This window comes from Brachyhypopomus gauderio, chromosome 7, assembly GCF_052324685.1.
Source record: "Brachyhypopomus gauderio isolate BG-103 chromosome 7, BGAUD_0.2, whole genome shotgun sequence".
Lineage (NCBI taxonomy): Eukaryota > Metazoa > Chordata > Actinopteri > Gymnotiformes > Hypopomidae > Brachyhypopomus > Brachyhypopomus gauderio.
Genome location: NC_135217.1, coordinates 23,880,568 through 24,140,567, shown reverse-complemented (window position 1 = coordinate 24,140,567; position 260,000 = coordinate 23,880,568). Strand labels below are relative to the sequence as shown.

The 260,000-nt window shown below is 45.9% G+C and overlaps 4 protein-coding genes and 1 long non-coding RNA gene across 9 annotated transcripts in view; 4 read left to right on the top strand and 1 right to left on the bottom strand.

Moving 5' to 3' along the window:
• LOC143519395 (uncharacterized) overlaps positions 1-2,504 on the top strand; it is a 15,612-nt gene extending 13,108 nt beyond the window's left edge. The window contains exon 3 of the long non-coding RNA XR_013132418.1: positions 1,396-2,504. This is a non-coding gene — a long non-coding RNA (uncharacterized LOC143519395). The remainder of the gene's footprint in view (positions 1-1,395) is intronic.
• A 670-nt stretch (positions 2,505-3,174) lies between these two features.
• On the top strand, positions 3,175-58,787 carry c7h8orf34 (chromosome 7 C8orf34 homolog). 2 transcript variants are annotated; one of them, XM_077012779.1, is made up of 15 exons: positions 3,175-3,511; positions 14,258-14,405; positions 14,932-15,060; positions 15,870-15,998; positions 16,719-16,747; positions 17,579-17,742; positions 21,471-21,637; positions 35,042-35,177; positions 38,274-38,356; positions 38,860-38,924; positions 47,671-47,800; positions 52,613-53,046; positions 53,671-53,767; positions 57,253-57,300; positions 57,991-58,787. In XM_077012779.1, exons 1-15 carry the CDS (start codon positions 3,443-3,445, stop codon positions 57,996-57,998), a joined length of 1,836 nt encoding a protein of 611 aa, XP_076868894.1. In that variant the 5' UTR covers positions 3,175-3,442; the 3' UTR covers positions 57,999-58,787. The 2 variants fall into 2 exon arrangements, with proteins under 2 accessions (XP_076868894.1, XP_076868895.1); XM_077012780.1 differs by lacking the exon at positions 3,175-3,511 and adding an exon at positions 3,789-3,925.
• A 4,017-nt stretch (positions 58,788-62,804) lies between these two features.
• sulf1 (sulfatase 1) lies at positions 62,805-131,768 on the top strand. Of its 3 annotated transcripts, XM_077012778.1 has the most exons (19): positions 95,909-96,219; positions 112,526-112,749; positions 113,609-113,848; positions 114,298-114,449; positions 115,743-115,912; positions 117,259-117,409; positions 117,517-117,692; positions 118,093-118,221; positions 118,397-118,453; positions 119,594-119,732; positions 121,240-121,456; positions 121,928-122,183; positions 122,440-122,536; positions 122,703-122,797; positions 123,377-123,546; positions 123,834-123,976; positions 125,586-125,709; positions 127,668-127,719; positions 129,741-129,914. In XM_077012778.1, exons 1-19 carry the CDS (start codon positions 96,050-96,052, stop codon positions 129,772-129,774), a joined length of 2,796 nt encoding a protein of 931 aa, XP_076868893.1. In that variant the 5' UTR covers positions 95,909-96,049; the 3' UTR covers positions 129,775-129,914. The 3 variants fall into 3 exon arrangements, with proteins under 3 accessions (XP_076868891.1, XP_076868890.1, XP_076868893.1); XM_077012776.1 differs by lacking the exons at positions 95,909-96,219; positions 127,668-127,719 and adding an exon at positions 62,805-62,955 and having other exon boundaries at positions 129,741-131,768; XM_077012775.1 differs by lacking the exon at positions 127,668-127,719 and having other exon boundaries at positions 95,908-96,219; positions 129,741-131,768.
• Positions 131,769-135,176: 3,408 nt separating this feature from the next.
• Positions 135,177-189,242, top strand: slco5a1 (solute carrier organic anion transporter family member 5A1). Its single transcript, XM_077012772.1, has 10 exons — positions 135,177-135,250; positions 135,761-137,201; positions 169,165-169,297; positions 169,400-169,605; positions 171,087-171,251; positions 180,493-180,691; positions 183,513-183,672; positions 183,994-184,235; positions 185,280-185,344; positions 185,660-189,242. Exons 2-10 carry the CDS (start codon positions 136,265-136,267, stop codon positions 186,115-186,117), a joined length of 2,565 nt encoding a protein of 854 aa, XP_076868887.1. The 5' UTR covers positions 135,177-135,250; positions 135,761-136,264; the 3' UTR covers positions 186,118-189,242.
• Positions 189,243-189,373: 131 nt separating this feature from the next.
• csrnp1b (cysteine-serine-rich nuclear protein 1b) lies at positions 189,374-203,060 on the bottom strand. 2 transcript variants are annotated; one of them, XM_077012773.1, is made up of 5 exons: positions 202,885-203,059; positions 194,509-194,706; positions 193,174-193,433; positions 192,718-193,014; positions 189,374-192,578 (listed from the first exon to the last, which is right to left on the bottom strand). In XM_077012773.1, the coding sequence occupies exons 2-5, from the start codon at positions 194,687-194,689 to the stop codon at positions 191,649-191,651; spliced, it is 1,668 nt and encodes a 555-aa protein (XP_076868888.1). In that variant the 5' UTR covers positions 194,690-194,706; positions 202,885-203,059; the 3' UTR covers positions 189,374-191,648. The 2 variants fall into 2 exon arrangements, with proteins under 2 accessions (XP_076868888.1, XP_076868889.1); XM_077012774.1 differs by lacking the exon at positions 194,509-194,706 and having other exon boundaries at positions 202,885-203,060.
• Positions 203,061-260,000: the final 56,940 nt, after the last annotated feature.

Below are 260,000 nucleotides of genomic sequence, written 5' to 3'. Positions count from 1 at the left end.
CACTGAGCTACTGAAGTGGTGGGTACAAACTGGTCACCTCTGGCTCTGTTTCATGGCCCAGTCCACTTTGGTAGCATGAAGGTAGAGTCTAGGAACAACCCCAGGGTCAGGCAGAAGACACAGTCTAGAAGGGAAGCAGAGTTCAACACGTGCAGTCAGACAGAAGAAAGCAGTACACAGCCATGGAATGACAATACTTCATGAGGAGGAACCATTTGGTATACCTGCCCTAGAGGATAACCAGAGGAACCCTAACCCTACAGTATAACCAGAGGAACCCTAACCCTAACCCTACAGTATAACCCCAGAGGAACCCTAACCCTAAAATAGAGGATAACCAGAGGAATCCTAACCCTACAGGATAACCAGATAACCCTAGAGGAACCCTAACCCTAAACGATAATTAGAGGGGGAGGAGCATCGGGCTAGGTAGAATTTAGGTGAGTTCGATCGGACATGCCGTTTTGTCTCACAGTACAGGGTTGATCTGGGTGTGGCAGTAATATTGGGAGAACAATTGCCGTGCAGTGCAAAAAAAGCGATCACGACTTGTGTCTCTGAGAAAATGTAAATAAAAATGTAAATGTGCCATTTTTGTCAATTGTGATTTTCACCTCAATCGAAATTTGTCCTTTGCATTTACCCATCTGTGCAGTTAACACACACAAGTGATTACTAGGGGGCTGTGGTGCACACATGCCCAGAGCGGTGGGCAGCCCTAGCACGGCGCGCGGGAGCAGTTGGGTGCCTTGCACAACGGCACCAGGCCATGACAGCCCAAAATGGAGGATTTAATGAATAAGTACACCAACGCATAACCTGTGATATAATCCAAGTGAAGGATACAATAACCAACAGTCAACTGGTACAAAGACACAATATAAATTAGGATTCCCTAATGGGCCACGCCCACCCGAGGGACAAAGACACTTGAACGGGGGCCGGCGGGCAGCCTCTGTACCGTGACAATATAAAACAGAATATCTGCAGTGAGACTCTTGAAGAGATGCCAGGCCTCATATGTCGGCTGTACTGCTCAAACGAACCAAAAAAAAACAACATTTCCTCTTTGGGAAAGATGCAACAGTACATTTCAGTGTGTGTGAGAGAGACAGATTCAGAGAGAGACCGAGAGACTTGTGAATCCAACGCAGACATTCTCGATAGTGCAGGTGTCGGGTTTTGAAGAGCTTCAAAATGGGTTCTGAAGAGCTTCTGAGGGGGTTCTGAAAGAGTTCTGAAGAGCTTCTGAAGGGGTTCAGAAAGAGTTCTGAAGAGCTTCTGAGGGGGTTCTGAAAGAGTTCTGAAGAGCTTCTGAGGGGGTTCTAAAGGGGGTTCTGAGGGGGTTCTTCTTTTGACTTACTGTTGTGTTGTGTTTTCTTCCCCATTTGTCAGACTGTACAGACTGTGCCAGCCTCCTCCTCCAGATGGTGACCCCTGAACCAGCTGATCCTGACCCACTGTAGTTCCACTTCAGCTTCTCCCCAACACACACACACACACACACACACACACAGATACACATGTATACACACACATAAACACAGACACACACGTGCATTCACATGAACACAGACATATAAACACATACACACACTTGCGCACATAAACACACATATGCACACATGCAAACACACACACATGCAAAAACCAACACAAAATACACATATGTGCACATATCCCGAAAGACCACAGCAACGCTTTGAAAGACCACACAAACACTCCAAGGGTTCTATGAAACTCTTGACAGCATTGTGAAAGGTTTTCCAGTGTACATATGGAGTTTATTCCTGTAGTTTTTGTAAAGGCTGTGATGTTATTGTTTTTGTTATTGTGCCCTGCTACACATCTCCAAACAGGTGGTTTGTCTCCAGGCTGCTGTGATTCCTCATGACTGATGACTAATATCAGTCACACTACACCTTAAATGGGAAAGGTGTTTGAAAATAGACTGTCTCTGTAAAATATATTCTTATGAGCACTTATGAGTATATTTTCATAAGTGTATGTTCTCATAAGTATACATGTATGTTCTCATAAGTGTATGTTCTCTTTGGCTGAAATATTCTGCAATCATTTTACATCTTTAAAATATATAGACAATTGTATAGTCTTGTTTGATATATTCTTTAGATCTCTACGTGTTTAAATGTCGAACAGAGCTGATTAACTCAGTGGTGCATTAAGGTAAATAAAAAATCCTTGGTAACTGATAACAGCATACTGGACATACTGGACATACTGGACAGGTCCTCTTAAAGGGTTTCTTCTCCATACCAGCAGTGCTACTGTTCTGAAACATTGCTTGTGTAAGTAGTGCCTATGAGTCCTCAGTTTAAATAGACCTAACTCAGGAGTTATTCTGGATTATGTTATATCTGTTATATCCCAGTGTTGGTTAACATGGTGGTGTAAAGTGAGTTACTATGCAAACAGAGGAGATGTGTCTACCAGCTCTCTCCTGTATGTCTCATTTTGAGAGAAATAAAAGCAAGATACAGTAATCCAGCCTCCTCGTTTTCTGTCTCTTAAGAATCTCATGTGTTTAAAAATGAATCACAATGAAACAATCAGGCACGAGCCTGCTATAGTCTATCTATCTATCTATCTATCTATCTATCTATCTATCTATCTATCTATCTATCTATCTATCTATCTATCTATCTATCTAATTAAAGTTATTAATATTAATACATTTTATATGAATATTTATTTAATCTCCTGATACGTCCTGCACTACAAGGTGTGCAATATAAAATAAAATAGTAGATAATGTTCCCAGTTTGAATATGGGAAATCAAATATACGGAACTACATCGTTTTACAGTAACTTAAATCCGCGTTGTTGTATTCAGTGCCAGTGTATACACCCTATGCGTTTCTCTATCTGCAGTCCTATCTGCAGAAATATTCCCCCGCGCTGCCCCGTAAATATTCCCTTCTACACGACACTAAACGTGAGCAGAGAGCCGCAGGTTTGCCAACTCCACCAGCCAGGAAACATGATGCCCGGAGGTTGCTTGTAAAACCCGACGCACTTTGGGTTAAGCGTGGTGCTGCTACTGGGATAAATAGTGAAGGCGGGTCTTCAGATGTGGAGATACTAACTGAACAGCCAATAAACGAAAGATTCAGGTGCAGAGCTTAAGAAAAAAGTCTTCCATTGGATTTAAAGAGAAGCAGTGGTGAGGTGCTCCACTGAGGCGGGGGACAGTCCCGTCTGGTAGTAACCAGAAGAAAAGAGGCAGGCTACTTACTTTCAGCGATGTGTTTCTGCACGGACAGAACTTACAGCTCTTGACAAGTGTTTCCTCGCATGTGTGAAGATTTGCCGCAGTCCGTTCACCGAGAGCACCACTGATGGTCTAACCGCTCCGAGGATGCAAACCGATGCCTGAAGATACATTTGCCTCCTATCTGTTCATGTAATGCAAGGTTCCCCATGGCGTCTCAGCAACAGTCAAGAATTCAGTCTTACCTGGAGAAGAATAAAATAGGACCATTGTTTGAGGTGAGTGTATACTGTAAATTACATCACATTCAAGAGATCAGTGAAGGTTGTTTGTTTACTTCAATCCTGCACAACTAAATTCTACATTTGTTTAATGATACGAAACCGTGAAGTGAAACGGTTTTACTTGGTGAAAAGTCGCACCTGTCAAGGCTCCCGTTTGTTCGAGGACGGTTTATGTGTTCCTTACAGAAACGTTCAAAATGAGATCATGGAGGGGAAAAAGTGGACCAATGTCGATTTCTCGCGGAAGCAGGATACTGAAGTCCAAACGCATCTCACATCTGCATGGCGTCCTTAGCCGTCGCCCACAACCCGAACATTAGTTTGACAGCCCAGACGACGTGAGGCGGCGTGTTTCCGCTGACTGTTCATTTCACACCTCAGGTTTAAATGAACTAAGTACTCAGAAGGGTGAGAGGTTCGCGTGGTTATTTTGCTTTAAATTAAGTAGCACTGTTGGGAACCTTCTCAAGTAGCCTATTTTCATAATGTAATATAAATGTGTGTGTTTACAGTTCCGTGTTCTACAGTTCCGTTAACAAACTACAGCATTGATTCAAGTCACAACAATCTGCCCAGGGTTACTGTGAAATCATATTATATTATCATATTCATCACAGGAATGTTGTAGCTGGACGGAAGGTAATAAATCTCCAGTTTGATATTATGATCCTACAGAGTACTTGGGTAAAGGTGAACCGGGAAGACATCTATGACATTTCTTTTCTGTAACGGCAAATTTTTGATAAAGACCACAGTATCTGCTGCTCGACATTTTTACAACCATGTTATGTATAAGCAGCAGTACGATGATTCGGTTAATTACAGAAACCACTTAAATCGTCCAATCACCCCACAGTTACTTTTCCCTTTCACATCACACCGGTGCTACCCGGTTCTCTCTTCGGTTGGCGGGGAACCGTTGGCCACATAAAACAAACTGCTGATATATCAGCTATTCTGTAGCAAGGACTGTGCGCATGGGCGGAATATCAAATAGCAATAAAGCTAAAAGCAGCGCGAGAGTGACCCAGTGGCGCGCGGACAACAGCACGGTGCCGCGCGCGCGCGCCGCTCATCTGTCACGTGACAGCGGTCTCGTCACGGGAGGGCGATCCGTGGCGTGCGCCCAAAAGGGTGCCCCGCTCTAACATGCACAACAAATGCCTTAAAACTATTTGTGATTCCGATAAAATAGTGGCTCCTACAAGGTTTGAAAGATTTGGAGTTGGAGTTGAGTGTAGTATAGAGACTTGTCATTTGTCATTTGACTCTGAACATATTTGTATTCGGTTTGGGCCATATGGTTGTCTTGTGCTGAGACATTACTTTTCAGTGGCATACAGCTTGTCATCATGACCAGTCTAGCTGTCAGTTGCCTACTGTTTTCGTCTGGCCACTTCTTTCTTTTGCATGTTCCTTCTCTTTTTGACACGTGCTTCTGTTCCAGTCCCAAAGCTGAGTCTCCATGTAAATCTGAAATTGAGGTAATGGTGAGATGTTTATGGTGAGATGTATGTGGTAAGATGTTTGTGGTGAGGTGTCTGTGTTTGGGATATTTTCCATAATGCGTTCATGTCGCGCCAGGCCCGTTATCTCTACACCTCGCCACAACGCTGAAAAGACGACATTCACTATAAAATTATGAATCAGCACTAGGTGACCTTTGTTTTTTCATGGTTGGACGGTCAAGGTATAAATCCCATGGCCATTTGAATGAGCCTTCTCCCGTGAATTCTAGAGTAAAACGTTGGTTTTTCAAACACAAATGTTCTTTCTTCATGGCAGTAAAATGTAGCTGATCTTTAATTTAAAATGGTTTTGATGGAGTGCTTGTGTTCTAAATGTGAGCATTTAAATATAACCCATCGCTCTGCTTCCAGAATGCTTCCCTTGCAGATTTCATTTACGGACTGAACAGTCTGGCCAATACATCGCAGTGCTGCTAACAATATTAGCATCATGGCAAAATGTACAGTGTGGTTGAACTGCAGCAGTAAACCTCATATTGGAAAGTTCAAAATTCAAATATTTGCCAAACAGAATGCAGATAAATGGTGTGTGAAAGTGTAACACAGTAAAAGGGAGGCGAGAAAGCAGCATGTGTGAGCTGATTGTATTAAAGACTGTAATGAATATTCTGAGGAAACAATAACAAAGGTCGAAGGAGAGTAAAAAAGGAAATAAATCGGGAACATAAAATGTCCTGTAGGCCAGTGTTAGAGTAATGGGTTAAACTTAACGATAAAATAAAACGTCCTGTAGGCCAGGCTGAAAATTACCCAGTGGAGCATCAAACAAAACTCAGGTAATGTGACATAGGGGTGGAGTCAGGGAGGAGCAAAGAACCAAAATAAAAGCACATGTAAACACACTGTTAAGGCTGTCTAATAGGTGAAGAGGAACATTCCTATTGAACAGTTCTCAACTTTGAGTTTAATTTGTCTGGCTAATTGAAAATCCTGCACAGCTGTGTGGAGACTGACACAGGTGTGTGGAGACTGACACAGGTGTGTGGAGACTGACACAGCTGTGAAGAGACTGGCACAAGTGTGTGGAGACTGACACAGATGTGTGGAGACTGACACAGGTGTGTGGAGACTGGCACAGGTGTGTGGAGACTGACACAGGTGTGTGGAGACTGGCACAGGTGTGTGGAGACTGACACAGGTGTGTGGAGACTGACACAGATGTGTGGAGACTGACACAGGTGTGTGGAGACTGACAGCTGTGAGGAGAATGGCACAGGTGTGTGGAGACTGACACAGATGTGTGGAGACTGACACAGGTGTGTGGAGACTGGCACAGGTGTGTGGAGACTGACACAGATGTGTGGAGACTGACACAGGTGTGTGGAGACTGACACAGATGTGTGAAGACTGACACAGGTGTGTGGAGACTGGCACAGGTGTGTGGAGACTAACACAGCTGTGAGGAGAATGGCACAGGTGTGTGGAGACTGACACAGGTGTGTGGAGACTGACACAGATGTGTGGAGACTGACACAGATGTGTGGAGACTGACACAGGTGTGTGGAGACTGACACAGGCGTGTGGAGACTGACAGATGTGTGGAGACTGACACAGGTGTGTGGAGACTGACAGCTGTGAGGAGAATGGCACAAGTGTGTGGAGACTGACACAGCTGTGAAGAGACTGGCACAGGTGTGTGGAGACTGGCACAGGTGTGTGGAGACTAACAGCTGTGAAGAGACTGGCACAGGTGTGTGGAGACTAACACAGCTGTGAAGAGACTGGCACAGGTGTGTGGAGACTGGCACAGGTGTGTGGAGACTAACACAGCTGTGAAGAGACTGACACAGGTGTGTGGAGACTGGCACAGGTGTGTGAAGACTGACACTGCTGTGAAGAGACTGGCACAGGTGTGTGAAGACTGACACTGCTGTGAAGAGACTGGCACAGGTGTGTGGAGACTGGCACAGGTGTGTGGAGACTGACACTGCTGTGAAGAGACTGGCACAGGCGTGTGGAGACTGGCATGAACGCGTGGCTCTCTGACTTATTGTAATAAAACATTTGCAGTCCAGTAACAGAAACCTAACTCATCTCCACTCAAACATTTGTGTACTTTCACATATATAAGATTTTTTGGAAATCTGTTCAGATTTCAGGATACTTGATATATGTACAAATTAACCTCATAATATAATTATTGTGCACCATCAAGCATAAAAGATCGTGATCATGTTCTGTGTGTATAGAGCTGTTCAGCCATTCCAATCATGAATGACAGCCATGCTGCTCACCTCAGTCACTGACAAGACAATTGAAACGACAGACATGAGCTTAATTGCGCCTGGGGCAGTGAGTAGTGTCTGTACTGACTTAACTTAGGTGTAATTATGTAGAGTGATGCCCTGATTATGACCAAACATGGTGTGATGTCCCCATTCTTCTGCCTGCTGATTGGCTCCACAGTGACTCCAAGCAGCAGAGCCAGAACCACTTCAGAACAACCAAATGAGGAAGAGGAAGAGATGGATTACATCATGCTCTGTCAGTCCAGATGGCCATCACGGGGCGCTCATTTTTATGTCTGATGGTTAACTCTGGGTGGATGTGGCTTGCAGTTAGATGTGTGCTACACAGAGTGGTTCCACTTCACTGACCCTATTCTCTTTCTGAAGGAGGCCTTTCCATCACTCAGTTTTAAGATGCAGGATGTGAAGTGTGTTGTGAACTTTTGGCAGCAGTGATCACAGCTTTGAGAGCTCCTGAGGTTTGTAAGAACGTGAGGTTAGAAGATGACACTGTGCTAGTGGGGCTCCTGTGATTTCCCTCTTTGATTAATAGAGTTATTGATCGATAACCTATCTATCCATCCATCCATCCATCCATCCATCCATCCATCCAAATATAACATGTCCCATATGCAACTCATATAATGAATCCCAAAATGTCATAGAAAAAGGGATGGGTGTCTTAGATGAGGACTGACATAACACACACATCTTACACTAACACCTAATAACATAAATATATCTGGTCGTATCAGTGTGGTCTGCACTGACCTTTGAGCCTTCATACTTCTGGCAATTATTATTGGCATTTAAGGAGTTATTTGGATTTATAATTGAATGAAACATGACCCATGACCTCTGTCCCGCCCACTGAGCTCTCAGTGAGCCTGTACTCAGTAGTGTTTAGCTCATATGAAGAACAGTTTCATATTCTCAGTATGAGTACACATTTTAATGTCTCAATATTGAATGCACAGTAATGAAAGCACAGTGAGTACACAGTAGTTTAATGTCCATTATATTTAGCAGGGTCACTATGACTGGTCCTGGTCTGGCACCATCAGTGGTCCTTATATTAATGCCATTTGGAGATTGAATACTGTCTCAAATCGTGGAGACATTGTACTGGCATAATTCTTTAGCTTCACTGTGACGTATCAGCTGTTTTTTTTTTTTTTTATACTAAAGTGGGTCTGTTTCTTTTGCCACAGTTGTTTTTTTTTTCTCGCAGGAGTTCTGCATCAAATGAGTTGCAGATTAAATTTAATTCTTCACACAGTTTAATATTGTGCACTGCATCTGTTTATGTAAAGTTTGTTTTTATGCACATATGGAATTTCAGTATGATCTGTGTCACTTACCTGAGAAAAACCAAGCAGGGACCTAACCACAAAACCAAGCAGGGACCTAACCACAGAACCAAGCAGGGACCTAACCACAGAACCAAGCAGGGACCTAACCACAGAACCAAGCAGGGACCTAACCACAGAACCAAGCAGGGACCTAACCACAAAACCAAGCAGGGACCTAACCACAGAACCAAGCAGGGACCTAACCACAGAACCAAGCAGGGACCTAACCACAAAACCAAGCAGGGACCTAACCACAGAACCAAGCAGGGACCTAACCACAGAACCAAGCAGGGACCTAACCACAAAACCAAGCAGGGACATAACCACAGAACCAAGCAGGGACCTAACCACAGAACCAAGCAGGGACCTAACCACAAAACCAAGCAGGGACCTAACCACAGAACCAAGCAGGGACCTAACCACAAAACCAAGCAGGGACCTAACCACAACACCAAGCAGGGACCTAACCACAGAACCAAGCAGGGACCTAACCACAAAACCAAGCAGGGACCTAACCACAAAACCAAGCAGGGACCTAACCATAACCCTAACCCCGCATTTTTAACCCCTCAGGTTGTCTTTTCAGTTAATCCCTCCCCAAATGTCACAAAATTAATGACTTACCCTCTGGAGTTCTAGGAATACAGTAACTAAAATACCCAAACCTCCTGTTTTTAATACTGTATTCAATATGTAATGTGTAATGCAGGCGATATTCAAAACTCTGAATACTGATCAGATTGCTAAAGGGGGTGGGGCTAAATCTCTCTGACATAGAGGGGTGGGGCTACATTGCTCTAATATAGAGGGGGTTGGGCTAAATCTGTGACATAGAGGGATCATGGCTAAATTGCACTGACAGAGAAGGGAGGGTTAAATATCTCTGAGAGAGAAGGAAGGGCTACATCACTCAGACATAGAGGGGTCTGTGCTAAGTCACTATGACACAGAGGGGGTGGGGCTAAATTACTCAGCCATAGGACCAGCTGCCTACAATCGATTGGCTGCTTAAGTGGATAATTTATATGAGTCAATGGAATGGCGTTTGGTCAAGTGGCTGCAAAATCCTACTAATTATAGTGTGTGTGTGTGTGTGTGTGTGTGTGTGTGTGTGTGTGTGTGTGTGTGTGTGTGTAAGTAAGAGAAGGAGAGAGGGGAGAGAGAAAGAGAGCATTAGAAAGATGGGTGCAAGGGTGCACTAATTACTCACCTAACTTTGTTTGGCGATCTAGGATTGTGTGTGTGTGTGTGTGTGTGTGTGTGTGTGTGAGTAAGAGAAGGAGAGACAAAAAGAGGGGAGAGAAAGTGCCATAGAAAGATGCAAAAATCTTATTGGTATGGGTAACAGGAAGCAAAAATGCAGACTCATGGGGGCTAGATCAAAGACCAACCAAAGATGCTAAGATTAGCATCGAAAACTGCCAAGCAGTAGATTAGTCTGCTCATTAGGTAAAAGCAACCAGCTGGTATTTTAACATGGATTGGAATTTTGTCCTCTGGCTTGGTATGCAGAAGTATACATGTTGTTTTATGAGGTGGCACCTGAGACATGACAGGTAATTGATTTTTAAATGACGAATGATGCTCTATTTCTTTCGTTATTTTTCGGTTTTTTCCACACTGGTGTCTTCATTCGAGAGGCTGTGATTGAAATCCAAGTGGGATGCAACAGTAGCATCCAGAGCATCAATACACTGCTGGAGAATCATCACGCTGCTCTCTCATAACTGAAGTTGACAACAACGTGAAATTGAAAGCAAGAACAGAGTGAACCGTGGCTGAGCGTCCATCACTTAGAGCTATTCTGACTGCCAGAAACACACAAGCTCCATCACAGCCTGTCACGTCAGACGCGTGTGCTTTCACATAGAAGGCCGTGGCCAACGTGGTGGGTTATTCGGGTCACGGTTTCAATGAGCTCAATTTGAGGCACACACACACAGACACACACACACAGTCTAAGGCCTGCCATACTGGCGAGCTCACTAGCAGAGAGTCTAAGGAGCTCTTTTTCCTCTTTGTCTTATTTACACAGGCAGCATGGAGGTGTGACCGCTAATTAACTTAATCTGCTGACCTACAGACGCCAAAGCTCCTGTCAAGCTGCCAAAAGGCTGGTATCCATGGCTCCAGCACTCTGAATGTCCTGTGTTCCTCCCAGCCGAAATGAGCTGGGCTGCTCAGCTAGAAGAGCTTCAGTCGTGATTCTGTCGAAGTCCTGCTGGATCTTTTCATGTTGTGCACATCTTTTTAGGAATTATCCATCTTTTACTATTGCTCCTTGGATAATGTAGTCCATCCACAGTGGTTAGTCCTTGGGTGCTGTAGTCCTACTGAGTCAATATCCTTGAAAGCAGGAGCCCAACTTGGAAGACTGCCAGGCTGTTTCTAAGTGGGTCTGAGATACCTTCGTCCTGCCAGTACCTACACACAGTCTGTCAGACAGACGTCACGCCTCGCAGGGCTGGCTGATGAGGGAACCCTGTGGAAATGATATTAACTGTGTTCTGTGCTTGAATCCTGACCTAGATTGGCATGCATCTCCAAACACACTCCTCCATGGAAGCGGTTGATTATAGAACGCCCCATTTATACCACAGAGTGTGTCACTCTTTATTTTTAAGGAGGTTTACAGTGTGAGGTGATTCCTGTTCTTCACCCAAAGCTAACGTAATCTGAATGGAAACAGATGTTTCTTTATTTCTGGGTGTGTGATATTTGAATGTTTTTCTTTCGTTGTCATTAGTAACAGTGTGTGTTTCATAGCATGAGTTCCTCCTGAGGAAGAAATAAATCAATAACAAGTCTATCCACACTGTCCTTATGCCACAACTTTCTGTTCACCCCAAATGAAAGTACACAATCATTTCTAAATTACACACTCAAGATTCTGAAGTGGTTCACAGAGTGAACACAGTGCTTGTTCCACTTCCTGCTCTAATTACTGCATCCCGGTTGCTAGGTTAGCATGCATGATCATGAAGGGTAGCATGGAGTTTAGCGTGATCATGAAGGTTAGCATAATAACCCAGCAAGCCACAGGGGTTGGAACTCTGTATACACATTTACATTTATCTTAAGTAACTGGTACAACCATATAGAACCATATCTAGATGAATTTTTGGTTTTGTGAAATGATTTACACAATGAAAATGAAAGACCAGGTGAGGGTTAGGGTTAGTATGTGAAGTATACTGACTCAGAATATTGAAAAGACATTGAAAAGAAAAAAGTTTCAGACGCTATGTGTGTTGGTGCGCATTTGGAATAGCCTGTTGTAACTGTGGTTGAGGTGCTGGACTTGCAGACCTGTTAGCAGTATCCACACTCTTTAGCTCCATGGCACATGGGCCTGGCTATGTAGAAGCCCATCGGAACGAGGCTCGTTGAGTACTCCTGCAGTCTTTAGTGCATGCATGCCCGGATCTGTGTGTGCACAGCTGGGCACCTCTTCACTGCACTAATGCTATTAGCATGTTTGCAGCTTTCTGGGGGGCTCACGGGGGTCCTGCCATGGTTTTGTGTCACCCAGCTGGTTTCACTAATGAATTCCACCTGCTGGCTTGAACTAATTAGCAAAGCCAGGTGCTGGATACAAACTCCTGGGGAGGAGTTGCTTGCTGAACCTGAACCATCCACTGAGGGAATGTGTAGGTGGTTTACGCTCTAGTGTTGTTGTGGTGACTAAAATGGAATTGTACTTTTGTGGCAGTTACTGTAAACCACACAGGCAGGAATCAATGCTGAAGGGTGTGCTCCTCTGTGAACAGAGGCTGACACATAAACACTACACCAAAGCAAAGACACTTTACATTTGGCTCTCGATCAATAAAGTCAAAGCTAGCCCTGCAAGATTAATTCAGCGGTTTCTGTTTGGATCTTAAAAAAGACAAAAGACATTTTTACAGACTTTTCCAATTTTAGAGAAAAAGTTGCTTATGGAGCTTGTAGAGTTTCACAGATAAGAATTTCATACCAGTCTGTTCTCATCAGAATTAGATAAACAATCTGAAACAATTCGAGTGAAATCTGTTCCCTTGGCATGTGCCTGATTGGGCTTCAGAAACATTAACCTTCTTAACATTATACTTCTTAAGCAATTTATGAAAGCATGCTTTTATTTAGACATTCTTTACAGTGGATCTTACAATGAGCAGTTTGACTTAAGCAGGTAAACTTGTCTTAATGTGCTGAAGCACTGGAAAGATGTCTTTAACAAACACTGGAAGGGCAATACGGACAGTGATATGTATCTTCTGTATATCTTATTGATATATAGAAATAAAGTGATTTAAAGTACACACACAGAGAAGTGTCACCTGATGTTATAGTTTATTTGATGCTCCCTGGTATAAAATGGCATTGAAGATGACTGCTCAGCAAACAGAACCCTCTCTGCTCCATCACTACAGGTTCTTCTCCCCCCTTTATTTATGGCATTTGGCAGTTATCATTATCCATGTTTATCAGGTCTCTTCTCCATCTCCATGTTTATCAGGTCTCTTCTCCATCTCCATGTTCACCAGGTCTCTTCTCCATCTCCATGTTTATCAGGTCTCTTCTCCATCTCCATGTTTATCAGGTCTCTTCTCCATCTCCATGTTCACCAGGTCTCTTCTCCATCTCCATGTTTACCAGGTCTCTTCTCCATCTCCTTGTTCATCAGATCTCTTCTCCATCTCCATGTTTATCAGGTCTCTTCTCCATCTCCATGTTTATCAAGTCTCTTCTCCATCTCCATGTTCACCAGGTCTCTTCTCCATCTCCATGTTTATCAGGTCTCTTCTCCATCTCCATGTTCACCAGGTCTCTTCTCCATCTCCATGTTTACCAGGTCTCTTCTCCATCTCCTTGTTCATCAGATCTCTTCTCCATCTCCATGTTTATCAGGTCTCTTCTCCATCTCCATGTTTATCAAGTCTCTTCTCCATCTCCATGTTCACCAGGTCTCTTCTCCATCTCCATGTTCACCAGGTCTCTTCTCCATCTCCATGTTTACCAGGTCTCTTCTCCATCTCCTTGTTCATCAGATCTCTTCTCCATCTCCATGTTCATCAGGTCTCTTCTCCATCTCCATGTTTATCAGGTCTCTTCTCCATCTCCAAGTTTATGAGGTGTCTTCTCCATCTCCTGCTGCTGCACACTGTAGAGCTTCCTCCAGCTTCTTCTCTAGCCATGAGGAGAGCATTTTCCCTGCTGTTCGTTAGGAGTGTTTCCTGACTGTTTCTGTTCTGTCTTACTATTCTCTCTGAGTATTCTCTCTTATCTCTCTGAGTATTCTCTCTTATCTCTTTGAGTATTCTCTCTTATCTCTTTGAGTATTCTCTCTAATCTCCCTGAGTATTCTCCCAAATCTCTCTGAATATTCTGTCTAATCTCTCTCAATATTCTCTCTAATCTCTCTTGAGTATTCTTTCTAATCTCTCAGAGTATCCTCTCTACTCTCCCTGAGTATTCTCCCTAATCTCTCTGAATATTCTCTCCAATGTTTGAACATTCTCTCTAACCTCTGAATATTTTTTTCTGACTGTTCTCTCTGGGGCATCTCTGAGTGTAGTCTCTGGGACATCTCTGGGACATCTATGTGCATTCTCTGAGCATTCTCTGTGTGCTTTTTTCATCCTGTACTAGGAGATGATGACCAAACTGATAACAGAGACTCCAGACCGTCCTATCCCTTTCCTTATTGGACATCTTCAGACCAAGCAGGACAGCCCAGGTCCTCTACAGAGAACTCTCTCGGGGTCCGCGGCCCTGTGGGCAGACAGCGACTCTTCAGGTCAGTGCAGGAAAATCACTCTGCCCATATCTACCTCTGCCTTTTTGTCTTCCTTTCTCCCGCTCTCTTTCATCCTCTCTCTCTATTTTTCTCTCTCTTTCTATCTTACCCCCTCTCTCACTGTCTCTCTATCTCTCCCCCTCTCTTTTACAGTGGGTTAGTCCTACCACCTAACCCTAACTCTAACCTAACATTGATTGATCTTAGTCATCAAATGTGAGGAAATTCTGTTTATAGTAAAGTAATATTAAAACCCAACTCTCTCACTCTCGTTCACACACACACACACACACACACACACACACACACACACACACACACACACACACACACACACACACACACACACACACACACACACACACCAATCTATTCTAATTTGGCTGTGCTCAGCAAAATGTAAAGCTCATTTCTTTATGGATACATTTGTTGTAAAAAGCCATCTACAAATAAAATTGAATGGAATTGAACGGAACTGAATTCAGCTCTTAGTTTCTGTTGCTAAACAAGCCTTTTCTCTCCTCAGGCAAAAGCAATCGGCGGGATTTTGGGCGTTATGACAGAGCCTGGCAGGACTACCCCAAAAAGCCCAAGAAGTCAAAGAGTGATCTGGCCGTGTCCAACATCTCACCCCCGTCACCTGAGTCTAAGTCATGTGAGTGATGTTTAAATTAAAACCACATCTGCCGTCATTCCCAGGTTGTTATAAGTTGCCCATTTACACTGATCAGAGATCTGCTTTATTGTTTTCCCTTATGCTATTGGAATAGGACACAGGCATTAGAAACTCACCCTGCATCAGCATAGAAAAACCTAGTGCCCTGCGTATAGCCAGCTAGTGGATGGGTCAGTACTGGTGAGTGCTGTATTGTCAGTGTTGGTGAGCTGGATGGTGTGGAGTTCTAGTGGGATGTGTCATATTGGACCAAGAGTGAAAAATCAAAATAATGAAGATCAAGCTCTGACATTGGCAGATGTTCTGGCCATGTGTAGAGGATATGGTGGAGAGGGAGACTGGGAAAGAGCTGTTGAGAGAGTTGGAGAGGTATTGTCAGACCCAGTTTAACTGGTTATTCAGCAGTGTGAAGGTCACCCAGGTTACTACTGCTGAACCTGGTCTTGCAATTATGTCCTTGAGCACCCTCAGCAGGTTGCCAGCGGTTGCCATGGGAAGCGATGCTCGCACGCACGCACGTGGCTTCCCTTTTGTAGTGGGGTGCTCAGTGATACTGCAGACAGGATGAGGGAGGAGTTAGTCACAGGATCCCAGATCACTGCCGCTTGACACTTACACTACATGTCCCTATTCTCTCTTTGTGCTTGATCCCTAGTTAAGGATAATAAACGTTTGTAAGGATGATTAAATTAGTTAAAGATAATTCAAGTAAAACTTAGTAAGGGTTATTGAAAGTTGGACTGCAGGGCTGAGTGGACTTATTCTGTGCCACCTGTCTCTCACCACAGTGCCTCGCTGGATAGAGCGCCCCTCGTGGGACTGGAGCAGCCGGCCAGTGAGTCGGGACTTTGACGAGCTCAACCACATCCTACAGGAGAGCAAGAAGTTGGGCAAAGCGCTAGAGAACCTGTCGCGAAGTCAGTGGCTCCGCACGTAACAGCCTCACGTTACAACTGCATGTAACAGCCTCATGTTACAGCCTCACGTTACAACCTCAAGTTACAGCTTCACGTTACAACTGTGCATAACAGCCTCACGTTACAACTGCTCATAACAGCCTCACGTTACAGCCTCATGTTACAACTGCATGTAACAGCCTTACATTACAACTGTGCATAACAGTCTCATGTTACAGCCTCATGTTACAACGGGCAGTCATGGCCTGGTGGTAGGGAACTGGTCTTGTGACCGGAGGGTCGTGGGTTCGATTCCCAGACCTGAGGTCATGACTGAGGTGCCCTTGAGCAAGGCACCTAACCCCAACTGCTCCCTGGGCACCGGGCTAGGGCTGCCCACCGCTCTGGGCACGTGTTATCCACAGACCCCTAGTAATCACTAGTGTGTGTGTGTGTGTTCTAACTGCACAGATGGGTTAAAAGCGGAGGACAAATTTCGATTGCGGTGTAAAAATTACTATTGACAAAATACGGCACATTTACATTTGCACATTTACAACTGCACATAACAGCCTGACGTTACAACTGCGCATAACAGCTTCACGTTACAACTGCACGTAACAGTGTACAGTGTCACTCTTATTATGACCCTATTTAGGCACCTACTGAATGTCCCAGAAGAGTGTATGTGAGAGTGTGTATATATGTTTGAAATAATATATTTCTACCTTTTATTAATAGGTATTGCCTTATCTGATGAACTTGACCAGGTAACATATTACTGTAATTATTTGGCACTGTCTAATCCAAAAGCAAATATTTATCTGACAGATCTGTGAGATGGAAATAGTCATTATCTGATCAGGGTTCTTTCTCCCTGTTGGACTGTGTATCTTTGAAAAGAACACAGTGATCCTCACTGCTGTGTTTATACGGCCTTGTGATACGGAGGTATGGAGAGGCTTTACTGGTCTGCTACCAGATCAGCTTCCTAAATCAGCTGGTGCTGCATGTTCCCAAAACTCCCATGAACAGAGAACACGCGGGGGCACACGGCCACGCCCAGGGCCTCACCAGGGCCTCACCAGGGCCACGCCAGGGCCTCACCAGGGCCACGCCCAGGGCCTCACCAGGGCCACGCCCAGGGCTTCACCAGGGCCTCACCAGGGCCACGCCCAGGGCCTCACCAGGGCTATGCTCAGGGCCTCACCCTTCTCCTGTTACGATATACCTCTCTGAATATTTCATAGTAATTATTAACCAACATGGCTTAAGATTAATTACTAAATGATAAACCCAGAGTTCAGATGTAGAAACTATATTCGGTGTCTGAATCCTAAAATGTAGAAATAACAAGAAGCATGATGTGAACATAGATAGCAAATCATAAATATCAACATTTATTTAAAAGCAGACAAACAGAAATGAGTGTAATGTCACGGCCCGATGCTGTCATTATCTTGCTTAAGATTCATCTCGAGTATCTCCGTTCATCTTCGTATATTTAGCTTGTTTAAACATCGTTTGTCATCATTATCCCGCTCTGACTGGCCCTCTCCACACTCCTGCTCCTTGCCTGTGTGTCCTGCGCCTTCTCTCAGGACCCGCGGGTCTATAACTCAGTCCTGCGGCCCCGTGTGGTGGGGGAGTGGGTGCGGCGGAGGGAGGACGACTCCGACCCCCTGGCTGCGGAGATGCTCCAACCACCTGTTCCTCGAGCCAAGACAGGAGGCTGGGCCAGCGGAGACAGCAGCCCTGCTGGGATGTGAGTGTGTGTGTGTGTGTGTGTGTGTGTGTGTGTGTGTGTGTGTGTGTGTGAGTGTGTGTGTGTGTGTGTGTGTGTGTGTGTGTGTGTGTGTGTGTGTGTGTGTGTGTGTGTGTGTGTGTGTGTGTGTGTGGCCTTCTTCTTACGCTACAGCTGCTTCCTTCCACTGCAAAATATGCACAATGTGATCTCACCTGTAATTCACACAAGCCATTTACAGAATGCCACCCTACATAACAGTCCTCACACAGTTATGATCTCAGAGCAGCCCTGGGGACCTCCTCCAGATGTTGTCTTGGTCATTTTAATGAGGGGGGTGGGGAGAAGAGCTGTTTGTTTATGAGGCCAGCGTCCATTGTCTGAGAACATGGCTAATTAGAGTGGATCAGATATTGAATCATAAATTGCATGGTGGGTGAGGCAGACAGCTACTGCTGAACACCCCCAGGTCCACAGAACCCCCAGGTCCACAGAACCCCCTGGTCCACAGAACCTCAGTAAACACTATGGCACCTCAGCACGTCTCAGTTTGCGACACCTGTTCAGTATTGCCCATGCAGAGGCAGAAACGGCGGGCTGTGCAGGCCACCTTCACAAGAAATAGAGCAGCTTTTCATCTTACCTAAAGCTTCATTACTGAGCCCTTCCCCTCTGGATGTTTAAGCCCAGGTTTGAGTTAGGTTTAGGGTTAGAGTTTGGGCTAGGATTAAGATTGGGGTTAGGGTTAGGATTAGTGTTTTAGGCATTCAGGACTTATGAATGCTCATTATATAAGCTACATAGTTTGCAATGTTTTCGTGTGCTTGTGTGTCGAGCCATCATAAATGGAGAGGTGTGGCTACCGTGACCATGATGCTAATGACTGAAAACACAGGAAGACTTTACTCAGCCTGCTGTTGCTCACAATTTCTATCCATTAGGTAAAGAAATGGGAGCAGGAATGACTATGTCTCTGATTGGATCGACCTGGGCTCGGTTTTACCCCCGACTGTCCCCTTCCACATCTCTGATTGGCTCAGCCTGCGCTCAGCCACACCCCCTTCTGCCCCACTCTGCTTGCTGGCACCCAAAAGAATGAGGCCTTTGCAAAGGCTGAATGAATGATTCCGTCTGGCTGTGTGGAGCTGCACCATGACTGGTCTTTCCCCAACACCACTTCTCCTCTAATGAAAGAGCAGAAAAACGGGCTTCAAGTTCCAACAGAATAACTGAACAAAAATCCACTAGAGCAGTGCTGTCACTATGGAGACCATAGTGGTTCTTCATCTTATGCCAATGGCCAGTAGCTATTGACTGAACACCTCTGCTGTGTTACTCCCACTGAACACTGATGATGTGTTCCTCCCACTGAACACTGATGCTGTGTTACTCCCACTGAACACTGATGCTGTGTTACTCCCACTGAACACTGATGCTGTGTTCCTCCCACTGAACACTGATGATGTGTTCCTCCCACTGAACACTGATGATGTGTTCCTCCCACTGAACACTGATGCTGTGTTACTCCCACTGAACACTGATGCTGTGTTACTCCCACTGAACACTGATGTTGTGTTACTCCCACTGAACACTGATGCTGTGTTCCTCCTACTGAACACTGATGATGTGTTCCTCCTACTGAACACTGATGATGTGTTCCTCCCACTGAACACTGATGATGTGTTACTCCCACTGAACACTGATGCTGTGTTCCTCCTACTGAACACTGATGATGTGTTACTCCTACTGAACACCTCTGCTGTGTTACTCCCACTGAACACTGATGATGTGTTACTCCCACTGAACACCTCTGCTGTGTTACTCCCACTGAACACTGATGATGTGTTACTCCCACTGAACACCTCTGCTGTGTTACTCCCACTGAACACTGATGATGTGTTACTCCCACTGAACACTGATGATGTGTTACTCCCACTGAACACCTCTGCAGTGTTACTCCCACTGATCACTGATGCTGTGTTACTCCCACTGAACACTGATGATGTGTTACTCCCACCGATCACTGATGCTGTGTTACTCCCACTGAACACTGATGATGTGTTACTCCCACTGAACACTAATGCTGTTGGTAGTTCAACGTTGCTTGGTGGTTTGCTCTTCTACAGTCATCACGAGAATTTTAGTAAATGTGATCCAAGTATCTTTGAGCTCAAGTGTATGTAATGTAGAACATGTGTGTGTGTGATTGAGTGTGTGTGTGTGTGTGTGTGTGTGTGTGTGTGTGTGTGATTGAGTGTGTGTGTGTGTGTGATTGAGTGTGTGTGTGTGTGTGTGTGTGTGTGTGTGTGTGTGTGTGTGTGTGTGTGTGTGTGTGTGTGTGTGTGATTGAGTGTGTCTGTGTGTTGCTGTTTATGAGCTCTGAGATGCAAACTGCTGTGTGTGTGTGTGTGTGTGTGTGTGTGTGTGTGTGTGTGTAATGTTGAAACAGCCATGTTTAATGAACTGTGCCACATTAGTTCTGCACATTAGCATAGCAATTAGCGCAAGTATATATAATATGTAACTTAGCATTGCCCCGGTCTGCCTCAGGAAGCCGTCAGACCAGTACGATTTACTAATAGAATATTGAAGTAATTAGTGCAGGCCGATGGGCTGTGGAGCGAAGCAGGTTTCTGTGTTTCATGTGTGTATGTGGCAGTATAGCAGAGAGAGTGTGTGTGGCCCCCACACACACACCACACCCCCCGCATGTTCCTGGCCCACTGTAGCACTGCAGCATGATCACATGTTCACACACATATCTGCACACCACTGTCTCATTCCTGTGCTGAACGTCGTGGCCCACCATATGTTTACACCTTTGTCACAGCTCTTCTGTATCGTGCTTTAACACAGCTGCCTGGGGTTTGTATTTATGACTCATGTATTTGTAGTGAGGCTGGGGGGGGGCATCAGTCTGGCCTCGTTTCTCAGAGGTACTGTGTAGTCTCTTAGTGTGCACTGATATGGAGCCAGCGGTGCAGTTAGTTTGGTTGAAGGTATTGCTGGCTTTGGGACAATTAAATCTGATCCTGGGTCAGTGTAGAGAGAGCAGCTGTGTATACAGTGTCGGGGTGAGGTCACATCTTCTCTGCTCATCAGAGCTGTAGAGGACAGGATTCCTCTGGCTGCTTCAAACAGATCAGAACCATGCCCAGAGGTCCTTTTGTGTTTGTGTTTGAGTGTGTGTATGCGTGTGTGTGTGTGTGTACGCATGCATGCAATCATGTGTGCATGTTTGTGCTATACACACACACACTTGAAGGGAAAGGGGTTTCAAAGTTAGGGTAATTCTAATGACCTGTGACTGACGCCCCCCTTATACATGTTTTCATGAGGCCCAAAATCCCTGGAGTCAACTCTGTTTGATGGACTTCCTCTTACTCCCTCTCTCCCTCTCTCCCTCTCTCCCTCTCCGTCTCACTCTCACTATCTCACTCTCTCGCCCTTACTCTCTTAATCCACGGTATCTTTATTGGAATCACTATACCACATGGCCATTTGGAACTGTACATGACAAAAGTAAAAAAAAAACAAAAAATAAACACACAGACAAAAAATATTAAACAAATATGAAAGGAATGAAAGCTCCATTGACATAGAGTACTGTGTTTAGGCCTGAGCTCTTGGGTTTGAAATGCTTCAGACTTTCATATCTCTGTTCAACTCATCCCTTGCTCTCCATGTGTTTCACACTCCCTTCTCCACCCACCCCTCCTCTCTCCACCCACCTCCTTCTTTCTCCCCAGCCTGAAGATGGAGGTCCAGTCTAAAGGACTGAAGCAGCACCAGCAGTACCATAAGAAGCTTCTGGCAGCCATGTTGTCTCAGGACTCTTTTGACTCCCTGCCAAGCCCCGCCCCCTCTGTCACTGAGGACGAGATGGAGGACGATGATGAGGCGATGGAACTGCTGGGTAACACGCACACACACACACACACACACACACACACACACACACACACACACACACACCTCTGTTGACTGTCACTCTCTCACTGCACTGTAAAACACAATCAAAAGCAATCGTATGTACCATCACGCATATGTATTCCAAACCCAATGGCATGTGTGCTTTGTGTGTGTGTGTGTGTGTGTGTGTGTGTGTGTGTGTGTGTGTGTGTGTGTGTGTGTTTGTGTGTGTGTGTGTGTGTGTGTGTGTGTGTGTGTGTGTGTGTGTGTGTGTGTGTTTGTGTGTGTTTGAAGTGCTCGAATTGTAACTGATTGTCAAGCATCATTTGAATTTGGAATGTCATTTGATTGCTGGAGCGTATCAGACAGACAGTGTAAGTCAGACAGACAGTGTAAGTCAGACAGTGTAAGTCAGACAGACAGTGTAAGTCAGATGGTGTAAGTCAGACAGACAGTGTAAGTCAGACAGACAGTGTAAGTCAAATTGTGTAAGTCAGACAGACAGTGTAAGTCAGCCAGACCGTGTAAGTCAGAGTATGAGCACCACTGCCACAGAAGCACTCTCTCCACATGAGCAGTGTATGCATATGCATGTGTGCGTCAGTATGTGTGTGTGCCTGTGTGTGTGTGTGTGTGTGTGTGTGTGTGTGTGTGTGTGTGTGTGTGTGTGTGTGTGTGTGTGTGTATATGCCCACGTTCACCCTGAGAGTAACTACACTCCAGAACACTGGTGTGTTGTCCTCACACACCTAACAGAGTTTATGCAGCAAATTGGCTTTGGTTGGAATTGAAGCTGTTTGTCCTCTGAGGGGAAGCTAGTCAGATAAAGCTATCTCACTGAAGTCCTGTCCCACAAAGGATGAGATTATGAGATTAGCGCCATATCAGAGAAAGGAAGAGAATAGAGTGGGCAGCAGAGAATGAGAGAGGAGAGAACAGCTCCAGACGTTAGAGATGTTTAAAAAACACCAGCCTTAAAGAACACCAGCCTTAAAGAACACCAACCTTAAAAAACACCAACCTTAAATATATGCTTAGAGAACACCAGCCTCAAAGATATGTTTTAAAACACCAACCTTAAAGAACACCAGCATTAAAGAACTCCAAACTTAAATATATGCTTAAAGAACACCAGCCTCAAAGATAAAAACACCAGCCTTAAAGAACACCAACCTTAAAGAACACCAGCCTTAAAGAACACCAACCTTAAAGAACACCAGCCTTAAAGAACACCAGCCTTAAAGAACACCAACCTTAAAGAACACCAGCCTTAAAGAACACCAGCCTTAAAGAACACCAACCTTAAAGAACACCAGGCTTAAAGAACACCAGCCTTAAAGAACACCAACCTTAAAGAACACCAGCCTTAAAGAACACCAGCCTTAAAGAACACCAACCTTAAAGAACACCAGCCTTAAAGAACACCAGCCTTAAAGAACACCAACCTTAAAGAACACCAGGCTTAAAGAACACCAGCCTTAAAGGACACCAACCTTAAAGAACACCAGCCTTAAAGAACCTCATCCTACAAGGCATGAAATTACCCTTGGAAACCAGGAAGACAGGAAATGATGGGCAGGTAAAGGATAAACAGGTAAACTATAGACAGGTTGATGACAGACAGGTAAATGAAGAGCAGGTGTTATATGGCTGTTGTAGAAACACATCTGAGACAGGTTGGCCAGGGAAGAGAGGGGTAATTTATTCATTTTTTTTCATTACAGATTATAAATTAACCCAATATTTAACCTAATTCAAAGTATTCCTATTTTAAAGTGACACAATCTGCTTACTTTGGAATACTTTTAATAACCATTCTGTATTATCAATAATATCAGAGCACTGGTCCCTGTAAGAGACAATGAGTGATGTTCTTACACTCACATTAATATGTTTTGTTTTTATTATTATTACTGTTATCGGGGTGGTTTATTATAACTGTCACTTTTTCATATTCATTTCCTTATTTATTTATATTTTTTGTTCTATAACCTTTGCAATTGTCATGATGTTTCAACTGAACAATATTTGCTTTGCACATTATTAGTCAAATTGTGCCTGGTATAGTCATGCCAATTAAATTACCTTGGATTGAATTGAGAGAGAGAGAGAGAGAGAGAGAGAGAGAGAGAGAGAGAGAGAGAGAGAGAGAGAGAGAGAGAGATATATGAACAGATAAGTCAGAGGGAGAGACAGACAGACAGAGGCAGAGAGACACAGACAGGTACAAAGGCACAGACAGGAGGTATATGAATGAGTGGTGACCAGGAGAGGCTGTCTGTGTCTGTCTGTCTCTGTATCTGTCTTTGTGTCTCTCTGTCTCTCTCTGTGTCTGCCTCTGAGTCTCATTACTGAAGTGCTGATGCGCCCGCACTGAGTTGCCTGTGACGTTCACTCTTGTGTATCTGTGTGGTGACAGTGCTGCCGCTTGCTCAGTTCAGACACACCTCACGCTATAGCGCTGACGCTGTTCCCTGAACACACGCTGCACACCAGCTACTGGAGCGATGGGCTTAGTCTGCCCTCTGCTGGAGAAAACTGCACACTACTTGGTCTCTGTCCTTTTTATAAATATTGTTGGAGTATGGATATTCCGTTATTTTTATTTTATTTTATTTTTTGTATTTTTAAAAAATATTTTAGTTGTATTATGTGTCTTATTTTTGTTTTGTAAATGGATCTCCACCAGAACATCCATATTTCTCTACTCTCTACTCCATATTTCTCTACTAGAAGGATGGAAAGAGAAGTAAAAAGTTCTCCAATGCTCACTGTAAGAGAATTCAATCAAATGGTAGCATCTTGGGGTCATGAGGTCTCCAAAACAACCATCAGGGGCTATCTCCATGCCAACAAGCTGTTTGGGAGGCATGCACGGAGAAACACTCATAAGCATAAATGGGTGGAGTTTTCCAAGCTGTACTGGGATTTTAACTGGGGCTTTGGTCAGATGAGACCAAGATAGAGCTTTTTGGCAACAAACTCTCTAAGTGGGTCTGGCGTATCACCAAGGAATGCGTACCCAGAAAAACACCTCATGCCGGCTGTTAAGTATGGGAGGATCTGTGATGCTGTGGGCCTATTTCTCCTCCAAAGGACCTGGGAACCTTCTAAGGATACATGGGATCATGAACTCAAAATATCAGGACATTTTGAATCAGAATCTGGTGGCATCTGCCCAAAAGCTGAAGATGGGTCATCACTGGGTCTTTCAACAAGATAATGACTCTAAACATGTGGCCAAATCTACTCAAAAATGGTTCACAAGGCACAAAATCAAGCTCCTCTCAGTAGAAAACCTGTGGGGTGAGCTGAAGAGGAGAGTGCATAGGAGAAGGGGTGTGTGTGTGTGTGTGTCTGTGTGTGTGTGTGTGTGTGTGTGTGTGGTTGTCTCATTCTCTTTCTCTGTTACTCTGCCTTTCTTTCTCTCCCTCAGACTATGCTAACTGCACTGTGAATTGGGAGTTTAATGGGTTCCAGTGTAGTTGAACTGGGCTTCACACTGTCTTTTCCTGTTGTGATTTCATATGGTTACTGGTTCTGGAGTCTGCTAATGTACTTTTCTGGCCAACAATTTAATAATCTGTAAAAAAATATATATATTTCATGAAATTGTTCTATGATTGTTCTAATGACGAGGGTGGGGGCGGGGTGTCTCATGTACACCCTAGGTTGTAAATCTCAGTCCAGTAAGATTAACTCTACAACACTTGTTGGAATTATATGGGAAGTGTCGGGGCAGAGGGAGGGGAGAGACCCCACTCTGTAACTCTGCTGCCCTGAAGAACTAGCATGTCCTACAGGGGGCGCTGTAAATCATCTAATAAATCACTTGACAGTCTGGCCAATGGCCTAGTGTAAGACCATGGAGGACTAGTGTAATATCATAGAGAACTAGTGTAAGCTCATAGAGGACTAGTGTAAGGTCAAAGAGGATTAATGTAAGGTCATAGAGGACTAGTGTAAGGTCATAGAGGACTAGTGTAAGGTCAAAGAGGATTAATGTAAGGTCATAGAGGACTAGTGTAAGGTCAAAAAGGATTAATGTAAGGTCATAGAGGACTAGTGTAAGGTCATAGAGGACTAGTGTAAGGTCAAAGAGGATTAATGTAAGGTCATAGAGGACTAGTGTAAGGTCATAGAGGACTAGTGTAAGGTCAAAAAGGATTAATGTAAGGTCATAGAGGACTAGTGTAAGATCAAAGAGGATTAATGTAAGGTCATAGAGGACTAGTGTAAGGTCAAAGAGGATTAATGTAAGGTCATAGAGGACTAGTGTAAGGTCATGGAGGACTAGTGTAAGGGCATGGAGGACAAGTGTAAGGTCATGGAGGACAAGTGTAAGGTCATGGAGGACCAATGTAAGGTCATAGAGGACAAATGTAAGGTCATAGAGGACAAATGTAAGGTCATAGAGGACTAGTGTAAGGTCATAGAGGACAAATGTAAGGTCATAGAGGACTAGTGTAAGATCATAGAGGACACATGTAAGGTCATAGAGGACTAGTGTAAGGTCATAGAGGACACATGTAAGGTCATAGAGGACTGGGACTGGGCTTCTGTCTGTCTGTCTGTTTGTCTATATGTCTGTCTGTCTGAGCACAGCACCACTCTACTGTGGGCGTTTTGCTCCCCTCCCTGATGCCAGCACACATTTCAAAAAGAGACACAACAGTTGCCAAAGCAACTGTCTAAACAAACAGCCTGGGTGGTGCAGGCTGGTGATTGGCTGATGCAGCATGTACAAATCTTAGTACTGGGGTCAGACTGGGGTCAACTCAACATTTGGCCTGTTTGAGCAGCGGTTTTATTACATTGTGTTGTAATTATTCTAATTCATCCCATTAAACAAGAAAGTATGGTTTACTGGTGGTCTTACACTTTAGTTTATGTCCAAACGTGGTGATGTCAAAAGTTCTGCAGTTTTCTTTATGAGAAGTTACAATTCTCAAAGATAACTTATACAGTCTGGCAAGTCACATGACTGCTGCTGCTGTCATGTCTGCTGAAGAGATAACAGGAAGATCTCTGATCATGACAGTAGAGTGATTGTTTACCGGAATATACTTTATTATCTGCAGACAAAGACCTCAGTTAGTCTTATCAGTATGTGTGTTTATCTGTGTCCTGTTTTGATAAAGCGTTACGCCACCAAGCCAACAACCAGAAACAGCTGCTGTCTGTGCTGATGAAACCGTAGCCAACAGTTACATACCAGGTTTGTCCTTACAGTATAAACAGAAAAGCAGATAAATCATGGTGAGTTAGTGTCGTCAGCTGAAGAGATGATTATTAAGAGATGATTATTTCAGTGAAGAATATTACAGAAAATTAAGTTGTACTCTGTTTTTCTTCAGTACTATAAACTCTCCATAAATATTGACATCTCCACAAGGTGGCGGTATTGTAGCTGTGTGATTGATCACAGTCTGACTGGCCACATTTATTGAAGGTGGATGAGTTTATTAAAGGTGAATTACTGAAGGCATATGGACACTTACATTGTGTGGGGACATGCATGTATTTATCAGTCTGACAGTATGGGATTCGACTCCATGACCTCGGTGTTACACTAGCTGTCCTAGCTGTTCTAGCTCTCTTAGCTGTCCTAGCTGTCCTAGCTGTCCTAGCTCTCTTAGCTGTCCTAGCTGTCCTAGCTGTTCCACAGGGCTACGTGGGCACTTGTTTACTGTTGTTTTGCTGTATATGCCCTGACATTCTCCTCGTATTGAAGTATGTGAACTACTTGTGCTGTGGGGATGTCTCATGTTCAGCCTTCACACTGTGAATCACAGTTTTACCTTGAATTGTCCTTCATCAGCAACAATTTCTCCTCTGTCTGGATCAACCTCTATGACACTGGAGCTGAAGGAGAATGAAGAGGTCATCACTGAGAGGCTCACATCAGATATGAGCTGGAATTACTGCAACAGGCCCGTATTGTTTTTATTGCAAAGTCAAACAAAATTCATTTGCCCCACAGTTTCTCCCTTCAAAGCCTTGTGTGAGTGTGTGTGTGTGTGTGTGTGTGTGTGTGTGTGTGTGTGTGTGTGTGTGTGTTTGTGAGGATCAACTGCCGTACTTGAGCACAACGCCCCTAATAGAAGACATATGTGAAGTGTGAGCCCAGAGTGCATGTGCCATCTCTGGGTGCGGTGCAGTGTGGGTGCAGTGTGGTCTGGGTGCAGTGTGGTCTCGTCTGGGTGCAGTGAAGTGCTGTCTGGGTGCAGTGCGGTCTTGTCTGTGTGCAGTGTGGTCTTGTTTGAGTGCAGTGCAGTGAAGTGCCGTCTGGGTGCAGTGAAGTGCTGTCTGGGTGCAGTGTGGTTTTGTTAGGGTGCAGTGAAGTCTCGTCTGGGTGCAGTGTGATCTTGTTTAGGTGCAGTGTGTTCTCATCTGGGTGCAGTGTGGTCTTATTTGGGTGCAGTGAAGTCTTGTCTGGGTCCAGTGTGGTCTTATTTGGGTGCAGTGAAGTCTCGTCTGGGTCCAGTGTGGTCTTATTTGGGTGCAGTGTGGTCTCGTCTGGGTGCAGTGTGATCTTGTTTAGGTGCAGTGAAGTCTTGTCTGGGTCCAGTGTGGTCTTATTTGGGTGCAGTGAAGTCTCGTCTGGGTCCAGTGTGGTCTTATTTGGGTCCAGTGTGGTCTTATTTGGGTGCAGTGAAGTCTCGTCTGGGTCCAGTGTAGTCTTATTTGGGTGCAGTGTGGTCTCGTCTGGCTGTAGTGTGGTCCCGTCTAGGTGCAGTGTGGTCTTGTTTGGGTGCGGTGCAGTTCCATCTTCAGGATACCATGTGGTCCCCACACCATGGTCAAACAGTCTGAGACTTAGTCTGTGAATTATTAATATCACATTGGCATTTCTGATACTGATATACAGGTTGCCTTGTGCAAAAAATGGGCCTTATAACATTTTAATCTTTATTGTGTGCTATGAGCATCACAGCTGTGACACTGTCTGTGTTTTGATATTCATGGCATTAAGAAAGCCTAAATCGTTTGGTCAACCACACGTATGCTGCACTGTTGGGTTTGGAGATATTTGGCGTGTTGGGAGCTGGGAAGTGTTTTCTACTTACTGGTGTTTTGTGTGCCGTGTGCATGGTGCTGGTGGATGTTTCTTGCTCCACCCTTTTCCACAGAGCAGCTAAGCGTCTCACTGCTTGTCTCACTGCTTGTCTCACTGTGTCTCACTTCCTGTCTCGGTGCCTGACATTCATTAAGCAACACGGAAAGTTGTGTGCAGCACGCAGTCCAAACGCCCTCGGCTGGCGCTGTTTCTGGGGCCAGCGTGAGTGATTACAGACTGGAATTCTTCTCATCACTCCAGGCTTTGTTAGGACAGCATCGCTGGGATAGTTTCCACGCCGACCCCAGAGCACCTCCCCACCCCATGGTTCACTCTCTCCATTAGACTCTGTGCAGCACGTGACACCCCAGCAATGTCTGCCCTACTCACTATGAAGGGCTCAATCTACACACACACACACACACACACACTTGCATAAGCATAGATACACTTGCACGAGCATAGACCCACGTACAAGTATGGCCATGTTGGCTTATCAATAAAGGCTCTCTATGGTGCTGAGGTATTCTCTGCAGGCTGCCTCTACTCCCTAAAGCAGAGATACAGGCAATATGGGCAAACAAACAAGCTCGTTGTCAACGAGCCTTACAGGAGAGAAACATTATGCCACTTCATTCAGACCCGCAGAGGGTCACCAGAGCATACGGACCCGACAACAGCACTGAGGATCTGCTTTCTGCTGATGGTTTGTTTGCTGATGACTGATAGCGTGTCAGGCAGAACGCTGCGGCCCACCGTGGTTCTGCCCGTGTTTGCCCTGATCCTTTTACGCTTATTGAGTATCAGGGTCATATCAGGATAAGGCTGAACTGCACCAGGCGTCTCCGTTTGGCTTCAGTGAAACGTGATTGTGATTGTGGACATAAACACTCTTCATGGCACAACCCACGCCTTCCTCTCCTGCTCATCTTCAGGATGTAAACGCATCTACACCTGAAGTAAAACAAGTAAACAGAAACTGAGCTTATTTCGTAATCCTAACCCTAACCCTTAACTGGCCTAATGTCATAATCCTAACCTTAACCCTAACCCTAATCCTAACATATTTAAGCAGCCCTTGTGCAGCCGTTTCCTGTGGTTGTTTTCTCTTAGCTGGGTTGCTGGCTGAGGAGCTCCTGAGCTTCTTCACTCGGCTGCCATTATCGAGAAACTAGCAATTCCAAGCCCACATAATAGTGGCATTATTCAGAACTCTCTGGGAAAACACATACAGGAAAGGATGTGAACAGAGGCTCTAACCCTAAACCAGGGCTCTCAAGTCTCACGCATTGAGCGTGTGACACACGCATTTGACCCTCTTCACACGCTCACACGCCACACTTCCGATTTCACACGGCGAGAAAAAAAAATCTAGTTTATTTACCTCCGATCCATATGTTGCCCTCCACTGGCGATCGATCGCGATATACAAACCCCCACCCCGCTCAACAACTTACGTTCGCCACCCCCCCCCTGCTCAACAACTCACGGTCGCCACCCCCCCCCTGGAGATCTAGAGATCTGGCCCTGTGTGTGTCCATGTGTTGGACTGAAATTTATTATTTATTTAGATGTTTAAAATAAGGCAAGATCCTGTAAATAACAGCAGAACTGTTTTGATTCAGTTTTCTTTTTCCATGTCAGTCTTATAGATAGGAGAGAGAGACAGACAGACAGAGGGAGAGAATTTTCTGTGAAGTTCAACAGTATGCACTGTGCAATGTGTATGTGTATGTGTGAGTGTGTGAGGGGGTGGTCTCTGGCTCCCACACACCCTAGCTGGAATGGTCTCCTTAATGATGAATGAGTATTTCACAGACTCTGCTACAGTCTCCTAAACCACACACACTCACATGCCTAAACATGTATACACAGCACATGTATACAAGCACACGCACACACACACACACACACACACACACACACACAGGTTTACACACAAGCCTACATATATACATACATGTGCATGCACACACATATACACATACACACACAAACACACAAGCCTACAAGTATACATATTTACATGTACACACACAATGTAGCTGATGGGCCTACATATTCACACACACACAAGCCTTCACATGTACATACACACACACACAAGCCTACATATGTGTACAGACACACACACACCCACAAGTCTACACATGTACACACACACACACACACACACGCGTGCCTACACATGTACACATACACACACACACACACACACAGGGTGCAGCTGCGGAGGCATGTTTTTGGATGCTTACAGAAGTCTAATTCTTCATTCCATTTGATAAGGCATTTCCCATTAGACCACACTCCCATTAGACCGATGTGTTTGACATGACATGGCAAACACACCAGTGTAGGGAGGGGAGAGGTGTGAGGTTGGAGAGGGGTGAGAGGGTGAGGGGGAGAGGAGTATCTTTTTCAGCTGCTGCACCGAAATTATGGAATGACCTTCCAATGTATATTAGACAGGCTTCTTCACTGTCCATTTTTAAAACTCATCTTAAAACCTACTTTTATTCCTTGGCTTTTAACCCAGTATGAGACTTGTGTTGTTATTGTTTTAATTGTGTCATTAGTAATTTTATTAGTATTTTAGCATGTTATAGTTGCTGTTTTTTACCATATAATTAATAATCTTGTCTGTTTTTACATTTACTACCTACTCTGTAAAGCACTTTGACCCAGCCGAGGCTGTTCTGTAAAGGGCTATACAAATAAAGTTGAGTTGAGTTGAGTTGAGTTGAGTATGGTGGGAGAGGGGTGAGGGGGTGAGGGTGAGAGGAGTATGGTGGGAGAGGGGTGAGGGGGTGAGGGGGAGAGGAGTATGGTGGGAGAGGGGTGAGGGGGAGAGGAGTATGGTGGGAGAGGGGTGAGGGGGTGAGGGTGAGAGGAGTATGGTGGGAGAGGGGTGAGGGGGTGAGGGGGAGAGGAGTATGGTTGGAGAGGGGTGAGGGGGTGAGGGGGAGAGGAGTATGGTGGGAGAGGGGTGAGAGGGGTGAGGGTGAGAGGAGTATGGTGGGAGAGGGGTGAGGGGGAGAGGAGTATGGTGGGAGAGGGGTGAGGGGGTGAGGGTGAGAGGAGTATGGTGGGAGAGGGGTGAGGGGGAGAGGAGTATGGTGCGAGAGGGGTGAGGGGGTGAGGGTGAGAGGAGTATGGTGGGAGAGGGGTGAGGGGGTGAGGGGGAGAGGAGTATGGTTGGAGAGGGGTGAGGGGGTGAGGGGGAGAGGAGTATGGTGGGAGAGGGGTGAGAGGGGTGAGGGTGAGAGGAGTATGGTGGGAGAGGGGTGAGGGGGTGAGGGGGAGAGGAGCATGGTGGGAGAGGGGTGAGGGTGAGAGGAGTATGGTGGGAGAGGGGTGAGGGGGTTGAGGGTGAGAGGAGTATGGTGGGAGAGGGGTGAGGGGGTGAGGGGGAGAGGAGTATGGTGGGAGAGGGGTGAGGGGGTGAGGGTGAGAGGAGTATGGTGGGAGAGGGGTGAGAGGGGTGAGGGTGAGAGGAGTATGGTGGGAGAGGGGTGAGGGGGTGAGGGGGAGAGGAGTATGGTGGGAGAGGGGTGAGGGGGTGAGGGTGAGAGGAGTATGGTGGGAGAGGGGTGAGGGGGTGAGGGGGAGAGGAGTATGGTGGGAGAGGGGTGAGGGGGTGAGAGTGAGAGGAGTATGGTGGGAGAGGGGTGAGGGGGTGAGGGGGAGAGGAGTATGGTGGGAGAGGGGTGAGGGGGTGAGGGTGAGAGGAGTATGGTGGGAGAGGGGTGAGGGGGTGAGGGGGAGAGGAGTATGGTTGGAGAGGGGTGAGGGGGTGAGGGGGAGAGGAGTATGGTGGGAGAGGGGTGAGAGGGGTGAGGGTGAGAGGAGTATGGTGGGAGAGGGGTGAGGGGGTGAGGGGGAGAGGAGCATGGTGGGAGAGGGGTGAGGGTGAGAGGAGTATGGTGGGAGAGGGGTGAGGGGGTTGAGGGTGAGAGGAGTATGGTGGGAGAGGGGTGAGGGGGTGAGGGGGAGAGGAGTATGGTGGGAGAGGGGTGAGGGGGTGAGGGTGAGAGGAGTATGGTGGGAGAGGGGTGAGAGGGGTGAGGGTGAGAGGAGTATGGTGGGAGAGGGGTGAGGGGGTGAGGGGGAGAGGAGTATGGTGGGAGAGGGGTGAGGGGGTGAGGGTGAGAGGAGTATGGTGGGAGAGGGGTGAGGGGGTGAGGGGGAGAGGAGTATGGTGGGAGAGGGGTGAGGGGGTGAGAGTGAGAGGAGTATGGTGGGAGAGGGGTGAGGGGGTGAGGGGGAGAGGAGTATGGTGGGAGAGGGGTGAGGGGGTGAGGGTGAGAGGAGTATGGTGGGAGAGGGGAGAGGGGTGAGGGGGTGAGGGGGAGAGGAGTATGGTGGGAGAGGGGTGAGGGGGAGAGGAGTATGGTGGGAGAGGGGTGAGGGGGTGAGGGTGAGAGGAGTATGGTGGGAGAGGGGTGAGGGGGTTGAGGGTGAGAGGAGTATGGTGGGAGAGGGGTGAGGGGGTGAGGGGGAGAGGAGTATGGTGGGAGAGGGGTGAGGGGGTGAGGGTGAGAGGAGTATGGTGGGAGAGGGGTGAGGGGGTGAGGGGGAGAGAGGGGGTGGGGGGAGAGTGTTGAGGGGGGAGAGGGTTGCTGCTAGGGGTGTAGTGTGTGAGTTTGTGTGCGAGAGTATTACTGCTGGGGGTGTAGAGTAGTGTGAGTCTGCGAGGGAGTATTATGCTGGGGGTGTAGTGTACCGTGAGTGTGTGGGTGTGTGAGAGTATTACTGCTAGGGGTGTAGTGTACCGTGAGTGTGTGGGTGTGTGAGAGTATTACTGCTGGGGGTGTAGTGTACTGTAAGTCTGTGTGTGAGTGTATTACTGTTGGGGGTGTAGTGTACCATGTGTCTGTGTGTGTGAGAGTATTACTGCTGAGGGTGTAGTGTACCGTGAGTCTATGTGTGAGAGTATTACTGGTGGGGATGTAGTGTAGTGTGAGTGTGTGTTTGAGAGTATTACTGCTGGGGGTGTAGTGTACCATGTGTCGGTGTGTGTGTGAGCGTATTACTGCTGGGGGTGTAGTGTACTGTGAGCCTGTGTGTGAGAGTATTACTGGTGGGGGTGTAGACAAAAGAACAAAATGTTACATGTTTCCTGTCTAATCGTAATACATAGTACTACATGTTATGATTAGTCCAGCACTACCTGTACTATAGTACTATATGTTATTAGACCATAACTGACTGGAATTCCATACTACATGCTATGATTACTACAGTACTATACTCTAGAGGTGTATTCAACTAAGGATTTTCATAGTTGAATCTGATTAGTCAGATTTTCCCTTTAGTCGACTAATAGTCGAATCAGGGTTTTTTTTTTATTTAGAGCACCTTAAACGGATCGCATTCTCATTCAGGACTTTTTTTTCACTTCAAAGTAAAAGCCTTTGCAAACAACAAAAAAAATGTTTATAGGCCTACTTGCCGAGACGCACCGCGACAAGACGAGACGAAACGACAAACGGCTGAACTGTTTTTTTCGCCTTACGCGTTTTAAATGGTATGCCATGTTGGTTGTTGTCGTGCGAAATGAAAGATGTTGATGACATAACTTGCAATTTACTTTGTTTGATTCATCTTTATCTTTTTCAAAATACTTTTGAAGTTTTTTTTTGTAGCCATTATAATCTCTGCAGATGTAGCGTGTTCATTTGGATTGTGCAGGGTGTGATTTATTAATGTGTAGTAAGGAAGATGACTATTGTTAATGCACACACATTATTTTAAAATATTTATTAACAGAAATTAGGATGATTTTATTTGACAAAAGGCTATATATAACGAAAACAAAGACATTTATGTAACAACTAATGCTTAGCACCCCCATGCAGTTAGAATGGTACATTTGACTATGACGTTCGTAGTCGACTAGGGGGTATAGTCGACTATAGTCAAATCAGCGACTATTGCAGGTCACCCCTACTATACTCTAAGATTAGACTATTATTGACTAGACTTCACACATAAAATTGATTTAGCATATTCATAGCATTCACCAACAGGAAGCAAACAGTTATGGACCTTCTGGTTCAGTTCACTTAGAGTTGATCTCGTGTGGTTGTGTCCGGCTGATCCATCATCAGCCTCTGCTCCTTGTGAAAGGTAAACACGAGGCAGGTTGTAAAACAAGTCAGTCATCACCTCACTGCTTTTTCTTTCCCTTGCTTAATATACTTAACTTTTATTTTCAGTTTCCTGTGGTTGTATTCATTTCATAAGACCTTTTGACCATTCTAAAGCAGCCGGTGGATTGCGACCCATCTCACTGTCTCTCTGTCTGTGTCTCTCTGTCTGTCTCTCTGTCTGTGTGTGTGGACTCAGAGGATCTGGATGATCTGCGGATGGAAGGGGTCACTGGCCTGGTGCCATCTGGCAGTAAATTCAGCCAAGGTCGTAGCTCCTACTGCCCTGAGCCTCAGGCCAAAGTCACCCTCAACATCTGCTCGAGGTGTGCAAGGTAAATATTTACCCATAGGCCAAGTGTCCTGCTGACACAAACCGAGCTCTTCCCACCAGACCAACACGTATTCATATACCCTGGAGCCGTGTGTGTGTGTGTGTGCATACTTTCATGACCACCAGGTGAACTATCAGATGCAGTGTACACACACTCCCCGTCAGTGCACACACTCCTCGTCAGCACGACTCTAGAATGTGTCAGCCTTTGTCACATGCCAGTGAAAGGCTCGTATCTAAATGCATCAGCTAGAGTGCATGTCGACACGCCCATCTACTTCCACTCACCTGAGTGAACACGAGTACTGATAAAGGCATCAGTAATACAGGCCCTGTGAGAGGCACTATTATCACTTTGCCTCTTCCCATCATTATCACTTTGCCTCTTCCCAACATGCTGGCTCTTCTGCAAGGAGAATAAAAATGAAATTCATGAAATCGACCACTTCTTTTGCCCTAGTGGGACTGCAGAGTGTCCTTACCCTTCCAGAGAATGGTACGAGAGGAACCGAACAGGAAACCAGACTCAGGCTTGTTGTACCTGTTTAAGGGTCCCCAGAGTACCAACCCTTGGGATGGCTGGAGTACCAAAGCCAAATGACAAAATATTCATTTGTGTGGACTTAACTCACTTAAATGAAAATGTGTGCAGAGAGAGTGCAGTGGAAGAAGCTAGAAGGGAAGGAACTGTTAGTCATTCTGATGACTTAGTGGCGTTTGGAGGCACTCATGAGGAACACAATGTATCACCATGTTATGGAGGCATCAATAATGAATGATATTGTCGGATGTGGAGGTCCTGGGACATGGGGCACGTACCCTGTACTGATGACACTCTGCCTGACCCAGTTGTTTAGGAAAAGCCCCCAAAGGCTTTACTGATGTCAAGTGATTTAAGGACATGGCCAACTAACCATGTTGGGAGGTTTTTCTCTCATGTTGCTGAACTGACAGATCCAATAAGAGAAATGCTATTAGCTGATAATGACTGGATCTGGGGCAGATAGCAACAATGTTTTGAACAAGCAATAATAATATGTGTTATTTATATAGCGCCTTTGTAATAATAATAATAATAATAATAATAATAAGTAATTTAATATAGAGCTGTAATGAATCAGACTCAGACAGAACGAGAGACAGGCACAATTGCAGAGAACACATGTTTATTAACACTCCTACTATCAGGAGGAGAACAAAGAAACATCGTACGGACAAACTAGAAACACGATTGCATTGAGCGTCTAGGCATCTCGCTGGAACAAAGAAAACACAACACTAAACAACGGTCTTCAGCAACAAAGGTCTACCCTAAAGGAAACACAGGGAGATAGACAATGGAAGTAGACTACAACAGCTTAGACATCTGCGGAGGTAACCACAACCAATATAAAGTACACAGCACAAGACAACAGGGGGTGGCAGGGTAGCGGTATTATGCGTGCTAATGTAGATATGTATGTAATCCGCATAACAGTGAAAGTGTAGGCCATGTTTGCAAATGATCTGACCAAGGTGCAACATATAAATAATGAAGAGAAGTGGACCAAGGACAGATCCCTGGGGCACACCTCGAGTAACTGAATCACTGCTGGATTTATGTTTACCAAGGGCAGCAAAATGTGATCCATTGGAAATATAGGAGGTGAACCATGCCAGTGCAATGTTAGTAGTCCCAATATCAGAGAGACATGAGATGGAAATATTGTGATTTATTGTGTCAAAAGCAGTGCTCAAGTCCAATAGAAGAAGAATACTTACAGAATCAGAAGAAAGAAGATCATTAAGAAACTGCAGCAGTGCCATCTCAGTGCCATACGGTATGACGAGGTTAAGAAGGAATGTAACTGAGAGGCTACAACCTTCTTCAATAGTTTGGCAACAAAGGAGAGGATGAAGATGGGACAGTAATTTTCAAAAAGTGCTGCTTTGTGTTTGTCTTCTACTTTTCTGCCGAGGGTGAATGGCTCCCACACAAAGGGCAAGAGAACTTTGGTTCTGACTACCACGCAAGAGTAAATGCTGGAGAAAATAGACAAATTTCCAAGCGCTTAGATAGAACATGAAATGTATGGGGACAGGCCTGAGCAGCTAGGTCAAAGACAAAAAGATAGCCATTATGTAGCTTGTGGTAAAGAGTCACAGTGAGAGTCATAATCAGTGTCAGTGTCCCTGAGCTCTGCTAATCATACCCCTACCTTTCTGTCCATGGCAACAGGAAATCTATTCCAGTGGAACGTTGATCATCATTACTTATGTTGGTCAGTTAGTATACTTGATACATTGAGTTGGTTTCACATATCTTCTGCTACAGCTGTGCTACAGAAACTCAAAGCTAAAGCATTTTTCTGTGAACTTTGGGGGTTAATAGTTATTATACATGTGATCTGAAGTTAGGGTTAGGATTTCAGAAATTCAATACAAAAAGTGAAACGCATATATTATATAGATTCATGACACAGTGATCTATTTCAAGTGTTTATTTCTGTTAATGTTGATTATTTAATGTTGATGAAAATGCACCTGTATGTAATGAAAAGCATGACTTTGTGATGTGATGACTTATGTTTAATTTAATACAACATGCAGTCGTGCTACTTAATCATTTAGTCATTTCAGTTACAGAAGAATTAGCCTGATGCTTTGCATTCCACATGAGCCTACCAGTTAAATGCACAGTACACAGAGCTAACCCTAATCCTATCCCTAATCCTAGTTCACCCTAGTAACCTGTATTTTTTTGAGCATGTGAAGGATGGGAGGTGGTTGAATAAATGACTCAGATTAACGGCTCTGACAGTAAAAAGCAAAGGTCGGATCTTCATCGCCCTCCGTAACTGCACACAGAAACAGCATGGGGTAGTAGCAGGAAGAGGAAAGGTCATCATTATGGAAATGTAGTGTCTGGTGATTTTGGGATTTAAGCCCAGAATCTTCAAGACACTGATAGTGTAGTATCCCCATCATTGTCCTTGTCTTCAATGTCTGAGTCATTGATATTATCACCATCGTTGTCCTTGCCAAGCACCAGTGTCATGGAGATGAACGGAAATCTGCTGGCGTCTTTTCATCAATCCGGTTGTTTGTTTTTTAACAGGCTGCAGGGGAACAGTCTGGCACTGACCTGCGAGGAGGAGTCCACCACCCCAGCTCTCCAACAAGCACTGCCCCAGGTGGCAAGTGAGTCCATATCTACTCTTGAACCCACTCACTTCTCATCATCTCTTCCATCATATTAGGAAGTAATGCGCAATGTGAACACAATGTCAAAATAGGAGACCTACTGAAAGTGGACACTCACTGAGTCAGTCCCTGAGTGCTATTGAGGAGACTCTCTAGCCCAGGATGGCTCAGCTTGATCTGTTTTGGGCTGAGGTTCCTGGTGGTGTGGGTTTCAGGTCAGCACGGTACTGCTGAATCTCCTCAGAGATCCAGAATGAACCACATGATGATCAACACCTGAGTATGGACAGAAGGGCATCATTGTCCCTGCCAGGGTCAGACCTTTGAGGTCAAGCTTCTGGGGGCAGATTTCTTGGGTCAGGCCTCTGGTCTACTCCATCACTGTACCTCTTGTTCACTTACTTGATGCCACACTGTGTTTGTGTGGAGGGAAAGGTGGGTTGATGCGTATGCATGGGTGGTATAAGACCTCTTGTTTCTGTGTTTGGGTTCTGGAACAGGTCCGTTACCAGGGATGACAGCCACTGTGAATGCAGCTGAACCAGAGCTACAGAGTGCCTCTCAGGTATCTGTCATGGCCACACCCCTCACCCCCCACCGTGCGGATATCACCTTTCATATCACCTTTCTGCTTTTGTTACTGTCTTTTCTGTCTGTGTGGTGCACTGGCCGAGGCACCCCACCCATGCCCGTCAGGCCACAGGATATGTTACCTCTTTGAACAATGCAAAGGGTCCACTTGTGTGAGAGCTGGGTTTGTGATTCCGGGACCGTCCGTGTGAGTATCAGGTCCACACTCTGCCGGGTTAGCTGGAGCTGGCCGAGGTTTCTTAATGACTGCAAACATCATTTTGTAGAGAGCAGAGAACAAGAAGGGACCAGGCCAGCTTCAGCTCTGGGAGTCAGGGACCAGACCAGACCAGCTTCAGCTCAGGGAGTCAGGGACCAGGCCAGCTTCAGCTCAGGGAGTCAGGGACCAGACCAGACCAGCTTCAGCTCAGGGACCAGGCCAGCTTCAGCTCAGGGACCAGGCCAGCTTCAGCTCAGGGACCAGACCAGCTTCAGCTCAGGGAGTCAGGGACCAGGCCAGCTTCAGCTCAGGGAGTCATGGACCAGACCAGACCAGCTTCAGCTCAGGGACCAGGCCAGCTTCAGCTCAGGGACCAGGCCAGCTTCAGCTCAGGGACCAGACCAGCTTCAGCTCTGGGAGTCAGGGACCAGACCAGACCAGCTTCAGTTCAGGGAGTCAGGGACCAGACCAGCTTCAGCTCTGGGAGTCAGGGACCAGACCAGCTTCAGCTCAGGGAGTCAGGGACCAGACCAGCTTCAGCTCTGGGAGTCAGGGACCAGGCCAGCTTCAGCTCTGGGAGTCAGGGACCAGACCAGCTTCAGCTCTGGGAGTCAGGGACCAGACCAGACCAGCTTCAGCTCAGGGAGTCAGGGACCAGACCAGCTTCAGCTCAGTGACCAGGCCAGCTTCAGCTCAGGGACCAGACCAGCTTCAGCTCTGGGAGTCAGGGACCAGACCAGACCAGCTTCAGCTCAGGGAGTCAGGGACCAGACCAGACCAGCTTCAGCTCAGGGACCAGGCCAGCTTCAGCTCAGGGACCAGGCCAGCTTCAGCTCAGGGACCAGACCAGCTTCAGCTCTGGGAGTCAGGGACCAGACCAGACCAGCTTCAGCTCAGGGAGTCAGGGACCAGGCCAGCTTCAGCTCAGGGAGTCAGGGACCAGACCAGACCAGCTTCAGCTCAGGGACCAGGCCAGCTTCAGCTCAGGGACCAGGCCAGCTTCAGCTCAGGGACCAGACCAGCTTCAGCTCTGGGAGTCAGGGACCAGACCAGACCAGCTTTATTATTTATACTCTTTGCAAATTGTCACAGTCTATGGGAAAATTCAAAGTTCAGTACCATTCCAAAGTTCTTCTAATGCATCCTCACTGATCTATTGGGAACAGCAGTTTTTATCAACTCAACAAGTGATAAACTGCAGCTCTCTGCAGTTGGTTTGTGGAAAGTGGCTAAGACAAAGAAACGTGGGACACCAGTGGACACTTCAACACAACAACAACCCAAAACACAAGGACAAATCACACAGAATTGGTGGAGAAATAGTTAGGACAAAAACATTAGCATTTTGCAGTGGCCCAGCCAGAGTCCTTCCCAATTACAGGAAGCGATTGATTGCTGTAATAGCCAATACAGGTTTTTCTTTTGGTTATTGAGAAGGTTATGACTAATTTTGGACATGAAACTTTATATTGAAATTTAAATAAAAGCTATTTTAGATTCTAGATGCCTCTTGTACATTATCTTATCATCTTCTGGGAGGAGCCTGTCATTTCCAGTCAAAAATAACCTTGTCAAAATTTGCCTGGAGTATGAATAATTTTGGACTTCACTGTACATATGAGATACATGATGACACTTTACAAGTAATGCATTAGTTAACATGAACAACACATGAAGTAACACATAACCAATAATTAACTAACGTTAAGTAAACATGTAACAGTTGTAGTTCCTGTTTTGGCTCTTTGTTGCACCTTTTTTGGTGTGACCTTAAAGGAATATATTACATTGTACTGATTTACCTACATAAGTAATGAGAACTTGGAAATATCCAGAATTTATCAGCATAGGAACTGAAGTGTGTCCATTCTGTTTTTAGTTCTTTAGTCTCTTTTGCTCCAAACTAAAACACTAAAGCTCTAAAAAGGTGTGAGCAACAAAGAAATAATGCATTACTTCACGTTACGTTAGTCAACACTTAATGTAAAGTGTTACCAGATAGATGGGTATGTATGTATGCTCTATGGGCGCACGCGTGCGTGTGTGTGTGTGTGTGTGCGCGGGCGTGTGTGTGTGTGTGTGTGCGTGCGTGTGTGTGTGTGTGTGTGTGTGTGTGCTGGCACTCAGGCCTTGTTACCATGACGGCATGCTGTTGGTGGAATTATGACCTGAACCATTTCACTCCATTGGTGTGGTGTGGTGAGCAGATGCAGGCAGGCTCCAGACTGTCAGGCAGGCTCCAGACTTGCTGGCAGCTCCAAGGGTATGAGGCCTTGTCTCGTCCCGACGATGTTCATCTGCAGTGGGGAGGCAAATCGCACCCACCCCCTCTTCCAGGCAGCTTGGGCTCCAAAGCCCCAGGGAATGCATATCATACAGTAAACAATACCATTCAGAGATGTTTAGCCTAGAGCTTGGCACACACACACACACACACACACACACCCACACACACACACACACACACACACACACACACACACACACACACACACACACACACACACACACACACACACACACACACACTAACACATTCATGCTGAGACATGCTCTCTTTACTTTGGCATGTGAGTTTTGGAAAGGAATGAAAGAAGCTTCAGGGTAGTAGAGGTTAAACAATGCCATGGTGACCAGACTAGTCTGTTCTGGACAGGTGAGTGCGATTGTTTCAGCTCACCTGCTGGTGCTCTTAAAAGCCTGACATGATTGTCTTCTGTGGGGTTGTGTTCTTGTCTTCTGTGGGGTTGTGTTCTTGTCTTCTGTGGGGTTGTGTTCTTGTCTTCTGTGGGGTTGTGTTCTTGTCTTCGGTGGGTTTTTTGTCTTGTCTTCTGTGGGTTCCACTTCTTGTCTTCTGTGGAATTGTCTTGTCTTCTATGGGGTTGTCATCTTGTCTTTTGTGGGTTTGTCTTCTTGTCTTCTGTGGGATTTTCTTCTTGTCTTCTGTAGGATTGCTCCTTTTGATCATTAAATAATAATAATAATAATAATAATAATAATAATAATAATAATAACCTTTATTTGTATAGCACCTTTCATACATACATGCAACTCAAGAGTGCTTTACATAATAAATAGAAGAAGACAAACATAATAAAATAATGTAATAAAATAATTTAATGGCAAAACTGTTAAAATAAACATAAATGTAATTAGGTAAAATAATGTAATGCAAATAACAAATAATAAACCTTTGAACTAAATTCTGATCTAAACAGGAAGGTTTTGAGGCTCTTCTTGAAGCTGTACAGAGATGAAATGTCCCCAGGAAGATAATTCCAAAGCTTTGGGCCATAGTGTCTAAAAGCACCCTCCCCAATCTTTATTTGGGTTTTAGAAATCACCATAAAATCACTGAAACATATCTAACAATCATTTCACTAATCATTTCACCATCACCAGAAGCTTCAAACCTATTCTAAAACTGACAGGTAACCAGTGCAGTGAGTGGAGTGCAGGTGTAATGTGATCCCTCTTTAGCCTGCGGGTCAGGACCCTTGCAGCAGCATTATGAACTTGCTGCGGGTGTGAAATGGATCTCTTTGGGAGAGCAGATAAAACTGTGTTACAATAAACTAGCCTTGATGTGATAAATGCATGGAAAAGTTTCTCACTATCAGCAAAGGAGAGGATGTCTCGGATTTTAGCGATATTTTGAAGGTGAAGGTAAGCTGTCCTGCATGTAGTCATGGTGTGAGATTTAAAGTTGAGCTCATTATCAAAAAATTACGCCCAAGTTCCTAACATATTGTTTGACCTTCACATTCATTTTATTTAAATAGGTCTGAACATCATTTCTTTGGGAATCACTACTAAGAACAAGAACTTTCTCTTTATTTAACTGCAATAAATTGTTAGACATTCATGTCTGTATATCATCTATGCACTCAAAACAATGAGCTAATTGATTATTAGGGCTTTAGGTTCGAGAGGATTGTAAAATTGAGGGTCATCTACACATTAATAATGATTAATGATAACTAATACCATGTTTGTTAATGATATGTGGTAAGGGAAGCATATATAGGTTGAACAGTAAAGGCCCAATCTTGATCCTTAGGAGACCCCACAAGTTATTTTTTAATGTGTGAAGGAAGTACCTAATGCAATATAATAATCATGCCCATTTAGATAAGATCGGTCTTAGACTAAGAAATTAAGGCCTACCCAGTTCTGGAGTTGATCAAGAAGGATTTCATGATCATCAGTGTCAAAACACTTAAATTCAGCAGAAAAAGGACTGAGTTTGACCACATCTTCATCTGTGATCCTGCATGCGTTACGCAGTCAGGAGGCACACAGACTTGTTGAGGAGAGCATTTTTTTCCATAAGGACGTCACATTTATTATCAACAATTTCACATAACTTAATTGAGGACATATGGACAACACGAGAACGACGAGTAAACCAAAATCTAATGAGACAAATAGAAAACCAGACAGAGCGATGGACTAAAAGAGACTTGACTAGATACCCTTTTACATGTAGAAACATACCAACATAACGTAACCTAGATCTAACTAGCCACCTGACAATAAACCAAACATACAGGAATGTGCATACCCTGAACATAAGAGATATAAATGCATATACTAATCGTCAAACCAAATGAGCTACAGCTGAATGGGATAAAACACGGGGCGTTAACCAACAGACCACAATGAAAACAATCACACGTGGACAGGAGGGCGGAGACCATCGTGACACTATTTCCCCAGACAGACCAGACCGCACAAAAAGCTGGCACCGACACATATCCTGGCACCGACACACATCCTGGCACCGACACACATCCTGGGGTGGGAGCCGGAAACCAAGGAGCAGACGCCTGGACTACTGCAGGCCAAACATTGTCAATCAGAGAATGTTCAATAGTCTTTGGAAAATGATGAGAGTCCCTAGGGAGCTGGCCTCGTCCTGTAGTAGTCCATTTAGACTCAGGTTTTCCCAGAAGTCCCAGGAATGGGCTGGATGGCCCTCGGAGGACCCACATGTGCCTTAGGAACTGGAGATGACCCTTCTTGGGTCACAGGAACAGTCCCTGTGTGGGCCTCAGGAACAGGTGTAGGCCCCTTATGTGCCACAGGACCTGGAGAAGGCTCCTTGTGGGGTTCAGGAGTAGGTACAGGCCGCTGGCGTGCCACAGGAACAGAAGGTGCTGTGGTGACAGAAGTCCTCTAGGGGTGTTGCAGTGACAGAGAAGTCCTCTAGGGGCGCCGCTGCTTCAGAGCCTGTCCCTAGAGCAGCTGCGAGTGCTGACTGCAGGTGAGGAGAAGGGACGCTGCAGCCATGGAGATGGCGCCCGGCCGTGCCGCAGCTGCAGAGCTGGTCTCCACTCCAGGAGAGCCTAGAGACCAGGGCAGACTGAGTGACCGGAGGGATGGCCACTTCCTCTGGAACTTGGGGTACCCTAGATGAGCAAACAGACACTTTGTCCTCTCAGCGTCTCCTACAATGCTTGCGTCCTTTCACCTTAGGTGTAGGGAGCTTGGGTGTTTGCTGTTTCTGGATGTCTGTTTCTGGTTCTGCTGTTTCCAGCCGTTGAGACAAAAATGACTCAAACTGCACAGAAGCAGCCTGAGCTATGTCCCAGCAAACAAACTCGCCAGAGTCTCGCACTCTCACTGTGTTCTGGGTAGGCTGGTTTTTCTGTCTACAGAAAGTCTACAGAACACAATGTGTACAGAACATGAGAAAACACTGAGCAGAATGGCTGGTGTTTGTTGTTCTTGTGTTCTGTAGACATTGTGTTCATCATGTCTAACCCTGTGATTTGTGTCAGTCATGTGACTCTCACTGGACATCCTGGCTTTTTGACCCCTGAATGTTTAAAGGATAATGACTCTGGATTTGCTCTTATTAAATCTTGCTCTTTTCAGAATGTGTGTCCGCCCCATTATTGCTTTGTGAACGTGGTGTTACACAATCTCAGATCATTTACTACCTTAACTAGTGCTTTTACTAGTGCTTGAGAAGTCATTTAACATTATCATTCAACTGGGTTGACACAACCTTTTCAAGGATTTTACCATGAAAAGGAAGGTTATATATAGGTAGATAATTATTAAGATTTGTGGGATCAAGATTTCTGTTGTTTAGTAGTGCTTTAGCCACTGCAGTTTTGTTTCAGTGTTGTTTTATAAATATCAAAATGCCCTTCCAATTTTGACCTTCGCCAGTGCCTCAGCCTGTCTGCAATCTTGCTTAAGTTTTAAAACAGATGGAGTGTTCCTCAAGGGCATCTTAATTGTACCAGAAATATACAATTTTATATTATCTTAGTTATCTTTGGTGCCACAACATCAATACAATTTCTAACTCTGTGTGTTTCAACTAACTCATTCCCAGTTTCTGAGAGAAGGCCACGGCATTACCAGCAGTGAGATAACGCTTGGTTATTGTGTTCTAATACATGCTATCATATTGAACAATACAGCAAAATGAAAAAAAATTCAGTATTATTAACATCTATATATTTAGAAATGACCTTAGCCCTAACCCTAACTCTGACCTCTGGACATTTTTTTCTATCATGCTTGTTATTAACACTGAACAGGTCTAAATTGCTGATGTGCTTAGTGTCAGCTAAAGTCTCTGGATAAACAAAGCTGCTTCTCCCTGACTCTCAAATGGCTCTTCAGCAACACACAATCTGTGATCCAGTCAGGAGCAGTGAAGTCCACCTCCCTTGTGCCCTGGATGGACTAGTCAGTTATGGAATCTCTGTTCATCAGATTTGCTTGTTGTTACTGTAAATGCAGACACACTACAACATTAGATAGGGCTGAAGTGAAGCAAGGGGTTCCATGTGTGTGGACACTACACTGAGAGTGCTTGTAAGTTTGTTTAGGGTTATCCCTGTTTAGGGAGTGTGTGTGTGCGTGTGTCTGTGAGTGCTTGTGTGTGTGGGCATATGTATGTGTCTGCTGAGTGCACGTTTATGTGCTTGCAAATGTGTGTGTGTGTGTGTGTTTTTATCACACACACATGCAGGATGGTGGCGTGGATGTGACAGTAAAGCACCATGGCAATGGCGATGTGGATGTGTTCTTCATTAGTGGCTGTAAAGCAACGGCACGCCTGTGTGTTCCCTGGCAACAGCATCCCTAATTTAACACTCATGTGGCCTGTGCCTCCGCCGCCTGGACACGCCCTGCTGGATGACATCACAAGAGCAGCCATGGCGACAAGGCCAGCACCTTCACAACATTCCCCTCCAGCAGGACCAGGATGCCCTAATTACACGGCCTCTGTGTTCACAGGATCCATAGAGCAGAGCTTTCCAGAGTCCCGCACAGCTCTAATACACCCTCACTGTCTCCTCTCAGCTGTCCTGTCTATGTTTGTCAGCAGGAACTTTGTCACTTTGGCCTGGTGTTCAGACTTCATAGAAACAGATTTAGTAAGAGTCCACATGTGGCTCTAGGGGACCTGGATTCAATTAGAATTTGTGCCCTTTGAATTTATTTGGTAAGAGCAGATAATTATTTCTTTTGTCACTGTTAATTCTTTCAGTCATCACAGCCTAACGTTTTCTCATGAGTTTGATTTCATACAAGATCACAGATCAAGACGATGCACGTTTCAAAATATACGTATACTGAAACAACTTGAGCAGCGATGCTTCAGTACTTTATTGGCTTGTTCTGGTACTTAAAGGTACTTAAATTTATTTTACATTGTACATCCTTTCTAGCATTTACTCATTATTTTTTAACATTTTATGCATGAAACACCCAAAGCTCATTAAAGCTTAGTTTGCATTGCATTTTGGGACTGCAGCACCCTTCAGTTGATAAGTTTGATTGTCTCGCACCATCACATGTGCACATACAGAGTAGAAGACATGTATGGAGAGTAACACCAGACAGTAATAGGCAGCAGTTGGTGGCATTTGAGTGTTTTTGTCTGCAGAATTAGGAAGGAATGGCTGAACTCTTCTCAAACACACTTACAGCAACTCAAACACAAGCTTGCTGCTTTTCATTCTGCATGAACAGAGGATGGACAGGCTGGCCTCACGGGGCTGCCGTGTAGGGCTAAGTTGGCATGAAAACAGCAAAACAAATTAAAACAATATGTGGTTTGGTCGAGTCGTTCTTGATGTAAATATATCATGATTCTCTTTAGTTTTTCTGTGGTTCACATGTGTGTTTGAGGCTTTGACACTAAAGCTGTGTACATACATGCGGTGGGAGGACGCCAGACATCACACTCCCCTACAGACGCCTGGAATTACAGATTCTTCTAAATCTGTCTGCTCAGCCACTACTGACAGTCGAGTGTGCTGCTCACAAACTCAATCACTGCCAAGAACTCTGTGGTCTCCCAGTGTCTTCTAATAACCATTAAAATAATAATAGGCACTCATTATAACCGATATGACTGCTCTCTGTTCTCTTTCATTTTCTCTCTTTGTGTGTGCATGTGTGTGTGTGTGTGTGTGTGTGTGTGTGTGTGTGTGTGTGTGTGTGTGTGTGTGTGTGTGTGTGTGTGTGTGTGTGTGTGTGTGCGCACCAGCGGTACCCTCCCAGGGCGTCAGACCTGACGTCAGTGAGAGGCACAAGTCCGCAGACACAGAGGCGTACGCTACAGCTGGAAGACCTCCTTTTTTCCAAAGAACTGGAGAACATGGGCAAGCACCTCGCTGGTGGGTATTATACACATATAGAAACACACATATACACGCAGCTCGGGCAGCCTGCCTCTTGAGCCCAACCGCAGTCTTGTCACATCAGAGAAAAGGTCTTCACCAGCCTCTCACGTGCATTTAAATATGGTAAAGAAAGTAATTAATTGCCTAATTAAACCTATGACTTACAGTTGTGATCAAATTTATTCAACCCCCAATGCTGCGAAGGGTTTTATGGAATTCAGTGCACATTTGTAATTGTGTTCATAATGAAATCTTACAAGGACTTGTTAAAGAACTAAATGCAACTAAGATAGCATCAATTTTTTTTGTCATAAAGTATTAAATGGCCTTTTTGTGATTTCTTCATTGACACAATTATTCAACCCCTTTACGACTACCACTCCTAAGAACAGAGGTTCATTCCAGTGTTTTCCATCAGGTATTGAAAACATCTGTGGATGTCAACGAGCAGCAATCAAGCATGATAAGCACCAATTAGGCAGATTTAAAAGGACTGTGATACTCAGCTCCTTCTAGACATCTACTGGTGTGTTTCCAAGCATGGTGAAGGCAAGAGAATGGTCCCAGAAGACAAGAGAAGAGGTTATTGCTCTTCACAAGAATGGCAATGGATATAAAAAGATTGCGAAGTTGTTAAATATTCCAAGAGACACTATCGGAAGTATCATTCGCAAGTTCAAGTTAAAGGGCACAGTGGAAACGTTACCTGGTCGTGGCAGAAAGAAGATCCTGACCGCGACTGCTGTGCGCTACCTGAAGCGTAATGTGGAGAAAAATCCCCGCGTGACTGCTAAGGAACTGAAAAAAGACCTGTCAGATGTGGGCACTGAAGTTTCAGCTCAGACAATAAGGCGCGCACTGCATAACGAAGACCTCCATGCCAGAACGCCCAGACGCACCCCCTTGCTGACTCCAAAGAACAAGAAAAGTCGACTGCAGTATGCCAAAGGTCATGTGGACAAGCCACAAAGGTTTTGGAACAGTGTACTGTGGTCAGATGAAACTAAATTAGAACTGTTTGGGACAATGGACCAGCGCTATGTTTGGAGAAGGAAGAACCAGGCTTATGAACAAAAGAACACCTTGCCTACTGTGAAGCATGGCGGGGGGTCAATTATGCTTTGGGGCTGTTTTGCTTCTAATGGTACAGGAAAGCTTCAACGTGTGCAGGGTACCATGAATTCCCTTCAGTACCAGGAGATCTTGGAGGAAAATGTGATGGAGTCAGTCACAAACCTGCGGCTTGGGAGACGTTGGACCTTCCAACAGGACAATGATCCGAAGCACACATCCAAGTCCACTAGAGCATGGTTGAACATGAAAGGCTGGAACATTCTAGAGTGGCCATCGCAATCACCAGACTTAAATCCAATTGAGAACCTCTGGTGGGACCTAAAGAAGGCAGTTGCAGTGCGCAAGCCTAAGAATGTGACTGAACTGGAGGCTTTTGCCCATGAAGAATGGGCTAAGATACCCATAGGTCGCTGCAAGACACTTGTGTCAAGCTATGCTTCACGCTTGAAAGCTGTCATAACTGGAAAAGGATGTTGTACTAAGTACTAAAAAATAATGTCACTAGGGGGTTGAATAAAACTGATAATGATGTGAGCACAGTAAAGACATTTGTGGTTATTCCATCATAAATATTATGTTATGTTTGTCTAATTTATAAGTGCCTCTTTGATATAATTGTAAATAAGATGACTGAAATGATCAAAATCAATGTCAAACTGGCCAAAACACTTTATTTCAGTGGGGGTTGAATAAATTTGATCACAACTGTACTAATTAAACCTGTGGTTGGATAATTAAACCTGTGATTGGCTCATTACACCTGTGATTGGTTAATTAAACATGTGATTGGCTAATTTAATCTGTAATTGGCAAAAAAATGCTGACCTGCCATTAAAAACAACCACCCCAGGCTGAAAAAATTTCTATTTCAGTGACATGATGGAGTTCATCCACAGAATGTTATATTCTGTTATGCAAAGGTTTGGAGTCATCTGAGACAAATGGGCAGCTGCAGATGCAGCAACCACCCTGGACTCAGACAGTTTGGACACGGGTCACCTGGACTCAGACAGTTTGGACACGGGTCACCTGGACTCAGGCCCATTGGTCATTTTGTCGGTTAGACATGGGTCAACTGGACTCAGACAAGTTTGGACTCGGACTTGGACAGCTCGTGTTTGTTATTTCATGTTCTGGTTTTCACATCCATTGCAGAGCTTGAGAGGTGTGTGCAGTCTGGCAGCCAAACTCCAGTTATCACACTGTTCTGTCTGAGTGGCCAAACCTACTGTTTCTGTGGTGTTTAAACATCATTACATTGTACCACACCTGTGTGTTTGTGTATGTATTTTTGTGTGCAATTTGGTGAGTGAGTGTATGTGTGTATGTGCGTGCTTGTGCGCGTGTGTGTGTCCATGTGTTGATGTTTGTAATTTGGTCAGTTGACATTCGGCCACATTAAGAATGTAAGGGGGAGTATCCTCACTGTATTCTGGGTAAAATCCACACAAGCCAATCAGATGGCATTTATTTTTCTGCCTCTTTTGATCTAATCCAACTGGGTGTGAAATTAGACCAACTACAGTTGCGTCTTTGATCTCTTAATTAGCTGTTAATATTTTCCGTGAAGCTAGACTTTTGCTTTTATCTCACTTCTTGAGGTCAATTATGTGGTTAACTACTGTAAATCTTCAGACTAGTTTTTGTTTGTAATTATGGAGTCCACATTATAACAGCAAGACATTTTTATTCTCTAGTGCTAGCTGGGGGAACCTTTTTATTCTCCACTGGGAAAAATTATGGCTGGAAATTATGTATGATATTCATATTACACAATTCTTCAGAGTAACTACTAACAACTGCTATCCTTTGCTCTCTCTCCACAATATAATGTTGTGATACATAATTTCACTGATTCGATTCACACATTTAGACATGTTTATTGATGATGGGGTTAGTTTAGAGCAGGGGTGTCCAAACTTTTTGCATTGAGGACCAGATATGGTACAGTGATTATCTAATTTATGTAAATTATCAAATTTATTTTATAATAAATGTGGTGGGGGTGGGCTACATTATGTTTGTGTGGTACAGGGTGGGGGGATGGGACGTTGTGGCGAGGTCTATTCATGTGTACTAGGTCTACTGCCATCTTCTGGTAAAATATAAAATAGCGGGTGCTGGCGGGCCGCATATTACTGACTTTATGGCATAGGTGGTGGGCTGATGGAAGTTTGAATATGGCCCGCGGGCCAGACTTTGGACATGCCTGGTTTAGAGGAAGGTTTGGGGTTTAAGGTTGATGGGGTTAGTTTAGAGGAAGGGTTAGGGTTGGGGTTTAAGAACATGCTCCAGCACTAACAAGCAGAGCTGAGTGTTTTTTCCAGAACTTTGGTTTTCTTTCATTAAACAGACACAGCAGTCTAAGCAGCCATATATATGCAATATACATCTAAATTTCATTCATTCATTCATGCCATAGAGTTCAATTTCTCAGAAGCGAGTTCTAGAGGGGAAGCTGTCAAGTGGCGTATTTTCCTGAGACAGGAGTCAGGCTTTACATGTGTGGACTTGTGATTTGAAATACATACATGAGATTTCTGAGCCTGGAAAAATCCTGTCCATGCAATCTTGTTCTGACAACATAAGTGTTTACTAGCAATGAGGAAGTGAAGGTTGACAGAGCAGACGTCACGCTGGAGTGTGACTGCAAGACACGTCTGCACACTACATGTGACTCATAGATTTGAGAATGGGGTATTTGCACGAATGAAAACCAAAAACAGATATTCCAGTCACATAAAAAAAACATTCAGAGTAACCCAGATGTTCCTCCTGTAGACTTTAGCAACAGAGTACAAACACAAACATGTGAACACCTAACACACTGCTGCACACATGGCTTCATTAAGTCTGTTTTGAATGTGGGCGAAGGAAGCAACCTCTCACACAATTTACGCAACCAGTAAATACTTCTGCCCACTACTATTAAAATCCCTGAGGAACAAACATGAGGAAGTGATGCTCTCAGATGGATGGAATATCTGCAGGACGGCCATGTCTCCAGGCAGGTCTTCTTTAGGCAGGACCTCCTGTCCTATTTAGGACTCCTGTTATCACCACAGGCGGATGGGAGGTCTGCAGGAGTGTTTGTTTTACGCTGCTTAGCCTTTTCCATGATCAGTTTTCTTACTGCTTCAACTAGAAGCTCTTCTGAGTTCTGTTCTTAAACCCATCGGGGGTGTGTCGCTCCTGGGCCCTTGTGGACCTTGATCTTATTTTGTCTAGCACACCAGCTTCAACACAAGTCATAACCATAACAGCTAACCCTACCCTTAACACCTAACCCTAACCCCAGTCCTAACACCTAACCCCAATCCTAACACCTATCCCTTACACCTAACCCAACCTTTAACACCTAACCCTAACCCCAGTGCTAACACCTAACACCTAACCCTAACCCCAATCCTAACACCTATCCCTTACACCTAACCCAACCTTTAACACCTAACCCTAACCCCAGTGCTAACACCTAACACCTAACCCTAACCCCAATCCTAACACCTATCCCTTACACCTAACCCAACCTTTAACACCTAACCCTAACCCCAGTGCTAACACCTAACACCTAACCCTAACCCCAATCCTAACACCTATCCCTTACACCTAACCCAACCTTTAACACCTAACCCTAACCCTACCCTTAACACCTAACACTAATGACAGGTGGAGGCTGATGGAGCATTCTGCTGCTAACCCCTTTGCCCTGTGTGTGTGCATGTGTGTCTACAGAGGTGGAGAAGGACCTGGCCAAGCTGACGGAGCAGGGAAAGCTAAGTTGGAGTCCCACCAGTGCCCCCAGCAGTCTCACCAACCCCAGCAGCTCACAGCCCATCCTGGGCTTCAGCTCCCGCCCACAGTCCCCCAGCATGCCTCTGCTGAACACCAAGCCCACATCCCTGGTCATGGGACGGACACAACCTCCCAGCAACCCCAGCAGTAGGGCCCAGACTCCCAGCGGGGTGCGGACAGCCGGCAGGCCCCTGACCCCCAACAGCCTTATGATGCGGTCCCTGCCCATCGGTAGTCATGGCAACACGGAGCGTGTCTATGGGCGTTCTCGAAGCAGACCTGTCACGCCCACGGGGCAGATAACACGACCTCTGCTAACTCCGCCTGGGCTCAGCACCATGGACAGTTTCAGTCTGCGCAGTGCACTATCGGAGGTGATTCTGTCTCTCTGACACCCACCCACACACACACACACACACACACACACACACACACACACACACACATACACACACACACACACACACACACACGTACATATATACATATACACCATACATACATATAAAGTGTTAGTGTTATAGGGTTAGTGTTAGTGTTAGGGTTAGTGTTGGTTATAGGGTTAAGGTGATTGTTAGTTATAGGGTTAGGGTAAGTGTTGGTTATAGGGTTAAGGTTATTGTTAGTTATAGTGTTAGGGTAAGTGTTCTATCTAGCGCAGGATTCATGTTTTGGATTTTAGCATTTTGCAGTAACGTGTGATGCCTTTGTGTTTAGGACACTAATAGAAGAAGTAGCAGTGTTAACTCCTGTGAGCATGTGACTGCTTTCTAAAAGTGTCTACGCAAATAAGAGAAACAAACTCTTTCCACTGAGGACTCCTGCTTTTCTGGGTGTTTGGAACTGTTGGTATACTGAGGGTCCCGAGGGTTATCCTGAAACACTGTATGCTTTGTACACCTCTATAAATAGCTGTTGCTGTGTGTGTGTGTGTGTGTGTGTGTGTGTGTGTGTGTGTGTGTGTGTGTGTGTGTGTGTGTGTGTGTGTGTGTGTGTAGGATGAGTTCTACCGGCAGCTGCAGGCTATGCGGCAGCCGTGGCTAGTTGGTGGTGACGCTGAGAGTGACGGTGTTGAGCCTCCAGAACAGAACCCATGTGAGTTCACTACGGCTCTCCCAAACATTCACATCCAGCTGTGCCCTGTAGTCAACACAAACAAGAGATCAGGTGCTCTCTCTTACTCTCTTAATTTCTCTGTCTCCTTAATCTCAGACTTTTTTCCCTCTTTCTCTCTGCCTTTCTCTCTCTCTCTCTTTCTCTCTCTCTCTGTCATAACATCGCTTTACAAGGAATGGCGGGTTTGATTAGTGAATACGTGAGTTTCTCTAAGGCCTTTTTTTACAGTCCTCTTTATGATTTGGCATGCAAAAGAGTTTTTAATAACATTAATATGCATTATTAATAAGGACTTTATATGCATGATTAATAATGAAATTAAAGATGAATGAGGAAATTATTATTACTAGAACTTACCCCTAAAACTTTGTCTCTCATTCTACAAGTCCAAATCATCTCCACATCCCCAGAACTAAACTCTGGACCGGGCCGCCGGCACTGTGCCTGGTCTGTGCAATGCCCACTCTGACCAGGATCATTTTAAAAAGGGCCTAAAACATTTCTGCTTTTATAATACTATTATTATATTTAAATGTTTTGTATTTCTCTGTAGCAAGATTGTTTAAATGTAAAGTGCGTTATAAATAAAATGATGTGTGATTGAGGGAAGACTATACACACTATAAACTATACACATAATAGACTGTACACACACACAATAAACTCTACACACACCATAGACTGTACACACACCATAAACTGTACGCACACCCACTGCACACCCTGGGATTCATTAGTCTAGTAGTCACATGATGTTTTAAACCTCAGTGCTGGCCCCACACTGCCCTTCACATCTCTTCTTCACTGTGATTAAACGGACTCAAGCGCTGTGGAGAGCTATTAAGGGCAAATCTGATATCAGAGTCACTAGCAAGCGTCGCAGGGCCAATACAGATATTCCCAACAATACTAAAAGGAAGAGCAAGCTGGGAGAGAAAGACCAGAAACGAAACTATCAACAACACGCAGAGATACAAAACTTCCTCACAATAACTGAACAAGACAAAGGACAGGATGTAAATACACAAACTAACTAGTGATAAACTACAAACAGGTGGGAACACTAATGAGGGGCGGAGTTACAGAGGAGCAGGAGGGAACAAATTGACAATGAAAACACCAGCACAAGGAATAAATAAACAAGGAAATGACAGGCAGGGCTGGGCGGGGCTAAAGGGAACCAAAATACAGACTTGAGAGGAAGGGGCGGAGCTGGGAGTGACACATGCGTAGTAGCTTTTGTTGATGTGTTTACTTGCCCTGCACTGCTTATCCTGGGAATCAAACCCACAACCCACCAGTCACAAGACCATGACTGCCCCAGCAGATTCAACTGCATATTCCAGCATACATCATGACCAACTTAGATGGTCTACTTTGTTAGAGGTTTTACTATTCTGCTAGCATAACTTATAGTTTAACCCAGTAAACCTGTACAACAGATTGGATTCATTACAAGGAATCTCTGTTGGAATCCCGTAAAACTGTTGTTGGATATTCAGTCTGGTGAATCTCTACTTTTATATTTGCATTTACATAATGTAATGAGAGAGAGAGAGAGAGAGAGAGAGAGAGAGAGAGAGAGAGAGAGAGAGAGAGAGAGAGAGAGAGAGAGGATCAGTGAGGGGAACAGAGGAAGAACAGAGGTCATGGAGAGCTTTCTTCAAACCTTACTCCACCAGCTCCACTCCAACTCCAATATACTCCACCCCCAGCTCTACACTTCCTTCAGGCTTATCTTCACCAAGAAAAAAAAATTGAAACACTGACCAATCAAGTGTAACCGCATAACAATGCCAGCAAAGGACAATAATCAGATGTCAGAAAGGGCCTCACAGCTGGTAGGACAACTCATAGTCCTAAATAACTGACTGTCTGTGACTGTGACACTGATTCACAATCCTGAATAACAACTGACCGTCTGTGTGGGGAGGAGCCAAAGTGACCATTGTTACATGACCACCTTGAGTTGAGTGACAGACAACAACTGCACACAGCAGTGGGGGAGATGACAACAGGGTTTCACACACCAGAGTTTGGCAACCATGTGTATATCTGTGTGTGTTTGAACAACTGGCAGGGTGTTTATATAAACAGCACTGCATAACCATAGCAGTGCTTAGAGGCAAGGTGGGGTTTTTCTACCCGGACCTCTCCTTATCTCACCTTAATTAAACGTCATAATAGCATCTCCTTATCTCACCTTAATTGTCTCTCCCTCAAAATGGGGAAATATTCACCAACGAGATTTAAGCATTTGACTAATTTAACAGATTAGCCAATCTGCTACCTGATCAGAAATTGCAATGCACTGGAAAAGTAAAAATCAGGATGCACTGGTTTTACACTAGTGTCACACTGGTTTTACACTGGTTTACTCTGGTTTTACACAAGTGTCACACTGGTTTTACACTGGTTTTACACTGGTTTTACACTGGTTTTACACTAGTGTCACACTGGATTTACATTGGTTTACTCTGGTTTTACACTAGTGTCACACTGGATTTACATTGGTTTTATTCTGATTTTACACCGGTTTTCCTCAGCATCCATAGGGCGAGGGGATGTGATGCATGGGGAAACCAGGTTTGGCACTGTCAGGAGACAGCCTGGCACCAGGAAAGGGCCTGGTCAGCCTGGCCTGACCAACCTGGGTAGTCTTTGCAGTCTCTAGCAGCAGGGGTTGCCATGGCTTTGCTCTTAAACAACAGCACCTGTGCCAGGTCTTGTTTTTACACTATTGCTTTGACAAAGCAAAAGGGCAAGATTCATAACCATTTCCTGTTATTCCAGAGACAAACCACAATGGGGGGAGCCACTAATCCCCCAAAATATGAACACAGGCCTTATCTTTGTCTCTCCTGCACTGTGGTTTGATTCACTCTTACCAGCGTTGTGACCTCAGAAAAGAGAAGATTTTACAAATCAACTAGGGGGGAGTGAGACACACACATACAGGTTTTAGTGTCAGGGTGTCTCAGCCCTGGTTTCTGTTTTGTGATTTTTGTGTATAAAATCGTGTATTTATCACTATGAAAGTAAAGCCTGTTGTCGGGCTGCAACGACATTGAGGTGACTGACAAGCAGTCCTCTCCTGAACACAAAACACCAGTGTGCTTATTCACTTTAGCACTGGAAAGTAAGCTATTTTACTGTACCTATGAGCTTGTTAGTTTGCTAGCTTCAGGCTGTGATAACAGAAAATGTGTTAAATGTGTAAAAATGAAAAGAAAATGTAGTGTGTTTACATCCTGGGAGTCTAAGCTAAAGGAGTCCGGTTAGGGCCAATGAAAATCAGCTCGGGGGATGGGTTGACGTGATGGTGACTGGTTACTAATGATGATGATTGTTTAAATCAAAGATGGTGGCCCTTTTGCCCAACATGCAAATACTCAAAACAGAATATCTGATGAAGTACTAACATAAGAAACTCATTCTCAGTCTCTGTTTTTGGCTACATATAGGCAGCCCAAGAGGAAGGAGAGATTCCATCAAGAGGTCTGTGTTTTCAGGTGAGATTTTTTACAAACTCACCTTTGTGGGTGCAAAGGAATCAGGACCATGCGAAGGCTGACAAATCTGTTAGCAGGACATTATGGGGAGAAACTGCTAGCCATCTGTTAGCCGTTCACTCCCACCAAATCATGCTGTGGTTAGAAAAACACATTGCAGCTTGGGAAGTGTGGCCAGTGACACATCGGGCCAGCCCTACTGTGGTTACTGGGGAGGCATGCTGCGTATATGTGAGTGTGTGTAGATGAAGTCACAGCCTGTACCACAGTCATGACGATAGTAAAGACAGTATGTGTGTGTGTGTGTGTGTGTGTGTGTGTGTGTGTGTAGATGAAGTGAAAGCTTGTACCACAGTCATGACGATAGTAAAACAGCATTCAATTCTATTAAAAGTCACACACATACACACATGCTGTCTTTGCTATCATCACATATCATCACATCATGCTACATACGTACACACACACACACACACACACACACACACACACACACACACACACACACACACACACACACACACACAGCAATTCATATACCAGCTCATTTTTCCACTTACGTTTATCTTTGGCATGTTCACATATTAAACAGTGTTTTCATGGTAATTACCAGTTATTATTCTTATTAGTGGTTGAATTTTTTTTAAGTCTGCCTCCAAGACATGTATATTTTTGCTTATCTTTGTATAGGCTTATGAGGATGACGTCTGAAGACGAGGACCAGTCAAACCTTTATGCAAATCTAAAGGGGCATTTTGAATATTGTGAATAAGCCAGAGAGACAGTTATTTTTATAATTCCTATTACAAAAAATGATTGTGTAGTTTTTTTCCACAGAGGTTAATGTTTCTTAGAAGCTAGTACATTTGTATGCTAAAATAGAAATACTTGAAATGCGAGAATGATTTGTACTTGAGCCTGGTGTTTTTAGCTTCTCAGTGCTGACTGCAGGAGAACACCGATACCACTCAGCCTTGCATTCGTGGACACATTCTGGAGTTTATGAGTTTGTGTGCCAAGGGACCGTGGTCATAAAAAAAGATATTTGGATAATATCATTTAAGGAAATGACTGCCTTGTTGGGCATTAAAAGAAATATCTGAATGTCCCAGGTCGTTCTAGAGCTCTCAGACGCTCTATTTCATACAGAGCATCTCTGTTCCTTAGCACTGCCCTGGATGGCTTCAACACAACAATCCTCTATCTACAGCAGGGACACCCATGTCCAGTCCTGCTGACCTGCCTCCCTGCAGTGTAGTTCCAACCCTAGTCTAGCGCACCTGACTGGATGAGGCTACAGAAGGACACGGTCACCTGGATGAGTTGTGTTAGAACAGGGTTGGAGCTGAACTCCACGGTAGATCTCCAGGAATGAACACCCCCGACCTACAGCTGTGTATGACCAAACATGTCTAGGACTTGTAGACTGTAAAGATGTGAGGTGTATACCTGTGCAACATACTCTGTAAGCGGCCTGCTAGACCTTATTGTATGATGTATATAAAACACGTTTATACAATACTGTGTTGTCTGGCTTTCTTACGGGTCTTTTATTCACATTTGCACACCCGGTCATATTTCCTCTTCCTGTACTGAAGAGATCAGCTCATCTTCTAGGTAGTAAGATTTGTTCTCCAATCAGCGTTTGTTTAATACATAACACCATTTGAGTGTCAGAAACGTGAATGCCTGTCGGCATATTCAAACTTTCATTGCTGGCCAAGAAACACTGTGGAAGACATGATTCCCATGATTCCCATGATTCCCATGATTCCCGTGATTCCCATGATTCCCGTGATTCCCGTCCCAGTGTGCAGCTCATCCTGGACTTCACCCTTTGTGCTAATGCTCCATGGTGACATATTTCACACTCTCATTTTGACGCTTGCCGAATAGGTCTGGAAGTCACTCCCTTCTAACAGGCAGTTTAGCCCTCACGGTTTCTCCATCTGTCTGACAGATGTTGTTTTGAGAGCTGATGCTATTGAGAATTTACCAGCCCTTGTTTTTGTGGTTTATGCCTCAAGTTCTTTGTGTTGTGGTGAAGTTGGCTGTGATGAAGGATACTGATGTCTCTGTGTACACTGCACCATTCTGCATCAACGTTTATTCAGCCCACTCTGCAAACAATATCAATCCCCTCCCCTGACCTTGGAGCACGCAGTCGTCCTCCTCCCCCTCTCCGTGTGTCATTGTAATTCCTCAAGCTTGTGTGTGGACGTTCTCATGGACTGACTGGAGGATATCAGCTTCACCCAAGGCTGTGGGAGCAACACACTTAGCGGCAGCGTTAGCTCACTGTACCTCACCGGGTGCCCTACCGTGCCTGCCCGTCACCAGACCCTCCCGTCCTGTTCACATTCCAGCTCTAACAAAACGAAGGCTGTGAAACTGACTGGCCTGTCTCTACAGCAGGGCAATTCCTGCAGGGCAATTCCTGCAATTGAATGTTCACCCTCTCATTTATGTAATCTCATCTTCTGTGGTGTGTGTGTCAGCTTGTCCAGGTATCTCCCCTATAATGTTTAGACTGGTGTTAGAAACAGGAGATGTGGTCAAAGAGAAAATGTGTCTCACTTTTTAAAGGTTTCTGAGAACATACTTCTGAACCTGATGTTTTTTTGCATTTATTTTTCATGTCAGCAAAGCAGACTACATCAGGGCTGTGTAGGAGCCCCAGGTGGGCATGTATGTTAATGAACATACCTTAACCCTAACCCTAACTCTAATTCTAACCCTAACACTAACCCTAACCTGAATCCTAAGTTTCAATGTGCCCAGCACATATTGATTGATATATCCAGTAATTTAAATGCCTCTTCAAAAAATTCAACAACAGCAAACAGCACAAAAGAAACTACTCGCATATCCTCTGTTTACTGGTTGTTGTCCACTAAACTTAAGGGAAAGCTTTCGAGGTTCTGGGGCCACCCAGGAAAACTGCAGTCACCTGCTCCAGCCGATCTGGACCACCAGCAGTGGGCCTCTTTATTTATTACCAAGTCTTACCAAGTCATATGAATCCTGATATAACACACAAATAAATCTATGGTTGGGAACAAGTATGCTTTGAAGGCGTGCACATGATGACCTGTCCCCACCGTTCCTATATGGTTCATGAATCCAGTGCATGCAGCTGGGTTTTAAAGTCTGGCTGTGGTCTTCCTTCCTAGTCGGTTCAAATGCGGATTAAATGACAGTGTTGGGGAATATCTATTTCACCTGATTCGTGAAACTCCTTTTCAATCTAAGCTTTTAAGCAGCAACTCTTGGCTGATATGGTGATATTGAAGAACACAGAACCAGATTGTAGTATCCAAAACATGGGCCTTATATCGAAATTAGTGTCTTGTATTTGACAATGTGCAGTACATTTTCTAGTCTGAATATTCACACTGCATCTTACTCCACACAAACACTTTCACACTGCATCAGGCATCACTGCAGTGGTCGTCAAGGTGACAAGAACATGGGGTCCTGCATGGATTCTTTACTTTAGGAAAGTGTGTTGTGACGGTACAAACACATGTTAGGGGAGGAAATTAAAGCACTGAGACTACACCTGATGAGTTTGGTTGTCTAGTTGAGGTGTGTCCTCAGCACTGACAGCCAGCCACTGACAGCTCATCTCACTGCTGTGCTGCTCTATTCTAACTTTGAGAAATAAACTGTCATAATACATTAAAATACAAGTCTTGATATTTGCCTGGCGTGGAAGTGTTACTTTAATTAGCCAATAAATTACTTCAATAGATGGCAGGACTCACAAAACAATGTTTCATAGTCTAACAAGGCGATGACACTGCACGCAAAACAGCAGGAGCTGCTGCTCTCCTGTTGGGGAGAAATGGCTTCCAAACGCGAGCAAATCACGAGAACTGGGACATTTTTAGCATGCTGCTTTGTTATTGCGAGTATGAAGGCCACACATAACTTTAATTACATTTTCTAAGTAACTATTAGCAATGAGGCAAACAGTAATAAGGCAGAAATCCCCAGTACTGTTTTGAACAGGCCTGTTTTCAGATGCGAGCGCATGGTTTTCTTCTGGCAAAAACAGTCAAGCATGCATGAGGCATGATTTACGGCCTCTGTGGGTTCTGCACGTAGCCAATTGGGCCTGGCGCTTCTGTACTGCATGGCGAAACAGCACACTGCACGGCTCTGGAAGACTGGGGCTGATCAGGCCTGTGGAAACATATACTAGTATTGGCGTCAAAGAAGTTCAGTTTCCATTTCTTTCTCTTTGACCATTTCAAGAAATTGTTGCCATCCGGAATACGTGTCACAGTTACTAACCTCCCGGGAAAAATAAACAGCCCATGGCCACCACGTTCATCGTCTCGGGTTCAGGGTTATAACTTTCACCCCTGGTTTCCCATTATCTTCCCAGCTTCATCCGTCCTCACAATTTATAGTGTCTGTCAAGGTTAAACATACCGAGAGGTTTTCTAGGTTATAAATGGAGGGGAGGGGATTGCTCCTTCCTCCGACTACGCCTATTCGGTGAGAAGAGTATCTAAGCCTGTCAGTCTATTATGAAAGCAAATATGTCTCACTACATTTTGAAATTTAAACAATTTCTAGCGTTTAAATTTTGAGCATTGAAATTATGTATCTGAATTTCAACATTTGTATTTTTCAATGTTAAAAAATTCAGAATCAAAAAAGCAGAATCAAAAACTTGATAAAATTCAGATTCGCAGCACAAAATTCAGATTAAACATCCGGGACACTAAGGATAAGCACTCGAGCCTGTCTCAAATCTAAATTAAATCCATTTAAATACCTTTACTAATTCAGGATACGGTATAACACAACTCTTGTTTCTAGTTAAAAACCTAAAGTGTTATTCCCTTCGTCTCTACCAGGTTGTGTTTAGTCTATTTTTGGAACCGTTTTGAGATTGCATAATTTACCTTCCCCGTTATAAAATCGCGTATTTTTCAGTCGCTTCTTATATCACGGGTATGTTAAATGCTCTTTAAAAGGAGCTAGCTTGCTATTTAGACAGAAAATAAATTGTGTTAAATGGGATTTTTAAAATCAGGGGTTTAAAGTTATAAATCTAGGATGTTTAATCTGAATTTTGTACTGCAAATGTATGATTCTGAATTTTTAAACATTGAAAAATACAAGTGAAAATTAGATTTGCTTCCATAGTTTCGATGACGATAGAAGACATTTCGACCGATTTCCTGCTGATAAAAGTGATCCACGCCAACAGTACCAGTACAGTTCAAATTACTAAATACACAACCCTAGGTTTGTACATACAACTGTAAGAGGACCCTAGTGCGCAATACAAATATTTTCAGTGCGTGAATAAATATACAATAAAATAAAATGTCAACCAATGAGTAATAGGTTACAAAACACAAGAAGATACATCACCAATACTCAATAAATAAAGCTCAGTATTATCGATAATGTTTATTAATACGATCAATTCACTCGAACTATGTGAATGAAGTGGTGGTGCAGATCCATTGAACACTCGGCGGTTCACTCGGGAAAATCCGTCCACCTCAGAAATCCCCATCAAGCCACGGCAGGTCATTAGTATTTGGCCTGAGTTTAATGTGGCGCTTGGTGGTTAGGCCTGGGCGTTTAAATCGCCTCTCATACTTGGTAGAGCAACAGCGTATTTCGTCGGTAAGCTAAACTACATTCAGCCAAGAATCTTTTTTAAGATGATAAACGTTTTAATGATTTTCAAATGTAATTTCTTCGACGTCTTGCCATTGCTGTTCTGCTGTATATGAAGTGCTGTCGACTTCTCGAGGAAGCCCAGAGGTAGATTATCTTTGTGTTTAGACGCAGCATGGAGTTTGATAAACACACTTTGTATGACGTCTCTCAGGTTATGATTTACCAGAAGGTCTTAGTCATAGATATTTGATCCTGTACCCTAGAAACCAGGAAGGACTTGGAAGTATCATGGGGCGTTTTCTGCTTTTTATTTCTTTCTGGACTGCTTTGTCAGACTACTGAGAAACTGATTGTGAAAACAAAGTTGCAAAGTTCTTTTGAGCACGAATAAGGTGGCAAGGGCTTTATAGTTCTATAAATCCGGCCTCAGCCTGTTTAAGTCCCTCTGATAAACTGCTGTGATCTTCTGCCGAAACACGTTAGTTTACTGTACCACATGCCATATCCTCTTTCTTGTTTGAGTCATTTCTGATCTAAATTAATGTATTTTGGAGAGATCACACTCCCATATTTTCTAGTGCATGAACCTGCTCAGAGTCACACCACACCACAGTGCAGTGGTTTATTTCAGGAAAGGTTTGTCTGAAGCCAAGGAGTAAGGTCAGAACACACAAACTAACATCTCCAGTCGTTCTTTCTCTTCACAGTCGCGTGTTAGGCCAGCAAGTCTTTGGCTTGTGTGTCTGTAAGTGGTGGGAATGGGTCTGACAGGATCATAGCTGTGGTAGGCGGGTGTGGTGAGTGCTAACCAAGAAAGGTTGCAGTGTGTGTGTGTGTGTGTGTGTGTGTGTGTGTGTGTGTGTGTGTGTGTGTGGGGTGGGGTGGGGTGGGGTGGGGGGGAGAGTGGTGCCTCTGGTTGATGCATCGATCATATCTTCAGCCAAACCGAGAAATGATTTCATCGTTTTCCGGAGAATGCGTTAGCACTCTTACGTGTGGTGCGTTCGTCTGTTGTGTTCTTACCTAATACTGGAATGTTGGTTATAAGCTATCAGAATGACAAAGTACAGGCAGTGATGAGCACAATGTCCTGCCCAGTCATTCAGCAGGGTGGAATATAACCAGTAATAAAATGAGTTTTAGTTTTTTTTTAAAATACTTTTTATTATTATTATATGGTGCTGATGTCATTTAGGCTAGCTTGATTTATTGGCCTAGACTTTCCATGGGTCATGTGATCTTTCTCTCTCCAGATGTGCAAATGTGCTTTTGGTCCTTACATACATGGTCAATATTTGACATCATTCTCACGGACCTCTCTAATCATAGTGCACTGCTGACATCAGGTTAATAATGCTTGATTTCATGATTTAAAATTGATTTCTATTATAGTTGAGATGCAGTTAATTAGCCAGACATGTGATGTCTGAAGAATACTATACAATTATTAAGTATAAGTGAAGGAACTTGGACTTGATGGTTCGGTACAGGCCACGCGTCTTAGGATGTCTCAGGATCTGCATCAGCAAGTGGTCTGAGCAGCAACATGGCCCCTAGCAATGGGTGTGACTGGGGAAACGTTCCTTCTCCAGCCTCCTCGAGGAGATAAGGGGATATGCTCTCCTTCAACCTCCCTGTTTATGGACTACCACAGGGCCCCACTGTGGAAGTCGCTGGCGGCCACAGCATAGGTGGAACAATTAATCGATGTCCACTGGGGATTGTAGCTGGCCTGCAGCTTTTGAGGCTTCTGTCTGGTGTATGTGTGTGTGTGTGTGTGTGTGTGTGTGTGTGTTATTAGGTTGACTGGTACCTTGTTGCTGGATAGACATGGCCTTTCCTCCTCTTTTCTGGCGTGTGTCAGATCTCTGATCTCACCTGAACGTGAGGTAGAGCCGGTTCACTACCCATTTAAGAAACCAAAACCTCATCACCTCCACATTAATCCAGACACACATCCCTAAATGTGAAAACTAGCAGGCAGATCATTGTACGAATGTCAATATGAGTTTGGAATTCACTGTGTTTGACTGCATGAGTGGCAGAGGTGAGCAGAGCTGCTGTGTTCTTGTGGAGCTCGACCAGACTGTCAAAATGAGTCATAAAACCTTCTGGCAGTGGAGACGCTCTCCGGCCTCCTGTTTTATGTCCCAAATGAGGAGTGACTGGATGTCGGGAACAGCTGTCCTTATGGCATTCATCACCCTCCACTTCCATCTACTTCCATGCGGATTAGTGCTCCTGCGTTTATTCTCTGGCCTTCTCCAAGGCTTCTGCAGGTCTGCCGTGCCAAGGATGTATCAGAGAAGAGGCTGCACATGATGTTCTGCAGACACATCTGCCAGAGTTATCCGCTGTTCCCTTCAGAAGGTGGATTTCACTTCATGACGTTCATCCCCTGAAACTGGGCCAAACTGCGGAATTCAGTCCCAAAAAACATGGATGTTTCACAGGAGCAGTGCAGAGGGCTGGAGGATGAGGCTGTGGGTTTGTGTAGCTGTGAAGGCTTTAGGGAGGTTTGGACATGAGCGTCTGCATGATCTCACCTAGGACAGCCGAGAACAAGAAGAGAATAATTAATAGGTGTGTTTGGCAGTCACAGCTGTTCTTGGTGCATTGTTGTGAGTGTGGGTGGGAGACGTTGTTCCTGCTGCTCTGTCTAACCCTTTCACCCTTTCAGGCGTCCAAGAGTTCAGCACGGCAGACGTGAATATTTCCTTGGCTGCCATGACCACGTCCCTCCATCCACCCAGACCGTATTTTGTTGCTAACAATGCTTTGTTGTGGTAGTCGGTGATGTTACGCTGTACATCCTGAGCCAGCAGCCTGATTACACTGAACAATGCTGCACTGACCTAACCCTAACCCGGTGTTTGTAATGTGGGCTTTGAGAGGTCTGTAGTGAGGGCTGTGTTTGTAAATGTGGGCTTTATGAGGTCGGTAATGAGGGCTATGTTTGTAAATGTGGGCTTTATGAGGTCGGTAGTGAGGGCTGTGTTTGTAAATGTGGTCATTATGAGGTCTGTAGTGAGGGCTGTGTTTGTAAATGTGGTCATTATGAGGTCTGTAGTGAGGGCTGTGTTTGTAAATGTGGTCATTGTGAGGGCTGTGTTTGTAAATGTGTGCATTGGTGAGGGCTGTGTTTGTAAATGTGGTCATTATGAGGTCAGTAGTGAGGGCTGTGTTTGTAAATGTGGTCATTATGAGGTCTGTAGTGAGGGCTGTGTTTGTAAATGTGGTCATTATGAGGTCAGTAGTGAGGGCTGTGTTTGTAAATGTGGTCATTATGAGGTCTGTAGTGAGGGCTGCTGTGTTTGTAAATATGGTCATGAGGTCTGTAGTGAGGGCTGTGTTTGTAAATGTGGTCATTAGTGAGGGATGTGCTTGTAAATGTGGTCATTATGAGGTCTGTAGTGAGGGCTGTGTTTGTAAATGTGGGCATTATGAGGTCTGTAGTGAGGGCTGTGTTTGTAAATGTGGTCATTATGAGGTCTGTAGTGAGGGCTGTGTTTGTAAATGTGGGCATTATGAGGTCTGTAGTGAGGGCTGTGTTTGTAAATGTGGGCATTATGAGGTCTGTATTGAGGGCTGTGTTTGTAAATGTGGGCATTATGAGGTCTGTAGTGAGGGCTGTGTTTGTAAATGTGGGCATTACTGAGGGTGGTAGTTTTACCTCCTGTTACACCAGTGGTTATTCTTTTGTCACTGTACACAGTTATTGATTTGACTGTGTATAATATTAAGTGATATTTCAAATGAATTTAATTAATATCCACATGGATCACATGGATCTCAAGGTTATGTGTACTGGGGAACTGAGCAGGAGCTAGAAGATGTTACACACGATCCCTCCAGTCGAAGGAGGCCAGACGTAACTGGACAATCTGCTCAGTGTTCAGCAGGAGCTGAAGGTTGTGTTACACAGAAGTAACTGGACAATCATTATTCTTTGGCCCCCAGTGTATCAGGAGGCAGAGATTTGGTATAGAGTTGATTCTATATGTGCTGCTTACATCTGGAGCCTGCTGTGATTCTCTCTCAACACGACCAAAGCAGCTTATTGCCAGTAAAGCAGACTACATGAGTCTGAATCAACACAAACACAAAATAAACTTGACTAATAGATTACTTTAAAATATGAAAAATGTAAAACATATTAATCCACAGTCCAGATCCAGGACAAAATTTTAGGGAATTTTACTTGCTGCAAAGTACATAAAAATAAAAACTGTGGAATTATGGGAATTATGGACAAATAAACACAAGCTTTAACCTGCAACAAGCTATTAACCTGCAACAGAGTGACAAGGTATGGCTAGAGAGAAAAATGACCAAACGTGATCGACAGCGTACCGTCTCGGTGTCCTATCTCAGAGTCTCGTCTCAGTGCACAGTAGAGAACACAAGGACCAGAGACGGGACCAGAGGCAGGACTGGCCCACTGCTGTTTCCTGAGGATGTGAGCACTGGAGGTTAGCTAACCCTAACCCTAGTTAACCCTAACCCTGAGGAGGTGAGTGCTGGCGGTTACGTGTACTCATTCTCCCTCACGTTGTGAAGAACCTCAAGAACGTTTGGGCATCATTGCATGCATCACCCCTGATATGTTGGTGTCGTTACTGCGATGTATATGTGCTGCTAATCACTCTGCTTATTCATATCTTACAGCAGCATCATACTAGCCAGATTATTAGCAGACATGATGAAGAACTTTGAAGTGGCTGCAGTTTATTTGATTTTGTTAGTTTGGTGCACTTTTTGTGAGGTGCTGTTTTTTGTTTAGTTTTTTTTTTAACTGGCAAGATCAGTTAATTGTTCAGTTTTACATGAATGGATTTTTCCTGTTCAAACACCGAGGTAGTCAGGCCTTTATGTTGTGTTAATTGAATTACACACCCTGATGCAAAGGTTGGTTTCATATTGGCCTTCACAGATATGAGTATCGGCGTATAGATTTGCCTTTGATTTGAGAGCGTCTGATAGCTGTTTCCTTTATAGAAGGCCTGAGTGTGTCTTTAAGCTCACGTTTGGCACTGCTCATTTGAATATGTTGTTAAGCTCACGTTTGGCACTGCTCATTTGAATGCAGGATGATTCTGCGTTCCCATCTGCTGGGCGATCGTACCCAGACCAGGACAGCAAACATGGCACAGCTGCACTGAAGCTCCTGTGGGGGCCCAGTTGTCAGGGAAGAGAAGATGGCCACACAATAGCAGTGTTTGCCCTGTCCTTCCAAGCAGGGTTCGTTAGTTGATCTTTCCCATCACTTTACACTGTTCTGTTTCTGGGGGATGTGTGGGAGTTCTGAGCCCTTCTGGAAAACAGCCATTTGGTGAAATCTACCTTTGGGGTGTGTGTGTTGTGTGGGGTATGTGTGTGTGTTTGGGGCATAAGATTGTTGTTATTTATTTAAAGATGTTTAGTCAGAACCTAAATTTTATGAAAACGGAATACAGCCACAAGATCCTTGACCCTTTATCCATTTGTTTTAAAAAAATAAGAACATTTAGATTTTTTTTTTATTTGTATTTGATTTTATTTCTTTTCTGCTGATCTTTTGATACAGTCTGATGTATTTGAGATAAATGAGTACCATAAGCTGGCTCCCCTAAGCATGCAAGATAAACTAGAGTTAGACAGTCCCACATTTCTGAACCTCTTTGGCTAATACAGGCAGTGTTAACAGCACCTACAGGACAGGACGTCCATTCATAACTGAGCTCTGCCTGTTCCTTACTCAGTCAGAAGCCAGTTGTGGTGTTTAAATGTTTGGAACACGGTGGCCATCTTCCGATCGCTCTGCTGCTTTACCTTGGCTAAGCTCGTGGGTGTTCAGGCTGCGAGCTGCTGGGTTATGAGTGTGCAGTTTGTTCTCTCCGTTGATCTCGGGATGTAGGAGAACAGCCGTAGGTGGTGGATGGCACAGTAGGTGGGGTATTCTCTGTCCTTCATTCTCTGCATGTTTGAAGAACCCCCCCCCCCCCCCCCCCCCCCCAGCTGGGTAAAGAAAATTGTTTGAATGGGTGAGACTCTGAACACAGTGAAATGAAACAAATGGAGGTCTATTGATGGGAATGAGGTCAGCTGTCTGGGTGAATGCTTCCTGAGGGTCCTCTGCTCCTGGGTTTGACCCAATGCCAACTCTGGTCCTCCACTACTGACCAATTCTGTGGTACTACTGTGTCATTTCACACAACTTCAAGTGGTAACCTGTAGATTTTCTAATTGGATTAGAAGGACAGTGGTTGTGTGTGTTAGAGGTTGTATGGTTATGTGTGATGGAGGTTGGGAGCAGCTACATACATGAGGTGTGAGGTAGAGAGATCCAGCAGCAAGGGTTAGGGAGTAGGGGTTAGGGAGTAGAAATAGAGGTTAGGGTCCTGCAGCCTATCAGGTTCTGGAGGTCTGTAAAAGCTCAACGCAGTGACTTAATTAGCAGCATTTTTCATACTGATGTTAAAATTGTTTCACTTTGTAAGGGCAAGAGGAGAAGAATCTGCACTTCAGAGCTATGAGGCCGCAGTCTTCACAGGGGGGATCTGCACTGGGGGGTCTGCACAGAGACAGCCCGTTGGTGCTATTTGTAGGCATTCAGTCATTGGAGGTTACTAAGCCCAGTGAGCGGTTGATGACTCCAGGAGTTACCGCGAGCCGGTGCTGCATACATCAGGTCAGCAGTGATGGCACAGCTGGGTCGAACCTCCTCATGCTTCAACGTCCCATTATATCCACATTCTGCCTTTCAGCAGTAAGTATTAAAGTAGTGTCAGAACCACATTTCATTTTCATCAAGCACAATTTTACATTGCACAGTCTGAGCATTGGAATGTCTTCACTGGGACCAGTAAGACAGGTGAAGGTTGACCAGTCTAGCTGGGTGTGAACAAGCTGCTTTCCCTGCATGCTGAGAACGACACTGTCGGCTGACACTTGGTGGAGACAGATAAAATCAACTATGCTATGGGGCTTTTATTTTGTAAAAGAGCACAGAAGGGATGCGTTAACATGGGGTTAAACTAACGGGGCAGAGCGGAAAGGCCATGATTGACAGGCCATGTGTAAAGCCTTGTGCTACACTGTAGGGAGTCAGAAGGAGAGGCGGGGCTAAGTTAGCCAGACCTGACTGAGAGTATTCACTCTGTCAAAGCATCACTCAGTCTGGCCAAAGTTCAGCTCTCAGCAGAATATACTAAATCAGCATTGCACTACAAGGCCGATTTGCTAATGAGGTTATTGGTGGCTGCCTGTATCCTAATAAAACATAAAGATGTAGATGTGACTCTACTATAGTAAATTAATTCCTTTACTGTTTGAGGTTTCTCTGTACTTTACAAAACAAAGACTTACTCCTGAACTGGTTTGAACATTAGTGGAATGTGCAGTGCTTGCCACTCAGGTCAGAGGATTCTAGACATCTCTGCTAGAGGAAAAGCTCCTCGGTTGTGTGCAGACATATCATAGTGGTGCAGCTTATCTTAAGTTTAACTTTATCTAATATAAAGACTTTAAGGGGGTTCTGATCATGACTATAATCTGTGCTGGTTAAAATACAGGGAAGGAAAAGTTAGGGCTGAAGGAGAGCCCATCCGTGATGGCTGTGGTGGGGTTCCACATGGGTGGTGGGTGTCTGGGAAGTGCTTGGCCAGCACTGGGAATGAATCACACTGAAGCAATGAAGAGGAAGCAGGTTGTTGAGCAAAAGATGCAGCTGCATGTGGGACAAGTTCAGCTGTCCAGCTTGGAGGAGAGGGTGGGTCCCACTAATATGTGGGACTTGGACATAAGACCCTGGGGTATGAGAGAGCACTCACCACTCTGAATGGCTGGAATGTGTGTCATTTGTCTCACCGTCCTCTGGAGCAAAGATGAGTGGAGACGTGAAGGGCGTCGGTGGAAACTATATGTTTAATGTCTTGCAGAGGAGGTCTTGGCTCAAAAGACACTCTGTATGTCAGCAGTTAAACAGTTAACATCAGTTAAACTTACTTCATCTCCCAAGATCTGACTCATATGCCGGATCATCACTGTTTAGACTGTGGTCCTAATTTTTGGGAATGACTCTGTGAGGTCAGGAGATGATGGATTATTCTGGTAATGGTCTTATTCATCATGCTTGGAAAAGCTAGAGCTCTTGAGGCATTTAAAATCAGACCTCTGGAGAAACAGGAAGGACACCTTTGTGGTGTGACGTCATATGTGGGTGGGTGAACTGGCAGAGCGCTGAGCTTCCAAATATTTGGGAAGTTGTGGAGTTCTTGTTTTGTTCAAAACGCTGGGCTGCTGCATTACATGTTGCATGCTTTATTGCATGTGTTATTACATTATGAAACTGTGTATTCTGAATAAGCGGAGCAGTGGAAAAACTACTTTTCACATGCCAAAGAAAATCGCATGTGGCTTTATGTGATTGGACAGCAGTAACTAAAGGAGTTTGTCTTTCTTGGGTGGCTTAAGAGGATCAAGCCATTTACTGCATAGTCACACCACCATTTTCAGGTTTATATCTTTATTAATGTTCATGATTATTGCCTTAGTGAAATTACTGTAATTGTGGGTTTTATTATTAGCTAAGAAATGTTGTCTCCTGTTCCAGTGGCATAGTGCCGCTGGTTTAGACTGGTGTCATAGTGCATAGTGCCGTTGGTGTAGACTGGTGCCATAGTACCTGCTGGTGTAGACTGGTGTCATAGTGCCGCTGGTTTAGACTGGTGGCATAGTGCCGCTGGTTTAGACTGGTGGCATAGTGCGTGCTGGTGTAGACTGGTGGCATAGTGCCGCTGGTGTAGACTGGTGGCATAGTGCCTGCTGGTGTAGACTGGTGCCATAGTGCCTGCTGGTGTAGACTGGTGTCATAGTGCCACACCTCCCCCTCACCCCACCCCACCCTACACCCCCCACCCCCACCCCCACCCGCCCTTCGCCCTACCCTCCCCTTCGCGTCTGCGGCTGTAAAATGCTAACACCAGACAATCGGGTGCGTTGTGGTAAGAGCACATGAAAGTGCGCTGGCCTGGTTGGGTATACGGCCCACGTGAGGGGCAGCTGCTGCTGCCTCACCTCCTACTGGGCTGAATAACTCAGTTATCACTACGTCTGCACAAGTCATCCACCACAGGAAGCCAGCTTTAACACCTCTTACACACACACTCGCACTAGGTGGCTCTTTGTGTGTGTGCTTACGCTACAGTACCTGGTTTCCTGTTTGACACTGAATAGAACCCTTGCGCTTGTAAACCCTTTGACTGCTGCAGTTCTTTCGCCGTGAGGGGATGTTGTGCTAAATTGCAGCACCCTTGAGATTTTCAGCTTCAAGTTTTGTCTGCTTCTCACAGACAACAGTGCATGATTGAAGCCTTGGAGGCTTAATTTGCACTCAGACGAGCATTAACAAATGAAGACTTATGACACTGGGGCTTCTTTAAGTCGCCTGTGTGGGTTTTTGATGAACTCACTTTAAGAGCCTGTTAACTGTGGGCTCACAAGCAGCTAGTCTGTCCAGAATCTCTGAAAATAAAATGTTACTGTTCCATATTGGCCTTTGGGGTACCAATGAACCGTGAAAACGTCTGATCGGAAATATCCCCGTGCCACATTGCTATTTGAGATCTGTTTGAGATCATTGAGGAAAGGTGATATTTCAAAAAATTACCAGACCAGTTTGTTTGGGTTATGTCTCATGGTTTTATTGTTAATTACAATGCCACCATTCTAAGCGTTCAGTGGAGTTTTCTGCTCCTGTGTTCAGTGCTAACCCAAACATTATGCCACATGTCTCTTGGCACTGGTGATGTCTGGTCTAGGGTGTGGTGTCCAGTGTCCATAAACTCTTGTCTAATATGTGTGTGTTTTAGTGGTTATTAGTAAAAATCTGACCCTTTTAATGCTGAATGAAGAATGATGGTAACTTCCACAGCAACCACTCAAATATTACCCCGTACTAAGCAGTCATGACACTGCACGTCACAGCATGTTGAGTTAACGGTGTGTTTGGAGATGTAAATGATTGTATTTAAAGGCTCTTTGTGTGTGAAGTGGACCTAAAAGGTCCAAACTTGTGGTAGCAGAGGGAGAAGCTGGAGAGATTAAACCCAGCAGAGTCATGCCTGGCCAATCTGGGTAGGGGTTGGTCTAGTTTACCTCCTGGATTTGATTTGAGGCCAGCCTTACCATTACCACTATTCATTCTCTGAAGAGTGTGTGCGCACAGGGAACTGGTTTTTACCAGGGTACGAGGTTGATTGCTTTTCATACTTTATCTCTGAGGTTTTTAAACCCAGGAGCAGAGCTCAAGCTTGTTTGGAATGATGGAAGGCTGGATAGCTTTCAGTATAATCTCATAAATCCTAATATTTTAACATGGTCCTTGTTGGATTACTGAGAAATTGCCAATGACCGATAAAATGAGGTTTCCAGATTCACTGAAACTTGCTTTACACTCAACGGCAGGAGTGTTGCAGACGAGTGGTGCGCTCCAGTGTTGTAACTTGTCCTCTCAGTAGCGCTCTTGTGCTTGTATAGGTCCGTCCGTCCTTTCTCGGACTTGTTGGACCCACCTGTCCAACACAGAAACACGGAGCACAAACGTTGTTCAGATTGCAAAGATATTCCTAGCCAAGTCCTCTACTGTGATGCCAACGAAACGGCAGTGCTGTAGCAAAAGACAAATGATAGGGGGTTGCTAGAGGGTTGGGGGCTAGGGGGTTAGGGTCTAGGGGCTAGGGGTTAGGGTTAACTCCAAGCTTTAGCCAGAGGCCCTGTACTACTAGGGAAAGTTAATGGGCTGGCGTTCCAAGGAGAGTGTTGGAAGAAGTAGACGGCCAAGCGCTCATGTGGCTTTGGAATCTCTTAACACTCAACCAACGGAGTCATGCGGGCTGGAAAACTGCTGATCACATGATCACTAGTGAACAGTCACAGACAGTGCGGTAGCCTGCGCTTGTTTCATTGTGCACTGTGATCATAGTGTAGCGTTTGTAGATCGCCTTTACAGAGCAAATCATCATCAAGGAAGCAAAACAAGTCATGGCAGTTCCACTAAACGCTACATGCCACGCTGTATCCAAAATGGGATCTAACCTTAACCCCTAACCCTTAACCTTTAACCCCTAACTCGTCACGCACGTATTCGCAGCGCCGTTCCAGAGGATGTTTTTGAGCACGCATCCACGCACCTTTTCAAAATAAACCCTCTTGTTTATCGCACCCAACAGACGAAGGAATGTTGCGAGTGTAGCTGTGCACCCAGTCTGATGGCCACGCCCACTTCTGTCTGTCGGTTTGTCTTGCAGGTCTGCAGTGGGAATGCATCAGTGGTAGGGGCCCTGTGATACGGGCTTTCTGGGAAATCATGCGTGCTGTGTTGCACACACTGTGTCCTCTCCAGTGGTGGGGAACTCTGTCTCTAAATACAAGCACAAACTCTTACCACAGGATTTAACCCTAACCTTTACCATAAGGTTTAACCCTAAATTACATAATACATTATTTGGTTTTATATATTTGATCCTACAATGATGCACAATACTCTTGAATATTATTTCCATAATTCTTTAAAAAACAACAGTGAATTCAAATACCAGTGTTACAGGGATTAGTCCTTTCAACCCTTAAAATTTCAACCATACATATTCTAATACCCCCTAATCTACCCCCCCCCCCCTCTCTCTCTCTCTCTCTCTCTCTCTCTCTCTCTCACCCCACCTCCCCTCTCTCGCATGAAGAACAGTAACAGAAGCCTCTCTGTCCTCCTGCACCCCTTCTGCTCAGAGCTCCCCTAATTTATGACTCATTTCCTAAACAAAATATAGAGTTGAGGGGCTAAGTGTGCATATCAGGAGATCTGGTCAACTAGGGGTTGGGGGCTTTGACTGGGGATGGTGCTGGCTCTATCTAGGGGGCGGGGCCTTTGCCTGAGGGGCGGGGCCATTGCCTGAGGGCCAGGGGCTTTGCTTGCCTGTCGGTACAGGCAGTGGTGGACATGTTATGGGGCTACGGGGTCAGCGTCTGAGGGCCACGTTAATGGGACCCTTGTGACGGGAGCTCACATCTGGAGAGTGACGTAGGAAGCAGAGTCCTGAGGCTAGCTGACCGCAGCTCTGCCCAGCCTGAGGTCACACCAAAGATGGTGCTTATTTTCACAGACCAAATGCCCATTCACGTTTGCGACGGGGTGTGTGCGTGCGCGTGTGACTGGAAGTGCTGAGAGGAATAAGCTGTGTCTCCCTCAGCCTGGTGCTGGATTTGCCGTTTGTGGAGAACTTTGGGGTGCCCTCTCAAATTGCAACAAGTGTTGTTGTTTTGGGGGTGACCATGTGATTTTAGGAATGGTGATTTTCATCTCATAATCCAACCGTTCTACCATTTATTGTTCATTATTCTTCAGGTATATAGAGAGTAGTTTGAATGTAAGGAACTGCTTTTTTGATTAATTATGCTTGATCACAATACAGGTTGCCCTGTAACAAAACTAAGGCTCTAAGTCAGTACCCTGTGATCTGCTGTGTCTCTTAGAGAGTTATGGGTTGTTATTTCAACACCTGGTGCTGAAGCGTTAAACGAGTGCTGTGTAGTTTCAGCCGAGGAGACCAGCACAGAAGTTGCCTGCATCTCGGAAGTGCAGGGTCACACATAGACTTACCCCTGCTCTAGTAAAGAACTGGGAGTTTGACATCTTTTTTTCCTTCCATATGATGTATAGAATAAATAATTACAGTGCATGTATTATTCTAATGTAAAATTATTAATTTGTAATTGAATAATTGTTTATGGCATAAGTGCCTCAGTTCGGCCGTCTGCTGGTGTAACTGGAGGTGCTGAAGCAGCACTAATGTTGACGGTGATGGCAGGAAGTCCCATTCAGGCTAGGTTGGAGTTGGCGGTTGGGGTTGGCGGTTGGGGGTTGGGAGTTGTGGTTGGCGGTTGGCGGTTGGCGGTTGGGGGTTGGCGGTTGGCGGTTGGGGGTTGGCGGTTGGGGGTTGGGGGTTGGCGGTTGGGGTTAGGGGTTGCGGTTGGGGTTGGTGGTTGGGGTTAGGAGTTGGTCAGGGTGCAAGCCCTGCTCAGGCTGCTGTCCACAGATTGAGGTACTTTAGTTCTCTGCCTCCTCAGAGAAAGCCTACATCTCTACCCACAATTCCTCAGGTTCATCTCTCTAACAGGGCTTCTAGCTGTTGCAAGGCAGATAAACTCTACCCAGTGTAAACGTTAATGGATATTGCCTCTCAGTTAAGACTGGGGTGCTTGAGCTTTAGGTACCGGTATGTTAAGGTATGCTAAGGCTAACACTGCACAGAATCCTTATGTTTTAAAACTTTTATTAACTTGATAGGACTCCAGTTTTATCAGATCAATGGTAATGATTGTCCTCTTTAAGATTGTATTCTTTTTCAGATCTAACCCCAACACTAAGCCAAAACTTAACTCGTATGAGAGAATAGGGAAGGGAGATCTAACCTCAACCTGAACTCCAACACCAATCCCAGATCACTCCCTCAGACACCCCCACACAACCATGTGCACTGCGACATGTTGGATCTCTTGTGTTTCTGACAGACACTGTGGAAATGTCTGGTCCTGGGCAGACGGCTGCTGTAGAGAGAACCGGTATTTATTGTGAGTCATAAACCCAGTCGTCCTTTCACCATGATGTGATTACAGCCTTTCCGGCACAACCTTTTCCATTTCTTGTTTAATGTTGGAAGCAGGTCTTGGTGCTTTGGTCTCTCAGACTGTTGAATCTGGTGAAGGAAAGATGGAGCCTGGTGCCCTTAAACATGAGTAAACCCTGCCTAGAGTCTGCATGAAGCTCTCTCCCCACAAGACACAAAGACATGAGCGTCAGGCTCACAGACATGAGCGTCAGGCTCACAGACATGAGCGTTTGTTCAGGCTGAAGCATGTCAGTTTCATGTAGTGACACATTTCGTTAGAAAAGAGATTTGTGCATGTCCTTATGACAGATTGCCAGTCATGCTAATAAAATAGCATTAAGCTGTAGTGTTTCAGGAAGAGACTGAATTTTCCTCACTATTCAGTCTGACACTTCCAGCGTGAGATTGATGACTGCTAGCAGTCTTCACAGAACTGGTTTTGCCATTAGAACACTTCAGACTTCACGCTTCAGACTCGATATTTTATGACCTTGATTTCAAATGATGATGGTATAATGAAATCTGATTCCTCTTACTACAACTAAATCATCATGATAAATGCATTCAGTAAATAAAGACTTATGCAGAATATACTCAAACAAAGCCACTTTGACATTGTTTACAATCATCATTCAGTCTTATTACTGTCTACACCATGGCGATTGGCTCAGTATGAATGTGTCTGCATTACACTGGAGAATTTGAGGAGTGCACACACATTGTGGTGGTGTTGGGATCTTTTGTAGGTGTGCAGCACCACTGCGTTTTATTGAACACAAAGCAGCAGCTCCACCCTCAGTACCATGCCACACCCACCTCTCTATACCCCATCCTCCACACTCAGTACCGTGTCAGAACCACCCCTCAATACCCCCTCTAGAGTATGAGGGGTGAGCTGTGAGCATATAGGCTAACCCTTCCTCTCTCACCCTAACCCACTATATTCCCTCACCTTTACTCACTCTCACTCACCCTAAACTACTCACACTCTCACCCAGTCACCCTCACCCTAACTCTTGCTCACACTCTGTAAACAAGTGTGACACAGTTGTTTACAGAGTTGTTTACTCTGTTTACTCTGTCAACTGTGCCTGTAATATGAATGTGGCTGCAATCAGGCCTCCGACTGAAGGTTTGGTGTATCAAAGAAAGTGGCTGCTTCATGTTTTCTTGTCACAGCAGGACCAGGGGCACCTCGGGGTACCTCGGCCTTTCTGCTCAGCAGACCACTAGACACTGTGTAGTCCTGCTGATGCTCAAGGTAAAGAACAATGAGCAGGTGTGCAGAAGTGTGATGAGATGCGTGTCCTCGAGCTGCAGGAGGAACGCACCTCTAGTTCTTTGGCGCTGGATTCTGCAGCAGAAGTTTTATTTGTTCTGGACGAAGTACTCGCAGAGACGGAATGGATTAACTGAATGAGCAGTGAACGGAGTGATGTGCGATCAGTCTTCCTGGGTATTTGGTCAGCTACCATGTTGCTCTGTGGGAGCAATATTATAATGTGTGACTGGATTTCTTGCAAACAGGCTCCATTTCTGCAGGGAATCCCCATTTTTTTGTTGTTGTTGAGAGGAAACAATATTTACAGTTCCACCCTGTAGTGTTGGGATGCTGGCCTTGATGTGAATGTTTCTTGACTTTGAAGAGCTTGACCTGTGCTAGCCCACGTCCAGACTGAGCAGAACAGAGCCTCACCTCAACATAACAGGAGCTGTCTGGGATCAGAGAAGAATCAGAGAGGAAAGCAACAGCAGGAGAGAGTGGTGCTTTTCTGTCTAGGACTTGCAAACCACTTATGTGCTGGATAAACAGATTTAATACAATTCTTGCCATTGCTTTTGAGGCACTGCGTGTACCTGTGTGTGTGTGTGTGTGTGTGTGTGTGTGTGTGTGTGTGTGTGTGTGTGTGTGTGTGTGTGTGTGTGTGTGTGTGTGTGTGTGTGTGTGTGTGTGTGTGTGTGTGTGTGTGTGTGTGTGTGTGTGTGTGTGTGTGTGTAACCAGTTCATGGCTGACCTGCAGGGCGTATCCTGTGGTGCATGGCCAGAGAGAGGTTCTTCCTGACTCCACCGGTGAAGGTTTGTTCTCAGCCGGCAGACCCTCTATGTATCAGACTTGTTCTCACTGCACGGAGGTCATTCACATGTCACATGATGTCCTATGTAAAGCTGTGTTCAGTCTCTGTGCGTTCAGTCTGCATGTATCCTGTGTCATGGTGGCTGTCGTGGAGAGCCCCAGTTTTGCCCCAGTTTCTCCCTAGTGCAACTCCAATCTCCAGACTACCAGGAGACAAACTCCAAGCGCATCGCCTTGCCGACCCCTCTGTCTGATGTCTCGTGGTGGGTGGGCTAGTAACTCTGATAATCACCCAATACATTCTGCTATGTGACACAAAAAAAAGTTAAGAGAAAACGTGTTAATAGTCCTGAGGGGAATTTTCTAAGGCATAATTCAACCGCCATACCCTCCACTTCTTCACTGTGACAAGTGGTCTGCTATCACTTATGGAAACATATGACCAAACATAATGTATATAATGCCTTTGGTGTGGTTATTTCCAATGTGGCTTGGGTTAGCATCTCTTCTAAGTCAAAAAACTACATACCCTGTTTTAATTGGAGGGCTGCTGTGTTCACACAGCAGTGTGTTATGTAGTTAATCTATCCACATACCTTGAGGATTTTATATTTAGCCTTCTGCTAAACTGTTGTTACTATTACTATGCTTTCAGATCTCTGCCGAAGTGCTATGTAAAGGGCGCCTGGCTTCTTCACAGTTTAGTCTGTCCTTAGTAGAACCTTAAAGAGATCTTCCCCTAACCAACCATGGACCACATGGTGACGTAAATGAAATAATGAACTAATGAAATAATGACCTAATGAACTGATGAACTAATACTTCAGAAGCGCTTTGTGTCCTTTATAGTGAGCCTTTCAAGTGCAAACATGACTTAAAATATAACCACTTCACTAGATGATAGTAAATAGTTTGACAGTATTTATTTATTTATTTTTTATTTAATAAATAGGGACCGAACAGTTGTCTGAGCATGCATCACTGTGTAAACAGAATTACAGTGGTGTTTCAGTTTTGTTGTCTTTCATTTCAACCAGATGGTACTTGGCAGAGTGTCATGCAGATGCAATTCATTTGTGATGATGAAAGGGATGTGGACATTACCATGGTAACAAAATAGCCTTTCTGCATTTATATTATTAGTCATTTTCTGGCAATTAGCATGGATACATTTTTTTATGAGCCTTATAGGTTTATAATGCAGTTTCCTCTGAATCTCCAGATGTACATGGAAGATCTGGATTTTCTTGTCCTGTCTTTGACATCAAGTTTTTCTGGAATACTTGTGGGTTTTCTGCTGCTTTCTTTGCAGAACTGTGTCAGCACTAACATTTTATCAAATAGTGCCATTTACAGATTTGATTGAAATTCATTGTACTGGGTTCACACACACACACGGGTTCACACACACACATGGGTACACACACACACACACACACACGGGTACACACACACACGTGATTCATAGATATCTATATCTATGTATACCCGTGTACACACACATGGGTTCATACACACATGGGTATACACAAACACACGGGGGTTCATACACACACGGGTACACGCACACACACACACGGGTCCCTCTTGTTCATCCATGGGTTCAGTCTTGTTCATTGTGTGCATGTTCATCAGAAACCCTCTGAAGAATGATCGTGGAATTCTGAAAGTGACGTGAGCGTTTCACTGGCACTGGAATACGACCTGCTCATCTCATGACAGTGTAGCTCAGGCCACAGCACACCGCAGGGACGCCGGAGGGCTGATCTGGACCAGAGCGTACACGGACCTCATTGTCCCGGCCCAGACGAGCGAGGACGGGACTCGGGTCGATGGGCCCAGATGGTCTGTTCATCTGCACAGCTCTGTTAGGTCAGGCTTCATCTCAGCCAGGTAATATGAGAATTCTGGGAAACCCCAGGAAACCCATGCTGAGTTGTTCAGCCAAATGATTTGACACTCAGTCTCTGCGCAGAGATTTTGCCCTGCAGCTTGGACCTGACCGTGATGCAGTGAACGTTCATGACGGGGTGACCAAGAGCAGTGATCTATCAGGATAATGATCTGGTTACAGGGTAGCGCTAATCCAGAGGAATTTATTTGCTCTGATTTTAGTATGCAATCATTTAGTGATTCATGTGAAAGGTGATTGAGTTGCCTGTTTGACCTGAGGGAAAGTGTATGTGTGGTTTCACCAGGGTCTGTAGTGTGTATGCATGATTTCACAGTGGTCTGTAGTGTGTCTGTGGTTTCAGCAGGGTCTCGTGTGTGTGTGTGTGTGTGTGTGTGTGTGTGTGTGTGTGTGTGTGTGTGTGTGTGTGTGTGTGCGGTTTCATGGGGTCTTGTGTGTGTGTGCGTGTGGTCTCTGCAGGCTCATCAAACAGGAGCTCATGCCCCACTTCTGGGCCCGCGATCGGTTTTCTTAACATTAGGGTTAGAACATCTTCCTCCAGGGCTGATGGATGCTCTCACGAAGGTGTCTCTCTCTCTCACGCATGCACACTCACACACACACACACACACACACACACGCACCCATCTGTGGTTCCTGCTGTCTCTGAGCCCCTGTATCTGGTGACATGGCTCAGTCCTGGTGTGTTCCTGGAAATTATTTTTCTGACCAAAAGGTTTGACTACTTCTCCACGTCTGCATTGTACTTAATCCAACATTTGTAGAGCAGAAATGTTTAACTCAACATTTTAAATGTAAATGAAAATGTGCCGTATTTTGTCAATTGTGATTTTTTTACACCACAATCAAAATTTGTCCCCCGCTTTTAACCCATCTGTGCAGTTAGAACACACACACACACACACACAAGTGATTACTAGGGGGCTGTGGATCACATGTGCCCAGAGCGGTGATCAGCCCTAGCCCGGCGCCCGGGGAGCAGTTGGGGTTAAGTGCCTTGCTCAAGGGCACCTCAGTCATGGCCTCAGGTCTGGGAATCGAACCCACGACCCTCCGGTCACAAGACCAGTTCCCTACCATCAGGCCATGACTGCCCTTTAAGTGTGCACATCACCAATCTACTGAAACAGAAGAGCATTTAAACTCAATCCACTTCTGTCATTTTGTTGCCTAAATTTGAACTTTGAAGTTTGTCACAATCCAGATATCATGATGAATTACTGAAATTCAAGTTTAAAATACTGTTTTCCCATTTAAAACCCTTTTGGACCATCTTTTGAACAATAGCACTAAATAAACTGAAATTGTTTTCTAAATTGAGCAGTGTTTTCTGAACCATTTTAAAAACGTACTAATTTCATGCTCTGATAGACTGTGGTCAGGATTTCCACAATGGAGGCTCAGTGGTCACACATTCACACTTTCTTCACAAGGTACGTCTAAAAGGGCCCTTTACTGTGGCTGCAGGGTGAATAACCCTATCACTGTTAAAGGGCCCTTTACTGTGGCTGCAGGGTGAATAACCCTATCGCTGTTAGAGGGTGTGGGCTCTTGCTGTTGTAACACGGGCCCCTGTCCAGAATGGTTCCTTTGATGCTGCTATGGTTATTTTTCTGGTTGACCGAGGTGAATCCTTTGATACGATCAGTAAACTACAGTTCATGCTTTCCATTTTGGTTGAGTCTGTATAAAGTCAAAGTTGAGTCCTGAAAACTATAACGTTTTCAACTTCTAAAGCATTGAATATACTGCAGTGTTGTCATAGGCTTTAAAACTTCATTAAGCGCTAAAAATCAGAGAGACAGATAAACACCAACAGAACAGTGCAGGTTCGCCCTGGTAAATGCAGTGCATCGTCAGGTTTTATGGGCTGTGTTGACAAGGTAATTTGTAATATTCAAGGTTTCAGCCTTGGGGGCAAAACAGTTTCTAAAGTTTCACCACAGTGTCCTCTAACAATGCACGGACAACAAAAGATGGCAATTACATCATGATTTATAGCGATGATGTCAACCGATAAATCAGGGTGATAAAGAAACTGCTGCCATAGAGTAATAATGAAATGTGAGGGGAACCCTGTGACATCAGCAGCGTCTGCAGTGGCCCTGTGACATCAGCAGCGTCTATAGTCTATGTCTCTATATACAGAAGCTCCTGGTGGATGAGAGATGAGTCATGGTCCCTTTTTAAGAAATGACTCCACCCACTACAGGTCCACTCTGACACATCAGTGGAAGGAACAGCAGGGATTTGCATGCCTGTTTCTGATCTGAATCTGAATCCTGGTGTTCAGGGCATTGGCCACAACTGTAACTCGTAGGGGCTCTGGGATGCCGTCAGTTGAACTATTATCTCTGTCCAGGAGAATGGAGGAGAGGACAACCTTCTGGTGAATAATGTGCACCATGGTGGCACCACATGTCAAATCATACATTCTCATGCTCTTTAATAGAGACCATTGTGATAAGCATCCGAGGTTCATTTGGTCTGGTGGGTTGATGGCCCGGTCTGCTCTACCTGTGGGGTGATGGCCCGGTCTGCTCTAGCTGTGAGGTGACGACTGCTGAGATAAAACTTCTCTATCATGGGTGCAAAAATCAATTAATCAGCACTGCTGTAAATTCTGCATATTGTGGTGTTTTCTTAACACATGTCCAAAGTCCCGTGTACCCCACAGAGACCGTCGTGGAGAGTCAACCCGGGCTTGTCTGGGCCTGCACTGCTCCCCTGGGTATAGGACCCACGCAGAACAGGCCCCTGGAAACCCAAAAGCAAACATTCCAGGGACAACATTAGCCTTGTGTGTGCTGAAGGTCTTCACACATCACCTCTGTTGGAACTTCTCTGCTCTGTTTGCTCATTGTAAATCATGGGTGGCACTTTTCCTTTAAGGTGAGAAATCTCGATGAGTCTCCATGAGTCTCTGGGGGCGGGGTAACTAAGGTTGGGGGTGGAGCTGTGGGAGCAGATAGCAATTTTAATGAACGCAAAGCGGCACCAGTTTTCATGGCTGTTTCGAAAATCACAGCAGTGCATGGCAACTTACTGATGGTGAGAAAAGAGTGTTTTAACAGTGCTTTTATCAACGCTGTGGACAGTGTGTAAGGTATGATTTATGAGGAGCCTTACTGCTGCAAACCTTTCCACCCCCACCACCCAGCCCCACCCACACCCAGCCCCACCCACACCCAGCCCCACCCACACCCAGCCCCACCCACACCCAGCCCTCACTGCTGCACTGTGTCTCAGGGCCACAGACACTAAGAGATTGGGATTAGGGGTTAGGACTAACCCTAACCCTAGAGAATGTGGGAAGTGACCACATAGCACCATGCTGCTGAGTTCTTCCCCGAAACCACCTGAGCCTCGGGGGCATTCCTGATGGGTTGTCTGAAGGGCTCTGGCCAACGTGCCATGCCCACACACTCATGGAGAGGCCGTGGTGTGTCTCGCCTGCGAAAGCCCATCTGAAACCAGCATTTACGATGATGTTTACCAAAGGCTCCGTGCTGAGCAATGGCACATGTGTTAACCGAGAGGGCTGTGTGGTTTATATTTTTATTTTGGAAGTGGGGCTGTCAGGGAGATGTTGTGAGTGATCAGAGAGGTGATGTTATACAGAGAGCAGTAGTTAACACTACATAAAATATATGCAGTGCTGGCCAAGACATGGTTTCGTTTTTAATTTCTTGTAAACGTTTTCTTTTCAGTCACCTGCCTTGTTTCAGTGGTTCCTGATTTATTTTCACACATCGCCGGGACTCTGAAGTACCAGATAACCTGATTTATTTGTAGTCCCTGCAGTTCTGTGTTGAGATGGTTCAAGAATTTTCTGGAGCTGTTTGACATGTTTTTGGATCGGAATGTAGTCCCACATACTTGTCTGTCCTCTACTGTCTCACTAAACAGTCCTGCTTCATTTCTAGAGCAAAAAAATATGGGAAAGGAAATGAACATCATGAGGCCAGCTGTAGTCAGACTGAGATGGCTCTGGGTGTAATGACCACACGTGTCCTCGGGGTGTAATGACCACACGTGTCCTCGGGGTGTAATGACCACACGTGTCCTCGGGGTGTAATGACCACGTGCGTGTCCTCGGGGTGTAATGACCACATGCGTGTCCTCGGTGTGTAATGACCACGCGCGTGTCCTCGGGGTGTAATGACCACGCGCGTGTCCTCGGGGTGTAATGACCACGCGCGTGTCCTCGGGGTGTAATGACCACGCGCATGTCCTCGGGGTGTAATGACCACACGCGTGTCCTCGGGGTGTAATGACCACGCGCATGTCCTCGGGGTGTAATGACCACGCGCATGTCCTCGGGGTGTAATGCTAATACACATGCTTGCTGTGTGAAGAATGCATGCATTCTTCTGAAAGCTTAATCCTAACGCTATTCTATCCTTATAACCCTATTCTAACCCTATTCTAACCCAGTAACCCTATTCTAACCCTAACCATGAAGCTTAAGCGTATGTGCAGATGTGCTTCACCACTGGCCTCCTTGCTCAGGGCGGATACTTGAAGCAGAGAGGTGAAGTGTTGTGGGGGGGGGTTTATGTTTTGCTGAAAAGCCCCTTTGTGGTGCTTTCGCTGTGGGAAGGTTCTCTACTGATGCTCGGATTTGCTCGGACTCTGAGAACAGGAGGACATTGCTTACTACTTGTCTCCAACTTTCGAGGCTGTTTGAGAGTCTCTGGTGCTGATGCAGCTTCAGCTCTTCTGGACTCCTTCTCCTCAGTGCTGGGAGACCACATTCTCCACATTCCCCTTCTCCCAAAGTAAGAAAAACCCGATTGGCATGGAGGAAAATTTGAGAGGAAGAAGTTACAATTGAGATCAGAGAGGAAGTTGAGCCTGTATAAGTCAACTAGGCCTGGGGGGCTGTTTCTCTAGGGTTAGGGTTAGTCGGCTTGGCCTGCGGGCCAGTCTTTCATCATTCATTACATTAGGGTTAGGGTTGGGGTCGTGACCCAGTGGCTCTTCTGACTGGGAGGCTGCTGTTGTCATTCAGATGAGCCCGTTTGTTGTTGCAGTGATGGGCATGTTGAATGGGCTCTGTGTGTGGGGTTGATGTTACGGACTACCCCATGATCAGGGTCATCCAGCCCTAATCCTAGCCCACTGAGTCGAGCTTTCTCCTCCAAACCATGGCCCACTAGCAGTGCTACTTTGACTGGTGAAGGCCCCTCACAATTTAGAGCTGCTAGGTCACAGACGCTACCAGTTTTAACCTTGTTTGAAGCACTGTTGGGACTGGCTTGTTAGTGGCTCATGGATTTGAGTGTTTGGTTAAATTGTAGTGGGGACTCGAGCTGTGTGTGGAAAGCTGAGAATGGAAATCACTCCGAGCTGACTCCTCCAAGCAAGGTCAAGGGTCACCATGCTTCTCACAGTTCTGCTGAGGTGCCCTGGCATTAGGTTCATGAGGTCATGAGTCCCATGACATGACCACAGAACTGTGATTGGAGGAGGGGTGTGGTGGGTGTGGTGATCATGCAAACACAGTACCTGATGCTGAAGCACCTTGAAGGAACACCTGGTCCAGTGTGTGCACCACTGCAAGGTCTCGTGCACCTCTGAGTATTTCCCCATTAATGAACAAGGATACTGTTTTCCAGATGTATCACTGTGAACTAACCAGACACACAGATCCACACACACACTGAAATCCCCACGTCCCTTGCACAGCCCCTTAATGTTAGGACTAACCCTAGTGTAAGGACTAACCCTAGCGTAAGGATTAACCCTTACCTTAGTATAATAACTAACCCTAGTGTAAGGACTAACCCTAGTAGAGACTGCCCCCAGGCCTAGCTGACTAACCCTAGAATCAGGACTAACCCTAGTGTAATGACTAACCTTAACCTTAATGTCAGGACTAATCCTAGTCTGAGGACTAACCCAAACCTTAATGTCAGGACTAACCCTAGTGTAAGGACTAACCCTAACCGTAGTGTAAGGGTAGCAGGGTGGAAGTCTGGAGCCAGCTGCCCTTGTTTTTGGTCCTGCTGTTGGGAGCAGGCTGGGTACACACACACACATACACACACACACAAGTGCTGCTGGTTGCTGAACCAGTGAGTGTAAGAGCTGGGTGGTCATTGATCTCCCATTTAGAAGTGTCTGTTCTCCTGCTTGGATTCGCCGTCTGCCTGACAGGGTGGGGTCACATGCCATGGCCCGATTTATCCCTTCCCTAATCATGAGCCAGTGCCTTTGAAAGAGTTCCCATCAGCCCCGTGCAGAGAGCCTGTCACAGCAGAGCTGAGGAGTCGGCCTGATTGCTTCTAACTCCATGCTTGGCCGTTTCAGCAGTGTGGATTTCTAAAATAAAATAGTTTTGATGAGTTGTGTGGTAGATTAATGAGGGTCACGTGTTCATGAAATCTCAACATACGACACCTGCTGTAAGAAGAGAATCCTTCTGAGGGCTGAATGTATTATTTCAGAGCATCATGGGTATTGGGTCATAGTGAAACAGCCGATTTCCAGCTGTGAATTTAATCTACTGTTGTAACTATCCTGTTTCATCAAGAATGTGAATTGTGGCAGAAAGGGTGGTCAACATCATTTATGGCCCAGTCAGGTTGAGTTGTGCTAATAGTAAAATAATAATTTACTGTCTAATAGAACTAAAAATAGACTTGTAGTTTAGTAATAATGACTGTGCTTCATGGTTTGGAGTGTAGCTGTAGCCGATCTTCTCCCACTGGCTTTTCTGTGGAACAGCACTGTCCAATTGTTGAAGCCCAAAGTGTCAGCCCTCTACTACACCTCTCTACTACACCTCTCTACTACACCTCTCTACTACACCTCTCTACTACAGCCCTCTACTACACCTCTCTACTGCAGCCCTCTACTACACCTCTCTACTGCAGCTCTCTACTACACCTCTCTACTGCAGCCCTCTACTACACCTCTCTACTGCAGCTCTCTACTACACCTCTCTACTGCAGCTCTCTACTACACCTCTCTACTGCAGCTCTCTACTACACCTCTCTACTGCACCTCTCTACTACACCTCTCTACTGCAGCTCTCTACTACACCTCTCTACTGCACCTCTCTACTACACCTCTCTACTGCAGCTCTCTACTACACCTCTCTACTGCAGCTCTCTACTACACCTCTCTACTACACCTCTCTACTACACCTCTCTACTACACCTCTCTACTGCACCTCTCTACTACACCTCTCTACTGCACCTCTCTACTACACCTCTCTACTGCAGCTCTCTACTACACCTCTCTACTACACCTCTCTACTACACCTCTCTACTACACCTCTCTACTGCACCTCTCTACTACACCTCTCTACTACACCTCTCTACTACACCTCTCTACTGCACCTCTCTACTACACCTCTCTACTGCAGCTCTCTACTACACCTCTCTACTGCAGCTCTCTACTGCACCTCTCTACTGCAGCTCTCTACTGCAGCTCTCTACTACACCTCTCTACTGCAGCTCTCTACTACACCTCTCTACTGCAGCTCTCTACTACACCTCTCTACTGCAGCTCTCTACTACACCTCTCTACTGCAGCTCTCTACTGCAGCTCTCTACTGCAGCTCTCTACTGCAGCTCTCTACTGCAGCTCTCTACTGCAGCCCTCTACTACACCTCTCTACTACACCTCTCTACTGCAGCTCTCTACTGCAGCCCTCTACTGCAGCCCTCTACTACACCTCTCTACTACAGCCCTCTACTACACCTCTCTACTACAGCCCTCTACTACACCTCTCTACTACAGCCCTCTACTACACCTCTCTACTGCAGCCCTCTACTACACCTCTCTACTGCAGCTCTCTACTGCAGCCCTCTACTACACCTCTCTACTACAGCCCTCTACTACACCTCTCTACTGCAGCCCTCTACTACACCTCTCTACTGCAGCCCTCTACTACAGCCCTCTACTACACCTCTCTACTACAGCCCTCTACTACACCTCTCTACTACAGCCCTCTACTACACCTCTCTACTACAGTCCTCTACTGCAGCCCTCTACTACAGCCCTCTACTACACCTCTCTACTACAGCCCTCTACTACACCTCTCTACTGCAGCCCTCTACTGCAGCCCTCTACTACACCTCTCTACTACAGCCCTCTACTACACCTCTCTACTACAGCCCTCTACTACACCTCTCTACTACACCTCTCTACTGCAGCCCTCTACTACACCTCTCTACTACAGCCCTCTACTACACCTCTCTTCAGCAGCCCTCTACTACACCTCTCTACTACATCCCTCTACTACACCTCTCTACTACAGCCCTCTACTACACCTCTCTACTACAGCCCTCTACTACACCTCTCTACTACAGCCCTCTACTACACCTCTCTACTACAGCCCTCTACTACAGCCCTCTACTACACCTCTCTACTGCAGCCCTCTACTGCAGCCCTCTACAACACCTCTCTACTGCAGCCCTCTACTGCAGCCCTCTACTGCAGCCCTCTACTACACCTCTCTACTGCAGCCCTCTACAACACCTCTCTACTGCAGCCCTCTACTACACCACTCTACTGCAGCCCTCTACTGCAGCCCTCTACTACAGCCCTCTACTGCAGCCCTCTACTGCAGCCCTCTACTACACCTCTCTACTTCAGCCCTCTACTACACCTCTCTACTGCAGCCCTCTACTACACCTCTCTACTACATCCCTCTACTACACCTCTCTACTGCAGCCCTCTACTACACCTCTCTACTGCAGCCCTCTACTACACCTCTCTACTGCAGCCCTCTACTACACCTCTCTACTACACCTCTCTACTGCACCTCTCTACTGCAGCCCTCTACTACAAACCTTCACTACAGCCCTTTACTACTATACCTGTCTACTGCAGACGTCTACTGCAGTAGTGTGTGCTTGGGTTTGGTCAAGAGACCCGTTTAAGGGATTCTCTCTGCATGGCCAGCCCACCTGCCATGTAAGAGAGAGATTCAATGATTCAAAATCATTTTACTAGAAGGAATCATTGGAAAATTGAGGCTGTCTTGGTTTTTTTGTGTGATTCAGTGTCATTACTTATGCACAGCTCATAATGGACACCTCATTTTTATAGAGTTTTTAACCTCAGTACAATAAAACACTGTGACTGTCTCATGGAGGTGAACCCAGCGGAGATCAAACTCCCACATCCTGAATGCAGCTGTTTGTGACTGTTAGCAGGCTGAGCGTGAGGGCGGGGGAGGCTGGTGCTCCACCCCCTTTTCCACAGGGGCCATTCTCATGCCATCCTGTTCAATCTTATGTTCATGGCTTCTTTTGTCCTTCTACTGTCTTTGTTTCTATGTGGACCCAATTAGCACTGTGACACGAGACAAGATATCAGCTCTAGTGTCCTTCAGGGTGTGGGGTTTACTGCCCACACCAGCCTTCAGAGACACAGTGCTGGCCTCGGTGCACACGGCACCCCAGCTTGAGAAGTGGACCAGATGAAAGAGAGAACCAGAACCTTCTGTGACAGACTGAAGAACTGCCTGCCATGACCCGTGTGTGCTTGTGATTCTGCTGGAGGACCTATTGTGCCCCATAACACTGCACTCCAGCAGCATCACAAGCATACAACGCTGTGGTAACACTGGAATAGGCCCCAACACTGTGGTAACGCTGGAATAGGCCCCAACGCTGTGGTAACGCTGGAATAGGCCCCAACGCTGTGGTAACGCTGGAATAGGCCCCAACGCTGTGGTAACGCTGGAATAGGCCCCAACGCTGTGGTAACGCTGGAATAGGCCCCAACGCTGTGGTAACGCTGGAATAGGCCCCAACGCTGTGGTAACGCTGGAATAGGCCCCAACGCTGTGGTAACGCTGGAATAGGCCCCAACACTGTGGTAACGCTGGAATAGGCCCCAACACTGTGGTAACACTGGAGTTTGCACCTGTTGGAGGACCATATGTGATCCCTCTCAGCCTCCTCACAGACGACCGCTCCCAAACGCTACAGCGTGGCTCTCATGCTGCAGTAAAACGGCACCTGGCAGGTTGTGAGCCTTGTGACTAGCACATCGGATTCTGATGTTGGTTCTTTGTCTTAGAAAAATGAGCTTTACCGTTAGTCTGCAACTGCATGAGTTTATCTCTTTTTATACTTGGTCAACCAAAACGCTTTTTTGGCCATTATGGAGTCATGTTGATGAGTTGGTCACAGTGACCTGGTCTTCTGCATTTATCTTATGGGCTTAATGGGCTTCTAGTGTTATAAAAACAGCATGCATCAATCAGTTTGATCTGTGTGAATGAAATTCTTTGTTATTGGATTGCTTCTCTTCACAAGTAAATGGGCGCACACACACACACACACACACACACACACACACACACACACACACACACACACACACACCATACACACACACACACACACACACACACACACACCCATACACACACCCACACACACACACACACACACACACACACACACACACAAAGGCTCTTAAAACACAGCAATTTCCAACTCAGCAGCTGCCGATATTCAGTCTGCGAGTGTGTGAGTGGCCCAGACACATGCTATTGTAACACAGGGTCATAATGCTCTTGTCCAACTGCCCCCATCATAAATAGGCAGGTGTGGGCACTCTAAAGGACTTCTCTGCACATACATTACTACAGTAACTACCTGCGTAAGGGAGGAGGTCTGAGACATCGGCATACTTGCCGTGCAGTTGCTTAGCGGTTGTGCGCTGAGCAGTAATTATTTCCTAGAGGAAGCAGAGACTGCATTAGTGTTTCCATGCACCATGCAGCAGATACCCAGAATGAGCCTTTAAAACGATCCCAGGCAGTCCGTTCTCCTGCCCTTGTGTTCCCTGTCCAACCTGCTCACAGCTGGGAGGGCCCTCCTCCCCGCCCCCTCCTGCCCTGCCCCATCCTGGGCCCGTCCTGTAATCAGTTTTATTTCAGTTGGCAGTAAGTGCTCTTCTGCCTTCTTTTCTTGACCACTCTAATAGCCCGAGGAGCACCCTAACCTCTCCCCCCCCTAACCACTCCAGTCTGCAGGGCCGGGCCTGGGCGGATTATAGAGTCACTCCTCTGCCTCCATGGTAGGACCCAGCTTGCTTAGACAGCGCATGCTTGTAAGGATTATATTCCTCTCAGCATTTAGGATGTCGCAGAGCAGATAGGGCCTCAGAGTTCTTGGGATTTACCCATTCTACCTTGTTCCCGCCTTTCACCTCGGGCCCTGAGAGGATTAGAGCGTGCTTCCGAGACACACAGCATTGTTCCTGTAGGAGACGGAGTCCCTTTCAGAGGCCTCGGGGGTTATTGTGGTGACCCAGCAACTCTGGCTAAAGACTTCCGACAGTCACAGGCACATCAGAGAATAAAGCCTTAGTTTCCTTAGTGAAATCAAAGCTGGCCTGGAGAGAGACGGAAGCTTTCTGGCCATCAGAAAACCTCATAACTCTGGCTTTGTTTCTGTGTTTGTTGAGTGGGCCAGTGTAAATGGTCCAAAATCCCTTAGAAAAAAACTCATACATTCACATACATTCAATATTAAGAATATTTATACTTTATTATTATTAATTTATTAGTACTATAAACTTCCATTTTCTTTAAAACATCATTAATATACAGATATGACTTATACGACCAACAGTAGCACTTAATTTTTTGGCCCTGAAGAGCCTTACTGCCATGGCGATGGGCCCCTCCCCCCATGGCGATGGGCCCTGCCCCCATGGCGATGGGCCCCGCCCCCATGGCGACCGTCCCTCCCCCATAGTGACCGGCCCTCCCCCCATGGTGACTGGCCCTCCTCTGGTGCATGTAACTCAGAGATGGGAAAATGCCCTCCAGCTGCTCCCATACTGTGATTAGATATGGTTCATTCTCTACATGTGATCTGAAGGGGCCCTAGTCTGTATCTGTTTTTCTCTTAAGGAATTGCATTTAAATTCGCATGTTCATTTTCAGCATTAATTAGTCGTTCTTATCCAGATTTAATTACAGAATTGCTTCGTCATCTACTTATAGGATGAGTCCAATATACTGTTGAACTACAATACTGCTAAATACAGGACTCATTGCTGATGCCTAGAAGATGAGTATGTGTCCTGCGCACACACACATACACGCTCACACAGATATACACACATCCACACACACACACACGCTCACACAAATATACACACATCCACACACACACACACGCTCACACAGATATACACACATCCACACACACACACACGCCTCTGCACACACGTGACCTTTTCCTCTTGGTTCATGTTAAAGTCGTGCTGTTCTTGCTCTGGGGCATTTATTCATTAGGACACAACACAGCTTCTTACTGTCCTGCTGGAACGTTTGCAGTGGTGTTGATTTCAGGCAAACCCAGTAAACGTGAAGATGAAATGTCCTTTCAGAATACAGTTTGTTTGTATTCTAATTAGCATTCAATTAGCATTTAAGAATGGCTAAATACTAGAGGTGCTAGGACCCCCTCGGGTTCTGATGACTGTTCTGTGTGTATGTGGTGTATGTCTCTGTGTGTGTATGTGTGTGTGTGAGAGAGAGAATGGTTAAATATAGCAGTCTGCTGACTTCAGGCATAATGGACCCCTGCAGAAAATCTAAGGTGCATGAATGTGTGAATGTTTAAGTAAACATTCAAAGAGTATCCTGGATGGGTGCCCTTGGGTTTGCCATGTGTGCATAATACCAGTCCCCACACACACACACACACACACACACACACACACACACACACACACACACACACACACACACACACTCACCTTGTTGGCTAACTGGTTGTTAAGTTCAGTCCTTGTTAACTGGTGAGGGTGATATTTGTATTGACTGTAACTATACCAGTTATACGAGGCTGATGAGGCTGTTTTCAGGCACTGACGTTACAGCACATGCAGATGACCTCTGATTGGCTGACGGTGAAGGTGGGGGGCTGATGTGTGATGGCTGGGGTGTTAGGGGGGTGTGGAGTGGGTGGGTAACTGTTTGGGAGCACAGTGATTCACGCCAGCATGTGCCTGTGTGGCTGGCTTAGGACATCCTCAGAATCTCAAGGTTTATTCCTGATTATACCAAGAGTGTGAGCTTCACACATACCTGCTGAAATGACCTTTAACCTTCTCCTTCAGTGCCTGTGCAGTTAAATGACCTTTAACCTTCTCCTTCAGTACCTATGCAGTTAAACAGTCCCTCTGCTGAATGAGCAGGAGGCTCTATTTTCAGACATCTATTTTCTATTTCTGAGCCTGCTTCAGTCTGGAATGTGTCCAACTCCCTCACGTGTCCAACTCCCTCACGTGTCCAACTCCCTCACGTGCCCAGCTCCCTCACGTGCCCAGCTCCCTCACGTGCCCAGCTCCCTCACGTGCCCAGCTCCCTCACGTGCCCAGCTCCCTCACGTGCCCAGCTCCCTCACGTGTCCAGCTCCCTCACGTGTCCAGCTCCCTCACGTGTCCAACTCCCTCACGTGTCCAACTCCCTCACGTGCCCAGCTCCCTCACGTGCCCAGCTCCCTCACGTGCCCAGCTCCCTCACGTGTCCAGCTCCCTCACGTGTCCAGCTCCCTCACGTGTCCAGCTCCCTCACGTGTCCCACTCCCTCATGTGAATCCCCCCCACCACGTGCACTGCTCGTCACGTGCCCGGATCCCTCACGTGCCCGGATCCCTCACGTGCCCCACCGCCTCACGTGCCCTGCTCCCTCACGTGCCCTGCTCCCTCACGTGCCCTGCTCCCTCACGTGCCCTGCTCCCTCACGTGCCCGCTACCTCACGTGCCCCGCCACCTCACGTGACCTGCTCCCTCACGTGACCTGCTCCCTAACATGCATGTTTTGTGCTGGAGGGTAAGTGGATTGATGGTCTATGGCAGGCGTACTCAACTAAATTTGTCCGCGGTCCAATTTTGGCAGATACCTGTGACCCGAGGTCCGGTGCGGGCGGGGGTGGCGAACGTAAGTTGTTGAGCGGGGGTGGGGGTGGGGGGATGTGGCGAACGTAAATTGTTGAGCGCGGGGGGGGGGGGGGGGGGGGGGGTGATGTTGGCGGCGAACGTAAGTTGTTGTGAGCGGTGGTGGCGAACGTAACACTCGTGACGGAGTATTTTTTTCAATAGCCCTGAAATAAATGCTACGGTTTTGTTTTGGTCCGTATCCAGTTAATCAGGAATGAGATTGGGTCCGGACAGGACTGCGTTCGGGTCCGGATCCGGACCGCGGTCCGCCAGTTGAGTACCCCTGGTCTATGGTGATTGGCCTAACAGGACCCTTAGCCTAACAGGACCCTTAGCCTAACAGGACCCTTAGCCTAACAGGACCCTTAGCCTAACAGGACCCTTAGCAGCCTTGGCTATAATGATCTCACACCTTCCTCAGATATCCTGGATGTCCTGCAGTGGAGAGGTGAGCTTCAGGCTGTCCCTGACAAAATGTGAAGGTGAACTTACACTTCCTTATAGTGTTAGGAAATGATCGGCAATGGAAACAACCATAAATGTGACTGTGTGGTGTGTGTGTGTGTGTGTGTGTGTGTATGTGTCTGCGAATAGGTGTTGCAGTAAGCCAGGCCCACAGTGTACCGCCTGGTTCATAATTGAGATGGGAATGTTTCTTTACACCACTCCTGTCTACATATGCAGGACAGTAGAGCGGGGGGGATGAGACCTCTGTTCCCAAGCGTATCCTGATGAAACTGCGGGGGGTTAAAGTTCTGCCCCCTCCCCACATTTACCAATGTGATGGATTGTTAAAAGCAGGAATGTAGCCGAGAGAGTCTAAAGATTTATCACGTTGAGGTGAGAACTATGCAGATATAACAGCTCTGTGCAAACAGCAGCATTCTGTTCTCCATTAATCGACACCCTGGCTGTGTGCCTTCAGAGGGCAAAGACTTCAGCACCTTACAACTGAATAGGGACACATTACTACCTGTGTGTGTGTGTGTGTGTGTGTGTGTGTGTGTGTGTGTGTGTGTGTGTGTGTGTGTGTGTAGTCTTCACGATGGGAACTGTAGATTTCTTTTAGGCTCCTATGAGTTCGCAATGGTAACATAACCGGTCAGGAGGCACACCCACTCGCTCCCCCCTTCTCTCTCTCTCTCTCTCTCTCTCTCTCTCTCTCTCTCTAACTCTCTCACTTTCTCACTCTCTCCCTCCCTCTGTCTCTCTCTCCCACTCACGCGTGCACACACACACTTACTCCTCCCCTCCCCTCTTCAGCCCTCCTTCTCTCTACTCCCCCTCCCTCTCTCTCTCTCTCTCTCTCTCTCTCACTCTCTCTCTCTGTGTAAATCTCAGGTTACGGTGGCTGGAGTTTGCAGACATCTCCGCTAGTGTCCCCCACCCCCCCACGTCCCTCCCCCTCTCCCCTCATGTCCTTGTCCCTGCCTCCAGCCGGGGAAGAGCCTCCCCGTGTCCTCTCTGATTGGACCGGATAGTTTGTCTTGACACGGCTCGATCTCCAAGTGCCGGAGGACGTGTTTCAACAGATGGTCGGGGTTAGAGAGTGTCATCACACCGGAGCAAGGATTAGAGGAGTGAGGTTGTCCTCCAGGAGCTGTGTGGTCCCGCGTGTGACACCCGGCTTCTCCAGAGCGCCAGGAAAGCGGGACTCTCTCTCCCTCCTGCTTACGCGCACTGCTGCACGCCTGTGGATCAGGTACACAACGTCCGTTAACTCCTCTGTGTCCTCTCTGCTTAGAGATGTAAATGCTCTGGACAGTTTGGAGGGTTTAGCTCTTTGTGTTCAGATCTGTGTGATTATCTCAGCTTTGGGAAGCGTACCGCCAGTTTAGTTGTTTAGGACCTTTCACTACTGCATACACGTTCTTTCTCTCTCTCTCTCTCTCTCTCTCTCTCTCTCTCTCTTTCTGGCTCTCTTTCTCTCTTTCTATCTCTCCCTGTCTCTCCCTGTGGGAAATTTGTGTCTGTGCTGTATTTACTCAGTTTGACACTTGTGGGGTGACTGTATGAAAAGTGTCTTCTCAGAGACGGGATCTCCTAACTCCCAATTCATTTTTTTTATGTAGTCATTGGAAGATGATTATGCACATTCCATGAATACTGCACCACTGAGTAACAAGCTGAACGTGCTGCTAGCGTTGTCGCAGTTCTGAACTGGAAGAATGCCTCCAGCAGGACCACCGGGGCGCCACTCGCAGAACTCTGCGTTCCTGTGTGAGGTGTGTGACACAAGGTCATGTCACACGGCTTCACACACTCAGGGCTGCTGAGCTGTGTGCTTTCAGATCCCTCCGTTAGCAGCTGGGGCCCTTTTCATGAGTGTGTGTGTGTGTGTGTGTGTGTGTGTGTGTATGGGGGTAAAGAATTCACAGCCCTATTCAGTTCTTTAGCTGGTGAGGGTGTGGACACTGGTGTGAGATGTGATTTTGTCATGGTAGAACTGCTGTGTGTGTGTGTGTGTGTGTGTGTGTGTGTGTGTGTGTGTGTGTGTGTGTGTGTGTGTGTGTGGCACGGTGGCCATGGGCAGGGCGGCAGGCGTTAGGGCTCTGGGCAGGTGTACGGCCGAGAGCTGTTCATCATCAGAATCTCCATCTCGTATGTATGGCTAACTGGCCCTGGCAAACATGCCAATACAAACTAGAGATGGTTAACCTGTGATGACTTTGACCCAGTGACGTGTGTGTCTTCATAGTGTGTGTACATGTGTACTAGTGTGTGTGTGTGTGTGTGTACAGATATTGCTGCTGTAGCCGTGGACACACTTTAGGTCTGTCTGTAACTCGTAAATCTCCAGATTTCAGGAAAGTCATTTTTGCTCCAATAAATTAAAATGCAAAACTGACCAAACGTTGGGCTGGGAATGTGGATGGAGCAGGAATATGCAGTACTCAGTACTCTGTGTGTTTCAGTACTCTGAGTACTTCAGTACTCAAGCTGATAGTGAGACATGAGACAACATCAGCCCCCTGTGTGAAGCAGGATGATATGTGCTCTTGGAAACCTGTTCTCAATATTATAGAGGGACCTGTTATCAATACAGTAGAGGAACCTGTTATCAATACAGTAGAGCAACCTGTTATCAATACAGTAGAGGTTTAGGCAATGAAGATTCAGGAGCCTGTATTGAACCATATTGATCCTGTATTGATGTTGATTTGTGAGCATAGAAAAACTTTGGATCAGTTTTTTTCTTTGTCAGGAAAAGGGTGCTCTGAACAGGCAGTCAGTCCAACACTAGACTCCTAGCACACCGGGGCTGAAGTCACTCCTAGCACACCGGGGCTGAAGTCAGATTCCTTCCAATTAGATTGAATATAAAACAAAATCATATGAATATAAAAACAGTCAGAAAACCAAACCAAATTCATTTGTCCAGAGGCAGGTTCATTCACATTGATTTGTCCCCCCACCCCCTTGAATGAACTACAAGACAGATTTAAAACCAAACCAAGAAGACGCAGGACAGGAGACATGTGTTCTATTATCCCAGGCTGTGTTCTATTGTCCCAGGTGTCTCTGTCCCTTCATAAGAATGGGTTCTGTGCTCAGTACTTGAACCCTGTCACCAGCCGAATGAGGGCTGAGGTCTCTGCATCTCCATCTGTTCTGTGTGAACAGGGCCTGCAGAAGCTGCTGTCTGGCTGCTGTTAGTCTGGGCAGTGCCAGGGTCAACACTGTTCCTGGAGTCGTGTAGTGACCAGGAAGGTTTGGCTGAAGATCTCACTGTGAGAGTGAGAGACCTACATTTACATTACATGCTGTCTGCCTCTGTGTGTGTGTGTGTGTGTGTGTGTGTGTGTGTGTGTGTGTGTGTGTGTGTGTGTGTGTGTGTGTGTGTGTGTGTGTGTGTGTGTGTGCCTCTGTGTGTGCCTGTGTGTGTGTGCGTGTGTGTGTGTGTGTATGCCTCTGCGCTTGCCCCTGTTCGCGTGTGTGTGCGTCTGTGTGTCGGCGTGTGTGCCCCTGTGCGTGTGTGCCCCTGTGCGTGTGTGCCCCTGTGCGTGTGTGCCCCTGTGTGCGTGTGCCCCTGTGCGTCTGTGTGTGTGTGTGCGCGCCCCTGTGCGTCTGTGTGTGTGTGCGCGCCCCTGTGCGTCTGTGTGTGTGTGTGCCCCTGTGTGTATATGTGTGTGCCCCTGTGCGCGTGTGTGTGCCCCTGTGCCCCTGTGTGTGTGTGTGTGTGTGTGTGTGTGCGCCCCTGTGCGTGCGTGTGTGTGTGCGCCCCTGTGCGTGCGTGTGTGTGCGCGCCCCTGTGCGTGCGTGTGTGTGTGTGCCCCTGAGCGTTTGTGTGTGTGTGTGTTTGTGTGTGTGTGTGCCCCTGGGCGTGTGTGTGTGTGTGTGTGTGTGTGTGTGTGTGTGTGTGTGTGTGTGTGTGTGTGTGTGCCCCTGGGCGTGTGTGTGTGTGTGTGTGTGTGTGTGTGCTAGGAGGGGGTTGGTCTGAGGTGGAGGGTTCAGAGGAGTGTGTAGTCTGTTATTCTCCGCAGACTTGGACACGTGTTTTACCTCCACTGGCCCCTTCTGTCCTGAACTCCTGTAGCGCTGCTGCTTGTCTCTCTGTCTCTCTCACTCTGTCTGTGTCCCACCAGCTAGTGGAAAAGTTCTGTGTTCCCTAAGCAGTTTCATACATGCGCTGTCATTCTGCCAAGCAAGAAAAACCTACCAGTCATTTAATGTCCAGACATGGTACAAAAGAGTTGATGTGTTTTAGATGTGTGTTTTACTGATTTCATGTCAGTTTAACAACTTGTCTTGCTATGAACTAATTTAGGGCTTATAAGTAGTAAGCTGATTCTGTGTCAGTGAGAGAGAGCTCCCTCTACCAGGAGAAGGAAGGTTAAAAATAAACTAACAGGTTTATAATAAACCTTTGTCACTGCTCTCACTCACTCAGTGTTCCCCTCTGTATCTGGATCATTTATATATCTTATATCAGTTATACATTAGTTATACATAAAAATCACATCATTGGCTACTGTGTATAAGCTGCATTCACAAAAAAACTCTATTTCAAAAGTCAAGTCACGTCAAATGTATTTATATGGCACTTTTTACAACACATCACAAAGCAGCTTTACAAGCGCATGGGTCCAGATCTGTAATGAGCAAGCCAGGAGCGACAGTGGCAAGGAAAAACTCCCCAGGCAGGGATTAGGAAGAAACCTTGGGAGGACCAAGACTCAAAGAAAACCCATCCTCCATTGAGCAGCCCAGCTAATAGAAGTCCATATTTCTAGTCCAAGCAGTCACGGTTCCTCCAATGTGGATGTTGGGCCTCAGGTATTCGGCATCAGCGCAAATCCACTGGTAAGCCAGACCATCATTTAGGGGATTTTATGGAATTGTCTTTGTAGGAGCATGTAAACAGAATACAAAATACAGGTGAACATCAATTTAGACATCCATATATATAGCACACTGTACTGATTAGCATGTGGCTCCGGTAGGCTTATCTATAGCAGCATAACTAAAGAGACGTGGAGGTGACCACAGACATGAGGGCTCACTGAGACATTACTTTACACCCAAATCCTCATCACAACTAGAGTGAACACATGACATGACTGGATGAGCGCATCGACATCTCAGATCACCAGAAGATGTGATGACTGGAGGCCCATGAGCTCCTCACCTTCATATGTAGTACATTAACAGAAGGCTTGATTAAATAGATGAGTCTTAAGTCTGTGAGGTCTGTGAGTATAAGAAAAGAAATGTGTCCTTTATCAGAGGATATTAAGAGATCATTAACTACTTTAGACAATGTGGTTTGGGTGCTGTGGTGGGGTCTAAATCCAGATTGAAATAACTCAAGGACTGTGCAAAAAGAGTTGCAAAGAAACTACTTTCTCTAGAACTTTGGAAATGAAGGACAGATTGGAGACCCGAGGGTGTTTTGGGGGGGGGGGGGGGGGGGGGGGGGGGGCGATGGCCTGGAGGAGGGGCCTGATGGCACAGAGGAGGGGTAGATAGCCCAGAGGAGGGGCCTGATGGCCTGGAGGAGGGGCCTGAGCCCCCCCACCCCTACAGCTTGGAAAAGCTCATGAATGAGGACAAATTCTGCAGATACACACCTTCTCTCTCTCTCTCTCTCTCTCTCTCTCTCTCTCTCTCTCTCTCTCTCTCTCTCTCTCTCTCTCACACATATCACCCACTGCTCCAGTGTGGGGAACAAGCAGGGGAAAAATGGCAGGATGGAGAATGTTAGGGTAGGGTGTTGGAATGGGGGGGGGGGGGGGGGGGGGTGTTGGAATGGGGGTGTGTGTGTGTGTGTGGGGGGGGCTCCTGGAGCTCCACATCATGTGTTGATGTCATTATTGTTTTGTGTACACAGCTGTGGTAAACATGGACACCGCTACACTAAACATGTTCACCAGTCGTGCGCTCCAGTAAGAGGGCTCAGGGGCCAGAGAGGGTGCTGGACATACCAAGCTGAACACAATTACATGTGACTTGATTACACCCTTAGAGGAAGGAAGCCACACTCGTTCCTGACGCTTGTGGTGGGAAGGAGAGCAAGTCTTGGTACAAATTACAGGCTGTATATATATATATGTGTGTGTGTGTGTGTGTGTGTTTGGGGGGTTGCCTGTGTGTGTCTTTCCTTTTTGTTTTTCGGCTTTCTCCCTCTCTCTCAATTGCACTACTGTTTATACACATATACACGGCTGTTGTCATGTGCACGGTTGTCATACACACAGAGGATTCACAAGCAGGCTGCATGGCGTTTTTATATATTTACTTGCTGTTACAGTTGTGGTGCATGGACCCCTGTTCACTACACTGGGGCTTTCTGGTGTGCTCCAGAGCTCCTGTCTGCACATGCTCCACATTCTGGAAGTGTAGCATTTCACGGCAAGGCAGAGCTGCCATAACTGAGTGCTCCACCCCCCACCCCCCAACACCCAGACACTCTGTGGAATTCCTGCTCCAGAATTCCTGCTCCAGAATTCCTGCTCCAGAATGTTCCTGAGAGTGTTTGCCTTGTTCTACTGTTCAGTTAGAGTGTATAAGCCCAGCCTGCCTGTGGAGAGCAGCTACAGTGTATAAGCCACATGTTTGTGCTGTGCTCCCGCTCACACGGTTACCTGCTGACGTGCAGATCTGTGATGTCGACTGTGATGGCCTTTTGCAGTAGGTTGTACTTACGGATTTGTTCAGTTTGCTTATCTTGACTGAGGTGGGTCGGTGCCGTTGCTCTGTTGTAGATGCAGTGAAGAGTTTTGGCATCTCGGCTGTAGCCACTCTCAGCAGTTGCCTGTTTCAGTGCTCAGGTGTGGCCTTTATTTTTGGGTTGACCGTGGTTTTCGATGGCCCAACCTCATAACACTGATTTGTTTTGAAATGGTGCTGAACATTGTGAGCTATGTCACACTTGTCTCAGGCGTTTGTGCTCTTGAGAGCTTTGGGTGGGTTGTTTTTAACTGATTTAAATGTAGAACAGAGCTTGGTGTAACACCAACAAACCACATGTGTCACACGAGGGAATAATGTATTAGCAAGATCAACATCCTGTTGCTACTATTATGAGCAGGCAGTCTTTAACTGAAGGGAGGGGTCATGAAAGTAAGCATTAAGCATTAATCATTAAGCATTTCCTGATCTTCGTGGCCCATTGTGCCTGTAATCCCCCAACACACACACACACACACACACACACACACACACACACACACACACACACACACACACACACACACACACACACACACACACCCACTTGGAGCAGCGAGATCTGTGCTGCTCACACAGGAATGCCCTCAGTCCCTCTATTCATGTGGTACACAGAAAACACACTTTATTTACACAGTGAGGACAGTTATCTCAGTGGAAACTCACTGAAGATATTTAGACATTTTCCCTTTTTTCGCCATTGTAATGATGTATATTTGCACACTTTTGATATAATGTGGCATAAGGGAGACTCAGAAGAGAATGGTGCGTGAAAAGGTTTCATTTGGCAACCCATGATGTGGTAGAAGGAGAGCATGCGCTGAAAGGGACGGAGGAAGAAGACGTTCGAGGTCAGACGCGCCGTTCGAGGTCAGACGCGCCGTTCGAGGTCAGACGCGTTGTTGGAGGTCAGAGGCGCCGTTTGAGACGCAGACTTTACACTGACGACTGACGAAATGTTGAGTTGATCTTGAAGCTGTTGCCAGTTTGCCCCTGTGTGGGTCTTGTGCTGTGGGGACTGAATGTCAGGTAGTTATGTTCCATCTTATTTTTCTTCAGCTTGTTTTATTTTGCTTGGGTTTGTTCATTTACACACACGTAAAACATTTTTCCCCCGTTCTTTGTCTCTTAAGGTCCACTCCAAACCATACCCTACCCTACCATAACCCTCAATCACTCACAGCTCTCACTGTCCTTTCTTCCTGTTTTTTGAGCTTCCTCCAGTAACTCATTAATAAAATTCTCATATAACATTCCAGCCAACCAGGAACTGCAGGGGTGACTTCAACCACCAACACCTGCTTCAGCCAGGCATAGCAGGCTACTCCAGGCTACTCCAGGCTACTGCAGGCTACTCCAGGCTACTGCAGGCTACTGCAGGCTACTCCAGGCTACTCCAGGCTACTCCAGGCTACTGCAGGCTACTGCAGGCTACTCCAGGCTACTGCAGGCTACTGCAGGCTACTGCAGGCTACTGCAGGCTACTCCAGGCTACTGCAGGCTACTCCAGGCTACTCCAGGCTACTCCAGGCTACTGCAGGCTACTGCAGGCTACTCCAGGCTACTCCAGGCTACTCCAGGCTACTCCAGGCTACTCCAGGCTACTGCAGGCTTTCAGTAGATAATTCTCCCCCCATTCCAAATCTTAACATTGTAACATGTTTGTAAGTGCCGGATCAGAGCAACTGCTAGATGGTCATCTCACTCTCTGCTCTGTGATCTGAGGTGTTATTCGTCCGAGGAGAATAAGTGGGGAATAAGAATAGCTCAGAATTCTGTTTTGCTTGATCTCACCACTGGCCAGCAGGGTTAGTGTAGGCTAGGGTGGGTTAGCTTGGCTCGGAAGTCTGGGACATGATGAGCATTAGACAAGAACAGGGTGAGAACAGGGGTGAGAAGATGGTGCTGTCATGTCTCCTGGTATTTCACACTGCTGTTAAAACCTCCAGCATGCCACAGTCGTTCTCTCTTTCTGTGGCGGTTGGGCCTGTCTGCCGTGGTTAATGATGGATTATGGAAAATCAGAAACCTCTCCAAGGTCGTGCGTTTCCCACCCTCACATGCCAGCCTCTCAGACATGAAGCGAAGCACAGATGACCGAGCTTAAAGTGTGGGAGTGAGCCTCTGACTGGGGTTTAGGGTGTGGGAGTGAGCCTCTGACTGGGGTTTAGGGTGTGGGAGTGGGGCTCTGACTGGGGTTTAGGGTGTGAGAGTGGGGCTCTGACTGGGGTTTAGGGTGTGAGAGTGGGGCTCTGACTGGGGTTTAGGGTGTGAGAGTGAGCCTCTGACTGGGGTTTAGGGTGTGAGAGTGAGCCTCTGACTGGGGTTTAGGGTGTGAGAGTGGGGCTCTGACTGGGGTTTAGGGTGTGAGAGTGAGCCTCTGACTGGGGTTTAGGGTGTGAGAGTGAGCCTCTGACTGGGGTTTAGGGTGTGAGAGTGAGCCTCTGACTGGGGTTTAGGGTGTGAGAGTGGGGCTCTGGCTGGGGTTTAGGTTGTGGGAGTGTGGCTCTGGCTGGGGTTTAGGTTGTGAGAGTGGGGCTCTGGCTGGGGTTTAGGGTGTGATGGGTAATGGAGGGCAGGCGTGGTTCCAGCATTATTACGGAACAAGGGTAGCTTTGGCAATGAATGGTTTCAGTGCATGATTGTGATTGCCCTTTGACCTCTAGCCTGTTAGTTCACAAAACATTCAATGTTGTTCTATTCCTTCTGCAGAAATAATGGTACTTATTATGATTATATGTTCCATATAGTGATAAAGCAGCCTCTCATGAGATCAGAAGAGCTTCTGGTATGCTTTAATAACTTTGTACTTAGCAGACTGCATGCCTCTAAACACGCACACACACACACACACACACACACACACACACACACACACACACACACACACACACACACACACACACACACACACACACAGTTCCCAACAGACCACCTGGTGCCACAGTCAGGAGTACTTTGAAGTCTGGCAAAGTTGGATTCATTTAATTATATATTTTTAGAAATCCGTAATGAATGAGGGAAACGTTGGCAGGTTTGCGGACTGCAGAGCACCAGGTGACCCTCTCCACACAGGGGGCCACTTCTCACCGCGTCCCCCAACCGCATCGCCGGTGGCTTTAAATAGTTCGGTGTAATCAAATCACAACGTCATCTAACCCTGTCCTGCCCTGCACCACGGCTCAGTGACAGCAGACTGTTACAGTTACAAAATACAGTCCCTTCATTCTATAAATTAAGATTTGCTATAGAAAATGTTGAAATTTGTTCATTTGTTTTAGATGAATTGCATCTGATTGACAAGCCTGCCAGTATCATGTTGTTTGCTACTGGGGTGTTCTTTATCTAATCGCTGTTTCAGCCTTTTGGTCCGCCACGCTCCCACCACAAGTCAAGATCCTCCCGAGAGCCAGCCAATCACCAGGGAGAAAAACCATGACTGAAGGCTCTACGTCTGCCCTGCGTCTGGGTCGTTTCAGTTACCCGTTACATTTTCACACGCATCATGCAGACATGGGTTAAGCGTCCTGAAAACATCCCTCACGCATGAGTCTAGCGTCCCACAAATATCGTGCAGACGCGAGTCCGTCACGTCAAGCCCTAGAGAGCGACGAGCTCCAAACGAACGCCTCGCCCGGAGCCGCCATGCCACGTTGAAGGCGTCTGCTCTGGCTCCTCGGTGCCTGTCATTACCCAGCAGACTGGTGGAGGGGCCGCTCTCTCATCTTCACAAAGCGGCCGCGGCTGGTGGAGCCTGGAGAAATTCCTTGTCGTTCTGCTGAGGTGTGTGGTATGTCATTAGTGAAAGGGCGTGCGTCTGGGTCTGTGTGTGTGTGTGTGTGTGTGTGTGTGTGTGTGTGTGTGTGCGTGCGGCACTCTCTCCTCAGTGATTAAGCCAAATGACCCAGCAGAGCAAGAACAAAGCTAAACCACTTCAGTGGGCTGGCACATTCCTCCTCCTACCACGTAATCAACACTCGAGCCCACCAGCACCACCAGTCTGCAGAGCCGGGCCTCCTGAGCCACCTCGGAGCAGCTCTCTGTGCTACACGTCTGGGTCACGGCCTACTGACACCAGTGTGGTTTTGATTCTTTCCCTGCTTTAGACCGTAATGTGCTAGCAGTGGTCAGGGAGTCTGATTGTGCTTAGACGGGTTTTGTTTGAGAGTGTTTAACGCACACACATTTTTTTTCCTTTTATTTTTGCCTGCTTTTAATACCAGCCATCTAAGTATAGAATTACAAAGTGTGTGTGTGTGTGTGTGTGTGTGTGTGGGGGGGGGGGGTGATGTTTGAGGGTATGCAGACAGAAGTTGGCTAGATGAGCCTATGAAGCATTTGACTGCACACACTCTCTCTCCTGCACACACACTCTCTCCTGCACGCACACTCTCTCCTGCACGCACACTCTCTCCTGCACGCACACACTCTCCTGCACGCACACTCTCTCCTGCACACATTCTTGCACACTCTCTCTCCTGCACACTCTCTCTCCTGCACACACTCTCTCTCCTGCACACTCTCTCTCTCCTGCACGCACACTCTCTCCTGCACACACTCTTGCACACTCTCTCTCCTGCACACACACACTCTCTTGCACAGCCTCTTTCTCTCCTGCATACCATCTCTTTCTCCTGCACACACACTCTGCGCTCTGGGGTGCACACAACACATGGCAACACATCACACACTGCACACACAATGCTCACAGAACAAAGCACATAAACCACTCACTCTACACACAACACACTGCATACACTCTACACACAACACACTGCATACACTCTACACACAACACACTGCATACACTCTACACACAACACACTGCATACACTCTACACACAACACACTGCATACACTCTACACACAACACACTGCATACACTCTACACACAACACACTGCATACACTCTACACACAACACACTGCATACACTCTACACACAACACACTGCATACACTCTACACACAACACACTGCATACACTCTACACACAACACACTGCATACACTCTACACACAACACACTGCATACACTCTACACACAACACACTGCATACACTCTACACACAACACACTGCACACACTCTACACACAACACACTGCACACACTCTACACACAACACACTGCACACACTCTACACACAACACACTGCACACACTCTACACACAACACACTGCACACACTCTACACACTGCACACACAACACACTGCACACACAACACACTGCACACACAACACACTGCACACACTCTAAACACAACACACTGCACACACTCTACACACAACACACTGCACACACTCTACACACAACACACTGCACACACAACACACTGCACACACTGCCCACACAACACTCATGGCACTCATCTTGGTGCAGGAACTTTGTTCACATGGGTTTGTGTAAACAGGGTTCTGTGTCTGGAGTCACTGAGCTCTCAGTGGGACCACACTCCCTCCTCTGTTCTGATTCTGGTTCTACTCTCTCCGCTGTTCTGATTCTGGTTCCACTCTCTCCGCTGTTCTGATTCTGGTTCCACTCTCTCCACTGTTCATATGCAGTCTTCAGATCTGTAGAGTCTATAGTCGTATCAGGTCCCTTATTCCACCCCAGTGAGATGCCAACACTGCAGACAGATCAGATATGTGAGCAGTTCAATACCATCGTGAGAATGTTCCCCAAGATTCCCGGAGCTGTGCGTTACGGAGCTGTGCGTTACGGAGCTGTGCGTTTGAGTGCTTGTTAATGAGCGCTCGTTAATGAATGTTTGTTAACGAGTGCTCTCCGACAGAGGGAAGGACTCCCTTCAAGAGGAACAAGTGAAATTGGTAATTCAGAAGCCTTTTGATTCTTTATGCCAAAAACATTAAAAGCATTCTGGTGTCAATAGGCCAATAAACCCTGCCATGTAGCCCAGAGTGGTACGTTTACATTTGGCATGTGCTTTAGGACAGGCACAGGACAGCCTCTCTAACGTGAGGCACAGGACAGCCTCTCTAACGTGAGGCACAGGACAGCCTCTCTAATATGAGGCACACTTGGAGAGAATGTGGAGGTCATCTCACTCCACCCACCACACTGTGCCTCGCAGTCTTGCCTGCGTCTGCTGTAGTCCTAGAGGGCGTAGCACCGATGTATTGGTCATGGCCAACAAACCAAACGGTGTTGGGGTCGTCGGTGCCGTGTAACTCCGTCAGCAGCGGTGCTGTTGCTGTCTCCATCACAGCTGCATGGTTGACAAACCCAGCTGTGTGGGCTGCCTAAGTCAGTGTGCAAGTTTATTTATGTGTGGGAGCGTGAGGGGAGGAGAGGCTTCCAAAATATGGCATAATCATGCAAATCAAGGTTGTGGATTGCGGCGAGGGCCCCTGTCCTGTTCTGTCATTAATCTGAAAATTGCCCTCATTTTCTGTGGGGCTACGTCTGGCAGCTGTGAGCCGGACGCTCACACAGGGGCTTTGTGTTTCTCCTCCTTTGAACCCCTGATCTCTTTCTTCTCCTCCATCCCTCCTTCCCTGAGCTTTAGTATTGATTAATACAGTAGAGGCTACTTTACTGGGTCATTTGCTCTAATCCCCAAAAACAATAAGTGGTGAGAGATGGGGCTGGTGCCCATGTCTCTGCCCCCCCCCCCCCACCACCACCCCTCTGGTCTGGAAGACATTATTCCTGTCTTCCTCTGTAATGCACAGGTCTGTCAAAACAGATGTAGACAGTAGATGAGGGAGCACAGAAGGCCAGGAGGTCAAGCACTCAATCTTTAGTTTATGTGCAGTTTCAAGTACATTTGAAGACATGATGTATTCAGTTATTATTGACCAGAAGCCTCTCTACCCGAGGGCCCTGTTGTATACATGATCTGCTGTGAAGGTCCTGATGATGGTTCTTTTGGTAATAAAACCTGTTGTCTTTCCTAATTACAGCAAATGACTTCCGTAACTCAACTCTACAGCATTGCTGGATATGTTCTGGATATGGTGGGCATATTTATTACATACTCTGGAGTATGTCTCATGTCCCACAGCTCCGCCCACCTGCACAGATCCCTCCCCGCCCCCAGGCCTCCCAAGAACAAAACTGCTCTTGTTTAGAGCTACTTTAAAAGCCCTGGCTTGTGTTCTAGACAAGCACACAGTTTGGTCCTTCTACGAGAGTTCAGTGGTCATAGTAGAGGAGTTCCTCTCAAGCCAGAGAGGCCAGTTCTTCTGCAGGCTGACTCATGCATACACATGAGGCTCATGAATAAACATAGCCTTCTAATGGTTGAACACCAGGCTTGCGCGTAGAAGCAGTGGCAGGTCGTGGTTCTCTTGCCCCGGGGGCAGTCTAGGGGGCTTGTCCTGCCAGGAAGCACTGTTGATCACGCCCCCAGTAAGTACAGTTCTCTTCAGAGGAGGTGTTGCATGTCGGAGTGTGGCGGAGCGTGGCAGGGGGGGAGGGGCTTACTGCTTGGGACAGCACTTTGACAATAATGAGGGTAATTAAAACAAAGCTGTAATTCTTGATGCTCTTTTTCCTTCCAGGGCAGAAAATAGAGGAGCTATTTCAAGCAGGCCATTTTCTAAAATGACAGTGCTGAGCAGAAGGCGTGGTGTCGTTGCGGAGAACAGATCCAGGCTGGAATCTTAACGCTGCCTGTAGAGGACGTGGGCTAACGGGTCTGTTGGACCTTATTTGGAGGCTGGGGTCTCTGCAGCTGTTACAGCTTCAACACTGTCACCCAATAGGAATCCAGGAGTCCTTCATGTGTTGTCATATGATACAGCCAATGCAAGCCTTGAATGAGCCGCATGAATGTTCATTCTATTCTGCATCATGCTCTGTGTTCTCCTCAGGGTCCTAAGGTTAGGGCAACCCTAGCCCACAGTACAGGGCCCTAGGCCACTTTACAGGGCCCTAGGCCACAGTACAGAGCCCTAACCCACAGTACAGGGCCCTAGGCCACTTTACAGGGCCCTAGGCCACAGTACAGAGCCCTAACCCACAGTACAGGGCCCTAGGCCACTTTACAGGGCCCTAGGCCACAGTACAGAGCCCTAGCCCACAGTACAGGGCCCTAACTGTCTTCTTGAGCACATCTGCCTGTATCAGCCGTTCTGTATGCTTTTCTCCCAGCTTGGTTCGGACGTGCATGTCTTCCGTTGTGCCTGGGAGAGAAGATGGAGATTACAGCTGTTTACAGGGAGGGAGGGAGAGAGTGAGCATCTCAGTAGGGCGGACGAAGGGGAGAGGGAGATGGTTTGTCCAAACAGCAGCAGTGTTTGTCCAGCTCTGTTGGAGGGACTCAGCCGGCTGCCCTCATGCTGCCTGTCTGAAATCCACACTGTCCAGGAAAGCATGTGCATGCTTCATCCGTGCTGCACAGGACCCCGAGCCAACTAACACACCACTTACTCTACCCATTGTGCACATCCATTTAACTAACAGTGCCTCAAAATAGAAACGGCGTGCTGCATTTCTATATTTACGCATTTCTGTATTTCTGAGCTTTTATATGCATGGCTTTGTGGTTACTTCTCTCTGCCAAAGGATCATTTGAATGGCCCGTCCCCATGTCACGGTTCCTCATGGAAGTCGATAGCATTTGTAGTCAATGCCATTGTCATGGCTTCAGTTGATGCTGGACGGTCCATAAGGGTCATGAGTGGAGAAGATCAAACTGATGGGTGTTGAAGACCCAGGTGTGGAAGGACTTTAAGGCCATTGGTTCTGGACAGACAGAGGGACGGATGTCCAGAAGGCCTCCTGCACGAGTGCTCGGGCTCCCTGTAAAGGGTTCACACTATTGACCTTCATCGCAAAGCTGTCTGCGTCCATCAAGGCCACCTTTTTGTGCATGGCTTACTGTCGTTATGCAGAGATAGCAGTATTATCACATCATGGTAGGTCAGAGCTCTAGATCAGAGCTTCTATATAGGATATGTTTACAAAGCCTCTGTATAGACAACCCTTCAACCACATGGCCAACGGAGACCAAGTGGGGTTGTCTTTGTCATCTGCAGTGATGCATAAAGGAATTGCCCCTGCCCTGGTCTGTGACTGACGAGGGCAGGGGAGGGGTTAATGTAGCGGAACCCCCTCCCCATTCTGCTCCCCCTGTTCCATTGCCCCCTACCGGGTATCTGCCAGAGGTCACCACACCCAGGTCATCTGAGTGACAGCCCTGTCTTGGACTGCAATTGGCTGTTTGGACTGTTTCAGCTGTCACTGCCAGTGAAGGAGTTTCTCCTGGAGCAAATGTAGCTTCCTGGGACGACGAGCGAATGCTCGCTAAGACTGTGGGAAAGAAAGTACCGTTTTTACATTTCTGTGTGTGACACTTTGTAAATGTAAAATGTTGAGCTTGACATGACTAATGTATCTCTATGGTCTGCTCTCTGGTTTGTGGATGATATATATACAAATATGACATTACCCTTGAGAGTTGGGTTTAATCACCATTAGGGGAGTGATTTATGTTTTAGCCAGGCATCCCGTTATTACACTTGCAAAAAGGAAAAGAAATCTGTAGATTTTCTTTCATGTAAACTTACAAACACCACATTACTCCCTCATCCTCTAATCCTACAAACACCGCATTACTCCCTCATCCTCTAATCCTACAAACACCACATTACTCCCTCATCCTCTAATCCTACAAACACCACATTACTCCCTCATCCTCTAATCCTACAAACACCACATTACTCCCTCATCCTCTAATCCTACAAACACCACATTACTCCCTCATCCTCTAATCCTACAAACACCACATTACTCCCTCATCCTCTAATCCTACAAACACCACATTACTCCCTCATCCTCTAATCCTACAAACACCGCATTACTCCCTCATCCTCTAATCCTACAAACACCGCATTACTCCCTCATCCACTAATCCTACAAACACCGCATTACTCCCTCATCCACTAATTCTACAAACACCGCATTACTCCCTCATCCTCTAATCCTACAAACACCGCATTACTCCCTCATTCACTAATCCTACAAACACCGCATTACTCCCTCATCCACTAATTCTACAAACACCGCATTACTCCCTCATCCACTAATTCTACAAACACCACATTACTCCCTCATCCTCTAATCCTACAAACACCACATTACTCCCTCATCTTCTAATCCTACAAACACCACATTACTCCCTCATCCACTAATCCTACAAACACCGCATTACTCCCTCATCCACTAATTCTACAAACACCGCATTACTCCCTCATCCACTAATTCTACAAACACCGCATTACTCCCTCATCCACTAATTCTACAAACACCGCATTACTCCCTCATCCACTAATCCTAAAAAACACTGCATTACTCCCTCATCCTCTAATCCTACAAACACCACATTACTCCCTCATCCTCTAATCCTACAAACACCGCATTACTCCCTCATCCACTAATCCTACCAACACCGCATTACTCCCTCATCCACTAATTCTACAAACACCACATTACTCCCTCATCCTCTAATCCTACAAACACCACATTACTCCCTCATCCTCTAATCCTACAAACACCACATTACTCCCTCATCCACTAATCCTACAAACACCACATTACTCCCTCATCCTCTAATCCTACAAACACCGCATTACTCCCTCATCCTCTAATCCTACAAACACCGCATTACTCACTCATCCTCTAATCCATAAACACCACATTACTCCCTCATCCTCTAATCCTACAAACACCGCATTACTCCCTCATCCACTAATTCTACAAACATCTACCTCCACTATTACCTCCACTGTTCTTTATTTTTCTATTTCTCTTTTCTGTTTCTCACCATATTCTCATCTAGACCCTGTTGTGTCTTGTCTTTTCTCCTTTCCCCAGACGTGATCGTGCCTGTCTGCCACAGCGCAGGGGACCTGTCTCTCTCTCACGTCTCATCATGAAGCCTGCATGTCTGGTCTTGCTGATGGTGCTGGCCACCCTGCAGGCCTCCGCCGCCTTCACCACCCACAGCCAGAGTCTGCGTGGCCGCATACCTCGCGACCGCCGTAACATCCGCCCCAACATCATCCTCATCATGACCGACGACCAGGACGTGGAGCTGGGTAAGTGCAACTCGTCTCCTCCCCCAGACGCAGCGTCCGCTCCACTGAAGGGTTTGCTCACCGGCGGGAATGATGGCTAACTTCCTTTGTCCTCTGCAACACACTGCAAACCACTTTTGAGTACAAGGTGGGGATGTACAATATATTGTTTGTTAATCATTATTGCAATATTGACATTTGTGGTACTAATATTACAGAAATATGCAAATGAGACCTCTAACAAATGACCTCTAACTTAATGATCTTACACCAAAGGTGAATAAAGACAACATCAGTACAAACTGTGATATCACAGTGTGATGGTAACATAATCACAGTGTGATATTCCATAAACCTTCTGACCTCCCCAAGTAGGAATAAATGAGAAGAACATGAATATGTTTTAGAGAGAACATTAAAAAGCAGAAAGGAAGGCAGGTCATATGCAGGACATGTGCTGGACATGTAGTGGACATATATGTGCTGGTCCATACATCAGCACGTGTCTGTATGTCCATTCTGAGGTTTTGGAGTGTCCAGTTCCTTGTCTCACACAGTGAAGCACAAACTCTGCAGCACTGAAACTGATTAGACGCAGGCCTGGCCATCTGGTCGTCTCTGTCTTCATCTGAATTGAATATTTATTATTTTATCAAGCCAGGCAGGAAAAAGCTGGTGTGTGTTATTGGAGTTCAGTGACTCTGCCCCGCTGTGTGACACAGGAGCTGCTGGGTGACAAACGAGAGCATCGTGTCCTGCACCTCTAGCACTCCGCCACTAGGCTGCGCCGTCTTCACACACGGCCCATCACGAACTGTGAACTGAGCCGGTCGTTTGTCTTTGTCTTTGTCCTTCTTCCCGTCCCGACGCACCGCTGCAGGCTCCCTGCAGGTCATGAACAAGACGCGAAGCATAATGGAGAACGGGGGCGTGGCCTTCACCAACGCCTTCGTGACCACGCCCATGTGCTGCCCGTCACGCTCGTCCATGCTGACGGGGAAGTACGTTCACAACCACAACACCTACACCAACAACGAGAACTGCTCGTCTCCCTCGTGGCAGAGTCTGCACGAGGCGCGCTCCTTCGCCGTTTATCTGAACAGCACGGGCTACAGGACAGGTAGGAAACGGGCTACGGGACAGCACAGACGTCCAAAAACGCAAACCAGAACACAAACCCTCCGCAGTACAGCCTCGGCGCTCCTGTCGGTCTCTCGGTTTCCCGTTAACGTTTTGAGGAGACCGCCGTCTTGTGCAGCTAACGGGAGCTCGCTGGGAGTTTAACGTGGGCTTAGATATGTAGACTGACGTAGAAGCTTTCAAAATCAGGATACGTTCAGATATGTTATTTATTTGGAGTGTAAATATTGGGAGATACTTATCAATGCATGTTGGTTAAAGAATATCTGTTGCTGAAGAAAGTTAATGGCTTATACCTAGTTTTGGCACAAAACCCCCCTCCATCTCACGGCAGTAAAAGGTCTCATAACACTAAAAGGTCTAACAATAGTAAAAGATCTCATAACAGTAATGGATCTAACATTAATTGATGCTTTGGCTCCTTGGCAGCGTTCTTCGGGAAGTACCTCAATGAATACAACGGCAGCTACATCCCCCCTGGGTGGCGTGAGTGGGCGGGCCTCATCAAAAATTCACGCTTCTATAATTACACAGTCTGTCGGAATGGCTACAAGGAGAAGCATGGTGCAGACTACAGCAAGGTATGTTCTGCTGGAGTTCCCTCTAGGTACTCAGGGAGGTGATATGTTCTGCCTGCTACCAAATGGTACCGAATGCAAAGAAATGAATGACTGAAGAATGAATAAATTAATTAGTTAATTTGTTCATTCATGAATTAATGGGCCAATACAAATACTCGAAGACTTTACTCTGGAATGAACCTTCTCCTCTAGACCTCGTCTGTACCAACACGCAGGCCTCTGTGCTCATGCAGTTGGAGATCTTTGTTGGACTTTTTTCACCTGCTTATCTGATGGATGTGTACGTGATGGGTGCATGAGGGTTAAATGTTTGGCCTGGTGCTCAGATGCCACTTAAGTTGTTAAGTTACCAATGGACAGTGAGACTGGACATGCCCATGAGGCCAGAAATGCCAGGGGCTTAGTGTAAAAATGGCAGCAGATGGAGCTAGCTGCTTGTGGCCAGCAGAGGCCAGTAGGGAGCTGCAGTCCTGCTTTTCTCAATAAACTAGTTTTTTTTTAGATGCTTAGACCTTTAGTAACCATGTCAGATAGTCCAAATTTCCGCAATTTCCTGAGTTTTTTTTTTTTTCCTGAATTGTGTTACCCAGGTGTTACCACAGGTGTGAACATACACAACATCTTACACGTTCAGCCATCCCAAAATGCATTATTGAAGTCTGATGAATCCAAAGACATTTGAGAGCATAGTGTCATGGAATGGAATATTCCTGATAACCGGTGGAACTCTCTCACTTTAACCCTGCAGCCGATCTTAAATCCTTGGGCTGACCTTGAGCCCTGGGATTGACCTTGAGCCCTGTGATTGATCTTGAGCCCTGGGGCTGACCTTGAGCACTGGGGCTGACCTTGAGCCCTGTGATTGACCTTGAGCCCTGGCCAGTGCAGTACTGCTGTAAGATTTGGCCTGAGGTAGACGAGACACAGGTCACAGGACCTTCCCTAGTGCAGGACACTGCAGTGTTCTCCCTGCAGGGAGAAAGTTGTTGTCAAAACATTCACTTAGGAGGAGGCTCCGTCCCCCACCTGATGATGTGGGGCCACCGATGACACCCCTGTCATGTTCAGCTCAGCAGCATCACGCAATCAGTTCTAACACGTTTGTGCTGTAGCAACAAAGTACATCATTATAGTAAAGAACTGTTACTGTGTGTTACCAAAACGCTTCAGAGTTGCAAACGGAAACAGAGATGCAATTTATACTTGCCTTTTTCTTTGGTGAATGTATGATTTGTGCTGCTAAATGTAGTAAAATCTGCTACAGTTTGGAACATTTTCTTTCTTCCTACGCAGGACTATTTCACAGACCTGATCACCAACGACAGCATCAACTTCTTCCGTATGTCTAAGCGCGTGTACCCACACCGGCCGGTGATGATGGTGATCAGCCACGCAGCGCCTCACGGGCCCGAAGACTCGGCGCCACAGTACGCCCACTTCTTCCCCAATGCCTCCCAGCACATGTGAGTGAAAAGCATTGTGGGATGTGCAGTCCCAAGCCCTAACCTGAACTCTGCTACGCCCAGTGTCCAACATGTGGCTCAGGGAGACGGCTAGTGATGTCGCTGACTCTGCATGTCTTTAATATTACACCCTTTTGTAAGATGTAGGAGACGTAACCTGTATTTTAGAGGAAAAGTGCACTTTTCAAGCTAAAACATTTTTGTAAATGTTATTTGTCTCATAAGTAAATAGTCTGAAACAGTTGATTTTATTTTGTGTGCTCACGTATTTCAGATATTAAACTGAAAGCCTTCATCCTGGGAGATGGCACTGTACTCAAACTCTCTTGTGAATAACATTAACAGTGTAACAAAATTGATTTATGGCGTACGAGCTCTGAAACACGCGAGTGAAAAGATCGGGGGAGGAGAGGTTTATGGAGCGTTATTCTGGTTCCAAGCCCCAGATGGGTTTGAAGCTCTGTCATCATGACAGCATGGTTCAGATCCCACCTCACCAGGACATGGGGTCATGTATCGCATATCTCAACGACCTTAAAATTCTCCCCCGGGATCATCCATCATTCTTCATCATTTAATTCTTCATCGTGTCATTCTTCAGCATTTTATTCTTCATCGTTTCTTTGCATCGTTTGCTTTCTCATCGTTTTCCTTTCTCCTTTCGTGACGTTATTGGTATATTATTAGCATGAGCTCATAGCTGTGAATGGAGCCTGCAGACTCTGGGCTGGTAGTAACTGGCACATCAACGCACATCTGAGAATCTTGCATGGCAGGTCCTACCAAACAACACAGGGGTGATGGCAGGAGGGGGATTCTGATCTCTAATTCTCATTTGCTGGACAACTATGCTTGCATACTTTGTTGGCTTGGTAATCCTAACAACGGCTAATCTGAAACGTGTTGAGGCTGTGTTAGCATGAAGTTGCAGTAGTAAATCCCACGGGTGTCAACAGTCTGAAGGGCAAATGCGGCACTGGTAAACCCGGACCTCTTGTTTACCCCATGATGTAATCACCCCCCCCCCCCCCCCCCCCCACCCCCCTTGAAGTTATTGAGTTTGCATTCCAGAGCTTGTAAGAAACTTTATTTTGGGTGCCCGAGGCTACAGGGCTGTTCTCGTTCTTACGTGTGTGCCAGGGTTCTCAGGTTGGTGTTAGAAGAGGTGGATGGCGCTCTCAGGAAAAATCACCTAGCACAGATAACAGTGTGTGTGCCAGTCCATTAGCAATGCCTGTCAAACACATTGCATGGTAGATAAATTAGCTGGCACCTCTGGTGGTGAAATGACAAACAGGTGCTTGGTGAGGACCTGGCACATTAATATACTGTGTTGCTTTCAACAGCACACCTAGCTACAACTATGCCCCCAACATGGACAAACACTGGATCATGCAGTTCACAGGCCCCATGAAGCCCATACACATGGAGTTCACCAACGTGCTGCACAGGAAGAGGCTACAGACCCTCATGTCCGTAGACGACTCCGTGGAACAGGTCAGAGCATCTGAGCAGTGTCACATCTCTCAAAGGTAACGGCATCTGAAGCACCTACATGTATTAGAAAACTCTGTGTGTGTGTGTGTGTGTGTGTGTGTCTTCAGTTATACAACACACTGGTGGACATGGGGGAGCTTGACAACACTTACATCATCTACACAGCAGACCATGGTTATCACATTGGTCAGTTTGGCCTCATCAAGGGGAAGTCCATGCCATATGACTTCGATATTAGGGTGCCGTTCTTTGTGAGGGGCCCAAACATAGAGCCCGGAACAAGGTGAGTTCAAGCAGTTATACATCGTTATCCTTCTGGGTTTTTAATACTTAATCACATAGGCCTGCTGGTCTGTTGCATTGTGGGAAGCCAGGGATATTGAAAACATTAAGATTAGGAAGTTTAACTACTAAACCACTTTCAGTTGTGTTACTGTGTCAGGGAGGTTTAACTACTCACACATGCCATTACTGTTCATTCACATAATACAGGTGTAAATCTTGGTCTTAATCATGTCAACAAGGTTGTGAACTTTAATCTGGCATGTGATTATGAATGTCTTTTAGTACTTTTATGTTTTGTTTTCAAAAGACCAACCTGAAATCTCCAGACATGGCTTCTGTGATCTCTGATCTGTTTTTACTTCTTCCATGGTAACCTTGCTGGTTTCTGGTTCCCACAGGAACAACCATCTTGTTCTGAACATTGATCTGGCACCTACGATCCTGGACATCGCAGGCCTGGACACTCCAGCCGACATGGATGGCAGGTCCATTCTGAAGCTCCTGGAGCAGGACAAGACGGGCAACAGGTAGAAGACCAAACGTGATGAGGTCCTCCATCAAACGTTTGTGGTCCTCCATCAAAACATGATGACCGTGGTCCATTAAATATCCCTGTAAAAAACTGCTAAATCCCAAACAAAATCACAAGGTCAATCACAACTTTTGGTGCAAGCATGCCATAAACTTTGTTTTGTTTTTCAGATTCAGACCAAACCGGAAACCAAAAATGTGGAGGGATACGTTCCTGGTAGAGAGAGGGTAAATCTGCTCCTTTATGACCTTCATAACCTTTATGCTGTCATATCAGCAGAAACAGTGTAGTTTACGTTGTGTTACATTAATATCCACTGCTGTGTTACCCGGTGCCGTGTTCCATACAGACCGCCATCAGAGCGCCCTCTGGTGGTAGCTGTGAGCCATTTACCTGTGGAATGAAAAAAGTCACTCAAACACTGAGCGGTCATGTGTATACTGAGTCTGAGTCTAAGAACATGATGAGCTCTGTGTATGTAATTGAGCATACATGTATACAATTGAATACCATGTATAACGTACATGTATATCATTAACACTGACACGTGAAATGCTAATCGCCATGCAAAACAGGCCCATCACCCTCAGCCGTTCCTGTGTGCATCTGCCGTAATCCCTCGCGCGTGTGCCGTAATCCCTCGCGCGTGTGCCGTAATCTCTGGGTTAGCCTTTGTTTCACTTCTGCTTGTGGCTTCGGGAGTTTTTACAGTATCGGCAACAATGAAAACGCACAACACGTCAGGCCATGCTGCATCGCCGTGGTGACAGGACTGCTGGGCATGAAATCAGAGCCGTGTTAACCCACGTACTTCACACCTAAAGCCATTAATCCAACCTGCTTTGCCGGGTGCCACTACAATTCCCATTGTTGTGAGATGAGTGATTTAAACCATTCCTCTGTTTACGGCATGGTCTTTTGAGTTTATTATTTAGATGCATTTTTGTTTCTTTTGTTTGTTAAACACTGCGAGATTAGGTCAGGCCAAACGTAAATGCAGCACAATTGCACAAACGGTCCGGGGAGGAGTTATGGAGCAGCACTTCCTGCATACTGTGTGTGTGTGTGCATGTGTGAGTGAATGATCGTGATTTGTGTGTGTGTGTGAGTGCTCATGATGTGTGTGTGTGTGAGTGCTCATGATGTGTGTGTGTATGTGTGAGAGAGAGAGTGCTCATGATGTGTGTGTGTGTGTGTGTGTGTGTGTGAGTGGGTGCTCATGGCGTGTGTGTGCACGTGTGTGAGTGCATGCAGTGTGTGTGTGTGTTAGTGCTGGTGATGTATTATGCGTGCTCGGTGATCTACACCTTCCTGTTCCTAGCAGGCAGATCCACTCACAAGCTCACCAAGCCTCGTTGTCTTTTCAGCAAAATCCTGCGCAAGAAAGAAGAGTCAGTAGGGGGCGCTGTGGGCTCGGCACATGCTAACAGCCTGCCAAAATACAAGAAAGTGAAAGAGACATGTCGGCAGGCCGAGTTTCAGACAGCCTGCGAACAACCTGGACAGGTACTCGCAACACACATTCTCATTTATCTCACACACACACACACACACACACACACACACACACACACACACACACACACACACACACACACACACACGGCAGTGTCCAGGCAGGTAGGAGTGAGAGTTGGTACAGAATGCTCCCTTGTGGTGGTGTAATTCAAGACGCCAATTACAATTACTGATGTGTAATCAGTCATATGTATGTTTGCAAGAGGAGCTAATGTCTTTGGAACATAGTGGTGAATTAGAGTTGAATAATACACACTGTTCCATGTTCAGGTAGTATTCAGATGCAGCTCTGACTTCAAGTGCTAATGTGAAACAGACCCACTTTTATGGCATAGTTAAGTGTTTGTATCCAACACTGTATTTGATTAAAAGCGAAAGGTTCCTACAAAGGGTTTGTGGTTTTTAAGGATTAACACACCCATATGTGGGTTTGAAAATATTTATTTGATAAAAACAGCAGGCAGTTGGGCCATGTAGGTTGTGTGTGCGTGCGTATTTTCAGTATATTTCTATCTAGGGCTCAATTTTTCTTCTGTGTCGAACATTTATCTGCTTTGACATAAATGCATTCAGTGGAACCTCAGACATGGTCTAGATGAAGAAGGCAGACAAAACTGTTGCCATCATGGTCTGCCACTCTGGTCGAGTCTGAGCTTGTGGAGAGAACACCCCCTTATTTGACACACTCTCTCCCACCATCTCTCTGCATCCATTTCACTTCCTCCCCGTTCTTTAAGATATCTCTTACCCTTTAAGATATCTCTCCCTCACTCTGTCTTTTTCTTTCTCCACCCCCACCCCAACTCTGTACCCTTTTCTTCTCTTTGTGTTTGAGGAATGTGATAAGCACTAAAACTGATAGTAACACAGCAGTAATGTTATTGAGTTCACCCAATGACTTCTAACCTCCTGTGTGTGTGTGTGTGTGTGTGTGTGTGTGTGTGTGTGTGTGTGTGTGTGTGTGTGTGTGTGTGAGTGAGTGAGTGAGTGAGTGCATGCATGAGTTTAAGTGAGAATTTGAACAAGAGATTTTGTGCAAGCTTCTACTGTCCTGCTGGTGTGTGAGGGCTAGGGTTAGATTTGGAGTTAGGGTTGAGTTAGGCATATATCAGGTTTCCTTTCCGTTTCCCCGCCTTCATATATGAGATATGGCACCGCTTTTGTGTGTGTGTGTGTGTGTGTGTGTGCCTCCGTGTACATGTGTGTTTTTATTGATGGGTCTGGTTAGTTGGTTTACTTGCCATGTAAACATATGACACAGAGTCCAGTTGTTCCTGCCTCTGTTCACCCACAGGAACCGATCAGCCCTTACCCACACTGCAGTGGGACAACCTACCTCTAATTCTAGCCCTAGCTCTCATACACAAACCAGCAGTACAAGTAGGGTTTGGGTTAGGGGTTAGGGGTTAGGGGTTAGGGTTAGGGGTTAGGGCTAACAGAGGCAGGTGTCTGTCAAAAGCATTCGTCAGCTGTGCTGATGTTTTGGACCTTACAGAAATGGCACTGCGTGGTGGACTTGACGGGGAAGTGGCGTGTGCAGAAGTGCAAGACCACGATGAAGGCGACGGTGTCCCGTAAGCGTGCGAGGAGCCTGCGCCCTCGTGGCTACGATGGGCGGGACCGGGACTGTCACTGCACCGAACGCACATACCAGTCGCCCAAGATGGAGCGCCGGGGACGCGGGCAGGTCCACGCACAGAGCGTCGGTACACGTGAGTCGAGCAGAGTCTGCAGAATTTGGGATGGAGCCTTACGCACCAGTGTTAAAATCCTAACCGGGATGTAGAATCCTAGCATGTGGTGAAATCAGCAGAGATGCACAAAATCACGGAGGGTCTTTTTGAGACACCACCGGTGTCCTTATTTTACTTGCACGCGAGATTAAGCGTATGCTGTGAAATTTGAGTCCATGTGGCCAGAGAGCGTGGTACAGGTCCAAAGTTTGATTTCATTGAAGAAATTTGGAGCTTTCGCTCTTATGAGAGTTTTGGTGTGTTCATGCCACCTACTGGTGGAATGTTGCATGCACAGTGAACTGATGATTTCTGTAGTTCATTCTAAACTAAGGTTAATATTTTTACATTACAAATGATTGGAACACGACCTACCTAGACAGACATGTGACATAATATGAAATAGGCTCTGTGTGTTGCTCAGACCGTGTGCATGTGTTTGTCTGACAGGCTTCCGTCCGCGGTTCGTACACACACGCCCTGTGCGCTCCCTTGCGGTGGAGTTCGAGGGCGAGATCTATGCTGTGGACCTGCAGGCACACGGCAGGGCAGCCACAGAGCCGCGGCCAATCGGAAAGCGGCACTATGAAGCAGCTGAGGACTTCACGCAGGACTTCCTGCAGGGCTCGGACGACGCCTCCGAGGAGATGCTGGCTGATGACACCAATGCCGTGGGCTACCCCAACTCTCTAAAAGTGACACACAAGTGAGAGAGCACTTATAACACTGCAGCATCTAATGGTCATGAATATAGCATCTGCGTTAAAAATGAATAAAGCAGTTAAACTGTGAGGACACCATTCTCCACAAATACCTTTCACCTCCTATAAACTCACTTCACTACAGCGTTGCAATGATTTTAGGCCTTATTTCTGACATGTATGTAATACAGATATAATACCTATCATAATTTAATATGTTGGCAGGCAGCTTTTAGGAGATAACTCCATCTCTTCCTGCAGGTGCTCTATTCTGCTGAACGATACTGTGCACTGTGAGAGAGAGATCTATCAGTCTTCAAAAGCTTGGAAAGACCACAAGAGTTATGTGGAACAGGAGGTAAGCAAAAGTAATTACTCCTAGTATAACTGGTATAACTCATCTGTAACGTGCAGAAAAAACATAAAAACCCTAAAACCCTTCTGTGGCTCGTCAGATAGCTGCTTGTGATTGACGAACGGCGTCTGATTCATCATTGAATCATGGTGTGTTAACGGATTTGCAGATTGAGCTGCTCCAGGAGAAGATGAAGAAGTTGCGTGAGGTTCGAGGTCATTTAAAGAGCAGAAGGCCAGAAGAGTGTGACTGTGGGAAAAAGAGGTTTGTTCCACAAATGATCCCACCTCCACCAGTCTTCAGTGGACCCCCCGGCCAGTAGTGTGGTGTAGTAGTGTGGGGCAGCTCTCAGTTATTAGTGACAGACCCTCTAGTGTTCACTGAGTGCAGGCTGTGATGTAGCTGTGTTCGTAATGCTAACAGTGTGTTTTAGCTGTGTTCATTATGCTAACAGTGTGATTTACATTTACGGCATTTAGCAGTGTGTTTTAGCTGTGTTCGTTATGCTAAGAGTGTGTTTTAGCTGTGTTTGTTATGCTAACAGTGTGATTTAGCTGTGTTCGTTATGCTAACAGTGTGGTTTAGCTGTGGTTTAGAGGTTTCCTGTTCTGTACATGCGAGTGCTTCCTTGTTCCCAGCCCACCTGATTCAGCCCCCGACTGCTGCCCAGACCCTTCAGGATCTTAAACTGGCTATGAGCAGCAGGGAGCCCACACTGGCTGAGCATGTTTGCGGGAACTCGGGACTGTCCTGAGGTCCTGTGGAGGTCTCCGCCTTACTGCAGGAGTCGGTACAGCCCTCCCACCTGAGACTCAAACAGCCACTGCTCTGTCTGCTTCACAGAGACACTGTGCATGACGTGGAGGGCAAGACCCAGCTGTACGAGATCCGCCGGAGGAAGAAAGAGAGGAAGGAGAGGAAGAGGCAGAAGAAAGGAGATGACTGCAGCATGCCTGGACTCACCTGCTTCACACACAACAATGACCACTGGCAGACTGCCCCCTTCTGGAACTGTACGGGAGTACACTTTTTAAATGTTTGGAATGCTCAATGTAATTTGTGTGTGTGTGTGTGTATGCCCTAGTATAATATGCCCTATATAAATGCCCTAGTTTTCAGGAAACTTTGTGCACTTCACTACAATTTTTGATTTTTATCTATCTTGCTCGCACTCTCTCATATATATTTGTAAACTTGTGTAGTTAGATAGAGACAAAATTGCTGTGAAGTACACAAGTGTCCATATAAATAAATATTATAAAGTGTTGCTGGTTGAACTGGTTTTCTTGTGTTGGTGAAGTGGGAGGTTTCTGTGCCTGCACCAGCTCCAATAACAACACGTACTGGTGTCTGAGGACCATCAACCAAACACACAACACACTCTTCTGTGAGTTTGCCACTGGCTTCTTGGAGTACTTCGATCTGAACAGTGACCCTTACCAGGTAAGCTGTGTTAAGACTGCACATATATTAAGCACATACAGTGCTGCTGGAAAGTTTGTGAACTCCTTGAGTAACTTTCTTATTTTATCATCATCAGTTTTTGTATATGAAATGTCAGGTTTAAGTTCATCAATTCCATTTACTTGTTTTGAGGGAAATGTGTGAATTGCCAGCAGACGACATGAAACATGGAATCAGTGTGTGTGCAAAAGTAAATGAACGACATCTGCATTGGTAAAGTCAATCAAATCAAAGACTCGCAATGCATGTGAGTGCTCAAGTAATCAATTAAGCAGACATCCTTGAGAAAGGAGATACTGGGAAAAGATTTGAGCCACACTAATTAAAAGGGAGTGGAAACCAACCAAACCACTGTCATGCCAAGGTGTAGCACACAGATGAACAATGCCAAGAGAAAGGGAGACATCTGAGGAAATCACGAAGAAGGTGGTCACATCTTATCAGTCTGGGGAAAGCTACAAGACCTTCTCCAAAAGAGTCCAGCTCCATCCACCACAATTTACAGATGCACTCAGCATCACTGCAACTCTACCCAGAAGTGGACAGTCCTCAAAATGTACACAAAGAAGCACCAAAAACATAATCCAGGTGAAGGTGAACCCGCACATCGCCTCCAGAGAGTTGCAGACATCTATGATGGCATCTGATAAATGTATATGCGTCTACAATCGGGCAAAAAAATCAATAGACATGGCATTTGTGGGAGAGTTGCTAGAAGGAAGCCTCTGCTCTCAAGAAAGAACAAAGTTGCCTGGTAAACGTTGCCAGAGAGCACTTGGACAAAGAGGCTTTCTGGAAGTCCCTTCTCTGGACAGATGAGTCCAAAAAGTAATTATTTGGCCACCATCACAAGTGCCGTGTTTGGAGAAATGTCAACACCGCATATAAACCTCCTCCCAGCAGTGAAGCATGGTGGTGGGAATGTGATTCAGATTCTTTGTCATTTTAACAAGTACAGTGAAAAAAAAAACAAGTGTATGTCTAAAACTATAAATAAACAACACGGAAGGAAAAGGGAACAAACGGGATATACAGAAGAGCAATAACAGATGGAAATATGGACAAGGCTTAAGTTATAAAGTATGTCAAATATAGATTAAATGGAGAGAAGAGAGTGCAGGAGCAGAGTGAAGGTGTGGACCAGCTCTTCTGCCTCTCTGGATTGATCAAGTCCAAGTCTAGAGCTCGATCCCAAATAAATATGGCAAGACCTGAAGCAGGCGGTACATGGCAGATATACCTCCAACCTCTCGACTGGAGGTCTGCAAGGAGGAGTGGATAGAAATCTTGTTTGTAGTTACAGAAAACGTTTAGTTGAAGTAATGGCTGCAAAAAGAGGTGCTACAAGCTAATAACTAAGAGTTCACATACTGCATCTGGCAGGTTTTCAGTTTTTGGAGAGAACTGGAGATACATAAGATTATTATTTTTTTTTTAAAAAAGAAAACAATGACCATGTTTGGGTGGTTCACACATTTTCAAGCAGCACTATATGTGCATAGGTTGACTTTATTTAACGTGTCCCTGCCTTCCACAAGGACTTTGTTCACGGGTGACGAGACACTGACAGGATGCTGTGTGATTGCAGTTGACCAATACAGTTTACACAGTGGACAAAAACGTGCTGAACCAGCTCCACCTGCAGCTGATGGAGCTACGGAAGTGCAGAGGCCACCGGCAGTGTAACCCCAGACCTCAGAGCCCTGATGCAGGTAACACCACCTCTTACCTTGCACCCTTCTTCCTGTGAGAGCTGCTGGACTCTTCCTGTGCCACAGTGCTTTCCTGGATGCTTAGCCTCACGGCTCTGACCTATCCTTGTCTGATGTTAATGTATTACTTGTAATTTCCTTATGGTCCAGTGTTCTGGTGTCCACTTACGGTCCAGTACACTTTCAATCAACATCCATTTCGCTGTGGTGTTGCATGATACCTGAGACCCCGGGTTGAACCGTGTGATGACGTGTGTGCCTGTGTGTTTGGGGGGGAGGCAATTCTTTTGCTAGCATTCATTCCTGCACTAATGACTAATCCCAAAGCAGGAAACATGACAATACCTGCCCCATGCTGACCCTGACCATAGCCCCCCAATGCTGACACACCCATCATCTCACTACATTACATCTCTTTTCCTTCCTGTTCGAAGCCAGAACAGTCAGCTTGCTAACCCTAACCCCAATACTATACCTCGCACTAATCCTAGTCCTATGCCTAGCCCTAATCCTAGTCCTATCCCTAGCCCTAACACCTAACCCTCTCGAACGTCATCACTCTTGTCCGAAGTGAAATATGCTCCATTTCTTTTCCATATCTCAGCCAGGCCTGCTGAAGATGTAGACACAGATACATGACAAGTGTTTAGTTCCAGGTTACATGGTGTATATTTATAAAGATCTCATGACTTATACATGTTCATACAGCTTTAGTTCGGCGAATAAAATTCAACTTCAGTTTGAAGAGTAACATTCAGTTCCTTGTTTCCTGATGGGCCTGCCGCTGCATTTGTACTGCTATTACGATGTATTTTACAGTCTTACTCTCTAAGAATCATTTTACACAACTGGTGGTGAGTTAGCACACTAATGGTCCACGGATGTACAGTCTAACAGCAGCTAGCTGAGTTTCCACGAGTTAAAGTGAGTTAAAGGAGTGCTGTTAACTGTGTGGTATCGAACTAAAAGGAGGAACTTCACAACTACAGGACTGAAAAGGGTTCGGATTAGGGATCTATCTCAGTAGATCTAGGATTAGGGATCTATCTCAGTAGTTCTGCAGTTATGGTTAGGGATCTCTCTCAGTAGATCTGTTGAGACAGGAGCTTTCAGTAGCACCCATCCATGCAACATTAATACCAGTGTGTACTGTACATGTGTACTGCATGCATTGTTAATACTGTGTGTTAATACCAGTGCATACTGTACCAGTGTGTTAATACCAGTGTGGACTGTACCAGTGTGTACTATCTCTCTTCCTTGTCTTGGTATTATCCACACTCTCATCTTGTCTTGTTACTCTCCACAGTGTCTAGTCTTGTCTCATTATTCTCTACAGTGTCTCATTATTCTCTACAGTGTCTCATCTTGTCCCATTATCTTCACTGTCTTTATTTTTGTCTTATTCTCCTCACTCTCATCTTGTCTCGTTACTCTCCGCAGCGGCGGGTGCAGAGTAATGAGGAGGTGGACACACTCTCAGAGGGGATTTAAACAATGACCTCCAAATACAACAGACTGCTAAATACCCACAAGATTCACAAACGTACTCGTATATAATAACTGTAACTTTCACAACTCGTAAATACAATCACATCCACACTTACAAGAACCCACAAACAAAGACTGAACACCAACGACTTCAATACCAGACCTAATTACGTACGAGACACAGCTGAAAGGGGAGGAATACGGGGCGTGACAAACAAGTGATACATGAATGACAGGGGGGTGGGGCTAGGCGGTCTCATTATCCTCCTCACTGTCTTTGCTTTTGTCTTATTCTCCTCACTCTCATCCTGTCTCGTTATTCTCTGTAGTGTCTCGTCTTGTCTCGTTATTCTCTGCGGTGTCTCATTATTCTCCTTTTGTCTCGTGTTTTTTTTTTAGGGTTTTTCTTCTCCTGTCCATCCACAATTGACACATTAACATTCAATTGCTCTTATTTTCTCGATCAGGGAGTAAAGATGGAGGAGGCTATGATCCACACAGGTATCCGTTCACACACAGGTATCTGTTCTTTTTGACTTCATCCGTGCACCCCCCACTCCTATAACTGCATGAGCCTGCACTCTTCCACTAATACACTTGGGTGCATCAAGATTAAATATGTTTGTGCATGTCGGGTTGTTCTAACCTAAATTCAAACTGCTGATTTCCAGTCGCTTCAGTAAATAAATTACTAAATAAGCAAGCAAGCTGACGTTGGTACAGACTTGTTTTCTGTTGACTGCCTCTGTGGTGAGTCTGCTCTGGCACCCATGCGTGTGTCTCATTCAGTATCTAACTGGCTCTGCAAAGGGGGATAAAACATTAATGTGGAGTGTGTTTTCAGTGAGAGCGTGTGTTTTCAGTGAGAGAGAGCGCATGTTTTCAGTGAGATAGCTTGTATTCTCACTGTGCTTACTGAGAACTTAAAGGTTTTAAAGGTGCGACTTCATTGCTGGGTACTATAATGCATTCTGTCCTGGTTCCACAGACCTTCTTTAGAATGCCCTGGTTCCGCTGTTCTGTAGAATGCCCTGGTTTCACAGACGTTCTGTAGAATGCCCTGGTTCCACTGATGTTCTATAGAATGCCCTGATTCCACTGACATTGTCTTCTTTTGCTCTTTGCTTCTCACCTTCTGTGCTGCCTGGCCTGTGTTTTTGACTTCCCTGCTTACCAGTCAGAAGTTAAAGGCCCTCTGTTGAGGAGGCCAAGCCATTTAGCACTGTGAGTCTGGAAGACCATGTCAATCTACTGCGTCCTCATCTCACCAAGAGCTCTCCATCTCAGCCCTGTCCTGCTGTAGAGCTCAAGTGTGTGGCATGGGTCTGATTTAGAACAGAGCTGCCTACTTCCTGGGCCTCCTAGTTTATTCATACTGCCTGACCTGCTCAGTCAGTCCAGACGTCTCACCTTTGACTGTAAAGCCTGGTTTATACTTGACGCGCCGCGAGCGACGCGAGGGTCCGCGCGGCGAAAATGACGTAATCGCGGAGGCTCCGCCCGTGCGCGAGGGCCTCGCGCGCTGTCGCTGCGCGAGGTCGTGCACCTCTCGAATTTTGTAACTTCGCGCCGCGCTTCAGCGCGATCAACAAAGTCATGTTTGCAGGGTTCATACACCTATACAAGGTGGAATTAAAGCACTTGTACGGCACTTTCAAGGCCCATTTAAATATTTTCCAGCACGATAAACATAATTAAGTTAAATATTAATATATATACTCGAAATAATTCGCTTTTTATCACATTATTTAATGGTTGTTTATTTTCAAAACGCCCAATCTTAACGAGGCTCGTATTTGTTAACGTAATTTCAACATTTTAATGTACTTTAGCCTAAATTCCAGCACTTTTCAAACCCGAAACACAAAGCAACATCAAAATGCGTCAGGTAAATGTTCATTCCCATTTTTTTGAGGGGTGTTTCTTTATACTACCACATATCATTTCGGACAACATTGCAAAGCCATATTTATGTTTGATGCCTGGTGTATATATACGGTCTCTGGTCAGGTAAAAATGTTCTTTCCCCGGTTTTGCAGAGGTTTTTTATTCTCCACTGCCACCTATTGCCACCTATCGTTTCGGAGAACACTGCAGTGACGCTCGCGAAAGTATAAACGCCTACACCGCTCGCGCAGGGTCGCGCGAGGTGGGCGGAGTCGCGCGCTACGGTCGCTCGCGAAAGTATAAACCAGGCTTAACACAACACAATATATATTCTTTCTTTCATATATATATATATATTCTTTCTCTACATGCGTCACTGTGTCAGAGCTTCATGCCAAACTCCTGCTGTCGTTCTGGGGGTTCAGGCCATTGAGGCCACTGAGGCTTTGTGTGGGTCCCTGGTTGAAGCCCTGCAGTCACACAATTGGCCACTAACTACAGGGCCTTTACACGCTGTCAGCCAGGGCTGCGCATGACTGCATGCATTACCTGTGCTCCAGAACCAAACAGCATCTGCATAGTGGGTGTGGCTTGAGTGGGTGTGGCTTGAGTGCTTGCTAACGGTGTTCCCTTCTCTTGTCCCCTCCTATCAGTGAGCAGCCTGCCTGGGATGGACGAAAAGGTTAAGATGGCCAGCTTCACAGAGGACGTTGACCGACAAGGCCTGGTGCAGCTGTACAGCGTGGATGAGAGTGTGTTTGAGCCCAGGCACGGCTACAGTCCCTGCCTGGAGGACTGGACCAACTTTGGGAAGGATGTAGACACGATGTTTGCACTGCTGAGAAATTTAAAGAAACTTAACCAAACCAATAAGCTGGACTCGTGGGCAGAGCTGGGCTCCGGGGCTGAGGGCCAGCAGGAGGCAAGCGGAGGGATGGGCCCTGTCAGGGAGGAGTGGCCCTCTATGTTCACCCTGAGCCCCCTCATCCCAGGCCCTGGAGGCCTCACCCACACCACCCCTAAAGGGATCCTTAGATCTGACAATGATCTCCCAGAGGGTCCCCCTACTGAGCCAACCCCTGGCAGAGGTATCCCACGAGCCCGCGCTGAGGCTCAGCACTTGCAGGTAGACCTGGATGGAGATGAGATGACCTTTAGTGGCAATGACCTCACCGAGCTGGAGACCCACCATGATCTCCTGCTTTGGGGCTCCACCAGCCTACGGGGTGAGCTGGAGCTCCATCAAGACCAGGAGGAGGACATCTTTCAGGCCCAGGGCTACCTCCCCGTTTTCCCACCGCCAGCCCGACCCCCAGCCCAGTCTAGCGAGACAAGCCCTCCCCTCCAGCCTCTTTCCCCTCACATGCCCAAGGACCCTCAGGACACACAGGAAGCAGAGGGCAGTGGCATGGCTCCTCCCCCTCCAAAGGGCTCCTCCCCCTCCCACACATCTCTCTGAGAAAGGCTGTGTGGCCTGCGCTGTGAAGCCACTCGTGCAGAGACATTAAACCCTCAGAACTGGGAGCTGCCTCAGGCAGAACTGTATTATAAATCACTGTTATTCTATTTTATTTTTTTTACAGGTGCTTCCATTTATTAGAATCAGTGTTACGTTTATTTTGTAAGATGCATTTAAGATATATATTTTTATTATTATTATTATTATTATTAGAGATTAAGAGACTTAACTGCAGCTTGAATGATGGGTTTGTGTTTTTAATTTTGTGACAAGAATGCAGACATGTCAAAATGTTTTAAATGTATTTTTTAAAGAAAAGGAAGTTATTTTGGTAAAACCTTTGCACTCACTGGTGAGAGAGTCACATCAGTAGAAGTGTCCCGGTAGTGAAAGGCACTTTGGGACAGTTTCCAACCCGTGATGCAGACTGCACGTCTGAGCCTCACAACAAGGATGCTCACCTTTACCCACAAACCCCTGAGTGAGGCATCCAGAACCTTCTAATTCTGACACTGTACTCTCCATTTTGGTGTTTAATAGGTCCACTTCAGGTCATATGTTAATAGGTCCAATCCAGGTCATATGTTAGGAGGTATCTGACTGAAGGACTTCTGTCTGGTCCTTCATAGCACAGAAAATCATAAAATGTTCATGGTTGATTACTTATGGAACACACTGATTGAACAGAGTTTATCAGTCACATCATTTGTATGGTTAAATTGGTTGGTGTTTATTGTGGTTCATTTGGCAACATCTAAATATGAACAGTTAGTTATGTATGCAAACACACATGCATGAGCGCACGTGGGCACATTATGTATGCAAACACACACACACGCGCACCTGGTCACATTTCTGTTTACAAAGACAGATGGATTGAATCTGTCCCCTTGGACCATATGAACCATAATGATCATATGGACCATAAGGACTCAGTATGCCAAGCTGGACTGTTCTGATGTGTAAGTTAACCCTGGGGCTTTGGGAGTTGGCAGTAGCCCCAATCACGCAGCTACAGGGACATTTGTCATTTTCTGGGTCATTGCCCAAGTCATTTATATTTATTTTGGAAACAAACACATGCTCCCATTCCCAGCTGAGGTGAAGGTTCACTCAGGAATCTTCACCCCACACTGAAGCAGTGCTGTAGGGGTTTTTCCGTCAGAGGTGTTTCAACTATTCAAGAAGCTGTTCTGAAATAAACATTTGTTTGTCAAATTTGGCTGGTTTTTTTTTCTTAGCCCTTCCACAAATATGTAAAAAATATGTAAAAAATAGCTGCATCTTCATAATAAATGAAGACCCCAGACTGATGATGAACATGCCAGGTGCAGATTCAGCACCCATTACAGCTTTCTTGTATCATCATGGCTTCCTCAGTTGTGTGCCAGGGTCTATGCTGTCTTGCCACCATAAGCTAACCCAGTGCTGTTCTGTCACCCTAACCCCAACCCTACTTTAACCTTAACCCTAGTTTAATCCTAACACTAAACCCAACCTTAGTTTAGCCCTAACCCTAGTTTAACCCTACCCCAATACTAACCCCAACCCTAGTTTAGTTTAATTCTACCACTAATCCTGACCCTATCCCTATTACTAACCCCACATCTAGTTTAACCCTAATACTAACCCTTAACCCTAATCATATCCCTTTAGTTTTTATTGGCTACTTAAAATATAAAGATCTGCCCTTTTTTTTGGGGGGGGGGGGGGGGGGGGGGGGGGGAGTACCCAGTTCCTTACAGGACCCCTCTGGTCAGACAGGTTGTGGTTGGCCTCTTCCTGGGGCTTCAGTCACTGCTCCATTTGGTCTGATCTTCTTCTCATCTCTTCATTCTCATGGTCAGATTATATACACTGGTTTCCTGGGCCATGATAAAAATCATTTTAGTGGAGAATTCCATGTAATTCAGTGATGGACTGTGCTCTGCTCCTGTAAGGAAACGTGGTTCATTACTTGCTTAATTACTTATTACTTACACTCTGCCCAGCAGAACACAGTGACTGCCCTGTTTTCCTGATTGATGAGTCTTGTTCCTAAAGACATCACAAAAACTGTAGCCCTGCTTCAGTGGTATATATGAGAACAACAGAGATGCCAGGAGCTGCTGCCCTCCGCTGACCAATGTTCTGGAGAGTCTGTGCTAATGTTTTGATAGACATCTTTCATGTCTATCAAAGGGGGAGGAGGGTGAAGAGCCTTTTCTTATAAGGCCCCCCGACAATGGAATAACCTTCCAGAATGTGTCCAGGATGCTGACACAGTCTCAAGTCTAGGTTGAACACTTACTTATTTAGTGTAGTGTTTGGTAATTAATGTGCCCCCTTATGTGAAGGTACAGATGCAGCTGTTCATGGGCGAAGGGTTTTCATCCTGTCTCTGCACGTGGTCTCAAGTTTGTTGATGGTGTAGTGGATGTATGCCAATGTCTCAGGATGCTCCCAAGTCTGTGTTACCTTCTGGTTCTGCCCTTTCAGCTAGACTGTAATCATTAAATGCCGGAGTTGCTGCCACACTCCAGAAATATGTAAATTTCCTCTGTCTCGCATATGATCCCATACAGAGCTAATTTTCTCTCTTTTCTTTTTCCAAATGGCTGCCCACCTACCCGAGAAATACTGAGACAAGGAGAGACGAGCCTTTCCTGATATCCACACTGGGCCAGACACCTTCTGCCTAACCAGCTGTGCATGAAGGGTCAACCCACTGTCCAGGCCCCTCTCCCCACCCCAAATTCTCCCCTGCTATGGCTGTATCTCCATGGCCGTGGACTACTATTACTGACCATCAAGAAGTTTAGGGCTCAATAAGAATTACACAGAGAACTCATGTATATAAATACACACAAAGATGAGAATTATGTATCATTCTCATCTTTTCTTTGTTTATGTATCTTATACATTGGCCAGAGGAGGATGGGTTGTCCTCCTGAGTTTTGGTTCCTCTCAAGGTTTCTTCCTCATGCCCTTAGGGAGTTTTTCCTTGCACTGTAGCCCTTGCTTGCTCACTGGGGGCTTGGACTCTGCACTTGTGAAGCTGCTTTGTGACAACAACTGTTGTAAAATGTGCTATATAAATAAATTTTGATTGATTGATTGAGAAGGAAACTCATCCTCACTGGTGTTGTGTTGCAGCAGTACTGTAGCAGAACCACCTGTCACAATCTAAACAATCTAACTAAAGCAGTACACAGTATTATCCAGCTCATTCTCAACTTTAGCAATTAACAATTACTGTATGTCTCGGGCTACTGAATATATAGTGACAAACGTCTTCAGAAAAAAAATATTAGAAACTCGCTGCAGGTTTGCAGTTTACAGGTTTACAACACACCCCGAGCAATTCGACAATTAAAACTATATTTACTTTATCAGAAAACAAATTCGTTATTCGTCAAAAACGTTGTGCAATAAAAGGATTCTTACCAAATACAAATCACTAGGTGTCGCTGCTGTTTCAGAAAATTAGATAATTTATGCAAAAACGTCTGCCGTTGTTATTTTGACTGTACACTATATTTTGACACTTAGCCTATATATGTGACACTTGCCAGCGTTGTTGACAGGATGATCTGATTGACAATAGCCTCTCAAAAGTGTTCTTATTTTGTCTGCTAAAATGCATTGCCATGACCTACAGTAAAACCTTGCTCTCCACTGCTTTGATTCCTTCTCTCTCACAATTCATCCTTAGACACATTTCATATCTAAAAAGAGTCCATGATCTCGTTTCGTTCTTGTTACATTCACGAAAGAGCGAGCTTCTCTGTCACACACTTCCACCCCTCCTTTCCCTTCCCTTGTTTTGGCTTGAATTGATATAAAAGTCGATCGATCTGTCCGCGTGTCAATGAGAGACCTCGGGAGGACGTGTGGGTGACCCAGTAACCGCTGAAGGGCTGTAGGACAACAGGGGACGGAGGGGAAATCCTCTACAAAGAGAATCAGTGGCGGTTCTGGGGAGGGATGTGGATCACTGCTCCTGTCACAAAATCCAAAAGCGGCAGCAGTATTGACAACTAAGCGATTTTGTCGCTATATTTAGTCTTTCAGTCACACCCCCCCCCCCCCCCCCCCCCCCCCCACCACAGACCTATCGGCCCAGTCCTGTGCATGAAGCAACTTGATTCGTTCAATATTAGATCAATATCCATCAATATATGGAATCTCAGCTGACAATATTACACACATTAACGTCATAGTCATTTAAAAGAGCAAAACAAGCACAAAAAGAACAGATGCACACTCACCTTATTTAGTTCATTAAATAGTTTGATCTCAGAAGTGCTTGATAGTTTTATTACTAGTGTTGAAATTATATTATATAGTCGCGTGTATTGCTTTAGGACCAAAGGCTCGATCAGTACGTCAGCGTGTAGCCACATCATTCCGCTTCACAGAGATGAAAACCTTATGATTTGAATGTTTGTGCAATGTAAATATAGATATTTGCGTTTTTAAAATGTTGTTTAATGTAAGCAGAGTTTGCGAGACTATAACTTTGTGCACTACGTTGTCGCAGAAGCAAACTCATTTTACATGCAAGGCTCTCAAAACTACAAATCCCAGAAGGCAATGGGATCAGACGCTTTCTCCGTCAGCCTCTCCATCAAATCCGCAATCTCATTCAGTCACTCAGTGCTCGTGTGGGGATATCTACCTCTGTACACAGTGTGCAAGTACACTAATCTACTCACATAGTGTGTAAGTACACTAATCTACTCATTCACAATGTTGTTTTTGTCTCTCTTTTGTTTCTTAAACAGTTGTACTTTATATGGGCTATATGGGCATAGCGATACAAATGGTTCGTTGACAACGTCCTTTCTTTTCATTGTCACTGTATATACTTTTCTGTTTAATTTTCATTTGTAAAATCGTGACTTGAATGTTCATTATTCGCGTTCCCACTGTGCAGCATTTTAAAGAACACACACGGACTGTTGCCATTCCAGATAATAATCTGTGAAGTACATTTGTGACTGGATGAGTGATGAGTCGCCCGTTTCCCGTTAGACTATTCTTTGTCTGCTCCGCAAACATGCTGCTACTCTTAGACTGTGTTGAAGACATTTATCTGTGAAACACAGAAGCACCCGGTTTAGCTGCGTTACTTGTCGTTTCGTGGAGAGTTGAAATGATATAGCGATGCGAGTGCGGGTCGATGAAACATTCTTTTGTAATTGCTTTGTATTTCTTCCCGTCTTGACTCAGGGTTCTGCGCAGCTTTTCGAGAGGACGACCTTACACGAGACAGAGATCTTCTCAATAAAGCACCACCAGAAACCATTTCACTTCATGATCAAGAAGTTGTTCTTAGAAATTATCGGTGATCAGTATGAAATATCATCCAGAAGCAGCGCTTACTTGCTGCCTGACCCACCGCCTTTATGAAATTAGTTTGTTAGAAATAAGTTGAATAATGAAATGCAGAAAACTGATTTGGGAAAAATATGTATGCCTGTTTATCCAGTCATGTGCAAAATCTCTAAATTCCACAAATTATGCTGATACATTTGAGTGAATTTGTGGAGAGGATAGGTGTGGATGTGACGACAGTAGCAGTCTGGCCCGTGGTTCGTGCCTTGAGTTCACCATAGTTTAGCAAAGCTGCCAATTTCTCACACTCGCTATTATGCTTGTTTTGCTTGTTCATGTGGTGTCACTATCCAAACCTGAACTGCAACTTTGACCACTTGAACTCCAAATCCATTTAAAATGACTTCGTCTGAGAATGACGAGACCGGAAACGATGTATCACAGGATCTTGAGGTCAGCGAGTTAGCAAGCCAATATGGTGACTCAGGGAGTTACTACAAAACCAAAAGTTTACCCGTTCTCAATGGGGTACGGCGGGGAGGGGAGCAGGAGCCTCTCGAGACCAGACGTCTGAGCACGACACAGAGCTCTATCCACTTAGACCAGCTTGTCTTCCCTGGACTCCAGCAGAAGAGTGAGTCTAGCCATCCAGACTTCTCTCTCTCCATGTCCAGCATGGTGGCTCTCAGCAGCTCTCTCCACCGTGACGCCAGCAAGGGCAGTGGCAGGCAGCGAGGCTTCTTCCTGGCAGGGTTCCTGGGCTCCTCGATGAGGAACCGTGCTCAGGTGATCCTGTCAGACTCCAGGTGTTTCCTCTTCTGCATGTGCTACCTGACGTTCATCCAGTCACTGATGGTCTCGGGCTACCTCAGCAGCGTCATCACCACCATTGAGAAGCGATACAGCTTGAGGAGCTCTGAGTCAGGGCTCCTGGTCAGCTGCTTCGACATTGGCAGCCTGCTGGTGGTGGTCTTCATCAGCTATTTTGGGGGGCGGGGCCAGAGGCCACGCTGGCTGGCAATCGGAGGGGTCTTCATCGCCCTGGGTGCCACTCTGTTCTCCTTGCCGCACTTCATCTCTGCCCCCTACCAGATCCAGGAAGTGAACTCATCTCGTGGACTCGAGGGCCTGTGCCAGAGCAGCAATGGCAGTGGAGGGGGTGCCCTGGACATGGCGTCGTGCCCGCGCGATCATGAAGCCACCGAGCACTCCATCTACGTGACCCTGTTCATCTGCGCCCAGGTCCTGGTGGGCATGGGCTCCACTCCCATCTACACCCTGGGGCCCACCTACCTCGACGACAACGTGAAGAAGGAGAACGCCTCGCTTTACCTCGGTAACACTCTTTGACCTTTATCAGTGTGCGTGCCATGAGAAACACCCACAAACCACATGTACTGTTATTCGGATAATGTTTGTATTTGTCTCGTAGAACTACAGTGTGTGTTGACAGAGAGGAAAGAAGTGGTTTCCTGCAGGTAGATGTAGAGGTCATATGGACAGATAGTCCTCTATGCCTCTCTCTCCAAACTCGTGTCCTTCTGTAACACCTCCAGTACAACCTGATCTGTAGGTCTTGTGGAGCACGCTCAGGTGTTTGCTTGCGAGATACTTGTTGTAGGAAACCAGTGAAGCCACTCAAAGCAGGAACCATCCCTGCCCAGTAAAATCACATGGAATGAACAACGGATAGAAGAGTGTTAAAGACATGCTGTCTGGATTCCACTGAAGCAAAGGCATAAAGACTGCTTCAGCATAAAGACTAAGTAGACAGGGCCACTGAGTTGGGTGTGGGTTGGTTGTGAGTTGGGTGTGAGCTGACGGTTTTTATCCATTTAACTCCAGCCTGGTTGATAAGAGGAACACCTTCACACATCCCCTAGGTCTGCTTCCAATCCAGGCATGATTTGGGGTGCAGTTTAGTTGTGCCTTGGGCCTAGGCATGGGTCAGAGTTCATCAGTTGACAGACATGTACTTACACAAGCGTTCCATCCCAATCAGGTGTCATCTGGAAGGCTCCAGCACCATAATGACCAGTTAGGTTTTGGAGTTAGGGAAAGGGTAAGGGTTAGACCCCAGTATAGTGTCCACAGTGGCTCACAGAGTTACGTGTAGACTTAAGATGATGATGAAGAGCAACAACAAAACAAAATTTCCAGTGACATACTCTGGTTTTGGAGCTCTCCAGGGTTAAGGTTAAAGTTAGGGTGACCAGATGTGGGTTTCTGAAAAGGAGGACACCTTTTACAAGTTTATTTTTTAGCAGCGTGTGCCGATTGTTGATGGGGGGTGGCGTGTGTCAAACCCTAGACGTCGATTGGCTACCATGTATGTCAATCAAACCGTCAGTGCAAATGGACGATAGCCTGTCATTCATCCACTACTTTTTAATGTAATAGGATCTACCCACACTTCCTTCGCAAAATCCTGGACGATTTTGAAATTCCCCCCGGACATTTTTTTAGGTCTCAAAAGTAGGACATGTCCGAAAAACGAGGACGTCTGGTCACCCTAGTTATAGGGTAAGGTTTAGTTTAGGGTTAGTTTGGGGTTAGGGTTGGGGTTAGGGTTAGTTTGGGGTTAGGGTTGGGGTTAGTTTAGGCTTAGTGTTAGGGTTTGGGTTAGTTTAGGGTTAGGGATAGTTTAGGGTTAGTGCTGCTGTCTTACCACGTAGTGCCCTTGACCTTGGCATAGAGAAAAACAATAGCCAAACAATTTTAATAATTTTGTTCCTCTAGTAGATTGATTTGACTTAAATAGTGCCTGGTGTTATAGATATTTCAGATGTTGTCCTTGTATTTAAAAATGCTTATTCTGGAGGTGATCTGGAGTAGGTGGAGCAGTCCTCTGTAACACAATCCCTTCCAGTGCTCCAAACATGCTTTTAGTTGGAAATAGTGCAGCTGTGTGTGTCTAAGCTCTATTTATTCCACCTTGCAATCTGAGATCCAGATTTCTGAACGACTCCATGCTCTATGAACAGACACACACACACACACACAGTCTCCTTTTTCTTTGTCTGCACCTAATTTATACACTGTACTCCCTGTGTATTTCGGTGTATTCTGAAAGTTCTGAACAGGGTTCAAGTTCTAAATGGGGTTCAGGTTAGGGCTAAGGACAGAGTTTGGATTAGGGATTTGCTCTGATATCTGAACTGGCTCTGAGGAACTCTCACTATCTCCTAAATGAGGAACTCTTACTGTCTCCTAAGCAGGGGACTCCCACTGTCTCCTAAATGAGGGACTCCCACTGTCTCCTAAATGAGAGACTCCCACTGTCTCCTTAATGAGGGACTCTCACTGTCTCCTAAATGAGGGACTCTCACTGTCTCCTAAATGAGGGACTCCCACTGTCTCCTAAATGAGAGACTCTCACTGTCTCCTAAATGAGAGACTCTCACTGTCTCCTAAATGAGGGATGCACACTGTCTTTTAAACAAGGGACTTTGGTCTTTGTTTCCTTCCTTTCCCTGAGTCCATAACATGTGGCTGTTTGTCAGCAGTAGGATACCCTCTTACATATCATATTTGCAGTGGGAGTTTGAGTGTACATGTACCTTTACACACTTGCTCTTATTTTTCCTCAAAGTGCATCAGTAAGGCAAACCCATGTCATACGTGTACACGCACACAGAGCGTGTGCGGTCGGGTGGTCCTCTTCCCCTGATTTCACCAGCTGATTAACACTCAATGATTGTTTTTGTGATGTATAGATTGAGGTCAGCTGAAGTAGTCAGTCTTGATTGGAATGCTAAGCTTTATTATGTGTGTGTGTGTGTGTGTGCGAAATTAGGAAGAGGTACAAAGTCGGACTGGCTTTGCAGTTGTCTCTGGTCCTGGTAGTGAATCCCCGGTGGTGTGTTCTTTGGTGCCTCTCCAGGGGTGTTGGAGGAGATATGTGTTGTTTGATAAGGTCACCTAGCCAGGGGTTCAAAAAGATTCACTACTCAGCTGTTAATCATAACAGACTACTAGCTGTGTGGTCAGCTCTCCATCATCATCTTAAGTCTATACATTACTCTGTGAGCCACTGTGGATACAATACTGGGGTCTAACCCTTATGTTTGTGTATGTGTGTGTGTGTCACACAAAACCTCTGTTATTTCCGTGTGGTACTTTTTACATATGCAAATATGCACACAAGGTGTCCCACTCATACATGTTCTGTGCCCACTCCTTTGCTGGTGATCCTGATCCCAGAACATGCAGTATTTATGCACTTTTTAAGTCCTGCCTCCCAAGGCCCTTGTTCCACTGTTCGTAGAACAGCCTGTATACTCTTCCAGTATGACATCATAGTGTTGAACCAGGCCACAGGCAGGATGATACCCAGCACTTGGGACATGGCTAGCAGTCGCTATGGAGCTTTCACACACACACCCCTCCATCACACCATCTACACACATGTATGCATTGCAGCATACACCACCCCCACCCCATCCACACACACAACCACCTACGCACACACGATATCATTCTGTAATATGGTTTTACTTCTCAATGATTTGCTATGAAATGTATTGTGAAAGTTTTGAAAATTAAGTACAACTTGAAAATTGGTCTTCTAATATAGGGAGGCTAATCTAGGCTAGGCTAATCAGTTCATCAGTATCCAGACATTTTTGTCCTAATCAGCCTCAATATTCACAAACTGTTAGCAGTCCGACTCTGACTGTGGCATTACTGAGAGCAGTCTAACCCTGATCCTGATGCTTATCCTGACTAGTGTTGCACGGTATACCGATACTAGAGTAGTATCGCGATACTTCGTCATTAAAAACGGTACTATACCCAGTTTGCTTAGTATCGGTGCTGTAGGACTAAGTGCGTTTTTTTTATTTAAGAGCAGTATTTCCAAAGAGTGCCACACGGGGGCAGTGTGCGCATACAGCAGTGCAGTGCTTGCCTCCTCTGCAGAATAAGAAGAAACCGTATAAGATGGCTGATAATACAAGCAATATTGCGGACCGTCCTCAGCTTGTTGAAAAACTACACGCACGAAGCGAAATATGGAATTATTTGCATACATTTCCGACAGTCATGGCAACCCCGTGGACACATCAAAACCGGTCTGCAAACGGTGCTTTAAAGCTGTACCAACCAAAGGAGCCAATCGATTTTTACATAAAATGCGCTTTCGTTTGACCCACCCAAGGTGCCGTAATGCACAGAACAGTTGGTAATGCTGAAATGGCAGCTAAAACAAACGCAGTGTGTTCGCAGCTCGTCTTAATTAAACAAGGAAAGCAGCAGAAATGCTGTGTGGAAATACTTTGGATTCGAAGCAGATACAGATGGAAAACCGAAGGACATGAACAAGCCAGTTTGCAGGCGGTGCTTTCGGAACATTTCAACGAAGGGCGCTAAAGCCTGGTTTATACTTGACACGCCGCGAGCAGCGCGAGGGTCCGCGCGATGAAAATGATGTAATCGCGGTAGCCTCGCGCGCTGTCAATTCGCGAGGTCATGCACCTCTAGAATTTTGTAACTTAGCGCGCGCCGCAGCGCAATGAACAGTCATGTTTGTAGGGTTCATACACCAACAAGGTGGAATTAAAGCACTTGTACGTCACTTTCAAGGTCCATTTCAATATTTCCCAGCACGTTAAACTTTAGTTAAATATTTATACATATACTCGAAATTATTCGCTTTTTTATCACATTATTTAATGGTTGTTTATTTTCAAAACGCCCAATTTTAACATCTTCACGTTCTCTCATGTTTCGTCCTGGAATTACAAGAGGCTCGTATTTGTTAACGTAATAGAAGAGAACGGTTCATTCAGACAGCTATTTGTTTCAAGCATTTTCAAGCACGCGGACAAGGTGTGCGGACTCGCGCGCTACGGTCACTCGCGAAAGTTTAAACCTAGCTTAACACAACGAATCTGGCCAAACACCTGAAGGCACGCATATTTGTACAAAACATTCCAAGAGGTTGGTGATTATTCCCATTTCTAGTATTATAGCATACAAAATTGTGTGTCCGATTATGGTATCCTAGCAAATGTCATATTCTTGGTTTAAGAGCCGTAAGTGCGACAGCATACAGGGAGAAAAAAAGTGATCGTACTACAATGGATCAATCATCTATGAATACTGAACTCTAATACTGTTTAAAGTTGTTTAAAGTATACTTAAAATACACTTTTTGCACTAGCCTTTTTTAACTTCTAAATGTGAATTCCAGAGTGCACTACTATTATTTATGTTAATTTATATTAATGTGCAATTATTTATTTTTCTGTTTTAATGTGGTAGGGACTACACCTTTTATTTATTTGACATTTGTGAAACAAAATACAATATTCATTTGTTTGTTTATAAAAAATAAATAAAAAGCCTTTAAAACGGAAATGAACACAGTATCTGACTTTGGTATCGAAAATCGTATCGAATTTCAATACTTTTTAAAGTATCGTATCGAAGTTGTAATTCTTAGTATCGTGACAACACTAATCCTGACAGTGACAATGACTGTTCCATATCAAAGTGATCAAAGTCAAAGACAAATATATTTATATAGCACTTTTTACAAAACATATCACAAAACAGCTTTACAATCGCAGGAGTCCAGATCCCTAATGAGCAAGCCAGAGGCAACAGTGGCAAGAAAAAACTCCCCAGGTAGGGATTAGGAAGAAATCTTGGGAGTACCAAGACTCAAAAGGAAACCCATCCTCCATTGGGCACCCGGTAGTAGAAGTCTATATCTATAGTTCTAAAGTTCTAGGTAGAGTTCTAATTCCAGGCCTAATGTAATTCCTAATGTAGATGTTGAGCCTCAGGTAGGAGTTGGCATCGGCATGTCCACTGGCAGTAATGCCACATCCATCCACAGCATTGGCACGTTCATCCATGGCATTGGTACATCCACTGGCAAACCAGACCATCTCTTAAGTGGTTGTATGGAATTGTCTTTGATGGAAGCATGTAACCAGGATACAAATCACAGGTTAAGTATGTTAACATCAATTTAAACATCCATATATATATATAGCACACATGTCCGTGATTAGCATGGGGCTCCAGCAGGCTTATCTACAGCAGCATAATTAAAGAAAGGGGCCTGGAGATCACCACAGTCATGAGGGCTCACTGAGCCATTGCTTTTCACCCATTATCATCATCACAACTACAGTGAACGCATGACATGGCTGGATGACAGCATCAACATGTCAAATTACCAGAAGACTCAATGACTGGGGCCCCCCCGAGCTGCACACATTCACATGTAGAATACTAACTGAAGGCTTGATTAAACAGGTGAGTCTTAAGTCTAGATTTAGAGATTGAATCTGTGTAAGAATCTTAGATTGGAGCTGGAAAACTGTTTCAACTCAGGGGCTTTAAAGGAGAAGGCTCTGCCTCCAGCTGTAGTCTTGCTAATTTTTGGAACTAAGAGAAATCCTGCATTTTGAGAGCGCAGCAGGTGATAAAGGATATAGTATGCAGTTAGTTCATTGAGATATTGTGGAGCAAGACCATTTAACGCCTTAGAGGTCAACAGAAGAATTTTTTTATCAGTTCGATATTTAACCAGAAGCCAATTCAACGCTGAGAGAGTAGGACTAATATGATTGAATCGCCCTGGTTAGGACTCTGCAGCATTCTCTACAATTTGTAGTTTCTGTTTAGAACATCCAATTAAAAGATCATTACAGTAGCCTAATCTTGATGAGACAAAAGTGTGGATCAGCTTCTCTGCATCTGCTAACAATATGTGTCAGCTTGGCAATATTACGTAAATGGAAAAAAGGCAGCCTTAGTGACATTGCATATGTGTGTGTCAAATGAAAGATCCAAATCAATAATGACACCTAAGCTTTTTGCGGTAATAATAATAATAATAATAATAATAATCTTTATTTGTATAGCACCTTTCATACATACATGTAACTCAAAGTGCTTTACAGTATAAATAAAAGAAACATTAAAAGGAGATAAGACAAAGACAAAAAGACAAAAAGAAAATGTTAAAAGAAATTAAAGATAAAAATATTAAAATAACATAAAAAGTAAAAAGTGAAGTAAGATAATAAAAAGTAAAGTAAATAAGATAAAACTATTAAGATAGAGTTTCTTAACTAAAAGCGGATCTAAACAGGAATGTTTTGAGACTGCTCTTAATATGTGTGTCAAAATGAAAGATCCAAATCAATAATGACACCTAAGCTTTTTGCGGTAGATTTAGGTGTTACTGAAAAGCCATCTAGGGTAAGAGGAACATTAAACCAATTGCTTCTTGAAGCTTTGGGCCCAAGAAGCAACACCTCAGCCTTATCAGAATTTAGAAGAAGAAAATTAGACGCCAGTTTTTTATTTATTGGACACAGTTCTCAATTTTGGTACTCTTGTTTGTTACTCTTTACTCTGCATTTCTCCCCCCAAGCTCAGAACATTAATAACTACGACCAGTCCAAGGCCTGAATGTGTGGCAGTCCATTGATGAGGCCAGTAGGATCAAACCCCCCCCCCAAAAAAGAGTCCCAAACAACACCAACAGTTCCGGCTTATAAGAAAAAACCCAAATAAGAAATGGAATGAGCTCACCCAGTTCCTTGATATATTTCAGTGTGTATCCTCTTTAAAAGAGCAATCCACACTTTAAAAAGGGTAATCCACCGTTCAAGGACAAGAATGAGAGAGTAAGAAAAAGGTAATGGTTTGATCAGGCCTCCTCAGCAATGCTCTCCAGGCCTCTTTTTACAATCCCAAAAAATGGCTGCTCCACTTCCTTTTCCTGTTCTTCAAACACGGTTTACTTTCAAAATAAAAGTCTCCCTCTATGGGTATTACAAGAAAGTGTCAAAATGCATACGGTTATATACACATACCCTTATATACATGCACATATACAAGGGAAAACTAGACACAACCAAACAAAAAACCACACTCAACGCGTCTCAATGAACAGTTAGAGACAATTAGGGACTTTACTCTGCCAGGATAACCTAAACCAGGGGTACTCAACTAAATTTGTCCGCGGTCCAATTTTGGCAGATACCTGTGACCTGAGGTCCGGTGCGGCGGGGGTGGTGAACGTAAGATGTTGAGCGGGGGGGGTGGCGAACGTAAGTTGTTGAGCGGGGGTGGCAAACGTAACTCGTGACGGAGTGTTTTTTCAATAGACCTGAAATACATGCTCCGGTTTTTTTTTTTGGTCCGCATCCAGTTAATCCGCCAGTTGAGTCCGCCAGTTGAGTACCCCTGACCTAAACCAACACAATCAGGAATCAGTGTGTCAATAACCACTAGATATCCCACAGGTTCCCTTATGTGGCGGTGTCACAGAGGTATCATTTGCATAGCAGTAGGAGCTAATACCATGTCTACGAATGATAGTGCCCAGCAGTAGCATATATATGGAGAATAATATGGGGCCCAGTACAGATCCTTGTGGGACACCATATTTTACCTTTGTGCGTTCTGAGCCTTCATTATTTACTAGTACAAATTGGTATCGATCTGTCAGGTAATGGTCGCCCCCCACATAGTTTCACTTTACCAGATCTGCCCCTCATTGCAAAATGTTTGGACACCCTTGCACTAAGCTGACCACTTTTTTGTTACTATATTTGTCATTTTCTGTAGTAAAAAAATATAATTTTGCTTTCAGCATCATCTGAAGTTGTTGATGTTACTCCAAAGCCACATACAAGTTAATCCACTGCTCTTATGTTGACTGACCTGCCAGAAAAAAGGAAACACACATCTCCCTCTGAATCTGAGACTATAGTTGTGCACCCGAGGATTCAACTGGACTCTTGACTGGCTCAAGAAGGGGGAAAGGGGAAACTAACTGGCTGTTAGACATTAAACGTCATAAGATTTTGGGCAGATGTAATGCTTTTATTTATCATATATACGTATGTAGTACAATGCTACAATTAGTTTTTATGTAGCATGGGGTCAGCCATAGTACAGTGGTGCTGGATCCAAGCAGATTAAGGGCTGTGCACAAGGACCCAGCAGGGGCAACATGGTAGACCCAGGATTTAAACCAATAACCTTCCATTTGACAGTCCAATGATTAATGAATGCATTTTCATTAATGTATTGGTAGAAAGAGCAACTGGCTTTAAGTGTTCATATCACTGAAGTCCTCACAGTTGACCTTCCTTGCACTGCACTGCAAAAAAATCCTAAAATGACTAAAAAAGTCAAATATCCTCATTGAAGTTCAGTGGAAAAACAATACATTTACAGAAAATTTCATTAAACCTTCTGCAGAGGAATACAATTATTTTATAGGTTTTTCATTAATTATTATGATTGAGCACTTTCAATACAGCTGAAAGAGATTTATGGAGAAATACTGTTGAATTACAGATTTTTCCTGAATTATTACAATCAAGCCCTTTTAATAAAGTAATGGCACTAAAGATAGATAGATAGATAGATAGATTTGGTATCCAAGAAGTAGCTCCCAGTTTCAAAAAGGTTGGTGACCCCTGCACTAAACAAAGCAAACTGACCAATGAGGATTCACAAACGTAGCTAGACAAACCCCATAAAATAATCAACTGTTTCACTGATTTATGGAACAAGGCAAGGCATCATATGATTAGGGTAAGACATACTCCTTACCTTCTAGTCAAAATGGGTTGTAGGAGCTTTCATCTGAGTAAGAACATGGAATCCAACATGCCTTTTCACAAACAAAGGCTTAAGAGAGTCCTCTACAAATATGTCTGCCTCATGACTATGCAAGTGAGAAGCTGAAATTTATCTCTCAGATATACAATATTGTCATTCTCACCGTTGGAGACTTCCATGACGTGGTTTGTCTCTGGCACAAAGGACGGATTTGCTACTCCAGGATTTGTAATTACTTCCACTTTTGACCCATTGTTGTATGGACTGGTTGAGATGTCTGGAATGAGCAACTGATCATCAGATGTAAATATCTGGATGTCCTCTGCTGAAGGGGGGGACTGGCTGGCTTCACATGTTTTAGATTAACTCGGTGTAGCAACCTGCATCTCATTAAAATCCTGGATTTTGCAACTGATTTCATGTGTCTGCATTACCAACTTATTTCCAGTATTACATTCGGTTTGCTCTTCTGGATGAACAAATATAATATTCAGTAGAAATTGATTTTTGTCTATTACTCCTGCTGATGATCTAAAATATGATGTCGCTGTAGCACTCAAACATCTCTGAATCCTGCTTGTGTCCCAGTGGCAGGTGCTTCTAGAAGATGTGTCTTCATTTTCTTGTTCATGTCTATGACAGGGGTGGAAAGTAACTAATTACATTTACTCACATTACTGTAAGTACTGTGAGCACTTTTTATGAGTAATTTGTAATTTTCTGAGTAGTTTTTGAAATATGTAATTTTTACTTTTACTTGAGTAAATTTTGACCCAAATAGTTTTACTTCACTACTTTTGAACGCCCTCACATTACTGAGTAAAAAAATATTAATGGTGAAAAATTAAATGCGGGCAGAAATTTAAACTACTGAGTCCCAGAACTGAAGGCCAATTGCGTGGCCTTGCCATTGTCTCATAATCAGGTCATAATCTGGTGCACTCATTTCCAAAAGGTTGAGATTGTTCTATCTTTAAATCTTCTATCAGGTTCTGTGGGATCCTGTGGACATTGTGAAAAGTGGAATCCTGTGGGCACTGTATTTTGAATAGTTGGATCCTGTGAGCACTTACTTTTAAATTGTGGGATCCTATGAGCATTTTTAAATTTTTGATGTGGGATCCTGTGGGCATTTTATTGTGAGTAGTGGAATCCTGTTGCATTTTATTTTGATTTGTGGCATCTTGTGGGCACTTAATTTTGTGTGCATTTTGTTTTTTGAATAATTTGTAATTTAAATTTGTGTTGTCCGTTGGACAATAGGACTGAAAATAGTTTGCACTTTATGGTACAGGTTGTGACTGTCCTTGTGCTGTGAGGAAGTATGTTCCTGAGCCCAGCTGATCCTTTGCAAGTGTGGATGTGCACTTAAATATGCTTTGAAATCGATTAAAACAACTTGTGCTGAATTTGGTTCATGATTCATCCATGCATTAAATAACTGAAAGTAACTAAGTAACTTTTACTCAAATTACATTTTAAATGAAGTAATTTTGTACTTTTACTCGAGTAAATTATGAGATGGGTAATTTTACTTTTACTCTCAGTAGATTTTAGGCAAAGTAATTATACTTTAACTCAATTACAATTTTTCAGTACTCTTTCCACCTCTGGTCTATGACACAAATTCACATTTAAATCGATCAGTCACATCCTATCAAAGCTTATATGGTGTAAAAAAATCACTATTAAAGACCATCAGGTGCATCATGCTCAAGCACCTACCCATTCATGTCCGCAATATAAAGTAATAATAATAACGAGAACATACGTGCACATGACGAATCATTACAAAAAAAAATAACAAAACAAATGTGACCGAATTTCCACAGCCTCAATGTCTATAGAAAATGATCCTGTGACAATCTCCTGCTGCTGTTATGTTCGTTAGCACTACATCATACTTCGGCTACAGTTAAAACGGCACGTTACACTTCAGCAGCTATTGTATGTTTGTCCTTCACCTGACCTTTCATTTTGGCAACCTATTTAATGCGATGACCGAGGAACACACAAATAACTTAATATTAAGCCAACATCCTTCTCAGATACATCTGGCCATTCAACACGCTGCCTTTGCTGTTAGCTTAGTTAGCTAAAATAATTCCATACCTCAATCAATCAATCAATCAATCAAAGTTTATTTGTATAGCGCTTTTAACAACTCAAGTTGTCGCAAAGCAGCTTTACAGGGTTTACAAGGTTAACAATACTATCAATTAAAAGTGGCCTATATTTATTATACATAAACATACATATATATTTAGCTGTGTGGTATTTAAAAATAGCCAATAATGCAGGTTTCCACAATCACCAGTAGAGTTCATCAAGATCGCCAAGTTTAGATAGAGGCTAACTCTCTATCTTAGTTAGCAACATTCTGCTCTTTTGAGAAAAGTGCACAACCTAAGTTAGCCAACTAACCATCATTGTCGATCAATTGCTATTAAGGTATAAATGTAAATAATGTGTCGTATTTTGTCAATTGTGATTTTTACACTGCAATTGAAATTTGTCCTTCGCTTTTAACCCATCTGTGCAGTTAGAACACACACACACACAGTAGTGATTACTAGGGGGCTGTGGATCACACGTGCCCAGAGTGGTGGGCAGCCCTAGCCCGGCGCCCGGGGAGCAGTTGGGGTTAGGTGCCTTGCTCAAGGGCACCTCAATCATCGGAAACGAACCCACAACCCTCCGGTCACAAGACCAGTTCCCTACCACCAGGCCATGACTGCCCCTTATATTATTATTAAACCTTATATTATTAAGGTTTATTTCAACCGAAAGTAACATAGTCTCTTTAACCGTGAAGAAAAGCTTATGAAGCCCTATTAATTAATGCAGTCAAATATACAAAGCAAACTACAATATAGCTAACTTAAATAAGCTAGCTTTAAGATTAGATAAGATTTATCTAAGAAGAACTTATCTTTAGAAGAACTATGGTTAGGCCTGTCGCGATAATTACATTATCGACTTATCATACGATAATTTTTTTTACCGCGATAATTTTTGCTGATGTCGATAATTGGCCATTGGGTTTCCGCGCACATTTGTTTACACGAGAGTAAACCGCAACTACGTTAGATTTCAGAAAGGCACGTAGTGCTGCTCTCTCGCACACTCCCCCCTTAAGGGAAGACGAATCTGTGATCAGAGAGCGACATCTACAGGTTAGGAAATGAGTGCAGTACACAGAGAGCGCATGTGTCAATAACAGTGCCTCCACACACACACACACATACACGTTGAGACGTGTTCGCGAACATATTGGAGGCTAATAGGACTCGAAATGATTCGAAACAATTTGCTTTTTATCACATTATTTAGTGGTTGTTTATTATAGTGACCCGTCGCCTACCTCCGTGAACGGTGGAAGCATTTATACTTGCTTTTCTTTGCAGTGTTGTTCGAAACGATATGTGGTAGTATAGGAAACCCCCCTCAAAAACGGGAATGAACATTTACCTGACGAACTTTAATGTTGCTTTTGTGTTTCAGGTTTGAAAAGTGCTGGAATTTGTTCGTTTCACAACAAATATCTGTCTGACTGAACAGTTTTCTCGTATTACGTTGAGCCTCTTGTAATTCGAGGACGAAACATGAGAGAACGTGAAGACGTTAAGATTGGGCGTTTTGAAAATAAACATCCATTAAATAATGTGATAAAAAGCGAATTATTTCGAGTATATATATTTATAAGTTTTAACTTAATTAACTTTAACGTGCTGGGTATTATTGAAATGGACCTTTAAAGTGACGTACAAGTGCTTGAGTTCCACCTTTTAAACGTGTATGAATCCTGCAAACATGACTTTGTTCATTGCGCTGAGGTGCGGCGCGCGCAAAGTAACAAAATTTGAGAGGTGCACAGGGTTGCCAGGTCCTACAAAAATTTCCCTCACAAAGTCAGTGTAAAACCTGCCCCTCAGAAGCCTAAACTAGCCCAAAGCCCAAAGTTGTTGACGGGTGGGGGGGGGGGGGGGGGGGGGGGGGGGGGGAAGATTGCAACTCTGGAGATGCACGACCTCGCGAACCGACAGCGTGCGACGCCCTCGCGCACAGGCGGAGCCACTGCGATATTATCGTTTATCGCGATAATTTCTGGGACAATATATTGTTATGAAAATTTTTTTATCGTGACAGGCCTAACTATGGTTAATTTAAAAATGCTTATGGTAAAGCACTTCTCTGTGCCATTCATGGAACTCCAAATCCGATTTTTCCTCAAAACTTTAGATCACAAAAAATCACCAGGCTTTTGTCCACCCATTTTTAAAAGGGGGTGACCCTGCAATTTTAACAAATTATAGATCAATATCCAACCTATCAGTCTTAGCCAAAATTCTTGAAATTCTTGTTAGCGAGCAAGTAAAGGAATTTTTGCATTAAAATAACATTCTATCAACACATCAATACGGATTCAGAAAAAAACATAGTACCATCATGACAGCAATGAAGGTGGTAAATGACTTATTGTTGCATTTGATAAAAAACAACATTGTGCATCTCTATTCATTGATTTGTCAAAAGCATTTGACACTGTTGATCACGATATTTTGAAACTTAAACTGCATCAGTCTGGATTTTCAGAACAGTCAGTAGCTTGGTTCTCAAACTATCATAGTAATAGGTCTCAATGTGTCAAACATGATGGTTTGTGTTCTGAATTTTAGCCCACGGGCTAAATACGGCCCACGTTCAAACTTCCACCGGCCCGTAGCTTATGCCATAAAATCAGTAATTTGCGGCCCGCCAGCACCCGCTATTTTATATTTCACCAGAAGATGGTAGTAGACCTGGTACACAGCCCCGAAACAGGAGAGAACGTGAAGACGTTAAGATCGGGCGTTTTGAAACTTTCTTGTCCCGGGCCCCAGCTAGACTGTCAACGGGTCTGCTGGTACAAATGAGTAGGCCTCAACACAATGTCCCATCCCCCCACCCCGTCACACGCAAACAAAAAGCAGCCCCCTCTCCCCTTATTAATTATAAAATAAATTTGATAATTTGCATAAATTTGATAATAGTCTGACCCCCCACACAAAGGTTATATATTACTCTGCAGTAGTTCTTTGAGTAGACAAGTTGGTACAACATTCAGTATACATTTGGAGGGTTTGGAAGAATTTACCAAATAAATTCTGGCTCTAAAAGAGCATCAGAGCTGACCAGACAGCTGCCAGAGTGCATCTGCAGATTGACAGGGTCTGAAATAGCATGACAAATTTTTCCCATAATTTTATCAATTTTATCATTAAAGAACTTCATAAAACTATTACTGCTGCATGCCTGTAAAATTAGAAATTCGATTTGGGCATGATTCCTAAATACAGTTGTAAATAGGAATCTTGGATTAATTTTATGTTTTTCTATTACAGTTTTTTGCAGTTTTTTTTCAGTCCTTATAAGACAATTTTTGAAAACACTAACCCATGTTGCCTATCTATTGACCTGGTGCACTAAACCTTAAGCACATTCTCTGCCTTTCACTCATTTAGAATTTCTGTGATGTGCGGGCAGGACGAAGGACGAGACACAGAATCCTCCTTTATAGCAGACGTCACGTTTATTTAAACTACAAATAGCGCAGTATGCGCACATAGAAACACTCAACACACACAGACGTGTAAACTGTAGACAACGACGAGCACAGGACACTGTGCGAGCGCACATTAAATAGACAAACCACATAATCCCCACGTGATTACGAGACGGGCCACAGGTGAGACGGATTATCACAAGACACAACCACGAAGATCCACAGACGATGCACGTGGACAACGTAAACACACGCCCAAAAGGGAGGGGCCGGGGTCCTCAACGTGACAATTTCACACTTCTTGCAAAACATTAAACACAGTTCTTTATATAAGACACGATATTCAAAACTGAAAACCATCTGTTTCTTTTTTAAAAAAACACTGCAACACAACTGTTATACCAAAATCCATACCCAGTCTTCATACAGTAGGTTACAACACTAGCTATCAAACAACATTTTAGACATCAAAGCCTAATACCCAGGGCTTAATTTGTAAATCAAACGTTGCCGGAACACAAGCGTAAATTGTTACACTGGCGGTATAATATTTTGCTTCAAAATTAAAGAGTTCCTGGATCCTGTTCCGGCGGGATCCGGCTTAAATTAAGCCCTGCTAATACCTATGAAAGAGGCCACAAGTTGCAAATCTTGGAGTGCAATACTGCATAGAGATGACGATGAAGAGGACGAGAATGAGGAAGAGGATGAGCAACCATAACGGATAAGATAAGATCAGAGCCACTCTGGTTGACCATGTGACTATGTGGTCAACCATGCACTGGGTTTTCTGGAGGCAAAGGTTCTAACCTAATCTGTGCTGCTACACTGTAGCATCATCCAGACATTTAAAAATGAGAATAGATAAGTAGACCTATCCTCTATACCACATGTGTCAAAGTCAAGGCCCGCGGGCCAGATCCGGCCCGCAAATTGATTATCTATGGCCCCCTGGATGATATTTAATTACTATTAGAACCGGCCCGCAGGCCACAGCAGCCCGATGATGTTTTGCACGCACAAACACTACATTCCCCACAATGCGAGGGTCAGCGCGGCGAAAATTACGTAATCGCAGTGGCTCCGCCCGTGCGCGAGGGCGTCGCACGCTGTCGATTCGCAAGGTCGTGCACCTTTCGAACTGCGCGAACCAGTTAAACTTAATTAAGTTAAATATTTATACATATAGTCGAAATGATTTGAAATAATTCGCTTTTTTATTCACATTATTTAATGGTTGTTTATTTTCAAAACGCCCAATCTTAACGTCTTCACGTTCTCTCATGTTTCCTGGAATTACAAGAGACTAGTATTTGTTAACGTAATAAAGGAGAACTGTTCAGTCAGATAGCTATTTGTTGTGAAACAAAGTCGTTACAATTTCAAGCATTTTAGCCTAAATTCCAGCACTTTTCAAACCTTTATTACTTTATTCATTTAATGTACAGGACATGTTTTCTTTTAAGGAAGTTTGTTTTTATCTGTTTGCTTGTTGAAAAATGTTTTCACTTGAAATTACTGACAGATCCATAAGAAATTTGCTTTATTCATTTAAGCATTAAATAATATACACTGTGTTAGGTCTTGGTTCAATAGGCTATGTGCAATCATTTCAATATGTTTTAATAAACATTGAACCAGTCCGGCCCTCAGCTTATAGCAAATTTGGTTTTTTGGCCCTCGGTGTATTTGACTTTGACATCCCTGCTCTAGACATACTACATCACGTTTTTGCACTACTAGACTACCCCTTGCTGGGGAACGAAGACGGCTATCCACCTCAGGACAGAAAGAGACCAAGAGAGAAACTGCATACGTTTCCAACAACTACAACAGCACATAGTTACTGACACCGTCACCATCAGCAACATCCATTCAGTGAGTTTATCTGGACTGGGCCAGTGAGAGTGTGAAACAACTGCACTATGAGTTTGTGGAAGTATATTCTGCTATCCACTCACTGATAGTCCAGTGACCTGTGCCACACAACTTTGACAACATTATGTCTATTTCATTCTGTTGTTCAATACTGTATGAACATCATAGGACACCGAGCCAATGTCAAGAGTCCCTGGCAGCATGGCAGCATCTCACAATGTGTGCAGCCGTTTACCAGAATGGTGGTGTTCGTCATCATGCCACTCATGGTCCCTACAACAGTGCACACATCATCACCTTCCTCAACAGAGCACAATATATTCTCCATCACTAGTGGGATGAACCAGAACAGTCTGGGTTTGTTGTCGTCTGGAACAACATAAGTTGGCACCGGGCAGCTCAAGTACAAACTGGTTCACTGGTTCGATTTGTTGTCTTTCACCTCCACCATACTCTCCATTGCTGTTGAATTCTTTTTGGCATGGAAGTGGTTGCCAACCCCACCAATGCAAATCCATTCAGCAGGCAATAGAGGAAGCTTGAGGCTATTTAGTCTTTTTGTTGTTAGGCAAAGCATGCATAGCTTATGGTGGTTAGTCATTTTGATAACAAGTAATACTTTAGATGACAGGGAGCTTATATATAGCAATCCTAATTTCAGATGAAAATGATTCTCAGTAGTTGAGTTATTGAGTTTAACATTGATTAAATTTTGTCTACAAATCTATCAAAAAAACTGTTTTTTGATACTTGAGGAACAGACACAGTTTCATTCCAGTGTAACCTAGGTTTAGCCTGTTTGTCTGCTGTCTGGCCTTGGCTTTGATGTGTCAATCCCCATTAACTACTCCTACACTATCACTATAAAGCCTAGTGGATATACTACTAGAAATGAGAGCAGCTCCCTCCCAAGAGGCATGAATGCCGTCCTGCTTCAAAAGGACAGGCCTGCCCTCAGTCCAGTTGTCTATATAACCTATTTTATTTTCTGAGCACCATTTAGACATCTAGCAGTGTAGCGCCCATAACCTTTTTCGGTGCCATGCCGAACTGGAATGGGGCCAGAGCATAATACAGCATCTGATATTATCCCCGCTAGCTCACACACCTATTTAACATTATCCTTTGTAATATCTGACAACCTCACGTCATTGGTGCTGACGTGTTTTACTATGTTTGAGTATTTATGTTTAGCCAGCACCTTTAAATTATTCCTGATGTCAGGCGCAATAGCCCCCAGGATGCATTTAACTACGTCTGCTGGTGTCTCTAGAGGGGTCTGATTCACATGTCGAAGCTGTAAATCTCCTATAACCCTAGCTCTTTTAACAGGTCGCTCAGCCGGTGTATCACTGAGTGGGGCAAACCTGTTTGACACCTGAACTTGAATGGTGCTCAGTCCTACGGCTATGTCGCCGACAGTGATGGCTAAGTTACCTTGAGAAAGTAATCCGATTACTGATTACTGATTACTGATTACTCCTTTTAAAAGTAACTTAGTTACGTTACATATTACTTGATTTTAAAAGTAACTACGTTAGATTACAAGTTACTTTAATAGTTACATTCAGCAGCAAAATAAATTTTTCCAATACTCACTTTATTGGAAGTGCATTTTTAACAGTAACAATGTATTGAAGCAGGTTCGGTAACCGAGGCAGAAACTGCTTAATCCAAAAATCCCGAGGAGGGAAACTTTATTGATAACGCAACCCTGGCTCGCGCAGGCTCCGCCCCCCCAGTGTCACTTAAAGGGCAAGACTCGCCGTGAGGAGTAGGAGTCGCTACAGTATCTCCTGACATTACGTTTGTGTAGCTGCGCGGTATTATTTGTAAATTTATTTGTAAACGTAATACAAGCGAACTGGGGTGGGTTTCCCGAAACGTTCGTAGCGCCAAGTACTTCGTAACCTCTTATGAAACGTACGAGGTTAAGAAGTACTTAGCGCTACGAACGTTTCGGGAAACCCACCCCTGTTCAGTCAGACAGCTTGTGAAACGAAATACCATTACAATTTCAAGCAATTTAAAGTAGGCTACGTTAGTCAAAATTCCAGCACTTTTCAAACGTGGAACACAAAGCAACATTAAAATTGGTCAGGTAAATGTTCCTTCCCCTGTTTTTGAGGGGTGTTTCTTTACACTACCACATATCGTTACGGGAGGACACTGCACAGAATGATTTGTAAAACGTGCTCGCGCTCTCACAGGGTCGCGCGCAGCGTGCGGAGTCGAGCGCTACGGTCAGACGCAAAAGTACAATTGAGCCAAGAAGAAAGCAAAAATATATATTTTACTAGGGAAAATATAAATAGTAACGCACAGTTATTTGGATAAGTAACTAATCTGATTACTGGACTGGAAATAGTAGCGCGTTATATTACTCGTTACCAAAAAAAGTGGTAAGATTAGAGTAACGCGTTACTAAGTAACGCGTTACTGACATCACTGGTCGCCGAGACGTCATCCGTTCACCCCGCCGAGAGGTGTGTGTTTGTATGTGTGTTTTGTGTGTGTGTAGTAGCCACTATACTCTGTTCAGGCAGATCTTCATGAGTTTGAAGTTAATCGTCTTCCTTGCAGGATTCATCTGCATGTGTTCCTGATGAGTGTAGTGTTTGTTGCTATGACACCTTGTCTCTACAGGTGTAACGGTGGCGTACCCGAAGGTAGTGAGGGATCCATACGCAGGTGGAATAACAGGAGTTTTAATCAAACACAAGGACTGAGCAGACCCCGTAGGGAAGGCAGGCAACAGTACAAAAAGGGCAAGGCAAAAAGGAGAGTCAAAAAACCAGGCAGAGAGTCAAAAAACCAGGACAGTCCAATAGCAGCAGGCAGAGGTACAGAAGGGCTAGGCAAACAGGCGTAAGACAAGAGGGCAGAGCTAGGATCGGTAACCAGGAATGCAGACAGGATAGTAAATACGGCTTGGTAATGCTACACGGGGAGGCAATACTTCGCACTGGTCTGTGTGAGCAGAGTCCTTAAGTAGGGCGTGTATGAGTAGCAGATCAGGTTCAGGTGTGCAGATCAATATTCGGGTGATGGCGCCCTCTGGCGGTCACGGGCGTGATTGCCATTCCTGACATCAGCCCCCCCTGAACGGGTGGCTCCAGCCACCCGAGAGACACGACGACGGGGACGGCCCCGGGGCCGCGGCGCAGGGCGATCCGGGTGGGCAGCGTGGAAGTCACGGAGTATGGAGGGATCCAGGACCTTGTGGGCGTCGACCCAGCTGCGCTCCTCAGGTCCGTACCCTTCCCAGTCCACCAAGTACTGCAACACACGCCCCCGTCTGCGGGAGTCCAGGAGCTCGTTCACCCAGTAGGCCGGGCCACCGTCGATGTCCAGCGGAGGTGGCGGGGACGACTGCAGGTCAGGAGACAGACTGGAGGGCTGTGCAGGCTTAAGCAACGAGACATGAAAGGTGGACGAGATACGGTAAGTAGGAGGAAGTTTAAGCTTGTAGGAAACGGGGTTAACCTGAGCCAGGACCTCGAAAGGCCCCACGTAGCGGGGGTTCAACTTCCGGCATGGTGTCTTCAGACGGAGGTCCTTGGTGGAAAGCCACACCATCTGGCCAGGTGAGTACACGGGAGCCGCCCGTCTGTGGCGGTCGGCCTGGATCTTCTGGTGGCGGATAGCCATTCGGAGTCTCACATGGGCCGCCTCCCAGGTCCGTTTGCTGTGACGAAACCAGTCAGACACTGCAGGAAGATCTGAAGGTTCCCCCGACCATGGGAACATGGGAGGCTGGAAACCTAGGACACACTGGAAAGGGGTTAGACCGGTGGATGAGTGGGTGAGAGAGTTCTGGGCATACTCTGCCCAGGGCAGGAAACGACTCCACTCCCCCTGCCTGTCGCTGCAGTAGGACCTGAGGAAGCGGCCAATCTCCTGGTTCAGACGCTCCGCCTGCCCGTTGCTCTGGGGATGATAACCCGACGTCAGGCTCACTGAGATATTCAACAGTTTACAGAACGCCTGCCATACCCGAGACGTGAACTGGGGTCCCCGGTCTGACACTATGTCCTCAGGAAGCCCATAAAGCCGGAATACATGGGAGAAGATAGCCTCAGCCGTCTCCATGGCAGTAGGCAGCTTAGGCAGAGCGATCAGTCGGCAACCCTTTGAAAACCGATCTATCACCACCAGGATGCAGGTGTTTCCTTGGGACCTGGGGAGATCAGTCACTAAATCAACAGAGAGATGCGACCAGGGCCGCTGAGGGATAGGTAGAGGCACCAGTAGCCCTGCTGGTAGGCGTCGGGGGGTCTTACAACGAGCACAAATGTCGCATCGGTTTACGAAGTCCTTCACATCCTTCTGGAGCTCAGGCCACCAGTACTTTCTCTGAAGCAGCTCCACGGTCCGCAGGATACCCGGATGCCCAGAGGTCGGGGCTGTGTGTACCCACTGCATCAACTCCTGACGGTGTGTAGTAGGCACATAGGTCTTACCCCGGGGACACTCGGCAGGAGCAGGTTCGTCACGGTGAGCAGTCCGGATCTGTGTATCCAGGTCCCACTGAACGGGAGCAACCACCATGGAGGCCGGGATGATCGCCTTGGGAGGCTCCGACGTGTCGCTTCCCTCATAGAGACGGGAGAGCGCGTCTGCCTTGGTGTTCTTCGATCCTGGCCTGAAAGTGATGACATAGTTAAAGCGAGTGAAAAAGAGAGCCCACCTCGCCTGTCGCGCGTTCAGCCGCTTCGCTGCCTTGATGTACTCGAGGTTCTTGTGGTCGGTCAGGATCAAAAAAGGGTGCAACGCCCCCTCCAACCAATGTCGCCACTCCTCCAACGCAGCCTTCACCGCCAACAACTCCTTGTTGCCCACATCGTAATTCCGCTCCGCCGAAGAGAGCTTACGTGAGAAGAAGGCACAGGGGTGGAGCTTCGGGGGCGACCCATGACGTTGCGACAGAATGGCCCCTATGCCGGTGTCCGAAGCATCCACCTCCACTACGAAAGGGAGCGCGGGGTCAGGGTGCTTCAGAATCGGAGCAGAACTGAACCTCCGCTTCAACTGCGAGAAGGCGCCCTCCGCTGCCTGAGTCCACGGCAGCTTTTTCGGAGACCCCCTTAGCAAAGACGTGAGGGGCGCAGCAACCAGACTGTAATTGCGAATAAAACGCCTATAAAAATTGGCAAAACCCAAAAACCTCTGGAGTTCTTTAACCGACCGGGGTCGCGGCCAATCACGCACAGCTCCCACCTTGCCGGTGTCCATAGCCACCCCCTGACGACTAATGTGATAGCCCAAAAAGTGCACACCCGTAGTATGAAAGGCACATTTCTCCAGTTTGGCGTACAAGTGATTTTCTCTAAGGAGCTGCAACGCTTCTCTGACATGCACGACGTGGTCCTCTGGGGTTTCTGAATAAATCAGGATGTCATCAATATAAACTATAACACAGCGATTAAGCAATTCTCTGAAAACGTCATTCATGAAAGCTTGGAACACTGAGGGGGCGTTGGCCAAACCGTATGGCATAACTAGGTATTCGTAGTGTCCGTTTGAAGTGATAAACGCTGTTTTCCATTCGTCTCCCTCCTTTACACGTACAAGATTGTATGCGCTGCGCAAATCGAGCTTAGTAAACACAGTGGCCCGGCGTAACTGCTCCACTGCAGCAGGCACCAAGGGGAGAGGATATGAGTTTTTTACCGTCACGGCGTTTAGACCGCGATAGTCAATACAGGGGCGTAACCCACCGTCCTTCTTCTCCACAAAAAAGAAACCAGCCGCTGCAGGTGACACAGAGGGGCGAATGTAGCCCAGTTGTAACGCCTCTTCCACGTATTCCTTCATGGCTTTTGTCTCAGGGATCGATAACGGGTACGCCCGCCCTCTGGGGGGAATCGCACCGGGCATCAACTCAATAGCACAATCAGAGGGACGATGTGGGGGCAGAGTAGCAGCGTTAGTTTTGCTAAAGACGTCGGAGAAGTCAGCATACTCAGGAGGGAGACTAACTGTAGTCTGGACGACAGGGCTTTCAATGTTAGTCGTTCTGACTGCTGTATGTAGGCAACACTCGTGACACTTTTTGCTCCATTTAACCAGTTCTCCTGACGACCATGAAATGGTGGGGTTATGTTGAGCTAACCAGGGAAACCCCAACACTACGGGATGTTCTGGGGAGTGTATGACGTGAAATGACACCGTCTCAGTGTGTAACAGACCCACTCGCACGCTGACTGGAATGGTGCGTTCGGTGACTGCACCCGATCCGACAGGTTTGCCGTCGATCCCTTTGATATGGAGAGGAGTAGTACACGGAATCAGGGGAACAGACAGATGGGTCGCGAACTGATGGTCGATAAAATTTCCCGCTGCTCCCGAATCTACCAGGGCTGCAACAACAGGCGCAGAAACACCCCACATTACTTCTACGGGCAGAGTCATCTTACGTATGTCGTAGGGTAAGGAGATAACAGGACTCACCCTTCGAGCAGTCGCTTCGCCACTCAACGCGGGGCAGTTTGCTCTGAAATGACCTGATTCGCCACAGTATAAGCAGAGTCTGTCCTGGACGCGCCGTTGTCTTTCGGTCTGTGACAGGCGAGCGCGTCCCACTTCCATGGGTTCAGGCTGGGTAGACGAGGGGGATACTGGGGCTGTGGTGGCTACGGCAGAACTCCTCCGTGACCGAATCAGATTATCTAGCCTGATAGACAGGCGTATCAAATCATCTAACGACAAGTTGTCGTCCTTAAATGCTAGTTCAGCTCGGAGCGTGTCAGACAAACTCTGGCGATACACGGTAAGTAGGGCTTTCTCGTCCCAGCCGCTGGCTGCGGCGAGGGTGCGGAACTGCAGGGAGTGTTCTGTAGCAGACGACCGACCTTGGCGGAGGCGCAGGAGTTGTTCCCCTGGGTCACGACCTGTTTCTGAGTGGTCGAAGACTTCTTTGAACCTGAGTTCGAATGCAGCATAAGTCTGACCTGTAGTGGCCGTACCCCCAACTGCCGTAGCCCACTTGAGGGCTCTCCCAGTAAGCAGTGACATGACGAATGCGATCTTTGCGGCTTCAGAAGGAAAGGCTGTAGGCAACATACTAAAATACAACGAGCATTGTAACAGAAACCCCTGACAGAGACCTGGGGACCCATCGTACTTATCGGGGATCGCTAGACGCACAGGGGCGGAGTGCCCCAGACTGGGGTCTGAAACAGGTGGTGAGGGAACAGGCGGTGGCAAGGGCTGAGGCGCAGCTGACTGGGCAGTAGTAAGGGAGAGACCTTGTAGCGTGCGAGACAAGCCATCAACTGCGGATACCAGTTGGTTGAGTAGCTGTTCGTGGCTTCCCAGCGTGCGTCCCTGGTTCATCACCGCGGCTTGGAGCGCTGGCAGTCCTGCTGGATCCGGTGGCGGCGAAGTATTCTGTAACGGTGGCGTACCCGAAGGTAGTGAGGGATCCATACGCAGGTGGAATAACAGGAGTTTTAATCAAACACAAGGACTGAGCAGACCCCGTAGGGAAGGCAGGCAACAGTACAAAAAGGGCAAGGCAAAAAGGAGAGTCAAAAAACCAGGCAGAGAGTCAAAAAACCAGGACAGTCCAATAGCAGCAGGCAGAGGTACAGAAGGGCTAGGCAAACAGGCGTAAGACAAGAGGGCAGAGCTAGGATCGGTAACCAGGAATGCAGACAGGATAGTAAATACGGCTTGGTAATGCTACACGGGGAGGCAATACTTCGCACTGGTCTGTGTGAGCAGAGTCCTTAAGTAGGGCGTGTATGAGTAGCAGATCAGGTTCAGGTGTGCAGATCAATATTCGGGTGATGGCGCCCTCTGGCGGTCACGGGCGTGATTGCCATTCCTGACAACAGGCTTCTTCTTAACTGCTGCTTCAGCAGTGTGGCTCTGCTCTGTACAGCCTGCTCTGCAGGTCCCATCAGACGAAACACGCCAGTGAATTAAAAAGGAAAACTGACTCACTCTTGCTTCACGTCACTCCACAACAGCCCAGCTGAAAATTTTTCTACACAAAAAGAACATTATTTTCTGAAGGATTTCCCCCCTGTTCCTCCCCTCATGCTGTCGAACCAAACTGATAATCATGACTTCTAGGGTTAGTTTAGCTTTGGGCCTAACCCTCATGGACATGCTGACCTCTGCTGACCCCCGTTGACCGCCGCCGACTGAGGTGTGGAAACCATGAGTTTGTGCTCTGGTCTCAGTGATCAGTTAGGGTAAGGGTTAGAGTAAGGGTTAAGCTTAAGGTTCAAGTTAGCCGGTTGATGTTGTTGCTGAGGAAGTCTGTGAAGCATGTGGAGTTGAAGCGTGAACACTTCTCATAAATATTTTCAGGGTGGATAAACAAATGCTCCAGATATGGACCATGTCGCTGCCCGTCACTGGGCCTGCCAGCCCTTGTTGTTGGTTCTGGTTGAATGTGACCCTTTCTGTGGACGACGGGCAGTGTGGTGGAATCTACTGACCGAGCTGGATGGGAATTAGACATTACGCTGAGAAGCTCGTTGACTGTTGGGGAGTGCCGCTCTTTGAGCCCAACTCTAGGAGAGGAACTGTGGTGTGTACTTAGAAGAGAGGAACACAGGCCTATTTGTGCTTTGTGAAGTTTTGTGCAGACACAGGTAACACTGTACCTGGTTTGTGCAGATGTATACTGTATAGAAACAGGATACACTGTGCCTGGGTCTTTATGCCTAGATTAGAGCTGCACTTTTCAGGGGACTTTGGTGATGTTGATTGGTGGTCATGTTACAGTTTTCTCTGAATAGACAAGGATAAACAAGGATTTTGTGTGAATAATTCAGTATTGTCGTATGGTTTTAAGGTTGCATGAATTTTGACCCAGTTCATGACCTTGAAACAGGTAATCTATAAAAGCATTGAAATTGTTAAGATAGAGCGAGGGGTTTTAGTTGTTTCTTACAACTTCATATAAAATCCCATCTAATCATTCTAACTCATATATAATTAAAATCTGAACATGGCAGTGTAGCAACAGAGATATGGGGAGTTAAAAATTGTGAACCTGAAACTATGGCACACTCTTCCACCAGAGACACTAGGATTAGGGGTTAGGTTAGGGCTAGGGTTAGAGATAGGGGTCAGCGGTTAGGGGTTGGTGCTAAGGTTGGGATTGGGGTTAGAACTAGTCCCTAACCCTAATGCTAACCCTGTACCACAGAGCCAGTCCCTAACCCTAACGCTAAGGCCTGTACCACTGAAACCCTTCTAGACTTGGGGTTAAGGTTAGACATATATGGTTAGGGTTAGATGTAAGATTAGAGTTAGGCTATGGTTAGGGTTAGATGTAGTTTTAGAGATAGGTTAGAGTTAGGTTAGGGTTAGGGTTAGATGTAGGTTTAGAGATAGGTTAGAGTTAGGTTAGGGTTAGGGTTAGATGTAGGTTTAGAGATAGGTTAGAGTTAGGTTAGGGTTAGGGTTAGGTCTTCATATTTGCCCTCCAAAAAGTCATTATATTTCTATTTATGCAGACTGTGTTTGATAATCTGATACATCTTGCTGAATTTTTCTTCCCCCAAGATTAAATATAAGATTTTTTAAAAATATAAGATTAAATCTACCTATTGCAGATTGATTGTTCATAAAGAGAAATATATTGATAGAAATTAATTGATATCTAGGAGGCAATTGATCGTTGTTATAAAGCCAAAGGCATACATTACACAAATGTAATGCACAAAATGTACAAATCACTGCTTAATTTAACCCTTCAGGGAGTTACTCAGGGAGCACATTCATGTAGTCTCTGGCATGGTAACGGGCATGTGTGGGGTAAGGAGCATGTGTGAGGTAATGGAAGCATGTTTGGGGTAACAGGCATGTGTGGCTGACACAGGTGTGTGTGGGGTAATGGGCATGTGTAGGTTAACAGAGGCATGTGTGGGGTAACCGGCATCTGTGGGGTAATGGCCATGTGTGGAGTAACAGGCATGTGTGGCATAACACAGGCATGTGTGGGGTAATGGGCATGTGTAAGTTAACAGAAGCATGTTTGGGGTAATGGCCATGTGTCTGGCAATGGGTATCAGGAGTTGCAATCACTTCCATGGCCACAGGTGTATAAAATTAAACACCTAGGCATGCAGACGGAGAGGGGTCAGTGGATGCTGAAGCGTATAGCACGAAGAGGTCGCCAACTTTCTGCAGAGTCAATCACTCATCCAAACTTTATGTGGCCTTCAGATTAGCTCAAGAACAGTGTGTAGAGAGCTTCATGGAAAGGGTTTCCGTGGTCGAGCAGCTGCATCCAAGCCATACATCACCAAGTGCAATGCAAAGCGTCAGATGCAGTGGTGTAAAGCACGCCGCCACTGGACTCTAGAGCAGTGGAGGTGCGTTCTCTGGAGTGAGTTCAAGTGAAAGGAACTCTGAATGCTTCCAAGACATTTTGGACAATTCCATGCTCCCAACATCGTCGAAACTGTTTGGAGCTGGTCACTTCTTCCAACATGACTGTGCACCAGTGCACAAAGTAAGGTCCTTAAAGACATGGATGGCAGAGTCTGGTGTGAATGAACTTGACTGGCCTACATAGAGTCCTGACCTCAATCCAATAGAACACCTTTGGGATATATTAGAGCGGAGAGCCAGGCCTTCTTGTCCAACATCAATATGTGACCTCACAAATGTGCTTCTGGAAGAATAGTCAAAAATCACTCCAAAAATCACTCCATAAACACACTCCTAAACCTTGTGGACTTCAGTGTGTACACCTTTTACACAATTTCACTGTTCATACTGGCTCTAATCTACACCTCTTAAGTGTGCACACTGGCCATGGTGACCTCTGATCATGACTAACGTAGCCGTGATGACCTCTAACCATGCCTAACGGAGCCGTGGTGACATCTGACCATAGCGTACCTAACCTGTTAATAGGAGTGATGTTACTGGTCGTTATTGGAGTGATATTACTGGTCGTTAATAGGAGTGATGTTACTCTTCCCAGAGCAGCAACCACATGCTGTCGAGTTTTTTGTGTTGCAGAGAATGATCGACCAGAAATACTGATGCCACCGAACTGAGGGTCACGTTATTTCTGTATGCGTCTCTTATTAATAAGGCTGCACTCAGCAATCTGTAATGGCTGCCGTGGAAACGTCACTAGCTAGCCACTTTTTTTCTGATTGCCAACTCATTGCTGGTGGAGCTCAACATTTGCGTTTGGGGTGTGGAGTGCTTTGCTGTCAGTAACAGCCCAGAATGCTCTGCGTTAACATCGGAATCAGCAGAAACTGCGAGAAAGCGTCAGCAGTACGACAAGAGACCCCTGAAGAGTAGCGTGGACCTGACGCTGGGAACAGCATAGCACTGAGGCCAGCTGAAATGCTCCCAGCTCAGCACCACACTGCTGATGTCTCCTGCTTACATGGGATTTTTTCACCAGGGAGGTTTTGACATCAGTGGGTATTAAAAACTGTAATTGTTTGCTTTTCTGGAGAAGGTTTATTCAATCACCTTTAAAAGTGACTTTGAGAATGTCATCTTTACCCTGACTAGCAGAGTGAGCATTTAATGTTCGAGTTATTTTATGAAAAATTTAACTAAAAACAATTATTGCTATTTGTGTAGTTATAAGCAGATAATAAACCCATATCAGTTCACAGCATGTAGATTTATTTGGCTCCAGACAATCTTCATGTATTTAAAGACACTCTCAGGTGCAGAATGTGATTTATGGTTAGTTGTCTAACCCTAGACAGCTATGAGGAACCTTTACTCTCAAGCCATGTACTTCTCTCTTGGTGGGCAGTCATGGCCTGGCAGTTAGGGAACTGGTCTTGTGACCGGAAGGTCGTGGGTTTGATTCCCAGACCTGAGACCATGACTGAGGTGCCCCTGAGCAAGGCCCTTTACCCTCAATTGTTCACTTGTATAAAAATGAGATAAAAATGTAAGTCGCTCTGGATAAGGGCGTCTGCCAAAATGCCATAAAATGTAAATGTAAATGTGTGCTTCTTCGGCAATGAGGATGAGTGGTGTTGGAGGTCTAGTGGAGGTCCTTTCCTTCCTGGTGCTGTTCTACTGAGCTGGGCAGCTTATTCTAGAGGTGGAAGGTCCTGCTCCAGGTTGGTCAACCATGGGCCAGTAACGTCATCTGCTTCTGCTCTCTTGGTCCTCTGGGACACTTTAAGGGGTTCAGTTCTGCAGCTACTCCCTAGATCAGAGTGCTGAAGGTCTGACTAAGAAGAGCAGAGCAAAGGGACAGTGATCTCTGAGAACCGGTTTATTCATATGTATGAGTGTGTATGTGGTTGAGTGGACATGACACATGTGACACTGGTCTGTCATTGAAGACACCGATGTGCTATGCCCAATGTAGCACAGTAGCTCAGTGCACAAAGACAAGGCCACACCTCCCTGCCGAAACACCACTGCTGCAATGTTTTAGCACACAGATAATTTTATTAGCCAATATTAGGAGAGATTACCATCAGACTCACCATCCAGGTATGGCCTGCAACATTATACAAGCATCATAAAGTCTCTGTATGCAGATAGAGGAATGAGACCCCCTGGCATGACACTGACAAGGATGTTCTTTGAGATGGGGATGGTCTTTGTGTGGTTATGGGTTTCAGAATGAGAACGAGAGAGTCAAACTTTATGCAGTATTACAAAAATGTTCTTTAATAATTAGCTTTAATTTAAGCAGTGCTATTTTAAATAAAGAGCTTCAAGTTATACATTACAGTTTTTCTCGATTGTTTACACACATTGTCTGACAGCATGCCTCATACTCTCAAAACTCTACACACAAATCAGAAAAACACACACACAATGGGCAAAACCCCTCAGTTCTCTTTCAAAATGAAACTTTACAGTCAGAACAATATTATATCTTCTCAAAATGGTATTTTGTTCTCAGATGACACACACAAACCATCATATGAATAGACATTTATAACTGGTTGAACACTGATGTGCTCAATGTAAAACACTATGATGAATGGAAAACACTTCTTCTCCATTCATAATTACTTAGGCCTTTTTTGTGCAGTGTTACACTTACTACAGACAGGAAATACATAAGTGTGTTGTAAAATATTTTAGAATAGTGTTTTTATACTCAGAACACACATATACAGTAACAAATATATTTTATTTTTTCCCACAAAAGCAATGTACACAGTGTACATCCCACCCAACACAAAGTTGCACATACAGTGGTCTACATACACAACAACAGAAGAGTTTACTATATACAGTTACAATTACAGTAAAAAAAACTATGTTGCATACAATGGCACGCTGGCCAATGATATTCCTTCCCCTCCTTCGTCCGTCTTTTTGTGAGGTTGAATCCAACCTCATCAATGAAGATGAATTGGTGCTCCACTGCATCTACCTCTAGCTCAAAGATTCTCTGAAACACACATGACAGTATCAGAAATAGACATGGAGGAGTCACTATTGTGAAGCACAATCATTATGATTACAATACTGAAATATGTATAATTTATACAGTGTTGAGGGGATACATCAGTTGTGAGATTGTATAGGGCTTACTTGCACATAGTTATATTTCAGTTCTTTGACTCTTTCTGAATTGCGTTCAAAAGGCACCCTGTAGACCTGCTTCATCCTCAGATTATTTCTGCGCAAGACACGGTCCAGCATTGATAATCTCACCCTATCAATATTTTGAAATATCTCGTTGTTTTCTATTATTTTTCTTTGTATTTTCCATAATGTTATGGCATTATTTTCTAGGACCATGTTCAGGATTTCAGTTTCCTGTTCAGGAGACAAAAGACGTTTCCGTCCACCTCGTGTTGGTAACCTTTCAGTTCTGCAATACAAATAGTAAAATACTGTAAATACTGTGTAGGAACACAAAGTAGGAATACATTTCCCAAATACTTGAAACATACTTTATATTTACAGTCCTACAGAACAGTCCACAGGCAATACTGTACTCATTGAGTACTGTATTGATATGCAGTACTGCAGTTTCCTGTTACCTGTTCTCATTACGGAAAGTCCGGATGATGGATGCTACAGTGTACCTACTCACATTTGGCTGCACTCTTTGCCCAGCCTCCCTCATTGTTAGACCATAGACCACATGGTCAACCAAAGTGGCTGGGATCTCATCAGAGATTACGGTCCTTGGCCTTCCTCATCCTCGTCCTCCTCCTCTTGCTCTCACTCCTCTGGCTCTCCCTCTGTTTCCACTGTTGGCATCCATTGCTCCAAAACAGAAGAGCTCACCACCAACAGAAGAGCTTTTGCCATTTTATGCTAAAGCTCTGATTGCTGATTGTAAACATGTGAGACAGGTGTTTGCTGATGTGATGAGTCAGTGTGCATAGTAGGACAATTAACTTTAGAATTTTGAATAACAGTGTGTTCCTTGTGAAAACAAGAGATTTTCTTCATGAAAATTATGCCAAATGCAGAAAATTGTGTGTAGTGTTTTGAAAAAAGTGTGTTTTAGAACTGCAATTTGAGTGTAAAGCAGGAATTGTGCTTGTAGTTTAGTAGAATTGGTTCAGGGGGTTGGTGCAATAGTTACATGTTGTGGTCATTGTGTCTCAATTACCAGTATTAGTGTGTTAACAATCGAGAAAAACTGTAATATTAATTGTATCAGTCTGTAGACTGATGTAGACAATTAGATGGAATAAAACCAATGATTAGCTTTAGCAGTACATCAATGTGTGAATGGGAGGAGTCAGCAGCACATCAATGTGGGAATGGGAGGAGTCAGCGGCACATCAATGTGGGAATGGGAGGAGCTAGTTTTCAGCTGGATTTATCACAGTTCAGTTGGCTGTAAAATACTAACAATCCTACTTCCACTTCATTTCTTAGGTCCTACACATCTGAAGAAGCATATATGTCTGCATGTTTATGCTGTGTAATGTTTTGGAGTGGTATGGCATCCTTCGGTTGTGAGAATTATTGAAGTCAGTGCCATCAGAACCAGCTGGTCTGGGCACAGAGGTCTGGTGCTCCAGCCCATAGATAGGCTCCATGGTCCGTCTGTCACATGACTCTGTGCTGGGCGCGCATACACTGTGTTTTGAATGCATCCAGTAAGTTGCTACATTACAGCCACACTCCCAACTTGACCAACTCAGACGAGGCTTCAGACTGGACACATGACCCTTGATCTGCAGTGCCTGTTGCTTCACTCAGAAAATGCCAAACCTTGTTTTCTTCTGACTGGCAGTAAACATATAAACATTCTCTGACACACATTACTGGAGAAAGAGTTGTAGGTGGTAAAAAATGATGTTGCATTACTCTGTGTTCACAGCTATCATGTATGTGATGGGGGCTCTGGGCCCAGCTGCTGGCTATCTGCTTGGAGGAATCCTCATTGGCTTCTACGTGGACCCCAAAGCCATTATCAATATTGACCAGAATGATCCTCGCTTTGTTGGCAACTGGTAAGAATTATTTTCTTCTGTGTGTGATTGTGTGTCTGTATGTGTGTGAGTGTCAGTGTGTGTGTGTGTTCCCTCATAAGTAAGGGCTTACTCCATGACCAGGTGGAGCGGTTTCCTGCTGTGTGCCATTGCCATGGTGCTGGTCATCTTCCCCATGTTCACCTTTCCCAAGAAACTGCCACCTCGCCAGAAGAAGAAGAAGAAGAAGAAGAAGATTCCCCATGCAGACGACGATGTCATTAAGGAGAAATCCAGCAGCAATAGCCAGACAGTCACCTCTTCCATGGGCTTTGGGAAGGACATCAAAGGTGAGTGGACAGTTCTGTACTCCCACACAACTGTGAAGTGGGTCCTGATGAAATACAATATAATGGATAAAAGTTAATTCAAGTTAATAAACATTCTTAACTGAGTGATAGTTCCTTTCCTTTCATGGTGAGGCTTTAAAACTCCTTGAAGAGAATTGATCTGTTCTGTATGCTGCTGTTTTCCAATGAGGGTCAAAGATTGTTGTATTCTTTTTTTATTATTTTATGGTTTTTGGGAACCAGGCACTGCTCTCTGATGTAGTGCAGAGTTCCTCAAAAAGCCGTGAGGTTCCTCCTTACCAGGCCTCCACTGTGGGGCCTTCTCAGCACATACAGACTGACTGCATTTAAACAAGCCTGATAAGTGTATTGTGCAGTCTATGCTGAAATAGCATTAAGGCAAGGCGACAGTCTAAAATCTGCTGTAAGCTAATCTGCTTGATTTGTAGCTGTGAATAATGAGGGCTCTAAAGTCCTACCACTGAGTGCTTCAGAAATGCCCTCCTCAGCCATTGGCTGGCTGTGCTCTCGTCAGTCACAAGCTGGCTGACTCTCCTCAGCCATTAGCTGGCTATGTTTCAGCTGTGACCACTGTGTCCAGCCCCATCTGCTCATCATGCCATTATGACCCACGAACCCATTTAGTGTTTATTAAACCTCCAATCTAATAACAAGACCCCACACCTCCAGTCCTAACCCTAATTCCAATTGTCTGGAGAATGGAGAGAAATGGAGAGCTCCCTTCATTACATTTGGCAGACACCTTTATCCAGAGCGACTTACATTTTATCTCATTTTTATACAAGTGAGCAATTGAGGGTTTAAGGGCCTTGCTCAGGGGCACCTCAGTCATGGCCGCAGGTCTGGGAATCGAACCCACAACCTTCCGGTCAGAAGACCAGTTCCCTAACCACCAGGCCATGACTGCCCGCGAACCCACTCATTAACTGCCCGAAAACCCTCATTAACCCACTGTAACTACCCCATCCACTTACCCCATCCCCATCCACTTACCCAATCCCCGTCCACTTAGCCTAACCCTAACCCTATCAAACCACACCAGAAGAGCATTAAGACCAGATCCATCAAGTAAATTAATTACCCAGTGCATTTCAGTTTGTCCTGTGTGTTTGGGTTTTGGGTTAAATTAAGAACCATCTCAAAGTTTCACAGTGGTGCACAGTAGAACATTAGATCAAGAACCGTAGAACAGCAGAACAACTCCGGTCTGTAGTTTCCTATGCAGGTTTATTTACCTGCATTTGAGTTATGATTCAGGTACATAAACAAGAGCAGATTGCATGCGTCTGATGCACAATAGACAGGTGACTTCTCATGTGCAGAGGAGAGTGTAGAGGGCGTGGTCAGTGATGTTGGAGGGAGTGTAGAGGGCGTGGTCAGTGATGTTGGGGGGAGTGTACAGGGCAGTCACTAATACTCCTGGGTGTTTCCTCTACTCCATGCGTCCAACCTCTGTCCAGAGCTCCCCAAGGCAGCTGGACGGATCCTGGGCAACATGACGTTCCTGTTTGTGAGCCTGTCCTACACCGCAGAGAGCGCCATCGTCACCGCCTTCATCACTTTCATCCCCAAATTCATCGAGTCCCAGTTTAGCATTCCTGCCTCCAAAGCAAGTATCTACACAGGTATGATGTCAGGGACGTATCAACCTCTGGATCACTTGAAACACTGGGGTTTAGGGTTGGGGCTCCAGCCTCAAACTCCAGTAAGTTTGCTTCCACTTGCTCTGTGTTTACTGACGTGTTGCCCACGCTGATCTCTCTCCAGCTCCTGCTGGCTGCATGCTGATTTACACATCAACTTCATAACATGCATGCAGACACACATGTGATGAGCTTCCTGTTCTGGCTCTACCTGCTCAGGCTGTTGTAGTCAGACTGTGTGCAGAGTGCTGAAGCTGACACACAGCCTAAGAGAGTGCTCACACTCCTGACTGGAGTTGTTGCCGACAGCTGGACACCTTCCAAAAGCAAGAAAAAAAAGAAAAAAAAAACACCGTCATCCATTTTGTTTTCTGTCTAATGATCTAAAGAGATTTATAAAACTCCTCTGCATGTTAATCTGGCTGTGGCTGTGAGTGGGGCCCGTTTAGTCCTGTTAATCTGGATAATCTGAATTTATCAGTCAGGTTAGGATGAGCTAATTACCATTAACAGCTAGATGCTGGTTCTGATTTGAGGATAGTAAAGGTTAGCATCTAGGATTGCCACCTAGGTCTGACAAAAAACAAGGACACTGTCATACTGACACAGGGTGGCAAGTGTAATCTGTTGACGGGGGGTGTGGCGAACGTAAGTTGTTGAGTTGTTGAGCGGGGGGGGGGGGGGGGGGGGGGTGTTGAACGTAAAACGTTATCGGAGGGGTTTAAAATGGACACATCGAGGGAAAAAAAAACAAATTTAAAATGTGCAGAAACAGTCTGAATCGTGGTTTGAACTAACTTAGACCGAATATTAAAAAGAAGAAAAACCGGGACAGCCTGGGAAAACCGGGACAGGCACGTGAAAACCGGGACAGTCCCGGGAAAACCGGGCAACACTATTAGCATCATCATCCCGGTTTTAATTAGCAGATTAGCATCATCAGACATGTGGCAGTGCTAGTTTTGAAATAAACTAGTTAAACATCATCCCCAACCAGGTTTGGGGATAGATCAGGTGAGCATCATTAGAGAGGCACTTGTGCTGGTTTAGGGATAGATTAGGTTAGCAACACTGGCACAGTGATGTGTCATTAAACAGGTTTCGGGACAGGTCATATTAGCATTATCAAAAAGGTTTTTAGTGAAATTTCAGGTGTCTTTCTTTTAATATTTTTAATTTCAGTTTAACTTCAATCAAGTAGGATCTTTTTTATACTTTTAAAAATACTTTTTTAAAATACTATTTTCTGTAAAATCAGTTCTTTTTTTCCTTTAACTTCCTGCATAGACAGAGGATTTACTCTCAGTGATGGCAATACTGAGAGAGAAGGGGAGGGAGAAAGTTAGTATAAATAATAATAATATATTTATATTGCGTCTTTTGCAATGTCACACTTTAGAGCAGAAAATAATTAGGAATGAGAATGGGAATGAGAGACCAGTTGTGTTTGTTGTGTTTGCCGTGAAGAGAGGACTTCACCCTGTGAACATATTTCTACCCCTTTCTCATCTTCACCAGGAGGTGCTTTTGACGCACTTATGTCTAAATTTAGCTAGAGGGAACTGAAAAGGTTGTGACAGTCACTTCTCACAGCCCGAGTTGCCTCATCTGTACATATTTATACAACCTTGTGAATGTGTATGTGTATTGTAGCTCAATAAATCCCATTTAATCCTCATCTGATCGTGAAATTGAATAGTCATATGTGTCCACACTCCCCACTCTACACTCCACACTCCCCACTTCCCACTCTACACTCCACACTCCCCACTCTACACTCCACATTCCCCACTCTACACTCCACACTCACCACTACACTACCCACTCCACACTCCCCACTCACCACTCTACACTCCACACTCCCCACTCCCCACTCCACACTCCCCACTCCCCACTCCCCACTCTACACTCCACACTCCCCACTCCCCACTCTACACTCCCCACTCTACACTCCCCACTCCACACTCCCCACTCCACACTCCCCACTCCCCACTCCCCACTCTACACTCCCCACTCCACACTCCCCACTCCCCACTCTACACTCCACACTCACCACTCCACACTCACCACTCCACACTCCCCACTCTACACTCCCCACTCTACACTCCACACTCCACACTCCCCACTCTACACTCCACACTCCACACTCACCACTCCCCACTCCACACTCCCCACTCTACACTCCCCACTCTACACTCCACACTCACCACTCCCCACTCCACACTCCCCACTCTACACTCCCCACTCTACACTCCACACTCCCCACTCCACACTCCACATTCCCCACTCTACACTCCACACTCCCCACTCTACACTCCACACTCACCACTCCACACTCACCACTCCACACTCCCGACTCTACACTCCCCACTCTACACTCCACACTCCCCACTCCACACTCCACATTCCCCACTCTACACTCCACACTCACCACTACACTCCACACTCCCCACTCCCCACTCTACACTCTACACTCCCCACTCCACACTCCCCACTCTACACTCCACACTCACCACTCCACACTCCACACTCCCCACTCCACACTCCACACTCCCCACTCCCCACTCTACACTCCCCACTCCACACTCCCCACTCTACACTCCACACTCACCACTCACCACTCCACACTCCCCACTCCACACTCCCCACTCTACACTCCCCACTCTACACTCCACACTCCCCACTTCACACTCCCCACTCCACACTCCCCACTCTACACTCCCCACTCTACACTCCACACTCACCACTCCACACTCACCACTCCCCACTCCACACTCCCCACTCTACACTCCCCACTCTACACTCCACACTCCACACTCCCCACTCTACACTCCACATTCCCCACTCTACACTCCACACTCACCACTACACTCCACACTCCCCACTCACCACTCTACACTCCACACTCCCCACTCCACACTCCACACTCCCCACTCACCACTCCCCACTCCACACTCCCCACTCCCCACTCTACACTCTACACTCCCCACTCCACACTCCCCACTCTACACTCCACACTCACCACTCACCACTCCACACTCACCACTCCACACTCCCCACTCCACACTCCCCACTCTACACTCCACACTCACCACTCCACACTCACCACTCCCCACTCACCACTCCCCACTCTACACTCCCCACTCTACACTCCACACTCCACACTCCCCACTCTACACTCCACACTCACCACTCCACACTCACCACTCCCCACTCCACACTCCCCACTCTACACTCCCCACTCTACACTCCACACTCACCACTCCCCACTCCACACTCCCCACTCTACACTCCCCACTCTACACTCCACACTCCCCACTCCACACTCCACATTCCCCACTCTACACTCCACACTCCCCACTCTACACTCCACACTCACCACTCCACACTCACCACTCCCCACTCCACACTCCCCACTCTACACTCCCCACTCTACACTCCACACTCCCCACTCCACACTCCACATTCCCCACTCTACACTCCACACTCACCACTACACTCCACACTCCCCACTCCCCACTCTACACTCTACACTCCCCACTCCACACTCCCCACTCTACACTCCACACTCACCACTCACCACTCCACACTCACCACTCCCCACTCCACACTCCACACTCCCCACTCCCCACTCTACACTCCCCACTCCACACTCCCCACTCTACACTCCACACTCACCACTCACCACTCCACACTCCCCACTCCACACTCCCCACTCTACACTCCCCACTCTACACTCCCCACTCCACACTCCCCACTCCACACTCCCCACTCTACACTCCACACTCCCCACTCTACACTCCACACTCACCACTCCACACTCACCACTCCCCACTCCCCACTCTACACTCCCCACTCCACACTCCCCACTCTACACTCCACACTCACCACTCCACACTCACCACTCCACACTCCCCACTCTACACTCCCCACTCTACACTCCAAACTCCACACTCCCCACTCTACACTCCACACTCACCACTCCACACTCACCACTCCCCACTCCACACTCCCCACTCTACACTCCACACTCACCACTCCCCACTCCACACTCCCCACTCTACACTCCCCACTCTACACTCCACACTCCCCACTCCACACTCCACATTCCCCACTCTACACTCCACACTCCCCACTCTACACTCCACACTCACCACTCCACACTCACCACTCCCCACTCCACACTCCCCACTCCACACTCCCCACTCTACACTCCCCACTCTACACTCCACACTCCCCACTCCACACTCCACATTCCCCACTCTACACTCCACACTCACCACTACACTCCACACTCCCCACTCCCCACTCTACACTCTACACTCCCCACTCCACACTCCCCACTCTACACTCCACACTCACCACTCACCACTCCACACTCACCACTCCACACTCCCCACTCCACACTCCACACTCCCCACTCTACACTCCCCACTCCACACTCCCCACTCTACACTCCACACTCACCACTCACCACTCCACACTCCACACTCCCCACTCCCCACTCTACACTCCCCACTCCACACTCCCCACTCCACACTCCCCACTCCCCACTCCACACTCCCCACTCTACACTCCACACTCCCCACTCTACACTCCACACTCACCACTCCACACTCACCACTCCCCACTCCACACTCCCCACTCTACACTCCCCACTCTACACTCCACACTCCACACTCCCCACTCTACACTCCACATTCCCCACTTTACACTCCACACTCACCACTACACTCCACACTCACCACTCCACACTCCCCACTCCACACTCCACACTCACCACTCCACACTCCCCACTCCCCACTCTACACTCCCCACTCCACACTCCCCACTCTACACTCCACACTCACCACTCCACACTCACCACTCCACACTCCCCACTCCACACTCCCCACTCTACACTCCACACTCACCACTCCACACTCACCACTCCCCACTCCACACTCCCCACTCTACACTCCCCACTCTACACTCCACACTCCACACTCCCCACTCTACACTCCACACTCACCACTCCACACTCACCACTCCCCACTCCACACTCCCCACTCTACACTCCCCACTCTACACTCCACACTCACCACTCCCCACTCCACACTCCCCACTCTACACTCCACACTCCCCACTCCACACTCCACATTCCCCACTCTACACTCCACACTCCCCACTCTACACTCCACACTCACCACTCCACACTCACCACTCCCCACTCCACACTCCCCACTCTACACTCCCCACTCTACACTCCACACTCCCCACTCCACACTCCACATTCCCCACTCTACACTCCACACTCACCACTACACTCCACACTCCCCACTCCCCACTCTACACTCTACACTCCCCACTCCACACTCCCCACTCTACACTCCACACTCACCACTCACCACTCCACACTCACCACTCCACACTCCCCACTCCACACTCCACACTCCCCACTCCCCACTCCACACTCCCCACTCTACACTCCACACTCACCACTCCACACTCCCCACTCCACACTCCCCACTCCCCACTCTACACTCCCCACTCTACACTCCCCACTCCACACTCCCCACTCCACACTCCCCACTCCCCACTCCACACTCCCCACTCTACACTCCACACTCCCCACTCTACACTCCACACTCACCACTCCACACTCACCACTCCCCACTCCACACTCCCCACTCTACACTCCCCACTCTACACTCCACACTCCCCACTCTACACTCCACATTCCCCACTCTACACTCCACACTCACCACTACACTCCACACTCTCCACTCACCACTCTACACTCCACACTCCCCACTCCACACTCCACACTCCCCACTCACCACTCCCCACTCCACACTCCCCACTCCCCACTCTACACTCCACACTCACCACTCCACACTCACCACTCCACACTCCCCACTCCACACTCCCCACTCACCACTCCACACTCACCACTCCACACCCCCCACTCCACACTCCCCACTCTACACTCCCCACTCTACACTCCACACTCCCCTCTACACTCCACACTCTACACTCCACACTCCCCACTCTACACTCCACTCCACACTCCCCACTCTACACTCCACACTCCCCACTTTACACTCCCCACTTTACACTCCACACTCCCCACTCTACACTCCACACTCCCCACTCTACACTCCACACTCTACACTCCACACTCCCCACTCTACACTCTACACTCCACACTCTACACTCCACACTCCCCACTCTACACTATACACTCCCCACTCTACACTATACACTCCCCACTCTACACTCCACACTCCCCACTCTACACTCTACACCAGGGGTCGGCAACCTATGGCACGCGTGCCACCGTTGGCACGCCGAGGCATAGTCACTGGCACGCGACACGCTGGACCAGCATCAGCAAAAAAATATATAATTTAATATAAATTATTATATTAATGGATTATACTTTCGCGAGTGACCGTAGCGCGCGACTCCACACGCACACCTCGCGCAAACGGCGGAGGCGTTTATACTTGGCGATCGATCGCGATATAATACTTAATTTGTGTCCATTTACACCTCCCCCCCTCCTCGGTCAACAATTTAAACTCGCCGCCATAGTGGCACACTCAATGACTGGACATGTTAAAGTTGGCACTCCATGTCTCAAAGGTTGCCGACCCCTGCTCTACACTATACACTCCCCACTATACACTCCCCACTCCCCACTCTACACTCACCACTCCTCACTCTACACTCACCACTCCTCACTCTACACTCTACACTCCCCAATCTCTACACTCCACACTCCCCACTCCACACTCCACACTCTACACTCCACACTCCCCACTCCACACTCCCCACTCTACACTCTACACTCCACACTCACCACTCCACACTCACCACTCCCCACTCCACACTCCCCACTCTACACTCCACACTCCCCACTCTACACTCCACACTCACCACTCCACACTCACCACTCCCCACTCCACACTCCCCACTCTACACTCCCCACTCTACACTCCACACTCACCACTCCCCACTCCACACTCCCCACTCTACACTCCCCACTCTACACTCCACACTCCCCACTCCACACTCCACATTCCCCACTCTACACTCCACACTCCCCACTCTACACTCCACACTCACCACTCCACACTCACCACTCCCCACTCCACACTCCCCACTCTACACTCCCCACTCTACACTCCCCACTCTACACTCCACACTCCCCACTCCACACTCCACATTCCCCACTCTACACTCCACACTCACCACTACACTCCACACTCCCCACTCCCCACTCTACACTCTACACTCCCCACTCCACACTCCCCACTCTACACTCCACACTCACCACTCACCACTCCACACTCACCACTCCACACTCCCCACTCCACACTCCACACTCCCCACTCCCCACTCTACACTCCCCACTCCACACTCCCCACTCTACACTCCACACTCACCACTCACCACTCCCCACTCCCCACTCCCCACTCCCCACTCTACACTCCCCACTCTACACTCCCCACTCCACACTCCCCACTCCACACTCCCCACTCCCCACTCCCCACTCCACACTCCCCACTCTACACTCCACACTCCCCACTCTACACTCCACACTCACCACTCCACACTCACCACTCCCCACTCCACACTCCCCACTCTACACTCCCCACTCTACACTCCACACTCCCCACTCTACACTCCACATTCCCCACTCTACACTCCACACTCACCACTACACTCCACACTCCCCACTCACCACTCTACACTCCACACTCCCCACTCCACACTCCACACTCCCCACTCACCACTCCCCACTCCACACTCCCCACTCCCCACTCTACACTCTACACTCCCCACTCCACACTCCCCACTCTACACTCCACACTCACCACTCACCACTCCACACTCACCACTCCACACCCCCCACTCCACACTCCCCACTCTACACTCCCCACTCTACACTCCACACTCCCCTCTACACTCCACACTCTACACTCCACACTCCCCACTCTACACTCCACTCCACACTCCCCACTCTACACTCCACACTCCCCACTTTACACTCCCCACTTTACACTCCACACTCCCCACTCTACACTCCACACTCCCCACTCTACACTCCACACTCTACACTCCACACTCCCCACTCTACACTCTACACTCCACACTCTACACTCCACACTCCCCACTCTACACTATACACTCCCCACTCTACACTATACACTCCCCACTCTACACTCCACACTCCCCACTCTACACTCTACACCAGGGGTCGGCAACCTATGGCACGCGTGCCACCGTTGGCACGCCGAGGCATAGTCACTGGCACGCGACACGCTGGACCAGCATCAGCAAAAAAATATATAATTTAATATAAATTATTATATTAATGGATTATACTTTCGCGAGTGACCGTAGCGCGCGACTCCACACGCACACCTCGCGCAAACGGCGGAGGCGTTTATACTTGGCGATCGATCGCGATATAATACTTAATTTGTGTCCATTTACACCTCCCCCCCTCCTCGGTCAACAATTTAAACTCGCCGCCATAGTGGCACACTCAATGACTGGACATGTTAAAGTTGGCACTCCATGTCTCAAAGGTTGCCGACCCCTGCTCTACACTATACACTCCCCACTATACACTCCCCACTCCCCACTCTACACTCACCACTCCTCACTCTACACTCACCACTCCTCACTCTACACTCTACACTCCCCAATCTCTACACTCCACACTCCCCACTCCACACTCCACACTCTACACTCCACACTCCCCACTCCACACTCCCCACTCTACACTCCACACTCTACACTCCCCACTCACCACTCTACACTCACCACTCTACACTCCCTACTTTACACTCCCCATTCTACACTCCCCACTCTACACTATACATTCCCCACTATACACTCCCCACTATACACTCCCCACTCTACACTCCACACTCACCACTCCCCACTCTACACTCCCCAATCTACATTCTACACTCCCACTCTACACTCTCCACTTCACACTATACTCCCCACTCCACAGTCCCCACTCCACAGTTCCCACTACTCACTCCACCTTCCTCCTACCATACTCCTCACCCTAACCCCCAACCTCTAACTCCTAACCCTAAACCCTAACCCCTAACCTCTTAACCCTAACTCCAACCCCAGCCATCTGCACTCACACTGCACTGTTTTTTATGTCTTTTGCATACTGTCTGATGTACGCCCCTGCCCCCACCCCGTGCCCCAGGACTGATCATTGTGCCCAGTGCGGGCGTCGGCATCGTTCTGGGTGGCTACATCATCAAGAAGCTGAAGCTGGGAGCCAGGGAGTCTGCCAAGCTGGCGATGATCTGCAGCGGCGTGTCTCTGCTCTGCTTCTCCACGCTCTTCATCGTGGGTTGTGAGAGCATCAATCTGGGAGGCATCAACATTCCCTACACCACTGGGTGAGCACCATAGTGGCTGATCTCTGATCAGCTGAGAAAGATCTCAGGAGGTTAGTGTTTCGTTCTCAGGAGGTTAAAGGTTTGTTGTTGTGGGTAGTTAGTAATGTCTTTTCTAAACAGCTTTATCAAAACTACACATTGGTGCTTGAACATACTATTTGGTTTTGAGCAGCAAAAGTACACCTAGTAAATGCACCCTATAGTGATAACACACAGTGTACTCATAATTTGAGATGCAGGATGCAGGTGCCAACAACCGTTGCCTACCCAAAACCCCACGTGCTGTTTTCTTGAAGACACATAGCCTTGTGTGTTTTAAATCTTGCTCCAGACGGCTGTGTGCTGGCGTCTGGGTTTGCTGCAGGGGACGTGATGTCATTCTGTACTCTGCCAGGAAGAAGAGATGCAGATACCATCACACACAGAACACTAAGGCACAAACCCACATTTAATGTAGCACACACATGCATGTAAACACCCCCAGCACATAAACACACACACACAGATTCCCCAGTACATGAACACACGCACACACATACCAGCACATAAACACACACACACTCCCTAACACATGTACTCACACATATCTCCCCAGCACATGAACATCATACTCACACACACCCCCCAGCAAATTAATACACTCACACACACCCCAGCACATGAACACAGACAAGGACACACACACAGCCCAACACATGAACACACAGACACACAAACATCCCAGCATCCTTGCACACAACTTGCATCCCACAGTAGTCCTTCTCCCAGGGACACACAGGGCACCTTGAGGTCAGTTTCCCAGACTCAGCAAATCCTCGTTACCTGACACTTTGTGTGTGCTGTATATGGAAGGTTGCATTTTACACCGTGCAGGATTATTTTGGCTTGTAATCTGACTCAGAATTAATTACAGCAGTGTGGTCACAGTTACACTTTATGGAATAAAAAACCATGTCTTGCTGATACAGGTGTCTAATGCTATATTATAAGCTAGGACAGTCTTAGAAATGTAAACAAAATATGATCAATGTAAATCAAAATTATTATCCCATGGAGGTCAGGATTTGGAATCATACTCAAAATCAAAGTGGAAAATCAAATGACAGGCTGATCCCACTTCAGTGGAAATTCCTCAAGACAAGTTCAAATGAGGCTCAGTAGTGTGTGCGGCCTTCCCGTGTCTGTATGACCTCCCTACAATGCCTGGGCATGCTTCTGATGAGGCAGTGGATGTTCTCCTGAGGAATCTCCTCCCAGATTTGGATTTAAAGCATCAGTCAACTCCTGGACAGTCTGTGGTGCAACGTAGCTTTGGTGGATGATGTCCCAGATGTGCTCGATTGGATTCAGGTCTGGGGAACGGGCAGGCCAGTCCATAGCATCAATGTCTTCATCATGCAGGAACTGCTGACACACTTCAGCCACATGAAACCTAGCATTGTCATGCATCAGAAGGAACCCAGGGCCCACTGCACCAGCATATGGTCTCACAATGGGTCTGAGGATCTCATCTCAGTACCTAATGGCAGTCAGGGTTCCTCTGGCTAGCACATGGAGATCTGTGCGGCACTCTAAAGAAATGCCCCCCCCACACCAATAATGACTCACTTCCAAACCGGTCATGCTGGAGGATGTTGCAGGCAGCAGGACGTTCTCCACGGTGTCTCAAGACTCTTTAACGTCTGTCACGTGCTCAATGTGAACCTGCTCTCATCCGTGAAGAGCACAGGGTGCCAATGGCGAATCTGCCAATCTTGGTGTTCTATAGCAAATACCAATCGCCCTGCACGGTGTTGGGCTGTAAGCACAAGCCCCACTTGTGGACATCGGGCCCTCATACCATCCTCATGGAGTCTGTTTCCTTGGCACACACACACACACACACACACACACACACACAGACACACACACACACACACACACACACTCACACACACACAGCTCAAAAAAATCAAGGAAACAACACTATATAACTCCCAAGTCAACCACACTTCTGTGAAAACATCCTGTTCAGTTAGGAAGCATTGGCATTCTCTCAATGAGCTTCCACTAATTATCCACTAATCCATTTGATTCCAAGATTGTGCAATGCAGTAATTAGAGCAAACGGTGGCTATTTTGAAGGAACTAGAACATAAGACATGTTTTCAGTTATTTCACCCTTTTTGCTAATTACATAACTCCACATGTATTCATTCATTCATAGTTTTGATGCCTTCAGTGAATCTACAATGTAAATAGTCATCGAAATAAAGAAAGCGCATTAGATTTATGATATATATTAGATTATATTATTAGATTATTTGTAATATATTAGGGATGTTTTGGCCCTGTTGACCGTCAGAAGGGAACAATTGGGATAGTCATCCAAACTCTCCAGAGAGGACCGTGTAAAATGTTATTATCCATTAACAAATAATGAAGAGATTTGTCTTCTAATCTTGGTGTACAAATATGTCGCCTAATCTTGGTGTACGGAGCCCCAGACTGAAGCCAATCCACTCTGGATTAGCCTGGATAAACACACTCACTCAGTCACAGTCATTCAGTCACAGTCACTCAGTCACAGTCAGACACTCACACACTCACTCAATCACAGTCACTCAGTAAACTCCAGATGACTGTCACTACAGGGCTAAGACCTTTTTAAATGTGGCTGCCGTTTCCATCTTCTCTTTGCTATCCTACTGTTCGCTGAATGTCTCTCTCTCTCTCTCTCTCTCTCTATCTATCTATCTATCTATCTATATCTATCTGTCTATCTATTTCTTCCCTTTGGTCCGCTTGTCTGTCTGCCTGGCTGGATGGTTCTGCCCTTCAGGCCTACCATGACGCTGGCACACAGAAACCTGACGGGCAGCTGTAACGTGAACTGCGGCTGCAGGATCCATGAGTATGCGCCTGTCTGCGGCTCGGACGGCATCACCTACTTCAATCCCTGCCTAGCAGGCTGCAAGATGGTCAGCAATGACAGCAGTGGGGTGAGACTTCCATGCCTCAATGACCTAACCCTAATACCTAAACCCAAACCTCTAATCCCTAACCCCTTAATCCTAATCCTAACTGTAGCCCCTAATCCCCTAACCCTAGATATCACACCAGGTGCTGGTGTTCATGAACAAATTCAAAATTGCTTCTGCCATTCTATTCTGCTCATGTAGAAACATGTGGTGAGATGCCTCATATATCAAACATCAGACACCCTGTTCAAGCTGCTTCGTTTATTTATTTGATTATATGTTTTAGGCATTTCCTGTCTTTCTTCTCCCTCTCTCCCTGTTTCCCTCTCTCCCTCTCTCTAGATCAGGAACTATACGGACTGCGCATGTGTGCAGAGCAGACAGGTCATTACTCCGCCCAACGGTGGCCAAGGCAACCAGCTCCAGCTGGTCATCGTAAAGACCTACCTGCATGAGAATGGCCACGCCCTGTTGGGCAAATGCAACCGCACCTGCAACACACTTATCCCCTTCCTCATCTTCCTCTTCATTGTTACCTTCATCACCGCTTGTGCGCAGCCCTCCGCTATCATTGTCACTCTCAGGTACACACACTTGCAGTCTGTACACACCACTCACACACCTGCAATCTGTACACACCACTCACACACCTGCAGCCTGTACACACACCACTCACACATCTGCAGTCTGTACACACCACTCACACACTTGCAGTCTGTACACACCACTCACACACCTGCAATCTGTACACACCACTCACACACCTGCAGCCTGTACACACACCACTCACACACCTGCAGCCTGTACACACACCACTCACACACCTGCAGTTGTCTGTACACACACCACTCACACACCTGCAGTCGTCTGTACACACACCACTCACACACCTGCAGTAGTCTGTACACACACCACTCACACACCTGCAGCCTGTACACGCACCACTCACACACCTGCAGTCGTCTGTACACACACCACTCACACACCTGCAGTCTGTACACACACCACTCACATTCATACAACCTCAAAGGGTTGCAGTCATGGCGTTAATCAATCAATCAATCAATCAAATTTTATTTATATAGCGCTTTTTACAACAGTTGTTGTCACAAAGCAGCTTTACAAGTGCCGAGTCCTAGCCCCCAGTGAGCAAGCCAAGGGCGACAGTGGCAAGGAAAAACTCCCAAGTTTTTTGCATGAGGAAGAAACCTTGAGAGGAACCAAGACTCAGGGGGGGAACCCATCCTCCTCTGGCCGACACCGGTCACCGGTCAATCAAAACATTCCCCTTTTTACATTTACGAGAGTAGAGTTTATCGATGGGACTACAGTAAAGAGACTGTCACATTAACTGTTGACAATTGTGTTTTTAATACTACATTTTCGAATAGCAGTGTAGGTGAAATGCAACAATTTTGTACATTTCACATAGCCCGAGCTCCCCCTATAAACACTGCTTAGACATTGTGGATCAGTTCACTATGATGTGTGGAATCATCAGTGCTGTAGGAAGCTTCTGTCTGGCATTTTACATCTGTGTTGCTGAACACAGCCAGAGTTCCTAGAGTGGCTGAACACAGCTAGAGTTCCCTGGTGTAAAGCAATCTGCTGCATGTCCTCTGTTTCAGGTCAGTGGAGGAGCAGGAGAGGCCATTTGCTCTGGGGATGCAGTTTGTCCTGCTGCGTACGCTCGGTATGCTACTGCAGCTCTGGGACGGGACCCCTCTGTCCCATCTGGAGTTAGAAATCACTACCGTTGCATGTTTTCTATTCAAAACACATACACAAACACACACTACTCTTTCACTCTCTAGAGATGGATCAATGACACCATCTAGTGGCCTCACACTGTATTACACACATTATATCTTGCCAGTGTTCATATAAATGTATACATCATTTGTGCATGTGCACATATCTCTGTTTGTGTTACACTGATGCACACACATACACAAAGTGTTAAAGAAGCAAAACAAAGCATCCATTCTCGTCTCTCCCTCTCATACAGCCTACATTCCAACACCCATCTACTTCGGGGCGGTCATCGACACCACCTGTATGCTATGGCAGCAGGACTGTGGTGTGCATGGATCCTGCTGGGAATATGATGTCACTTCCTTCCGGTTTGTGTACTTTGGTCTGGCCGCCAGCCTCAAGTTTGTGGGGTTCATCTTCATCTTCCTCACCTGGTACTCCATTAAGTACAAAGAGGAGCAGCTAGTTCATTGCCCCCAGAGCCTGCACCCCCCCCCACTAGGCACCGTCAGCGAACTCATGTACCGCGTGGGACGCCACAAGTGCCACGCACGCACACACTCCTGCCCGGTGTTCACGCCCAGACATGACGTACACGAGCCGGCTCCACCCACAACACTCAACCGCGGCCCCAGCAGCCAGAGCTGCCCCGGGAACACACTTAAAGCAATAACGCCCCGCTCCCTGCAGGAGCATCACGCCCGCCCCTGAGTGCCCACCCCGTCGTCAGACTTCGCCCAGTTCCATGTGCCTTCCTGTCGCGTGTTCCTCTTCCATGGGCCGGGTATCTTTGCCCCGCCCCCTCACCGTTTCACTTGATGCCTGCGTGCTGAGGGTCGTATGCCAATCAGCTGAGAGCGTGTGCGCGGAATGAAGAGCTGTTGAAGAATGCATTGTGACATCACATGGTGCTAAATGGAATTGGGGAGGGGCTTGTTTGCTCTTCTGTATTATATTTTGAATAATGAGATGTTACACATTTCAAGCACAATTGCAATCCTGAACTATGCAAGTACTACCACTATGCCCTTCTGCCTGATTTACTGTATTCTACTGTGGACCTCTTCAATCAGTCAGAGGTCAATATATCTTGCGCTCTCTCTCACTCTTTCTCTCTGTATTTAAATGTAGCTTTTAGTAATAAGGGGACTCCTCCTTGTGATGATTGCTACTGGGGTGTGTGTTCAGTTTCATCGAGTTGTCATGCAGGTGTGTCCTGTATTAGTGCTTTTCTGTTGGAGCGTGTCCCAAGATCAGACAGATGACTAAACTGTGTCTGGACAGGATCAGACAAGATCAGACAGATGACTAAACTATATCTGGAGTTCCTCCTCTTTATCCTCATCATGATTCCTAGAACACTCAGTGTTGGCACTGTGGTTAAATTCTGTAATGGACTGTCTAGCAAGAGTTTTGTAACCCCTAGCAACAAACCCAAATGAACAAACAAATCAAAAGCTCCTGGGCTCAGCACGCTGTCCAATCAGATTGTGGAATGCTTCCATTAGCATGGACTCCTCTCAGCTCCAGCAGTTCAGTGTGGGACCTGCTAGCGCCCCCTGCTGCACGCCACACTCCCAGCAGTCGAAGTGAAAACAGAACCACGGACCACGTCCACTCACGGATGGTCCGGAGTCATCCATGTAGCTGAGCCTTCGACAGTGAAACGCCTCCAGCACCAAGCTAACATGTGTTGGTACAGATGCCTGTGAAGATAAAGAAGTGAGTCCCATAGCTCATCATGCTAAACCCTTAACCTAGTCCCACATATATGAATGAAACCCATCCGAGTTAAATAGAGATCAGGGACGGAACTCATCCTGCCTCAAAGCCATATGTTAGTATCCTGCTTTTTGCAACACTATTAATACATTAAAAAAAATAAGGCCAATAATTATGTATGTTAATGCAACTTTGCATTTTTCAAAAAAATATGAATCTATTATTTTCTGTGTCTACAGAATATTCTAAAAATAGGTGTAGAATTTATAAAGATGAAACTGACATGTGGCCATTTTGGCTCCGTGATTACGTGTGAATTTAGTTGGAATTGTTTTGATGTCTGTTATGTGGTTTGTTAAAAGTAGCTGCAAACAACATGAAAGAAAAAATTATGCTTGGGAAATGGGTATGACAGTCTTCCTACAAACCCAGCACCTCCCTATGAAACCCAGCACCTCATACGAAACGCAGGACCTCCCTACAAAACCCAGCACCTCCCTATGAATCCCAGCACTTCCTACGAAACCCAGCACCTCCTACGAAACCCAGCACCTTCTACGAAACCCAGCACCTCCTACGAAATGCAGCACCTCCCTACGAAACCCAGCACCTCCCTACAAAACCCAGCACCTTCTACAAAACCCAGCACCATCTACGAAACCCAGCACCTCCCTATGAAACCCAGCACCTTCTAAGAAACCCAGCACCTCCCTATGAAACCAAGCACTTCCTACAAAACCAAATACCTATGAAACCCAGCACCTCCCTATGAAACCCAACACCTCCTTATGAAACCCAGCACCTCCTATGAAACCCAGCACCTCCTATGAAACCCAGCACCTCCCTATGAAACCCAGCACCTCCTTATGAAACCCAGCACCTCCTTATGAAACCCAGCACCTCCCTACGAAACCCAGCCTTTGTATAGGTGCACCAAATAAGGATGGAGTCCAACACCCTGATTGTGAATGTGATGCCCAGTGATGCAGTCCATAAGTGAGCAGACAGCAGCGCCTGTGTACATGCTGTTTTGACCCTGTACTGTGATCAATTGGATTTGAAATGAAATGGTGACTATAACGTTGCAGACACATTTGCAGCTGTAACTTCAGGACATGAAGCTCCTCCCATTTTAAGAGAACCAAAGTGATTGGACATTTGGCCACTCAGCTGTTTCTTGGACCCTTTATCAGTTTGTAAACAGTCTCCTCAAACAGAGACCAGGAGCAGTGCCATGATTTCTGTGTGGTTTCCCCAACATAAACTCCTTCACTTTAATCCTGATGGCCAGCTCCTTTAAGGCTCAGAACCTGCTAACAGCAACACTAATGTTAACGATGTCTTAACGATGGACCTGGCCAAGGACAGGTTAATGGTAGAGAGGAATATAGCAGAATAAATAGCTTAATAAATAATAAATGACAAATTGTTTCTTCATTCATTTTTATATATTGAATTTTAATTTTAAAAGTGGCCATTACATTGTCAATTTCATTTAAAATCCAGTGAGCTCTAAAGTACTGCCCAAACACTTATGGACTGCCACTGTGTGAGGGGCAGTTTAAGTGCAAACATAAAAGGTGCAACTATCCAAACACACTTACAGCATTTAGTGCTGCACATGCATTCAGACAAATAATGTTTTGTGAAAGTGAAAGCAAATTAGTACAAAACAGCAAAGAGAAATTTCACTGAACTGTGCCTGAATTTTATACATGTAATAAGATAGTAAGGACTGTGTAATATCGACCCCCCCCCCCCCTTCTGTCACCCGTACCTATTTGGGTCTTTTTTTGTTTAGTTTTTTTGCTTTATTTATTGCTGTAAATGTTGGAATTTGAGATTCCTATTTAATTCCCTGTAAATAAAGGATAGTGACTGAGGCCCGTATGGCTGGTACATCATCAGCGCTTTGGAGTTCACTGATCGTTGTGAATTATTTCAGGTGGAGACTTTGGTTCTTTGATTTTATTGGGCTATAATCATCTTTATTAAATGACCAATGTGCTGTATTCCTCTGGTTAGTGTCATGATCAGTCTTCCTCACAAGCAGATGCGAATTATTTACAAATACTTGAAAACTTAATATTTTTCATTAAAATAACCAGAGTGGTCTGTTTTTGTAAAAGTAACATGAAATACCAACCACTAGGGGGAGGTGTTGAATTTGTTGCCTCAAGTTAAATAACCCCAAGCAAAATAACCCCTTAAGCCCAATAATACATTGTAATGGAAGTCAAAGATGTTTAAGAAAAGGCTGAATGCTTTTATTTTGAAGGACAAACTACCGTCACATGACTAATGAGATGGCAGCTGTAAACTGTCAAGCATGAAAATATAAAAAAAAAGCAGCATAACTTGATCTGTAGTACCAGTCAAGTAGAAGATATACACAACATAAAAGGAAAAAAAAAGATTTAAGAAACATTTTCAAAAAGCATCAGAGATCAAAATGTACAATATTCATGACTAATAAATACCCATCATTTTCCATTTCTTCATCTTTACAAGGAAATAAGGCACACTTGCAGAAAGCAGTGTCCTCTTGAGCGTGGAAACAGCTTGCTTCTGCTCACTAATCATATACAGATGTGCGTGTGTGTGTGTGTGTGTGTGTGTGCGTGCGTGCGTGTGTGTGTGAGAATCTCACAAGCAGGAGCTTAGAATGGTGGACACTGTCCGGCCAAGTGTGTGAGTGGAAGAAGCACCTCACATCTGCCTTTACAGACAGATCAGGCCCCCCGCACAGAGAAGACACTGCCAGCCTCACTTTGAATTGGGTGGAAACACGGAAACATGAATGATTCTCTCTTGCATAACACAACTCATTTTGCATAATATATGCAGAATTTATCCACAATATCTTTAAATTAGTCACTTAAACATCCACACTATGTGGTCAGTCATTTCTGCCGAAATGTTTTAAAGTTGGGATTCTCCTTACTGAAGTCAGTCTCCATTCTACTACACAGGTGCAACAAAGACAACAAAGGGAAAAGTTGTGGTTGATTTAGTGCCTCCAAATACACAAAGTAGGAAAAGAACACTTCATGTGTTCTGGGATTGAATAAATTCCATGAGTATATGTTTAGTGATATTAATATATTACAAACGTATCAATATTTGAAAAATTGGTGCTTTTTAATAAAATAGTTCGTAAATGATTAGAATTGTCAAATCTAAATAAATTAGTTACAAATTTTAGTGTAATTCTCTCTATTGTAGGCAACACCATGGGTAAAAATGAAAAGACCCATGATGGATTTCAGGAAAGAGGTGAATATTTTTTTACACTTTCTCAGGTAAAGAAACTCTTCCTCTCCTAAGCCAGTGAGCAGGACCTGTGCAGGTGCGACTACGTTCTCCCCACCTCAGCTCTCTTACTACACAGCCATTAAATAAATTAAAATACTACTGAAATGATACATGTGAAATAATTTAACAAAATATTACTTCAGATTTTCCTCACACAGGTTAGTGAATGAATGGGTTGTATGGACAGACATTCCAAAACAAAGCTGTTCTCTTAATCAGAGCACGGTGGCTCAGGCATTCAGATGTTGTTTGGAGATTAAATAAATAACTCAAAATGTAAGTAATAAATAAAGTAGTACTGGTAAATAGAGATCACAGTTATGTGCTGCTTCTCCAGAACAATTTCTGAGATACTGTTGATGTGTTTTAATAAATAACAAATGCCTTGCGCTACTGAGCCCAAAAACAGTGTGAATCTTTTGACTTTGAACACATTGAAGGAAACGTCACCAGACTTCCTCTGGAGTTTCACTATGTTTTCACAGATAAGGTGCTAACTGAGGACCCTTTGGGGAGTGGGAATTTGGGTACCATTCCAGAACCCATCAGCCTTACCAAGGAATAGGAGTCAGAATCTTCCAGCTTAATCATTACATACAGACCCTATGAACATGACAGAGGGACCTCAGAGAGAGAGAGAGAAATTGAGAGAAATAGAAGGACCTCAGAGACAGAGAGACCTCAAAGAGGCCATCAAAATGCTGCTTAGATTTTGGTGGAAATTCTCAAAAAAGCCAAACAGGCTCCATCACAGCGATGGTCACACACTGCATCACTGAAAAGCTAGAAAACATCCCTGAGGTGAAAAAAAAAATCAGCATTTCTGTTCAAGACTCTCCTCTGTGCCCCATTTAAAGGTTAGATCAATAATTGCAATAGTAATAATGATTGATAACACCAACGTGGGTGACAAATTCAACTTCTAACCATTCTAGTCATATGTACAAATATTGAAAATCCAGTCACCAAAGACTTTAACCCAAATGTTAGCTGCCACTTTGATGGCAATAATAATAATAATAATAATAATAATAATAATAATAATAATGCTTTGCTTTCATTTTAAAGGCATATAATGCAAATCTCCATGGCCTTGGACAGAGGGCACATGGCCCCTATAAACAAAAGTACAAATTCATTTACAATCGTACAAGTTTTTGTTGTTGTTATTGATGATAGTGTTATTGACATCAAGAGCGTCAGTCTTACACCTTCACATACTCCATAACAGACACTTTAATTGCTTCTTCCAGCATCTGATTGTCTGTGAAGGTTGCAGGAGGTTCTGGGATGGATTCCGACAAACCAATCAGTGATTCCAAGAGACAGGTGCCTGGATCATTGGCTTGGGGAAGACTGGGGTAACCAGGAGTCTGGGTCTGGAACAGGGCGTCTAAATGATCATAGTCCTTGATGGCAGTGGGACCCAGGCAGGGAAACCCATCAAAGAACTCCAGATCGGACTCTGAGGAGAGGCTCAAGTCCAGGAAGCTAGCCGAGCGGTCGACCGACGGAGAGGGAGTGTTGGGGACTGACTCGCCGTGGAAGAGACTGCCGTCCTGGTTGGCGTTTTCGTCCAGGAGCTCGGACACGGCTGCCGCACGACTCGCGTTCGGTGCGTTTGCGCCGGTGCCGTCGTCGAAAGCGGGTTCCACGCCGCTGAAGATGCCGTACCCCACGGGCCACGTTGCCATTCGCTCAGCGCCAAAGTTTGCGATGCGGGCCGGTCCGCTCTCGCCCGCGTGCAGGGGCGGTGCGTGCCTCTGCGCCTTCTCGCCCGCGTCCAAACACTCGCTCTGAGCCGCGGAGGACGCGGAGGAGCGCGACGAGTCCGTCGTGTCGCTGCTGCAGCTGTCGTCCCCTTCCGCCGGCAACTCCGAATTAAAATGGAAGCCTGCGGTGTGGAACTCGGGGGCGCCCCCTTGTGGAGACAAGTCCGCGGCGTCGTTCTGGCACTGTTCGGCCGCCGGGGCGTCGCCCTCGGCCGCGTGCTCCTCCAACCGCTTCTCCAGCTCCAGCTTCATGATGGTGTGGATGTAGTGGGTCTGCACGCGGCTCGGGTTAAACTCCACGCGCCCCTCCCTGTTGCCACAGCTGTCCTTAGTGCAGCCGCACGGGAAGGACGAGTGGTCCATCTGCGAAGGGGGAAAAAAAAAAACAACGGAAACGTTAGCGTTGGAAACGTTAGCGTTGGAAACTAAGCCTGGAGTAGCTAGAGCGGTAAACGGAGCTAAAGCCTGTAGGCCTCATACGGGGCAGTGCCAGCGCGCCTACCTGGCACTTGATGCCAGCCAAACTGCAGCTGCAGGTTTCAGGTTCGCAGAAGCCCTGACAGCTGCAGCCGCAGTCCTCGCGAGACACCCGCAGCTCTCGGAGCTCGCGCTTCTCGTCCTTGTCGATCTTCTTCACGCCGGCCGCCTTCAGGATGGCGTGGCGTCGCTTGGAGGGGTAGGGGTACAGGAACGAGCCGCCGTCCACGTTGCAGCCGCTCACGTCCAGGCCGTCCTCGGGGATGTCGTCCACGGTCAGCAGGGACGCCTCCTCGGACACCTGGGTGCCGTTCTTGGTCAGCTGTTCGGGGGGGGGGGGGTTGGGAGAGAGAGTTGGGGGGGGGGGGGGGGGGGTTACACACCCTCCATGTATTGGTTTTCAGACAAACCAAGTCCTTAAGCTACATCAACCATCCCGCTGTATGCAGACGCTTCTACACGTGAGCTTTGGTTTACGTACTTCCTGTTTGAGAGCTTCCAACTTCTGCTCCCTCATCCTGGTCTTGAGCTTCTCACGGCGTAGCTGGTGCTGCTGGATGGCGTACTCGGCCAGGGTGTAGCGGCGCTGGGCGCTGTGTCTCTGTACCATGCCCAGGGAGCAGCCTCCACGGCTGGGCACGCTGGTGAAGCCCTGGCAGCGCGGGAAGAAGAAGACCGTCACCTGGTCGAAGTGGACCGAGCCCCGCCGAAGCCTCCGGGTCTTCTTCAAGATGGACCTGGCTGTAAGGGACAGAGACACGGGTGAGGACCCATCTGCAATGGAAAAATCAATACAACAATAAAGAGAGACACCCGAGTGTGTGTGTGGAATTGGGGGTAACTGAGTAAGAGCACTACAGAGCTCATCAGGACACATTCAGGAACTCTTTAACCTGAATGTGTTACACCCCCCCCCCCCCCCCCCAAACACACACACGCTTTAGCTGCTTACTTCTGAAGTTCCAATTCAGCTACTAGAGAGACCGAGACAGACAGACAGGAGAGAGAGACACACACACACACACACACACACACACACACACACACACACACACACACACACACACACACACACACACACACACACACACACACACTTCACCCTCATGAAACTGCCAGCTTACCGATTCTTATCTAGAAAGTGGTGAGCAGACAGGATGAACACAACGTCCCCACAGCTGGTCTCCATTAAACACCCAGTCTGCTGGGACGCCCACTGTGTGCACATATGTGCCGACTATAAGATGTCTGAATAAGCATGGCCCGTTGAAGGAAAACATGCAGACGCTTAACCGAATTCAGGAGGACTGAATTTTGTTACAGATCTGTTGAGCGTTTGGTTTGGCGGCTTTGATTAAGCGTTGGACCGAACAAATTTTTACACTGGCTGGATTGCCAGGAATGCAAAGAGCCTGAATAACTCAGCCTCTCCTTCACTCTCTCTCTCTCTCTCTGGCATAAGGCCACATCCTCCATGTTGGCTCTCTGCCCTGCCATCCTAGGAAGCCCCAGCTGGTTGCCCTTTTCACCCCTCTGCTCCAGGGGATTAGCAGCACTTTGGCAGAGCTCAAAGTCTCAGGGGACACGACCAGTTGGAAATGACATTTTTCTTCCACACCGCCACTGTGGCTGGTTGAAGAAACATTCTACCAGCCACTTCCATTTTTTTTCTTCCAGCCACCATTTTGTAATCACAATTTTGCCTCGATTATTATCAGCATCGATAAACACAAATCACACGGAGATGGTTTGTCAAAATGCTACTGTTGGTTATTCACTGTGTGCGCATGCGTGTGAGAATGACGGAGGCACTCACTCTGAAACTGCGTGGCGGGTGAGCTGGGGTTACTGGGGGCGGAGTCGAGCGTGTCGGAGTAGCAGCTCTCGCTGTCTGAATCCCAGCCGGAGTAGGCGGAGGAGGAGAGGGAGGCGGGAGAGGAGGAGTAGCACGGGTCCTCCTCCACCTCCTCAAACTTCCTCTTGAGAAGCCCGCTCATGGCGTTACACTACTGACCTGTGTGTGCAGAAAGGACAGACACACTTAACATCACAAACGTTACATTATAATACTCCCAGTAACACGGCAGTTACACCAACACTAGAGGGCGCCTTTTGGACAAACCCTTATAACTCTTAGAAGTGCCGTTATGGGTTATGAAAGCACCCTGCTGCACACGGGTAATGCTGTTAGCAAATCAGACATCTGATCGTTCTTTTCTTTCTGCGTTACATGGAGAAAACCCTGGGGTACCTCACACTGACCCTCACTGAAACAGGAAGCAATCAATCACAGCTCTCCTGCACCAACTCGCTATCACCAGAGCCCTGTGTCTCACTCTGTGTCTCACCCCAAACGAGCAGAGCCCCGTGTATCTCCGTCAAACCAGGAAAACCAGAATCTTGGGATGAACACAGGCACACGGGCCACAGTGAGCAACCACACGTCTCTGCCAATGGATGTGTCCATACAAGAATGCACAGACACCTCCAGAGTCAATGTTTGCCTAGTCTAAGGTAGTAAACACCAACCCTAACCCTTAACCCTTAACCCTAAACCAACGTACAAAATGTGCACGTGCACGCACACCGTTTCAGTAAGGAAATAGATTAAGAGTGGAATACTCATACTTTCTATTGACATTTTCATGGACCTGAACACAGACTGCTCAGCAGATTTAAACCCAGTTCACTCCAGGGCAAAACACATTCTGGCTCTTCCACTGAAAAACCGATCCATGAAACAAGGAGCAATGCGACAGCTTTCATCTGGATGTGCTCGGTGCAGCGGAAATGCTGGAGAATGAACTTGCTTCTCAGAACCATTAGTGAGAATGGACAGTCCTGGCTGAAAGACACAGCTCAGAAACCCCTGAACAAAACAAGCCAAAGTAAATCTGAGCAAGAGTGATTTGTCCCCGCCAAGATGGCACCTCCTTTGTCTGCCTGGACGCAGTCTACTGCTGTGAAGACCAAGACAAGATCTGCTTCAGCGAGCACAAGACCCTCCTGAACGCCCGTCGGCCATTTCACGCTGGTGCCAGCCGCGGTCACGCTGCACCAGAAAGAAACGCTCGCCACCACGTCCACGCTCGCCACATCCCTCGTGCAGACCACCACCTCCCCTGACTCCAGCGCACAGCTCCACCCGTGTGGATATGTGCCCACGTCTCGGCACGCAATGACCCAGCCGGGCTTTATTTACTTCCGTGAGATCAACAAGTAAAACAATAAAAACAATTAACGCCACCACCACCACCACCACCCATCCCCCCGGCTGCAGTTACGTGCTTATGCAGTTACTCAACACTACAAGGTTCAGAATGAATGTTGACTGGAGCCTGGCTGGCATTTGCTGCAGTGCCTTCCGTCGGCCTGTAGGGGGCGAGTACATACCATGCTTGAATGAGAGTTCATTTACATGTGAGGCAGAGCCGGAGTCCTGCAGTAACCCAGCATACCTCTACAGCACACTGTGCTACGGGTGCGCACACACACACACACACACACACACACACGAGAAACATGACAACTGCAATTATAATAAATTCCGATCCAGCAACTATTTCTTAGTCTCTGTCTCCTTGGGGACACTGCCTAAGGGTCAGGAGGGTCACAACAGAGGGTTAGTGTTAGGGTTAACCCTAAGGGTCAGGAGGGTCACAACAGAGGGTTAGTCAGCCTGCCAGAAGCACTTTAATTAATATCCAAGGAAGAGCATGTCAGGGGTGATGGCACTCAGGACACTGTGTCAGAAGTGGGTCTTCAGGATCGCAGCCTACCAGACACGTTGATCTGTTAATCTTGTTCAACGGGCAGAAACAAAGATGAGGAGCTAATCCCAGCAAGTGTGTGTGTGTGTGTGTGTGTGTGTGTGTGTGTGTGTGTGTGTGTGTGTGTGAGAGAGAGAGAGAGAGATGCTGGGAGCTTAAGCTGTTACGCTCAAAGTCTCCCTATGCTGTCTACCACAAGCAAAGATGACATGGCTCAAAACTATAACTAACCCAGACAGCCGGGTTAGTGTTAGACTAAAGGTTATTATATGATATACATGGCGGTTCCCTGATACTCACAAGTCAGCTGAAAATCTCCTGGAATCTACAACGAGCAGCCAAGAGCGCACACACACACACACACACACACACACACGCGCGCACGCACATGTACACGGTCACACATACGTGCACCCAGTCACACAAACGTGCACACAGTCACACAGGGAGGGAGAGGAAGGCTGTACTTGCTGTGGTAGCCTAACTTGTGGCAACACACTCCCCTTGTGTGCATATCCATGAGGTGCATGCAAAACAGGGAGGATTCTGGTTGGCTCGTTTTCAGCAAAGAGTCTGTCAGGTCAGCCAATCGGTTTTAGTGTGGACGGGCAGTGTTTTTTTTTTCTCCTGGCCGGCATGTGTTCGGTGAGTGAGAGGAGGCGTGTCACGGCAGAGGCGGGGCTTTCCATAAACAGAAGAAACAAAACTTGACTCACGTCAGTCTACTCCAACGTATAAAAAATGAGTTTTAAAAAGTGAAAAACAACAAGTGTAGCCTGCTGAATAGAGTTTACCGAGATGGTAAATGTAATACCACAGTCACAATGACTTGGTGTAGCCTGCTGAACAGAGAAAATAAATTAACATATAGCTGACAAAGCGAGGAAGTCGTATCTTACACTTTTATATATTTTAGAGATCACAGCGTGTTAGAGAGGCGAAGCACAGGGACGGTTCTTCTGATATACGTCAGTCCTGCTCCCCAGAAAAACAACGTGTAATGGAGAAGGTTCCACAGATGAGGTGTACATCACGTCTTTTATCATGGAGCATAACCTACCATTCAACGTGTAGACACACTGGCAAATTATTTAGGAAAATGTTCCCAGACTCTGGAATAGGAAAGAATTGTGTGATTCAACAAAGCAACTATGATGAACCTAGATGTGGAGAATGAGTACACATTACTCCACAGAAAAAATAGCCATACAGTATTATGATTAATGAAAGCAATGACATCATGTAAGATAAGGTGACATTTGGATTCATAGACATGTGTGTGTGTGTGTGTGTGTGTGTGTGTGTGTAATGATACCATAACTGAGAACACCAACTGCATCGAATCATCCACGCATGACAAAGACCTTGAATGATGTCAAGACGGGTCAGTACAACTTTGTATTATAAAGAGTGAAGGAACAGAGACCTCACATGTACAGTGTTGGCTGTACGTGCCACGCACTGGGCACGTGCCAAACTGCTGCTAAGGAGCTCCCTGTGTCACCTGAAGAACTGCTAATTGACAACTACTTTGAGAAAAGCTTTTGTCAAAAGCTCAGCAGAGAGCACTGTCCCACAGAAACAGCCCCACGTGTTGGCTCTCCTTGGGGAAAGGTTTGGATCTCCTGAATCAAAGGCTAGCCTTTAGAAAATTAGAAGTCTAAGGATATTAAGAGGACGCCAGACCCCACAAAGCAGCTGAATGCTCGTTTTCTTCAAGATGATCCAATTTAAATTTTTAAACAAGACACGTTCTTTACAAGTGTTGAATAACCGAATAGCATTGCAAGGAGGGGGTTCCCAAAATATTGAGAGAGAATACACTGCATGAATTACTGAGAGGATACACTGGAATTAGATGCAAGCAACCCAGAAACTCACTGTGCAGATGATTGTTCTGTTGGATTCTTGACAAGGAGATGTTTGCAAAGTGAAGAAACACCTCACACCATAAAACAAAGCAAAAACAGTTCTTCAAAAGACAGAGGAGCATTTATGTGAAAGGCCATCAGAAAATACAAGAAAAGTTGCCAATGAGAGACCAAATTTTGACTAATCTGTCAGTTGTCAATCCAGGGAACAGAGATGTGGCACTACAGCAGATTACGGCTTTGGCTTAGAGAATCTCCAGTGTGATTAATCCCCAATGTGACCAATTCACCAGTTTAAATTCTAGGGTCAACTGTCAGAAGGTCCGATCGGTGAGCTCCAGGCAATTAATGCAAGGTGATGAAACTGCTACACTGGTGCCAAACCCCAGTTGTGGTGTAGAAAGAGCCCTCAGCATGGTGAGCACATCAAGACAGTTCAGGAGTGGGATGTCACCCCAGACACTTGTCAATCTGATGTCATGTAAGATAAGCAAGATTAAGGTGATAATGGCCATGAGGGGGGGGGGGGGTACAGGTGACACGGTGTACAGCACTACATTAAGGTTAGGCTCAGGGTGACACTACATTAGAATTAGGGTGACAGTGTGTTAGGATATCTAGTGTTAGGGTTAGGTATAACTAGTGTTAGGTATATCTGGGTTAGGCACCTGTAAGTGGGTTACATATGGGGAATATAAATCTGTCTGAGAAGCATTGCCCAGAGGAGGAGCACACACGCACGCACGCCCACACACAGACACCCCCCCCCCCCCCCACCGGACAGCACAAAAAGGCTGACGTCTCATCAAAAGAACTCAAGATATGCACAGAACTGCAACACAATGAAGGAAATTTTATATAGATTATATGCAGTCAACCAATCAGAGGACTGGACAAAGACAGCATTCTAGTGAAAAACATATCAAAGTAAATGTCCACCCGAGTTTATCCAAATCAAATTTTAAAATGTTAGAACTAAGACACAGCCAGACGGGTACAAAAGGTTCCCACTGAGATTTTTTTAATCCTGGTTGTCCTAGTTCAAACAAGCATAAAGAACAGCTTGTACAATCGAGCAGTCTAATCTGAACACTATGACCCCCTTCCCCCAAACACACACGTGTGCACACACGTGTACACATGCATGCAACGTGCACACACATACACATGTAGTCATACATGTAAATGCACGCACATGTACCCACAAACATGGACACACACACGCACGTGTACACAGACGAATATGCCCACACACACACATTTCTAAATGCGTGCAAGCATGTGCGCACGCACACGTCACGTCTGGTGTTAGGGACTTTGTCCCACAGCGCTCAATTGCATCACATCCACAGAAGATAAGAGCACCAGCATGGTGCGCATGGGCCACGCAGAGAAACACCACACAGCACCCAGACACGTGTGTGTGTGTGTGTGTGTGTGTGTGTATGAGTGTAATTTCTGTGCACATGTATGCTCTCGTGTCTAGAGAGGACACTTCTCCTCATTCAGTGTTTAAATGCATTTGCAGGAAATTACACTAAACAATTTAAAAAATAGTAATATATTGCAGGAAACACAACTAGGATTCATCTGGATTAAAGACAGACAATAAGAGGCCAATGGCCTCTACCACTGAAAAGACATCTAGGTACGTTCACATGAGAGGGTCCCAGCACCCCCTGCTGGCCACACACAAGAAGTGCCATTGTTCCAGGGCTTCTTTCCAGTCGAACAGAACAGTGAATGGTCAGCTATGCCAGAGACATTCTGTTCCTGTGGCACAGCCCATGCACAGCCATTCCAAAGAGCAGCTCACACACCGACGTGGGAGGGAGGCAGGGAGCAGGCGAGGACTTTAAACAAATAAATAAATGTCTCCAGCCCGCAGGAATTCTCCTCTGGCGGTGTGACGCACGCAGCAACGGAGCAGAACTCCAAACCCTGTCAGACCCAGACGCACCAGCGTCTCCCCGCGTCTCCAGAAAGGCTACGGCCAGGACAAAAACACGCCTGCACAAAACAACCAAAACCCAACACCACCCACCTGGCCGTGCCGTCCACACACATTCCACACGACTGACGAGGACGTTGGGTCACACACCCCTCCCCACAGCAGCTGTGTGCTGCACATGCGGTCTAGATTCATGCAGGTGTTTTCTTAAAGGTTTAAACAACCTACTAAGGGCACTCGGGAAACTTGTTTACAAGGAGGACCGTACAGAAGCTGGAGGAAGACCTGGAACACAGACAGTGCTGACCTGAGATCAGCTACTTGAAGCATGCCAAGAACTTTGACAACTTTAGCACTCACACACACACACACACACACACACGTCACTGTTGCTAGGACCTGCTAAGCACCATGTTCATCATTCCACGCAGAGACACAAAAACTATGCAATCAGAGCTCACCTGAGAAATATTTCCATTGCTGACAGAACAATTGATCAATATCTGAAATGCAAAGTTGGGAAAGTACAGTTGAGATTCTGCTCACACACTTTCTCTGGATCACTGGCAGCAGTTTGTCACAGTCGAAAGTCATGGGTGTGTGTCCCGAGGGCAGGGGGGGTGTGTGTGTGTGTGGGGGGGGGGGGGGGGGGGGGGGTAATTCAGCCTGGAACCCTTGCAGGTACCCTACAAGAACCAGCAATATTTGAGACTGATGCCAAGTCTTATAACCCGTAGGTTCCCACACTCACAGCAGACACAAAGACGCCTCAGTACTGTGTGAATTTCTCCAGAACAGGGACGTGCAGCTTGTCTGGGCCAGTACATCAACACCGTGACCGTTACAGGATTGTGTAAAACACGGGAGTTTCCTGTGCTAGTGTGATGTAGTACATGTAGTATGGGAGTTTCCTGTGCTAGTGTGATGTAGTACATGTAGTATGGGAGTTTCCTGTGCTAGTGTGATGTGGTACATATCGTGATGTATAGGGATTATCCACTGGCATCTTCCCCGTGATTCAAATGTTTCTCAGATCCAAACAGTAATGCACAACTGGTCAAGTGCTAATTTGACCCTAATGTTGTGTACACCACTCTGTTGATCATCCAACGTTAATTAGTTAGTTTTACCCCCAGCTACAAGATCAAACCACAAGAGGAGGTCAAATCCACTTGTATAGTAAAATCTTGTTGATGACCGCATTTCACATAATGCGAAGAATGCCAAGAATTTACGTTACTGTTGAGGTAAGAAGTTGATTCACTCTGTATTTCGCCCACACGACAGCTGCAGAAAAAAACGTAAAAAATAAACGAATAATGCACCGTCTAGCGGTACAAATCTAAACAAAGACTCCGGCGACCAACATCACTGGAAGCATAATTCCCACAAGCAGGCCGAGTGAGGTCGCGCGTGAGACGGCGCATACCGTTCAACTGAGTTCAACAGGAATCCACGCTCGCGCAATGGAACACGGGCAAAGTAACAATATTCCATCGGCGGAATGCTGAAAGGAAAAGGGGCGGAACTAAACACAAACCAACCACCAATGGAGACGCAGGACTAATTAACATTTTTTTTCAGAACACACGATTTCACGTACACGATTCATTTAAAAGTGAACACAATACGTTTGCCCTCTCGGCTAATTTTAAGGATTACTCCTCATTCCTCAACAGACGCGTTCCTTTGATGTTTGCCTTCCTGTGTTAAAAACTTAATATTGCATAGTTGCCCATTAAATGACTTTCTAAAGCAACTGAAAGCTGCGTGAAAAAACCCCGAGCTGGCGTGACCAGTGCACGCGCGAGTACTCGGTCACGCGGCGCTAGTGCGTTCCCTCGGCCGCTCTCGCTGAACCGATCATCCTTCACGTTTAATGCCAATGACAATTACAGCAGTCATCAGGAGACGTGGTTAGGTTAAACTAGAACCTAAAGGAGTCGCTCACGCTCCTGGTGTCTCTCTTCCACGGGAGAACAAGACCTTTAACACACTCCACACACAGGCATGTATCGCCATCACTTACATAAAGCCGACTAATCGACTCTGGAACGGTGCCAGACGCATGCAACAGACCTGTGAGATTCGATTAAACGGGAAATGTTAAAATAAAACACACGTTAGCCTAATAACCAATCCCGTGATCTATTTATAAATGCTCACCATAGCAGGCAACAAACTGTGGAACAATGTTCCAATTTATTCCGAGCGTACGAGCCTCTTTTGTCAAACTTAAGATAAAGTCCAGCTCATACAGTAAACAGCAAATTAAACAAAATGATAAAAGTCCATAAACTACATTAATGAACCGTGTTCACAATATCAAGAATTGCACTTTAAAGCACTAGAACAAGACCTGTGCGCGTCAACATCTGTTACGGCTCCACGTAATTATTTTGGGTTATAATCAAATCGAAGACTAACGTCTACTTCAACCTTACTTCAACTTCTTTAACGTTATTATTGTCCGAGTCGTGCTTTCTCCCGTTACGTGACGAAAAGGAACGTTCAAACTACTTGGCCAGCTTCCAAACCCAAGATTGGCCATTAGACATGAAATACAAGTGTAACGTTTAAAAGCAAACTCAGCTACTCACCAAGAACGTACGTATCCGATCACCATTAGTGATATCACGATGAAGGAATCGATTAATCGGCAGTAATCCGGGCCGCACAGTCGTGCTTTATCCGTTTTAGAGTCTCGGCTGTTTTGTCTCGCTATTGTACGCCGCCCGAAGTCGCCGAGGCGTCTCTCTTGTGTGAGCCAGACTGCTCGGCAGCGCAGCCTTTTTCGTCAGTGGAAAACTCCCTCCTGGCGTGTGACGCAGGGCGTGACGTAGGGAGAGACTGCCCACGCGCTTCCTGCTTTCCGCGCGAGCCACACTCTTGGCTCTCGCGCATCCTCGCAGCAAATCCCTAGCTGTATCTTCTAAATATAACTGCGGAAACAACGGGACGCGTTGTGGAATACTAATAACAGGACAGTATTTTGCCGTGTTGTAATTGTTTTTCGCCGTTAGATAGAGTACAGGAATATAATTCTGGAGCCTTTGTTTTGTTATGCAGGCCAAACACCATGGTGATCTATGAGACATTTCGTGGATAGGCGTTGTCCAACTCATGAGTCACAAAAACATCTACACTGTTTTAGCAGCCTGATGGGCTGTCTCTCAGACTAACTCTAACCCTGATAGTTTGCCTCTCAGACTAGCTCTAACCCTGATAGTCTGCCTCTCAGACTAACTCTAACCCTGATAGTCTGCCTCTCAGACTAACTCTAACCCTGCTAGTTTGCCTCTCAGACTAACTCTAACCCTGATAATCTGTCTCTCAGACTAACCCTTACCCTACCTCTAACCCTAAATCTGATGTCTCTCAGAATAACCCTAAATTGAGAATAGATAAGTGTCTTGATGAACCTCTGTCATCTCGAGGTAACAACAGTGAATCATTATGTGTTATTAATAATGATCAGGACCTTTAACCTGTCTGTAGTGACTTTCTATTAACTCTTATTGTAACCTTAACATTTATGGAAAAACACAAGAAGAGGAACCTTCATTAATCCCCTTAGGGAAATTCCTCTCTGCATTTAACCCATCCAGAGTGAACTAACACATACCAGAGTGAATACACACATACCTAGAGTGAACACACAAGCCCAGCAAGGGTTTAGCCAAGCGTACTGCTGGTTGTGGGTCTTGAACTGTCAACTTTATGAACCGAAAAGTGTTGTGGGGGCTGCAGACATTTTTTATATAACGTGTCATATAACCATTTTAAGAAACAAGTGGTTCTATAAACAGGACTGTGATTATTGTTAGTTGTTTTTTTGCAGTAAACTGCAAAACTAAAAACAAGCCAGGAACATCTGACTCCAGTGGAACAGGTCTACATAATTTGCATGAAAGAATTAAAATGAAGTAAAGTGTGTTTGTACATGCTGGCTGTGTGCTCGGACATGTGCTGACTATCAGTCTACACTGCTTACACGTGACAAGTAGGCAAACAGCCCTGGTTGAAGATCCCCCTCTCCCTCAGACTACTGAGTGATCATAACAGCAACAGTAGTCTCACCGTTCCTTCAGCATCCATGGTGCCTACACGGGTGCAGGCTAAAGACGTCTGTGGGAAAATGTGCTTGTGTGGAAATTCAGAGCTTGAGAATGAAAGGAGAGTTACTAATGTGACTATCGTCAGGTCATAATCAGATGTGAACATCCGGCTACATCACTAAGCCATGACAGACCACAGCTGCACCTCCATCTGTTCATTTAGGCCCTGAAAAAAACACCTTTATAAGAGTAAATGTGCTCTAACGAAGAGACGTCATCTGTGGAGAGACGTCTTCTGAGGTGAGACGTCTTCTGTGGAGAGACGTCTTCTGAGGTGAGACGTCTTCTGTGGAGAGACGTTTTCTGAGGTGAGCAGTACTGTGTCTCTTTTTTCTTTGCAAACTCTTAACTCAAGAAAATGACTTTTTAAAATTAAACCTTAAGGTTCTACCAAATCTCCCAAGTGTTTGTCTTCTCTTCCAAAATAGATGTGTCCATCTTGAACTGGGGGTGGGGGAGTTCCACCATGTGTATCAGACATGCATACATTAGCTGCAAACATTAGTCTTTACAAAAGTCCAAACAGAATAGTGTCCCTCAGTGGCCACCATCTGTAGGGGTCTCCACTGCACGCGCTGCACACACAACCATGCCAGTGTAGAAATTCATTCACACAATGCCGCCTCACAGCATCTAATGACAGCCATACTCTGCAGATGTGAGTCACAGCTTTCTGAGTCCTAGCTGAGCCAGACTTTGTGTCCCTGCACAACTGCTGTATTGTTGTACTGTAATTACAGGGTGAGAAAATGACTTCTACAGCAACAGAAGGGAAACAGTATGCCTTAAAAGTTTTCACAAAGTTGGAGTATAGCTCCTCAGAACAGAATAACTCTAATCCAAGGAAAAACCTGCCATGCAGTTTTTCATAGTTTTCATGAATGTTTTAAATTAAATGTGCAAAATTAAAAACAATGCACGCACAAGTCAACCTGATAGATCATTACCAGCAATCATAAACATGGCCTACTCAGACTAAACATAGCAAACCACACGGACAAACTACAGTCTACAGCACAGGAAGCGTCAGAGGCCCGAGCTCAGTCTGACACAAGGGTTAATGTGCAGGCACCGCAGGACGAACCGGACCCTTCCCCCTCCAGCCAGTCAGCCAGTCACAGAGACTCTGCTGCATTAGAGACACCAGAACCCAGCCAGTGAAATGACATCATCAGATGTCCACTAAAGGGGAGGATATTCCACCCCCCTCTCACCTCCCCACCCCCTTTGAAGACAAGCTCAAGACATGGGAAGCTGTCTGCTCCTGTGATACCTCCTCCCCCTGGGGGGTGGGGGTGGTGGGGGTATGGGGTGAACCTTAACCCTAGAACTTCTCCTTGGGAAGGGGAGGTGTGGACAGTTATGGTGCTCTGCTTTTTATGAAGTGTTTTTTTTAACTTTGGTAACACTTTACACTAAAGTTCGCTTAAGTTAAATTTACAACATTTTGACATTAACACTAACCCTATCATTAACAAATCCTTTCTAGGTTTAGTGTTACAGTCACAATTAGAGTTAGGGTTAGGATTAAGGTTAGAGTTTGAATTATGGTTAGCATAAACGCAGATGAGAAAAAAGCAAGATCAGAATTAGATATATAACTAACCCTAACCCTAGAACGTTCAGCATCAAAAAGTGTTCATTATGCCTGGACTGCCCTGTGTGTGTATTTACACTCTGAAAGCTAAGCTTTACAGGGCAACATAGCAGGTCCATGTGACTTCTGCATTTATGAGTCTTTAGGAGATATTAGCTGTCCTCACAAACCTCTGACTAAAGACCATTTGAAGACTTGGTCTCTCTCTCTTGGCCATGTATCTCAAACACTGACCCTTTAGTTTAATTTACATTTATAATAAACACAAACTACTGTTCATCTGGTAGGTCATGCCTTAATAAATCCACGTGTAAACAGTGTGCTCTTTTACAGTAGTGTCCCAGTGTTGCTCTGGAATTAGTAAGTAACAATTCAGATACAGATAGCATAGTCTGTATGCCGATGTCCCATGCACAAAATGTTCCTCACCATCCTTCTGGAGTTCTGGATGCGGTTGTGATAGCCTGTTCAACAACATGGAGCGATAGTGTAACAAACTGGTAATGCAGACTGGACACAAGTGCAGGAGTTAAAGCATTTAATAAATACAAACAACAGAAAGAAAATAATTATAGAAAATAACAAATAAAAAAAAATAAAAAACATGGAACTCAACACCTAACCAAGGATAACAAATAAACACAGCTACCAGACAGCACAAAGACAAAAAAGTACGGAACTATCAGGGATAAAGGACACGAGGACAACTAATCCAGACTGGACTAAAGACTAACTAACACAACTAGACAACAACATGAATTCACAAAAACTGACAAAATAGATGACAAAACACAGGACTTAAATACACAGACCAAACCAAGCCCAAACAAGACACTCCTGAAAACACTGATGGAGGAAGTGTGAAGAAATTCCAAAATAAAAGTATACCAAGAGGAAAACCAAGAAATACATTTTTGCTGTGGGGACCGTGAGAGCTAGGGCCCGAGCTGAGCAGGAGTGTACAACAGCACACTTCCTCTTTGCTCTGTTTACATCCTGTGCACGTGCCCCCCAAGCTGTACATGTGGGAGGGCTTTTGTTACTGGGAGACGTTTTCGGCACGTGTGAGCTGTTGGCTCACCTGTGCGGCCAGCTGTTGGGGATGTAAACTCCTGGAGCAGCAGGCAAAACGTGACTCGGCCAGACTGAGTTAACGTGACTTGGAGGGTGGAGGAGGGCGGGTGGAGGAGGGTGGAGGAGGGCAGGTGGAGGAGGGTGGAGGAGGGCGGGTGGAGGAGGGTGGAGGAGGGCGGAGGAGGGTGGAGGAGGGCGGGTGGAGGAGGGTGGAGGAGGGCGGGCGGAGGAGGGTGGAGGAGGGCGGGTGGAGGAGGGTGGAGGAGGGCGGAGGAGGGTGGAGGAGGGCGGGTGGAGGAGGGTGGAGGAGGGCGGGCGGAGGAGGGTGGAGGAGGGCGGGCGGAGGAGGGTGGAGGAGGGCGGGTGGAGGAGGGTGGAGGAGGGCAGGTGGAGGAGGGTGGAGGAGGGTGGAGGAGGGCGGGTGGAGGAGGGCGGGTGAAAGGGACAAAGCCCATACTGAATGATTACCTGCTCCAAATTTTCTAATATGTCCAAAAAACAAGAGTTTATGTGAAATAAGTATTTGCTTTAACTTTTCATTACAGCATTCAGATTCAGGATATGTTACATATATTGTGATGTTATTCATATCTATTGTGAAATATTTTTCTAAAAGACCCAGTGCCTTTCAAAGAAAACTTTCTGTGCAAATTCTCATTCATACAAACAGTGTTTGTAACAAAATGTAAGCTACAGTAAAGCTGGTTTTTTTCCTTGTAGATCCTCCCCCTCCGTTTGAACGACTCAGCTGTATGTGCAGTTCTTTCTCATGAACTACGGTTATCGCATGTACTTCCTCAATCTGTCAAGCAACTGTTTTTGCTCTCAGCCATCTTTGTTAACTCTAGAACATCAGTTTCCAGATAAGTTAACTGTTGACGGAAAGCCATCAAAACGTCACCATCTCTCTGACGAAGGGAAACCGAGAGCTCAGCTGACTTTCTTGTTCAAGTAAACCCACTTCCTTGTTGCTTGGCTGACACACTGCCAGAGCATGATCACTTTAAATAGACACTCAAGCAGTGGGTTCGTGTGTCAGAATCAGGGATAGTTGCGTTTAAAACCTCTTGTGCAGCAGCATAGCTGCAGTTAATGTCATATAAATGTGTTACTGCCACACACACACACACACACACACACACACACACACACACACACACACACACATATTCTACTGTTTATTTGAAATATTTCAAGGTTTCTTAGTATTCTTATCATAATCAACCACCACTGTAACTGTGGTTACAGTCACATGCAAGTGCTTTTGAACCAAATTATGTTGTCTCTGGTTTTTTAGGACTCCACAGTGCTGCTGTTTTGACATCTGCTCTCAGCAGATTTGCTGAACTGCTATTAAGATGCATGGAGAGACAAAGAAGAATGTTACCTGAGATGATTCATGAGACAAAGAAGAACGTTACCTGAGACGATTCATGAGAATAAGAAGAACGTTACCTGAGATGATTCATGAAACAAAGAAGAATGTTACCTGAGACGATTCATGAGACAAAGAAGAACATTACCTGAGACGATTCATGAGACAAAGAAGAACGTTACCTGAGATGATTCATGAGACAAAGAAGAATGTTACCTGAGATGATTCCTGAGACAAAGAAGAACGTTACCTGAGATGATTCATGAGACAAAGAAGAATGTTACATGAGACGATTCATGAGACAAAGAAGAACGTTACCTGAGACGATTCATGAGACAAAGAAGAATGTTATCTGAGATGATTCATGAGACAAAGAAGAACGTTACCTGAGACGATTCATGAGACAAAGAAGAACGTTACCTGAGACGATTCATGAGACAAAGAAGAATGTTACCTGAGACGATTCATGAGACAAAGAAGAACATTACCTGAGACGATTCATGAGACAAAGAAGAACGTTACCTGAGACGATTCATGAGACAAAGAAGAACGTTACCTGAGACGATTCGTGAGACAAAGAAGAACGTTACCTGAGACGATTCATGAGACAAAGAAGAACGTTACCTGAGACGATTCATGAGACAAAGAAGAACGTTACCTGAGACGATTCATGAGACAAAGAAGAACGTTACCTGAGACGCTTCATGCCGTAGTTCCAGTGGATCTTTGGCAGATAAGTTTGAGCTTTTAATACTGAATCATTTTTGAAGAACAAAGAAAGTGTGGTGAAAAACTGCTAGCTTGTTGTCTTAAAAACACACACCCTTCAGTAATGCACCTATGTGAATGAATATATGTGAATAAGTGTTCTCGTGTGTGTGTGTGCGTGTGTGTGCGTGCTTGTGTGTATGTGTGTGTGCATGTGTGTGTATGTGTGTCTGAGGGTCTGAGCAGAAAGAAGAACCAGTGTCTCAGTATGCTGCTGTTTCCAAGGCTACAGTAATGTGTGGAAGAACTGCAGGTGAAAAGAAGACACGACCCAGAGTGAGGGGAGGGGAGGGGAGTGGAGTGGAGGGTAGGGGAGGGGAGGGGAGGTGAGGGGAGGGGAGGGGAGGTGAGGGGAGGGGAGTGGAGGTGAGGGGAGGGGAGTGGAGTGGAGGGGAGGGGAGGGGGGGTGGAGGGGAGGGGAGTGGAGTGGAGGGGAGTGGAGTGGAGTGGAGGGGAGGGGAGTGGAGTGGAGGGGAGTGGAGGGGAGTGGAGTGGAGGGGAGGGGAGTGGAGTGGAGGGGAGTGGAGGGGAGGGGGGGGGGAGGGGAGTGGAGTGGAGGGGAGGGGAGTGGAGTGGAGGGGAGGGGGGGTGGAGGGGAGTGGAGTGGAGGGGAGGGGAGTGGAGTGGAGGGGAGGGGAGTGGAGTGGAGTGGAGTGGAGGGGAGTGGAGTGGAGGGGAGGGGGGGTGGAGGGGAGTGGAGGGGAGTGGAGTGGAGGGGAGTGGAGGGGAGTGGAGTGGAGGGGAGGGGGGGTGGAGGGGAGTGGAGTGGAGTGGAGTGGAGGGGAGTGGAGGGGAGTGGAGTGGAGGGGAGGGGAGTGGAGGGGAGTGGAGTGGAGGGGAGTGGAGTGGAGTGGAGGGGAGGGGAGTGGAGTGGAGGGGAGTGGAGGGGAGTGGAGTGGAGGGGAGGGGAGTGGAGTGGAGGGGAGTGGAGGGGAGGGGGGGGGAGGGGAGTGGAGTGGAGGGGAGGGGAGTGGAGGGGAGGGGGGGTGGAGGGGAGTGGAGTGGAGTGGAGGGGAGTGGAGTGGAGGGGAGGGGGGGTGGAGGGGAGTGGAGGGGAGGGGAGGGGAGTGGAGTGGAGGGGAGGGGAGTGGAGTGGAGGGGAGGGGGGGTGGAGGGGAGTGGAGTGGAGGGGAGGGGAGTGGAGTGGAGGGGAGGGGAGTGGAGTGGAGTGGAGTGGAGGGGAGTGGAGTGGAGGGGAGGGGGGGTGGAGGGGAGTGGAGGGGAGTGGAGTGGAGGGGAGGGGAGTGGAGGGGAGTGGAGTGGAGGGGAGGGGGGGTGGAGGGGAGTGGAGTGGAGTGGAGTGGAGGGGAGTGGAGTGGAGTGGAGGGGAGGGGAGTGGAGTGGAGGGGAGGGGGGGTGGAGGGGAGTGGAGGGGAGAGGAGGGGAGGGGAGTGGAGTGGAGTGGAGGGGAGGGGAGGGGAGTGGAGTGGAGGGGAGTGGAGTGGAGTGGAGGGGAGTGGAGTGGAGTGGAGGGGAGGGGAGTGGAGGGGAGGGGAGGGGAGTGGAGTGGAGTGGAGGGGAGTGGAGGGGAGTGGAGTGGAGTGGAGGGGAGGGGAGTGGAGGGGAGGGGAGGGGAGTGGAGTGGAGTGGAGGGGAGGGGAGGGGAGTGGAGGGGAGGGGGGGTGGAGTGGAGTGGAGTGGAGGGGAGTGGAGTGGAGTGGAGGGGAGTGGAGTGGAGTGGAGGGGAGTGGAGTGGAGTGGAGGGGAGGGGAGGGGAGTGGAGGGGAGGGGAGGGGAGTGGAGTGGAGTGGAGGGGAGTGGAGTGGAGTGGAGGGGAGGGGAGGGGAGGGGAGTGGAGGGGAGGGGAGGGGAGGGGAGTGGAGGGGAGGGGAGGGGAGTGGAGGGGAGTGGAGTGGAGTGGAGGGGAGTGGAGTGGAGTGGAGGGGAGGGGAGGGGAGGGGAGTGGAGTGGAGTGGAGGGGAGGGGAGGGGTGTGGAGGGGAGGGGAGGGGAGTGGAGTGGAGGGGAGGGGGGGTGGAGTGGAGGGGAGTGGAGGGGAGTGGAGTGGAGGGGAGGGGAGTGGAGGGGAGTGGAGGGGAGGGGAGTGGAGTGGAGTGGAGGGGAGGGGAGTGGAGGGGAGGGGAGTGGAGGGGAGTGGAGGGGAGGGGAGTGGAGGGGAGTGGAGTGGAGTGGAGGGGAGGGGAGGGGAGGGGTGTGTTGGTAATGAATCCACTGGGCAGCACTGGGTTAACCAAATGGATCACATTTTGAATTTAAAAATGCCTTCTGGGGATTCTGGGGTGTGAACAAGGCTTTTGCCTCCTGGCTACCTCTCACCTCTCACCCCAGTTCATACATACACATACACACACAACTAATATGAAAATATATTTGCCAACATCCCTACCAGTTACATGCACAAATGCACAATGCACACACACACACACATACACACACACATGCCCACACACTCATAAACACACACACACACACACACACACACACACACACACACACACACACACACACACACACACACAGTTTTTTTTTCTCAGCCTCTCTTCTATTTCTTTCTTTTTTTTCTTTCTCTCTTCCTGGTGAACAATGTGAGGGGCGGAGCAGAGCTGAGGGGTGGAGCAGAGCTGAGGGGCGGAGCAGCCCCATCTTGTCCTGTCTGAAGGACGGGCAGAGGGCTGTGATTGTCCTCGCTGCCCGCCTGGATGTCCAGTGGAGCATCATTAATCATCATAGTAGCCCCCCCAATCTCACTCTCTTTCTTACTTAATATTTCTCACTCTTTTATTCTCACTCACTCACTCTCTCTCTCTCTCTCCATACTCTGCTGCCTGCCCAACATGCAAGAGAAACACAAAGGTAAAATCTGCCATTGGCTGCACATCCACTACGTGCTCACACACTCCCGTTCAGTACTGTCACGGCAGAAGCTTGTGTCATGGTAATGAATGTCAGGACTGATGTTAGCACTTCTCTACAATCTCTAATACCCTCCCAGGCCCCAGAGAGGGCGAGGTCAGCTGACACTTCGACTTGACAGTAACACTTGAATTAGCATCGCATTACAATGAAATGAGTTTAGATAATCTGGCTTACAAACAGACACAATCTGAGTTACAAACAGACACAGATAGTATGTCTGTATATTAAATGATATATTAGACATGCATGTATAATAATAAACATAAATAAATCTTGTGTGATAGCAGTGAGATGTGCGGTAGGAATGACAGATAGGTTTAAAGTTGGGGTAGGACTACATCAGGGATCAGACCTGAGTCCCTTCCTGTTGTGATCTGTAGTGAGAGTAGGGAGCAGGTGGAGGTGAGCTTGGAAAGATGGAGATATGCTATGGAGAAGAGGGGAATGAAAATGATCAGGAGTAAAACAGAGTACATGTGTGTGAATGAGAGGGCAGACGGTGGACAGGTCCAGTTACAAGGAGTTGATTTGGTGAAGGTTGACGTGTTTGCCTCCTTCTACTATTTCGATTGGGGTGTAAAAATCACAATTGACAAAATATGGCACATTTACTTAGGTTCGAAGGTACAGAGTAATGGAGGAAGTGAAAGAGAGGTAAACATGTGTTGTGAAAAGCGCTATACAAATAAATTTGTATGATTTGTATTGATTTGATTTGAGGTAAAGAAGAGAGTGCAGGCAGGGTGGTGTGGATGGCATAAAGTGTCTAGGGTGATCTGTGATAGAAGGGTGTCGGCTAGAATGAAAGGAAAGATCTATAGGACAGTAGTGAGACCTGCTATGTTGTATGGACTGGAGACAGTGGCACTGACAAAGAGACAGGTGAGGGAGATGGAGGTGTCTGAGATGAAGATGTTGAGATTCTCATTTGGAGTGATGAGGAAGGATAGGATCAGAAATGAATTTATTAGAGGATCAGCACATGTAGCATGTTTTGGAGATAAAGTTAGAGAAGAGAGATTGAGATGGTTTGTACATGTACAGAGGAGGGAGGACAGGTATATTGGTAGGAGGGTCTTGAGGATGGAACTTCCAGGCAAGAGGAGGAGAGGTAGGCCTAAGAGGAGGTTTATGGATGCAGTGGTAGAGGATATGAGAGTGGCTGGTCTGTCAGTGGAGGACACTCAGGACAGGGCCAGATGGTGGAGTTTGATTCCTAAACAGGAATTGCCGAAAGAAGAAGAAGAAGAAGTATAATAATAAACACTTTCATCTGCATACATCATTTTCAACTCCAACTTTATTACCCTGAAGCACAGGACACAGTACTGCATCTGTCTTACACCAACATGCTTCACTCTGGGTGGCTGTGCACAACAACATTGGTGTTCACGCAGCAGGACCATCGGAGCAGTATATATCCATCACAGACGTCTATGGGAGAGGACATATAAGAGAGGACATGTAGGAGAGGACATATAGGAGAGGACATATAAGAAAGGACATGTAGGAGAGGACATATAAGAGGACATGTAGGAGAGGACATATAAGAGAGGAGATGTAGGAGAGGACATATAAGAGAGGAGATGTAGGAGAGGACATATAAGAGAGAACGTGTAAGAGAGAACATGTTGGAGAGGACATGTAGGAGAGGACATATAAGAGAGAACATGTAGGAGAGGACATATAAGAGGACATGTAGGAGAGGACATATAAGAGAGAACATGTAGGAGAGGACATATAAGAGGACATGTAGGAGAGGACATATAAGAGGACATGTGTAAGAGGACACGTAGGAGAGGACATGAGGACACACACACACACAGCTTGTACATGTTCAACAGTACAATGACAATGGCGTGCATGGAGGGGGAAATCTATATGAAAATTCTAAGAGAAATCTGGGATGACCTCCTCAGAGTAATTCTCCTCTGTGTGTGTGTGTTGGAGGAGAGGGCATAAGAATATTAAATATATAAGCCTTCTGTAACGAGTCAGATTTATATATGACAGAGGTGTTCCACTCAGATACCAGTCCCCTTCACTTCAGTTGCATTGTTCCCTCTGCCTACTGTCTATGCATGTGTGTGTGTGTGTGTGTGTGTGTGTGTGTGTAAGCTCTCTTCTGTACACATATAATCTTACTCCAAAAGCCATAATCTAATGTTATCACATTAACATGAACATTAATCCAAAGCCATAGTTTAATGTTATATGTGTGAACATATCTGTGAAATCTGTGAAGATGTGTGAACATAGTTATTGCCCACAGTGTCAAGTGGACTAATCATATGGTGTTTTCATAAAGGTGTCATGTTACATGAGTCTGGTGAGATACCAGCAAACACATATAACAATATAACATGTGATTATGCTCAAGATAACAACTACATCAACCACACCACCCACAACAACACCAACATCACCCACAACACCAACACCCACAACACCAAAACCATCCCCAACACCAACACCCACAACACCAACACCTGCAACAACAACACCCACAACACCAACACCCACAAAAACATCATCCACAACACCAACATCACCCACAACACCCACAACAACAACACCCACAACAATAAGAAAGAATACAACTGTCACAATATGATAAATCTCATCCAGGCAGGAGTTTACTTATACTGCACCTTTCATACACAACAGCAATTCAAAGAGTTTTACATAGGAATAGAAGAAGCTTCTAACATCCTAATTACATCTATCACCTCAGTAAGATCCATGTGATGAACACATTAGGTACTAAGGGCTCGGGCCTCCCCACTATTAATGAATGTTTTGCAGCAACATGTGAGAACTTCTTGAGTTTACATCTGCTTGAATGTCTCTTGGTTCATTTCTTGTGATGAACCTGGTGCTGTGAGTAAAAAAAAAATTAACAGAATTAGGGATTTTTACTGAATGTAAACAACTACAACAAAAACTACTTCAAGGAGACAAAATCTTACAGGTAAGGCTCACAACTGTAGCCTAATGTGTGAATGTGGGGTAAATGTACTGCCAGACTGGAGGTCCTGGTTGATCAGTGGTGATTAATCAGCCCCTGTAAGAGTGTTAATCATCCCAGCAAAACACGAACCCAACCAATCAGGAACCCACTGAAAGACTTCATGCATAAACATGACTCACATCAAGTACAAACACATGTGAGGATTGCTTTTTGTTATAAACTTTAAAACAAATTCCATTTTCAACAACAATACAGTTTAAATGGAATACAATTAGCAGTGTCAGAATCAACATGATAACTAGGCTGGCAGAAACTTGTTAATAGGAGTTCTTTTATCATGGATAGTGTATTTATGCTAATGGTGTCAGTGTGAAGTCTGTCACTGAGAGTCACTTAGCAGGACGTGATCACACTGTTGTAAGTAGCAGGACTTGATTATCCTGCTGTAAGCAGTGAATAGAAATTTCTGATTGAATCTAACATCTGAGACTGGTAAATTTTTCCTTTACAATGTAATCAATTTAAAAGTGGTCAAAAGTGTCTGATGCGGCTGTATACAATAGGTATGCTACTAACATTGCAACCAACACGAGGGTGTAACTGTAAGGCTTCCAGCTGTCTATATTATTTATTATGTATTTTTGTGTGAGTTTTTGTGTAAACAGGGATTCTGTGTGACACTGCTTGGCTAATATGAGAAAGTGATGAATGTTTTGGTCCGTAGATGGTGGAAGAAAGACCCAATGTTTTTTTCAGGCTCAAACAGTAATCAGGAAAGCTATGCCTAAGTGAGCAGTACACATACATAACAGGTTTCCTGTTCATCTGACCAACAGATTACCAACAGATTAACACCCTCGAGTAGATGTGGATTAGGACTGGACTGCTGCTCCCCAGATGTGGATTAAGACTATACTGCTGCTCTTCTGTGTTTTCTACAGATAACTCTGTAACAGATAACTCACAGAAGCTCTTTTCAAAACACCAGCCCACAAAATCTGAGAAAAAACAAGATAAAATTGCTATATTTACCTAGTCCCTCATTTTAATAAAGAGTCAGTTTCTAGGAACAGAACTGGAGCAGAACTGGTGGTTGGTTGGTGATGGTTAAGATCTCCAGTGAAGTTCTGTCTGCTGGAAATATGAGTACGAGCTGAAGGGATTCTCTCTGGATGAGATGCTGAGTCATTTTTTCTTTCCCATGAGCTCCCATGAATCCTGCATAATCCAGCCAAGTGAGCTTTAAGGCCAGTGGAGCTAGCACACACACACACACACACACACACACACACACACACACACACACACACACACACACACACACACACACACACACACACACACACACAGCAACATGTACACTTGCACCGTGTGACTCATCATTTTTCCTTCATAACCCTGACTCATGCATGTCAGCAGTCTTCTCACTGCTGTTCATTGGAAGGTTAATGTTCCACTGAAACTAAAAGTAAGAAAGAAAATAAAAACTACATGAATTACTTGTTTTGCCCAGCAGAGATAAAGTCAGACCTCCTTTTTTTTCCATTGCAGGTGAGACCTGCTAATCGAGGCTGTGTGGTGAACAGTGAGGGGCGGGTCCTCGCCACTCCGAGCTGACACTCTGACCCCATGACTCTGACATGCACCCAGGACTTAAAGGACAGCAAAATAATAATGAAACACGTCCAATATCCACCATGACCCAACTCTGCCACGCCACTTGCTGTGTTTGCGTCCCCTCTAGGTTTAGGGTTAGAGTTGCATGCAAGAGACAGACTGACTCAAAAATAGAAAAGAAAATAACACCCAAGATAGAGTATCTAATCACCGCTAATCTAATCACCACTAATCTTCATGAGGTAATTCTCATTCAAGAGTGATGCAGGATAAAAACATTTGCAGATACAACATGAAATGCCTTCATAATGAGCTGCTTGAGTTCAGCAGTACAGATAAGGTACAGCACCCCTGGAGGAGGTTTAGGTGCTTTATCTGACCAGTAAGCCCAACCCTAACCTAACCCTAACCCAACCCTAATTCTGACACTAACTCAATCCCAACCCAATCCCAACCCTAACCCTACATGTCAGTGTAGACGTGAGGCAGATTCACTCCATCAGCAGCACTCATTTCACTTGACCTTTGTAGTAGTTTGTGGGGTGAATGACCTCTGTTCTCCATTTCAAGGTTTCACCTGCTTGTTATGGCTGCCCTTTGCACTCTGCCCTCTGTCCCGTGCCACAGAGAATAACCCAGGGGTCCCAGTGGTGGCAGCAGCAAACTGTAGGCGTGGTGTGTCTCTCCACACAGCCTCCACCTGCTCCAAACTCCAGCAGTAGCTGCAGCACATAACCGCATAACTCCGTCATTAACACACATAACCACATAACTCCCTCGTTAACACACATAATCACATAACTCCCTCGTTAACACATATAATCACATAACTCCCTCGTTAACACACATAACCGCATAACTCCATGGTTAACACACATAACCACATAACTCCCTCATTAACACACATAACCACATAACTCCCTCGTTAACATACATAACCGCATAACTCCATGGTTAACACACATAACCACATAACTCCCTCATTAACACACATAACCACATAACTCTGTGGTTAACACACATAACCACATAACTCCCTCGTTAACATACATAACCGCATAACTCCATGGTTAACACACATAACCACATAACTCCCTCATTAACACACATAACCACATAACTCCCTCGTTAACACACATAACAACATAACTCCGTGGTTAACACACATAAGACATAAGCACATAACTCCCTCGTTAACACACATAACACACATAACCACATAACTCCTTCGTTAACACACATAACCACATAACTCCTTCGTTAACACACATAACACACATTACCACATAACTCCCTCATTGACTCCATGAATATTTTTGGAGTGAACTATACAAGCTTAGTGCTGTCAGGCTGCCTTTGTTCATTTAATACACACTCTACACACTTCACACACTCTGCACACTCTGAGTCAGAGAAGAGATCCCCTAAAATAACACTTCACGCACGGGTTGTCATTTCAGGATAGAGTTACATGATGACTGGAGCCAGCAGAGAGGCAAAGGACAACCTGTCTGCTCACTTTGCTAATCTTGAGTGCTCCACCAGCAGAAAGCAAGGAACTGAGATGGGCTCAGAGTGCAAAGACCAGGTCTAGGATTAGGGGTTAGGTTTTGGGGTGAGGGTTAGTTTGGGGTTAGGGGTTAGGTTTTGGGGTGAGGTTTAGTTTGGGGTTAGGGGTTAAGTTTTGGGGTGAGGGTTAGTTTGGGGTCAGGGGTTAGGTTTTGGAGTGAGGGTTAGTTTGGGGTTAGGGGTTAGGTTTCGGGGTGAGGGTTAGTTTGGGGTTAGGGGTTAGGTTTTGGGGTGAGGGTTAGTTTGGGGTCAGGGGTTAGGTTTTGGGGTGAGGGTTAGTTTGGGGTTAGGGGTTAAGTTTTGGGGTGAGGTTTAGTTTGGGGTTAGGGGTTAGGTTTTGGGGTGAGGGTTAGTTTGGGGTTAGGAGTTAGGTTTTGGAGTGAGGGTTAGTTTGGGGTTAGGGGTTAGGTTTTGGGGTGAGGGTTAGTTTGGGGTCAGGGGTTAGGTTTTGGGGTGAGGGTTAGTTTGGGATTAGGGGTTAGGTTTCGGGGTGAGGGTTAGTTTGGGGTTAGGGGTTAGGTTTTGGGGTGAGGGTTAGTTTGGGGTTAGGGGTTAGGTTTTGGGGTGAGGGTTAGTTTGGGGTTAGGGGTTAGGTTTCGGGGTGAGGGTTAGTTTGGGATTAGGTTAACTCTTTGTGACAGTGACTCTTTTTGCATATTAGTTTAGTTGTGTGGTGCAGGCCTGGTGGTGAGACCATGTTACATTTATGGAAGTATTTGAGAATGTATCTTGGCATAAGAGTAAGCTTCTTCTCAGCAGTATTTCTAAAAGGATCTCTAAGCAAACTAGTATGACAGGTGGGATCATGTGACTATAGCAAGTAAGTGTAAAAATAAACGTCATATTTCTGGAACATAGTTATGGCTGCATGGAAATGCTCTTGGAATTGTATTCTCTTGTCTAAGGCCATGATCGTTTCCTGTCTCTGGGTCAAGAGAAGTACTACCCAGAATCTTAAGACCAGAATGTGAAGTATAAGGAGTATTGGAATATATAAGGAATGTTCTGAGCAAATGGCACTTGGGGTATTGTGCAACCCTATTGGTTTATAGTCGAATATTCCAAGCAGAGCTCCTCAGACACATGTGATTGCTCCAGCCTTACAGGCACGTGTTCAGCTAGTTAGGAAAACATCCTCACAGGCATGTTACTATGGTGCAGTGGGCTGTAAATCGGGTTTGGACCTTAACCTTAACTCTCTTGCACTGACCTTACTCATTGTCCTCCTAATCCTTAATCATGAATGTAACCCTAACTCTCCTGGGAGCTGTTCAAGCTTCATGCAGCTCAGTGCAGGTGTATGGGGGTGTATGGGGGTGTATGGGTGTGTTCTACATGTGACAGGGAAGAGGAGCCTAAGCCCCCCCAACACCAAACCTAACTCAAATCCTAATTCTAAACCTAATCCTTAGGAAGAGACCTGCAGTGCACTACTGGTGCTACAGGAGGGATATAATATGAGGGAGGGGTCAGTATGAGCAGTGCTCATGAACTTTAAAAAAATTTAATTGAAATTTCCACTGATCAGTATCACACACACACACACACACACACACACACACACACACACACACACACACACACACACACACACACACACACACACACACCAAAAAGAAATAGTGCCATGTGAAGACAGACAATATGTACAAGCTTTTTTCTTAGTAGAACTGTTTTCAACAAGTTTGACACACGCTCTGGTGAACATGGTGAACACCGTAACCCCTAACCCCTAACCCTAGATACACTCAGAGCTTGGAGCTTAAATATTACACTCTCCTATTGTTCAAATGGATGAAAAGCAGAGTAATGTTAATTTTGTTCAGGAGGTAACTGTAGTCCTATTCACTCGCTGATAGTGAGGTCATTAGTGAGTTAATTAGTGAGGTAATTAGCGAGGTCTGACAAGTTCTGCTGACAGTTGTGGCTGGGGTTTGGGGGCAGGGGGGGAATGTATGAGAGTATGACTCCTCCCACAGCAGGGGGTCCTGAGGGCAACCCTCACTCTTACTGTCAGCGCCCCCCTGAGGACACTCCTTGCAGAACACACCTCTGTGCTGCCTTATTACATACATGCAATCCTGCTCTATTGTTAGGAACAATTCAATGTTAGATGGAGATTTGCATAAAGAGATTAAAATACATGCTAATGGATAATGGTGAATACTGATGATTTAGTGCTCACTGCGTGTAAAATTTACACAAAGCATTAATTCCTATTAAGCATTTATATGAAACTTCAATATTCATGTCAGTGACCTTACGTGTTTAGTGTGCTGCTAGTGTGAGTTATGCACTGAGCTGGAAGGGACATCTCACCAGCTTTACCAATCGGCTTAAAATAGCAAAGCAGGCAAAACTGAGATCCTCAATTAAACAAGCTTGCCAACTCATCACTGTGCGCTAAATATGTCACGCCAATCACCAGCCTGTGGATCCAGCACCCCCCCCCCCCCCCCACACACACACACACACACACACACACACACACACACACACACGCACGCACGCACACACACACACACACACACACACACACACACACACGCAAACTCCTCTTTCTGTCTCTCTGGTGCGAATGACAGCCAATCACGTGTCATGTGTGTTTACCTCTTAAGCCTAAAGAAGCATCTACTCCAAACATCTACTCTAAATCTTCATGAATTATGTCTCCATCACAGTGGAATGTTTCCATCATAAAGATGTTTCTATCTTTCTGAAGACTTTGGAGGTTTTTTCCGAATTCCAGAGCACAATGGGTGTTGGTCAAGCATGTGGGATATCTGTTAGCATCCTAAAAAACACAGTTTATTCATTTGACCCTTCAGAAACTATGCTTCCAGTGTTTTCAGCACAGGCAATGTGTAGAGTGAAAGTGCACATGCAGCTCTAGTGTAATCACATGCAGGGCAGCATTCCTTTGTTCAAAACCATCTAATTCTGATTGGAGCATCACAGCTCTGTTCTCCCATTGGTTGCCTCAAGACCAATAGCGTGCCATGGCCAGCCTCGGTTGCTACATCTCTTTGCACAGATTTGAAAGACTTTGTTGTTCTGTGATATTGCTGTTCCCGAGTTAACCTTCTCCTCTCTCCTCCCAGTGACACTATGTACCAGCAGGGCTGAGGGTGGGGGTTGTACCAGGAGGGCTGGGGAGGGTGGGGGTTGTACCAGGAGGGCTGGGGAGGGTGGGGGTTGTACCAGGAGGGCTGGGGAGGGGGGGGGGGGGTTGTACCAGGAAGGCTAAGAAGGGGGGGAGTTGTACTAGGAAGGCTGAAGGGTTGGGGGTGAGGGGATTTGTGTGCACAGCAACCAGAGCTGTTTGTTTCTCCCCATGTTTGATTCAGTCTGCATGGGTCACTGCCCCAGTTCCACTGAAAAAAGCACAATATATGTCTGTGCTTTCAGATTGCTACAGAACTCTTATGATATTCCTCCATGAGCCTAATCTTTCACAACGTAGGACAACATAACTGACCCTTACCCTAATCTTTGAGAACCTAGAACGTACCTTTCAGAACAATATATCTGAGTTGTGACCCAAATCACAGGACATCACTCCAGAGAGTTAGAGGTCAGAGCCTTCTGGGAAATACATATGTGGGGAATGTATGTGTGTTGAATATATATATATGGGAAATGTACCACTGGCAAAGCAGTCTCGAAATCAATACAGCAGACTGTAAGCCAGGTCCACAGGCAACTCTCTCTTCCTCTCTCTTTTTCTTTCTCTCTTTCTCTCTTCCTCTCTCTCTCTCTCTCTTTCACTCTTCCTCTCTCTTTCACTCTTCCTTTCTCTCTTGCAGAGAAGTATTAAGAGAACATTATGAATATTATGCATATTATGTTTGTAGAGAATTGTTCGATGAAAATTAATACTGTCTGCTCAGGGGAAATTATGCAGTGCAAGATCAGAAGGCCATAATTCACATTTATTTTGATGAGAAAACAATTGTTAATCTGTGGAACGCATGCTACACCACAGTAGGATAATTCAATGGTACAGTGGGGTTAACCCAGGTGACCCAGCTAGCAGTGGATCCAGCCTGACACCATGCTGGCGTGGATGAGCTGCCTGGTCTCTGCTGGAGGGGGCCGGAGGCGGGGCTGAGGCATCTGTCAGGGGGCAGGGCCATGGGAGGGGCCAGGAGGCAGTCTGAACACTGCTTTTGTGCCTGCTGTTTTTGTGTTTTAAAAGCACCTCTGTGTCTGCTTGGAGATGCACAGATAGCAGTTTGTTAAGGCTCCCAGTTAATTCCCGAGGTAATTACCAGTAATGACACCCTAACACCCTCTTCTGTCCTCCGCACTGATGTGCCAGGTCTGGCTAGTGCCCTGCTGGGTGGTTGTTATTGACTTTAGTGTGACGGCACCAGCGTAACCTTGTACTCCTTATAATCCCCTTATACACTGTATAGCCAATAGTGAATTAATCCAATCTGCAGCTCCTGTGATGAGATCTCTTATACCCACTCTTCCCACTAAATGGGGACTTGTGACAGGAGTCTGTGTGAGACAGTAATGCACAAATAGTGAGACAGGCAGACAGAAAGAGAGAAAGACAGAGAGAGGGAGGGGCAGAGAGAAAGAGGAAGTGAGAGAGAGAGAGACAGACAGACAGACAGACAGACAGACAGAAAGTGGGGCATTTCAAACTCTAGCAATAGCATACTGGGAATATGTCTCCAGCCCCTGGAGCAGGGGAGCCCTGACTCTGAAGAAGGGGAGTCTACCAGCAGGAGACCATCAGTGAGAATCTTCTTATACTTTATTTTTGTATGTATTTTTGCCACAGCTGATCTTAACAGTTGATTGGATAGGTGCTTAGAGCAGAAAGACAGCTGTTCTGTACAACCATTTACAACCATTACATAAAACCTGCAGCAGTGGTGTGTTGTGTAATTTAAAATGAATGACCTTTGTCTCTTTTGTCCCAACTTAGACACACACATAGAACTGTTATGAAAAATCACATGCATATTCTAAATAAGACCCAAGACTAAGAACTTTTATTATATTCTAGATAAGATCCAAGACCAGGATTTGTTTTTGTTTTGTTTTTATTTTTATTCTGTGGCTCGCACATGATGTCAGTTTTTTTCCAGTAAGGAAACAACTTGTGATTTGTTAACAGTCGGCCTGTTAACACAGACATGTGGGGGAAATTTGAATCATTTTACAGTAAGTGATCTGCTGAGAGCCAGGACGTGGGAGTCTGCCGTCATTAGCTTTACGAGTATGTCACCATGTTCTGTCTTTCATCATGTGAATGGGGTTGCATCAAAGGAGGCAGCCAGAGTCTTTCTGGTTGTTCCTTAAAACAGGGTTTTGCATACATTACATTTAAGCTCCGTACTAAATGCAGAACTGGTTTATTTATTGCCAACTCAGATTGACAGTCGATTCATGTACTGTGCTGGGTCAGCTCTGCCAGAAACAATGTCACAAGCTTGTTCTAGCAAGGAGAAAACTTTGGGAGGACTTTTATTATTCTGCTCACTGTACTTTGGACTGCAGTATTTAGGGAGATTATATAAAACCAGTCCCCTCCTTCTCAGATATTACAGCTGCTACACTGCCGGGAAGACCTCGACTAAGGAAAATGTTTCTTGCAAGGTGGTGAATTTCTCTTCTTTCTCAAGCCTGTGATATCTGATAATCCCGGGCCCTAAAACCTAACCTTCCCCCTCACCTGGCCCTAAACTTAACCTCTCCCCTTACCTAGCCCTAACCCTAACCTCTCCCCTTCCCCGGACCCTAAAACCTAACCTTCCCCCTCACCTGGCCCTAAACTTAACCTCTCCCCTTACCTAGCCCTAACCCTAACCTCTCCCCTTCCCCGGACCCTAAAACCTAACCTTCCCCCTCACCTAGCCCTAAACTTAACCTCTCCCCTTACCTAGCCCTAACCCTAACCCCCCCCCCCCCCCCCCCCCATCCCCCTTCCCTGACCCTAGTCCAAACACACGTTCCTACCTGTTGAAACCATGTTTTCTCCTTTTTCACCCCTTGGCAAATTCCAGACCCATTTTCATAGCCATAACCATACCCTAACCCTCTCCTAACCCTAACCCTAACCCTAGGGTCTTGGCGTTGAGGCCACAGCTGTCACTGGGTCATCTTATCTCAGCTTGGAGCTGGCTAGGTTTCAGAGCCAGGAAGATGTGTAGGGAGCACTAGCCCTAACCCTCACCCCTAACCTTAATCCTAACACCTAACCCTAACCCTAACCACTAACACCTAACCTTAAACCTAACTCTAAACCTAATCCCAATCCTAACGCCCCCTAACACATAACACTAACCCCTAATACCTAACACCTAACCCTAACCCCTAACCCTAGGAATGGTTTGATTTCTTCACAAGTCTGTGTTGTATTAATATTTCAGATTCAGAGGTAGTCTGAGGGATCTGCAGCTGGACACTGAGGGCTCCCAAAACTGAGGTGACGGAACAGGAATGCGCTGCACATTTTTTCAGAGCAGCTAAATTCCTCATGAGCGTTTTAAATTCCGATCTTCCTGCCACCGAGGCAGCGGCCACTCTCGTGCTACCGATCCGTCGCATCGCTTAAAAATGCATTTTGGATATCGGGAGCACATTTATGCGAGTCAAATGATGATGTACATTATACTCTGATGAGAGAGCTTCTCTCCCAAAGAACACACACCTCAAACAGTTATGAGGTAACAGCAGCTAACAATATTCACCAAAGCTAAGACAGGATTTAACCCAGGAATGGAAGAACCCTAAGGCTAACCCTATTAACCAATAAGCTAACCCCTAACCATAACTCTAAGCTAAATCCTAACCCTAGACCTCCAAAAGGTGAGAATTCTTTATAGCAGTTCATGGTGTGTGGATGTCTCTGTCCTGGGCTGATATGTAACATAACCCTAACCCTATAACCTTAACACAGACACAGATGTTCAGATTAGCAAACATAGATAAAAGTCTTAAAACACAAAGATACAGAGCTTAAACTCCACCCTTATTGTTTAATTTTGGCATGTTTTTCAGTAACTGAACCTAATATGAAAGGTATGAGCTGTAAGAGTGAGGAATTAACGTTTGGGACCCTGCAGTGTGTCTTTGGAGGGTAAGGGGTTAATCTAGGGTTAGGGGTTAATCTAGGGTTAGGAGGAACGCTGGAACACTCACCAACAGCTCAAAACAGACAAGATGTCAAGAGAAGGCTGGCGTGTTGAACCAATCACAGAGCTTCTTGCTGTGGCTACTGCTTGGGGGTAGGTGCTTTGCTGGTTTATTAAAAACATGTTGGCTGTTACTGTCTATGCTCTGTACAAAGACAGCACCCCGCAGAGAAGCTGTCTGCTCCACCAAGGAAACCTCTGCACAGGGTGTCCAGCACCTCTGACCCTCTGCAAGAGAAAGAGAGAGAGAGGGAGAGGGAGGGAGAAAGAACACTGACACACTCAAATGTGTGAACACTCACACTTTTGTCAGCTCAGAAATATTAGTAAATTTCCTGCCCTTTTCTGACATTGAAAAAATTATTCATGCTTTTGTCTCCACCCGTTTTGATTACTGCTTTATTTACTTGTCTGAATCAGCGACAGGCGACTCATCCACAGGCTTGTTCAAAATGCAGCTGCCCATCTTCACTAAAGCGTAAGGAACATATTACATCAGTACTGGCTTCTCTACACTGGTTACCTATAAGCTATAGAATATATTCAAATTGTAATGATTACTTATCAGGCTGTACATGATAAGGCTAAGAGTGTGAGAACTCTAAGGTCTTCAGAGCTGGGGTTATTATCTACCCCTGGGGTTATTATCTGCCCCCCATACTAATCTAAAATCAAAGGGGGACCAGGCTTTTACAGTTTACATTCCAAAATTGTGGAAAATTCTCCCTACTGATGTCATACTCTCTGATTCAATTGATGTTGTTAAAAAGGTAATTTTTTATTCTCTTGCTTTTTTATTCTCTGTGTTCAGGTTCACTGTATCACTGTAACAGACACACACACACACACACACACACGCACGCACGCACGCACACACACACACACACACACACACACACACACACACACGGAGTTGCAGTTTGCCTCACAGTGATGCAATGCAAAAGGCAACATTAGAGAGAAAATGTCCAGGGCTACATGAAATGTCTTTAATAAGACTCTCTGTGTGTCTTTAGTAAGACTCTGTGTTTGTAAGAGTCTGTGTGTCTTTAGTAAGACTCTCTGTGTTTCTTTAATAAGACTCTGTGTGTCTTTAGTAAGACTCTGTGTGTCTTTAGTAAGACTCTCTGTATTTCTTTAGTAAGACTCTGTGTGTCTTTAGTAAGATTCTCTATGTTTCTTTAGTAAGACTCTGTGTTTCTTTAGTAAGACTCTCTGTGTTTCTTTAATAAAACTCTGTGTTTCTTTAGTAAGACTCTAAGTCTAAGTCTTTTTTTTTTAAAGTAAGTCTAAATCTAGCCACGTACATCAATCCTGCCAGCAAACAAAACACCTCTGAACAGGAGTTGTAGCAGGTTGTGCTGAGCACCTCCTCCAGTCTCTAGTGTCGTCTGGGGAGGATCTTTTTGAAAACTGGCCCCTCAACCCTCCCCTCCCAGTCGTGTTCACGCACCTCCCCAGGGGAGCCCCGCTTGGCATGGCTAGGATGAAACCAGGCAGTCTGCTCTGTGCACCCCCCTCTCAACTGACTGAGTTTTTAATAAATGATGAAGCACAGTTATAAATAACACACAAGGCTCTGTTCCTGCCCATGGCCCGATCCATATCAAGGTGACAGACGTGGAGATGAATAAGTTAACAGTGACTCGCTTGCACTGGCTGCTGGCTCTGGGTTTGGCAAAAAGGTCAAGGAGGTGCAGGAGGGCAAGTCTGCACAGAGACTGGACCAGTACACAGAGACTGACCCACTACACAGAGATTGGACCAGTACACAGAGACTGACCCACTACACAGAGATTGGACCAGTACACAGAGACTGGACCACTGCACAGAGACTAACCCACTACACAGAGACTGACCCAGTACACAGAGACTGTCCTACTGCACAGAGACTGGACCAGTACACAGAGATTGACCCACTACACAGAGATTGGACCGGTACAGAGAGACTGGCCCACTGCACAGAGACTGACCCACTACACACAGAATGGCCCACTGCATAGGGACTAGTTTACTGCACAGTGTCTAGTCCACTGCACAGGGGCTGGACCACTACACAGACACTGGGGGAAGATTTGAATGGTGGATACCTGTGATTAACAGCTATATCTGTTAAATATAATGGAAAAACGACTATATATTGTATACAGGCCGGGTCCTCTGTACTGCTTAATTGCACATAAAAATCAATGATTTCCAGGGAACAAACAGAAACAACTAACCCTATCCCTAACCTTAACCCTAACCCTAAACCCTAAGTAATGTTGTAGTGACACTCACAGCGAACAGTTACCTCTTAAACCCACTGCAATACATAGCACTTATACAGTACCTCACCTACAAAAGTGTTTCTCCCCCCACGCCCTTTCCCCTCTACTTCAGTTAACCAGGTTGTTGAGGCTTGACTGTCAGCCCCTGGTTCTTGATCCGCTCTGGTGGAAGGTTCTCCCATGCTCTCTCTGGATTTTGAGCCAGGCATCTCTTTTATGGGAGTCCAGATGTTAGCTCTCTCTGCGATCCATTTTGATTTGTAGCTTAGCTTTTTACAGTTTTTATTTTAGTTTCCTTTTACCACTCAGATTACCATCACTTTCACATCTCTGAGGGTCAGGGCTCTGACCAGGACCCTAACCCTAAACTTAACCCTGCCCGTTTAGTTGTGTTGCAGTGGTAATTTTCCCTAACCTACCCTACCCCTACCCGTCTAGTTCTGGGGTGGTGGTCTTTTCCCCTAACCCGGACCACCTTAAACCATCTTTTGATCCCAACCCCAACCACAATCTACCTTTCCTGATAAAGACCTTTCCCCCCCTCTCTCAGACACACACACACACACACACACACACACACACACACACACACACACACACACACACACACAGAAACACTATATATCCACATTCCAGAAAAAATCCCCCCCCCCCCATCCATGTTGCAAGGGGCTTTTAACTTTGTAGATAGTGTGCCAGTGCTCCAAAGGGGTTTAACGCCGAACCCTGAACCCTAACCCCAAAACTTAACCTTAACCCTAATCTTAAGCCATTATACATTGTACTTGTTCCATTGCATAACAAGATTGGGTTACATCACCTCCCCTTTGGTGCTATTGTAACGCATAGCGCGTTGCTGAGCGAGGAGGCGGACACAAACGCTGAGGAGAGCGAGATTTAATAGAGGGAATTCCATATTCGCGGTGGTTAGAACAGGTATGGGTCATAACAGGTAGGCAGTCAGAATAGGGTAGGTAAATGGGCATAATGACACTAGGGCAAAAACGAAACAAGGTGAAATACAGAGATCACAAACTTCACAAAATAACACAAGGAACAAGGGAACCACAGGGACTATAAATATGCAAAACGCTGACAAGACACAGGTGGAAACACTGACGACACGGGCGTGGCAGACGGAAAGAAACCATGACAACAAATGACAAGGAGGCATCGACAAGCAGGCAAACAACACAGACACAAGGAACAAGGAACCGGAGTGACAGCTAGAAGGGGGGGGGGGGGGGGGGGGGGTTGGGCGTAGCCCTACGTGACAGCTATTAATAACAGGAAAGGGAATTTAAACAAGTTTATAGTAGCATCAACATAAGGTTAATAATTTAAGTTATAGTATGTACAATTCTACAATTTAAAACATCTGCAGCATCAATTAGTGCACAATGTTCACTTTTAGCAGCATCAGTAATAGCACTTGACCCGTTTGGATAAAACCAGGTCTACCAGCGGATGAGCTATTTGGTTTTGTTTAACAGAGTTATGGCCCTGTTGTTTTAAAGATGGCCTGTCTGTTTTTGGTTGTCTGTAACGTCTGCCTCTGGGTGTGTACTGTCTTTGATAACAGTGTGGGCCCTCCTGAGGCAACGAGTGTTGTAGAGGTCCTCCAGGGACGGGAGAGTGTGTCCCATAATCCTCCATCTTGATGACCGTCTGAATGGCCTTTTTGTTTGCTGTGGTACAGCTGGAGAACCACACCGAGATACAGTTTGTCAGCACGCTCTCCACAGAGCAGCGCTAGAAGACAGTCAGCAGATTCATTTTCATATTCAGCTTCTTAAGGCTCTCTTCGCTACCGCTGAGGTGTTATAACCCCATCTGAGATTTCAGACCAAAACAGGTGAAAACAGTTCAATATGTGTCGTGTGGAGATATTATAAATACCACCCTCTATTAAAGTCCCTTGGCAATATATCAGGTGTAATGTGTTGTGTTATGTCAGGTGTAATGTGTTATGTCAGGTGTGATGTGCTGTGATATAGCAGGTATAATGTGTTATATCATGTATAAGGTGTTGTGTTATATCAGGTGTAATGTGCTGTCCTATGCCAGGTGTAATGTGTTGTGATAAATCAGGTGTAATGTGCATTATAATTAATCAATAATATATTTAAAATCAATTAATATTGAATGTATAATTAAGGACAATTTTATAATTAATAATGCATGTATAATTAATTAATAACACATGTATAATTAATAACATATTTATAATTAATAAATAATGCATTTGACAAGTGCTGAGAGAGATCAAAATATAGATCAAATATGGTTCACACTAAATCAATATGAGAGTTACTGAGCCTACTATCTGTAGTCAGTTAAATACCATATTACACACATACAGTCTGTCTGTAATTCACAGTACATCATAGTTTTGGATTTAGTGTGGATCAGTGTCTTGGATTTAAAATGTAACAAAACATTTGCTTCTAAATCAACAACAGCAAAGACAAAAGAATGACAGCAGTTTCTGACTCGTATTAATTGTTACAAGCAGATGTTGGAGAAAACCAGGGAGATTTTGTCCTCCACGAGAGTCCTGAAACACTTCCTGGATTAGGGTACAGTGTCACATGATTTCTTACTAATAAGAAATCGTGACCTCCAAAAGAGGGCAAACAACTCAGTGGCCAGACAACAAGGGAGTGTATTGAAATGTAGCCAGAGCCTGCAGTGGTGGTCCAGACCTCTGGGTCTAAAAGCCAGGCAGAGTGGGTTTCTTAACCAGTGGTGACCCAGACGTGTGGGCTTTTACCCTCACACATCTACCACAGAAGCCGGGACAAGGCCAGCTTGTCAAACTGTTGTGCAATTCTTGACCTTTGAACTGCTCTTTTGAATTCCAAAGTCTAAAAGCCAGACAGAGTGGATTTCTTAACCAGGCACAATTGGTAAGGCCTGCAAGGCAAACATGACCATTATCAATCATGTGACTTTTAAATAATTAAACCCCCTCAGTTGCAGTTATGGCTAAAATTATAGTGATGTTTGAGGACAAAAACAGTGGTGTATGCAGCACTGTAAAATACTTTCCACAACACCTCCTTCCTTTAGTCCAGGAGAAATTACTTCTCTGAATATTGAGCGCTCAGCCAACACAGCCAAACCAGCACGGGTGGGATTTTTCCCAGGGGGTGGGGCAATGGGGGCGTGTCATAAGCCCATGTGACCTTCAGGCATGCTAACTGCTCATACGGAGGACATGTAGCAAGTGTCAGTGCAGCACAGCAAGCACAGGGCAGTAGTCATAGCACAGAGGTTGCACTGCACAGGTTTCAGTGCACAACTTCTAGTACACAGATTTTAGGGCTGGACTTACAGTTTTGCAGGTACAGTTCTGCAGGTACAGTGCTGCCGTGTTAAAAATTATACATACACACACACACACTAATAACCACAGTCATAGTAGTTTACTCCAGTACAGTGCGTAGTCAATATATCTGGTTTTACACTCACCGCATCTAAATTAGGTGCCACTTTTAATGAAGCAATTGGAAACACCAGTTTAAATGTATTAATGTGTTCCTGCTCACTGTGAGAGCACTGGAATCTTGCATACACTCACCGGCCACTTTATTAGGTACACCTTGCTTGTACCGGGTTGGACCCCGTTTTCCCTTCAGAACTGCCTTAATCCTTCGTGGCATAGATTCAACAAGGTACTGTAAACATTCCTCTCTGGTCCATATTGACATGATAGCATCACACAGTTGCTGCAGATTTGTCAGCTGCTCACCCATAGCCCCCACACCATTGTACCACCACCAGCAGCCTGAACCGTTGATACATGGCAGGATGGATCCATGCTTTCATGTTGTTGACGCCAAATTCTGACCCTACCATCCGAATGTTGCAGCAGAAATTGAGACTCATCAGACCAGGCAACGTTTTTCCAATCTTCTATTGTCCAATTTTGGTGAGCCTGTGTGAATTGTAGCCTCAGTTTCCTGAGAAGCGGCACCCAGTGTGTTCTTCTACTGCTGTAGCCCATCTGCCTCAAGGTTCAACGTGTTGTGCGTTCAGAGATGCTCTTCTGCATGCCTCAGTTGTAATGAGTGGTTATTTGAGTTACTGTTGCCGTTCTATCTGCTCGAACCAGTCTGGCCATCCTCCTCCACAGAACTGCCACTCACTGGATATTTTATCTTTTTCGGACCATTCTCTGTAAACCCTAGAACCCTTGTGCGTGAAAATCTCAGTAGATCAACAGTTTCTGAAATACTCAGAACAGCCCGTCTGGCACCAACAACTATGCCATGTTCAAAGTCAATGAAATCACCTTTCCTCCCCATTCTGATGCTCAGTTTGAACTGCAGCAGATCGTCTTGGCCATCTCTACATGCCTAAATGCATTGAGTTGCTGCCATGTGATTGGCTGATTCGACATTTGCGTTAATGAGCAGTTGGACAGGTGTACCTAATAAAGTGGCCTGTGAGTGTAAAGTGTTTGCAAAAGTTTCACCCAAGCCTTATTTTCTTAGCAGACTGAAACAGGTTGTTTTGTCTTAACTAACATAACTAACATAACTAACCTTAACCTTCCCCCATAGTACACTACACATAACTAACATAACTAACCCTAACCACTATCCAATCACTTCACAGCCACAGATATACCACTTACCAGTCAATACAGATTTAGATATTTATTGATATAGTTATATATTGACTAGTGCATTCTCTGCCACTGATCTCTGTGATAAGTGATTTTTGGGGTCCCACATGAGTCCTCTTCTTTCTCCAGTGCTGTTTTGAGGGAGAGCCTTGCCTAGGCAGCCCCATGAGTCAGCTTCCATCTCCTCACACTTGATCCAGCACTACAATCTGGCACAACAATGCAGCACAATGATCCAGCACAATGATCCAGCACAATGATCCAGCACTATTCACTGGGACACTCAGACCCTTTTCATATGCATACCTGTAGCTTTATTTCTTTATCTCTAATGGGTTTAAAACGTTCATTGGTTTTTGTCCAGAAGTGTTTTTAATGATTCATGGGTAGAAGCCAATTGGAAGTCAATATCTTTCATCTTTTGGAGCTGCCACAACTCAGGGCTTGAATTCTTATGCAGACAACATTTCACTTTGTAATTTTTTATCACATTTTTTCTTAAATTAGCTTACATAAATAATTACATTAAATAATAATAATAAAATGACAGAACTTTTGATGGGACCTTTTAAATAAAATATTTAAAAATGTGACAGCACAGTGCCATTTCTAATTCAACCAAATCAAACAATTTTTAAGAGGTTGAATGAGTTTGCAAGGCACAATACTTATACACACAAACAAATAAAAAACATAATAGGAAGCCAGAAGCTTGACAAGTGCAATTGAGTGTGACTTGGGTCATGGTTGGGGTTGTATAGTGGACCACTCATGGTGAGAGGGTCTCCTAACATACCTACAGTAATTAACTCCTAGGGTTAGTTAATCCAGTTAGGGTTAGTTAATTCAGTTCACAGTCCAAAATGCCGAAATAACACTTAGACAGAACAAAACCTGACAACAACATCGTATAAATAAGGAAATTGTCATGGTTAGCCCCTCACCCAGTGTCAATCATGTTTTGTTTATGTAGCCATGTGCGTGTTGTAGTTTCTCCTCGCGTTTTGTAAACCGCCCCCTCGTTATCATATTCAGGTGTTTAGTGTTTAGTCTGGTTTATATTAACTCAGTGTTTTATTGCTGGTCATTGTTTGATGTTGTTACTGCATATAGCCCTGTTTGCTCGCATGTATTGCAAGCCAGTCTGTTTCTTATTACGGTTTGTGTTTGTGTTCTCACTATGTCGCTTCATGTCAATTATGTTTCTGTGTCGGATTCCCTTAATGATTTGACCTCTCAGCGTTTGTGTCGGCCCTATCGCTCCCTGACGCCCAGCATGTTACATAATGACCAGCCTAACAAGGACACAGCGAGGGAGCGAGACTCTGGTAAGTTCAGTCTCTTTAACGAGACTTCAGATGCTTCCGTGCAGTTAACATCTCCGGTGTTTTCAGTGTGAACGAGCCAGACACAGGAATTCCCCTGACGCTGTGAGTACAGGGGGTTCCTCACGGGACAGGCAGGTTATTGTGGACGTTTTTCAGTGAGCCTGCTTGGCCAACACTACAGGGAGGAGCGACCTGTAGTGCAAGACGTGGTCAGGCGGAGTGAATGTGCAGATGATCTGTATTATAACACTCAGTGTGCTCTTAAGCACCAGAGTGAGCTCCCAGTGCCTCTAGTGGGGCGGAGCAAGCGCAATAAGAGCTGCCGAGGGAATCTTGTGTCTGTATGTTCCTCCAGGGTTTCCAAGGATTCATTGCTGGTGGAAGACACCACTGCCACCCCATCTGCCCCAGTTTCCTGCAAGGGAAGGACCACGCCCGTGTCTCCAAAGCTCCTCGCTGCACCCATGGACACCCCAGGGACAGGCAAACTGCCTGGATTTCTTTTGGAGGGGTACTGGGTGTCTTCCCCAGGTTACTTCCCTGAAAGTTACCACAATGGCAACAGTGTCCCTAGAGGTCGTCCACGCCACTGCAGCGCCTAGGGACGTCACCACCATGGTAGCAGCGCCCCTGGTGGCCAGCATGGCAGTTGCACCCATTCCTGCACTCCGGAAGAGGTCTCCCATGGCTCCTGTGACGCTGAGTGGGTCATCGCCTGCAATGGATGCCGCACCCCCGGAAATCCGGGCCTGCCGCCATGTGACGTAGACACCGTGCCTCCAAAGGATCCAGACCCACCACCGCTGGACATCCTCTCCACGCCCCTGCAGGATCCGGGCGCACCTACGTGTCCTGCTATGCCTCGGTCCCCACCCACCCTGCTCTGTGCCTCCTGTTACTCCTCCATCCCACCCTGCTCTGTGCCTCCTGTTACTCTTCCATCCCTCCCTGCTCTGTGCCTCCTGTTACTCCTCCATCCCTCCCTGCTCTGTGCCTCCTGTTACTCCTCCATCCCACCCTGCTCTGTGCCTCCTGTTACTCTTCCATCCCTCCCTGCTCTGTGCCTCCTGTTACTCCTCCATCCCACCCTGCTCTGTGCCTCCTGTTACTCTTCCATCCCTCCCTGCTCTGTGCCTCCTGTTACTCTTCCATCCCTCCCTGCTCTGTGCCTCCTGTTACTCCTCCATCCCTCCCTGCTCTGTGCCTCCTGTTACTCCTCCATCCCTCCCTGCTCTGTGCCTCCTGTTACTCCTCCATCCCACCCTGCTCTGTGCCTCCTGTTACTCCTCCATCCCACCCTGCTCTGTGCCTCCTGTTACTCCTCCATCCCACCCTGCTCTGTGCCTCCTGTTACTCTTCCATCCCTCCCTGCTCTGTGCCTCCTGTTACTCCTCCATCCCACCCTGCTCTGTGCCTCCTGTTACTCCTCCATCCCACCCTGCTCTGTGCCTCCTGTTACTCCTCCATCCCACCCTGCTCTGTGCCTCCTGTTACTCCTCCATCCCACCCTGCTCTGCCCTGCCTTGGTTCCGACCCTCCCTGCCCTCTTCCCTTTCTGTGTGTGTGCTTCGCATTTCTTTTGTTTTGTAACGTTTTTTAATGAACACACGTGCCTGAATGTAGTGGAGTAAAACATAAAATATTTGACTTTGAAATGTAGAGGAGTTAAAGTAAAAAGTTACAAAAATGGGAAAGACTTCAATGAAGTAAAGAAACACAAAAAACTACTCAAGTACAGTAACAAATGACATTTATTTCGTTACTGTTCACCACTGATAATCATGGCAGATGCGGAAAACCACAGCAAAGTACTTAATTGGACACTTGATGGATGATTATATGAATTGCTGTCTAATTTATGCATGCAGTAACTCCCTCACACAGAGTGATGGAGGTGCACACTCCCTGGAGGCCTGGAGGTGCACACAGAAGATGGGCCTCCTTTCCTGGCAGCTGCAATGGCCAAATCCCAAACTCTAACAAACTGACCCAATTCCTAATCCTAATCCAATGGCCAAATCCCTAAACCTAACTCAATGGCCAAATCCTAAACTCTAACCCATTGACCAAATCTCTAACCCTAATCCAATGGCCAAATCTCAAACTCTAACCCATTGACCAAATCTCTAACCCTAATCCAATGGCCAAATCTCAAACTCTAACCCATTGACCAAATCCCAAACCCTAACCAAATGGCCAAATCCCTAACCCTAACCAAATGACACGTGTGACATCTTTCAGCTGTTTAAGCATGGGACATGTATGTTTATGGTATTATCCAGCATGGCATGGAAATGTCTTTGTTTCACTCTGTGTCCAGACCAACACAGCAAACATCTCTGCATGAAAATCACCATCCATCTTACTGCTTCTGCTCATATTCAGACAAATGTGCTTGGGGAATCTGAAATCCTCTGATCAGTGGTTATAAATGAGAAGATTACCAACCACTGGGGGATTAAGCTTGAAGTCTAGAGGAACTGTCTGGTCACTTGCAGGAACTGTGGTTTAATTAATCCCATTGTGCTGTAGGGAGGGAGGAATAAGAAATACAAAATAAAGTATAAAGAATAAGTAATAATAAATAAGCACTTTTACACAGTGTTTAGCATTGTTTTTTTTGGGCGGGGGGGGGGGGTGTTTTAAAGGCAGCATAGTACCTACAGGGAAATGAGCAGGAGTGAACAGCCCATCGTGTCTTCGGGGAGGAAAAGAAGACAAAAAATGTCTGAAATGATAAAGTGTTGCTTTTTGTATAATCTCTGTGTCTGGAAACGTACCCACACATGATACATGCTAAAGCTCAGCAGGAAATAGGTTGGTGGGACGATCTTTAATTGTACATGCTGATCTTGGAACAGTTGTCCTAGTCCATCCCCAAGACCTCACCATAATGAATAAATGAACAAACTTGTACCCAGGGCAGTATGTAACAGCAGTACATTGAGACAGCATTGCCCCACAACAGCTCCTCAGCTACTTAAATTCCATTGGCTAGAAAGAAAAATATAGGAATGCTTGTTGCAGATTTGTTCGACACATTTCATATTTAATCTAAGGATCAGAGGATGAGGATGTTTGGGAGTGTTTGCCGGTGTGTATGGGTGTGTATGGGTGTGTATGGGTGTGTATGGGTGTGAGTGTGTGTCCTCGTTGGAGGAGTGAAGCTCGCTCATTCATTCCTGTGACACCATTTGTGCATGTGTCAGACTGGAAAGTCATGCTAATGACCTCACCAATATTTAACATGTTACATGTGTGTGTGTGTGTGTGTGTATGTGTGTGTGTGGGTGGGTGAATCTGCTTAGTAATCTAAGAAATGCCCTTCTAATGACATGTACAGTAATCATATGTATGTTGTGTGTGTGTGTGTGTGTGTGTGTGCATATGTGAGCAATCCCTTATAGGAACAAGCATAGGAGTTCATTCCTGCGGTGTGTCCCATAGTGAGCTGGGACTTGTTAAATCCTTTAACTGTGAGTCCTGCAGAGCACTGAAACACCTTGACTGGGACTCAAGAAGCTCTCTGAGAGCTTGGTGGTCTCCATCTCTTAGAGAGCTTGGTGGTCTCCATCTCTCTGAGAGCTTGGTGGTCTCCATCTCTTAGAGAGCTTGGTGGTCTCCATCTCTCTGAGAGCTTGGTGGTCTCCATCTCTTAGAGAGCTTGGTGGTCTCCATCTCTCTGACAGCTTGGTGGTCTCCATCTCTTAGAGAGCTTGGTGGTCTCCATCTCTCTGACAGCTTGGTGGTCTCCATCTCTTAGAGAGCTTGGTGGTCTCCATCTCTCTGACAGCTTGGTGGTCTCCATCTCTCTGACAGCTTGGTGGTCTCCATCTCTTAGAGAGCTTGGTGGTCTCCATCTCTTAGAGAGCTTGGTGGTCTCCATCTCTTAGAGAGCTTGGTGGTCTCCAACTCTTAGAGAGCTTGGTGGTCTCCATCTTTGTCTAAGAAAATTCCCTCAATACCCTCTCACCCAAATGTGTCCCTCTTCAGATAATTAGCTTATGCTTCTTAAACATTTAATTACAGCCAGTGGGACAGCAGAATATGGTTAATCCAAGGCAATACAGTGGGAATTGATGATGATTATGGAGATTATTCAACAAAAGACTGGGCCATTTCTTCACACCCATTCTTTTGTCAGAGTTTTGCAGTTGTGGGTATATGAAGACACCAACAACATTATAAAAGAAAATCGTCATTGAATCACCATCGAATCATCATCATGCACAAGGTACAGTGCTGAAACATGTGCAATGTACAACAAGCATGATTCCCACACACATAGGACGGAACTGCATAATTAGGAGAATGAAATGAAAAATTTAGCAAGAAAGCAAAAACACTGTATAGCATCATCTCTGTGCCACTACTTTGGGTGGAGGGGAGGGGGGGCAGTGGAGAGAGACAGAGGGGGGAGAGAGAGGGAGAGAGAGGGGGAGAGAGAGACAGAATTGGGAGAGAGAGGGAGAGAGAGGGAGAATCTGAATTAATATAGTAATAAATGTAGGGGAGTGTACCCTCTGCAATTAACTCTGCAGTGTTTCATGAACTTGTTTTTCCTGAGAGGCTAATTATAGGCTCAGAGAGCTCACCCAGAGAGAGGGACATAAGAGAGAGTGATGAGAGCTCACTCTCCAGAGCCACTCACATGTGATCTACACAGACATACAGGCAGGCAGATAGACAGACAGACAGAGCTAGACAGACAAACAGACAGGTAGGCAGAGACAGACATAGCATGTCACGTCAAAGTAAGCCCTGTCTTCATTCCCAGACACAGAGACACACTGATCACTAGTGTGTGTGTGTGTGTGTGTGTGTGTGTGTGTGTGTGTGTGTTCTCATTGCACAGATGGTAAATGCAGAGGACTAATTCCGATTGGGGTATCACAACCGGCAAAAACGTAAAGCTGATCTGGAGAGGCAGGAACACTGTATGACCATTAAAATGCCAAAATTCAAATGAAATGTTATTCTATAGGTGGACGTCCCATTCCCGAGGACAGTAAAAATATCCAAAAAAGTGCATGAAGATTGAAACCTGAGGTCTTGGGGACATGAAAGGCAGGAAGGCATGTTAAGGGCAGTAAAATGTAGTAAAGGGCAGTAAAGGGCAGTAAAGGGCTATTAGCGAGGACTTCACATCTGTGGTACTGATATCGGGAAGAGAGAATGTTTTCTTTTAAAGAAACAGATCTTTGTGGATCAATTTTATTTCATACAGCAATAGAACAATAAAGAGGGGGTATTTAGGAGGTTCACACATACATTCACACATGGCCTTAACACCTGTTCAGCTCATAAAATCACTCCAATGTATACCAAGGTGAGATACACACACACACACATACACACACATGTGGGTGGGGTATAATCCTAATGTCATGAGCTATCTGAGACCTGTACATGTGGATAAGCATGCTGGTAATGGATAAATAGGTCATAACTGTAGGCTACTGCTGGGGAAATTATATCCATGAGAATTTCTGGAAGGAACTCAAATGTAGAAAAATGTGTGTCTGAAATTGTGTTTGCAAGTGTGTGCGTGCGTGTGTGTGTGTGTGTGTGTGTGTGTGTGTGTGTGTGTGTGTGTGCACGCATTCATGTGTGTGAGAGTAAGTCTGTTTCTTTGTTTGATTAAATAAACACACCAGTGAAATGCTAGCATCAGCCATCTCATCCAACAAGGACACAAATTCTACACACACATACACACGTACACACACACACACACACGCACACGGGCTGGGATGTTTTTTTATGTGGTGCGAGTTACATACCATTATCACATCTGGAAGACACTTCACTCAGAAATGCGAACTCATTGATTAAGACGTGTGGTGTTCACATTAGCACGTCCTCTTTCCTGAGTGAAGGCTTGCCCTTGTGCTTCAGAGCTAATGCTCCAGGTCCATGATGACTTAGTCTCAGCCTATCTGAACAGACCAGACGTCCCAGACTGCTGGGCCATCACTCCCACATACTGTGGCAGCCTCCCCCCCTCTTGTGTCTCTCTCTCTTTCTCACACTCTCACAGTTGCATCCTGCACTGGGAGTTCGTTTTTCTGCACTTCGCTCATGCCAAACACCGAAAGCCTAAGGACACTGACAGGTGGAGAAGTGGCTTGTCTTCACTTCTGCACAGGCTGTGTCTCTGTCTACCCAAGCTGCCCTGCCTGTGTCTGGGCATCCAGCCACCTCTTATTCTACAGAACACTTAGCACTGTGAACTTGTCAGATTATTTTAACCAGTGCGCTGATCTGGACAGATTACCTTGCCCTCTTTATCTCTGTGTGACTGAGAGAAGCACCTCACTGCAATATCACAGTTTGCTCTCCAGGGAAGTAACCAAAACAAATATCGGCACACCAGACCTGCATGGTTCTGCTGCACAGAGGAGATATAGGGAAACCATTTAGGGTTAGTGTGTGTTCATTTAGGGTTAGTGTGTGTCCATATAGAGTTAGTGTGTGTCCATATAGAGTTAGTGTGTGTTCATATAGAGTTAGTGTGTGTCCATATAGAGTTAGTGTGTGTTCATATAGAGTTAGTGTGTGTCCATATAGAGTTAGTGTGTGTTCATATAGAGTTAGTGTGTGTTCATATAGAGTTAGTGTGTGTCCATATAGAGTTAGTGTGTGTCCATATAGAGTTAGTGTGTGTTCATATAGAGTTAGTGTGTGTCCATATAGAGTTAGTGTGTGTCCATATAGGGTTAGTGTGTGTCCATATAGAGTTAGTGTGTGTCCATATAGAGTTAGTGTGTGTTCATATAGAGTTAGTGTGTGTCCATATAGAGTTAGTGTGTGTCCATATAGAGTTAGTGTGTGTTCATATAGAGTTAGTGTGTGTCCATATAGAGTTAGTGTGTGTCCATATAGAGTTAGTGTGTGTCCATATAGAGTTAGTGTGTGTTCATATAGAGTTAGTGTGTGTCCATATAGAGTTAGTGTGTGTCCATATAGAGTTAGTGTGTGTCCATATAGAGTTAGTGTGTGTTCATATAGAGTTAGTGTGTGTCCATATAGAGTTAGTGTGTGTTCATATAAAGTTAGTGTGTGTCCATATAGAGTTAGTGTGTGTTCATATAGAGTTAGTGTGTGTTCATATAGAGTTAGTGTGTGTTCATATAGAGTTAGTGTGTGTCCATATAGAGTTAGTGTGTGTTCATATAGAGTTAGTGTGTGTCCATATAGAGTTAGTGTGTGTTTATATAGAGTTAGTGTGTGTCCATATAGAGTTAGTGTGTGTTCATATAGAGTTAGGGTGTGTCCATATAGAGTTAGTGTGTGTTCATATAGAGTTAGTGTGTGTCCATATAGAGTTAGTGTGTGTCCATATAGAGTTAGTGTGTTTTCATATAGAGTTAGTGTGTGTCCATATAGAGTTAGTGTGTGTCCATATAGAGTTAGTGTGTGTTCATATAGAGTTAGTGTGTGTTCATATAGAGTTAGTGTGTGTCCATATAGAGTTAGTGTGTGTTCATATAGTTAGTGTGTGTCCATATAGTTAGTGTGTGTTCATATAGAGTTAGTGTGTGTTCATATAGAGTTAGTGTGTGTCCATTTAGAGTTAGTGTGTGTTCATATAGAGTTAGTGTGTGTCCATATAGAGTTAGTGTGTGTCCATTTAGAGTTAGTGTGTGTTCATATAGAGTTAGTGTGTGTCCATATAGAGTTAGTGTGTGTCCATTTAGAGTTAGTGTGTGTTCATATAGAGTTAGTGTGTGTTCATATAGAGTTAGTGTGTGTCCATTTAGAGTTAGTGTGTGTTCATATAGAGTTAGTGTGTGTTCATATAGAGTTAGTGTGTGTCCATTTAGAGTTAGTGTGTGTTCATATAGAGTTAGTGTGTGTCCATATAGAGTTAGTGTGTGTCCATTTAGAGTTAGTGTGTGTTCATATAGAGTTAGTGTGTGTCCATATAGGGTTAGTGTGTGTTCATATAGAGTTAGTGTGTGTCCATATAGAGTTAGTGTGTGTCCATTTAGAGTTAGTGTGTGTTCATATAGAGTTAGTGTGTGTCCATATAGAGTTAGTGTGTGTTCATATAGAGTTAGTGTGTGTCCATTTAGAGTTAGTGTGTGTTCATATAGAGTTAGTGTGTGCTCATATAAACCCTGTCAGCAGCCCACATATGCAGAAAAATGATGATTTGTGTGGTTTATGTGAACAGCGATGAACTGTGTCCAACACAGAGGAGCAGCACAGAGAGGTGAAGCACAGGAAATATTGGTGTACGTAATGATAACTGCACAGTCACAGATTTGCTGTTGTAGTTGTTATTTTATATACATTTAATTATTGTTATTTTTTGGTATTACTGATGATATTTTTGTAATGCTAACAGAAGACACAGGGTTAGGGTTAGCTGTGGACATGCTAGTTTACAGTGAGAAGTGTCACAAGAATTCAGCCATATGGTTGCTGTGGCAACCGTGACATCAGCATCGACATTGTGATTCATGAAAATTCAAATAACAGGGGAGCTGTTGCTAAGCAACCTGAAGTCAGAAAAGTGGGGCAGGAATGGCGAGCGGGTGGGACCAATCACACACAACGGGAGTTACTACCACACGCCTTGATCAACCAATCACACACAACAGGAGTTACTACCACACGCCTTGATCAACCAATCACACACAACAGGAGTTACTACCACACGCCTTGATCAACCAATCACACACAACAGGAGTTACTACCACACGCCTTGATCAACCAATAACACACAACAGGAGTTACTACCACACGCCTTGATCAACCAATCACACACAACAGGAGTTACTACCACACGCCTGGATCAACCAATCACACACAACGGGAGTTACTACCACACGCCTTGATCAACCAATAACACACAACAGGAGTTACTACCACACGCCTTGATCAACCAATCACACACAACGGGAGTTACTACCACACGCCTTGATCAACCAATCACACACAACGGGAGTTACTACCACACGCCTTGATCAACCAATCACACACAACAGGAGTTACTACCACACGCCTTGATCAACCAATCACACACAACAGGAGTTACTACCACACGCCTTGATCAACCAATCACACACAACAGGAGTTACTACCACACGCCTTGATCAACCAATAACACACAACAGGAGTTACTACCACACGCCTTGATCAACCAATCACACACAACAGGAGTTACTACCACACGCCTGGATCAACCAATCACACACAACGGGAGTTACTACCACACGCCTTGATCAACCAATCACACACAACAGGAGTTACTACCACACGCCTTGATCAACCAATCACACACAACAGGAGTTACTACCACACGCCTTGATCAACCAATCACACACAACGGGAGTTACTACCACACGCCTTGATCAACCAATCACACAGATTTATAATGATTGTAAAAGCAGAACAAATGGAGACTACACACACAGCTAGTACGGACACTCAGTAATCTCAGCATGGACAGAAATGGCAAGACATTGTAGGTAAGAGGGGGCCATCTAGTTTTTACTTATCTAAGCCTCCTAGATAGGTTTTTAACAATCTATTCTATTCTATTCTATTATAGCACATATGTCAAAGTCAAGGCCCGCGGGCCAGATCCGGCCCGTGAATTGATTATCTATGGCCCCCTGGATGATATTTAATTACTGTTAGAACCGGCCCGCAGGCCACAGCCGCCCGCTGGTGTTTTGCACGCACAAACACTACATTTCCCACAATGCAACGGTAGCCCGCAAAGTCACTGCAGCGCGCACAAGCGGCGAGGGTCAGCGCGGCGAAAATAACGTAATCGCAGTGGCTCAGCTCGTGCGCGAGCGTCTTGCGCGCTGTCGATTCGCGAGGTCGTGCATCTCTCGAATTTTGTACTTTGCGAGCGCCGCGCCTCAGCGCAATGAACAAAGTCATGTTTTCAGGGTTCATACACCTTTATAAGGTGGAATTCAAGCACTTGTACGTCACTTTCAAGGTCCATTTCAATATTTCCCAGCACGTTAAACTTAATTAAGTTAAATATTTATACATATACTCGAAATGATTCGAAATAATTCGCTTTTTATTCAAATTATTTAATGGTTGTTTATTTTCAAAACGCCCAATATTAACGTCTTCACGTTCTCTCATGTTTCGTCCTGGAATTACAAGAGGCTCGTATTTGTTAACGTAATAAAAGAGAACTGTTCAGTCAGATAGCTATTTGTTGTGAAACGAAGTAGTTACAATTTCAAGCATTTTCAAGTGCTTTAGCTTAAATTCCAGCACTTTTCAAACCTTTATTACTTTATTCATGTTTGCTTGTTGAAAAATATTTTCACTTGAAATTACTGACAGATCCATAAGAAAATTTAAGCATGAAATAATATACACTGTGTTAGGTCTTGGTTCAATAGGCTATGTGCAATCATTTCAATGTTTTAATAAACATTGAACCAGTCCGGCCCTCGGCTTGTAGCAAATTTGTTTTTTTGGCCCTCGGTGTATTTGACTTTGACATCCCTGTATTATAGCATGATAACGAGTCTGAACCAGTGGTCAGGAGGCTATGCAAGCCCTGATTGGTCCTACTGGAGAGGAATGTGACTCCCCAGTTATCAAAGTGCAGGTTTGTTAGTGTGTTCCTGAGTCTTCAGAACAGAGTGTTTGATACCGACTCAATGAGTGTCTGATACTGCAAGTGTCTGATTCTGACGAATTGAGTCCTGGAGTTCTGAGCACACAATGTAATTAAAACCATAACTCCTGGCCCTATCACACCACACGTGCACACACCACACATCACACACACACACACACACACACACACACACACACACACACACACACACACACACACACACACACACACGTACACACGTACACTACACATACTTACACAAACATCCTTACACACACCACATGTACACTCACCACACACACACACACACACACACACACACACACACACACACACCTTCCCACACACAGTGAGGTCGTGTCAGGATACAAACAACATGACTCAGAATGAGATCATTTACTCTTCCACTATTTAGAGAGATATTGCACTCTCTCTCTCTCTCTCTCTATCTCTCTATCTCTCTCTCTATCCCCTCCCTGCACCTCTCTCATGACTCAGAGCTAGTGCTGGAGTTCTGAATGAACTAAGCATTGCGTGCTGTCATCATCAGGGCTGCCAGTCGTGACACGGCTGTTGGAGCACGGGGGCGGCCAGGACTCGGAGGTGCTCACAAGAGGTGTGGGTGGAGAACCTCCCCTGTGCTGCCTGGTTAGGAGGTGGAGCAGTGAGAGAGCAGAACCTGGAGCTGGGGGAGGCCCTCAGCCCCCTGTCCTGGTTAGGGTTGGGGTTTCAATCAATCAATCAATCAAAGTTTATTTGTATAGCGCTTTTCACAACACATGTTGTCACAAAGCGCCTTACAGGATTTAAAAGGTTAACAATACTACGGGTCCAGAACCCTAATGAGCAAGCCAAGGGCGACAGTGGCGAGGAAAAACTCCCTAAGATAGTGGGGAATAGGAAGAAACCTCGGGAGAACCAAGACTCAAAAGGGAACCCATCCTCCATTGGGCGGCCCGTTAACACACAGATTACACAAAATACAGACAAATACACAAGTCACACACAAATCACACAATCAGACTAAGTAAAGGTAAAAATGAAAGTTCTGGGTTATGATATTGTCACTGTAAATGTCTGTTGATGAACGCCAGGCCTTCATTCCGTGTCGGAGCAGCGATGCTGGTATTGTAGGCTCCGACTGCAATGTTACTCTCCAGGTGAACCTCGGAGAAAAGATACGAGATGTAGTAAGTATGTAACAGATTAATCAAAGGCCAAACTAAACAGATGAGTCTTTAATCGAGTTTTAAACATTGAGACTGTGTCTGAGTCCCGAATAGAGGCAGGAAGATTATTCCACAATTGTGGAGCTTTAAAAGAAAAGGCTCTTCCACCTGCTGTGATCTTTTTGATCCTAGGAACAGTTAATAACCCTGCGTCCTGCGAGCGAAGTGAACGCGCTGGGTTATATTGTTCAATAAGTTCACTAAGATAGTCTGGAGCTAAGCCATGCAGCGTTTTATATGTTAATAAAAGTATTTTATAGTCAATACGGAATCTAATTGGCAGCCAGTGTAATGACGATAGTACGGGACTAATGTGATCAAACTTTTTAGTTTTTGTTAAAACTCGTGCTGCTGCGTTCTGAACCAGCTGGAGTTTGTTTATCGATTTACCAGAACATCCAGCTAGGAGACTGTTGCAATAATCTAAACGAGAGGATATGAATGCATGGATTAGTTTTTCTGCATCACTAATATTTAATATGTTTCTAATTTTGGCAATGTTGCGCAAGTGAAAGAACGCTACCCTAGTTATATTATTAATATGTGTATCGAATGAGAGATCTGGGTCTATTGTGACGCCCAAGTTCTTTACCTCTGCGCTGGGGGTTATAGTAAAAGAATGTAGATTCAATGCTGCATTATGTATCTTGTCTCTCGCAGCCCTAGACCCAACTATTATCAATTCTGTTTTATCGGCATTTAGTGCTAGAAAGTTACATGCCATCCAATGTTTTATCTCTTCTACACATTTCTCAATCTTACTGTTTGCGCCTAAATCATCGGGTTTTGCCGATAAATATAGCTGAGTGTCGTCTGCGTAGGAATGGAAACTGATGTCATGCTTATGCATAATTTCGCCTAAGGGTAACATGTACAGTGTGAATAGAAGTGGTCCTAGGACTGTCCCTTGTGGGACACCATATTTAACCTGCACAGATTTAGAGGTTTTATTATTAACACTTACACATTGGAAGCGGTCAGTTAAATATGATCTAAACCAGGAGAGTGCGACTCCTTTAATACCTACTGTGTTTTCTAGTCTATCCAGCAAAATGTTGTGGTCTACAGTATCAAAAGCTGCACTAAGATCCAACAGTATAAGGAACGAGACGAGCCCATTATCGGCCGATATTAGTAGATCATTCACTACCCTGAGTAAAGCTGTTTCAGTGCTGTGGTTTGGTCTAAATCCTGATTGGAACTTTTCATGGTTTGGGGTTCGGTGATAGAAGGGGTTGATGAAGGAGTAGGGTTGGCTCTCCCATCTCAGTCAAGCCTGCTCTGTCATCCACATGATCTCATCTGGCCTATAAATATCCATAGCATATCCATTTTTGTTCCTGCTTACAACAGTGGCTGTGTGCACATAAAGAGAGAGAGAGAGAGAGAGAGAGAGAGAGAGAGAGAGAGATGATTAGAGTTAGGTTTAGCTCTAATAGAGAGGTTAGGGGTATGGAGAGAAGGGAGAGAGAACCCTAACCCTAGATGGAGATGTGCTCCCCTGCAGTTCAAACCAAGCATCATAATGGGGAAAAAAGGTGATTTAAGTGACTTTGAACGTGGCATGATTGTTGATGCCAGACGGGCTGGTCTGAGTATGTCAGAAACTGCTGATATACTGGGATTTCCATGCACAACTATCTTTAGGTTTTAAAGAGAATGGTTCGAAAAAGAGAAAATATCTAGTGAGTGGCAGTTCTGTGGGCACAAATGTCAGAGGAGAATGACCAGACTGGTTTGAGCTGATACAATGGCAACAGTAACTTAAATAACCAGTCATTACAACCGATGCATGCAGAAGAGCATCTCTGAACACCGGGTGCCACTCCTGTCATCTACGAACAGGAAACTGAAGCTACAGTTTGCACAGGCTCACCAAAATTGGACAATAGAAGATTGGAAAAACGTTGCCTGGTCTAATGAGTCTCGATTTCTGCTGTGACATTTGGACAGTAGGGTCAGAATTTGGCCTCAACAACATGAAAGCATGGATCCATCCTGCCTTGTATAAACGGTTCAATCTGGTGGTGGTGCAATGGTGTGGGGGTATTTTCCTGGCCCATTAGTACCAATTGAGCATCACGTCAACACTACAGCCTACCTGAGTATTGTTGCTGGCCAAGTCCATTTATGACTACAGTGTACCAATCTTTCTGACTCTCTGAGGAATGTTTCCAGTACCTTGTTGAATCTAAGCCACGAAAGATTAAAGCAGTTCTGAGGCAAAAAAGGGTCCAACCTGGTACTAGCAAGGTGTACCTAATAACGTGTGTGTGTGTGTGTGTGTGTGTGTGTGTGTGTGTGTGTGTGTGTGTGTGTATGTGTGTATATATATATATATATATATATATATATATATATATATATATAGAGTGAGAGAGAGAGAGAGAGAGAGAGAAAGAAAGAATGTGGAGGGAATGAGAGTGAGAGAGATCTAGAGTGCAGGAGGATGGACAGAAAGAACAAACAAGCAGAAAGAGAACAGTGTGACCTCACATGCCACACGGTGTGAGTTTTGTTCCATTAGAGAGTGAGGTAGTGTGACACGTGGAAGAGAGAAACACAGAAGAGAGCTGCTTCATGAGTCTGCCTCACGTGATCTTGGGAGGACGTCCGTGCTGATGTGTGATCTGTGCTGAATATGCTGACAGTGAGATGCCATCTCCCCTCTCCTCCCCCTCCCCCACTCCTCCCCCTCCCACTCCTCCCTCTCCTCCCCCTCCCTCTCCCCCCCTCCCTCTCCCCCCCTCTCCTCCCCACTCCTCCCCCTCCCCCACTCCTCCCCCTCCCTCTCCCCCCCTCTCCTCCCCCTCCCTCTCCCCCCCACTCCTCCCCCTCCCTCTCCCCCCCTCTCCTCCCCCTCCCTCTCCCCCCCACTCCTCCCCCTCCCTCTCCCCCCCTCTCCTCCCCCTCCCTCTCCCCCCTTCTCCTCCCCCTCCCACTCCTCCCCCTCCCTCTCCTCCCCCTCCCTCTCCCCCCCTCTCCTCCCCACTCCTCCCCCTCCCTCTCCCCCCCTCTCCTCCCCCTCCCTCTCCCCCCTCTCCTCCCCCCCCACTCCTCCCCCTCCCTCTCCCCCCCCCTCCTCCCCCTCCCTCTCCCCCCCTCTCCCCCCCCCACTCCTCCCCCTCCCTCTCCTCCCCCCCCACTCCCCTCAATGTCAATGCATCAAGACTGTAAATGTAATAGGACTATATATGTGTAACCTAACACCTCTATAACGCAAGAATATCTGTGCCATCTGGTTTAAAGTGCCAGATGTCAGCAGCATTGAAAAAGGTAAGAATGTGTGTGTGTGTGTGTGTGTGTGTGTGTGTGTGTGTGTGGGTGAGAGTATGTGTGAGTGTGAGTGTGTGTTCTTCTAAACACAGTAATGTGCAGCAGTCTCCCAACTCACTGGATAGAGTTTTTAAAAAGTGTGTGTGCATGTCTGAGTGTTTGTGCATGTGAGATGGTGCACATAGGTCTGTACAGTGTGTGCTTGCATAACCTGTCCTGCTGTTGGGAAATATTTTTCCTGAGTGATCCAGAAATGTGGCTTCCATAGTTTACAACTGCACTGTCAGCACACACACGCACATTCCTGGTCACAGGGTCAGGGGTTAGGGTTAGTGTTAGGGGGATAGGTTAGGATTAAGGTAGCCACCCACTTGCACACTTTTTGACCTTTAACCCTAAAGAGTGACGTTGTTGCTGCACATGTACATCAGAACTTAAGATAGAACTAAAGCTTCTGCCTGAGTGCAACATCTCAGCAAGACTTTCTCTATGTTTTCTAGAATGGGTTTGGCATTGTTGGGTATTTAGTTTCTCTCTCTTTGTTCCCTTGCATTAGCTTCACAGTTCAACACCCATGTGACCTACCCCTAACCCCAGATCTTAAATATCCACTCTTCTATACCTGGGAGCAGGTGATTATATCGCTGTGTGATGTGGTAACTGGATTGTTTTTTTCTCAGTGGCATTTGCCTACAGATAAACAGGTCCCTGCTCCCAACACCATATCCAGTGCCTTCCTGAAGGGGGCAGTGTTCACTCCTTATGCCCCTCACTGAGGACTTTAATTCAGTTTATAAAGTCTAATTGCATGCATCCTTCCAGCATTGTGGGGATGTTAATGTGTCTCTAGTTTCTCATGGCATTACTTCTCATGACTTATGTGTATTGTGGTTTAGGAAGTCCATTACTTATTCTGACCTCATTTAAGATCTTATTTTCCAGTAGTTTGTACTTTGGTGTCTGGCCCAGGATCTAAAGTACACACAGGGCTGCTGTCATGAAGCACATGAGAGCATGTGGGGGTAAAGAGGACAGGGCTTCAACCCCTCAGTGTGTATCAGCATGCTAGAGGGGGCGGGGCTTCAACCCCTCAGTGGTTATCAGCATGCTAGAGGGGGCGGGGCTTCAACCCCTCAGTGGTTATCAGCATGCTAGAGGGGGCGGGGCTCCAACCCCTCAGTGGTTATCAGCATGCTAAGGGGGCGGGGCTTCAACCCCTCAGTGGTTATCAGCATGCTAGAGGGGGTGGGGCTTCAACCCCTCTGTGAGGTAGGTTATTAGCATTTTAGAGGGAGGGGCTTCAACGCATCTGCACTGTAAGATGCAGAGTAAACCTGCCAAAGACTCCCTGTCTCCCTGTCTCTGCCTCCCTGTGTCTCTGTCTCTCTGCCTCCCTGTCTCTGCCTCCCTGTGTCTCTGTCTCTCTGCCTCCCTGTCTCTGCCTCCCTGCGTCTCTGTCTCTCTGCCTCCCTGACTCCCTGTCTCTCTGCCTCCCTGTCTCCCTGTCTCTCTGCCTCCCTGTGTCTCTGTCTCTCTGCCTCCCTGTCTCTCTGCCTCCCTGTCTCCCTGTCTCTGCCTCCCTGTGTCTCTGTCTCTCTGCCTCCCTGTCTCCATGTCTCTGCCTCCCTGTGTCTCTGTCTCTCTGCCTCCCTGTGTCTCTGTCTCTCTGCCTCCCTGTCTCTGCCTCCCTGCGTCTCTGTCTCTCTGCCTCCCTGACTCCCTGTCTCTCTGCCTCCCTGTCTCCCTGTCTCTCTGCCTCCCTGTGTCTCTGTCTCTCTGCCTCCCTGTCTCTCTGCCTCCCTTTGTCTCTATCTCTCTGCCTCCCTGCGTCTCTGTCTCTCTGCCTCCCTGACTCCCTGTCTCTCTGCCTCCCTGTCTCTCTGCCTCCCTGTGTCTCTGTCTCTCTGCCTCCCTGTCTCTCTGCCTCCCTGTCTCCATGTCTCTCTGCCTCCCTGTGTCTCTGTCTCTCTGCCTCCCTGTGTCTCTGTCTCTCTGCCTCCCTGTGTCCCTGTCTCTCTGCCTCCCTGTCTCCCTGTCTCTCTGCCTCCCTGTGTCTCTGTCTCTCTGCCTCCCTGACTCCCTGTCTCTCTGCCTCCCTGTCTCTCTGCCTCCCTGACTCCTTGCCTTGCTCTCTCTGTCTCTGCCTTTCTTTTTCTCTGCCATCTCTCTCTCTGTTTCTCTCTCTGTCTCTCTCTCTCTCTCTGACGTTAAAGGCTCTCTGCACAGCTCATGTGCTGATGTCTTGCTGGCCCTGACAGTGGTGCCTGGGGGTGATCATACAGCTCATATTCTACTGTATGCTCTGCACATGCACGCACACACCCACACACACGCACTCACACACACACACACACACACACACACACACACACACACACACACACACACACACACACACACACACACAGAATATCTGTCAGGCACTATTTATAGTCCTGCAGGCGGGCGGGGATCCACTCCAGCTCTGCCCTGGCTATTTCAGAGAGCAGATGGCGTGGAGGTGCAGGGTACAGAGGTGAGAAACAAAGGGAGCTGTCTGTACTGCAGGGACTGCTGTTTGTAAACACAAGTGTTAGGGTTAGGATTAGGGTTGGGATTAAGGGTAGGGTTAGGGTTAGTGTTCAAGTTGGGGATAGGGTTGTGTTGTGTGTGTATAAACACAAGACCCTGATAGCCGCTCATACATCTGCCACTGGTACATGTGCTACTAGTGTATTTGCTGCTCTCACATCTGCTGTTGCGTGCAAGTTTTGCCTGCATGCAATTAGCCAGCAGTGTCTGAGCTGAGGTCACACTTGACCATGCCAGCCTGATTGTAGTCAAATGGCAGATTAGAAACTTAATCCTAACCTCACCCTAACACTAAACCTTGTTGTAACTTCTTTTAAAACTTTTTTTAGGGTTAAGGTTAGGTTTTTTTTTAGGGTTTTAGTGTTAGGGTTGGGGTTAGGGGTTCTGGTTAGGGTTGGGGTTAGGGATAATCACTGCTGGGTGTATAAAACTCTGAGCTTCAGGGTTAGCTAGACCTTAAGATTACTGCTTCACCACAGCCTGAATGTTGTCATAGGACTCTACGACTTTAGGGTTAGGTCTTGCATTTGGGTTAGGGTCATCTTCTGAAACTCTGCACTGTTGTTTGCCCCTAGGGCAACATGGTTCTCTGCCTCCTGGGCAATACAGTTCTCTGCCCCTAGGGTAACACGGTTCTCTGACTGCAGGGTTCCTGTGTGCCAAAGGTCCCAGCTATTTTTCTCTCTGTCTGTCCCCTCCTCTCTTTATAGACATGGATGCAACAGAAATCCATCAATAAATAATGTGGAGCAGAGGTACACAGCCAACCATGTCATCTATTATAAATAAAGGGACACCCATGAGCCACAAGCATTGTACAATGGGACACTTTTGCTGAAGATAGATGGGGGTCTGTAGTAAGAGGACCCCATATGCAAAATGTTTGCCGTCCTTGATTTGATGTTGATGCCGTCATGTTTTGTAGCCCGAATGTGGTAGCCAGAGTTTTAAATTCATGTTGAAGTGCACTTAACCCTTTAACCCTAATCCTAAACACTAACCCTAACCCTCTAACCCTAACCCCCTAACCCCCTAACCCTAAACACTAACCATAACCCTTTAACCTTAACCTAACCTGGTCCTGTGGTAGGGAACTGGTCTTGTGACCGAAGGGTCGTGGGTTTGATTCTCAGGCCTGAGGCCAAGACTGAGGTGCCCTTGAGCAAGGCACCTAACCCCAACTGCTCCCCAGGCGCCGGGCTAGGGCTGCCCACCGCTCTGGACATGTGTGCACCACTGCCCCCTAGTAATCAACTAGTGTGTGTTTGTGTGTGTGTTCTAATTGCACAGGAGGATGAATTTCGATTGCGGTGAAAAATCACAATTGACAAAAATATGGCACATTTCACTTTCCCATAGGCACATTTCACTTTCCTAACCCTAAACACTAACCCTAACCCACTAACCCTAACCCTCTAACCCTAAACACTAACCCTAACTGCAGGCTGCAGTCAACAGGACCCAGGCCCTTCTGCAGCTCTGTACACAACAGTTGCACAATAAGAACCAATGATTACATTTAGCATTTAGTTCCTCAGCACCTTACAAATTGTAACTTAGAATATATAATAATAATCTTTATTTGTATAGCACCTTTCATACATACATGCAACTCAAAGTGCTTTACAGTATAAATAAAATAAACATTAAAAGGAGATAAGACAAAAAGACAAAAAGTCTTTTTTAGAAGTCAATGTTATATTCAAAGTGTGCAGTCTGTCAGCAGAGCGAGATCAGTTCACAGGTTTGGACATTCAAAACATATGATGTTAATAAGCAACATCTGCCCTCAAAGCTCTGAAGCAACATGTCATCCACTGCAGTCTCCTTTCTCTCTGTCTCTTTCTCTCCTCTCTCTCTCTCTCTCTCTCTCTCTCATACATATACACACACACGCTCTCTCACATGCACATGTTCATACACACACGCACACACACACACACACACGCACACACACACACACACACACACACACACACACACACACACACACACACACACATACACACACACACACACACACACACACACACACACACACACACAGACTCACACAATCACAAAATCACTCACACACACTCATGCTGACAGAGAGAGAGCTGTGATACAGTGGTGTTCCATGCTGACATCAGAAGAACACAGACCATAGAACAGAGAACACAGTACACAGAACAGAGAACACAGAACAGAGAACACAGCACACAGGGCAGAGAACACATCACACAACAGAATACAAACACAGAACAGAGAACACAGCACATGGAACAGAAAACACAGAACAGAGAACACAGAACAGAGAACACAGCACACAGAACATCACACAACAGAATACAAACACAGAACAGAGAACACAGCACACAGAACAGAAAACACAGAACAGAAAACACAGTACACATAACAGAGAACACAGCACATGGAGCAGAGAACACAGCACACAGAACACATCACACAACAGAATACAAACACAGAACAGAGAACACAGCACATGGAACAGAAAACAGCACACACAGGAAATAGTGAGCATACACGGCGCACACAGACAGGAAACCTGATATTCCTGTTCCCAGCAGAGGACAGGAGGGGTGAGAACAACACACACATACACACACACACCATAACAACAGAAAGAACAGCCCGGCAAAAACCCTCAAAAACACAAACTGTTCTAGAAGCACACACACAGATAAAGAACAGATAACATATTTTTATTTGGACTGCATGTGCATTTAAACAGCAGTATGTCCTGTTATGTACAGTTTGGAATGTTGATTATTGCCTCTCCTCAAACCCCATGTAGACGCACACATAACAGAGCAATCATACATGCACTACCTGCTTTAGATCACAAATGGCCTGCACCCCTCTCTGTCTCTGTCTCCCCCTCGGTTTCTCTCCCTCATTCTCTCTCTGGGTCTGTCCCAAGCCTAGTGAGCTGTTTACATAGACAGCGTTTTACATCATAGTGTGCGTGCTCTCGACACGTAGGTTGTCCCAGTTCTTTGATTCCTTAAATATGCTGCCTACTGAGAGACCTTAAACTGCCCGAATTTTATATCAGCATAGAACGGATCCTCGGCAGCTATGGCAATCCTATGATACAATGGATGCATACATTTTGCTCCTGGCAAAGTCATTTTCAAATGTACATTATTCTTATTCTCTCTGCTGTTTCAAAAATAGTCAAGAAACATTAGAAACATTTCTTAATGTAAAATCACATAACATTGATTTTACTTTTTAGGTAAACCGTTTTATACAGTTATATATAAAAGTGTGTGTGTGTGTGTGTGTGTGTGTGTGTGTGTGTGTGTGTGTGTGTGTGTGTGTGTGTGTGTGTGTGTGTGTGTGAGCATGTGCATGTGTGGGTGTGTCTAGGAATCATAAGCCCTTCAAAGTTTCCAAAAGCAGTCTATACACAAGTGGGAAATGTCCTTACACACACACACACACACACACACACACACACACACACACACACACACACACACACACACACTCCACGTCAGAGACAGAGGAAGGACTCACTGGATCCTGCACAGTAGGGGCATGTGAGCTGGTCGGTGCATGACTCCTCCTCTGTATTTGAGCACGTTTCCCAGGCCTGTGCTCCTGTGGCCTGAGCGCACACACACATGACCCCGCCTCTCAGCTCCTGACACGAAACTCAGAACTAAGCCACCTTGGTCTAAGCGTACCCAGTGATATTACACCGCATTTTATTACATGATTACCTTTCAATTCACTCACAAATAGGTTTCTAACTTAATTCTCTTCAAACCCTAGTCAGAAATACAACATCCATTAAATGTTTATAATTAAATGTTTACTAATAGTTCTTTGCACGAGTGTGTGTGTATGTGTGTGTGTGTAATGTATGTGTGGATAATGACTGTTACTGACACATCTGGTCCATATTACATTACCCAACACTCCTTTCAGCATTCCTTGCTGGCTCATGTTCCACTCCAAGTGCCCCACGGTTCACCCTCCTTTCTCCACCTTCACCACCTCTGCCCTTGTGTGTAGCACCACCTAGCTGACAGGCTCTGCCACACAATATAATGAATCAGTCACAAACACTGCTGAGGAGAGAACAATCCAGTAAACACTGTTCACATGAGAAAATAAACCTCCCAGTCACTCATAACCTAATCACTCCTCTGACATCAGTAGATCACTGTAGATCATCATCATCATCATCATCAGCTGATGGGATGTGACATCATCCCGCCCACCACAGCTATTATAAGCCAGCATCATCACTAGAAAGTCTGACAAGCAGCTAAAGGGAGCAGTTGGGTCATCCAGACAGCTGGGGGGTAGAGAGCCACGGCCTGCAGCCGGATGAATGAAAGAGTAGATCCCCCCGTCACAGCCCAACCTCTGTCCAACCACTAACTCTAAACATGGATGCAGCCCCTCAGTGCCGGTCTCCTCTCCCTCACCCAACCTGGACAAAGAACCAATGTGCCCTCCTACAAAACCTGCGGTGGTCACACTGTTCTCCTGAACACCGTGGCTAGAGGCCACAGGAATGTTAGAGAAAATGAGAGGAGGGAGAGAGGGAGAGAGGGAGGGACAGAACCAGGGAGGGACAGAGCTAGAGCAAAGGAAGCAGAGAAAAGGGAGGGGAGAGAGAGAGAGAGAGAGAGAGAGAGAGGGGGGGGGGAGAGAGGGAGGAATGGAGGGAGAGAGATTAAGTGGAATGTGAAGAATCTGAATTGTTTGTTCCGTAAATGCATTCAGGCCGTAAGGATTCGGGGGTCAGCCAAGAAGGCTATGAATGAGAAAATGAAGGTGACACTTGCCAATATGACTTGTATGACTGGTATTACTGGTATTATTGGTATTACTGGTATGTGTTTGTGCAGTGCTGTCATTGGATTTGATCCATTTTGAGTTGAATTTTCCTTACCAAGTGACTGAATGGGAGCTGAGCTGAACTGACTGGACCTGGTTAAGAGTTCAGATTCAAGGGTTAAGAGTCCAGGGTCCAGAATTCATGGTCAACATTTAAGAGTTCAGGTTAAGGGTTAAAAATTCAGGGTCAAGGATTCAGAGGTCAAAGTTCAGTTTTCACAGTGACTCTCAAGAATGAAGTGGAAGTCAAGCCACAAACTTCACCCACTTGTTGATGGTCATTATAGTGACACACATGAGAACAAGAGATGTTTCCACCACCATGACTCACACTGTTGCCATGGTGTTACAGTTCTTATATTCTGAGCAGCACATACATGTATATATGAACTTGATGAAAGAGAAAAGCCATGAGTGTATGTATGTATGTATGTATGTATGTGTCTGTGTGTGCACATGTCTGTGTGCATGTTTGTGTGCATATGTGTATTTGTCTCTGTGTGTGTGTGTGTGTGTGTGTGTGTGTGTGTGTGTGTGTGTGTGTGTGTGTGTGTTGGGTTAGGTGTTAGAGATTAGGGATTAGGGTTTAGGAATTAGGGTTAGGATAGGGGAAATAACTGCCACCCTATACAGTTAGGTTTAGAGTTGGGGAAAGATTGGGAGGAGAGGAGAGTTAGGGTATGATGGAGAGTTAGGGTTAGTGGAGAGTTAGGGTTAGAGGAGTTAGGGTTAGAGGAGGGCTAGGGTTAGAGGAAGGCTAGGGTTAGAGGAGAGTTAGGGTTAGTGGAGAGTTAGGGTTAGAGAAGTTAGGGTTAGAGGAGGGCTAGGGTTAGAGGAGAGTTATGGTTAGAGGAGAGTTAGGGTTAGAGGAGTTAGGGTTAGAGGAGGGCTAGGGTTAGAGGAGGGCTAGGGTTAGAGGAGGGCTAGGGTTAGAGGAGAGTTAGGGTTAGAGGAGTTAGGGTTAGAGGAGGGCTAGGGTTAGAGGAGAGTTAGGGTTAGAGGAGAGTTAGGGTTAGAGGAGAGTTAGGGTTAGAGGAGAGTTATGGTTAGAGGAGTTAGGGTTAGAGGAGGGCTAGGGTTAGAGGAGGGCTAGGGTTAGAGGAGAGTTAGGGTTAGAGGAGAGTTAGGGTTAGAGGAGAGTTAGGGTTAGAGAAGGGCTAGGGATAGAGGAGTTAGGGTTAGAGGAGAGTTAGGGTTAGAGGAGGGCTAGGGATAGAGGAGTTAGGGTTAGAGGAGAGTTAGGGTTAGTGGAGGGCTAGGGTTAGAGGAGGGCTAGGGATATAGGAGTTAGGGTTAGAGGAGAGTTAGGGTTAGAGGAGTTAGGGTTAGAGGAGTTAGGGTTAGAGGAGAGTTAGGGTTAGAGGAGTTAGGGTTAGAGGAGTTAGGGTTAGAGGAGTTAGGGTTAGAGGAGAGTTAGGGTTAGTGGAGGGCTAGGGTTAGAGGAGGGCTAGGGATAGAGGAGTTAGGGTTAGAGGAGAGTTAGGGTTAGAGGAGTTAGGGTTAGAGGAGTTAGGGTTAGAGGAGAGTTAGGGTTAGAGGAGTTAGGGTTAGAGGAGTTAGGGTTAGAGGAGTTAGGGTTAGAGGAGAGTTAGGGTTAGTGGAGGGCTAGGGTTAGAGGAGGGCTAGGGATAGAGGAGTTAGGGTTAGAGGAGAGTTAGGGTTAGAGGAGTTAGGGTTAGAGGAGAGTTAGGGTTAGAGGAGTTAGGGTTAGAGGAGAGTTAGGGTTAGAGGAGTTAGGGTTAGAGGAGAGTTAGGGTTAGAGGAGTTAGGGTTACAGGAGAGTTAGGGTTAGAGGAGAGTTAGGGTTAGTGGAGGGCTAGGGTTAGAGGAGGGCTAGGGATAGAGGAGTTAGGGTTAGAGGAGAGTTAGGGTTAGAGGAGTTAGGGTTAGAGGAGAGTTAGGGTTAGATGAGTTAGGGTTAGAGGAGAGTTAGGGTTAGAGGAGAGTTAGGGTTAGTGGAGGGCTAGGGTTAGAGGAGGGCTAGGGATAGAGGAGTTAGGGTTAGAGGAGAGTTAGGGTTAGAGGAGGGCTAGAGATAGAGAGGTATTATGAGGGGCACTTCAACATGAACACAAAGGAGTTTACAGCTTGAAAAAATGAACTCAAAGTGTAGGTGCCAGATGCCTATTTTATGCTTAGTTCAGAATTTGCCCCATATTGTGTGTATTTGATATTCATATTTCATATTATAATGTCATATTGATAAGATATTTGATACTGATTTAAATTTATGCTTGATATATTTTAGAATTTTTTGTAAAAATATACACAAAAGGTTAAATGTGGCTTTAGAGTAATTACAGGAAGTGACGTAATTACATAAGGGGGACAGGGCAGTAGACATGGTGGTTAGAGGGACACAGGAGGAGGAAGGTTGGGGCCTCACGTGTAACGATTATAATTGACATTAGTGGAAGCTTAAAAGGCAAAGTTTTGGTTGTATTCGTTTTTATTACTTTTTTTTGTTTCAAATAAAATACAAATGTGACTTTGGTTGAAGATATCGTTTTCTTTTGGATCCTGAAAGACATGTCAGCCACAAAGCTCCATAGACCTTGTTTAAAAGAGCTGATCCCAGGCTTGGCGGTGTAACACTAACCCTAACCCTCTCTAACACTAACCCTCACCCTCTCTAACACTAACCCTAACCCTCTCTAACACTAACCCTAACCCTCTCTAACACTAACCCTAACCCTCTCTAACAATAACCCTCACCCTCTCTAACAATAACCCTAACCCTCCTCTAACAATATCCCACTTCTAACCCTAACCCTCTCTAACCCTAACCCTAATGCACTCTAACCCTAACCCTCTCACACAGCTCTCTCGCTCCTCCTCTAGGCCGTTAACAGAAAAAACACCCAAAGGGAATAAAAGCATGAATGGTCTAATTTCCACATGACCATTTCACAGGCGGCTGGGAATGAAAGAACCATCCAATAAGATGAAATGCAGACAACATAAACCAACATTTTTATATTATTATTATTATATTACAACAGTCAGTTTGTATACTTTGACCTGACAGAAAAAAAGAAACAAAAGAGTGCACCTCCTCATCAAGAATAGAGACCTAACCCCTAACCCTAACCCCTAACCCTAACCCCTAACCCCTAACCCCTAATTCAAACCCTCCTATTTACAGCAAGAAGGCTCACTCTCCTCCACAGAGTTTTGGCTTTGACGACGGACAAGTATATTTAATTCCCTTCCATGTCTGTTCTGTCTTGGGAAATGTACAGCATACCAAAATGATCCACAAGATGGTGCTATTCCCTCACAACAACCAAGTTCCTGTAAAAACTATAAAATCACAGAAGACCAACATTTGTGTTTTGTTCAGATTCATAGGATAGAATAGAATAGAATTCAACTTTATTGTCATTGCACATGTCGCAAGTACAGAGCAATGAAATGCATGGTGCATCCATCCAGAAGTGCTATCAAAAATATGAATATTTATATTACAAATGTAGAGTAGCTTGAGTATGCTTTGACTAAATATAAATATTTATAGGCTGTGAATGTACAGACTATGGACAGGTTATAAATATGAAGGGTATAAACAGAGTATAATAAATAATATAAGTATGTACTTATGAACAGATTGGATATTTACACAGTATATACAATAGTGGGCAGTATAAACAACAGATGAAAGATTCGGTAAGTGGTGTTTTAAGTCCGTGTGTTATAGTTGTGTATTAGGACACAGTCCGTCGTTATTGTTTATATATCAGGAGGCAGAGTTCAGGAGTCTGACAGCTGTGGGAATTAAACTGTTCTGGTACCTGGTGGTCTTAGTCCGGAGGGTCATGTAG

What these genes read in the sequence shown, in the direction of transcription:
- csrnp1b (XM_077012773.1), bottom strand. Translation starts at nt 194,689, where the DNA reads ATGAGCGGGCTTCTCAAGAGGAAGTTTGAGGAGGTGGAGGAGGACCCG. An exon ending in TGGAAGCTCTCAAACAGGAA is followed by an intron (nt 193,015 to 193,173) that starts GTACGTAAACCA and finishes CCCCCCGAACAG; the next exon opens with CTGACCAAGAACGGCACCCA. An exon ending in TGGCTGGCATCAAGTGCCAG is followed by an intron (nt 192,579 to 192,717) that starts GTAGGCGCGCTG and finishes CCCCCTTCGCAG; the next exon opens with ATGGACCACTCGTCCTTCCC.
- slco5a1 (XM_077012772.1), top strand. Translation starts at nt 136,265, where the DNA reads ATGACTTCGTCTGAGAATGACGAGACCGGAAACGATGTATCACAGGAT. An exon ending in GAACGCCTCGCTTTACCTCG is followed by an intron (nt 137,202 to 169,164) that starts GTAACACTCTTT and finishes CTGTGTTCACAG; the next exon opens with CTATCATGTATGTGATGGGG. An exon ending in TCAGCAATGACAGCAGTGGG is followed by an intron (nt 183,673 to 183,993) that starts GTGAGACTTCCA and finishes CCCTCTCTCTAG; the next exon opens with ATCAGGAACTATACGGACTG.
- c7h8orf34 (XM_077012779.1), top strand. Translation starts at nt 3,443, where the DNA reads ATGGCGTCTCAGCAACAGTCAAGAATTCAGTCTTACCTGGAGAAGAAT. An exon ending in AAATAGGACCATTGTTTGAG is followed by an intron (nt 3,512 to 14,257) that starts GTGAGTGTATAC and finishes ATCCTGTACTAG; the next exon opens with GAGATGATGACCAAACTGAT. An exon ending in TGAGGCGATGGAACTGCTGG is followed by an intron (nt 21,638 to 35,041) that starts GTAACACGCACA and finishes GTGTGGACTCAG; the next exon opens with AGGATCTGGATGATCTGCGG.
- sulf1 (XM_077012775.1), top strand. Translation starts at nt 96,050, where the DNA reads ATGGTCGGGGTTAGAGAGTGTCATCACACCGGAGCAAGGATTAGAGGA. An exon ending in ACGTTCCTGGTAGAGAGAGG is followed by an intron (nt 118,454 to 119,593) that starts GTAAATCTGCTC and finishes TTGTCTTTTCAG; the next exon opens with CAAAATCCTGCGCAAGAAAG. An exon ending in TGTGACTGTGGGAAAAAGAG is followed by an intron (nt 122,798 to 123,376) that starts GTTTGTTCCACA and finishes TCTGCTTCACAG; the next exon opens with AGACACTGTGCATGACGTGG.